General features: G+C 24.6%; 45 protein-coding genes across 96 annotated transcripts in view; 20 read left to right on the top strand and 25 right to left on the bottom strand.

The window, feature by feature from the left end:
* Positions 1 to 1,114: 1,114 nt before the first annotated feature.
* On the bottom strand, positions 1,115 to 13,130 carry LOC122857586 (disks large homolog 5-like). Of its 11 annotated transcripts, XM_044159890.1 has the most exons (13): positions 12,961 to 13,123; positions 11,638 to 11,824; positions 11,143 to 11,160; positions 10,765 to 10,903; positions 9,648 to 10,017; positions 9,159 to 9,578; positions 7,066 to 9,084; positions 6,621 to 6,963; positions 5,784 to 6,044; positions 3,986 to 5,421; positions 3,680 to 3,899; positions 3,525 to 3,597; positions 1,115 to 3,451 (listed from the first exon to the last, which is right to left on the bottom strand). In XM_044159890.1, exons 2-13 carry the CDS (start codon positions 11,678 to 11,680, stop codon positions 3,418 to 3,420), a joined length of 5,376 nt encoding a protein of 1,791 aa, XP_044015825.1. In that variant the 5' UTR covers positions 11,681 to 11,824; positions 12,961 to 13,123; the 3' UTR covers positions 1,115 to 3,417. The 11 variants fall into 11 exon arrangements, with proteins under 11 accessions (XP_044015825.1, XP_044015815.1, XP_044015783.1 ...); XM_044159880.1 differs by having other exon boundaries at positions 6,621 to 9,084; XM_044159848.1 differs by having other exon boundaries at positions 5,784 to 6,963.
* A 1,363-nt stretch (positions 13,131 to 14,493) lies between these two features.
* Positions 14,494 to 61,778, bottom strand: LOC122856716 (rap1 GTPase-activating protein 1-like). Of its 3 annotated transcripts, none has more exons than XM_044158510.1 (9): positions 61,043 to 61,778; positions 37,435 to 37,516; positions 37,246 to 37,338; positions 23,090 to 23,368; positions 18,237 to 18,419; positions 17,905 to 18,143; positions 17,381 to 17,816; positions 16,487 to 17,299; positions 14,494 to 16,383 (listed from the first exon to the last, which is right to left on the bottom strand). In XM_044158510.1, the coding sequence occupies exons 1-9, from the start codon at positions 61,081 to 61,083 to the stop codon at positions 16,222 to 16,224; spliced, it is 2,328 nt and encodes a 775-aa protein (XP_044014445.1). In that variant the 5' UTR covers positions 61,084 to 61,778; the 3' UTR covers positions 14,494 to 16,221. The 3 variants fall into 3 exon arrangements, with proteins under 3 accessions (XP_044014445.1, XP_044014437.1, XP_044014453.1); XM_044158502.1 differs by lacking the exon at positions 61,043 to 61,778 and adding an exon at positions 50,616 to 51,249; XM_044158518.1 differs by lacking the exons at positions 37,246 to 37,338; positions 37,435 to 37,516; positions 61,043 to 61,778 and adding an exon at positions 31,317 to 31,966.
* An 11,878-nt stretch (positions 61,779 to 73,656) lies between these two features.
* On the bottom strand, positions 73,657 to 75,477 carry LOC122857536 (cytochrome c). 3 transcript variants are annotated; one of them, XM_044159760.1, is made up of 4 exons: positions 75,370 to 75,477; positions 74,447 to 74,507; positions 74,189 to 74,330; positions 73,657 to 74,115 (listed from the first exon to the last, which is right to left on the bottom strand). In XM_044159760.1, exons 2-4 carry the CDS (start codon positions 74,483 to 74,485, stop codon positions 73,970 to 73,972), a joined length of 327 nt encoding a protein of 108 aa, XP_044015695.1. In that variant the 5' UTR covers positions 74,486 to 74,507; positions 75,370 to 75,477; the 3' UTR covers positions 73,657 to 73,969. The 3 variants fall into 3 exon arrangements, with proteins under 3 accessions (XP_044015695.1, XP_044015717.1, XP_044015706.1); XM_044159782.1 differs by lacking the exon at positions 75,370 to 75,477 and adding an exon at positions 74,883 to 75,044; XM_044159771.1 differs by lacking the exon at positions 75,370 to 75,477 and adding an exon at positions 74,579 to 74,986.
* Positions 75,478 to 76,023: 546 nt separating this feature from the next.
* On the top strand, positions 76,024 to 79,719 carry LOC122856899 (60 kDa SS-A/Ro ribonucleoprotein-like). Of its 5 annotated transcripts, none has more exons than XM_044158815.1 (5): positions 76,024 to 76,042; positions 76,129 to 76,267; positions 77,153 to 77,378; positions 77,458 to 78,794; positions 78,860 to 79,719. In XM_044158815.1, the coding sequence occupies exons 3-5, from the start codon at positions 77,172 to 77,174 to the stop codon at positions 78,990 to 78,992; spliced, it is 1,677 nt and encodes a 558-aa protein (XP_044014750.1). In that variant the 5' UTR covers positions 76,024 to 76,042; positions 76,129 to 76,267; positions 77,153 to 77,171; the 3' UTR covers positions 78,993 to 79,719. The 5 variants fall into 5 exon arrangements, with proteins under 5 accessions (XP_044014750.1, XP_044014724.1, XP_044014740.1 ...); XM_044158805.1 differs by lacking the exons at positions 76,024 to 76,042; positions 76,129 to 76,267 and adding exons at positions 76,686 to 76,884; positions 76,956 to 77,076; XM_044158797.1 differs by lacking the exons at positions 76,024 to 76,042; positions 76,129 to 76,267 and adding exons at positions 76,708 to 76,884; positions 76,959 to 77,076.
* A 2,545-nt stretch (positions 79,720 to 82,264) lies between these two features.
* On the bottom strand, positions 82,265 to 86,233 carry LOC122856793 (endoplasmic reticulum chaperone BiP). The gene is made up of 3 exons (XM_044158640.1): positions 85,644 to 86,233; positions 84,880 to 85,030; positions 82,265 to 84,779 (listed from the first exon to the last, which is right to left on the bottom strand). Exons 2-3 carry the CDS (start codon positions 85,002 to 85,004, stop codon positions 82,937 to 82,939), a joined length of 1,968 nt encoding a protein of 655 aa, XP_044014575.1. The 5' UTR covers positions 85,005 to 85,030; positions 85,644 to 86,233; the 3' UTR covers positions 82,265 to 82,936.
* Positions 86,234 to 86,971: 738 nt separating this feature from the next.
* Positions 86,972 to 88,047, bottom strand: LOC122857508 (40S ribosomal protein S26-like). The gene is made up of 3 exons (XM_044159720.1): positions 87,920 to 88,047; positions 87,168 to 87,476; positions 86,972 to 87,084 (listed from the first exon to the last, which is right to left on the bottom strand). Exons 1-3 carry the CDS (start codon positions 87,920 to 87,922, stop codon positions 87,046 to 87,048), a joined length of 351 nt encoding a protein of 116 aa, XP_044015655.1. The 5' UTR covers positions 87,923 to 88,047; the 3' UTR covers positions 86,972 to 87,045.
* On the bottom strand, positions 87,315 to 90,684 carry LOC122857196 (delta-aminolevulinic acid dehydratase). The gene is made up of 6 exons (XM_044159245.1): positions 89,397 to 90,684; positions 89,188 to 89,335; positions 88,899 to 89,118; positions 88,603 to 88,835; positions 88,262 to 88,538; positions 87,315 to 87,476 (listed from the first exon to the last, which is right to left on the bottom strand). The coding sequence occupies exons 1-6, from the start codon at positions 89,519 to 89,521 to the stop codon at positions 87,463 to 87,465; spliced, it is 1,017 nt and encodes a 338-aa protein (XP_044015180.1). The 5' UTR covers positions 89,522 to 90,684; the 3' UTR covers positions 87,315 to 87,462.
* Positions 89,862 to 90,605, bottom strand: LOC122857360 (histone H1-like). Its single transcript, XM_044159489.1, has one exon. The coding sequence runs from the start codon at positions 90,603 to 90,605 to the stop codon at positions 89,862 to 89,864; it is 744 nt and encodes a 247-aa protein (XP_044015424.1).
* Positions 90,685 to 92,404: 1,720 nt separating the features above from the next.
* Positions 92,405 to 93,137, bottom strand: LOC122857544 (histone H4). The gene has a single exon (XM_044159794.1). The coding sequence runs from the start codon at positions 93,127 to 93,129 to the stop codon at positions 92,818 to 92,820; it is 312 nt and encodes a 103-aa protein (XP_044015729.1). The 5' UTR covers positions 93,130 to 93,137; the 3' UTR covers positions 92,405 to 92,817.
* A 146-nt stretch (positions 93,138 to 93,283) lies between these two features.
* Positions 93,284 to 95,562, top strand: LOC122857319. The gene is made up of 5 exons (XM_044159430.1): positions 93,284 to 94,275; positions 94,350 to 94,566; positions 94,645 to 94,774; positions 94,854 to 95,084; positions 95,154 to 95,562. The coding sequence occupies exons 1-5, from the start codon at positions 94,163 to 94,165 to the stop codon at positions 95,267 to 95,269; spliced, it is 807 nt and encodes a 268-aa protein (XP_044015365.1). The 5' UTR covers positions 93,284 to 94,162; the 3' UTR covers positions 95,270 to 95,562.
* LOC122857500 (histone H2A-like) lies at positions 93,456 to 94,039 on the top strand. The gene has a single exon (XM_044159707.1). It carries the CDS (start codon positions 93,456 to 93,458, stop codon positions 93,831 to 93,833), a length of 378 nt encoding a protein of 125 aa, XP_044015642.1. The 3' UTR covers positions 93,834 to 94,039.
* A 12-nt stretch (positions 95,563 to 95,574) lies between the features above and the next one.
* Positions 95,575 to 96,948, bottom strand: LOC122857410 (high affinity copper uptake protein 1-like). Its single transcript, XM_044159567.1, has 5 exons — positions 96,899 to 96,948; positions 96,538 to 96,775; positions 96,196 to 96,461; positions 95,849 to 96,075; positions 95,575 to 95,780 (listed from the first exon to the last, which is right to left on the bottom strand). The coding sequence occupies exons 3-5, from the start codon at positions 96,459 to 96,461 to the stop codon at positions 95,671 to 95,673; spliced, it is 603 nt and encodes a 200-aa protein (XP_044015502.1). The 5' UTR covers positions 96,538 to 96,775; positions 96,899 to 96,948; the 3' UTR covers positions 95,575 to 95,670.
* Positions 96,949 to 97,728: 780 nt separating this feature from the next.
* On the top strand, positions 97,729 to 100,267 carry LOC122857380 (casein kinase II subunit beta). 3 transcript variants are annotated; one of them, XM_044159522.1, is made up of 5 exons: positions 97,729 to 97,823; positions 98,787 to 98,862; positions 99,018 to 99,120; positions 99,206 to 99,587; positions 99,684 to 100,267. In XM_044159522.1, exons 2-5 carry the CDS (start codon positions 98,791 to 98,793, stop codon positions 99,787 to 99,789), a joined length of 663 nt encoding a protein of 220 aa, XP_044015457.1. In that variant the 5' UTR covers positions 97,729 to 97,823; positions 98,787 to 98,790; the 3' UTR covers positions 99,790 to 100,267. The 3 variants fall into 3 exon arrangements, with proteins under 3 accessions (XP_044015457.1, XP_044015447.1, XP_044015466.1); XM_044159512.1 differs by having other exon boundaries at positions 97,770 to 97,979; XM_044159531.1 differs by lacking the exon at positions 97,729 to 97,823 and adding an exon at positions 98,122 to 98,280.
* A 1,054-nt stretch (positions 100,268 to 101,321) lies between these two features.
* LOC122856689 (dual specificity protein kinase TTK) lies at positions 101,322 to 104,744 on the top strand. The gene is made up of 3 exons (XM_044158462.1): positions 101,322 to 102,693; positions 102,761 to 104,381; positions 104,454 to 104,744. The coding sequence occupies exons 1-3, from the start codon at positions 101,711 to 101,713 to the stop codon at positions 104,466 to 104,468; spliced, it is 2,619 nt and encodes an 872-aa protein (XP_044014397.1). The 5' UTR covers positions 101,322 to 101,710; the 3' UTR covers positions 104,469 to 104,744.
* A 378-nt stretch (positions 104,745 to 105,122) lies between these two features.
* On the bottom strand, positions 105,123 to 107,704 carry LOC122856945 (nucleolar complex protein 4 homolog B-like). The gene is made up of 3 exons (XM_044158874.1): positions 107,090 to 107,704; positions 106,888 to 106,990; positions 105,123 to 106,812 (listed from the first exon to the last, which is right to left on the bottom strand). The coding sequence occupies exons 1-3, from the start codon at positions 107,228 to 107,230 to the stop codon at positions 105,473 to 105,475; spliced, it is 1,584 nt and encodes a 527-aa protein (XP_044014809.1). The 5' UTR covers positions 107,231 to 107,704; the 3' UTR covers positions 105,123 to 105,472.
* Positions 107,705 to 107,922: 218 nt separating this feature from the next.
* On the top strand, positions 107,923 to 173,598 carry LOC122856438. Of its 10 annotated transcripts, XM_044158115.1 has the most exons (20): positions 107,923 to 108,367; positions 108,479 to 108,576; positions 108,875 to 109,199; positions 125,046 to 125,106; positions 142,384 to 142,451; positions 161,350 to 161,640; positions 161,730 to 163,143; positions 164,355 to 164,589; positions 165,521 to 165,575; positions 166,493 to 166,777; positions 167,006 to 167,326; positions 168,685 to 169,094; positions 169,157 to 169,369; positions 169,691 to 170,050; positions 170,221 to 170,335; positions 170,527 to 170,939; positions 171,122 to 171,331; positions 171,416 to 171,582; positions 171,657 to 171,826; positions 172,248 to 173,143. In XM_044158115.1, exons 6-20 carry the CDS (start codon positions 161,353 to 161,355, stop codon positions 172,479 to 172,481), a joined length of 4,890 nt encoding a protein of 1,629 aa, XP_044014050.1. In that variant the 5' UTR covers positions 107,923 to 108,367; positions 108,479 to 108,576; positions 108,875 to 109,199; positions 125,046 to 125,106; positions 142,384 to 142,451; positions 161,350 to 161,352; the 3' UTR covers positions 172,482 to 173,143. The 10 variants fall into 10 exon arrangements, with proteins under 10 accessions (XP_044014050.1, XP_044014104.1, XP_044014059.1 ...); XM_044158169.1 differs by lacking the exons at positions 107,923 to 108,367; positions 108,479 to 108,576; positions 108,875 to 109,199; positions 125,046 to 125,106; positions 142,384 to 142,451 and adding an exon at positions 150,816 to 151,045 and having other exon boundaries at positions 172,209 to 173,598; XM_044158124.1 differs by lacking the exons at positions 107,923 to 108,367; positions 108,479 to 108,576; positions 108,875 to 109,199; positions 125,046 to 125,106; positions 142,384 to 142,451 and adding an exon at positions 150,816 to 151,028.
* On the top strand, positions 109,702 to 110,359 carry LOC122861060 (ADP-ribosylation factor 4-like). The gene is made up of 2 exons (XM_044165227.1): positions 109,702 to 110,053; positions 110,127 to 110,359. The coding sequence occupies exons 1-2, from the start codon at positions 109,702 to 109,704 to the stop codon at positions 110,357 to 110,359; spliced, it is 585 nt and encodes a 194-aa protein (XP_044021162.1).
* LOC122857248 (39S ribosomal protein L4, mitochondrial) lies at positions 111,388 to 112,493 on the bottom strand. Its single transcript, XM_044159318.1, has 3 exons — positions 112,117 to 112,493; positions 111,626 to 112,034; positions 111,388 to 111,533 (listed from the first exon to the last, which is right to left on the bottom strand). The coding sequence occupies exons 1-3, from the start codon at positions 112,426 to 112,428 to the stop codon at positions 111,388 to 111,390; spliced, it is 867 nt and encodes a 288-aa protein (XP_044015253.1). The 5' UTR covers positions 112,429 to 112,493.
* LOC122857186 (dual specificity protein phosphatase MPK-4-like) lies at positions 112,762 to 114,453 on the top strand. The gene is made up of 2 exons (XM_044159232.1): positions 112,762 to 113,168; positions 113,248 to 114,453. The coding sequence occupies exon 2, from the start codon at positions 113,263 to 113,265 to the stop codon at positions 114,307 to 114,309; it is 1,047 nt and encodes a 348-aa protein (XP_044015167.1). The 5' UTR covers positions 112,762 to 113,168; positions 113,248 to 113,262; the 3' UTR covers positions 114,310 to 114,453.
* On the bottom strand, positions 114,803 to 117,973 carry LOC122857370 (homeobox protein aristaless-like 4). The gene is made up of 3 exons (XM_044159500.1): positions 117,262 to 117,973; positions 116,554 to 116,723; positions 114,803 to 115,444 (listed from the first exon to the last, which is right to left on the bottom strand). The coding sequence occupies exons 1-3, from the start codon at positions 117,365 to 117,367 to the stop codon at positions 114,986 to 114,988; spliced, it is 735 nt and encodes a 244-aa protein (XP_044015435.1). The 5' UTR covers positions 117,368 to 117,973; the 3' UTR covers positions 114,803 to 114,985.
* A 538-nt stretch (positions 173,599 to 174,136) lies between the features above and the next one.
* LOC122857431 (39S ribosomal protein L30, mitochondrial) lies at positions 174,137 to 175,111 on the bottom strand. The gene is made up of 3 exons (XM_044159606.1): positions 174,992 to 175,111; positions 174,767 to 174,885; positions 174,137 to 174,705 (listed from the first exon to the last, which is right to left on the bottom strand). The coding sequence occupies exons 1-3, from the start codon at positions 175,016 to 175,018 to the stop codon at positions 174,291 to 174,293; spliced, it is 561 nt and encodes a 186-aa protein (XP_044015541.1). The 5' UTR covers positions 175,019 to 175,111; the 3' UTR covers positions 174,137 to 174,290.
* A 118-nt stretch (positions 175,112 to 175,229) lies between these two features.
* On the top strand, positions 175,230 to 177,686 carry LOC122856781 (protein-associating with the carboxyl-terminal domain of ezrin). 2 transcript variants are annotated; one of them, XM_044158628.1, is made up of 3 exons: positions 175,230 to 175,651; positions 175,727 to 177,125; positions 177,201 to 177,681. In XM_044158628.1, exons 1-3 carry the CDS (start codon positions 175,454 to 175,456, stop codon positions 177,503 to 177,505), a joined length of 1,902 nt encoding a protein of 633 aa, XP_044014563.1. In that variant the 5' UTR covers positions 175,230 to 175,453; the 3' UTR covers positions 177,506 to 177,681. The 2 variants fall into 2 exon arrangements, with proteins under 2 accessions (XP_044014563.1, XP_044014555.1); XM_044158620.1 differs by having other exon boundaries at positions 175,727 to 177,686.
* Positions 177,687 to 180,082: 2,396 nt separating this feature from the next.
* Positions 180,083 to 182,527, top strand: LOC122857087 (protein catecholamines up). The gene is made up of 3 exons (XM_044159077.1): positions 180,083 to 181,791; positions 181,860 to 181,935; positions 182,025 to 182,527. Exons 1-3 carry the CDS (start codon positions 180,847 to 180,849, stop codon positions 182,198 to 182,200), a joined length of 1,197 nt encoding a protein of 398 aa, XP_044015012.1. The 5' UTR covers positions 180,083 to 180,846; the 3' UTR covers positions 182,201 to 182,527.
* A 17-nt stretch (positions 182,528 to 182,544) lies between these two features.
* LOC122857124 (tetratricopeptide repeat protein 19 homolog, mitochondrial) lies at positions 182,545 to 185,283 on the bottom strand. 2 transcript variants are annotated; one of them, XM_044159138.1, is made up of 5 exons: positions 185,179 to 185,283; positions 183,536 to 183,633; positions 183,200 to 183,462; positions 182,806 to 183,113; positions 182,545 to 182,741 (listed from the first exon to the last, which is right to left on the bottom strand). In XM_044159138.1, the coding sequence occupies exons 2-5, from the start codon at positions 183,566 to 183,568 to the stop codon at positions 182,545 to 182,547; spliced, it is 801 nt and encodes a 266-aa protein (XP_044015073.1). In that variant the 5' UTR covers positions 183,569 to 183,633; positions 185,179 to 185,283. The 2 variants fall into 2 exon arrangements, with proteins under 2 accessions (XP_044015073.1, XP_044015066.1); XM_044159131.1 differs by lacking the exon at positions 185,179 to 185,283 and adding an exon at positions 184,237 to 184,255 and having other exon boundaries at positions 183,536 to 183,847.
* Positions 184,156 to 189,997, top strand: LOC122856961 (transmembrane protein 268). Of its 5 annotated transcripts, none has more exons than XM_044158906.1 (6): positions 184,261 to 184,370; positions 185,007 to 185,765; positions 185,838 to 186,218; positions 186,303 to 186,473; positions 187,588 to 187,780; positions 189,139 to 189,238. In XM_044158906.1, the coding sequence occupies exons 2-6, from the start codon at positions 185,169 to 185,171 to the stop codon at positions 189,222 to 189,224; spliced, it is 1,428 nt and encodes a 475-aa protein (XP_044014841.1). In that variant the 5' UTR covers positions 184,261 to 184,370; positions 185,007 to 185,168; the 3' UTR covers positions 189,225 to 189,238. The 5 variants fall into 5 exon arrangements, with proteins under 5 accessions (XP_044014867.1, XP_044014841.1, XP_044014833.1 ...); XM_044158898.1 differs by having other exon boundaries at positions 184,354 to 184,497; positions 189,139 to 189,997; XM_044158915.1 differs by lacking the exon at positions 189,139 to 189,238 and adding an exon at positions 188,821 to 188,923 and having other exon boundaries at positions 184,355 to 184,497.
* Positions 186,946 to 190,656, bottom strand: LOC122857515. 2 transcript variants are annotated; one of them, XM_044159728.1, is made up of 5 exons: positions 190,384 to 190,656; positions 190,030 to 190,304; positions 189,515 to 189,622; positions 189,171 to 189,226; positions 186,946 to 187,004 (listed from the first exon to the last, which is right to left on the bottom strand). In XM_044159728.1, the coding sequence occupies exons 1-2, from the start codon at positions 190,502 to 190,504 to the stop codon at positions 190,087 to 190,089; spliced, it is 339 nt and encodes a 112-aa protein (XP_044015663.1). In that variant the 5' UTR covers positions 190,505 to 190,656; the 3' UTR covers positions 186,946 to 187,004; positions 189,171 to 189,226; positions 189,515 to 189,622; positions 190,030 to 190,086. The 2 variants fall into 2 exon arrangements, with proteins under 2 accessions (XP_044015663.1, XP_044015669.1); XM_044159734.1 differs by lacking the exon at positions 186,946 to 187,004 and adding an exon at positions 187,693 to 187,761.
* A 182-nt stretch (positions 190,657 to 190,838) lies between these two features.
* On the bottom strand, positions 190,839 to 192,333 carry LOC122857324 (40S ribosomal protein S3a). The gene is made up of 3 exons (XM_044159445.1): positions 192,179 to 192,333; positions 191,476 to 191,902; positions 190,839 to 191,206 (listed from the first exon to the last, which is right to left on the bottom strand). Exons 1-3 carry the CDS (start codon positions 192,238 to 192,240, stop codon positions 190,895 to 190,897), a joined length of 801 nt encoding a protein of 266 aa, XP_044015380.1. The 5' UTR covers positions 192,241 to 192,333; the 3' UTR covers positions 190,839 to 190,894.
* Positions 192,334 to 195,046: 2,713 nt separating this feature from the next.
* On the bottom strand, positions 195,047 to 197,396 carry LOC122857333 (snake venom serine protease CL2-like). 2 transcript variants are annotated; one of them, XM_044159456.1, is made up of 7 exons: positions 197,139 to 197,396; positions 196,928 to 197,042; positions 196,425 to 196,546; positions 196,218 to 196,332; positions 195,932 to 196,139; positions 195,595 to 195,858; positions 195,047 to 195,510 (listed from the first exon to the last, which is right to left on the bottom strand). In XM_044159456.1, the coding sequence occupies exons 3-7, from the start codon at positions 196,462 to 196,464 to the stop codon at positions 195,361 to 195,363; spliced, it is 777 nt and encodes a 258-aa protein (XP_044015391.1). In that variant the 5' UTR covers positions 196,465 to 196,546; positions 196,928 to 197,042; positions 197,139 to 197,396; the 3' UTR covers positions 195,047 to 195,360. The 2 variants fall into 2 exon arrangements, with proteins under 2 accessions (XP_044015391.1, XP_044015399.1); XM_044159464.1 differs by lacking the exons at positions 196,928 to 197,042; positions 197,139 to 197,396 and having other exon boundaries at positions 196,425 to 196,576.
* LOC122857440 (DNA-directed RNA polymerase II subunit RPB7) lies at positions 197,393 to 198,209 on the top strand. The gene is made up of 3 exons (XM_044159615.1): positions 197,393 to 197,535; positions 197,605 to 197,714; positions 197,808 to 198,209. Exons 1-3 carry the CDS (start codon positions 197,524 to 197,526, stop codon positions 198,202 to 198,204), a joined length of 519 nt encoding a protein of 172 aa, XP_044015550.1. The 5' UTR covers positions 197,393 to 197,523; the 3' UTR covers positions 198,205 to 198,209.
* A 16-nt stretch (positions 198,210 to 198,225) lies between these two features.
* On the bottom strand, positions 198,226 to 200,243 carry LOC122857267 (uncharacterized protein C6orf136 homolog). Its single transcript, XM_044159352.1, has 5 exons — positions 199,925 to 200,243; positions 199,392 to 199,637; positions 199,233 to 199,321; positions 198,940 to 199,161; positions 198,226 to 198,860 (listed from the first exon to the last, which is right to left on the bottom strand). The coding sequence occupies exons 1-5, from the start codon at positions 200,048 to 200,050 to the stop codon at positions 198,722 to 198,724; spliced, it is 822 nt and encodes a 273-aa protein (XP_044015287.1). The 5' UTR covers positions 200,051 to 200,243; the 3' UTR covers positions 198,226 to 198,721.
* A 154-nt stretch (positions 200,244 to 200,397) lies between these two features.
* LOC122856765 (rab-like protein 6) lies at positions 200,398 to 203,726 on the bottom strand. Of its 2 annotated transcripts, none has more exons than XM_044158582.1 (5): positions 203,532 to 203,710; positions 203,161 to 203,314; positions 202,583 to 203,067; positions 201,210 to 202,493; positions 200,398 to 201,122 (listed from the first exon to the last, which is right to left on the bottom strand). In XM_044158582.1, exons 2-5 carry the CDS (start codon positions 203,279 to 203,281, stop codon positions 200,919 to 200,921), a joined length of 2,094 nt encoding a protein of 697 aa, XP_044014517.1. In that variant the 5' UTR covers positions 203,282 to 203,314; positions 203,532 to 203,710; the 3' UTR covers positions 200,398 to 200,918. The 2 variants fall into 2 exon arrangements, with proteins under 2 accessions (XP_044014517.1, XP_044014527.1); XM_044158592.1 differs by having other exon boundaries at positions 200,800 to 201,122; positions 203,630 to 203,726.
* Positions 203,727 to 204,356: 630 nt separating this feature from the next.
* On the bottom strand, positions 204,357 to 206,125 carry LOC122857300 (surfeit locus protein 4 homolog). Its single transcript, XM_044159406.1, has 3 exons — positions 206,015 to 206,125; positions 204,640 to 205,314; positions 204,357 to 204,563 (listed from the first exon to the last, which is right to left on the bottom strand). Exons 1-3 carry the CDS (start codon positions 206,063 to 206,065, stop codon positions 204,477 to 204,479), a joined length of 813 nt encoding a protein of 270 aa, XP_044015341.1. The 5' UTR covers positions 206,066 to 206,125; the 3' UTR covers positions 204,357 to 204,476.
* Positions 206,126 to 206,223: 98 nt separating this feature from the next.
* Positions 206,224 to 211,870, top strand: LOC122857107 (choline-phosphate cytidylyltransferase A-like). Of its 3 annotated transcripts, XM_044159119.1 has the most exons (10): positions 206,272 to 206,444; positions 207,491 to 207,958; positions 208,482 to 208,631; positions 208,755 to 208,863; positions 208,950 to 209,066; positions 209,130 to 209,281; positions 209,407 to 209,628; positions 209,718 to 209,885; positions 210,297 to 210,421; positions 210,524 to 211,870. In XM_044159119.1, the coding sequence occupies exons 3-10, from the start codon at positions 208,512 to 208,514 to the stop codon at positions 210,633 to 210,635; spliced, it is 1,125 nt and encodes a 374-aa protein (XP_044015054.1). In that variant the 5' UTR covers positions 206,272 to 206,444; positions 207,491 to 207,958; positions 208,482 to 208,511; the 3' UTR covers positions 210,636 to 211,870. The 3 variants fall into 3 exon arrangements, with proteins under 3 accessions (XP_044015045.1, XP_044015054.1, XP_044015036.1); XM_044159110.1 differs by lacking the exon at positions 207,491 to 207,958 and having other exon boundaries at positions 206,224 to 206,286; XM_044159101.1 differs by lacking the exon at positions 206,272 to 206,444 and having other exon boundaries at positions 207,491 to 208,256.
* Positions 211,871 to 213,008: 1,138 nt separating this feature from the next.
* On the top strand, positions 213,009 to 220,398 carry LOC122856658 (protein ECT2). 6 transcript variants are annotated; one of them, XM_044158407.1, is made up of 12 exons: positions 213,021 to 213,435; positions 213,729 to 213,881; positions 214,503 to 214,722; positions 214,808 to 214,943; positions 215,019 to 215,378; positions 216,489 to 216,659; positions 216,745 to 216,991; positions 217,226 to 217,350; positions 217,422 to 218,429; positions 218,511 to 218,596; positions 219,102 to 219,291; positions 219,729 to 220,398. In XM_044158407.1, exons 2-12 carry the CDS (start codon positions 213,815 to 213,817, stop codon positions 219,855 to 219,857), a joined length of 2,739 nt encoding a protein of 912 aa, XP_044014342.1. In that variant the 5' UTR covers positions 213,021 to 213,435; positions 213,729 to 213,814; the 3' UTR covers positions 219,858 to 220,398. The 6 variants fall into 6 exon arrangements, with proteins under 6 accessions (XP_044014368.1, XP_044014376.1, XP_044014385.1 ...); XM_044158415.1 differs by having other exon boundaries at positions 213,021 to 213,557; XM_044158424.1 differs by having other exon boundaries at positions 213,022 to 213,435; positions 217,235 to 217,350.
* Positions 220,399 to 224,086: 3,688 nt separating this feature from the next.
* Positions 224,087 to 245,824, top strand: LOC122856613. Of its 5 annotated transcripts, XM_044158341.1 has the most exons (15): positions 224,087 to 224,264; positions 224,354 to 224,484; positions 229,917 to 230,818; positions 232,801 to 232,958; positions 233,358 to 233,599; positions 233,938 to 234,152; positions 234,556 to 234,811; positions 235,406 to 235,660; positions 235,801 to 235,931; positions 239,139 to 239,279; positions 239,624 to 239,776; positions 240,113 to 240,262; positions 242,505 to 242,672; positions 242,753 to 243,121; positions 243,207 to 243,481. In XM_044158341.1, the coding sequence occupies exons 3-15, from the start codon at positions 230,266 to 230,268 to the stop codon at positions 243,479 to 243,481; spliced, it is 3,066 nt and encodes a 1,021-aa protein (XP_044014276.1). In that variant the 5' UTR covers positions 224,087 to 224,264; positions 224,354 to 224,484; positions 229,917 to 230,265. The 5 variants fall into 5 exon arrangements, with proteins under 5 accessions (XP_044014276.1, XP_044014284.1, XP_044014303.1 ...); XM_044158349.1 differs by lacking the exons at positions 224,087 to 224,264; positions 224,354 to 224,484 and adding an exon at positions 227,068 to 228,045 and having other exon boundaries at positions 240,113 to 240,250; positions 243,207 to 245,824; XM_044158368.1 differs by lacking the exons at positions 224,087 to 224,264; positions 224,354 to 224,484 and adding an exon at positions 227,068 to 228,045 and having other exon boundaries at positions 233,376 to 233,599.
* LOC122857236 (myb-like protein F) lies at positions 243,491 to 247,373 on the top strand. The gene is made up of 2 exons (XM_044159306.1): positions 243,491 to 244,328; positions 247,327 to 247,373. The coding sequence occupies exons 1-2, from the start codon at positions 243,491 to 243,493 to the stop codon at positions 247,359 to 247,361; spliced, it is 873 nt and encodes a 290-aa protein (XP_044015241.1). The 3' UTR covers positions 247,362 to 247,373.
* Positions 246,827 to 249,261, bottom strand: LOC122857070 (plancitoxin-1). Its single transcript, XM_044159055.1, has 6 exons — positions 248,818 to 249,261; positions 248,563 to 248,740; positions 247,916 to 248,456; positions 247,730 to 247,832; positions 247,501 to 247,639; positions 246,827 to 247,423 (listed from the first exon to the last, which is right to left on the bottom strand). Exons 1-6 carry the CDS (start codon positions 248,916 to 248,918, stop codon positions 247,265 to 247,267), a joined length of 1,221 nt encoding a protein of 406 aa, XP_044014990.1. The 5' UTR covers positions 248,919 to 249,261; the 3' UTR covers positions 246,827 to 247,264.
* Positions 249,262 to 249,296: 35 nt separating this feature from the next.
* LOC122856751 (protein vav) lies at positions 249,297 to 255,331 on the top strand. Of its 2 annotated transcripts, none has more exons than XM_044158562.1 (8): positions 249,297 to 249,403; positions 249,515 to 250,177; positions 250,242 to 250,667; positions 250,773 to 250,841; positions 251,719 to 251,914; positions 252,108 to 253,193; positions 253,278 to 253,552; positions 253,628 to 255,331. In XM_044158562.1, exons 3-8 carry the CDS (start codon positions 250,267 to 250,269, stop codon positions 253,989 to 253,991), a joined length of 2,391 nt encoding a protein of 796 aa, XP_044014497.1. In that variant the 5' UTR covers positions 249,297 to 249,403; positions 249,515 to 250,177; positions 250,242 to 250,266; the 3' UTR covers positions 253,992 to 255,331. The 2 variants fall into 2 exon arrangements, with proteins under 2 accessions (XP_044014497.1, XP_044014504.1); XM_044158569.1 differs by lacking the exon at positions 251,719 to 251,914 and adding an exon at positions 251,117 to 251,246.
* On the bottom strand, positions 254,752 to 256,095 carry LOC122857151 (torsin-1A-like). Its single transcript, XM_044159177.1, has 2 exons — positions 255,702 to 256,095; positions 254,752 to 255,614 (listed from the first exon to the last, which is right to left on the bottom strand). The coding sequence occupies exons 1-2, from the start codon at positions 255,904 to 255,906 to the stop codon at positions 254,752 to 254,754; spliced, it is 1,068 nt and encodes a 355-aa protein (XP_044015112.1). The 5' UTR covers positions 255,907 to 256,095.
* Positions 256,096 to 256,147: 52 nt separating this feature from the next.
* Positions 256,148 to 257,560, bottom strand: LOC122857177 (torsin-1A-like). Its single transcript, XM_044159221.1, has 2 exons — positions 257,187 to 257,560; positions 256,148 to 257,112 (listed from the first exon to the last, which is right to left on the bottom strand). The coding sequence occupies exons 1-2, from the start codon at positions 257,380 to 257,382 to the stop codon at positions 256,250 to 256,252; spliced, it is 1,059 nt and encodes a 352-aa protein (XP_044015156.1). The 5' UTR covers positions 257,383 to 257,560; the 3' UTR covers positions 256,148 to 256,249.
* Positions 257,561 to 265,076: 7,516 nt separating this feature from the next.
* Positions 265,077 to 267,052, bottom strand: LOC122861050 (gustatory receptor for sugar taste 64f-like). The gene is made up of 6 exons (XM_044165215.1): positions 267,005 to 267,052; positions 266,819 to 266,941; positions 265,641 to 265,861; positions 265,389 to 265,551; positions 265,231 to 265,320; positions 265,077 to 265,163 (listed from the first exon to the last, which is right to left on the bottom strand). Exons 1-6 carry the CDS (start codon positions 267,050 to 267,052, stop codon positions 265,077 to 265,079), a joined length of 732 nt encoding a protein of 243 aa, XP_044021150.1.
* An 8,448-nt stretch (positions 267,053 to 275,500) lies between these two features.
* LOC122857466 (cytochrome b5) lies at positions 275,501 to 277,079 on the top strand. Of its 2 annotated transcripts, none has more exons than XM_044159656.1 (5): positions 275,501 to 275,535; positions 275,620 to 275,833; positions 276,039 to 276,167; positions 276,252 to 276,319; positions 276,596 to 277,079. In XM_044159656.1, exons 2-5 carry the CDS (start codon positions 275,687 to 275,689, stop codon positions 276,621 to 276,623), a joined length of 372 nt encoding a protein of 123 aa, XP_044015591.1. In that variant the 5' UTR covers positions 275,501 to 275,535; positions 275,620 to 275,686; the 3' UTR covers positions 276,624 to 277,079. The 2 variants fall into 2 exon arrangements, with proteins under 2 accessions (XP_044015591.1, XP_044015582.1); XM_044159647.1 differs by having other exon boundaries at positions 275,504 to 275,535; positions 276,640 to 276,960.
* A 134-nt stretch (positions 277,080 to 277,213) lies between these two features.
* LOC122856938 (b(0,+)-type amino acid transporter 1) lies at positions 277,214 to 281,881 on the top strand. The gene is made up of 5 exons (XM_044158861.1): positions 277,214 to 277,779; positions 279,550 to 280,586; positions 280,652 to 280,865; positions 280,945 to 281,250; positions 281,323 to 281,881. Exons 1-5 carry the CDS (start codon positions 277,758 to 277,760, stop codon positions 281,385 to 281,387), a joined length of 1,644 nt encoding a protein of 547 aa, XP_044014796.1. The 5' UTR covers positions 277,214 to 277,757; the 3' UTR covers positions 281,388 to 281,881.
* A 7-nt stretch (positions 281,882 to 281,888) lies between these two features.
* LOC122857450 (uncharacterized protein C1orf131 homolog) lies at positions 281,889 to 282,377 on the bottom strand. Its single transcript, XM_044159625.1, has one exon. The coding sequence runs from the start codon at positions 282,375 to 282,377 to the stop codon at positions 281,889 to 281,891; it is 489 nt and encodes a 162-aa protein (XP_044015560.1).
* Positions 282,378 to 282,637: 260 nt separating this feature from the next.
* Positions 282,638 to 283,064, top strand: part of LOC122857228 (exosome complex component RRP4) — a 1,198-nt gene continuing 771 nt past the window's right edge. Inside the window, exons 1-2 of the mRNA XM_044159295.1 lie at positions 282,638 to 282,892; positions 282,988 to 283,064. The exon at positions 282,988 to 283,064 is cut by the window's right edge and continues 164 nt beyond it. Of these exons, the coding sequence (XP_044015230.1) occupies positions 282,759 to 282,892; positions 282,988 to 283,064 (211 nt within the window). The 5' untranslated portion in view covers positions 282,638 to 282,758. The remainder of the gene's footprint in view (positions 282,893 to 282,987) is intronic.

Here is a 283,064-nt window from a genome sequence, read left to right as displayed (position 1 = left end):
AATTAATGATTGTTTATTTTTTCATTTTTTCTACGTGCACTAACTCGCGCTTAAATTTAGACTTTTTTTATTATTTTGATAATTCAGAGGCAGATGACAAAGTTTTAATTATTTTACCGTTGTTTACTTTTTTTTTTATCAATTTTTGGTAATATTTATATATAAAAAAACAAGAGCATATCATGAAGTAAAAAAATAAACAATCAATTATTTGAGATTTCTTTGCGTCGAGAAAAGTGATACTTTTTTGAGGGTTTTATAATAAGTAAATCATTTGCAAAATCAATTAAGTTTTTCAATATTTATTCATAGTTTTTTTTTGTTTATTATTAGCTTCAACAGAATTTGTATATATAGAGAAATTTTCTAAACATTATATTTTTTCTTTTATTTCATTGAGAGTTTTAAGAGATAGTTGATGTTAGTGATCACTCAACCAATTTTTTTTTTTTGTTTGAATACTGTTTCATTTAAATTTTTTTACGAAATCGTTATTGGCACCGATAAGGGGAAATACGGGGGCATTTACGTGTTTCACATACAACGTTTTTCCGTAACCTGTATAAATGTCCCCGGAAAATTTCCCCGTACTCGGTGCCAATAGCGTTACCGTTTTTTTTAAATCTAATATATTTTTAAAAAAACAATTCCATTATGTGAGTTTTGTTTTTCTTTAATAATTATCGGTATCGTCACTGTGCTTTACGTTTTTAAATTTTTGTAACATATTTTTTTTTTATTCTGCATACGACAGATTAATTCTTATGATTATTATTATTATTATTAAATTTAATTTCTATAGAAAATTTTCGGGCAGTAGAAATTCCTTGGCAACAAGAGAGATTTTAAAACTTTACTGATTTTTCTGTCATTATTTCATCTACCTTTAAACAATTCAATAACATTTCAATTTTAACAATTTTTTTAAAATCTACTATCATATATTTTGAAGACTTGATTTCTTCATCGGAATTTTCAATTTTAAAAATATTTTTATTCAGTGAAATAGTAGTAAATCACAGGATAATTTTTCTTTATTTTATTTTTTATAATTCCTCCACAGTTAAATACAGTCGATTAATTTTTTACTGAGCGAAGACACTGTTTTTTTTTCTATATATTTAGTCCAACGGGACTAAGCACAACTGTTTTATTTTGAGCGAGCGATAAGATTGTTTGAGAATAATATTCTCGATAACCAACAATTTGAAAAAACAAAAAAAAAAATTATTACAGTAATGAAAAATAGTCGTTGATTAATATATATTTTTGTATATAGATTGATTAGTTTATTAGTTGAGTTTAAAAATGATGATCAATAAATGTTTCATCATTTTATATACATGGACGAATATTGGACAGACAGAGAAAGATAATGCCTACAAATGCGTAGAATATGTTTTTTTTTTCTTTTTTTTTGTTATCAACAATACTTTCGCCGGCAAAAGTGGTGATATGTGTGAAGAAATTGGCAATTTTTTATTATTAACATTTTATTATTTATACTGATTAATTAATTATTATTTACGGTTATTATTACTGTGCATTTTTTAAATGGAATTGTTGATGATTATTTTTCTTTTTTTACTAATTATCATTAAACAACTAGAGACAATAAATCAATTTTAATCGAGAATAATTAATTCTTAATTCAAACAAAATTTAAATATCAATTCAATGCTAGTAAAAATAATAATAATTACTTTGATTTATTCTAAAAATTCAATTAATGATCCAAAAAAATAAACAATTATTCTCGATTTTGCATTGAAGTTATTGTCTTATAGATGCATAATATTACCACGTCCTCCACTTGAATTTATTTTTAATTTTTTCAACAGATAAAATAAAAAGCATAGAAAATATTATTTGCTTTTTTAATGAAATATTTTAACAATCAGTTTATTCAAATTCAACAACAGTGTCTATTCAAAACCAAAGTACCAGTTCAATCTGATGACGTTTATTACTTTTTTTTTTTTTATTGCGAGAAATAATATATTTCAAAAAAATTATTGCATTTCGGGATAAAAATATAATTATCATAATTAATAATTGGGAAGATTTTTATGATATTGAAGCAGTAAAAATTTATCACAGTGATGTGATTGAGAATATTATCGGAATCACGGTTTTTTTTTGTAAATTGTATTTCCTTTCATTTTTTATTTATTTATTTTTTTTTTACAAGTCTCTTTTGCGCCTTTCTATTTTCACACTTGATATTTTTTTTCTTTTTTTACAATTATTATATTTAGTTATCACGTTTTATTTTTCTTCCTTTTTTTTTGTTTTACTTTATTTTAATTTTTTGCAGTACTACTACTGCTTATGTGCTGCCAATAAAATGTTCAACTTTTTTTTTTTTTTTTTTTTTAAATCTAATTGTTAATCCTATGCTTTCGTATATTCCCTTAATTTTTGGTCTCAGTAAATTAACTTACGTCTTAATATTGTCTCTGATTATAAAATAAAACATTTTATTTTTATTATTTTTTTTTTAATATTCTCAAATTTATTTATATAATAAAACTAATTTAATGTTCAAACATTATTTTTTTTTTTTTTCGTCAAATGCTTTGTTGAGTATCTCATTTCAACAATAATTTAATTAACATACGAAATACTCTCGTTTTCCAGACGACGTATATAAATTTTAACAATTTTTTTTTTTTTTCCTAATTTTTTAAATAAATTTATCATTGTACGAGATAAAGAAAATATTTTTTCTTAATTATTATTATAAATTTTTTTTCGTAAAATAAATTTTTGAGTTTTCAACTCATTGATATTTTTATTAAATTTCTTTAAAGAAATAAAATATTATTTAAAATTAATTACTTCGACTATTTTAAAAAGCTCAGTTTGTCAATTCCTTAAATCCTCCACCGACGTTTCAATATTAATATTTAATTTTTCGTATCTAAGAAATCCGCGACTTACCACGATTATTATTCTACGGTCTTGTAATTTTTTTAAAAACTGTTCCCATTTTGTTTTATAAGCTCAAAAATTATCGGAAAAATACGCCGATAATTATTCTCCTTCACTTGCTGCATAACATTTTATTATAAAATAAATTTTTTTTTCAATTCTTTCAAAGATATATATATATATATAATAATAAAAAAAAACAAATAGAACGTTGATAGATAAAATTTGAATAATAAATTTAAAATAAATAAATAACAGTATGACCGTGAAATAATAATAATAATAAAAGACAAACAATATAATAGTGTGTTTCGTTAAAAAATAAAATAAAATGTAAATAAATAAATAAAAATTTATATAAAAAATTATAAACACGAACGATATTGTTGTCTCCAGTTGTAGAGATGTTTTGTAAGACGCAAGGATCCCCCGGTGGATTTAAATTGACTTCCACTGTGGCTTATGGGGACCCCCCCGGTGATGTCAGGTGGGTCCTCGAGGTACCCATAACGCTTTGCTAATTAAAAAAGAAAAAAAAAATTATTTAAAAATAAAATATAAATTAAAATAATAAAATTTTATTATTTTACCTTTGCTCTTGATCAACTTCAGTTTTAATTGAATTACAAAGATAAATCATATTAGCCTCTGCCGGGATCACAGCTAAATAAAACAATTTTAATTTATTATCAAAAATAATAAAACGATATTAAAATCGAACAAATAAATAAATAAATAAACTTACCGGAAATAAATTGCCTATATTCAGTTTCCAATTTTAATGCATGTTCATACATTTCTTTAGCAGCTTTGGCACTTATTTTGTCACTTGGATATCTTGAGTCTTTGACTTCTTTTATTTGTTTAGTACTTTTAAATTTAATCAATAATACAATTGGATATATTTGATGACGATGAAGTCGTTCAATTGATGCAATTGAAATGTCCAAAATACAATGTGAATTCTGTAAATAAATTAATGAAATATATATTATTATTATTATTGATGATTATAACGATAATAATAATAAAATAGGAAAAAATAAATTACCTTAGCACAAATATCTTTCACAGCCTGTACAGTAGTACACTCAAAATAACTTCCTTTTTTTCTATAATCAACATAAAGTGAATCTCTCAAGCCTTGATCAAGTGTTGCTTGTGAACAATGCATTGCTTCTGGTAAACATTTAATATATTCACCTGGAAATTCTTGTAATAATTTTGTAGCAACACATTCATTTAATGGTCCAACAATTAATATTGGTCTTAATGTTGGATAATCAAGTCTTTCAACTCTTTGATAACTTGCTGGTAAATTATCTTCATTAAGTGTACCACTATCACTGTACCATCCCATATTAACACTTGTTAATTGTGATAAATCTTTACTATCTCTACTTGATGATCTATGATGTTTTTTACGTCTAAAAAAACTTCTTCTAGCACTTGTTGTACCTCTTCTACTATTATCTGTTTCTAAATCACCAAGTGATCTTCTTAATAATAATTCTTCTTCAATTTTAAATTTACTTGGTATAATACCACATTGATGACGTCTACCAGATTGATCAACTACCCATGCACGCCAATGACCAGGTGTACCATTAAACATTGTATTATCAACATACAATATATCATCTTTATTAAAACGTAATTGTAAACTATCACCAATTTCACCAATACGATCAAACATTGCTTTAACATAAAAACTATCACCTGGTTTATCTTTAACTTCATTATAACGATCAGGCATATATTGAGCGACTAGTGTTACTTTATCAGCTGGTCGTGCTAATTCAAGTGCTGCTTGTTCAGCAGTTGCTTGACGTAAATCAACACCATTATATTCAAGTATTCTATCACCAGTACATAAACCAGCATCTTCAGCTAAACAACCAGATTGTACTGAATGTACAAATATACCAACACCATTACCACCAACTAATGATATACCTAAATTTGAACATTTACGTGTTTCAATAAATAAATAACGTGGCTCAATTGTTGGTGGAATTTTTGTACGATTTTGTTGTTGTTCTTCTTGTGTTGGACTACGTACTGTTGCATTTTGTCGTTGTAATGTTGTTATTGCTTGATTTATTTGTCCACGTGTTAATGTACCACTACGTAATGAATCAATTGTCATTGAATTTCTCATACTTTCAAGTGTTGCTGAATTACGTAATTCAGGTTTACGTATATTAATATCAAGTGATGCTGAATTACGTATTTCACGTTCACGTTCTTGTGTACCACGTACTTCCATTGATGCTGAACTACGTACTTCACGTTCACGTATAACTGGTGGCATTAATGTATTTGTTGTATCACGTTCTGGTTCAGTTGATTCATCATTTTCAATTGTTGATTTACGTGGTACTTCTGGGCTATTGCAAGGTGTTGGTGAACCACTACGACTTGCAGCCTCTTCACCACCAGCTTCTGATGAACTTGATGAACCTGAACCTTCAGTTTCGTTGTATTCTAATTAATAAATTCAAATGAATTAGTTTTTTTTTTTTTTTTTGTTCTCAAATTTTTTTTTAATAATAAAATTATTAAATTTAATATTCAAGTATATCTAATTTTTTTTTTTTATTTTCAATACTACTTTCTATGTATTAAAGTGATTAAAGTTTTTTTTTTTTTTTTTAAATTATCATTAATCATGCAGTGATTAGAAAAAAATTACAACATCAATATAATATGTTTACAACATCAAAATGACAATGAAACTTTAAATAATATTTACGTATTTTTCATTGTTAGTCGTAGTTTGGCATATCTCTTTGGATTAATTTTTTGTTAGAATTAAAAAAAAAAACACACACAAATAAAATACTTACTATCTGGACTATACTGGACCAACATTGTAATTGAATTACCACATTGTCTAAGTACATTTGCAGCTAATTGATATGTTGCGCTTCTCATATTAATACCACAGACCTCAAGTAATTGATCGCCAATTTGTAAGCCAACCTGTGATGCCAAACTATGCTCACTAACAGTTGATACAAATACACCACCACTTTTCAAGCATGATATTTGTATACCAAGTGGTTCAACTGATTTATCAATATGTACTCTTCTTAATTCACCGGGTGCTGGTGTTGGTTGATTATAACAATAATCAGGCATACTTAAACGTTTATTATTACCACATCTAACATTACCACCACCTGAATTATTACCACCATTACCACTACCAGTACCAGGACTTAATACTTCAACATGAAATGTTGGCATTGGACTACCACGATCAGATGTTCTTTCAATTGAACCAGTTGATAATTTACCAACACTATTTTTAGATGTCACACTTGGATTTGATGGTATACGAAATCTTTGATTTTCTTTTTTACGTGGAAATGTACCACCTTCATAACCATGTATATATGATGTTGGTACATCATATGCAACACCAACTGGATGATGTGGTATACGTGATTTATTATAATATAAATCCATTGATGGTGTATGATTATGACCACATAATTGGGTTAAAGGATTATAGGTTGGCTCAAAACAATATGAACGTGTATCAGGTAAACCAATTGATTCACCAGATTGTGCTGACGGTAGTGATGATGGTGATGGATAACGTGATGATGATAATGTTATTTGTTGATGCTGATGTGGGTGCGGATGCGTATGTGTAAATGGGGGAAATGAAAAATTACCAGCCAATTGTTGTCTCGGTTGATTTATTGCTGTTGTTGTTGTTGTCGATGATAATGATGACGATGCAACTGACGGATATAATTGTGAATGTGTACGATTATGTTGTAATGAATCTTGTGCTGTCAATTCATTGCTGCCAGAACTATATTGTTGTTGTTGTTGTTTTTGTACACGTCGTTTAGTATGACCATATTCACCAATATTACCCGATTTAATTATTGAATAATCAATACTTGTTTCTGATGGTGTATGACTACCAACAGAACGTCCATCAGTTGTTGATGTAGCCGATGTTGCTGATGTATCAAAATCATTAACTGATTTTTTCTCCATAGCTATATCCTTAAATTGAATTTGTGGTATAAATGATTTTTGTCCAAATAATTTACTAAAATTTTGCAATGGTGTTTCCATTGCTTTATAAACAGTATGACGATTGCTTACATTTGTAAATGACGATAGTGGTACTGGATTTGATATTTTATTATAACCAAAACTATCATATTTTGGTGGATTATTTGGTAGTACACTTAATAGTGGTCGTTCTTTTGTTCTTCTTGGATAAATAATAGTACCGGTACCATTTTGTATTATTGGACCACCACCACGTGTTTTTGGCCATGTACCACCATTTTTTTCAATTTTATTATTATCATTTGTAATTGATAATGTTGTTAAACCACCACTAATACCACTTGTTGCTGTCGTTGTTGTTGCTCCCCCGGCTGCTAATGATGATGACGTTGTTGATGATAATGATGATAATGTTGTTGCTGTACCACGTCTTTTACTTCTTTTTAATACACCATTATTATTATTATTGTTATTTGTCTTTTTATGATAACTATCAATAACTGAATCTAATTCAGCAATTGCATCTTGTTCTTGTTCAAATGTATTTGGGCTTGTATTTCTATGATTACGTTTTTTTTTATCTTCACGATCTTTACTATTACGACGACCACGTACAATATCAATTTTTTCTCTAATATTATCCCATGCATGACTAATGCCACTTGATTTTTCACTACTAACAGATTTTGATACTTTATATATACTTCTATCACCAATATTTGATGCAATATAACGTCTTTCATAATCATCAGATGTTGCTTTGAGCATCATTCTTTCTTGTTCTGTTTGTGAATAATTATTAACCATTTTTTGTTTATTATTATCTGAATTAAATTGTATTGGTGATGATGATAATGAAGATGATGTTGTTGTTGTTGTTGTTGTCATTGTCGTTGTTGTTGTTGTATCATTATTTGATAATAAAGGTAATGGTGGTATACCTTTTAATGTTGTTATTGTTAATACATCAATTGTATTATCATTTAATATTGATACAGCTTCATGTAATGATCCAACATTATCCATTGGTTTACCATTAATATTTAATACTCTATCACCAACAGCAAGATTACCATTTTTAGCTGATAAACTACCTGGTGATAATTTTGATATATAAATACCAAGTTCAAGTGTTATACCATGTGATATATTACCAATTGATAATTGTGTTGTACGTAAAAATTTACTTGTACATCTACGTCTTCTAATTGTCAATGATGCTGTACCAACATTTGATGAACGTAATGTTTCTAATATCATACGTGTTGTTACTGAGGTACAATCAATATTATTTACGCGTAATATACAATCATTAATACGTAACTTACCATCAAGTGAACTACCTGGATTAATTTGAGCAACATAAATACCCGTATCATTTGGATAATGTGGATCATCACGTCCACCAACTAATAAAAAACCAAAATCATTTGATTCTTGATATAATCTTGTTAAATCAATATGTATTGTTAATAAATCCCATTCAGTAACATCATTTTCATTATAACCATATTGATATTGACGCAATGAATTAAAATCATTATTACATTTTATCATTTCACGTAAATTTTTCAATTCTTTTAATGCTTCATTTTTTTGTTTTTTAATATCATCTGAATCTCTTAATGCACCAGCTAATTCACTAACAGCACGATCTCTTTCTTGTCGTAATGTATCACATAATGATCTTATTGATTCACGTTCAAGTACAACTTTATCACGTTCACTAAATGCCCAATCACGACGTCTTTTTGATACTTCAGCATCTGGTATTGCTTCATCCAATTGAAATTGTAATGTATCAACTATTTTACGTAATTTATCTAATTCTAAATTTGCTTGATCTAAATCATCCATTCTTTCTTTTTTACGTTTTTCATAATCACGTGTATTTGTTTCACGTTCAGCTTCTTTATTTGTAACATCACCACATTCATGATTATATGAATGTAATTCAATATGATTTTTATAATCACGTGATGTACATTCAGTATAATCACCAAATTTAAGACGTAATTTATTACATTCTTTAAGTGCTTCATCACGATCATTAAGAGCTGATGATATTTCACGTCTTAATGTTTCAGTTTGATATGACAATGTTTTTTTCTATATAAAAATAATTTTACATAAATAAATAATATCACTATGATATAATTATTCTAAAATTTTTTAATACTTACCTCATCATTAATTTGTTTATTTTGATTTTCTAAATGTGTTATTCTAGAATATGCTTGTTGTAAATCATCACCAAGTTTTTCCATTTCTTTATGTACAGTATCACGTTCACCCATTATTAAACTATATTCTTGTAATGCTGCATTTCTTTCTTCAGTTAAACGTTTCATATCTTTACTTGCTTTCATACGTAACATCATTGCTTGATTAATTTCTTTAACAGCTTCTTCATGTTGTTGTTGTACTTTTGATAATGCTTCACGATATTCATTTCTTTCACGTAATGCAATATCCCATTCACGTAAAGCTGCAGTACATTGTTGTTTTAAACCATTTCTTTCTCTAAATGCACTATTACGTTCTTGTACAATATCATCATATTGTTTTTTTAATCTTGTTACTTCTTCTTCAGCAAGTTCAAGCTATTAATAAAATCAATATTATTGTTATTCTTATTATAATTATAAATAAATACAACTATTATTATTTACCTTGTTAACTGCTGATGAATGACCAGCAATTAAATCATCATAACGTTTTCTAAGTGAATCATATTCTTCTTTAACAACTTCATATTTTTTTATTGCTGATTTATAAAGATGTGTCATTGTTTCGGCATCATTTGTATCGGTAACAAGTACCTCTTGATTTTGATTACGAAATTCATTTATTTCTTTTTGTAATGATTGTACTTCACGTTCTAAACGTTGTTTATCGTTTATTAAATCACTATATTTTCCACGTAATGCGGATGTTTCTTGTGATGTTGCTTCTAGTTGATTCATTGCTACCATGTGTTGTCCACGATAATATTCCAATTCATTTATTGTATGCTCACATCTACAAGGAGCAAAATCACACCTGTATATTTTAAACAAAAATATTATCATTGTTATTTTCAATTTATATAATATATAACAATCAATAAATTGTTGGTTTATTTTATTTTATTTTTTAAATGCAGAGTCAGTCAACTAAAAGTTTTTCAATTATTTTGCTTTTGATATTTTTTTCAATTAAATCTGTTTCTATTTGCATATTATTTTTTTTATTTATAATTTTTTTTTTTCGTTTTATATACATAGATAGATATCATCCTCATTTTTTCTTTACGCTGCGACAGGTATATCGAATTAAAAGTCTATTTTCGTTGTGAAAAAAAAAAAAAAAATATATATATGTGTATATAAAAAATAAAAATAATAAATTGAAACAATGTAGAAAAGAGAATCAATATCTCTCGATTCAACGGTTTAGCCATCTGGGTTGGCATAAAATTGCTCTTCATATATGAGTTTGCATGTTATGCATGCGGAAAACTTGGTGACACGTCTCGGGATAAGAGGTGTTCAAGATTAGCTGTTGTTATTGAAGGATAAAAAAAAAAAATAAATAATAATGCATATATGTATTGTATATAAAATAATAACAGTTTTATAACTAGGTTAAAAATTAGGTCATAGGGTTTAATCAATAGGCAAACCATGTAGTTTAATTTAATATATATGGAGCAAGGATTATTTGATGATTGAATATATAATAATAGAATTAAACTCAATGAAAATAATGAAAAAAAAAAAACAAAAGAAAAAACACAAACAAACAAACCGTCTAACAGTATCTGAATGTTGATGTCTCAGTAATTGAAGTTCCAGCGTTTGATCGCATTGCGAACCATCATAATCACTACGACACTCGGAACCACCAACTGGACTTCCAACACTGCCGTATCCACCACTATCCCGTTCTACAGTACGACAATAATAAATAATACAAAAATAAAAATGAACAAACAAAAAAAAAAAAAAGAGTTAAATAAAAACATATAACCAGGAACTGATAAGAATGAGAAATTACGACAAATGATAACTTTACATACACTCAGGTAGAAAAAATAAATAAATAAATAAAAACAAAACGTGTGTGTTGTGGAATAAAAAAATATAGGTATATATTTTTATTTGACTTGTGTTATTGTGTTCTTACCCATGTTGGATGTTCCATCTGGAAAAATTATTAACAATAATTACAAGTTTACAAAAAATTATATTAAAAATTAGCTTATTAATGTTATTTTATTATTAGTTTATTTTTAAACTTGATATATATATATTTTTAAATTAAATAATTTACATTTATTTGTTTATTAAAAATTATTATAATAATAAATTCAAGTTAGCTTTGAGAATATTAGTAGTTTACTGAAAGAGAAATGAATCTCTTGTAAGTCTAGCTTTCACCTAGAAAAGAAACTCCCAGGTCACGCATGTAAGCACCAGTGCTTCTTTGTGTTTTTATATATATTATTTATAATAAATTTCATTTTTTAAAAAAAATACAATAATAAATAAATTTAAAAAATCATCTTTTTTATTAGTCATCAAGTTGAATCAAGTTAAAATGATTTATAATATTTTTTTTTTTTTAATAATAACATTAAAATATATATTGTTAAATATTAAAAAATTAAAAATGACATACCACTGCTATCAACGCTGTCCAGAGATGATGCACCAGAAGCCATGCCACTGTGTCTCGTTGCCAACCTGGCTAATCACACCTGGCCTTTATTTGTCCTCATTGAGTATATTTTTAAATCAACAGTAGTTTTTTAAAAAATAATTTATTTATTATTCATTTATTCAGCTACATGTAAATAATTATTATCCTGAAAATAAATCAATCATTAGCAAAAATTATTCACTCAATTATTTTACTCACAATAATTAGCACTTAAATCAAAACATTTAAACAATAATCACACGATGACATTTCTTTTTATTATTTTGTATTCCTCTCTCTTTTTTTTTTATCGTAATGAAAATTAAAATTACTTATCAAAAATATAATTAATAAATTATATACTAATGATAATAATTAATATAAAAATTAATCTTACATTAATTATAATCATTTTTAAATATATTATAAAAATGACAACTTTAAATGAATGACTGTAGTTTTTTTTATCTTTCTTTATTTATTTATTTTTCTTTTTTTTTTTGGTAGACACAGGTGAATTTCGTATGAAATCCCAGGTGTATTTTCCTGGATCATACAGGTCACAACTTGGATGTAGCCTAACGTTGAGTGAGAAACTAAAAAAAAAAAAATTAAAAGGCTTATGTTTTCCAAATGGCTAGTATATTTTCGAAATATATATATTTCCCATCTTTCTCATACTTTTTAATATTATATGATGATGTGTCTCTCTGTGTATACACACAAGTTTTAAACATCAAACTTGATTTTTTTTTTTTTATTTAAAGAATAAAAAAGAAGAAAAAATGATTTCTTTACTCCAAAAAAAATATATTTATTAATATATTATTGATATTAATTAATTGTTTAATATTAATTTTATATTTTACTCCATTTAATTTATTTATTGATATCTTAAATTATCTTGTTATCATTTTATTATCAATTGTCATGTCGATGAAGTTGCTACTGATAATATATCTCATTATTATTTTTATCTTATTTTTTGTTTCTTTTTATTTATTTTGTTATTTTTTTTAAATCACTATCTTTGATATCTATTTAACTTGTTCACTATCTATTAATCTTGATTAATATATATTTATTACAAAAGTGTATACATGTATTTGTATTTTAATTTTTATAATAAATATTAACTCCAACACTGATGGTTTATATGTGGAGTATTATTAAAATACACTGTCACTTTTTAAACATTTATTATTGTTGAAGAAATGTCATCGTGGTATTGTTGATAATTTGGGTTTGTTTTTTTTTTTTTCTTTTTCGTTGAAATTTTATCAAGTTTATATGCGGCCTCACCTGTTTAACAATTGAGCCTGACAATTAGCCATTTTTCATTCGCTATTGCGAAGCACTGCGAAGACCGATATTCACAGTTTCACACTACTTCGGTAATAAACATTTATCGTCGACACAGTCGACAACCAACACACACACACGCACTCACAGCACATACACATATAAATATTGTTGTTAAAAAAAAAAGTATTTTTAAATGTCGCCAGAGGTGCTTTTATGACGTCATTAATTGTCGTGTATAATTTTTTTTTTTCATCAAAAGATGGCACTGTTTGTTTTAAAAAAATGCGGCAGTTTCTTTTTTTTTATTTAAATAAAAGCTTATGAGGGAAAATTAAGGAAATAAATTATTAATCAAAGGTTAATTAAATATTAAATTAAATGGATGTTTCTTTTATAAATTATTTTGACAAATCATAAATTTTATTGTTATTTTTTTCACAAGTATACAGATTGTTATTTATTTATTTGGAGTATATTATTTTGAGCTAGTGAATTAAGCATGATAAGGATATAATTAATTTTTAATAATACAAAAAACTATTTACTGTTTTTTTCTTCTTCGTTAGCTCATTCATGTATCAAACTTCTTATTTTTTTTTCTACTTGTTTATTTGGTTTAAATTTGTTCGAAATACTCTTGGTGGTTTCGATTGATTTTGTCAAATTTATATTAGAATTGCTGGTTGCTCATCCAATATAAAAATATAAAATATAAATATTTTTTTTCAATTTATTTATCTTTTTTAAAATATTTATTTATGGAAAAATAATTTTTTCTATATATAATATTTAATTCTCTTCCTTTATTCCTTCTTATATATTTTAATTTTATTTTAGGTTTGTTTACAATAACTAATTTATTAAAAATGTTATTCGTTTTGTTTTTAAATAATACGTATATAATTATTTATTTTTTTCAAACATTTTTATTGCAACTTTTTTTTTTTAATTCTATATAATTTTCATTTCCAATGGTTTTTTCTTTTCTAAATTATTTTTTAAGTATAATATTGTTGTCGTTACAGTGACTCCGACCAATTGACAATAATTTTTTTTAATAATATTTGTACATTTTCATTTTTAATAATAAAAAATTTTTAAATTTAGTGATATCTTTGAGTATATTAGAACATTAACAATGCCCATTCGAACTATCAAATTATTTACACAGCTGTAATGCCACATGGTGCTTGTCACATATCCCTGAACCATCTTCTTATTTATTTTTTTTTATAATTTTCTTTTTATACATACTTTCATTCAGTATCTAAAAATAATATAAACATAAAATAAAAAATTAAATTAAAAGAAAAATACTTGCAGTTTATTTAATGAATTATTTTTTTTCTTTTTTTGGCAAGTTTATTAGTAATACAAAAAAAAAATTATATTTTAATGAAAAAAAAGCAATAAATTGTAGTAGATAAAAATAAGAAAAATGAAACTTGAGAAAAAAACAAATAAAACAAACAATAGATTGTGAAAGAAAAACATTTTTTTTTTTAAATTAAAGAGATGAATGATAGTGACGTTATATGTTAAACTTTGGTATTTGTTATTGATCGATTGAGTGTCAGGGAATCAAGACAATAAAGCACTTATTCATTGATATATACACGAAAATATAAAAATACAACTAACGGTTGTCTTCCTTTTCTTTTTTTGTTTTCTATTTCTTCATATTTTCTTTTCATCTTAATAATAAATCATTATTGTAAAATGCATTATAAAACAATAGATCAGGCGTGTATATAAACTAATTAAACAAAAGAACTTAAATTTATTTAAAAAAAAAAAAAAAAGACAAAACAAATTTTGGTTTAGTGCTATGATCTTACGTACTGATAGAAATCCCACGATCAAGATTGTTATTTTTTTTTTATAATATACATCGATGAAACTTTATCCTTTTTATTTTTTTATATCTTTTTTTTATACTTTAAGATAATTTTTTCTTGATAATATTATTGTTCTATGATTCACACGCGCGTCCAAAATAAATGACAATTGTATAAGAAAATAGATTGCGACAATTGTAATGTGCCTCAATGTTTGATATTATTATGAAACTCAATATAATAAAGATCAGTGTGAAGTTGAAATTAAAGTGCGATAATAAATAAACCAAAGATCGATCATTGTATTTAGGATTTTTTAAATTGCATCAATTTTATAGATCATTTAATATTACCAATTTTGATTAAATATTTGTTATCATGATTTTATATTCAAATTTAAATATATATATATTTTTTTTTGTTTATTTTTAACACACTAATAAACACCCAGATTTTAATTCTTTTTATTTAAAACATCAGTAATAAACACACAACTGTTTTTATTTTTTATTTTTTTGTGTAACTGGAATATAGTTTATATTTAAAACACATGTATTTTATTTTATTTTATTTTCATTAATAAACACAACGTTTTTTAATTTTTTCAATTATTTTTGTTTTTATTTGATCATTTTTTTTGTTTTTTATTCAATGATAAACATTTAATTTTTTCAAATATTGGTAAACAGCGTTACTATTAATTATACTTATAAATATTATTATTTTGATATAAATATATATCAATTGAGGATAATTATAATCCTTTATTTTGTTTTTTTACTTTATAATAGAAATTTTTTTTGATAAATATTTTTATGTTTTATATCAGAGATAATGTCCATTTGGATGTAAAAATATCTTACTCTTTTCAATAATAGATCTTAATCTCATCATTTAATATCTTCATCAATTGACATATGAGGGATCTAATAATTATCTTAATTATCTATGACAATAAATTAACATTTAAATACTTAAGTAGACGGATATATAATCAGTTAATCAATAATATTAATCCTGCCGCGGTATTTCGTTGTTTAAACTTGTATTTTTTTTTCTTTTTTTTTATTTTCTTCAATTTTTGTTTGGTCAGTATTCAGTCCATAAGCATAAAACATCTCAAAGAAATAATTGAATATATATTTTTTTTTTTTCGATAGATTACATGCTGAAAAATAAACATTGAAATTATTTTTTATATTTCAACAATAAAAACATATTTTTATTGATATATTTTTATTGTTAAATGATATTTTAAACATTCATTTTTTATTGTTGTCGCCTGCTTCTACTGTTTAATCTCAGTAGAAGAAAAAAAAAAAAAAAAACAAACAAATTTCTTTTCTTGTCATAGGGACAATTAAATATATAATTTTCTCTATATATATATAACATCTTAAATAATTTGATAAATATAAATTTAAACAGCCGAAGCATGATGTTCATTGCTATCAACAGAAATACTGGTTGTACATTCTTTCAACATTTGTCTAAGTCGTAAGATCTCTTTGGAAGCCAAAGAAAGATCAGCTTGAAGCTGTAATTCTTTTTCGCGTAATTGCTTTAAATCTCTTTGACAAGTCTAAATGAAACAAACAAAAAAAAAAATTGAATTAATTCATATTGATTCATTTTTGAAGTTTATAATTTGTATTATTGAAAAAAAAAAAAAAATTAATACATACCACATTTTGCTTTAACAAGTCCAGCTTGTCGCATTTTAAACTATTTACTTCTAGCTTAAGAACATCAGCATTATCAACAGCACTATCTTTACGTTTTGCTGCATCATTTGCCTCAGCTGAGCTCATTGATTCCATTCCAGTGTCACTATCAGCAATAATATTCGGATCTAAATCCAAGTCACTATTCAATGAACTATCATCACTTTCATAAAAATTACGATGACCATTTTGTCCATTTTTTTGACCTCTTGATGAATCACCATCACGTGATTTATCACGAATAACAAGTGCATACCTTGAATCTCTTGGTGCATTATTATTATTTATTGCATTTTGCATACTAGCACCTGGTACTGGATGGATTGTTATTTGACGATAACCAGTACTTTCATTTAATAAAAGTTTAATTGTTGGATCATGACTATCACCAGTTGATTGATTACTATCTAAACTAGATACACTTGGACTTCGTTGTTCTGAATCTGCACTGTTACTTGCTTTTGGTGAACTAGTTGTAGCACGTGGTTCAACTGATTGTTTTAAACTTGTTTGTGATATTTGTCGTACTGTTGGTGATCTAATTGATCCAGGTTGTGATGATTTACGTGATGATTCACCAGATGAATTTCTCGTACGAGAAGTCAATACTTTACGTACATTTTCAAGAAAACGGTTACCTGAACCAGTTGTATTTGATGTTGCTTCACTTGATAATGAACCATTTTCATAAATTGGATCACAGCCTAAAAATTCAGTCGTTTTTTCACGTAGATCTTCAATAAGAGACTCTAATAATGCTGCTCTTGTACGATGCTAAATTAAATAAATAAATAAATAATGATAAAAATTTATTTTTAAACAATAAATGATAAGATAATGCATCAATATTCTTACCTCAAGTTGTGAAAATTTATCTGCTTTATATGCAGCTGTCTCGGCATTAATTAATTTTGTCAATAGAAAATTTTTAAATTCATGTCCTCGAAAAAATACTGATGGTATTGGAAGAGATGGACCAAACCATGGTACATCTTTACGTGCAGTAACACTGACTTTGTAACGTGTATATTTTGTACATGGCTGAATGACCTGTACAACAATAAATACATGAAGAAATTGACTTGCAATCATATCAGGACTAAATGGTGTAGCTTCTTCTTGAAATATAATTGCAACAATATCATTTCCAATATGTCGTTTTCTTTGTAATTGTTGACTATCTGTTGCACTGTGTGGTAACATTGAAGATACATGAAATAATATTTCACGACCACGAAAACTTGTGAATAATGCTTTATCACCAGTTATTCTATCAAGTCCTCCACAATACCTGCATAAAAAAATATTCTTTCCCTTAGTATACAGCTATTATATAAATAGTATAATAAATAAATAAATAACGGTTCAATTTTAATTACCCATTGTGTGTTTGTAAATTTATGGTATCTCCCATCATGTCAATAAATTCTTGTAATGCTGGTGTTATACCAACATTACCAAATAATTGTTCTTCAGTTATTTGTCCTTTTAGTTGATGTAAAATACCAAATTTATAATTTGCTACATTACTGTGCTCGTCATACTTTAAAATCAGTGATTGTGAATCAGAGCACATTACTGGTTTTAAAGTTTTCAGAACTGTTGTTGAGCTCATAGCCTGTATCCAAAAAAAAAAAAAAAATAAAATAACAAACATTATTACTATTTATTTATTAAATCAAATTAAATTTATAAAAAAAAATCTAATTACCCTTATCATTTTTGCTGGTGTCGGAATATCACCAAGAGTTTCAAAAGGTATTAACTCGTGTCTTGAACCTTCAGGAACTCTAAACATAACTCTCCATTGATCAAATCCAGATATTGTTTCTGATTTTATAGATATTAATAACGGTCTGTCTTCAGCATCTCTACCAAACAAATTAAAATGATCCTGAAAACAAAAAATATTAATTTAGTTAGTGATATTCTTCGGTAAAGTAGAATAATTAATAATAATTTAAATATTTAAAAATTGTAAAAATTTTTTATATTAAAAATAATGATATTTTATCAACTGTGGCATTTAAATACGCAGAATAATTTTTCTAATAATAGTATAGTAAACAGACACGCATGTACAATGCACTCATGCAATTAAATTACAACAATGCAACCGAGTTAGCATAAACACACATACAGTGCATACAATCAACATGAACTCTAGGCAAACAAGCCACATATAATTTCACTCTTTTACATTGCATCTCGTTGTTGTTAAATTCTATACTCGTTTAGAATAAATATCTCAAATATGCGGTCATTTCCGGAGATTAGGTTTATACCTAATTTACTAATAATTAATACGTAATAATTTTTTTTTTATTTAAAACCGTTTATATAATTTTATAATTTTGTTGGATAAATATTTTTTTTTTCTTATGAACCCTAAATTTTGAGGAAACAAATTTATGTTGTTATTTTTTAATTTTAATTAAATTTAATTGCTTTTTTTATATTTAAAAAATATTTTATTTAATTCATTGAATAATGTATTTTTAATTTTTTAATAAGTTTAACTTTATTGAGAATACTTATAACTGGAAAGAAATGAATAATAATAAAAACAAGATATTTTTATTAATGGTAAATTCAATCTTGAATTATACAGCAACAGTTATTATTCAATCAGTGGGTCAATGATTGGTATCATATGCAATCATCCAACGATCGTAATTTAATCGAAATATATTAAAATAATTAATATAATCATGCAAATCATTCAGATAAAAACTCGTCGATATATATATTTTTAAACATTTTTTACTGTTACTTTTATTCTCGCGGTAATATTTTATTTTAGAATTGCTTTGAAACACTTTACTACATTTTAAACGTTTATATTAATAAACAAAGTGTGTCAAAAATCTATGAGTAATATTCAGAACCAGTTCAAAAAAATATATAAATTTAAAGATAAAAGAAAGAAAAAAATTTTTTTTTTTAATTTTAAACATAAACTTTGGGCTTTCTGCCAATTTTTTTACATTGAAAATTATTGCCAATGTTTATTGTTGTGAAATTTTTAACATATGATAAATTATCATTTTTATATTTTTTTTATTATCAATATAAAAATAACAATATTGAGGATAAAATTAAAAATATATTATAATAAATAAATAAACATCAAACAAGTGGAAAAGATAAAAAAAAAATTGAATAAATAAAAAATAAAGTGTCGTGATAAAAATAAAAATAATCTGAGGCTTAACCAGAAAACTCACTGATAATTGATCTAGAAATAACTGAAACGATTTTATTTTATTTTTTCCATTTTCAATCTCAGATCGTTCAATTTTATTTTGTATGTATCAATTTTTTTTTTTTTTAATTGAATGAGTGTGTAACAAAACGCTTGAGGCAATAACGAGTATAAAAAAAAAAAAGTAAGTCAAGTAATATCAAGCACGTGTAATGAGATCGTTGTGGTTAAAATGCCTCTTGCGTGTTCTTGAAACTTACTGATATAAATTATGTGCAAATAAGGATAATATGGACAGCAAATGATCAAGGATCATTCGATTGATTATCTTTCTAATTTTCAACTCTATTAACTGTTGAAATAAATATACTTAATTACACATTTGTGTGTACTAAATGTTTTCACATTTATCGAGTTATAAAATACATAATTAATAAATTAATTTAATCGAAATAATTTTATTTCTCTTCATTCTACTTAGCTATACATTTAGCATATCAAATGAAATTTAGTTTTTTGAATTTTCAAGTTTTTTTAAATATATATTTCAACAAGTAATGTGTTGAGAATTTAAAAGATATTTATTCTCACTTTAATCTGTATTTTATAGTTGTGTTAAAATTAGTTTTTATATATGAGTCAGAAATTATTGTTTGGATAACATGCCACACTGGAAAAATTCATCAGAGCATGAACCACAAACTTGTCAATGTAAAATCACTTGATATATTTATGACAGCAATTTGGTTTGTTATCTTGCATAACCAATGACATCACATTGCTTTTAAAAAAATAATATGACATACATTTAAATTTGAAGATATAAAACTAATCTCATGATAAAATAGCTATTTTTTTTTTTTTTTTATTCAATAATCTATAGAAAATAAATATTTTTATTTGTAATTTGATAGCCCACACTCTAAAGTGATTTATTTTGTTTATAAAAATATTTTAAACTTTTGCCAAGTAAAATTATAAAAACTATGTATCAAGTAGTTGAAAAAAAAACAAGAAATATTTATTTTCTACAAACGTATTTTAAAAAAAGACTGGTAAAGAGAACAAACGGTATTTAGTTCACAAATGCCGTTGTCGAGATTTTCTATGGCTCATAACAAGATAGTTAAAGATAAAAAAAATAAAAAATAAAAAAGACATTTAAAATTATATTGTTTAAATAAAAATCAACAAATGAAATATATAAATTTGTAGTTTAATATTCATAAAAAATTATAAGTTTGAAAAGGAATACAGAAGTAAAAAAATAAAACACATTTTCAAGTGAATTATATTGCAAAATAAAAAAATAAGCCTACATCCCCCATAATTAAGCATCAAGTTTGGTTAATAAATGAACAAAGAGTGTAAAAAGAATATGAAATAAAAAATAAAAAAAAAATTTCAAACAAAGATAGGTAGATTGAAAAAAATTACTATGAGAACGTTCCCACTCCCACGCCTGGAGTACTCTTTTCCTGGGTATCTTGTCAGGTCTTTAGTGGATATATATACACGAACACCATAAACCATATCATCATCATGATGCATATATAAATATATGTCTATATATTATATATATACATACAAATGTGTAAAGTATATATGAACAACAAAATGAAACAAATAATTTTTTTCTCTATCCATTTATTCATCTATTCATATTATTATTTTTTTTTATTTTAAGAATCTAACTGAACAAGTAAACGAATATTTTTTTCTTTGTTCTATTCTCTTAGTTTCATTAACAGTTGTTTTTTTTTTTTCTTGTTCTAATAATTTATTCTTTTAAATGTTTATCTTGGATTTTTTTTAATCTGATAAAAATCTAGTTTAATTTGTCATTTTCTTTTTTTTTTTCTTTATTCATATCATTGAACTTTGTGTAGGCAATTGATGTTTATTTATTTAATTTTTCTTTCTATTTTTTTTTTTTGTTAAATATATACTTGTAATGATTGCATGAATTTTCCAAACAAACCCACATGCAAATTAAAAAGCAACATGTTAAGAGAAGAGGAAATATAACAAAAATAAAAAAAAAGGGGAAAATAGAGAGGAAAAAGGGGCTCAGATTGTTTTTAATATTATATTACGTATGTATTTGTGAAATGTATATATCAAACATGTTTTTCAAAGTGCGTGGGCAATTCGTGGTGTATGCATGTTGATGAATTTTTTTTTGTTTGAATGTACGATTATAAATTTAAATACATTTATTCATGACAAAATCGATGAGCATTGATGTTTGTGTCATATATCAAATGAATGATAATCGAAAAATAAATACAGCTAAACAAAGGTTCATATGAATAATTTAGAAACAAAAAAAAACAACAACAAATTGATTTGAATGAATTTATCAAACTTTTTACAAGTTAATAATATTAATAATTATTAAAAATATATATTTATGAGTAATAATTTTATACAAATATTGTAGTATATATTGTTTGAAATTATTCTATAAATATAATTGTTAATTAATTATTTATTATCTTGATAATAGAAAGGAAGTTTCTTGTCAGATATTTTAACAAGCTGAATTTTGTCGCATTAACTGATGCTTTGTTGGTTGTTTCAGGCATTTTGCTTGAAATATATATACGGAAATATACTAAATGTATTGCAGAGAGAGAAAATTAGATAAATGTGAGTCATATGTAGGTGGATATATGGCTTGGTGATGATGGTGGTTACGTTCCAATATTAGATATACTTACTGACTGTTGAGAATTTAAAAAAAAAAGAGAAAATTATGAGCTCCAAAGGGGATACGATTTATGAAACTATGATGTTACTTGCATTTTTTTTTTTTTTTTCTTTTTTATATTTGTATGATATTCAATTCGTCCCGGTAATTTGTTCATATAGTTTCAAATTATATGATATTTTTTTTTTTTCCTGACTATTAATACTCGACTAAATAGCCAAGTCATCGAATAAAAATTCTTCGAGTTTATATTATTTTATATGTTCATAATAAAAATAAAAATACTCTTATAATAAATTTTTTTATTTCAACATTTGTTGAATATTCGAGAATTTCTTTTTTTAATTTTTATTCACATGAATTTTCAATATGATGAGTTAATTTATTTTTTATTTTTATATTAAATTTTTTTTTGTTGCAATTGATAAAGAGAAAGATCAAACAAAATATGAAACGGAAATTTTCAGAGAATATAAACTTTTTGTTTCTATGACCAACTTCCGACCCTTAAATTATCTTAATTAATTGTATAAAATGCATTTGACAAAGCTTCATTAAATTTAATAATATATAATAAAAATATAATTGAGAAATTTGTCCAGAGAATTACAATTTTAAATGGGGAAAAAAAAATTTAAAAACTTACTTTATCACAGAAAAAACGTTTATAGCTTTTTGTGGTATCATCATGATCTAGCCTAGTCCTCCAAGGTGCTGGTGGATTAAATCCTTGTCCTGATTCTTCTTTTAAAATATGATCATGTTCTGTACCATCAACCCAGTAGTCTTTTGGTACCACAACAAGTGGTGGTAATTTTTCATATGAATTTTCTTCGGCTTCTTTTATTGCAGCTTTCATAAGTGCATGACCCTCTGGTATTTCTGCTTGAATTTGAATAATTTTTGGCTGTTCTGTTCTTCCATTCTGAAAATAACAATTTTTAAAAATATAATAAATATATTCTTAATTTTAAATAAATTAACAATATATGTATCTACTTATTTTTATAAAAAATCAATATTAACAAAAATAGAGAAATATAAATAGTAAATTAATTTTTAAAAATTAAACAAGCTGAAATTAAAATAGCAAGAATATAATTTACATTAAAAAAAAATAAAACCTGAAAAATAATATTAACTAAATAATTATTTTTAAAAAGAAACTAAAATACTAGGTTTTTTTTTTTTAACATTATAAACGGAATAAATAAACATAATAAATCATTTAAAAAAATGTAAGGATAATTTTTTGTAATAACTGATAATAAAAAAAATCTAGTAATAAAAAAAAATAAAAAACATCAAGATATTTATTATTATAAGAAAAAAACCTCGTCTGTTCTCGGCAAGATGCAGCCAGTAATGAGAATTTTAATTTGTCTTGAAATAAAAAAACACGTATCACTTTGATTTATATATGAAATAAATTTTCCAAACCAATTATTAGAATTTGATTTAGTTGTACGATATTTAAATAAATAATCTTGTGGATAATAACCAACAAATGTTGTATAAACATCGTTGTTATGATAGACGATAAATGCATCAGGTGGTGGCATGATGATAGATTCATGCAAAATAAATAAAATAAAACTTTTAGAATCAACACGCCTCTGACACACCTCCACATAAAAATAATAAATATAGTGCATAATGCTTCTGCGATTTTCAAATTGCACTTTGCACCCTTTACTAAGGGTTGTTAATTTTCTTCTATGCTTGTCATGTCGATGAAAATGGTAGAGAATACATCCAACTGCATTCATTTGTTTCTTTTTTTTCGCAGCTTTTCTGGAAATTTTTTTATTTTTTAAATAATAATACAAATTGTATTTAACAAAACAATGCAACTTTAATTTGATGTAAAATATTTTTATCTTATTATTTATTGAAATATAATATATAAATTTATATTTATATAAATTTCATTATTATTTTTACTGTCACTTTAAGACATTTCCTGATTTATTGCACGTTTATATTTGGCAGTGACAACACTCAAAGAGGGGAAATGTAAATTCTTTTGGATCCAAGTAGAAATGTGTGTCTCATTTATGTTTTTTTTTTTTTTTTCTACTCTCCATTACTTTTAGTTTTTATTCTATTTATAATTTTTCAATTTTTTTCCTTTTTTTTTCGTATATATTTATTTTATTTGACTTTTTTTTTTGTCATCCTTGCATACGCATTTAGAAATACTTGATGTTTTAAATTGGGAAGGGATGAATAACTTTTATTGAAGTAGACTTATGTCACATGGGCAACAGTGGAAGGATAATTATACACTTTGTCTTTTCAACCTTAATAGAATTATTTTTCGTGAAAATTCATGTTTAAAAAAAAAAACAAGTACACGTGTATGTAAACCAAAAAACATATTAAAATATTTTTTTTTCAATTGAAACGTGCATGAAAAAAAAAAAATTAATGTAATATCATTTACCGGAAAATATTTAATAACTTTGAAATTTAATTTGAAATTAATTAATTATTTTTTTTTAACTAGAAATAAAATTATTAACCTTTTAGAATGAATTGTTATCAGTACTTGTTGATACAAAGGTTGTCTGTGTATTTGTGTTTTTGACATGAATGTCAGATTTGTAAAATTCAATATTATTCTAGAGTGAAATGTATGCCCTTGACACAACTGACATTCAAACTGATAGTTCGATAAAAAAAATATAATTTTATTATTTAATTTATCAAACATGCCAAAATTATATCAAATTTTGTTTTTTTTTTAATTTGAAATTATCTCTTTGTTTCGATTATCATTTCATTTGAAATTTATTTCTTTTATACTATCAATCATTTTTAATTAATATTCAATAGAATTTGTTTTACCGGAAAACGAGAATATGAATTTCTCCAATAAGGTCATTTTTTTTTTAAATATTCTTTTAAATTCTTAGAACGATAATGACGTACTTTGGATTTTATTAACTGATTAAAAATATTTAACGTAGAGCCATTACTCTATTTCTTCGGAAATAGATTCAAAATTCTGTTGGGATAAATATTTTTTACTTTGATACATAATTCGGATATGCCCAAAAGACCAGCTGGTTTATGTAACATTTAAAAATCTCGAGGGACACCAACGAAATTGGAGATACAAAAATCAAGCTGTGTGACAGTTAAAAATCAAAGAAAAACACACTTAAAAATTATAGTGACAAAATAGATAGAAAATAGTTTTTAAATACAAATTAAGATGAGGAAAAAAATTTAGAAAATATTAAAATATTATAGTTTTGATGAAACTTTCTTCCAAGTATAGTATTAAGTTAAATTATAATATTCATAAAATTATATATTAAAAACATTAAAACACTTCAGCGCCTACAAAATAATATACTGATGAAATTTAAATTCATATACTAACGCGTAATGTTTATTCAACTGAATAACATATATACAAACTTATTAATCAAAAAAAAAGATATAAATAAAATGAAAGGTTAATTAATCCAAGATGTATATTTATAATTAAAGTTTTTAATTTATATGAAATAAACATTTTGTAAGTAATATAATTAAGCAAGTTAATTAGCAAATCATAAAATAAATATACAATAGCAATTTTCGCAAGAAACATTTTCCAAATGACCTGGCTTGATGGCTTGACAATGAATATAAAAAAAATACTAATGTCAAAAGAAGAGGAAACTAATAAAAAGCCAAATAAACAAAATAAAAATCATATAAAAGAAAAAATATGAAAGGAAAACAAATAAAGATAATAATAATGTAAAAAAAAAAAATTATGGAGAAACCGTAAATTGTAGAGCAAAGAGATTTGTCCTCTTTATTTTGCAAGAAGAAACTCAAAGAATGTGACTCATCATTTCATAGTGGGTGTTTAAAATACATTGGTTTTATATATACGTGTGGAGAAAATACGATGGGGGTATTAATTTTAACAATCTGACAAAATCTAATGAGACAAAATTTTAAGTAATATTTACATACGTAATTGTGTCGACATAAAAAAAGGCTTTAAAACAAAACTTTCGTATATTAAAAACTAATTGTTTTATTTATTAATCAAGTATAGTATTGTTATTTTTAAAAATTTTGAAATAAATTTCTTCATAGTTTAACATAGGATTTTTTTTTGTAAAAACAGTTTAGTAAAATGACCGGATTTTTATCTTTTTGATGGTTGAAATTATTTTCCAAGCGTAGAAAATAAATGGTAGAAAATTTTTTGGAAAAATAAAAGGGATAATGGGAAAGATTTCAAGATAAAGGGGAGAATCTTTTGGCTCTTGATAAATAATAAAACGATAGGGTTGAATATATAGTACTTAAAGTCTGGCCATTATATTTTACCATGCTTTTGGTTTTGCAATATTTAAACTCACATGTATGCATGACATGATGCATCAGTCAGGAACTTTATGTTTTTTTTTCTTTATTTTACAAGAGGTGTATGAACCAAGACAAAAGTTTACAACTTGAAAAGTTTCTGCACTTTGTGAAAAGATTTTTTTTTTAATTTTTAATTTTGATATACACAGTAAAAGAATATTTAATTATTAAATGTCTGGAAAAAAAATTATCAAAAAGAAATAATAAATATTACAAATGAAAATATTTATTATTATCAAAGTAAACATGCATGATACATTACTGTTTTGATTTTTTATTATAAATATTTACAGTTATAGAGATAAAGAGAGGGAATGAAAAAAAAAATTAATAACGCGAATATAAAAGCAAAAATTATTTAAAAAAAAAATGTTATATTAAATACAAAGTATTAAAAAATAAATTCATAATGAAGCTAGAAATTATCACTGAAGCGCGAAATGAAAAAAAAACGAGACATAATATTGCACAAAAATTAATATCCACTGACAAAATGTCAGATAAAATTTGTTCACGAATGTCCTATAAAATTTTTCAAATTGCAGTAGAATAAAAATACAAAAAAATAGACAAAAAAAAATTGAAGCAAAGTAAGTAGTGTTGTTAAAAAAAATTTAAGAATAATAACCAGAAGAAAATAAAACTGAGAAAGTACTTTTTAAGCAAGTACGTGATAAAAATAAAGTGAGATAAAATATAAAAATTTGTATAACGAGTAGAGACTTTGGTGACTCTCTTGAGAATGAATTATTCAGGACCATGGACATTGTTGGACGCGCCCATTTTTCAGTTTTATAATATATATATATGCACAAAGGTGTGCCAAGAATTATATTGATAAGTATATACGTCTGTGTAGAAAATTCATTTGTATTTGTGAATCTTTTTCTCTGTAATGAAACAATAATAGTAATAAAAAAAAAAAAAAAATGTTTTATTGTCAATGGTATTTGTCGGCAGGCCCACACACAAAATAAATAAATATTTAACGGAAGCAACAACAAAATACTCGACCTAACTTATCAACGACAATGTCACATGCGTTTTACCGACAAACCAAATTTGGGCTAGTTTATGCATATTGATAAATAAATAAATAAAAAGCAAAAAATATCGGTCATTTAAAAACAATAAACTTTACCTTTCATTATCGATATTTAACAATATATCGCTTTCAAGGTAAAAATAAAAAAAATAAAATAAACAAACAACATAAAAAATTATAGATTAGAAAATAATTTTAGTTTACTTTTTATCAATTTACTTCCTGTCTAGGTATTTGATTTAAAAAATTAAATTTTCACACATTTGACTTTATTTATTTATTTAAAATAAAATTTTTTGATTCATTTTCAATGTACTTTGAAGATTTAATATTTTAAAAGCACTTATTTATATTTATTTTTCTAGTATTTGGTTTATTTTAAAATTTAAATAAATAACGATAAAAATTTTTTAAAAAGCTGATAGAAATGACCGCATGTTGTCAGAGGCAGCTGCAACACGAGTCGTCGTTGCTCGATAAGCACCTGGCACATGTCCGAAAAATAAATCCAACGGAAATGTTTATAAAAAACCAAAAAAATAAACTAAGAAAGTCTCAAAAATTGAGTGTATAACAGTTTAAAAAATAAAAAAAAATTTAAATTCTCAACGATCAATATTAAAATCTTAATAATTAGCAACATGCTAAAACTATAAAAATATTTATCCTTCAATAAATCAACGGTACATAAAAAACCCCTTATTTCATAAAATTATTTAATTTAAAAATTCATAAGTCACTTGTTTTTTCATCGAGTTTTTGCTTTATTCAAATACGTACTTGTATATAATAATTATATTCGTTATATTTTATTTCAATTTTTATTATTTTTAATTATCAGTCACGCAGCAAAATCATCCAGCTGTTAGTTACGCAACAAAGAATCTGATTTTTAAATTCTCAAACTTCCTCTCAATACCAGTAAAAAATTATATCCAAAAAAATTTTTAAATCCAATTATTTTTAAGAATACGCGAGTAACAAGTACACTCGACTTGAAAAAGATTCAAGCATTAAAAAAAAAAACAACTAATAGATAAAAAGAAAAACAAATCGAAAATTTATTTTGTTTAATTTGATTAACTCTATCAGGATCTTCGATTCAATGCGAGTATATGCGAATAAAATCACGGATGAATCAGACATGTAAACAAACAGTTAATAACAATAATTGAATAATTGATTGAAAATATGAGTCACCTGGGAACTTTCCCTCCCAATGCAATCTAAAAAATTTATAATGACATTGTATATATATTTTATTTATCAACAAAAATACCAAATGTCTCTATAATGGAAAAAAAAAAAAGGCTAAAATATATATAACAAACGCGTTTAATCACAGTAATTGTTATTACACCAAGTGAATCAGTGTATTATGTATTTATTACGACTCTCATATCTGACGTCAAATAAATTTAAAAAAACTTTTTTAATTTTAAATCAAGAGACATTCACCAACCTTCAAATTCCCATACACGAGTGCACTGTTGCGTGTATGTCCTCGTCACGAGTCGACAGTTTGCGAGGACAAAAAAGAGGATAATACATAGCTCGACAAAAAGAAATAATAAATAATTAAATAGAGACTAAAAATAATTAAAAATCAAGAGATGATTGATTAAATAAATAAATCGGCAATAATTAATTTATCAAGTAAATATATCCGACAATTTTATTCATCAGAACGTGTGATAGATATCGTTTGAATAAATATATATATCTATTTTTTTTCAAATGGCTAGTTAGAAAATTATCTCAAATGTCTTCTTCCTCTTTAAACAATACAAAGATCAATCCTGATTGTCTCACTTAAAAACCACTCCTTTGATAAATTATTTTTCTCGCATATCAATTTAACGAATTATTTAATATAATTTCTTCAATCAAATATGTATACAACTTTTTAATTTAAATATTTTAATATATTAATTTTATGCTATTCAGTCAAGAAATTAGAATCCACGAGTTAAATTAAATTCCTCGAATAATTATAACATTTTATAATTACCAATCAATTGAAAAATAGTTATAATAAAAAAAACTTTTTAGCAGAATAAACTATATTAAAGTAAACCAAGTTTAAAAAATTAAATTGAAAATATGCTAGAAAGTTGAATTAAATGGACAGGTTTATATAGCCATCAGCTTTCCAATGAGCTTTTACTTTTTATGATTCTTTATAAGATCTATTTTATGAATACACAATAACATGACATTTTATTAAATTGAATATTAAAAAATATAAATATACTGTTCATGCAAATGATGACTAAGCGTTGGCGTTTAAAAAAAAAAAAAAATTCATTTTCAAAAGTCATGGACAATAGTTTTGTTTTAAATTAAAAAAAAAAAAAAAAAACAAATTAAATGACAAAAATATTAAAAGTATATAACAATGAAATGTTTTTTTTTTTTTGTTTTAAATATCAATTTGTATTTAATTAACTATAGAGATGATCAAAGAAAAATAAAATTAATTATAGAGCTTATTAAAAAACACAGATATATTGGATAAATGAAAAATTGATAGTTATAGATTTATTTGTTACGAGGTCATAAGTCTAAATTCAGGTGAACGAACCATCATTGGTTATCTGTAGAAAAAAAATTATAAAGATAATAAAAAAAAAAAATTAATGGTTGCGTTGGTCTGTGCACAGATATTACAGGAAGACAGTTATTGAAATAATTTTCATCCGAGTATAACTGTTTAAATAGCCTTGTAAATAATTGAATTTTATTATTTTTTAAATAAATTTGTATTTAATATAATATATTATTTATTATTTATGTAAAGCCAGTAGACCAAATAGATACTTAATAAATCATACGATGAATGATAGCTCATCATTGAGTTTATTGAGTATTAAATTATACCCATGAAATTTAAAACTTCAGATAATTCTGTGTGCATAATACACCAAAAAATTTTATATGTCTTTTGATGTTTTAAAGCGTGCTTTTAGTTTGTAAGTTCAAGTTATTTATATATATTAAATATATCTATTCTACGAAAATTGCAATGTCTAAGTCTTGATGAAACTAAATAACAAAAGTTTAAATAATTTTCTTTTTTCTAATCTTTCATCGACTTACGAGCTCTTTAAATTCCACTTGTTGTTTTTTTTTTTTTTTTACATTTATTATACTTGTTAATTCTCACTTTTAAACTTAATTTTAATTCGGGAATGCAATTTTTATTCTCCTGTTTATTTATTTATTTAAAAAGAAAAAAAAAATAATAGTTTGTCCAATTCCATTACGAATTCTTTAACGTTGTTTTCCATTAAAAATAAAATTAAAATTGTCATTTCCAAAAATAAATAATATATATGTTTTGAAGAAATAAAAAGAAAAAAATTGAGTAAATAATTTTCTTTAAATAATGGGGATGAAATTTAAATGATTATAGTTATATTTTAATATTATTTAATTTTATTATCACCTCAGAATCATTATTTGACGTATTTCCATTTGTTCTTTGTTCATCATGATGATCATCTCCAGGCTCAGATCTTAGATCTTGCCTCCACCTTAACACACCCATCACCACGTTTTTCTTCAGTGTTTTAACTTGATAAAAAATATCACCCAGTACTTCGGTAGCCAATTTGATAAATAACCTAACCCAACTGTTATATCATAAATTTTTTTTTTTATTACAGTCACGTTTTTAAATTTTTTTATTATTAAATTATTATTTATTTCACCTTTCACTCTCAATGTGTACACAACATTGCACATAGATACTGATTATATTATTAATTTTTAATACAAATTGTATTGAAAATTATAAAATCCTTTTTGTTTATTATTTTATTTCTTTTTTTTTTTTTTTTTCTTTAACCAAGTTACTTGCCAATCAGTGTCTTTTTTTTTTTTACTCCAAAATTAATACTTCATGTTATTTCAATTTTCAAGTTGATCAAACAAATTATTCATTTAATTTTTTCACTAGGAAAATAACAACTCTTGTTCAAACAATTATTTACACATTTGAAAAAAATAAATAAATAAATAATCGACACAAACTCACACATACAGACTTTTGAAACTTGATTATATTTTTGTAATAAAAAAAAAAAAAAAAAAAAACAATTATTTAACACACGTGCATGACGTCAAAAATAAAAAAATATATGTGTTATTATTTACGCTATGCTATTGATAAATAAAACGAGAGCAAAAAAAAAAATAATAATTCACGTGTATAAAACAAAATTCACGACAAATTATATCGTATTTTTCAATATGAAAGTCAATAGTCTTTTGTTATCATATGGAGTATCAAAGCAGATATTTTTTTTTTGTTTTTTTTTTTTCAATTAACAAATGAAATATTATAATGATATTATTGGAGCACAATATTTATATCATAAAAAATGTTTTTTTTTTTTTAATTAATCAATTGTTTTTAGTATTGTTTTTCACACGGTTTTTAATGTTTTTTTTTGCAATTATTCGTGGATAATATAATGGAGCACATTAATGCCAACACGTGTAACGTCAGAGGCACAACTGGCGTCGTATTTGATACAGAGTTTAGTCGAGGCCTTTCGTATAGCTGAAAGTCTCTTTTTCATATACTCTCCAAACAGGCAGTTGTGTCCCCTCTTCTTGTATAATATATTTTTTTTTTCATCGTGGCGTACCACACACAACATAGAACGTAAACGAACACCTTACTAAAAAGATACTAGTGCTGTATGTCTTTCGACAACAAAAATTATACTACTTGCTATTTCTACGCCAATGCTATTTCACGGTCATTTTATATCTAGACATACACTTTTATAAATCTATTGAAAAGTTGTACTATTTAATTTTTGCATATACTTTCGATAACATAGATCCCAAAAAAAAATAAACAATATTTCTTCTGCAGTTGAATTTAAAAAAGCAAATAGCAAAATACTTTGAACTTTTAAAAATTTTGTAATCGAAAAATGATAATTATATTTATTAATGACAGTAAAACGTGCGTTGTAATTTACAAAATGCACGTATTTTTCTTATCGAAAAAGTAGAAAAAATTGTAGATGAATCGACAAGTAAAATATACTTGGAAGTGAAATGATGAAAATCACAAACCAAATAGAGTTAAATCGAGTTTTCTAAAGAGGTCAAAAAATGTGAAACGATATATGTATATATATATACACACAGATGATAGAATGGTCGATGAAATATTGAAACAATACTTGTAATCTGATAAAATAGTCATGTTGAACCAGTGCGAATATATGCAAAATAATAATAAAAATTAAAATCAACTAAGATGTTGAGAAAGTAGATATATATATTTTTGTGTGGGTGAATTCAAATCCTTTGTGTTGTCTCGACTTTCAAGTGTATACATGTAGACATGCATATATATGTTTGAATACTGATGAAACAGGAGAAATAAAAATATCAAAAAAATTAAAATCATCCTCAGGATGTGGACGCAAAAAACCACATGAACAACAGACAACTCTCTGTCACCTGATGGTAATTAAATTTTTGAAAAACATATATTGGGTCAATCCTACACTACCTTGGCTACCTTATGATATAGCATTTCCGGTCATACAGGTATATACAATTTTTTTTTAAATTAAACAAAAAATTATCAAGAAGTAAAAAAAAGCAAGTCCCGGTTGAGCTGTGCACTGACATTCAACGTCATGGTTTTTGACTATAAACCAACACTCAACAAAGGGGAAGATATATACTCTTCTTTTTTTTTTTTTTTTTATGTTTCAAATATATTTTTTCCGATTTTTTTTATATCTTTCTGTCCAACGTGCGTAAAGATTGTAGATTTCCATATATGTACTTTAATAATAATAGTAATAATAAAATTATGTCTAAATGTAGAGTGAGGTGATCGTGAAACACCAGTAAGACCCGTTCTATGACCATGAGAATTATATACGCTTATTACTCATATAATTTTTTTTCATTATTATTCAACCGTTTTATATGTATAATTTAATCTAAATCTTCAAATAATTTTATTATCTATCTGCAAAAAAAAAAACAATAGAGAAGCGTGTTAATTGAAACTCACTGCCGCAAAGTATTTTTTTTGTTTTTTTTTTTTTCGGAAGTATATTTATTAATAATTTGATCCGAATAAGATAAGACCTGAAAATTGACCGGAATAAAATTCTCACAACAACCACATAAACCAAAAAGTATCACGTTTCATTATCACTTGTATTATGTTAAGTACATGTACAATATCTATTGTATATCCACAAAAATGTATTGAGTGTATTTTCGATGGAGGGTTGAAAATTGGCAAACGGAAACGGAGTTTTGTAATGGGAGTAGACTCGTTGAAGCCATGGGGTATATTTGCAATGTCGAGTATTGTATAGGAAGCCAGGTTACCCGTATATATATGTGTATTATTTTTTTTTTTAACATACACATCAGCAAGTACAATCAACAATGAACAAGCCAACCACGAAATAACATCCGTTTTGTTATGGCCCTTTTATGAGCGAAGCTAAGGTCTGGTAGCAATGTCGTTTCTTATAACAGCCACAGAAAACCACCTGCTTTAACTTGGATAAACAAAAATAATAAAATATATTTCGCTAGAAGCTATGAATAATTCGTTAGAAAAAATGAAATGAGGAATTTAATAATTGTAAAAATATACGGAAAATACAAAAAACAAATATATATCGTTAGGACAATGCGGAAATATTGCAGAAATCATAATAAAACTGAGAAAGTTATAGTATGATTCTGTAAAAAAAAATACGGAAGTTTAAACTTTAAACAAGTTGTAAAAATAAAATTTTATCAAAAGACAATAAAAAAAAAATTAATAACAAATATAATTCGTATAGCTAAATGCATCTTGAGAAGTAGGAAAAAAAAGATACGGAAATTTCACATGAAATGACATATTCATAAAAAAAGTGTGTGATTTTTTAATTACATTTGGATAAGACATTATACAAATTGTAAATATATCAACGTAATTAAAAAAAAGAAATGTAATAAAAAATAAATTTAAATCTTATTCAACTCGGTGCATGCATTTCATGAAAGAAGACATTCCACCAAGTTTTTTTTTTCTTCTAAAATTAATAATAAAAAGCATGTTAACGACTGACTATAATAAAATTTTGCGTGATACTTTTTTTTATTTTTTAAATAATTATATGTAAAATAATTTGATGGTTAACTGAAATCGAAGTATATCTATCGAATGTTAATATTTTTTAATACTTCATTCATAATAAATTTTTAGTGCTCTATTATGTGGTTATTAGAACGTAACAAAGATTTCCATGTCACAATAAACATTGATGTTCAATTTGAATTATGGTAATATTAAAAATGAAAGTCAAAGTAAATTTAAGATTCTTATAATTTTTTTTAAATTCAATTGTTAATTGTGACCTGGATCTATACAAAGATCTAGAATAACAAGGATCTATAACATTTACTTTACCGGCTTTTGATCAGTATGATATTTGCTTCTTCAATTTTCAAACAGTGGTAAATATCTTCTCTATTCTACCGACCGTAGCTACATGAGTCCCAAATTAAATTTAAAAAATTTATTTCTAAAATTATCTGTCAAGAGGGACTGCACATTTTATCAAAAAAAAAAATACATAAAAAGTATTTAATTCTTTTTAAATCCTCGTATGCTCGAGGCATGATAAATTTCCATCAAACCATTTCCCATAATATTTTTCAAAAGATAATTAAACCCCAACATGAGCCACAAAAAATTTAAAAACTCGTAAAATTTCTTATTTCACCGTTAACTCTAAAAAAAGCTAATAAAATTATATATATATATTTTTTTTAATGGAATCTTTAACTGGATCATCAAATTTCATGTTTCCTACACTCGCTAATAATATTTATCTTCAATGATTTTTAACGCCGTTATGTTCATCATGTAATTTATAATAATTTTCCATAAATTGAATATGAAATAATTAGATTTTAACTGTCAATGTAAACCATCCATCAAAGTAAAAATCTATTGTTAAAATTTATGTAGATTGATGCGTTTCATGGTCAAATTTCAGGATATTTAGCAAAAAATAAAAAAAATAAATAGAAAACGTAGATAATTTTAGCGTAACATATCAGAATACATGTTTAGTCACTAAACACACTGTGTATGTAAAGAAATATAATATACAAAAAAAAATAGAATAAAAAAAAATAGTTGACTGTAAAGCTTTAGGCTAAAACGTTGATTTTCTCAAAAAGTCCATGACAGAAGGATTCGTCAGGGGGCCGAACGCAAGGACATTTTCTATTGCATGAAAAATTGACTTCATCTATCTTCTCACGGACCCGTATAGACAGACGGACAAAATTCAAAATGAAAATAGGCGGATCCTATATTATATCATGTATTTTTGATAAAAGAAAAACATCATTTTTTTTTTTTAAAACTATCCCAGTACGAGTTATTAATCGATAGATATTTAACTTGACGAAAAAAGAGAAAAAAAAATACAAAAGGAACGTGTTATAGATATGACAAGATAGTTGGAAAACTATATATATGAAAAAAATGATGCTTGAAAATTGATATAGTAGGAAAAATATATTCTGTGAGAAAGAAAAGACATTTGGTAAATGCCAATGTTGTTAATAGACTTTTATTGTTATTAACCCAAAGAGATATTTGTTTCTGACTAACCGAGCCACATGATAAGAATAAAAATATATGAGATGTGAAAGAGAGGCGTTGACGCATGTACATGATATTTACCCCTTTCAAAAAAGTACATAAATTTTTTTTTTCTCAGACGAGAAAACGATTAAGTTTGTAACACAGTTAATATTGTTACAACAGTTTTTTAATTTGTTATTATATTCATTAAAATAAGCTAATCAATTTTACAATTAGATATTATATTTTTCATCATAGTTGCAATGTTTTATTATTGATAATTACGAGTAATAAAAAAATTATTATTTAATGAAAAATATTATTATATTGTAATTAATTGAGAAATAGAAAAATATTTTTTTCTTATGTGAGAACAAATTTAGGATACTTGAGTAAAATTATTACTATTTTTTTTTTTTTTTATATACAACAAAAGAAAAATGATTTGTATTCTCAATTTAATCAATTAAATAATATTTTTTTTTTCTTTTTGAAATTATAAGGGTACCGTTATTCTCTAATTTCTAAAAATTATATTTATATTTTATTTTTATATATTTTTTGTTTCCAAATTTATGCCACTTTGCTATTATTAATTTATCAAATCAATAAATTTTAATTAGAGTTTAACTGTAAATTAATTTTATTTTTAGAAATTAATTTATAGTCGCCGTAGTAGTAGAGTTTAATAATTTAATTAAAATTGTTATTTCATATGGTATCATACCTGGTTATAACAAGGAGGAGGCGCACATCGTTGATCATCAAGTCTAGAACTTTGTGCTTTTTGAAGTAAATCAAAAAAATCAAGTTTTGAATCCTAAAAAAAAAAATTAATTTAATTAATATTAATAAACAGTATATATCATTTAGTCATCTCGTGTTTAGTTAAAAATAATTTTTCTGTTATATTTACATCATGAGGAGATATAGTAGCACGTTCTTCAGATAATGAACGTCTTTCTTTCGGTTCATCGTATATTGACTGTGCTTGTCGCCTGAAACATAAAAATTATATATCGTTTAACAAAACGTGACGAATTTATATCAACAATTTTCTATAAATAGAACTTTTACATTTTACAAATGGCTCATTAATCATTATTATTTTTAATTAAAAGTTACATCAGATTGTCTTAAATATATATTGAAAATAATAAAATTTATATACACAAAAATTTATTAACTCTCAATATATATACAACTCCCCCACGAAGTGAAAAATACTTAATTCTAAATATTCGATGCATCTGCCGCAGCTGCATGTATATTTTCCACTAACGAACTTTCAACATTTCAACACGAAAAATCTAATCCAATTTTTCATTCAATAGACTTTTTTTTTTTTTTTTAACCTTGAATCTATAAATGATTTTGGAAATACAATTAAGTGGAGTTAACAAAATTACTATAGAGAATAAAATTTTACTGAGTCATCCAGGTGTGAGTATATTCACAAGCGTCATTATCAACACTGCAGTGGTCAATGACATGAAAAAAAATTATTTTTTTTTTGTTTTTATATTATAAAAAGTGCATGTGTTATAAACAATCCACTTGACAAATTTATTTGTTGTCGAGTAAACAAGGGTTAGATAATGGTTGTTTTATTTTTTTGTTTTGACGCAATTATCTTAAATTACTTTGTTTTTAAATAAAAAAGTTATTAATATTCACTGTGAATTGGTTTAAAGATAGATTCAGTATATATATAACATATTTTTTCATGTCATATTACTTGAGTTTTATTTGAAAGCAATCCGGCTGTTAAACATTCTAAAAATATATATTATATCCCTCAAAATAATTCCTTTTGTAGAATGGTCAGTGACATGAACGTCTATTCACTGAATCTTTTGTAGGCGTTGAATATTTTCTAGCTATTTATTTATAAATTTGTCAAAAGATATCAAAATACAAGACACCTTTTTAGCCACACAATATATATGTGTTGACTAGAAAAAGGGTCGAGGGTGCAAAACATAATATCCACTGTCCAAAAGAATTCGACATATATAAATATACAGAAAAATAATAAAAACAATTTTATCGATCACTGAAAAATTTTATAAACAACAATATAATTTTTTTTTTTATTTTGAACTATTTATTTTTAATCTTAGGTAATATTCAAAAACATACCTATTTTTTTTTTCCATAAAAATATTATCTTGCTTTTTTTTTATCATTGATAAAATAACAGTAGAAAAAAAAAAAAAAAAAAAAAAATATTTGATTCTATATATAAACAAATGTCAGTGTTTATCACTATACTCATAGAAAAAAAAAAAAAAACTTTTCCGGGGGAATTTAGTAAATTGATAAAGAATTTTATTCGTGTTGTGGCATTACTTGTTTGAGAGCGTGTGATTTTGTTCACATGTCATCACACGCTTCATGACACACTGAAAATTGACTCATTTATTTTCAAATTAAAAATATATATTTTGTAACGTTAAATGTATCAAAAAAAAATTCATAATAATATAGTAAAAAAAATAAATTATACCTGATATTTTCACTTTTATTTACATTTGGAAGATTAAATAAACTACCTGATAATTTATGTCTTTTCTTTTCTTTTACACGAATAGAACCACCCACTTTTTGAAACCTTCCATGAGATCTGTGTTCATTTGACATACTATTATTCAGACAACTATAAACACCGTAACTAAATTCACTTAAATAACAATATTAAATTAATTTAAAAATAATAAAATTAATAATTAAAATATTCATTAAATACAGTAATTGTGCTTCTAAATTTCGGTTGTTATAAAAAACATGTCAACCGTGTGGAACGGTAGACTAATCACTGCACGAAAAAAAAAAAAAAAAAAAAATTCTAACTTTCAATTTTTACTTATCACACAAAGTTTTTTTTAAATCAATTTTTATCACAAAGCTAATCACGTGACAGTTTACATATAAACAAAATTCCAATATACATGTATATTTTTTTTTTTTTTAGTTTTATTTATTTTCTAACTGTGTCGTTGGTGATGACAGTATTAAAAAAAATAAATAAAATAACTGTATTTAATACTAAAAAACATTAGCCATCAAATATCATCATAAAAAAATTATGAAAAAAATGAAAAAAAAAAACATATGTTTCCACACAACTGCAGACGTCAACGAAATATGAAAAAAAAATCTCAATATCAGTTTGACATGATATTTTTGAAGACAAAATTATCCGTCCCTTCCGGTTCCGGGAGTATAGTGTGAACATAAATCCAAATATTCTTGAACACACATAAAATATATGGATATTAAAGTGAAGCACTTTAAGTACCTTTGCACACATCAGGCAAAATCAAGCAAAGGGTCTATGATGAAAAAAATTTAAAATAAAATATTTTTAAGGCTGAGTGAATGATAGACAGATGTCCCGTATGATACTTGTCTCGCTGCAATGAGAATGAAATTCATACATATTCGTTGCACATGAATATATGTTAATATACGCATGGTTTCTTCGAAAATTATGATGGATCACCGCATATTTCATATACATATACACTTATTTTATTTTTCAATTGCACTATAACTCCCGATATTTATATTTATTTTTTGCTCATTGTAATAATTTTATTTCAGTGATAAATCGATCCATCATATATAAATGCAATGTGCCCCCTGCAGACACTGAAATATCTTGGCGCTTTAATTCCCCTGCATATACATATTGCATAAATTTAATCATTTATTTTTATTTATTTATTCTTCCCTGTATACTCCTGAATTATTTTTTTTTTTATATAAAATCGTTGCAAAAGCACTCGATTTATTAGTATACTAATGAAAAGAAAAAAAATTCACATCAGTGATTTAATATTAATGCTTGAATTAAAATTATTTTATTTATGTTACTCGGTTAGTTATGATTATTCAATTGATAATTTAAATAAAAACAATGATTGTGTAATTAATTTGAAAAATAGTAGGAAGAGATTTGTCTTTTGTTGTTTACTCGAGTAGATAGTTTTCTCTTCTTTTTTTTAAATTAAAAATCAATCATCTAATTTATTGTGTTTATTCATGATTTTTATTGATAGCCCAGTTGTAAAGCTGTTCTGAATAGACTTAGTTAAATAAACCGAGTATAAAATCGCTGTTTAAAATTTTGATTAAATTTATTGTGTTTATTCAATGTGTTTGTATATCACTAGCAAGGTCAGGGATTTCTATATACTCGACCTTATATGTAAAAAGTTTGTAAAAAAAAAATTCGTTAGCTGTCATCAATCATGAAAAAATATTCAATCAATTCCCGAATGATAGAACCTGGTACTATATAAAAAAAAAAAAAAAAAGATTTCTATCATATAAAAACGAGTGCTATTTCGAAAATGATGCATCAATTAAATCCAGCAGTATATCTAATTTTTTTTTTGTTCAATTTAAAAAAAAAGAAATAGATACATCTTCAATATACAATTTTTTTTTATAGGATTACAAATGACCCCTAATATTTATGGTCATGTGGTGACCATAATAAATATATATTTCGAATAAAAAATAAAAAAAAATATGTAATCTCGTGTATAAAAAACTGGTAACCGCGGGAGTCCAGTTGAGATGACAATAGATTTACAATATATATAAATATATATGAAAAAAAGAAAAAAATTTCATTGAAATTGATATACCGATGAGCATGGTGAAAATCAGAAGGAAAAAAAAAAAAAAATGAAGTATCAAGGCAATATTCTTTTGCAAAAAAAAAATAAAAAAAAAAAAAGAGAATACCTGTGAATACGTGTGATGTAGCAATGGATTTGAGGGATAAGGGGAAAAAATATTGAGGTGGGGAATTAAAAAAAATAAACAGAGGGCCCTCTCGTAATTTTGGGGGATCGGTCTCGAGGGGTTGACAGCGTGATATATATGAACCCAACGCATTTATATACTTTTTTTTTATTATTATTTTTTTAAAACTTACATATGGTACATTATGCACATCGTCATAGGTACATGTATACATATTTGACGTAGATTAAAGACACATATAAACTATAGCCAACACTTGAAAAAAAAAAAAATAATATTAAATTTGCATAACCATATTTCTCTACTCATTTACCATTATTATGAAGCATCATTCTTTTCATTGTTATAAATTTATATATATATATACATACGACATAATGCAACCCTGACTATCGAATTGACATTTGCATTCCGACAAAGAGAGCATTCACGCCTTTACAGTATAGCCTCTCGATTTTCAGCACCCTCTTGCCAAATAATCAAACAGAAATATAAAAAAAATAAAATATATATAGATGGACAAGAACATTTAATATTTTTTTATATATTATTATTATTTTCATATATTATTGAGGGTAATAAGTGCCAACCCCCTGTTGAGTACATACTTCAATAACATAAATGTTTATAAAATAAAATTTTTAATAGATATTTAATTTTTATTTTTACTCAATTTTTCATATATTTATTTCTTTATTTCATTAATCATTAAATATAGGCTGATCATTTATAGTTTGAATATATATATTTTATTTTTTTATTTCTACAAATATATATTTTTCCCCTCAATAAATATATACTTATATAAATTCAAAGCCCCCTCATTATAAATAAATTGCTTTTATATATACATTTAATATATTTTTATTTTTTTCACAGCCATCAATTCAGATGGTCAGAATAAAAAAAAAAATATATATATATCTATAAAATGGACACATCTTTATTAAAAATAAGATTCCTAAATTTTTGCGACAGATGATATATATTTTTTATATTTTTTTTCATGGTTTTAAAAATTTTAGGGGAGATATTTATCATCAAAAAAATCATCCCTGATATGAATCGAAACGCGTGCGTAAAAATTATACCCCCAGTTGACTTTTAAATATAAAAATAAAATAATAACGTCATTATTTATTTTATTATTTGCATATTTATTCGGTTGTCGTCAGTATTTACATGATAAATTAATTTAATTAATAATTATTATGTATATTTTTTTTAAATATATATATTTTGTTTGTTTAATGATTGTTGTGTTTGTGTCGTGTGTCAGCCACATTATCGCCATAGGGGGTTGTTTAGATATCATGATGCGGTTAGTAGTACGTCAAAGGATAAATAATAAGGGTGGTTGGGGGTGAGATAGAGGTAAGAGAAGGTTATACCTATTGCCAACAATTTCATAGGTAATACACGCGTCCATATGTCCAGTACACATAAGCAAATGTGCAAATGCCAACAGTTGACGTTTGTAATTGAAAACGATGACGGCTGGCTTTCACCGTGTGTGGTTTATATAAATATATGTACATGTATGTACACGTGTTTATATATAAATGTACATTTACCCACTGATATGTATTTGTAACTCAAAGCCTAATAATAACCACACGCATAAAATAAAAAAAACATGATTGTATACGTCATGCTCAATGTTTGAATTTATGCTGGTTCTCTTTTTTTAGGGCGTTGATAATTACTGATGAAATTATATTGGGGGATGATTTTTTAGCTTAGCGGTTATTTTGCTTTAATATGTATTGAGCTATCACAAACACAGTGTATATCATTAAATATATAAAAAAAATTTTCATTATTTTATTTGACTCAATTTATTAAATTTAAATAACTAATTAAAAGTTAAAACAATGACAGTTATGAGTCACAATTAGTCACAACTTGTGACAGATGAAAAAACGAAAAAAAAAAAATTCATTAAATTTTAATTGAAAAATAAAACAATTGTTTATCAAGATGTGCATCATTATATTAGTTTAAATTAAAATTAAATTTGTTATCGAAAATATCAAAAATAGTTTGTCACTAGCTGTGACTGATGGAATTGTTTGAAAATAATAATAATTGTTTTATTATCCTGCAAAAAAAAAAAGCAGATGTTGTTATAATATCAATTATTAATTTGAGATTAAATTAATAATTGTTATTTTGAAATTGATATGAATATGTATTTCTTGCTTAGTAAAACAATGTGCAATTGATGAGTTTGTGTGTATATTGACAGTTTCTTTGTTCGTCATTTTTTTGTATAATAATTATAATATTGAATGCATGTTTAACACAAGCCCACATATAGCACGTGTCAATATGTATGTTATTCTAATCCGCCTTCAGGCAATAAAATTCATAGAGTATTAGTTGTATTACGCTATTCAATTATTTTCACAATCAATTTTAATCCTGGGTTGTATAATTCTAGCTATTTATTTCCAATGAAAATTGAGATGTCAACATATTGTTGAAATTTTTAATATTATAACTATATTTTTATATTTTTAAATAACCATTTTTATTTTTTTTTATTTTTGTCACCTGGATTGCTTCAAATTACAAAAAAAAAAAAAAATATTAATATTATTAGAATTTTTCTGAAATATTAATTCAGATGAAAAATTGATTTCATAATTTTTTAAAAAACATCTGTTGCTTTTCTTAATTAAAATTTTAAATTAAATCAAAATAATAATATTTTGTTTAATTTAAAATATACATAAAGTTAAAATTTATAAAGTTTATAAATTGCGATGTAAATTTATTTTCATCACATGAATAAATATGAAACTTATAATTAAATAATTTCAATGTAGATACTAACTAAATTATTATTTTTTTTTTTTGATAACTATGTTTTAAACGTGAGAATAACTAAGATTCATTTAACTTTGATGAGTAAGAAATGATAAAATTAGTATACATAATCTAGGCATAAGATTTAATGATGGTATATATATATAAGTTGATGTCTTGACTGCAATTATATTGAAATAACTACCATGTAAATTTCATAAAAAGCAATTAGCTTGTTAATTATAATTAACTTGTCACGGTTTAATTAAATAATTATCATTCGTGTATAATGACAATGCAAAGATGAACTTGTGAAAAAAATTATTGTTTTTATTATTTCAAATTTTATCTCGAGCTGGTGCATTCATAAAATTCAGTTATTTATATATATACAAAAAGTAAAGATCCACTTGAGTCAGTTATTGTTGTATTAGTATATGTATACATTTATTTATATATAGAATGACCAACCAAGACAGCAATAATGACAGGTCAAAGATGACATCTTCTTGTGTGTTGTAGTATATAATATATAAATAATTTTTATATATTGTTCTGAACAGGAAACGATCAATTAAAAAAGGCCATAGTTCGACCTTATCTCACCTTTGTGTCAATGCACATTAAGTAAAATTAAATAATAATAATAATAATAATAATAATAATATAAAGACAATTGTGAAATGAGTATTTACAAAATTTAAAAACAGTATTGTAGGTATTTATTAAGATTATTATTTTTATTGAACGAAAATTTCCCATAATGTTCTTTTTCGAACAATAAAAATATTATTTGCTCTGTTATGTATTTTATTGAAAATTATGATATTAACATTATATTGAATGTTTCGATGAGTAGTTAATTTAAGATTAAGTCTTTTATCACATAAAGTTGAATGATCGCATGAAAGCCCCTCACATTATAAACCATCACACAAACAATGGACAGTATCCTTGAGTCGAAAAATAATTTGATAGAAAATTTTACAATTGAATAACAAATTTTTTTTTTATTTATGAAAAAAAAAAATAAGTAAATAAGCTTTTGTTTACAGTTAAGTAAATTTTTTGTTGCATAATATGAAGGACAGTACAAAGTAATTATTTTTGATAAGACACAAAACATTATACTGATAGGAAATATAAAAAAGTAAAAAAATATAACGAAAAATATTACCATTGTAGATAAGTAAAATATTTTTAAAAACAAAATAACTTCAAAGAGGATTTTTTTTTAAATAATAAATTCTACAATGTCAAAGATAATATTATCCCTTGATTGAACCTTTTTAAGTCTCGTATTTATATATTTTTTACAATACGATAAACATAAAAATGTAATGTAAAAAAAAAAAATTCTTATTGTTGAATAAATAGCGTACATTATATACAACAATTATTAAACGGTTGTGATAACAAAAATAGCCAGGTAATTATCAGCTAATTATTGAAAAAAAAATATACCAATAATATAAAGTCAAGTGTTTTCACTATATTTAGCGAATATTATTTTTGCAATCAACACAATAACAAGTTGAAAAAAAAAAAAAATTACTTCTGCTAATAAATATTGCTTACGTTAAATATCAACTGATCAACAAAGAAAAAGGTAATTAATATTTTTTGAAATAATTTTTATTATTTTATATCAGAAACAAAATTATATAATAAAAAATAAAAAATTTTCAATTACAGATTTAAAAAAAAAATAAAAAACAATAATAAAACCCAAGAGAAAAAAACAATTTTCAATATGAAATCTAAAGTTGGAAAATTATTGATATTATTTATCATCATGGTGGGAATTAATTCAATATTATTCGTTAATTCAATGCCACAAAACGATAATAATGATGATAATGGTGATAATGGTGATGGTGGTAATGATAATGATGACAATGGTGGTAATGATGATGGCGGTAATGATAATGATGATAATGGTGGTAATGATGATGATGGCAATGATAATGGTGATGACAATAATGATGATAATAATGATGGTGATGGGGACTTTGATTATGGTGATGATAATAATGACGATAGTGGTGATGATGATGCTAACGATAATGGTGATGATAATAATGACGATGGTGATGATAATAATGACGATGGTAGTGATGATGACGATGATGATGATGATGCTAACGATAATGGCGATGATAATAATGAAGATGATGGTGATGATAAAGCTGATGATTTTAACGATGATTTTGATGATGATTGTGGTAGTATTCCAAATTGTAAAGACGGTGTTTGCAATAAAGTTGATAGAAAGTATAGACCCGTTGATATTAAGGGTGCAAAGACAGGAGCAATATGTAACACTACTGAAAAAAGAGGTGGAGAGCCCAAAGAATGTACTAGCTTTTTGGATTGTAATGGATGTATGCTTTGTGTAAAAAATTCTGATGAACCTATTGATGACATTCCTTAACTATCTATTATTTGTATAATTTTAACTTGCAGTTTAAAGGAATCTTTTCTTTAATTTAAAAAAAATAAATAAATAATTCACTTATTATCAATAAGACAAAATAATAATATATTGTATAATGTATTTAAAAAATGTATAATTGATATATGAAAAATAAAGTTTAAAATTAAACATTTGTATTATTTTTTTTTTTCAGTGTATTAAATGGCATAATCAATATTTTTTTGCATAAATTTAAACGCACAAATATTATCAACTACTGATATTTAAAATTTATTCTTTTTTTTTTTTTTTTTTTTTTTTTTCGTTATTACAATTAATCACTCTTTATATTTCTATAAAGAAATTATTGAAAACCGCTTTATTTATTGTTTTTTAAAATTAAGCTTTTACTGATAAGTCATTTCAATATAAAATGGTACGATATATATAAAATAATTTGAGTAACGAAAATAAATGCGCACGAGCGTGTTTTATTTGTCTATAATGCAAATAAAAATAGATTCATATATTTAATCACGTACACGAGAATATAAGTATGTATTTTATGGATTTTTCGTGGTCCAAAATGAACAACTATCAATAGATTGGTAACGATATTCAGGGCTCTAAATATATGTCTATGTATATGAATAGAATAATAATAATAAAAATAAAAATAAGTGAATGATTGAAGCAAAGAAGAAAATAATCCCCCATGGATAATATTCGTTCGTGGTGATTTAGTGACATATTTAGGGGTGACACGCATGATTTCTTCATGGGCACGTGGGCGGTAACACTTGGTACATAAATGCTTTCGTGTTAACCAAGGAAAAACACAAATACAAGTCTTGACTGATGTGTCACTTTAATAATAATCCAGAAAAATTAATCTAATTTTTTTTTTTTTTTTAATTTATTTCATTTTCAACTTGAATTAAAATTAATTATCCTCGCATCATAAAAATTTTTTAATTATTTTTTTCTTTCTAATTTTATAACAATTAAGTTAAAATAAAATTGTATTCTTAAAAAGTTATTTTATATTTTTTCTTTTCAAGAATATTTTATTACTTAAGATAATTTTATCCGTGTGTCATATGTTGGTGATGTAATCTATTCAGAATCTTCATCCTTTTATCGCTTTTTTTTTATATAAAATTTTTCTTCTATAATAAAATATCTTTTTTATTTTTTTCTTACAGATTTTGGAAGAGTGTGGAAATATATATTCGAAAAGACAAAACATGTACAGGACCAGATGTCAGAATGGAGCTCTAATCTGTTCGACTGAAAATAGTGCCATGGGGTAAGTTATAGTTTTATTAGAAAATAGGGAAGAAATTTTTAGTGGAAAAAAAAAAAATAGTTTGATGGGATATGAGGTTTTTGACTCCCTATTGCGAGACGTTTTGACTCGTGCCGGTGAGGTCCCTTTTGATTCCTCCCCTAATATATACTTCTTGAATAAAATTTCTCCCATTCTCTGTAGACGATCACACACATCGTTGATATTTACAATACAATACTTCTTCAGAAATATATCGTACATTGACCGCATCATAACATAACCCAAAGATCTTGTAGCTTTTTTTGAATACATATATCTATTTTTATTCGATTTTTACGACCTTGAAAATCACACGTGGTTTTTATTTTATAGCACTTTTATCAAAAAAACGATTTAATATTAAAATAAAATTATTTAGACTATAACAGCAGTACATACTGGTTTGGTTGATTTTATTTTTTTATATATCTTTATCATTTTTATATACGGTCAAAAACCTGGTGGTCTGGTTTTACTCGAAAAACAAATATACACTTTGTAGAGTTTAAAAAAATATTCAAGTCAGCATGTTACTATCTTCATGGAGATAGTAAATTGCAAATATAAAATGAAAAAAAAGAGGTGATAAAATTTTGAAAAATGTATCAAAATAAAATATAATTTTTGAAGCTATTAAAATATAGAGGTCATATATCTATTTTATCAATTAAATAAATTATCATTTCGTCTATATTTTTTTTTTTTATTTTATATCCACTCACTGTAACTCGAGTCATAAAAATATTCTTAAATAAATAAAAAGATAAACTCTCTTCTTCACGTGTCTTATCATTTTTTTTTTTCTTTTTGATAGTGTACGAAACGTAAATGATTAAAAAAAAAAAAAAAAACAAACACAACAGGTCGGCTTATCTTTTTATTCAGTAAGAAAAAATTTTTAATATCATTTTTATTATTCGTTTAGATTAAAAAAAGAAAATTCATATTAAAAGGGATTGTAAATTAATTTTGATGCTTTTTTTTTTAATTAAAAATATTCTATAAACATATTAAATTAATTTTATGAGTTTATATAAATAAAAAAATTTAAAAAAAAAGTCTTTGCACCAGTGAAGAAACGCGACAATTTTATCAAATAAAGCAGGGAAATCAATCTTCGTCGTGATGTGTTTGTTGTTCGTCTGTCGAAAAGACAAGTTGAGAATTTTAAATCAAACAGATTTATATTTTTTATGTTAAAACTTCTGCGACAATCTTTTAGGTATTCATTCAACATTTATTTATCTTATTTTAAAAATTTTCCAAGCCACTGAATCTTAAAATTTTCCTGTCCAGTGGGAAAATAAAAATCTTGTATATTCAAAGGTCAATTACTCGAAGAAATGACGATGAAAAAAAATAATAATATTAACGAAACAAATACGGTGAAAATAAAATTATAAAAAATGAGTAGTTATACGATCAACGATATAATAATCATATAAATCATAACGGTATAATTTTAATAATATTATTTATTCTTTTAAATATGAAACTTAATTTTTATTCAATCCAAAAACGAATAAAAATATAATTCAATAAATTTATAGATTATCAAAATTAGTCAAAATTAATATCATGTTAACTCAATCGCAAGTCCGTTATGAATTATGACAAACAGTAGTGCCATTCACAGAATAAATATTCAAAGGTAGAGGAAAAAAAAAGAAGCAAAACCAAAATAGATAATCTGGAAAAAAAAGTGAAATCAAATAAAAATAAAAAATATATCAAGACGGGAAACCGGATGTGAAACGGAAGCATCAGCAGCCCAAGAATTATTCCGTCGTCATCAGACAATTTAATCATAATAAAATATATTTGAATAAAAAAAAACTTAGCAAACATACGACCACTTGTTTCTGCAATATGTGATCGACCCAAAAAATAAAACATCCCAACCACTATATATAAATCCACATGCAAAATACATCCGTGGTAAATAGTCTTTAAAAATTTTATTTATTTATCCTCATAATTTTTTTTTTCCATTTTTTTTTCTCTACACATGTCAGATGTTATCAAAAAAAAAAAAACAACCCCGCCGAGATTGACAAGCATGTCAAAAGGGGAAGACATAAACTTCCGTCGTAAAAAAAAATTCAAAAAATAATTATTAAAAAAAAAAAAAAAGGGTGGTTGAATTGACTTTACAATAAATTGATAAATTTAAAAGATATAATAGATTTTTTTTTTTTTTTCATTCTTTTTTTAAATTTAAAATATATTTTATTATGGGAGGGTGGTTAATAATCAAATCTGGTTTCTATTGTATTATCTGCTTGTCAAAATTTTATGAAAATACAAATGACTAACCCGGAATAGAATTTTTATCGTATTTATGTTAAAAATAACAATTAATTATCAGCAGGATATATATAATGAAATGTGTATAATTTGAATAGAAAAAAAATGAAAAATGTTACTGGACAATATGAGAATTACAAGAGTAATCTTAGAGTCATTGTAATAATTGTTTGTCATTGCAAAAGTATACGCCCGGTGTTACCGGATATGCATAGTGCGTGTCTGCGTCTTGATCTTTTTTTATTTATATTATATATAAAAGTCACTACAGTGGGATTTGATTCGAGGAAAACTACGTCCCACTAGGGATATAATATTTTTCCTTTTACTCCAAAAACTATTATATTTTTTTTATTGAAAAAAAAAAGAAGAAAATAATAAATATATATATTTATTATTTTTCAGCAAAGTTATAGCTCATAAATTTATTTTTTTCTATTTATTATTATATTACCGTTTTTTAGTGTGAAGTGTGTAAAACTCCTTAGACGTTGTAGATATTTTCATTCGCATTTTGCGACAACGTACTTCACGTTTTCTCGTAATACCACCTACTAACACTGGCATTCAGAATGTTTATTTTTTTAATTTTATTTTCTAAATAATAATAAAAATTTAAACAAGTCACGTAAATCAATCTAAACTTCACCATTCACCCACGTTTTATTATATATTGAAAATAAAAAACTTGAAAAAATAAATGTAACAAAATGAATATAAAAATAGTCACTGATCACATTCAACATTAATATAAATATATTAAATAAAAAAAAAAATGTTTAAAATATAATTTATTTATTTAAACTGACACAATCAACAATTATCACAAATTATAAAACAGTTTAAATTTTTTTTTGATCGTTCAATTTTCACTGACATATTATATGATAAAAAATTTTTTTTTTTTTAATTTAACCATTCACAGAGACATGTCATTTAGTAAAAATTAATTTTATGAATGGGAATGAGAGTAAGAGAAAAAAATATATATGTCGTAGGCGAGAGTATGTAATACGAATTATAAAATGAGTGTGTTGATTATGTGAAAGACTCGCGTGTACGCTCGCACGAACTGACGAAACGTGTATGAAGCTTGTGGTTGATGCGTCATGGGCTTTGGGTCCCTCGGTCCGTTCTCTGCCTCTTTCTCTCTGGGGCATTAAAATTGTGTGTGTATATATGTATGTATTGCATTCATCTATACACAACATTAAACGAAAAAAATATATATATAAATATATTATATGGGGAGGGGGGTAGTAAACCAAAAAGGACACACTACTAAGGGTGCAATCATCCAAGTCAATGACACGAAATAAATTTTTATCCATGTAACAAATATATACAAAAAAAAATTTTTTCTTTCCTTCTTATAAGATTTTTTTCTTCTTCTATTTATTGAGGAAAATAAATAAATAAATAAATCTGTTACTTAGGTACCTATAAGTATATTTATTTTCTATCCAAAAAAATTTGTCATGACTTTTTTTTTTTTTATAGATTTTATGAGTAATAAAATATTTTTTTATTTTTTTTTTTTATAAATTAAAATAAAAAAAAAAATATATATAAATGAATTGAGTCATTATTATTGAAATGATAATTTGTTTTTATCATTTCTATTTTTATAAATTAAAAAAAAAAAATCATTTAAATTAGAATATTTTGTTTTTTAAAGTTTTATCTGATTTTTCGTTTTTATATATTATATTATAATTTAAACACTTAATTTATAATAATTGAATAATTTCATTCTTGATTAGCTTAATATATATAGTTGAACTTGGTATATATAATAATATTGGTATCATAATAGATATATATGAAAGGGGCTGTGATTGTAAATTAAATCAAGGATATATTCATACATGTATGACAATATTCAACAAGTGCATTGCTAGCATGATTATAGTATGGAGCAAGCCATAATTGGATTCCAATAGAATGTATATATTCGAGAGTGTATACTATACGTGTATTTACCCGGTGAAAGTGCAATAAGTCTCTTGTTGAAATATGTCTATAGAGATATAGACTCAACCGTATACAAATGTATAATTATTGAGGCCACCTTCAGCTTCCAACCAACATTTTTAATAAATATAAATATTTATATCATAATTTAAAATAATTTAATTTAAAACATTCAAGTCATTTTTTGATTTTTAGTAAAGCTCGTCGTCAGAAAAAAAAATATATATTTTTTTCCCCTTTTCCATAAAAATTTTATTTCAAATTCAAGTGATCTAATAAATTTTACGATGGGGTTACAATAAACCCAAGTTTTATATGAAGTGGGCACACGTTGAAATAACAAAAAAAAAAAAAAAAGTTGGGGAAAATATATATCTATGTAGTAAAAGGCATATGTGCACTCAAGAGCCTTGACAAATTTCAAAAATATAAAAAAAAAAAAATATATATATAGAGAAAAATTAATTGAGGGTTTTATATTGACAATGGAAAGTAATTTTGCAGACCACGATTGTGGGTGCGATATTTAAGGGTGTCATAAAGGCAAAAGAAAAAAATTTTTAAAAAAAGAAGGGATGAAAATTTACACATATTCAATTGAAAATATTACCCCCCATTGTAATCGTTAAAACTTGGTTATATCATCAAGAATTGATGCTTGAAAATATCGACCCCACTGACCACTCTCGATTTATTTTAACAAGGGAACACATCCTCTTTTTCATTGTATTATTTCTCTCTCATACTCGATATAGATTATTTTAATACTTATATATGTCCCTGTTTCCATTTAAAAAGTCCCCTTATAATATACATATATTTGTATATATAGATCGACAATGAATACAATTCATCGTGAAACAGCTTCATCGACGAATAAACTAAACTGACCTGTATATACCCTCCTTTTTATTTTTATTATTTCATCTCGCAAACATACCATCAAAACATTAATTTTTTTATTTATTTATTTTAAGAGAGTTTGAACACAGTTTAATTGTCTTGACAACTTAATTAAACTTTTAGATTAAATTTGTGAAATATTGTTTCGAAATTCCATGACAATTGTTTAGCTATGTATAATTTATTTAAAAATATATTATTAATTTCAAACAACAATGAGTATTGTTGTGTTCGAACAAAAAGAAAAAAAAACTTTCGAAATTTCAAAAAAAATTTGAGAGAAATTAATTATTATTTAGTAAAATAAATTTTGAAATGGAATTATTATTTTGAATTAAATTTTTCTTGATTAATAAAATAATATAAATAGCATTTTATAAAATCAATATATTATAAATTTAAAAATATATATTCATCAGATTAAATTATTTGTATAATAATGATAATCGATGTTAATAAATTTTCCAAATATAATAACAATACGTGAAAGGTCAGTTTTAAGTTTAAATGATGATGGGCCATTATTTTTGAATATGCCAAATGAGGGGAAATAACGCAAATAAATATGTGTATATAAGAGAGAAAGCAAGAGATAAAAATGAGGGGGGTCAGTGATTTAGAGGTAAAATTTTGATGACATTGGCGAGTGTCCATACTCTCTCCCCTCAATAATTTTACTTGTAACAATGACATTACAGACACTTGGATATATACAAGACATATGTGCAGCACGCTCGTAAAATAAAACTCTCAATAAATACAATAAGCCCAACAACTTTCATCTGATTGCCAAATTTCATTTTTTTTTTCTTTTATGTATATATAATACTTTCTACTACCTGACTTGTATTATCTCTCTATTCACCCTTACTAAAAACTCAATTTATTACAGGGTTTCTATATGTACGTACATATGTATTGAAAAAGTATGTAAAAGTCTAAATTATTATACCCATTATCCATATGCAGTAATATCCAAAATGACATTGAAAAAAAAATTATTATATATTATTGATTTTAAAAATTGGAATATGCATATGTGTGTGCAGAATTGATATAAATTTTATTTGATTCAATTCAATCAGGGGCGGTATAAAATTTAATTCTTATTGTGTGATTTGGTATATTTTTATTATTAAAATAGCTGTAGAATTATTTAATTTTTTTTTTCAACTTTTACGTGCAGTAGTTTTTTAATTTTTTAATTTTGTAGTTGGCCTTCGTCTGTATAAGGGGCTAACACCTACGTTTTGTGACACAAGATTTAACATAACACTCGCCTACACACTAAAATAGATATAAACTTTGCGTACATTCACTGTGGGGTAGCTCGTCCTATTTTAACTACAAAGCAATCGTGAAATTAAAATCATTTACTTGTTTTAGTACTGTTTAATTGACGATACACATAAAAACAATATAGTACGTACTTCAAACAAATAATTAAATTTATTATTATAATAAATAAATAAAAAAATAGCAAAATAGAATATATATAATAATTCAATGTAAAATATATGTTTAATATTCACCACAAAAATTAAAAAGCAGTTTTACCTTTAATAAAAAAATTTGATAAATGATATATAAAAGTAAAAAAAAAAAAAAAAAATTAAAATATGTAAATTTATATTTTAAAAGCATAACGTTAATTTTCTACGCTATGTAAGAATTCAAGTCGTTGAAGGGAGAGATAAAAGAGGATATTTTTTTTATTTTTAGAATTAAAAATATTTAAAAAACTATTGACGGACACTTGACAGTAAAAGAATGCAATTTTTTTTTAATTTTAAAATACAAAAAAAAAAGGATGGGGTCTGTATATCAATAGATTTATATAAACTGCAGTGTTTAGCTAGTATCATTTTCAGTGGCTTGTATATAACCGGCTGTATTTTGCGACATGGTTTTGACAGACCTTGACGAATTTTGACACGTGCCCGACAGATTTTTCTCCCTATCATATATGCGCATCCCTCAAGGGGAACAACTTTTTTAGTAATAAAATAACAATGATAACAATAAAAATAAAAAAATATATTTAAGAAAAAATATGTGGATCGTTTCGCACCACAAAAAATGAACAATCGAAATAATAATGTGTCACCTCGACGAACTTTGTCGATCGACATATTTACGAACTTTTTTACTATACCCTCCCATACATTTGTCAATTTTTTTTTTATATTATTTATTTGCAAATAAATTCAAAAATCAATTTAAAAAAAAATCAAATACTTATATTTTAAAAATATTCATATACAGACATAAATAAATTTTTTTTTTATATATTTCATTATCCTATTATTACTCAGGATTAAATAAAGTGCTTGCGGGTTATTTTAAAGCTGATAGGTATTACGTATACCAAGTAGATGTAAACAAAGCTGAGTCACGTACATGAATTTAAACAAAAAAAATTGAGTATGGATCAAACTTTTGAGTAAATAATAAAACAAGTTCAATAGATGATTATTAAAAAATAAAAAAATATTAAATGTAGTATAGTGCATTATGAGGTGAAATAAAAATAAATAAAAAAATTTTTTTGCGATATAAAAATTATGATTAACAATAGAGAAAGAGATGGGGCAAAATTTTACTGCTAGGAAAATCACAACGGGGAATCTAGGACAAATATTATCGAAGGGTGCGATACAGTACATGTCTAATTTCCCCCACTTTTTAACTTGTACATATGCCTCTTTCACCCTGTCTATCAAAAAAAAAAAAAAAAAAAAAAAAAAATGTCCAAAAGTGTGCCATACTTTGGTATTTTTCCCTTTACCCATCAATTTTTTTTTCTATTTTTTTTCTGGAAAAAACAGTCTATGAAAAATATATAAAAAATGTGACTGAATCAATTGCGGGGTGTGGATAAATAGAAAAAAAAATAGTTTGAGGCCAAAAATTATATTTTTGCTTGAAATATATATAATCAACCATGTGTATTATTGAAATATTACAATGAAAAAATTTTACATTGATTAATGGCATTTCGAATCAAATAATATTGTGTCAAATAATTTCAAAATATTTTTTTTTTAATATATAAAAAAAGTAAATCATGCAAAATAATAAAAAATTAATTAATTGCATTATTTTTTTATTCGTTTAAATTTAATTAACCAAGCGAAAATCCTTATTTCATTAAAGAAATATATTGTAATATTATTAATATCACATGCAGTGTCAATTATTGTATAAAAATATAAACGGTTTTTTTTTTAATTTTATTTTTTTGACTCCAAGGTATTTAATTACGTACGTCCTTTAATGTAATGATTATTATACCTTCAAACAGTATCTCTTTTATTTTATACTGTCGTTTATTTTTTTTTTTCGTGAGGGGGTCATCTTACGTGAGATATAAGAATGAGGTAATCGTCGTCGATTGCAGGAAACGGAAGTTGGGCGTCCGCAAGGGGTCTTCAAGAATTAAAAAAAAAAAGGCTTTAAAAATAAAAAATACCTTTTATTTTTTATGTCTTTTTAGACACTTACGATATGCATCGAATAAACTTGAGGGAAAAAATAAATATAAAAAAAACGAAATAACACTTTCGTTAATTTATTATCTTTGTAAAACATATAACTAATGAAAAAAAAATTGTAATAAATTTTTAATTCTTCAACAATTTAAACTGTCAAAATATAAAATAATTTTTTAATATATATTTTATTATTTCTTGACAAGATCTCAACGATGTTGTTCAATGCATATAGAAACATATTTATATACATCCATAAAGAAAATTCCCATGTGTCTGAACTCTATCTCAGATATGGTCATTGGTCATTCGATTCTAACCGATTCAATCCAAAGGTAGTTGTTATAGAAGGCGTGTGTACATAAAATTTTATTCGTTGCTCTCTCAATTTCAATTTCTATTCTATTATTATTTTTATACTTTTTTCTTGTTTTAATATTTTTTTTCTTTTTCAATTATATAATAAATATTTTATTTTCTTTTTGAATATAATTTCAATTCTCTTAAACTCGGTTATTGCAAACTTGAAGGTATACAATTGAGTTTACAGTAATCTACCGTTGTCTCCGCCTTGGTTTCTATAGAAAAAATATATATATTTTATTTTTTTTTTTTATTTTAACTCTGTACTTTTGTTACAATTTTTTTTTTTTTTTTTGAATATATCACGTACAATTTATTACAACTCCAATTCAAAAATGCCATAAGATCATTGCACATGATCACAAAGCATGCTATGATTTTTTTTTCTTTCTATTTGTTCCACAACACTTTACTAGTACAAAAAAATGTAAACAAAAAATAAATTAAAATAATTATATCAACAACAAGACCACCTCTGTGTAAAAAAAAAACAAGTAAATCAATTGATGAGCAATAATAATCGACCCTCTTCATAAATTGTAAAATTAAAATGCTTTTTTTCTTTCATTATTATTATTTTTTTAAATTAATTAATTAATGCTCTATTAACTGCTAAATTAAGGTTAAGGCCTCTTGATTTTTTTTTTCCATTCATGATTTTATATATCAACGTACACTAAACGGTCTCTTTTAATTTTATATATTTATAACTAATATTATAATTATTATTTTATTTCATTCATTCATTTATTTATTCACGTGTAATAAAGTGAGTAAAATAAATCTCACCGCAAAAACTTATCCGGCGGATGTTTAACGCCCTCTTCCTCGTTTAATTCTTTTCAATATAATTTTTCAATTAACATGCGAATAATGTTATCCAGGTGACAGAGTTGTTCATCCCATCGTCATAATTATCATTATGATGATGGGACACTTGTAAATCTAGGTGATATTGTATTCATTCAATTGTAAATTTTTTTTTTTTTTGGTTTTTTTTATATTTCTCAAATGGATTTCCAGGTGAATTGCATAAGATTATTATTTTTTTTTTTTATTTATATGTATTTAACACTGATGTGTTGTGTATAGATGTAATAAAGATCCAACTTGTTATTCGGCTGCCAACAACCGTTTTAAATACACTGACAAAAATAAAACTGGTAACGGTTCGCACGCCTCAAGCAGCCAGTGTTTTATATATATATACATATGTGTAATATGAGATTTCATGATGCACATGTACATGTAAATTTTTTATATAAAATATACATATACATTACATTGTCAAGTATCAACAAGAATGAAAATAAAAAAAATATAATAATAAAAAAAAGAAATAGGTGGGCGTGGATGCGATGATGGAAATATCGTTGGGTTACACTATATTCTCTTTGTTATCCTACAAGTTTAAAATAAAAATTCACCAGGTATATTATATAAATATTAATAAAACATATATTGCATTGAGTAGCACGTGTACTTACGCAGAATTTTTATTATCAAAAAAATACAATTGCATATTACGTGTTTGAATTCAACTATTTATACTTGCATATGATTTATTGTTTTAATTTATCAGTAAAATGTTGTTTAATCTTTTCTTTTTTTTTTTTTGATGTGTTTATATCTTTAACAGTAAATAATAAATTATTTAAAATATATAAAGAGAGTCGCGGTTAAATTTCACTGAGATATATATTTATTTTTCTTTTCGATAAACTTGATTATTAAAATATAATTTATATTTTTAATATCAGTGTTTTAATCTAACCATTTTAATTCGTGTGATAAATATTGAGACACTTGATGGAAATCTTGGTGGTCATCGCGTGATTCTTCATTTCCCGGAAAATAATATTTATTTTCATATAATTTATATAAAAGTTATACAATTATTTGAATTTAAATATAAAATAATTAATTAAAGATTAGATTTATTTTATTTACTATTTATTTTTTGAAAACGTTTGTGGATTGAATAAATCGAAAGTGGACACAAATCTCGGCCAATTAATTTACCTCACTGTGCGGACTTTGTGTAATTTGTTGAAGTTAATTAATTGCTTTGAATCATATAAGACTAAAACAACATTTGATCGTAGGCAGTAGAAATATCGTAGGCGTTTTGTGTGTTAGACAAAATTTTTTTTCTTACTTTTTCTTTTTATTTAAATATATATTTTGATCTATTATTCAACAGTCTTTTATTATTGATAATAATAATGAAAAAAAATAAACAAATAATCAAATGAATAAAAACATTAGGCGTACAAATTTAACCACCATATCAAAAGAATTTTATTTGTGACTAAAAACTTTCAAATGAGTGAAAGTCTCGTATATATTTTATTGTGTACACAATTCTCTGTTATACATCTCCTCTTTTGTGACAAATGTATTTACAAATAAAATTTATAACCCCCATATTTTTTTATTCGAGACAAAAACACATTCAAATGTATTTTTCCAAAAAAAAAAAAATTATTCTTTTTATATATCAAATGAATAAAATAAAAAAATATATAGTCATATTGTTTTTCACAAAAGACTCCAACAAGCATCGACATTGTCCCAGTTATTTTTAGGTAAATAAATTTTTTTATTTAGACTGTTGAAATAGTATAAATTTAATAAATATAATAAAAATAAAAAATTATTAAATTTAAATATTAAAGTGACAGGTATAGATTATTATTACTTTTTTTTTTTTAAATAATTATCAATTTTTTATTTAAAAAAAAAAATACGTAGGTTGTCATTTAGTTGTTTCGTGTAGAGTTGACAGCCTTGCCTGCAGGAAGGTCTATCATTTGAGATTATAAAAAAAAAAATTATAAAAAAGGTAATAAAAATACTTTCAACTTGCCAAAGATTTTTGCACTACATATCATGTGTCTGTTTTAGTTGCATAATGACCTATCGTATTTTTCAACAGTGGCAAATAACATGGAATTTATTGATCGACTATTATTTATTTTTTTCTCTAAAAGACTTAAAATTTCAAAATAATATATATATATATAAAAGTGACTCAATAAAATTTATCAATTAATTTATAGAATCAACAAAATTTCACTCACATTTAATGAACAACCTTGTCAAACCTCAACCGGGACAACTATTAAGAATTCATTTAACAGTGTAAAATCAAAAAAATATCCATGAGAAAATTTGAGCCATTAATAATAATCTTGTACTTGTGTTTTTGCAAATACCGGCTTGATCCATGAGTCAACTATTTTTATTTGTTTTTAAATAAATAATCATCCACTAATAATAGCTTAAAAAAAAAAAACCAGACAGCAAAATAGAAAATAGATATGAAATTTTTTTAATTTTTCCAAATAAAGAATGTCTTTTCTCAATCTTCCCATGGTAAAGCATGCCAACGATGTTGTTAAACAGGTGTCGAGTATAAAAATAATAAATGAAAAAATAATAAAATTTGATTAGACGAGCCAGTGTGTTTAACTTGAATTTCCGTTTAAATTCATCAAAAATTTATTAAAAAAAAAAAAAAACAAATAAAAAGACAATGAAGTGTTTCATAAAAAAATATATATGCTACTTTATAGATGATAATCATCTTGGAGTTGTTGAAGAAAAAAATAAGCTTTGACAATGAAGTAAAGAAAAGAAATTATTAAAAAAAATTTCTTTAGAAGCTAGAGTCGTTGTTGCATCAAGTGGTTGGCTGGTTGCTTTGATATCTTATCAAAACAAACTTAAATTTATTGAAATCACAACGTAAATCTTTCTATCATAAATTTATTTTATATATATTATAAAAAAAAACATGTTCACGTATCTTATACAAGAAATCGAATTACCTACACTCGACAACGTCTTATCGCGATCAATAAAAAAAAATATCAAAACATTTCAATTTTATATAAATAAAAATAAATAAATGTAGAATAAAATAATCTGCAGACACACTTAATCCCCAAAGTATAATAAATCCGATTTTTTTAATTTTTTTTTTTTCTCTATATGTTGTAACGAGTTAATAAGGCCATCTTTATTTATTTTTTTTTTTTTATAATTATATATGAATCGATCAAATTGATCGCCTGACTCATTAACACATTAATTTTAACCTTTTATTAAGATCTGAAAAAAATTATTTTTAAATATCAAAACTCACCCAGAGTCTCCGATGTAATCCAATATTTTCACATTCAACATTTTTTAATATTTTTAATTTTCAACACAAATGAAACTTGAAAAAAATTAAATAAATATCATAGTAAACAAATGATAAATTTATAACAATATACTCAAGTTTTTCCTGAATTAATAATTCATAATTTTCAATGATTATTCAAAAGGTCAGACAGACACAACAAGTTGCCCACAATTAATCATAATGATCATAATAAAATCAGCATAAATCCTTGATACTCTCATCATCGTACAATATAAAAATAAATTTATTATAATAAACAAGTCCTTGATATTACTATCAATAAAAGTATATTATTAATAAAAAATAATTATTAGTTGGTATGGCTTTGAGTTGATCATAATATTACCACAATCAAAATAACATTGTTTGATGATCAAAATATTAATTGTCAAAAGGCATATGATATATTTGTCTGGTTGTCAAAGGATCCTTGAAATTATACCAAGTGATCATCAATATCATAATCACATAAATCGAAACACAAACAATTATATATTATTGGTATTTAATTGACGAATATTGATAAACCACTTGACCCATTAATAATTAACAAAGACTAATTTCGTGACAAATATTATTGCTTATTACTTTTGTTTATTTTTTTTTTAAATAATAATTGTAAATTCACACCATCATCATCATCACCAGTGGCACACACAAGACACAGAGAGACCAGAATCGAGACTGGACCAGATGAGAACACTGTATTCTCTCTCCCACTATAACAAATATATACAATCGCTCAGCTTTTGCTCTCTCAAGTAAGTCAAACCCATCTGTATAACGATACATACATGATGATGATTTAAAAGCAACCGACCAACCAACCAACTTCTCTTTTTTTTGCTCCTTCTTTTTATAATCTTTCAACTCTCTCATACTCATTATCACTGTTTTTTTTTTTTATTCATTGCTTTATTTTTAAAACACAGTAATACTGTGTGTTTTGTATATATATAAAGTTTATAATCGCAAAACATGTCAGATTATAATGGAAGAGTTAAGAAGAAAGAGATTTTACCATATGGATTTGTACTTTTGATGTTTCTTGGTTTAAATAAAATATAAATTTTAAATTTATAAAATATGTTGGTGAATATATTCAATTTGTAATTTTTTTTTTATTATTTTATCAATTTTCAGTATATTTATAGAAGGTAGATTGTATATTAAATTTATTTTGACATGATGGAAATTTTATCTCAACTGTCTGACAGTGTAGTCTTGATATTTTTTATTTTTGGTGGAATATGCCAGGGGGCTATAGACTTTTAACATAAAGTTGCTGGTGGTTAGATCATTTATGATGAAGAATAGTATATTGAAGGTAGAAAAAAATGCCTCAGGGTAATTTTGGCAAATCGATGCCTGAAATGGCCTCGAATCGTGTCAAGCAAACCACCTGCTGCTGTCTCACTGACTTTATATGTTCATCCTCAGGGGTTTGTCCATTTATTTATTATTTTTTTTATTTATTTCATTCTTTTCTTCTGTTTTACGGTTGTTTTTTTGTTTTTTTTTTTTTTTTTTATCGCTTCATTAATGAGCTACTTCGGTCGATGAGAATTTACAATTTACATTTAATGATGCTTGAAAGTATCGAACTGAAATAATGTTGCGGTTTGTTATTTATTTATTTTTTTTATTTTTTGATCTCATTTTTTTTATTCTTTGTGGGTATATTTTGGTTTCTGTGTGTTGAATAATAAATAATTCGTTAAATAAGTGGCGAGTATCTGCAAAAAATGTTTCAAGACATTTATTTTTTTTGTTCACGAAAAAAAATTATTTCTTGTTTTTATCTTCTTGTTTGTCAAGGACATAAGATGAATATTATTTTACGTTTATCAGTTGATTTTTCTACTTTGTAATCTTGTCGAGAGTTTTTTTATTTTTTTGATAAATACAAACGACTTGAATTTTCTCGCTCAATATTTTTACTCCCCTATTTATTGATATTTTCACTCATCTTATTATCCACATGTTATATTTTATATAACAATGTATGTTTATTATTTTAAATTTCACTGAAGCAGTTACCGCGTGATAAGACAAGCAGCATATAGTCATTAAAATATCAATGCCACTATACAAAGTCTTTAATATAAATTTTACTTAATTCATTTAAAAAAAAAACATATTAAATTATCCAGCAGCGTTGAAGAAATAATATTTTCCGAGATATTTTCTTTTTAAATAGTGTTATTAAATAGCTTAATTTAACACCCCTGGGTTATTTTATTATTAGATATATATTTAAATAAATAATAAAAATTAATAATGTAATAAATAAAGTTAAAATTAAGTTGAAGTGATTAACGCGTAAAACGTAATATGCAAATAAAAATACCTATAGCAATGCTTCTTGTGCCATACATGGAAAAATAAATTTTCATATGATACTAAAGATATTTGCTGGCATAAAAACAAATTTAATTTGAGCTGACATTTTTTCTCTATATTTTATTTTTTATTTATCCATAAACTTTATAAAAGAAATCATTTCGTATTTATTTTTTTTAAATAAATATACATATATATAGGTATATACTAGAAAAAATTATTTCGAATTTTTTTTTATATAAAATGACAATGCATAATTTTCATTTTTATATTATCATTTGCACGTGTGCCAAAATCTCGTTTACCAAATTAGTAGAACAAATTGATCATTCAACCTACCAATAATAAAAAAAAAATATCATCGATGGTTAATCATTGATTGATCATCATCACAATGATTTGCAATAATATTACAGATTAAGTCTCTTGTCGAATTTGTTAAACTACATTTTCCCCTCTTGATATTATTGACAGAATGAACAAGCGCATTGTCGTTCGTTATCGCCTCACATAATCTGCGGCGTGTTTTCATCCCCTCAACAATAACATCAAAATTTTCTTTTATTTTTTTTTTTTTCTTTACATACTACTAATGTCAAGAGATGACAAATCCCATCAGGCAAATAAATATAAAAATAAAAAAAAATTAAATTTGTTATTACTCATAAAAATGGTAATTTCAATTAATATAATATCAGAAAATTTGTCATTTTAATTATCTTTCCAATAATAAAAATATTTGATTAAAAAAAAATAATAATAATAAATTAATAAAAAAAACATTAATTATATAATTAAAAAATTTTTTTACGACTGATAAGATATCCGCATATTGACAATGGCTAAATGTTGTCATAGAATTAAAAAAAATAAATAAATAATTGATCAGTATCATTCTTAGTTGAAAGAATTTATTTATCAAGCGTTAAAAAAAAAAAAAAAACATAAAAAAGAATCAGCAGAGGATTAGATAGGATTGAATCAACGAAACCAAATAACACCCCAATCCAACTGTCCCTTTGGGGATGAATCAATTAAGGTGACCCTGCTGCGGGGGTATATCCAAAATCACACCAAGGGGTTTTTTCTCTTCTTTTTATTTTTCCCCTGTCAAAAAATAAAAAAAATAAACACCCTTTTCTATTTGAATCAAGCGAAAAGGATGATGCGCACTTTCAGGATGACTATCCATATATACCAACCAAAACAGAATAGTCAATTACGTTAGAATAAGTATACTTACAAAACATACACCAGTATCGCATATATATATAACAAATTCAAGTTACTCGCGGTTTTTATCTGTTCAATGCGTATAAACCAGTCCCCTATTTAAGTCTGTTTTGTACTTTACACACTCGTATGAACAGTTGCCTTAATCTAGACCATTGTTAATACCAAATTTAGCTGAATTATTTGCCAAACCTCCTGGTGATGCTGATACATCATTAATTTAACAAAAAAAAATAATATTTTTTAAATGTCAGTTGAACAATATATTTATTATATACTGAAAATTTATTTTGTTTGTTTTTTTTTTTTGATTGGAATTTGTTGAAAAAAATATTTAAAAAAAAATAATAATAATGAAGAGTACAGAGAAGAATTTAAAACGAGATTCTTAAATGATTTTGTATCATGCCATTCCTAAAATGAGACGATGTATACTATTGGCTATATTATTTTTTTTTTATTCAACAAGGATAATGTAGTAGCAATTTCATGATAAAACAATGAAAAATAAAAAATAAATAAACAAGAGAATAAGGTATAGGATCAAAGGTGGTGACTTACGGGTGCGCGTGCTGGCACTTGCACCTGGATTCAACATAACATGAAAATTTTTTTTGATTTTGCACGAATTATCGTGATGATCGTGTCCCTGGTCAAATGAATGAATAAAAAATTAAATAAACAAGATATTTAGAAACGAAAAGAAAAAAAAAATAACTTGAAAAATTTTTAACTTTACTTTAAAATTAAATAATATAAAATTATTTTTCTAACGACAATTTACAATATTTAAAATTCAAATTGAAAAAAGCCTTTATTTTCTATCCCGCTGTCTTTCATTGATAAATCAACACCAGGTTGATTACAATAATTTCATCATTATCAAAAATATTTTCCCCTTTTAAAAGCAAAAAAAAAAAAAAAAAAATAACCATTAGCTGTCTAATTCAATTTTGAAAAATGATGCATGAGAAAATGATGAAAAAATAAAAATGTAATACTATTGAATTGATGCAACATGTTGATTGAAAAAACAAATATGCGTTTATGATCACACGATGTTGAACAAAAAAAATGAAAAGAGAAAAATAAATATAATGGTGAAGAAGAGAAAAAAGAAAAAGGGGTCGTGTGGGTATTATTATTTTGTTAGATATTAAATGTAATCATAAATGTGTCCTATGTAAACTACGTATAACCGATTGCATAATCATTGGTGTATCACCACCTGGTAGAACTAATTTGTTAGCTCAACGATCATCTCCGGCATGTATTGCAAAACCCTCACAATGAGGATGTCCTCTCTCCTGATTTTTTTTTTATTGATGACAAGAAAAATTTGCCCTTCATTTGATAAGCCACATATATTATTCCCCTATTTTTTCTAGACCCGGCTATGATAATCTAACAAAAATCTAACACACTGACTATTTTAAAAAACTAGGCAATCATTAAGTCGAGTAGATTTTTTTTTTTCGTTCTAGCAACAAGTGGTTAATATAAACTGGGTCAAAGTAACATGAATATTATGATTAAAATTGTTTTTTGATGATGATGATGATTTTATCATTAAATTTTTTTTCCCCATTGGATTTTAACTTAAAAAAATTGAAATGTTATTACTTATTTAAGTATTAATGGTGATTGATTGAGAGATAAAAAAAATAATCTCATTTTCAAGTGTTAAATTTCAAAGAGTAACATGACCTTGATAAATATATTCACATCAATTGGATTATCATGTTCAAATTGTACCACTTCAAAGTAGCTAAAACATTCCAATTAAATCGATTCATTCTCAATTGAGAATGACGTTTTTTTTATTCAACTTTAACACTATTCGTTTAAAATTCAATTATACGAAATATCAATTGACAATTTTGTGTTGAATATACTCGTGATTCATCTAGATGCCTAGAGCTATTGTCAAAGTTATTTTTATATTTTTTAATTTAAAAAAAGAAGCAAGTTAACTACTTTTTTTTCCTCTTGATAAACATCATCAATTTCAAACATTTGGTTGATAATTAAAATTATAAAACAATTATCATGTTGCCTAGAAATTAAATCAAAACAACATGTGAGCATCCTCATTTTATGAATCATTTTTTTTTTTAATGATTAATGATACTGAGAATAAAAAATATCAGTGTCTGTATATCAATGAGTACCTGAAAATTTAAAACTACTGGAGCCTATTTTATCAGATTAAAATTGTCTACATTTACACGTAAGAAAAATCCAATGCACATCTAAATGTTTACATGGTACACATTGACCACCAACCAAATTGTCTGTTTGGATTTTTTTTTTCTCCTCTTATCTAACCATTCTATTCAATATAAATATTTACACTTGAATATTATTTTTATGACAACTAAAACTATCATCAAATAAATGAGTTGTTTAAAAAATAATATTATTTCCAGGTAAAAAAAAAAAAAAAATAACAATCAAAGTATCAAAATTCATTGTCATAAATTTGTAACCAGATCATGCACGTGATGATAAAAAAAAATAAAAAACAGACTAGATTTATTTCATCAACGAAAAAACGTAAAATGATTATATAAAATTTATTTAAAAACTTACTGAATAAAGCTGTTGGGTTGAACAACATCATGTTCTTTTGTTGTTGGATTAGTTCTTTGATGAATATTTTTATTGTCATTATTAATGATGACACCACTGCTTGTACCTGGATTACTTGATTCCAATGACAATCTGTGATACTGTCTGTGTACAAGCTGATGATGAGTACCATGTGAAAAACTATGTGTCCATTGATTTTTACAATGATGTTGATGTTGATTATTTGGACGTAGTAAATCACATGATGATAAAGAATGACGATATTCTGGACATAGTCCACCATAAATACCTTTTCCATTATCAGTTTTTCTTGGTGATAATGGTAAATATATTTTTTTTTCATTTTGTCGATTATTAAATGATTCAGCTGGAGTGCTTGATGAATTTGTAAAAATTGATATACTTGGTGGTCCACTTGAATTACCACCTTCTGACATATGTCGATGAAAATATGCTCTACGTACATGACATCTTTTTTGTACATCTGTGATAAAACAATCACAATCTTTCAAGTCTGATGGTGATACTGGTCGTTCAAGTATTGCTGAAGATATACGTTCAATACTTTTTCTTCTTGAATGCATTGAAAAATTATGTTGTACAATTTTTTGTTGTTGATCTTTATTTTTATCTCCATCCATCCTGATGACTCAAACTAATCTCTTGGTTTTCTTTCTTTTTCTTATTTTTTTCACACACTTTTTCATTTAACACACTCGACAACTGTTTATTTTTTTTTGTCAACACAATTAATTATTATTATTATTATTTATTTAAACTATTACGTATATTTAGCTGTGTATTTTTTTATAAACGTGTATGATCCTGCGAGGTGTATGACGTCTTCGAGAATGCCGCCAGGAACTGAGTAACTGATAACTCTAAAAACGATAACACGATACACACACAACACATTCCATGGGGATGAATGGTAAAAAAGTTTAATTCTTGGAAGCGTCCTTTTTACAAAACATAACATTTCTACTTTATCGATTAATTTTTTTAAAAAAATTTCCCGCGAATAATTTTAACGACATCTTGCGGATTTCATTGGAATAACATTCAAATTTAACATTCTGTTATTAAAAAAATAATAAAAATAAAAAATTAATATGACAATATATGTAAAAAAAAAAAGTAAAAGTATATACTTATTGTTGTAAAATTTTATTATTTTTTATTTTTTCCTTACTGTGATTTTAATTGACTCAACAATTATTTTTAAATACTTGAAGAGGAAAGTCGGTCAGGATGACGTCAGTTTTAAAGCTTAGATCATCTGTCGTTTTACTCATACTTTTTATATTTTTATAAATAAATAACTTTGTGAATAATATTATCACTTTACAGTGTGTAATTATAAAAGAAAAATTTTTCTTTTTAATCTAAATAACACTTGGTATATTTAATTATTAAAACATTTATGAAAATAGGATTTTTAATTTGAAAAAAAAAATATAATAAGCAAGTCATTTTTATGTTGATGATGATGAAGCGATAAACGCATAATTTATTTTTATTATGGAAGATAAATTTTTGTTTTTAAATATAATTGTAACATTCAGATAATAGTGTATAATTATTAATATATAATTACTATTTTTTTCTTTTTTTTTTTTAATTTTTGTATTTTGTTTTTTATTTGGCAATGATTGTTGTTCATTTATGTAAATCAATACATAATTTGTTATTTATTCAGATAATAAGCGAGGTAACATTGGCAAGTGAATCGTATACTATTTTAGCAATATTATTTTTTTTTTAATTAAATTATAAAAACAATTTAATAATATTATATAATTAAAAATGATTTTAATGGAAGTGATATGACTTTCTCTTTGATTAAATTTACGTGAGAAATGTCAGTTATAATTATTTCAAGACTAAAAAAAAAAGGTAAACCAGTCACATAGACGTCCAATTTTAAATGATAATATAAATTAAAAACTCATTCTCGTTTTTTTAATTATTATTTTAATTTTTTTTTAAATAAATATACAATTAATATTTATTTATTTTGGGACGTCAAAGAGCTGTTCCTTTTTCAAACATACGTTATAATGAATTCAAATATACATCTAGTTTAAATTCAACTTACTCCATGAAATTATTAATTTTTTTTGTTTGAAGTTGTATTATTTTATTTCTGATACAATATATTTTTGCTTTTTTTATATTCAATTTTCTATGATGCCATTCGATGTAACATTGTCGCCATGCGAAAAACCCTCATCCAGGCAAACATGCCGGCTATCATTCGTGAATCATTGATCCTCGAATTATCTTGATTTGAACATGATCGTGATGGTGTTGTTGTTGGTGTTGCTGCTGTTTCACCAGCATTTTCACACTCTGATTTTCTTTCTTTTTGATATTGTTTTGGTGAATACTTCATCCTAAATAAAATAACAATAATAAAAAATTAATTATATAATATACAAAGCCATCACTGCCATTACAATCAAATGAATAAATTCAAAAACTAACATTATTCTTTTGTTGTATTATTTTTTTTCATCAAATTATAATTCAAGTAGCATTGTATTCTCAATAAGCTGTTGTATAACATAATAATATATTTATGGTTTCTATTAAATTGAATATATAAAAATTATCACAGTGGGTGGCGGGTACTTGGCATTACAAGATGACTATTTTTTTGATAGCAAATAATATTTGACCACCCGTAGTCATGACCTGGACCAACTACGCTTGCGTTAAGGGTCACCCAGTTTTGTCAGGGACACGTGGTACTGATCCCATGTAGGTACGTTGTTCTATTTACCAAAAAGATTCGACTAATATATATATATACATAAATTGAGCTGGAAGCATTACATAGGATTCCAAGGCTGTATGACAACAGCATGAGAATATCTGGGCCAACAATATTTTTGTTACCATCTATTGAGTTTAAAATGGAAAAAAAAAAAAATATATTATTTAGATGAGTTGTCTTTTCATTTTTTAAATATAAATATTTTCATAGTATAAATTTTTATCTTGCATATGAATCCGTTTAACAATCATTTTTTGTGTAGTCTCTATCTTCTTGTTTTCATTTTATAAACATGATAACAACAACTTGCTCCTAATCTATTCTAACATACAGTGTCAAGAGCCATTTAAACTTGATCTATCATAAATTCAATTATAACCAGCTTGTACCAATTTTTTCTAGTTTTTATAAATTATACTAAACTATCTTGAATTATTAATTAATTTTTATAATTAAATTAATAATAATTTAATATAACATGATATCGATATTAGCTGAGTCTCGAAATACATATATATATAAACGGACGTAAAGAAAAAATGAAAAAAATAAAAAAGCTATTTCTGTGGATGAAGTGAAGTGAATTAAACTAAATTTAACAAAATAAAAATTGTCAAACGATTTAACGATAGCAAGCACATAAAAAAAAATACAAATAGATTTATTTAAAAAGCTAAAAAACTGCGGGGCGTTTATAAATGTGGGTAGAGTAAACATTTTAAATTTTATTATTTTTTATAATTATTTGTCGCGCAAGCGCTTATGTCAGCTGATTCCCTAGACCTACTTTTTATTATTTTTTTTTTCTTTTTTCCATCAATGATGCGGGATTAAAAAAAATGTGTGTCTGTTTATATGTATATAGTTTTTTTATTTTTTTATTTATATTTTCATTATTGACTTATGAAAGGTTGCTGATGTGACACAAGTACATGCCAAGGTAAATGGCAAATACTGACTCTGAATTTTTTTTATAATAATCAAATTAATTTTATTATTTCATATTTGCTAAGTTAAACATTACAAAATAAAAAAAATTTCATTCAATTTTTTAATCAGTGAAATATAAAACTTATTAATTTTATTAAATTATTAAATATTAAATTTTGTTTTTTTTTTTTTTTTTTCATTGATAGTAATTTTTATATTGATACTCATTAAATTTATTTATTAATAATCAATTTTTAATGTTCTATTTACTTATATAATAATAAAAAAAAAAGATTGACGTGAGCACTCTACTATAAAAATCGATGATGTGAAAACCACAATGATGAATTAACGTGTCTATTGTCCAAACGATTATTATTTTCTATTTTTAGAAATTATATTTTTTCCATCATCAACTAAAACAGTAGTTATCAAAATAATATTTAAAAAATTCTTATAAAAACTTTTTCTTGCAATAACTTTACGTAATATTTATTTTTAATTTTTAATTTATCAATAAAAAATCAACTTAACGTGTTTTAAATCAAAACAAAAATATACACTTTAAATCAATATGTTTGTTTATTCATGACAAAATAAAGAGGGTTGTTTTTAACCCTTTTAATTGAACTATAAACTACCTGAATAATTAATACAAAATTAAAAGGAATTTATGAAAATTATCATCAAGAATACAATGAACTATTTAAAGAATTATAATTTTTTTTTTTTTTTTTTTTTTGTTATATAAAAATAAGAAATCGAAATTTTGTTTATCACGAAATAATTGAATAGAAATTTAAGTGTTTTTTTTTTTTCGATTTTTAAATGATTAAAAAAATTAAATATAAACTTACCTTCTTGTTTTGATGAGTAAAATTTCTTGATGATGATAATGATTTTATTTGAGGTAGATACCACACTGTCAGGTTGCTCTTTGCCAAGTGGTGAACGCGAGTTTAGTTTTCAGAGTTTCAGTCAGTTTTCAAAGATAGAGGTAGATTGAAGAGAGAGGAGAGAGAGAAAGAGAAAGAAAGAGATATTAAATAGGAGAGAAGGCGTAGGTCGGTTCAGGTCGGTTGGTAGAAATATTATTGGTGGTGGTAATACAATAATAAAAGGAGTAGTGGTAAATTTATAAACATTTATAAACTCTATAATAATACAAACACGTGCAAAATATCTCATTGATAGATTAAATTTAATTTATATTATATAAATTTAATCAGCAATATAGTACATATAAGAGAAACGAGATTAGAAATATATCACATTGCGCTGATGTAAAATCGACCCAGTATTTTCGACTTGGATACGTTAATTAATTAGGGCAAATATATATTCCCTTACATTGATGACAAGTAAAAAAAAAAATAACAAAACTAAACCTAGATGACGATGACACTACTATGACACTTGCGCACTCAAACCATCAATTGTATTATTTTTTATCACAACAAAAATATATATTATTCAATCAAACAGTAGAGAAAATAATCAAATGAAATTGGAAAAAAAATAAATACATACAGGTCAATGGAAATTATTTCAAACACTCAAGTACCAAGTTGGTTATTGAATTTATTTGATTAAAAGAAACTACTATAAAAAATAAAAGAGTAAAAAGAAAATAAAAAAAAAAATAAATGTTTACGAGCGATCAAAAGGAAATAAGAGACTGATTGAAATTAAAATGTCATTACTATTGCTATGATTGGTTTAATCAATTGGTACATGAAGTTTAAAAAAGAAAAATAAATTATTAAAATATATTAACTTACTGATTTTCTGAACTTGTTGACGGTGTTGATGAGTCTTGAGAAAAATTTGATGAACGTGTTGACACTGGTGATCCATTATCAATATTATCAAATGGGAAAAAATTTTTTTGTCTTGAAAAAAATGATTTAGCTGATAATGGAGTTGAATTATTTGAATTTATATTATTAATATTTTTTTTATCTTGAATTTTTGGACTATGTATACCACTTGTACTAAATACACGACCTAAACGTAATTTTAATGATTTTTTATTACGTTTTGATGTGGCATCACTTTGTTCATTTTTTAATGATTCATATGAGTTGTTACTCATTTTTGTCAATTATTATTAAATTAAAAATTTTTATAAATATACACTTGTTATAATTACAAAGCAAAAAACAAGACTGATTTTAAATTTACTAAGTTTTAGACCCATGACCTCAGCACAACTGACTTCCTCCATTTCCAACTGCATTTATCCTGGTTTCCTATTGCCTTATCAACTTGAATATATATATTTATTTTATTATTTTTTTTTTTCTAATTTTTTTATAACCGTCAAAAATGCTTATCAAGCTAACCAACGTTTCTTCTACCAACGCATTATACCAACAACTTTTTATACACACAACATACTCAATTTAAATCAACAAGTTAATATTTTTATATCTGCTTTATTTAGTTATTGAACATGCAATTTTTTTTTTTTATCTTTTCAATGCATTATTATTTTTAATAGACATATATCGTTTTACAGATTTTACACGAAAATAAATTAATGACAATTATTATAATGAGAGTTAAATTGTATGCACCATTTAAATACTGCAATACCACAAATAAATAAATAATTACAATGTGGAAATTTGTAATTTAAAAAAAAAAAACAATATACATTTTAAAATAATTGAAATGTATTATTATTTTTTATTTTATTTTTCCTACTTATTTTTTAATAACAATTTTTACTATTTTTTTTTTTTTCTTCTTTTTTTTTCAATAAGCAATTGCTCATGATTACGAGATCTTTTTTCTTTTAAATTTATTTTCATGATATTTGTAGAACGATCTTGGTTTATTTGAATTTTCAATTTTTCTCTTCAAATTTACAATGATAATTGTACTATTTTATAAATATGAAGAAAGAAATTAAAAAAAAAAAAGAAAAAAAAATCCAAGATTTATTTTTTTTTTTTAGTCATTGATGTACTTGATGACTGTGTACTCTGATTAAGATTTATAATTTACTTGCTGGCTGAAATAATGTAAGCAATAAGATCAGCACGTTCTTGTGGTTTTTTCAAACCAGCAAACACCATCTTTGTTCCTGGAATGTATTTTTTTGGATTTTCCAAGTACTCAAAGAGTGTGTCTCCGCTCCATGTGATACCTTTAATATAATAAATATTATAAATTAATATTTAACAATTTATTAAAAAATAATTACACGCTAAATAATTTACCTTTAGCTTTGTTGCCATCAGAGTAACTGAATCCAGGTGCTTGACCTGTTTTTCTTCCAATCAAACCACTAAGATTTGGACCAACCTTGTGTTTACCACCAGCTTCAATTGTATGGCATTGTGCGCATCTTTGTACGAAAATCTATTTATTTAATAAAATAAAAAAAAACATTATTATCTTGCTTAAATAATGACCCATAAAATCAAAGTACTATTCTTTTTTAATTTTTCATTATGTAATTTAATAAACTAATTTACCTTCTTTCCTTTTTCAACATCTCCAGCTGGTACACCCATTGTCAATGATTATTTGGTTAAACTGTAAATGAAAAACAAACAAATATTAATGACACATAATTATCAAATTATTTTAAAGTAAATTCTAATGACCTCGATTGTCTGGCATTGCAAAATATGTGTGTGTTTTTGAAGTTTGCACTTTTATTATCTAACCTTTGAAATGTCAATGTGAAGCGCTTGCGCAATTTTTTTTTTTTTTTTTAACAATAAGTGTCTATAGATCTAATCACTGTGTCAAAAAACAAAATCGAGATGTTTCTATAAATATTATTTATAAACTATAATACGAGGGAGACAATGATTAATTTAATTAAATGACCCCTGAGCTAATTTGGCCTTGAGCCATAATAATTAACCTTCAAAATTACTCCAATCGATTACTCCACTTTGTTACCTTAATTGTTACACCTTATTTAAGATATAAAAAACAGCAATTTAGATTTTTTTTTTTTTAAACAAAAATATTCAACAATGATTGCTTAGGAAATTTTTAAAAATATGTAATGGAATTTTTTGATAAAATAAGACACTGGGACACTGGCTCATGGCCAGGATTGTTATGTAATCCAGTGGGTCATCATAGGCGTTAGAAAAAAAAAAATAAGGGTAAAATGATACTCTGACCTTGACTCAAATTAACAAAACCCGAAGACTTAGAAAAATTCATACAATTAAGATAAATAAATGCAAATTAATTTTTTTTTTTATTTAAAAAACCACGTGCTTAAGTTCATGGAAATTCATGTTCGATTTCATCATTCATACTTTTGATTATTTTTTTTTTTTGATTAATTCCAAACAAAATATATACTATTATTTGATGATTCACAATTATAAGGGTGTTATAGAGGATATTTAAATAAAATATATAATTTATATACCTGGTTTATTTCTTTAATGAACAATTAATCGAGCTGATTGAGCTGATAATACTGGCACAAACTGAACTTGTTGGGTTGAAGTCAACTTCATGAGGCTGATGCAAGACCTAGCTTTATGTGTGTAATTTTTATTTTTAATTTAACATACTACCGTGAGATAGCGCATGTAACATTAAGTCGCTAATTGGAAATCTCCATAAGTTAAAATAATAATAATTATAATAATAAACAACCAAACACACGTGTCATTTCAATAACAATTGTTATTGTTGATAAATATTAGTTAGATCAAGAGAATATTATGCATTTATAAATTAAATATTTTGTTAATTTGTCATATCTCATGACCAATAAAATATTAATTATATTTAGCATATTTAACAACGATTTTTAATAGTTAAAAATGTGAAAATAAACAGTTCCTTGAGAAAAAAAAATAAGAACAAATTAAGTACATAATTGACCAAGGTAAGTACATCTTTAAATTTATAGCATTATTTTTTTTTGATTGTATAATTTTAATTTATATAATTAATTTTAATTTATGAATAATTTATTTTTTTAGTTTATTAACAAACTGGAATGGCGTTTACAATTTTATCAATTTGTCATACATTTGGACTACCATGGAATAAAAAAAGAATCAAAATAAAATCACTTGTATTGAGTTGAGGTATAAACATTTTTATATTTATATTATTTATCATTAATCATTATGATAAAAAGCTTTCATATTCAGTTATTATAATACTTTTACAGTACTTAGTCAAGGTCAATGATAGTGTCAACTAGAAAAAAATAAAACGTGATGTATTATTGAATAAGATTAATCAACAATTTGATAAAATCATGGAGCATCATGTCAACTGGTTCCTTTCATATCATACAAACATCATATGTAAGTTTTAAATTAATCATTTACAATATTTATTTAATAACTTGGCAAACGTAATTTATTATATAACAAAAAAAACTGAATTTTACTAAACAGTTTTATTTATTACAAATTTGATAATGTAATTGTTGAGATGTTTTACTCTAAATTCTCTTCAACCCGCTCTTTTTTAAATTACTTGATACATACCACCAAAGTCGTACTCAACTACTATCAATTTAATAGCAAAAAAAAAATTAACTCCATAAATACTTTGATTACTCTAACTTTGAAAAATATAATCAAGTCATTTTATAATTTTTAAGAAACAAAAATCATGTGGAATATAGAATCAATAGTAATTATTTGAATTTTAGTTTGACGTTTGCAAAACAATAATATATGCGAATTTGACTAGCGAAGTGTTTCACGTACAGACTACAGAGTACAGACTACAGTTGAGACTTTTTTTTTTTTTTTTATATTCTCAAGACCACAGTGTTCCACAAAGTGTATTTTTTTTCTTTTTTTTTTTTTTTTTGGCAATAGATAGACTTAAGACATTTACAATACGTCAAAGAATTGTTAAAAAAAAAAAGAAAGGTATCAACTTTAAAGTTAACAACAAATAATAATTTTGGGTAAATTAATTGAATATTAATTATTTATTATTATTAAAATTATAATTTTTAATCTATGAATTTTGACGCAGTAGAATATTTTGCAATGTTTCCCTGACCTTCTTTAAAATAATCATAAAATAAAAATTCCATAATACTTTTGCTTTCACCACGTCCAACGACAATAGAAATTTCTGTGGATATTAATAAAAAGTATATTAAATTGTCAATATAAACATATTGTAAATTGTATTAAAAATTAATTTATTTATTTATTTATTCATTACAGCTGATTTGTTGTACTCGAAATGGCAGTTGAGCCTGGTCTATCAGCCGACGATGACAACCCAAAAAAAAAATTTGTCAGATATTTATTTATTGGAAAAGAATACTCAGTTTATTATGCTGGTACTTGGTCACATCGAAATCATTTTACAGTTGATAAAATTTCATCAGTTAAAGAACTTGCTGCTAATAAAGAAACTGAATTATATCCAATTGAACAAATAAAAATAGTAAGTGTACACAACAATTAAATTATTTATTAAAAAATTAAGAATAAAAATATATACTTTTTCATGGTATTTATTATAGGCATTTAATTCAAAATTAATTCAAAGACCAGAAACTTTAATATTTGCTCTTGCTGCATGTGCACGTCAACAAAAATCTGAAAAACTTCGTCAATCAGCTTATCAACTTATCAATGAATTATGCAAAGATACAAAAGATTTTTTATTATTTATAAGTTATGCTTCTGAATTAAGTAAACAACAATCAATTCCACGTAATGGTTTTGGTCATGGTTGGCGTAATGCAATAAACAAATGGTACACATCTAAAAATGCATTAAATTTAGCTGAATGTGTTACAAAATATAAAAGCAGACATGGCTGGACCCACAAAGATATTATTAAACTTTCTCATCCAATAATTCGTACACTTGAGCCAGAACTTCAAGTTGTATTTAATTATATTATGCATGGTTTATCTAAAACTAAAAAAACATTTATCAATGAAACAAAAATAAAAGATATTATTGATTATATTGAAGAAGTTGAAGATTTTCGTCAATGTGAAGATTCAATAAGAGTTGCTGGTTTAATAAGAACATCACAATTAACACTTGATCATGTTAATTCAAAATTAATGAAATCATCAGATGTATGGGAGGCACTTATTGATACAATGACAATATCATCAATACTTGAAAATTTACAAAAAATGCATAATCTTGGTATACTGTTACCAGAATCACAAGTTACAGAAAAATTAATATGTGCATTAACAAGTAAAGATCGTATTGTTAAATCAAAATTACAACCATCAAATTTTTTTATGACTCTTAAAAATTATGAAGATCCAGATAGAGTACCAATTTGTCTTAAACGACGTATTGCTCGAAAACATAAATTACGTAATCGTATGTTACCATGTCCTGATCGTCGTATTATTGAAGCTCTTTATTCAGCATTAAATACGTCATTTACAAATGTTGAACCAACTGGTTTAAGATATCTTATAACAGTAAGTATTGATAATTGGAAAAAAAAAATAAATTCAGAATCTACACAGAATGTACAATTAACAGATATTAATAAACCATGGGTCATTGAAGCTGCTTGTATTATTGCACTTAGTCTTATACGTGCTGATGATAAAATAACAATATCATCATTTACAACATCTGATGGATTAAATGCAAGACCAATTATTATTGAAAAAAATTTAAATTTTCATGAAGCTATTGATATTATGAAATCAAGATCAACAACACCACCAAATCTTGGTAAACCAATACTTTGGGCTGCACATCATAGAAGAAAATATGATGTATTTATTAATGTTATTGATAAAATGAGAGAAAAATTTGATTATACATCACGTGCCATGGATCTTTATAAAAAAAAAATGAATTTACCAAATACAAGGTTTGTTTTAATGATGATTTTAATATTTTATATATTTTTATTGTTCTTCTTTTTTTTAATTTTAGATTGGTCAATTGGGTTGTTGGCTCAACAACGAGCTTTATGGAAGAAAAATGTATCAATGATGTGTTGACAATTTGTGGCTTTGACATGCATGTGCCTAGAGTCATTGAGGCCTTTGCTAAACGACAGTTTTAAATTCAACTTGTAAAAGTAAAAATGGAATGACTCTCTTTCTCTCTTTTTAATCATAAATTTTAACTAATATCCATTGGTAATGGTAAGAAATTAATATTCCAAAATTCTTTATAATTTTTTTTTATTACAATTTACAACGTACTAAGAATGAGTTTAGAGTCAAATAAATAACAATTGAATATTTAATTTTAAATCAATATATTCTGTTAATTTTTATTTTCATATATAAAATAAAAATTAAACAATGACCTATTCATTACACATTCTTGATAATTATTCTATATATATTAAAATATATATAACTAACTTTAGGATAATATCTACTGCATGCTCTTTTATAGCTTTAGAAATAATAAAAAAAAAAAAAGCTGCGCAAATATTATTTTAAAGAATTCAGAAACAATTATCTTGAATGTTTAATGATATTTTTAAAAATAAAACAGACACGAATTACTACTTCTGCGATTTTTAATTTATACTTTTTATCTAGACAAAAAAAAAAAATTCATAAATAATAAAATTAAAATGCGCAGCAAAAGTAGGTATATTTTTTAGAATTAATTTACGTTGATAAATTTCACTTCAACGAAAACAAAAAAAAAATCTATTAATTCAAAAATATAAATTACTCATGTTACCGTACTAAATTGACTAAAGAAAACGAATAAAAAAAAAATAGCTAAATAAATTTTTTTAGTATAGATTAAACAAAAAAAAACAAAAAAAACAAAACAAATAGTTGTGAATAGTAAAAAAATAAATTGCCTATCGGTTGTATCTCTGACCCAATAAAACGTTCAAGTATTGAAAAAAGAGAATAATAATTGCAAATATTATCGAGATAATAATGAAAAAAATATAGAAAAAAAAAAAAAAGAAACTAAAAATTTCTCAACCACTGTGATACCCATTTTAGCCCCAAAGAGTTATAGACTTACAATGATTTTATAATTTAACAATTATATCTCGATATTTGCCATATCCAAAGTAAAAGATTTATATTTAAAAACGATTTAAAAAAATAATACAATAATTGATATTTAAAATACTGTGATATTCGACAGTCGATGCTTGTTGAAACTAGGAAAGAAAAAAAATTAAATAGTGAGAATTAAAATAAATTTTAAAAATGGGTCAGAGAAGCACCAAATAAATCCATGATTGATTTTATGAATTTTTATTAAAATTCATTATTTAATTATTTATATAAATAATTATCATAAAAAATAAAAAACACTGGTGGTCTTTTGTTGCTATATATTTAGAAAAAAAAATTAAAAATATTTCACTAAAAAATAGAAAATATACGGCCTGAGCTATACTTGTATTTACAATTTTATTTTAATTTTTTTTAATTGCTAAATATTGAATATATATATATAAAATATTAATAACAAAAAAAAATGTTAAACTTCATTAATAACACTAATTTTATTTACTAGTTTTTTTCAATCTAACTATTAATTGTTTAGACTTAGAAAAAAAATGAAAAAACAAAAAAAAAAAATAAAAAACGTATCTATTAATGATAATTAAACAATATATATCATGTATAATTAATTAATTGATTAATTCAGTTATAAAATATCGACAGTAATAAGAACGTCCGACCAATTGAATTACGAGAAATGTAAAAAAGTCAGAATTTAATTTAGAGAAATGAAATAGATAATTAAAATTGAGTCTTATAATAGTAGTGCTATTTCTTTTAACTGAAATAAAAGCTTCATATAAGCTTGACAATTTTAAAGACATTAAAAATTGATTTAAAAAAAAAAAGGGTATGTGTTCAATATCAATTAGAGCAACTGTGTTAAAAAAATTAAATAATAATTATTAGATGATGATTAAAATTATTATTTGATCAAAGGGCAAAACAATCAAGAAATTCATCTCTTTCTTCTTTATCACTACTGAAATTTCTAATTGGAACAATAAATAATTTAAGAAAAGGTCGGATTTACCAGTCGTGTTAAATGCATTATTGTCAACTCGATGTTAATCATATATATATATTTAAAAAATAATACATAAAAGTATGTTATAATATATATAATTAGCATGAATTAAGCATAGTACGTATGCTTATGTTAGTGTAATATAGCACCAGCATAGCACGTATGCTTAGTGTAATATAGCACCACGTTCATTAAATTTAAAAGGACAGTAAAAAAAATGAAATAAAAAAAGGAATAAACTTATAGATTCTGGTAATTTTTTAATTAAACAAATTCAAATAAATTTAAAAAAAAATAGAAATAGATAAAACTTAATAATTACATATAGTAAAAGTTTATTAAATAAATAAAATTACCAGAATAATAATTAATTCCAATTTTTCTAAAATATGCAATAAGCTGTTTTCTTAACTTTGATAATAATTAATAATATTAACTCCATAAATTCAGGGGCTATTTTTTTTTGTTTGCTACAAATTTAACAGAGGGACTAAAATAAAATGAAAGAATATAATTTATAAAAACAATTACCAAAAACAAAAAAATATAATAATGGAAAATATTATTAGTTGGCTAACTCGAAAAAAAAGGAAATAATAAAAAAATTGTGTTCAGATTAAAAATAATCATAATTAATTAATTAAACAAAAAGCATTAAAACAAAAACAAAGGATTCTCATTGTGATGTTATTTTTATATACAGAAAAGTGATTTTTATCGTGCGTTCAATTTATGTCACGTAAAAAAATAAAAAAAATACCGATCTGGTTGGTGCTGTTTTTGAAACAAATTAAAAATAATAATAATAGTATTAATGAATAATAATTTTAAAAATATTAAGTCAACACAAGGCGATCATAATTATAGATTTTAATAATTACATGTATCTGGGACACATCGTTATTTTGTATTATTTTTTATTCAAAAAAATCAAAACTGTAATTTGTTATTTTGGGACTAAAAAACCCATGATTATTATATTATCAAATCACTGTTATTTATAATCCAATTTTTAACAAAATATTATCTGAAAAAAAACATGTTATTTAAATGGTTGATTTTTTTTTTTTTTTTAAGGCAAAATTTTTACTAAAAAAATGAAAAAAAAAAAACAAAAAAAAAATTCAAACAAATCTTGTAAAATAAAATTCAATAAAATTTTCTTCAGCTCATCAGACAGGTTTTTATCTAATGCAAATAATCTTATTTTAAATATATGTACTAATATATTTTTTTTGGTTACAGGGAAAAGGATTTAATTATTTATTTAAAACAGAAATTTTGTTTATTGAAAAATTGTTTATTATCGAGATACTAATACATGTCGCACAACACACACATGTTTCATTCATTCAGGCATACAAATGTACGTATAATATATTCTCGAATTGATTGGATCTAAACTTGTTTTCACCTGCTCAGACAATGATAGTTATTTAATTTTTTTATCGAGCATCAAATAAAAAAAAAAAAACGAAAAAAAAAACAAAATAAAAACTTGTAATTACACATTATGAAATTCGTTATAAAACAATTAATAATAAATTAAGATAACGTCACAAATGTATCTATTTGAAAACGAAAAAAAATAACAATTTGTATGTGTGACATTTCATACAAATGATTATCTCTCCATGCTCCAAATTTATTTTTTTTCTGACCCTATTAAATTGCCTTTCTTGTTTTTTTTTTTTTTTTTTTTTTCCTCGAGAAGAAAATGTGAAATTTAATTTCACAAGTCCAATCTCTTCTTCGAGGAAAAAAAAAAATATATATATATCCAACAAGACAAAGTACCAAGTAACTTGGTATTCGACACCTGTGGAAGCTTTTTTTTTTTTTTAATTATTTATTATATTTAATATAATTCAGTCTGGGTTACTAGACGAACTTTTTTTTTTTTTTTTTCTTCTTTTTATTTTTTTTTCGTTGAGTTAAATTAAACATATAAAAAAAAAAAAAAAAAATTATTTAATCGTCTATAATTTATAATTCTTCTTTGAGATCATCTTCTTCACCTCCCGTTGGTGGTGGACCACCACTGTTTTGGTAAAGTTTTGAAATAATTGGCTGAACAATATCTGAAAGTTCTTTCTTTTGTTTTTTATATTCTTCAGAATCAGTATCTTGATTTTCTTCGAGCCATTTAATTTTTTCATCAATAGCTTCTTCCATCTTTGCTTTATCTTCATCACTTATTTTAGAACCAAGTTTTTCTTTGTCACTCAATTGATTTTTTAATGAGTAAGCATATGATTCAAGCTCAATACGTGATTCAACACGTTCTTTGAGTTTTTTATCTTCATCAGCGAATTTCTCAGCATCTTTCATCATTCTTTCAATGTCATCTGGTGTCAATCTATTTTGATCATTGGTAATGACAATTTTTTCACGATTACCAGTACCTTTGTCTTCAGCAGATACTTGAAGAATACCATTGGCATCAATTTCAAATGTAACTTCAATTTGTGGAATGCCTCTTGGTGCTGGTGGAATACCAGTTAAATCAAATTTACCAAGTGGATGATTATCTTTGGTCATTGGACGTTCACCTTCATATACTTGAATTGTAACAGTGTGTTGATTGTCAGATGCAGTTGAAAATATTTGTGATTTTTTAGTTGGAATAACAGTATTTCTTGGAATTAATTTTGTCATAACACCACCAACTGTTTCAATACCCATAGTAAGTGGATTAACATCAAGAAGTACAATTGCATCTGTATCTTGTTCACCAGATAATACACCAGCTTGTACAGCAGCACCATAAGCAACAGCTTCATCAGGATTAATACCACGTGATGGTTCTTTACCATCAAAGAATTCTTTAACTAATTGTTGAACTTTTGGAATACGTGTTGAACCACCAACAAGTACAATTTCATCAACATCTTTTTTCTTCATATCAGCATCTTCAAGTACTTTTTGTACTGGTTTCATTGTTGAACGGAATAAATCCATATTTAATTCTTCAAATTTAGCACGTGTTAATGTTTCTGAAAAATCTTCACCTTCAAAGAATGATTCAATTTCAATTTTAACTTGATGACTTGCACTAAGTGCTCTCTTTGCTTTTTCAACTTCACGACGAAGTTTTTGTACAGCACGTTGATCTTTTCTGACATCTTTACCCTTTTTCTTTTTGTATAATTTAATGAAATGATCCATAACACGTTGATCAAAATCTTCACCACCAAGATGAGTATCACCATTTGTTGATACAACTTCAAATACACCATTATCAATTGTCAAAAGACTAACATCAAATGTACCACCACCAAGATCAAATACAAGAATATTTTTTTCACCATCTTTTTTATCAAGACCATATGCAATTGCTGCTGCTGTTGGTTCATTAATAATTCTCATAACATGAAGACCAGAAATAGTACCAGCATCTTTTGTTGCTTGACGTTGAGCATCATTGAAATAAGCTGGTACTGTTACAACTGCATGAGTTACTGGTTTACCCAAATATGCTTCAGCTGTTTCTTTCATTTTTAATAATACCATTGCACTAACTTCTTCAGGTGCAAATACTTTATTACCATCTTTTGTTTTGACCTCAATATGTGGCTTACCATTTTTTTCAACACTTTTGAATGGGAAAAATTTGATATCATGTTGAACTGTTGCATCAGACCAATCACGACCAATCAAACGTTTAGCATCAAAAATTGTATTTTCTGGATTTGATGTCAATTGATTTTTAGCTGCATCACCAATTAAACGTTCACCATCTGGTGTAAATGCTACGTATGATGGAGTAATACGATTACCCTGATCATTAGCAATTATTTCAACACGTCCATTTTTATATACACCAACACTGTAACACAAATCAACACAATAATTTATTAATTATTTTTATTCTCAACAATATTATATACTTGTTTAGGTTTTTTTTTCTTTATGTAAAATATTCTTACCATGAGTATGTTGTTCCTAAATCAATACCAATGACAGTTCCAATGTCCTCCTTTTTCTTTTCTTCGTTGGCAGTTGCCAAAACGGCAACAAATCCAATTATCATCAGAGCCAATGCTCCCTTCATATTGAATTTTTTTCTAAACACTTTATCTGCAATAGAAAAAAAATAAAACTATTAGATTTTTTTTTTTTAAATAAACAATTTTAATCATAATTTAATTTGGCTATGATTTTTGTTGAAAAATATAATGATTATCATGAAGACATGAAGACGCCACCCAGCTGGAATGTTCGAGAATATTCCAATGCATAAAAAAACCCACAACTATCAAAAAAAATACTCCAAGTTTTGATGACGTTAAAAAAATATTCACACACATTAAAATAATATTTTATAAATGCTTTTGAACTTAGAAATGATATTTAAATTTTCTAAATGTGCTAATGACATTTGTCTATTACCAACATTAATAATAAATAAATATTAATTAATTAATGCATACGTATTTATTTGTATTTAATTAATAATAATAGTGGATAGTGAAACAGTTATAACAGTGATGTGAATTAATTAAATACAAAAAAGGTATCATCACCAATAACGGTATGTACGTGGCAAGTTGGCTTCTTTAATGGCCCAAAAAAAAAGTGCATTATGTGTCTATGAAAAAAATGAGTGGATAGTACTCCGAAATAAAAATTTGTGTATTAAAGTGAATAATAAAAATTAATATTGTGAATAATAAAATATTAATTGACTTACCAATTTAAAAAATCAAGCAGAATAACTGCAAAATATCACAGTGAAAATGACCACGTTTCACAATATAATTTAACTAGTTTAGCGTTTGTTGAGTGACTGACGATGATGGTAACTTGGCGGCCGGCATATTAACGAAACAACATCGTCGTGTCTCATCGTGATTGGTCGATGTAAAATAACACAAAAGTATCAGATAAATTTCATTGGTTGCCTTGACATCAGTTGGCTCAATCTCATTGGCCCACGTTTATAACATTGAATTAAATACAGTGAAATTGAGAAAAGAAAATTCTCGATTCAATCTCGTCAATTCTGGATTGGTCCAACACACCAGTCTCGTATACCCCCGATTATATTTTTGGGTTCATATTTATTTTATCTTGCATCATACATAAATGTTTTTATTAATTTTTATTGATAAATTAATATCAATATTAATTATATTTTTTATATAAAATTTAACACAAATATGAGGATTGAGAAATTAAATTATGTTGAAATTTGGAGCATTTTTTTATATTGCTTATTATGAAATTATTTGACACACACCTGACACGTATGTCAAACACTGTAAATACACAATTGAAACTAACGGGATATTTTTTTTTTTTCGATGAAAAGTATTTATTTGGGCATGGGTTTATTTGAGAAATATTTTTTTTTATATGATGGAATTTATTATTCACGATTGAAGGCTCAAGATTGAGGTCAATGAACTTACATGAAGCAATAAAATATTTCATTTAAAATTTTTAAATTTGTAATTCCATTAGTAACTTATATTTGAATTATGTACATTTATTTATGTGGATATTATAATTATTAATAATTTTCATTAAAATTAATAATTATTATATTAAAAATTTATTTAATAATTTTGTTCATTGATATCTAATCTTGACGAAAATAATCTGAATAAAATTAAAATACTTACTAATATTATTTTTATTTTTTTTAAATAGAAACAATTTTCCATTATTTAATTATATAAATTTATTGATCTATTATTTTAATAGATTTTTCTTTTGGTCTCTTTAGATCATCAGCATGATGCTCTATTTTTTTTCTTTTTTTTTTTTTATAAAACTAGTATCATTATTGTTGATCTCAATACATAAACAATTAAATAAATATTGAATTAAGCTTATTAAATATTTGATAAAGATATTTATCTAAAATATACCTATAGAAAAATAATAATTCAATTTACTTATTATTTTTTCAATTTTTAGTTGAATTGTTATCAACAATGATTACTAGTTGGTTTAATTATTTATCATAAATATTTCCATGAAAATATTAAACAATTAAATAAACACTTGGAGAAATATTTTTTAATTTTTGTTTATTTATTCTTTGGTTGGTTGATGAATGTAATTACAAAGTTAATGACACAGTGAATTTACTTTCTGTTTTGTTGTGGTCCACCCTGGCGCATATCCTGGATTTAAAAAAATCATTTAAATTAGAATAAATATAAAAAAGCCAAAATAATAATTTAAAATTAATTTTGATAATATCTACTCTTGGGAAATTACGTGCTGGTGGAGTTCTGATACGACGATCAGCAGCTGATCTATTACGAACAACCTTTGAGTGAATTGCACATGATACACAATAGTGTAATTTTGCATATAATTTTGGCAATTGATATGTTTCATAAACACTGGCATCATTAATATCTCGAACAGCAGCAGCCTCAACAATGTTACGAATAACAAATTTCTTGATTGCTTTGTCCTTTGGAACACATCTTGCACAATTTGTGCATCTCACAGGAGCTACATGACCACGACCATGCTTAGCACGTCCTCCATTTCTACGTTTCTTTGTCTAAAAGTAATACAAAAAAATTAATTAATATGCACTAGGTATTGTTATGATAAATATATAGAGTAAATGAAAATAAAACAAATCAATTTTTGATATTATTTAAAAAAAAAAAAAAATCGGTTTTAATTTACCAAAATAAAATACGTGACAATGAAATAATAACATCTTAATCAGTTACATTATTTAACTGAAAATATTATTTATTAATTTTTGATTATTAAAATGCCTTTTTGCAAAAAATAAAAACAAAAATATAAATAAAATAATAAAAAATTCGTCATGGCGTCACTTGATTAATAAATATATTGACAACACATTTTAACATTGGTATTAATTTTAAATTATAAATTGACTTTTTATTTATATGAAAAAAATAATAATTTAAAATATTATTCATTGTTTATTTATAAATAAAAACAAAATTGATAAACAAAACTTGTTACCATTGCTGTGTATTTCAACGACGGCAACGAAACGAAATTGATAAATTCACGTCAAATTTCCCCACTTCTTAAATTATCCTCCATTTTTGTTAGTTGCTTTAGACAAATAATTACATATTTAAATTTAAATTTTTAATTATAAAAATGATTTATTTAGACCCATAAATATTAAAAAATTAATTTTTAAAATTCAAGTTACAATTACTCTTAACAATTGTAATTTTTATGAACACAGAAAAAATAAGTAGCATTGTCAAAATAAATTATTCACTGAGGTAATAATTTTTTGTTTCTAAAACAATCCCTAAATTATAATTTATAAATAAACATTCTAGTATTTACTTTTTGGCTGTAACATATCTAATATTTTTGGTGTAAAATAAGTTATGATACAGTCAGCACCAGCACGTCTCATTGATAATAAAATTTCCTTAAGTACAACATCTAAATCAACAGCTCCATTTTTAGCACCATGATAAAGCATAGCATATTCACCAGAAACTTGATAAACAAACATTGGATATTGAGGAAATATTTGTTTGATATTACGTAAAATATCAATGTATGGTAGACCTGGTTTGACCATGAGTATGTCAGCACCTTCATCAACATCGCGAGTCTAAAAATTAATATATAAATAAATAAAACAGCTTAAGAAAAACAAAAAGAATAAAAATAATTACAGCAGCTCGTGTAGCAAGACCAACACTACCAGGTGGTAATTGATAACATTTTCTATCACCAAATTGTGGAGTTGAATTTGCAGCATCTCTAAAAGGTCCATAAAAACCTGATGCAAATTTAACACTGTAAGAAAGTACAGCAACACGATTTTCAAAACCTGCATTAATAAGGCTTTTTTTGATTGCTCCAATTCTACCATCCATCATGTCTGATGGAGCAATAATATGTGCACCTAAAACAATTATCAATATTAAATTTTATCATCAACAATTTGAAGTGTTAAATATTAGCTTACCTGCTCGAGCATATGAGACTGAAATTTCAGCAATTCGTTTGATGCTTGGCTCGTTGTTAATAACACCATCATCATGAACAATCCCACAATGTCCATGTAATGTGTATGGACACAAACATACATCACATGCAATAACAACATCAGGAAACCATTTACGTAATAATGGCAATGCTTGAATAACTGGATTTAATTCACTGTCAGCATGTTTACCAATTGAATCCTACAAAATCAATTTATAAACATTTAAAATTAACACACTGGTAAATTTATTTTATATTGATAAATTTACCTTCAATTTATTTGAAATAATTCCAAATAATAAAATTGACTTGAGACCTTTTGCAACAAGAGGCTTAAGCATGCCATGTAATTTATTAACACCGTATCTACAAATACCTGGCATACTTTTAATTTCATCCTGAGAATTTGGCTCATCTCTGTAATAATTATTTATATAATTAATAATAAATTTCATTTAAGGTTATAGTTACAACTTACAGTATAAATATTGGATACATCAAATTACTTGGTGTAATTTCAAGACCTGTTGATTGCCATTCTCGTAAAACTGGATGAAATATTCCACTGTGTAATCTATTTTTTAATTCAATGGTACTTGACATTTTAATTATTTATTTATTTATTTTTAATGAGATGTTATGTAGCACCTGAAAAACTATCTACTGTATCGACTTTTACAGTTTGTAATGGTTTGTAAAATATTTTTTTTTCTTTGTCTAACGTGTTGTTGGACATAAATAAAAAAATATTATCAATGTCAAGTTCTCGATGACGTACTATTACACCATCATGATGATGATGCTAAAAAAATTGCAATAATAATTCAAGTAATTTTAATACAACATTGTTAATAAAAAAAGTAATGAAAAATTGATAGTCATCATAGTTTGAGTTATTTGTTGGCCCTGAAAAGGGCCGATTTTGTTAGGTTTGCTAAACGAATTAGTTGGCAGCAACTGGAGCCTTGGCTTTGACGGTTTTTAATGCTGGTGTTTTTTTTGCTTTTGGTACCTTTGGCTTTGCTGTTGGTCCTTTGGTGGTCTTCTTTGCCTTTGGACTCTTGGCAGCAGCAACTTTAGCTTTCTTTTCTTCAGATACTTTTTTAACTGGTGCCTTTTTGGGTGCAGCTGGCTTGACAGTTTTTTCTTGAACAGCTTTTTTAACTGCTGCAACTGCTGGTTTAGCAGCAACAGCTTTTTTGGCTGATGGTTTTTTAGCAGCAACCTTCTTTGGTGAAGTTGGTTTTTTAGCTGCTACCTTTTTAGGTGCTTTCTTTTCTGTTGTTTTAGCTTTCTTAGCTGGTTCTTCCTTGGTGGCAATCTTGAATGAACCCAATGCACCGTTGCCCTTGGTACGAACTAAAACACCAGATTTTGAAGCTGAGTTCAAGTATTTTCTGATGAAAATAGCGTGTTTCTTGGTGTCCAATTTGTATTCAGAAGCCAAGTACTTTTTGATGGCCTGAAGTGATGAACCTTTGCGATCAGCAAGAGCTGTGATAGCTGAGTTGACCATTTCAGATGTACTTGGATGAGTTGACTTGGCAGCAGCAGTTGCAGCTTTTGAAGCCTTGGGTGACTTTGGCTTGGCAACTTTTGGTGATGCTACCTTCTTCTCGGCAACTTCAGTCTTAGCTGGAGCAGCAGACTCTGGAACTGGTGATGTAGCTTCAACGGTGGCAGCCATGGTAGTGGTGTTTGTTGACGTCTTGCAGGTAATAATAATGTAGAGAAACTTACTAGTGGCACTAGATAATGTGTGTGGTGTGTCGGTGTGAAGCGGCCAGTATCCATACGGGAGCGCGAACCTTGCAGAGGTGACTAGCACTCTCAACGCATGGTTCGATCACTGTTGTTGTTCAACAAGCATTGATATTTTTTTCTATATTGCATTATTTAAATAATTATTGATATTTAAAAAAAAAAATAATTGTTTATATTAATTATTATTATATTTATCTAACTTTTAAAAAAAAAATTATATTCATTTTATCATTTTAATTAGCTAAAACATTAACTCAAAGTTGCACATCTACATTCTAGAGCTATAATTCTTTCTATTAATTATTGTTTATTTAACAAATAAATATGTTTAAACAATTTTTTTATTTACTTAAATTAAAGCTGATATTTTTTTCTATCAAATGATTATAAAACTATTTTTTTTTGTGCTTTAGTTTTTTTGAAATAATTATGTTTATACAGAAAAACTTAAGGCTGCACCATAAAAAAAAAAAGGTTTTTGCCAAGATTATGTACCCGTCCCCATAAAAAAAAAAAAATTAACCCTTTTATATTAAATTTATAAATATATAGCAGAATTGTTTTTAAATTTTAGAATCATTTTTTTTTTAGTTGGTTAAAATAAATAATTATTTTTTCAATGAAAACATTCGTGTGTTAATGCAAATGTTTGTGCTTCGTTGATGAAGCAATTATTGCCAATTCCTACAATTAAGTAATTAATTTAAAATTATTTATTGAAAACAAACATATTTAATTGACAAAAATTAAAAAAAAAATTATTTAAATAGCTTTTTTTTTCGTTGAAAATTGATTGATTTTCTTTTCATTACAATGAGATACATATTCTCTGTAATCATGTTATAGATATTTATAAACTTAATTTTAATGTATTTTTTTTTTAAGTAAATTAAATCGATTGAATTGTTATAAACAATAATATTAATTGGTAAATAATTAATTAATATTATCTTTTTTTTTCGTCAAATAATAGTTGCTTTTTTGATGAATGCATCTTCATATAGTCATTTGAAAAAATGATATTAAATTTACGTTGCAAATGAAGACTTATCAAATTAAATATAATTTTTGGCAATAAAATTTTAGTTGTTGCTTTTAAGTATTTATTAGATTCATGATAATTTACGTCGGAATTTATCCCTTGATTAGTATACAAGAAATTACGTTTTTTTTTAATAAAAATAATTTTAATAGAATTCGGATGTAAAGAGACCAACAATAATAAGATATTCAAGTTTCATTTTATTTATCAAAGGTAGCATTATGGTAAAATATTTTTCGAGTATATATATACACTGTTAGAAAATAAAAAATATTTATCTCATAGCCAATGCACTTGGTGACTAAAATAAAACTTGTTTATCATCCAATGAATAATTATCAAGAATCTATAAAAAGAATAACGAATAAAAAAAATTAGCTCAATGAAAATATAATAAATAAATAAAATTTATTAAACATTAAAATGGGGTAGGAAAATAAATCAGCAAAATCTTCCAAATAAAAAGTGTGTACGCATGCGTCGAATCGGTGCATCGGTGCCCTTGCCTGCGATCAATGAACCCACGGATTTATTTTTTCACAAGTCTAAATAATATTGTCACAATTAACAAGTATTGGAAACTTGATTTTGCTACAATAGGTAGAAATTGTACTACACAAGTTTTTTTTTTTTTTAATGTACTTTGGATTTTTTATTTCGGAGTTGAGGTTTTTCGAGTATTTTTTTTTTTTTTTTTTTGTCGCTTCATCGAGGCCCTCTATTGCCAAATTTTTTTATTCGCTACGGACGCTTGGCTTGGGTGCAAGTGAGATGGACTGAGAAAGGACAACAGATATTTTTTTAATATTATTCAAAGTGCATTTGTTAATTAAATTGAACGTTGCAATTATGAAAAATAATGCAACGATATGAAAAACCTTTGTATTTACAATAAATTAATGCAAGAAACACCCACACACTATTATAAAAATTACGTGACAATAATCTAGTTTGCTGTATCGACATGGCGTCCTTTAGGTTGTCAATCACGGTCAATATAAAAAATTCCAATTGTTATTCATACGTAGTGAATAATTTTTAGGCCCTGAAAAGGGCCGATTGTTTTTGTTAAATTGATGATTAGTCAAGATGTTTATCCTCCAAAACCATAGAGTGTGCGTCCTTGACGTTTCAACGCGTAGACGACGTCCATGGCAGTGACTGTCTTCCTCTTGGCGTGCTCGGTGTAGGTGACTGCGTCACGGATGACGTTCTCAAGGAACACCTTGAGTACACCACGAGTTTCTTCGTAGATAAGGCCTGATATACGTTTAACACCTCCACGACGAGCAAGACGACGGATAGCTGGCTTGGTTATTCCTTGGATGTTGTCACGCAAGACTTTACGATGACGCTTGGCGCCTCCTTTGCCCAGTCCTTTGCCTCCTTTACCACGGCCAGTCATGTTGATCGAGTAAGTAGATGAGACGATTTAACAGCGATGCTCTCTCCAGAGACGATAGAGTTGTAAAAAAAATTTCGGAGTTTAACCCGTTCTTTAAATACTCTTTCTGGAGCAAATTGTGCTCCCACTTTTCGAGAAACTGCCAATGAGGAACGAGTCGAAATGAAGAAACGCAACACGATTGGTGCGTAACTGCCCCTCCAAAAGGAGTAAATACGTTGCTTAAGGAAAAAATTGCTCACTCCCCACTGAGATACTGGACGCTACGTTTGTACGTGCTACATACATTCAGCTTCAACGTTTTGTAAAACTCTATCAAACTCAACATGTCTGGCCGTGGCAAAGGAGGCAAAGCAAAAACAAAGTCAAAGACTCGTTCCAACCGTGCTGGACTTCAATTTCCAGTTGGACGTATTCATCGTCTTCTTCGTAAGGGCAACTACGCTGAACGTGTTGGTGCTGGTGCCCCAGTATACTTGGCTGCAGTTATGGAATATTTGGCTGCTGAAGTACTCGAGTTAGCTGGTAATGCTGCTCGTGACAACAAAAAAACAAGAATTATTCCACGTCATCTTCAATTGGCCATCCGTAATGACGAAGAATTGAATAAACTTCTTTCTGGTGTTACCATTGCCCAGGGTGGTGTTTTACCAAATATCCAAGCTGTTCTCTTGCCCAAGAAGACAGAAAAAAGCAGCGCCTAAATCATCTTCAAGACAACAAACCAATCGGCCCTTTTCAGGGCCAATAAATTATTCAAACGTTCATCAACAATTTAATATATTAAATCTACAACATTAATTTTTTGTAACGTATTCATTTTATAATAATTGTCAAATAAATAAACAATATTATATTTTTTTTTCTACTGATTAAAAGTGACTATATTGAGTTGCAAAAAATTTATCAAGAGGGCATTGTATTAGTGTTTATTTTTTTTTATTTCATGTGTTGACATTTGCGCTTTTTATTATAACCTATCATTTGTGAAAAAAAAATAAATAACAAGTGTCTTTAATTATTAATAATAAATATGGAACTTGTCAATATGAATTTGGCTGAATTGAAATTAGAAAAAGAAAGATTGACAAAACGAGTTGAAGAAGGTCGTGATAAATTGGCAAAATGTAACGCCATCCATGAAAAGTAAGTGTTAAATTCTCTTGAAAATATTTATTTATAAATTTTGTTATTTTAAAGTTTATATTTTTTGTCTTCAGAGAATTGTATGATATTTTACCAGATGCACCAACTGACGATGATGAACACAATGATTATAAATTTGTAGTCAAACACGTTGAAGCAACTCAACTTGCAACTGGTATTTCTTACTCAAACATCAATAAATTCTGGATTGGAAAGAGCACTTGTAAATACACTGCTGATGTATCAATCAAAATCATTGATTTTAAATTCGAAATAACTGTTGAGAAACAAGTACATTGACATTTTTATTTATCAAAATTATTTATAAAATTTATTTTTTTTTTGATTAATATCTTATTGTTGTTTTAGGATAATGATGAAACTAAAATTTTGGACATAACATGTCATTTTGAAAATGTTGAATCATCATACCTCCAAGAAATCATTCCTTGGGTTAAAGATTTTGCAACAAAAAAAGAGTATTCTGCTTTAATGGCAGGTAAATATCATTAATTGACAATTTATTTAAATATAATTTTACTTGTAATTAATTGTGAGATTTTATATTTATTATTTAGCATTCAGTGTATATGGACATGCTGCAACAACACGAACAAAAATATTAAAGAAATGTGAGTCAAAAAAATATGTAACTATAGAACACACTGAACATGATGGTGGACTTATTGCACTTATTCATTCACCAAAGTCAATAACAGAACCACTTGCAAGTATCACCTGGAAAACAATATTTAATGAAAAATCAAGAGGAATTGAACATTCCTTCTCTGTCAATGTCATTGATGAAGGTAATTTTTTTTTTTTTTCATTTAATAATTATCATCATGAACATTGAATAACTAATTTATAATTTCCAGATTTTGGCACTAAAAATCGTTCATTGTTTCAAGACCTGTGTAAAAGAGGACTAAAAAAAGAAGAACTTGAAACTATTTGGTCTGATTTATGTGGTGAAATTAAAGAGTACAAATAAAGTATTAATCAAATAGTAAGTGAAGGATAAATAACTATTTTTATATAAAAACTTGATATTTATATTTTCAATAATATTAGTAATTTAATTACCACGTTGATATTAGTGTGAGCTTAATCTAAATATATTTTGTACTACCCTGAAGCCATTAATAAAAAATTAATTTATAATATTTTATAGTGGTTTTATTAGCTACACTTTTATAAAATAATTCATATATTTTTTAGTATTTTTTCTTTTTCAACAATATAAAAACATCTGTATAATATAAAACTTTAATATATCTATTAATTATTATTTAAAATTGACTCATTACTTATTTTTAATAATAAAAACATCATCAGCCTTTTCGTTCTGAATATTGCTTCAATAAAAAATTTAAAAATTTAAAATTAATTTAATTAAACTTGTTGAGAACTGCTTCCATGAACATCAGCATTAATTTCAGATACAATTTGTTCAGCAATATTTGATACTGTTGATTGTTGTCTTTCTACTGGGACAATAGCATCTGTATGATAAATAAATTTTTTTATCAAAAAAATAATAAAACGAAAATTAAGAAATATAAAATATTACCTGAACATTCTGGTTCACAAGATATTGAATTATATGTTTGACGAATTTCACTCAAGTTTAAATCCAACAAGGCAATACCAAAAACAAAATATCCAATTGCAGCACCTATCACAAGAGCCATACAAATATAAACATTGTATGTCATTGCAGCAAGCATCAAAATATATCCAAGAGTATTATGAAGTGAAAAATGAAGCACCTCAAGTAACCATTGTCCAAGAGCATGCCTTGAAAAAAAAATCAACAAACAAATTGATTCAAAAAACTAATAATTATCAACAACAAAGTGATGACTCTTTAGCTACTTTGTGTTATTTTTAATTATAACAATGGAATTCAATATTTACCAAACAGAAGAACTTGAAGGAATACTGGGTACAATTTTTGATAAAAGTGATGAATTTTCATTGGACCTAGTGGTATTAGCCATCATACTAGCTTTGCTTTTTTTATGAAGTTTTAATTGAAGTGTTTTCATGCCTTCATATGCAATAGCTAATACACCAATTACAATACATGTTGCTATGAAACATCCAACTGTATTGACATTGATACCAGAAAATAAAAATGTACCCAAATCTGTGCCAAACCAAAATGACATTCTCATCATCATCTAGGTAAGAGTAAATATATATTTATAAATTTATTCTTATTATCAATTAAATAAATAAATGAAAATTTTAACTCACTTTGTGTTAACGATAAATACTTGGTTGAAGCAACTGACACAATGAAAGTATGTGATATGTTGATTATTATATTTTTTTTTTTTTTTTTATTAAATGATAACAATGTGTGTTAATAAAAAAAAAAAAAAGTTTAATTCTCCAATGATCATAGCAAATCACCTAGCCTTACCCCAATGCATACTTTTATCACATGTAATTGTACTTGTTGTTGATGGTTTACATTCACTTTACTTTTCATCTGTGAAAAAATATATATACGTATGTTATAAATTTAGACAACTTTCACTAATTTATATAACCTTGTATGCTGAGACGAATTGTCAATATTTAGTTTAAAAATTAATTCCAATTTAATACTTACAATTAAATTTTCATTTTTTTTTTCTTTTTTATAAACAAATTGTCTCCATATATATCAATTTTTTCGTTATCGAGTTACAAAGACATTTATTTACTTGATTTTTATCCGTCTATTTATTTGTTTGATTAGATAAAGTTATTTATTAATTATTTTGTTATATTTTTAATATATTTCTAGTTGTTTTTTAATGTTTGTTTTTGTTGATTTATTGATGTCAACATATGGATGACGCCATATTTTTTAAATGGCGTAATTGGGTTGCTTAGCAACTGTGATTTAGCGCTAAAATTAAATTGCAAATTTATTTGCAAAATTATTAATTAATTTTTAATTAAAGCTAGTCTATAATTAAAAGTATTATCGAATTAAAAAAAAATTAAAAAACACTAGTGCCATTATGTAAATAAATAATAATATATTGTTGCTCAACTTTTACAAAATATTTTCAACAAATAAAAAATTAATTAGAAGATATATTTTTTAATTTCAATAATTAAACTATCAAATTATTTATTAGCTGTTATGAGTTAATAGCAACAATAATTACTCAACAACTAGTGTAGTAATAATTCGCCATTTTTCTTTATAAATCAATCTTAAAAAAAAAATAAAGAAATCATATTAAAAAACTGTAAATTCATTAAATATTATATTTAAATATCAACCAACAATCCCCCATTAATTAAAAAAATTTTATAAACATTAAAAGAAAATATCCAAACATAATTAAATAAATACCTAAATATAAAATTCAAATTTGCGGAAATTGATATAATCAAAATGGCCGTAAAACATGGCGACACTCACACACACACACACACACATATATACACTATTTGTTTAAAAAAAAAAAAAAAAAATGAAATAAGCGACATCTTGGATCCAGTGCAATCTCGTGCGAGCGTGGCTATCCGAGGCACCGAAGGTAAGCCGTGTGTGCGGGCTGTTTATTTTTGGTTTTTTCGCTTAGGCAACGGTCTCCCACAATGGTTTATTTTATGAGTAATGCGTTTCCTGGGTGCGTACCGTCCTGAGCCGTACCCGGGGCGGGTCTGACGAAGGCAGCGATGACCACGGAAACGTAGGTGAAGCTCGTACATGGGGCGACGGCTCGCGGCCATAGGGCATCTTTTTCTACAGTTGCTCCGGCCGTGTGTCTACCCCCGATAATAAATAAAAAAAAAAAAAAAACGTATACCCATCATCTTCTCGCATATGTACATTCATCATTTCTCATCATATTCAAACACGTACACATACCAAATTGATAAATTTTTTTTTATATTTAAAATTCTTTTTTTGTTTTTTTACGTGATTTATAAAAAGTGATAAATTTACAATATATTAGTATTATTTTTTTTTTAATTTAATTTAACAATAAGGTATGTTTAACCATCATCGTTATTTTGGAGTTAAAAATATATCGGATTAATTTTTTTTTGTCGCGCGTCTTCCTCGAGGTTTTTCCAACCTGACTTGTACACATACACAAACATCATCATCATCATCATCATCATTATTATTATTATTATTATTATTTTTATTGTCATCAATTGTTGTTTATTTATAAAATAAATTCATTCTTTCCAAAACCATTTCAATACGTGGATACACAAAAGAGAAAAAAATTCATTGAACAATAATCATTATCATCATCATCATCATCATCATCATCGTGATTACATTATTTGCTCAGATAACGAGGCATAACCCCAAGTTCATTTAACACATAACCGTATTATCATACAATAATAATTTACTTTTTTTTTTTTGGCTTCATTTTCAATTACTTTTGTTATATCGATTGTACAGTTAACACAAGTTTATAATAAATACATATAGGTATTATAGTTTATTTAATTAAATATATATTAATAATTTACAACAGCAAGATGAGCAGCTCGGAAGAGGTGTCCTGGATTTCGTGGTTTTGTGGACTCAGAGGAAATGAGTTCTTTTGTGAGGTAAGTTTATTATTTATTTTATTTATTATTCCTTTAACCTTGACAATCATCATTTGTTATTTTTAGAATTAATGATGTCTTTATTTATTATTTTGTTTTTTTTTTGTTTTCATTTGATAATATATACATTTGATTGACGAATAATATTATTTCAGGTGGATGAGGATTATATCCAGGATAAATTTAATCTCACTGGATTGAATGAACAAGTACCACACTATCGTCAAGCATTAGACATGATACTTGATCTTGAACCTGGTAATTATAAATAATATTCATGATGATTGATATAAATATAATTATTGCATTATTAATATAATTAATTTATTGTTTTTAAATAAAGATGATGATCTGGATGATAATCCAAATCAATCTGATTTAATTGAACAAGCTGCTGAGATGTTGTATGGTCTTATTCATGCTCGTTATATATTGACAAATCGTGGTATTGCACAAATGATTGAAAAATATCAAGCTGGTGATTTTGGTCATTGTCCACGTGTTTATTGTGAATCACAACAAATGTTACCACTTGGTCTTAGTGATGTACCTGGTGAAGCTATGGTTAAAAGTTATTGTCCAAAATGCATGGATGTTTATACTCCAAAAAGTTCAAGACATCATCATAATGATGGTGCTTATTTTGGAACTGGATTTCCACATATGCTCTTTATGGTTCATCCAGAGTATCGTCCAAAGCGCGCAACAAATCAATTCATACCTCGGTAAATAATTAGTTATCATATTTAACAATTTTTTTAAATAGATAATATAATTATAATTTATTTATTTGTCATTGAAATATAATTTTATTTTTACAGATTATATGGATTTAAAATTCATCCATTAGCTTATCAAATGCAACAGCAATCAGCAGCAACATTCAAGGCACCATTACGTGCACTTTATCCCAATGGAAAACGTTAAGACTCTCGTAAGAATGATCAATAAAAAAAAAAACAAATAAATTATACAGATATTATAATTTGATAGAAGAAAAAAAAAAATCAATATGATTAAAATTCTACTAAATCGTCAAATAATTTTTCACAGGCATTAATTATTATCCATTAAATTATATCATTTTAATAATGAAAATTTATAAAAAAAAACAAAAAAAAAAAACTAAAAAAATAATATTCTTGGCTCATTAAGTTATCGATTTATCAGTACATTTTTTTTTTTTTTTTTTTCTTTCCTTTTTTAAATATTATTTTTGTAATATTTAAGATTGTCATTTTGACGATATTAATTGATTTTAATTCAATTAATATTTTCAATCGTGTTATTTCAATCAGGGCCTTGCGGCAATAACACCCTAAAAATAATTAAAATCAATAATTGACAAATAAAAATTCATAATTTAATAAATAGAGTATGTATGATAAAATATAAAATCAATAAAGTATGGTGATTAATAAATTTTTGTATAACACAGATTTAAAAGAAAAACAAACAACAAAATCTTGAATATTTTTAACGTGGTTTTATTGATAATAATTTTCTTCCAAATATTAAGGGGGAATAATTTTTCAACCACTAACTCGTGACACGACTAGAATAATTTTTTTTCTTCTATTATGTTTTTTGATTGATAACAATCAACTTGAATGCTTCTATTTTCTTTTTTTTTTTTTTTTTTAATTATGAATGTATAAAACAATGAGGATGAAAAAAAATGATAATTATTTGATGAATTTTTCTATTATTAATTTATAGGTATACTTGGTATTAGAATGATTTTTTTTTTTTTTTAATTCATTTAAATTATCATTGTTAAAGTGAAAACATGATTGTATAAATCTTGACAATGAATTTAAAAGATTTAATTAAATATTGCATACAACAAAACGAATAATTCATAGGATAATAACTAATAACCCGTTTGATAAAAAAATATAAACAAAAAGTTGAAAAAAAAAAAATTCAAACTATGTATAAGTTGATGCAAATTAAATCTAGTTAATTAATGGTGTATGTGGTATTGTTATATTATTAATTATTATTATTATTATATTTTTTTTTTCGGTTACTTTTGAGATGCATATTTCTTTGGTATAAATAATAATATTAATTAATAATTGTATACACAAAAAAAAATAAATAAAAGGATCAATAAAATTGTGGTCTTGAATAACTTATCTAGTATTTAAAACTAATTGAAAAATCAGTTTTCATTTAATTAATAAATATATATTACAATGACATGAGTATTAAAATTAATTTTCCTAATTCATTATTTTAAAAGACATTAATTATATTAAATAAATAAATAATGAATTAGTGAAAAAATTATTTTAAATTTCTCACGAAATTAAGGTCGGTATCCACTAGTCAATTTATAACCAGAGAAAAAAAAAACTAGATTTACAACTTTACAATGCTTTACAAGTTGGGCGCCATTTTGAAGTGTATATTTATTTATTTTATTTTAGGCCAATGAAAGTTGGTTTATAATATTCAAATTCTAAAGACCGGTACACAAAACACAATGGTTATAAATAATACACAATGTACAATGTGTTGTTGATACAAAATTGTATAAAATGATACAAAATTAAGTAAGTCCTAATATTTATATTTAAATACAAAAGTTAATACTACCTGTACTATATTATTGACTAAGATAAACATTAATTAATATTTAATTTTTTAAGTGTATAAAATCGGCTGATAAATAATTGATATTTGTGTTTGATAGATCAATGTGACAGCTGTTCTTAAAATCATTTTTGTTCAATTGATCAACAAATTATTGTTATTTATTTTTTTATTATTATATTATCTAAATTAACTTAGTATTATCTATTTTTTAAATTCAATTTAAAGTGATTTTTTAAATAATAAAATGAACAAAGAAGTGACAAATGAATCTTTCAATGATCATCAAAGCATCACTGATAATAGTAGTAGTGTTAATGATGCATCAATATCAAAATATAGACCACTCAGAATAACTGAAATTCAAGCATCCGACAGTGAAGATGAAGATAGTGATTCAAAGGAAAACTACACTGAAGATGATGAAGAAAAAGAAGATATTCAAGCTCAGCCAACAGACAAATTAAAATTGACTGAAAAACAGTTGGTGACACAAACAGTATCTACCAAATCATCATCATTATCATCATCATCATCATTGTCATCCCCATCATCAACAAATTCATCATCAAGTTGGCAAAATTATTCAAAAGATAAACAATCTCAAATAGCTATTGATAAAAAATCACCAATAAATTTAACAAACACAAAATTTACAACAGATTTTGTTAAAATGGATATTGATGAATTACCAATGGATTTTGTACATAGCTGTAAAACATCTGCTGATCAAATAAATTTAAAATCAGATCAACAAATACCTAAACAGTCATCATCACATTGTGAAAATAAAAATAGACGTTCAAATGTTAAACTTGAGGTACCAGATGCTGTGCATACATCTCAAGATAAACAAATTCATGGAAAACCTATTTATAAAGTTGATAATTCACTGTTAAATAAAATTGATCAATCAGCATCTAGTGTACAGTATAATAATGATAATCATCAAATAGCAAATTCAACACAAATTAATTCTGAAACACCAATGAAACATCAGCCTCCAGTTGGTAGTATGAGGCCAATGCCATCACATTCACACAGAAGTATATTTCAAACACCACAAGGTAAAATGCAATCTGATCATCATGTTTCTCAGACACCATCAACAATATTATCAATGTGGTCACATAATCCATTTTTAAGAACACCACTTCAAACTCGTGGTTCAGATACTGCTACTGGACAAACTCCTAGTGTATCAAGTGTTCATAAAACTCAACCATCTTGGTAATTATTTATTTTATTTTTGATAAATAAAAAAATTAGAACAGTATTTAATTTTGTTTTATTTCAGGTATAGAAATAATGATGGACAAGGTGTAAGAAGACCATTGGTTGAAACAGTTCCATCAGATCATCGTATTGCCAATGACAATAGCCACTCTCATTCAAAAGTTAAAAAAGAATATATTGAAAAAACTGAACCACCTAGTCGTCGTGTTCTTGATTTAGTACATGAAATTCCTCAACAAATATCAACTCAAGAAAATCCACGACAAATGGATATAAAACAAGAAAATAATCATCAAAAATTAACACCACCAAATCATCAACAACAACAACAACAGCAACATCATCATCATCATCAACAACAACACCACCACCACCACCACCATCAACAACAACAACAAAAAATAAATCCAGAATCAAAAGAAAATGAGCATCCTCCATCAAACACACTTGATACAATTAAAAAACAACAAACAAATTATCAAGTTGATAATTCAGTATTAAATCCAAGTATTATACAAAACAATATATCAATAGTACCACCAGTACCAGCACCACCAGCAGCACCAGTAGTAGCAGCAGCAGCAGCAGCAGTAGTAGTACCTCAAAAATTACATGATAATAATTATCAAAATCAACAAAAAAATCAATCAAAACCAACAATTCAAGCATCAGTATCAACAAATAAACCAAAAACACTTGGTGATTATATTACAGTAAGAGGAAAAAAATATTTAATTCTTGGTTATCTTGGTAAAGGTATGTCTGGTGCTGTTTATCGTGTACAAGATATTGAAACATCTGAATTACGAGCAATTAAAATTGTTGATTTAAAAAAAATGGATAAAGAAAGTGCTAAAAGTTCAATTGAAGAAGTTGAGTTACTTGAAAAATTACAAGCACCATGTGTTATTAAAATGTATAATTGTGAAAAACGTGATGGTGTTATATATACTGTTATGGAAATGGGTGATACAGATTTATCACGTTTTTTACGTGAAGTTACTGCTGAAAAACGTTTACCATTAACAATGATACTTTATTATTGGACTGAAATGTTAACAGCTGTTAAACATATACATGATAATGGTGTTATACATTCAGATTTAAAACCAGCTAATTTTCTATTAGTACGTGGTAGATTGAAGCTCATTGATTTCGGTATATCATCAACATTAAATGGTGATATGACATCTGTTATTAAAAGTTCAACTGTTGGTACACTTAATTATATTAGTCCAGAAGCACTAGTTGATATTAATGAAAATCCAGATAACAATGATGCATCACCAAATCATAAAGTTAAATATAAAATTAATTTTCAATCAGATGTATGGTCACTTGGTTGTATATTGTACAGTATGATATATGGAAGAACACCATATAGCCATATTAATATACAATGGAAAAAAATACATGCTATTGCTAATGAATCTAATAATATATCATTTAAATTATCACCAAATTCACCAGCAGTACCACCAGTTCTTCTTGATGTTATGAAAAAATGTTTACAAAAAAATCCAAAAGCAAGACCATCTGTTGAAGAATTACTTCAAATTGAGTATACATCATTTGATAAAACATTTGCAAGTTCACCAGCTGTTCCACCAAATATTCCACCAAATATTTTACGTAAAATAAGAGGAGCACTTGGTGATGACGAGTGGCGTGATTTTGTTCAAGTAAGTTGTACACTATTTATTTATATATTTTTTTAAATATTATTTATTAACTGATGCTATTTTTTTTTTCAGTGCATGGTTAAGTAAATGAAAATCAACTATAAACCATTTCATCATTTTCAAAAACCAGTGTACATACCTTGTTAAATAATATCAATTTTTAAATCAGGATAATTTTTTTTCATCACTATTGTATAGATAAAAAAAAAAAAGGAAAAACGAAGGAAAATCATATATATTTTAATTATTTTTACTTGAAAAAACATTTGCCTATAATGGTGTCTTCTTTTTTTTTTTTTTTTTACTACGAGAAAAAAAAAATAATTATGTATTTAATAAAAATATAAACAACTTATTATTAAACTAAATTCTTTTTTTATTTTTATCAATCAATACAAATGATTTTGATACAAAATAATTACTTTAAAAAAAAAAAAAAAAAACCATACAAATTATTGCTGTTGTAATTGTGATATAAATTATATATCAATATTATCACACACTGTGTTTGTTAAATATCAAAATGTGCTATTTATTTTATATAATAACTGTATCGATATTATAATTGTTCATCACTCAACATTGATTACACATGAAACAAATTAAAAAATAATGTGTATATCTATTTAAATAAATAATAGATAATTCTTTTAATTTTTTTTTAACAAAAACAAAACAATATTCTCAACAAAATATTCAAGAAAGAGAAAAAAAAAAACTACTTTGTCAAAGTGGATGATTCTTCTGATGGTTCGCATTTAATCATCATCAAAAGGCTTAACACACAGCCAGGTAATTTTATTTTTTTTTCAACTAAATATAATAATAATAATAATAATATTGAACAAAAAAAAAAAAATTAGAGTATGGAAAATTTTATCAAATACAAATGGCAATATATGTAGCATCAAAAAAAAAAAAAAAACATACAATTATATTTATTGTTTTTTTTAACAAGTAATTTATCAGATATTTAATTATAAATACTTAAAAAATAATTGTATTTGAACATTGATGTAGATGGATATATGTAATACTCAAAAATTGATTATTATTATTATTAATTATAAGAACAAAAAAAAAAAAGAAAACTAACGAAGTGTTGTTGTAAATTTCCAGTATTGCAAGAGTCTCTCTCCTTTTGGCAGTTCCATTGAATTTGGTCTTTCAAAGGTCAGCATAATATCTTTAACTCTTTTTTTAATTTCTTTATCAAATAATTGTCCTCCAGTTTTATCTAAAATACTATACATATCATATTCAGTTGATGATAATGGATTACGTATAAATCTTGATGCAGTTGAAACATTTGGTAATACATGATTTTCTAATGCACGAATTTCCCAAAGACTACTAAACATTGCATTGCTTAATAATGGATCACATTCATCCATTAAAAATGGATCACCAATACCTGGATTATCATTAATCATAACACCACCACCAATTGGATGATCAATTAAACGTTTTAAACCAGGATGTCGTATCATCAAATTACCAATAAACAGTAATATGACAAGTATATCTTCTGGTGGTGCAACAAGAGTTAAACGTCCAAGTCTTTTGGCAAATGCAGCAACAAGTGATTCAGGTAAATGTGTTGAACTTAAAAATTTATCAGCCAAATAAAATAAACGTGCTTTATACTTTGTATGAAATATTTCGGGTTCAAACATTGAATATAATTTTTTAAATATATTTGGATATTCTAAATTATGTTTTGTAACAAGTATAAATACACCTTGTAATGCAAGAAGACTTATTGTTCCATCACAATCAAGTGAATTCATTAAAAAATCAGTTAATAATACTGGTTTTTCAAGATGTTGAATAACACGTTCAAGTAATACAATTAATAATTGTTTATGTATTTTTGGTGATAATTCCCATTGCATTATACATGACCATACTTTATTTAATAAACGTTTTGCCGATGATTGATCCCAAACAAAACCACCACATACATTTTGTGGACCACATAATATTTTATCATCATCGTTATCATATTCTTGTTTTTTATCATTATCATTTGGTAATGGTATTTTATCAATTAATGCAAGTAAATTTTTCATAAAATTTTCTTTTGGTTGAAATTTTGGTGTTAATTGTGGTAAACTTCTCCATGTAAAATATAATGAATCTTTGTAATCATTTATTTCGAGATGTCGTGATATTAATAGTGTATTATCACGATCTGGTGATACAATTTTTCTGAGTAATGGCTTTAAACGATGAAGTGGAAAATAATAACTCAATTTTCCAACTGGTTCAATTGGTGATTTACCTTCTTCACCCATTAATTTAAAACACGTTGATAATGCTTGTTGTTGAATTTCAAATTTACCATTTTCAATAAGTGACAATAATTTTTCCCATACTTCAGAATAACCACTTTTTAACCACATAATATATTGGATCTCTGGCTTTGGTTCTGTTGATACAAAAATCAAGAAAACTCATTAAGTTTTAGAATTATTTTTCATTTGTTGTTTTCTTTGTTACTTACCAGATATTGTTAGATTAATTGTTTGTTCCAAATACATATCACCACGTCTCAATACTTCCATAAAGATCATTTCTACTGCCAGAATATATGATACATTTGATTCCTAGTTGTGAAGATTTAAAAATAATTAGTTTACTTTTATAACAAATAAGTTTAGTTGAATCTTCTCATGATGTTGAGTATAATGTATTGATTTACTTACATCCCATTGTGATATTATTTCCTCAAGATTATTTGCCTTTTTTCTTGATGATAAAAATTCCTGAGCTTTTTGTCGTAATTGTTTAGACATCATTCTCTGGATCTGGGGATCACCAGAGATTGTTGCTTCGGTCATCGCCATTTTTTAATTTTTATTCCTTATTTTTTTCTCTCTTTTTTTGTACAACACACACAAAATGACACAGTTTGGGCAGATTAAGCTTCTTGGCAGTTAATTAAAATTATAAACCAAGTACAATGATTAATTTGTTTGGTTAAAAAATAAGTATATGTTATAAATAAATTAAACACTGCATACAAGTGATTAGATCAATATAATTTTTCAAGGATATAAAAAGAATAATAATTTTTAACACATGCTTTTGGTTAATTTTTTTTGTGTCCTCTACGAGAGAGAAAAAAGACAGAGGGAGAGTAAAAAAAAGAGAGAGAGAGACCAAGTCCAAATAAATTGTCCACTTCTTTTTATAAAATTATTAAATATCTTTTTAATATTGATATTTAATATTTTTAATAAAATTAATTTGTTTAATTTAATTTTATTTATTATTATTAATAAATTATTTGATACTAATTTTTAGTAATTTTTCCCTATGATTTTTTGCCCACTAGGTAGAGCTCTACTTTTTTTTCTTTTGTCTTTGTTTTATATTTAAAACATTTTTATATATTATTATTATACAATAATTAATAATAATTAATAAAAATTATTTATTAATTATTATATTGTTTATTTAATATTTAATAATAATTTTATTATTTAAAAACGACATCTAGCGGATTTTTTCAGAACTAAATATCTAGCGCCATCTTGTAATTTTTTTCGTAAGCTTCAGTTTTTCTTTGTCTATGGCGCACTACGATGTGTCCGCCGCGACAGCCTCTTTTTGTTCAATTTGATCGGTGTAATATTGTTCAAATAATTGTTAATTTGTGATATTATTAATAAATAAACTCCGGGCAATCTTTTGAGTGTAAATTTGTTGCATAATTATACCTAGAACAATAGATATTTTTAAATTAAAATTACGACAAAATGACGCCATCACAAATTGACATGTTGGTATAATAAAGTCGTTCTGTGAACTATTTTTGCATTTAACATTCTCAAATTAATTAAACAAACAATTATTGATAATATTTAACATGATTATAAACAAATTAAAGTGTAAATTAATGCATCTTGTCAAGCTTGGCAACCTAACCTCTAAAATTTTTGGACAATAATTATTTATTTTAATTTGTTGAAAAAAAAAAGGTTTGTCCAATCAAGTGTCGTATTGTTTTAGTGTTCCTAAATAATTTATGAACATAAATAACATTAAAAATGTAAGAATTGTTATTAATATATGACTTTGTTAACTTTTAGATTTCAACAATGACAAATAATGAGACAATAAATTCAATCATCATTGGAGCAATAAAAAAAAAAATGCTAAACATTGGTGTGATTCAAGAAACAAAAAGGTATTAATATTTATTTATTTATTAGTTAATTTGTTTAATTATTTATTTATTTATTATTGTTTTTAACGTAATATGAGTGTGTGACTAATGATTGATGAAATCAAGTGTTACAAGAATAACAATAATTATCCATCAATTATAAATATTATTTATTTATTTATATATATGTTTAAACAATAATATTAAATTCATGATGATTTAATAATTGATAGAATGATTTAATTGGTTTTGTGTTTATAATATTAAACATACTTGTTATTTATAATGTTAACATTTATTTATTTTTCTTTGTTATCAGTGAGTGACTTGAATCCAATATGCTGAGAGACAACAACAACAAATGGTGGTGTTAGATGACGATTAAACATGCCAGTGTAATTGTGTATTGACAATAAGTTGAACACGTAGTTTAAATTAATATTTTTGTCTGTTGTTGAAAATTGATATTGAGTGTGTAAGTTGAATTGATAAGATTTTTAATTAGTGTTAAAGTCAGTGTTAGATTCAATCTTAGAGTCAGTGATAAAGTGAGTGATCGTGTTAGTGGTACCTGTTAACATCAAGACCCAGGAAAATAATCTCAATGATGACCATCTCATGATGTTGGAGTCCAAGTCAAAATGGTAAGTTTTTAAACAAAAATTTTTAAATAAACAATAATCCTTTCAGCTTGTTTTATCATCAATGATATTTAAAATGAAAACTAGCTCTATTTTTATTATTACACCATTTTTTTTTAAATATAAAACAGCGTTTAAATTTAAATTTTAAAATTGATAAACATCAATTCTCCAAACAAAAGAAAAAGAAATATAATTTTAATTTCTTTTTAATGATATATTTTTTTTCCTCTCCAATTATCAATATTTTTTTTGTTCTTTTATTAATTTAAAAAAAAAAAACTACTGATAAAGTAGTCGATGAAAACGATCAGGAAAAAACTATTAAGACTAACACAATGTATTTTTATCTATCGTTTATGTTGATTGTGATACGTGGTCAAGCACATTGACTCGTTCTCTAAAATTATTATTTTTTAATAAATTTCCTTGTGAATATTATATGTGTGTTTACCAACACACATTGATATATATCAAATAACAGTTATAAAATATAAGAATTATCATGGGACAAATAGTGAGTAGTTTTATTCAAAAATTATTTGCCAAAAAAGAAATGCGAATATTAATAGTTGGTGGTTATCATCCTGGTAAAACAACAATTTTATATAAACTTAAACTTAATGAAATTGATATTACAATACCGACAATTGGCTACAATGTAGAGATGATTAAATATAAAAATTATTATTTGAGTTTTTGGGATATTGGTTATGGAGGTGGTCGTTTAGATATTCTTTGGAAAAATTATTTTTATGGTACTGATAAAGATATTCCATCGGGTATTATTTATGTTGTTGATTGTGCTAATAGAGAAGATATTGTTTATTCAAGAGAAGGAATTGTCACTTTGACCAGTGAGTTGTTTTTTGTTTTTCAATTCAACAAGATAATCATTATAATTTTTTTTAAATTTATTTTTTAATGTAGACGGTCGTGACTTTGAAGGTGTTCCTATTTTAGTTTTTGCAAATAAACAAGATGTTACAAATGCAATGTCTGTTGATGAAGTTAAAGAAAAACTTAATCTTGATGTAGCTTTTGTTGGACGTCCTTGGCATGTTCAGGCTTCTTCTGCTATTCGTGGTGATGGTCTTTACGAAGGACTTGACTGGCTTATTAATGAATTTGAAAAAAAAAAACAATTGTCATTTATCATCTGAATATCCATGAAATAAATTTATTTGATTACTGCTGTTGAATTATTTCATTTTAAAATTATTTTTCAAGTACATTGATGAGTTGATGATTTTAAAAAATTTATCATTTATCATTCTGAAGTTTTTTTGAACTTTTGTAACATGAAAATTATTTTTTTTGTTCTTGTAAAGTCCCAGTACTATAAGTGATGCAATCACATGTGCCGAATTAATTTGAATCTCGAGTACACATTTTATTTAGCACCAACTATTTGATGACAGATAATATTTATCATCATCACAATATACCCACTATTTTATTTGTTAAAATATTTTAAAATAATAATAATTTATTGATTATATAACATGACAACTTCTTACACATGAACATGAGCCAATACAGTCTATATCTTGCTTGCAAATTTCATTTGAATCATTTACTTTACGACTCGTATAACACCAAGATTTTCCACTTCCACAATATCTCCAACAATATTTATTCATTGCAAAAAAATTAGACCAACATCCACCTTTATAAAAAGGACATATTTGTGGATAATCATTTGCATGACTTATTATAAATCCATGTAGTGAAAAACTTATTAAAATTACAATAAAATAATTATTTATTAAATTTTTCATCTTGAAAAAATTAATAAATATATTAACAGCTTTTAAAAATATTTGTAAAGATAGCAACGGTTTGCTGTTTTTCAACTAAATTATTTTCGTGTTCTATTTTTTATTAATCAAAAAATATTTTAAAAAAGCAAAAAGATAAGAGAACGATGAATTTTTAATTAATAACTAAATCCCCAAAACTTAATGTCACCCGTTTTTTTTATTTTTTTTGTTTCCTGTCGACAATTCTATGCCAACAAGTTATAAATTTCTCAAATACTTATATAAATAAATTAAACGTTAATAAAAATAAAAATCAAAAAGTCAATACATCAGCTTGTATCATCATACCGATTAACTTTTTATTTTTATAATAATTTTACATATTTTTAATTATCATATAAACTTGATTCTTTTTTTTTTTTTTTTTTTTATACTTGATTTGTTCTGAATCTTTTGAGGAATTTTGCATTGTCTGGTCTGTTTAAATGATGAAGTATTTTATCCTCAATTCTACGAGCAGCACGATGAGTTAAAACAAGTGTATCATGTTTTAGCATACTAAAGACATTTAATCCTAATAAAAAAAAAAAAAATAATGTTAAAAAAAAAACAAGGCTTATCTTTGTTTGTAATATTAAAAAAAAAAAAAAAAAATTATCAACTTACCATAAACAGGCATCATATTGACATGGGCCAATTCATCAGTTGCCAAAGTAATATTTTCAGGCATAATATCATCAGTATCAATAAATAAAACAGATGGTCCCCAATTTCTTTCAACCATTAAATCTTCAATGTATGAACTACTGTTTGATGGTATTTCTAAATCATTAACAATATGTAGATCATCTTGTGCTAATTTAATTGACAGAGCTGTTGTTAATCCATTAACACGACTGTAGAATGGTAACATGTAAAAATATGTTGCTGGTGATCTTGGTCCATGTGCTTTACCACCATGAAGAAACAAAGGTGATTTTCTACTTCCATGACGAGCTCTACCAAGACCTTTTTGAGGCCATGGTTTACGTGTACTACCTGCTTTTTCAGCTCGTGTTTTAGCATGTGCAAAACTCTATTAATTTAAAAAATTAAATGATATTTATTAATAATATATGCTTTTTTTATATTATTATATAAAGTTTTTTTTTACATACCACAAATTTATAATATCTTTGCCATCTGATATTTTCCCAAAGAGAATCAATTCTTGGTTTTGCTGCATATATTTCTGGATGTAATTCAACAATACCAACTTTTTTTTCATTAATTGTATCTAAATTTTCAATCCATACTTGACGTTTTTTTTGATAAAGTAATTCTTCATTTAAATATTTATTGACTGATATTATTGGTGTTGTATTATTTGATATTTTTTCAATATCAACAGCTGTACTACAAAGTTTTGTTATATGTTTTGAGTACTTTTGTACATTTGTCAATAATAAATTTTTAAATATTATTGACATTTTGTTTAAACTTGTTGGTTAAATATATTTTTATAATAATTAATAAATAACTAATTGTTATTTTTCAATTAATATCCACTACAGTATATTTTTTCTTTACAACAAATATGTTAATTATTATATTAACTTTATTAACTTAACAAAAAGTTAATAATTTTTCAGCATCCTTGCAAAAATGTTTGAGGTTAGATTTTTTAGAAACATATGTTTGATGATAAAGTAGATATTTTAGTGGTGATTTATCAACTGAATATACTCGCCATTTTGGTTTTTTTTTTTACACAAAAAAAAAAAAATAGAATGTTATTGTAAATAAACCACACAAAACATGTGTTAATCCATTGACGGTTTGCGTTAAATTGTTTGTGTCAAAATAATTTATTTATTTAAAAATTATTTAGTTGCATTTAATTGTAATTAAAAATTAAAATTAGTTTGACATCTTGAAGTGGTTTTTTTCTTTTTTTTTTTTTCACATCAATACTCTCATTGGTGATCAATAAATCCGGGCTAAAAAGTCAAGTTGTATATATATTTTTTTTTCTCATTGACGTACACGTGAATAAAGGTGCAAAAATAATAAAAAAAAAAAAAAACATCAAAGCTTGAAAGGTAGAAAAGTAAAATCAATGAAGCTCATCTCTTAAATACGTCAAACGTTTATCGTCATTTTGTTGAAGAACATCGTTGTAATTCTATAAAATAAATAAATAAATTTAACAACAACAAAAAAAAAAAAGGTAAATAAAATTATTTATAATTAATTAATGTTTTAATTTTAAATAATTTGAATTATCAAAAAATAAAATTACGTTTTAGGAAATAATAATAAAAATGGCACAAGAATCAACTAGTAATTTAAGTCGTGAAGATTTTGATGCTGGACCAACAAGTTATGATAAAATTGAAGATAATCTTTATCTTGGTAATTTAACAGCAGCAACAGATGTTAAATGGTTAAGAAAAAATAAAATAAGTCATATATTAACTGTTGATTCATGTCCATTACCAAGACAAATACAAGAATTACCAGATATAACATTAAAATATATACAAATAACTGATATGCCACGTGAGGATATATTAACATATTTTGAAAATTCATATGAATTTATTGATCATGCTATTAAATCAAATGGTAATGTTCTTGTACATTGTTATTTTGGTGTATCAAGATCAGCAACACTTGTTATTGCATATATTATGAAAAAATATGAATTAACATTTATTGATGCTTATGATATTGTTAAAAATAAAAGAAGATTTGTTGGTCCAAATCCAGGTTTTTTAGCTCAGCTAAAATTATATGAAGATATGGGCTTTACAATTGATACACGTAATATAAAATTTAAATTATATCGTTTACAAATTGCTGCTGATAAAGTACGTAAAGCAAAAATATTACCATCAAATTATATTGATTTAATAAAACCAGATCCAGCACTTGAAACAGTACATCCAGAACCAACTGTTTATCGTTGTGCTAAATGTCGTAGAATTGTTGCATCAGCAAGTAATATACTTCCACATTCACCACATGAACGACAAATATGGAGACATGTTAGTACAAAAAAAAATAAAAAAAATCAAGATACTGATAATATTATTGTTAGAACAATCAATGATAATACAGACAATAATAAACAATCTGATATTTGTAAAAAAATATATTTTATTGAACCATTAGCATGGATGCCAGATATACTTAATCATGTTGATGGTAAATTAAATTGTCCAAAATGTGAAGCAAAATTAGGTGCATTTAGTTGGATATCTGGTTGTCAGTGTCCTTGTGGTAGTAAAATTGCACCAGCATTTTATCTTATACCATCAAAAGTTGATTGGAGTAATGCTGTGCAAAATGTTCTTGTTACTGTTTAAAAAAAAAAACAAATTTAAGCTGATATATTTTTTGAATAAATATATTTTAAAAGTTTCTATAAAAGCCTAAAGTATCTAAATAAATAGTAAAGAAAAATCATATAAGCAATTATTATTGTCAAATGTAGAAAAATATTGACAAGACTGGAAATAATATTATCTATTTTATGTGCCAATTTTATCTTCCTATGAATAATATTTAAAAAATGTTAAATAGTATTTTTCGAATCGATTGTTGTCGATTATCTTGTTTAATATAATATATATGTGATAAAATAATAAAGTTTCTTGATGTTTTTTATTTAAATTTTTTCGTTTATTATTACATGATGTTTATATATGTTTTTATATACACATGTTGCGTCAAGTTTATTATAAATTCAATAATTAAAAATAGAAATAATTATAAAATTTATTGATCACACACAAGATTCAATTAAAATTTATAATATATATTTTTTTTTCACAATTAATTCCAACAATTATTAGATCGTTTTCTTTTTTTTTTTTTTTTTGGTATTTTGATTTGTTTTATTAATATATATAATTAAAATTAATTGTTATATATTTTATTATTATAATTACCCTGTTATTAATTTATTATTTTTTTTTTATTTATTGACTAATCTAACAGTCTAAATTTTTTAATAAACAATATATAAGATAATAATTTTAGCTACATGCTAGCATGCATAGCTGGATAAATTGTACCATATGGATGATTTCTAAGTCTAAGTGCATTTATACTATTTATTGTATTATTATCAATGGTATTGTGTGATTCAGTTTGATGATAAGATGAAAAACCAATATTACTATTTGTAAAACCATGACAAGTTGTTGTTTGTGGTGTTGGATAATGTTGTGTTGATCTCCAATAATCACTATATGTATATTGTGGTATTTGTGGTGATATTGTTGCTGTTGTTGTTGATGTTGTTGTTGGAGTTGATGATGATGATGATGATGGTGATAATTGATGATTTGATTGTAAATTTATATCTTGTGTGTGATTTAATCTTATTGGACGTAGTGGTAAACTTGTTTCTCCTTCATTATTTGTTGTAACACAACGACCAAGTGTTGAACTTCTTTCATTTCTACGAAATTTTGCTCGACGATTTTGAAACCAAACCTGTAATTTTTTTTTTTTTTCATTTAAAACATAATGTAATTATTAAATACCTGTGCTTTTTTTTTATTTTTAAAAACGTATGACAATTTCGAGGATACATATATGGAATAATTATTTACTTATTGAAAAAAAGTTTTATTTATTTTTTTAATATATTTTTCATCTCGTTTGGATAAAAAATTATATATATATAATAATTTCTTATGCAAGTATGTAAAAGATCAATTCCAAGATTCGGACAAGTCAAGGAATAAGTTTAAAAAAAAAATAGATTTTTTTTTTTCTATTTCTTGGAGAAACTGAGTAAAAAGAAACGGATACAACTAGTGACGGGACAGCGTGACGGCTCCTGGCAGTCGTACAGATTTAACAAGAATTGGAATAAAAAGATTATGATGACGAGATGAAGATGACGATGATGATAGTGGTAGTGGTGGTAGTAATGATGAAGAAACTAAGCGAATTGTGATGATAAAGTAAAAGAGGTGGATAATACTCGACACACGTGCTGCAACTCGACACGCCATGCGAGCATGTGCTTGGATCCTCATGTTGGCATTTGCATATATATATTTCTCTTTCATACGCAACCACAGATATACACGTCGAATATCTTGTCGGCATTGCAAGGCTAATCATAGCTACCCAACTGACAACCTGTCTCCTCTGATTTTCAGTTTAACTGTCTCACTTCCTCACGACCTCCGAATATTCATGTCACGAAAACATCATGTCACCATCAACCACACACGTATATTAAGCACAAAATTATTATTGAAAAACATTTTGTACTAAAATATTATGTCTGACATGAATGTTTTTTTTTATTTATTTTATTTTTTATTTTTCTACAAGTTTCTTTTCATCCGAAATGAAAAAAGAAAAAAAAAAAAATATTAAGTTTTAATTTATTTTATTTTTTTGATCTTTCTCTCGACAACTTGATACTCTTGGAATCTTTTCGAGAATGCCGACTGACAAATTGTCAAATACAAACATTTTTCATACTCAATGCTTTAAATTTGTTCAACCATGTCGTATATTTATTTTTTATTTTTATAATTTGTTTGATTATATTTTATTTATTTATATTTCAAATTTTTATTTACCTGTACTCTTGCTTCTGAAAGTGCAACTCTTGTTGCTAGTTCTTCTCTTGCAAATGCATCTGGATAATGTGTTCTTTCAAATACTCTTTCTAATGCTGCTAATTGTTGAGCTGAAAATGTTGTTCTGCTTCTTCTTGGTCTACGACCACCACCTCTATTTACTCCATCATCTTGATCAAAAAAAAAAAAATCAAAATTAAAATAACATCAGTTATCTATACAGCTTGATAATTGTTTGTTTTAAATTTTGCATAGGGGATATATCTATTATTCATTAACTCGAATGTTGATCGTTAAATAATAAACAAAACGAAAAATATAAAAATAATAAAAGGCGAGAACAAAACTCGACTCGTTGACTGGGACAAGTCAAGCGTAAATAAAAAACGTTTAACGCATAAAAAAAAAAAAAATGAATAATAATAATAAAAATCAACTACAGACTGTACGATTTGGTAAACGATATATATATGTACATGAAAGGGGCAGATGATTTTCTGAATGGCATCCACTGTGTTTGGGTAATCATCAAAGCGGTATAATACGAGCAGCATGGTGATAGTCAACAAAACGGACAATTTAAATTTAAATAAAATGGCTCAGTTGCAATCAATGATTCATCATAATGTTTCAATTATTATTAAATTTTTTATCAATTAAATAATTTAAATAAGAAAACATTTTTTTTTTTGTTCTTTTTTTTCATACCAATTATGTGTGATTGTGTTGACAATAATCTTGACACTGTAAAATCTTGTGGTGATTCTGATGATCCCACAATTATTTGTGATTCTTCATTATCCATGTGTAACATTATTAAAATTTATTAAATAAATTAACAAGTGTGTCTATGAATAAATGACACTTGTTTAATTAAATTATTTTTTAATTAAATTAATTTTTCTTTTTTTTTAAATAATCACATCAACTGTAATTGTATATACGTATTAATCATTCACATAAACACATAATTTAAAATTATTACAATAATAAATTAACATAATAATTATTTGTCGTAAATAATATATATAATATAAATATGACAAGTTAATTTTAAAATTTAAATTAAATTTATACGTTTAAATTAATAATAATGGGTTAGATTACAGTTGACTTTTATTATATGTGAATGTGTATATTTATATTTCACGGTTAATCGAATTATTCAAATTACAGGATCAATTTAACACGGTTTTTTGAGTAACGATGTGTGAATAAAAAGAAAAAAAAAATGTAAATAGATAAATGTTATATGCAAAAAAAAAAAAGAGTAAATGAGAAACAAAATAATTAAATAGAAAAAGAAAGCAGAAAATTTAAAACTTGGTTAACGTGATTTTATGGTGGTTTGAATATGAAATATTAATATTTGTATGAACCGTGTGTTTGAAGGCAGAATGCCAACTGACTTTGCTGACTTAAAATGTACTTAAAGATTCCCTCAGTTTAAGTTTCTTCACCCTCGTCATGATGATGATGATGATGATGATGATGATAATGATGATGATCACCACCACCTCCACTAACTCATCTTCTTGTTCTTCTTCATCATCATCATCAACATCATCATCATCATCATGTTGTTCTTTTCTTTGTCTTGTCTCAAAATCTCTGTTCATCTTTCTCTTTTTCTGTTTCCCCATTTTTATTAATTTTTTTTTTCCTCTGACTAATGATTTCATCTCACTTTAGTCATCACATGTGAATATACGATATCGTTTTCTTGTTTCATTTTTTTAAATTCTATTCCCTCTTGGCAGCTTAACATTAAAGCACAAGTTAATATACATTCACACATTAATATATGTGTACATATTGAGTTTGAGAAATAGAGCATATTTAGAGTAGGTGGAGATTTCATAGCAAGCTCCACCCTCATTTAACTTACATTGGTTGGCAACATTAACACATTTTAATTGGCACCATATTATCCTAATTATAATTGTCATAATATTATGTGATAAAAATTGATTGAAAAAAATTTTAAACACTATTTAACCTGACGCCGGTGTTGTATATATATATATTTTCATTTTTTTTTTCTTTCTCAAGTAATAAACATAGATTTTTTTTTTTTTTTCTAAATATTTTTAACAACATTTATAATTAACATGATAAATTAAACATATGTATAATTTTGATATTTGTCAATTATATTTATATATAAAATATTTCTAATAATTATAATTAGTTTCAATCCACAACAACAACTTCATATAAATATATTCATTTTTTATTTATTTTATTTTTAGTTTTTATGAGTGAATTTAAGTTGGCAATTGCAACGTAAATTTTATAGCAAAAAAAATAAAATATTGTGTATATACACACAGTGTGTTTCGATATAGATATTTTATATGCGTACATATATATTTGAAATGTTTAAATTTAAAAAGAGATGGACGTAAGTGTCGCGACACTCTGACACAAACACGTCGTGAAATCATGATGATGTTGAAAAAAGAATTATTACATTGGTCTGCAATTTGCTCCTCTCTTTTCTAACATTATCCTGGCATTCCTATAATTTTTCATTTTATCCTCCTTGTCATATTATATTATACATACAAAATATAAAAAAAATTATTATATTTCTTTTTAAATATTTCAAGACACATATTTTTAGGATTTTTTAAAAATTTATTTTCCCCTGTAATGTTTCTTATGGAAAAAAAAAAATAATGATAAATGTTTGACAGGAGTTAATTGTGGGAATATTAAGAAAATAATATTAGACTTTAAAAAAAAAAAAACAACTTGCATATCGATCAACATGTCACATTTGCATTCATTTTCATGGATAATATTTTTGATTTAAAAAATTAGAAAATCTCACGTTTTTTAGTTTTGATAGATTCGTATTGTGTATTCATGATTTTGTCTAATAAAATGTCACACGCCTTGGCCTCTCGATAATGACCACTACCTCAAAAATCAAATTGATCTATACCTTGACCCAAATTTTTCAATCATTTTTTTTTTTTATTAAATAATTTTCAAATTTTATTATTCTAGTTATTTCAAACAACTTGGGGGTTCTTTTCAAAGTTTTTTTAAAAATTTTTTTCGTCCCTTAAAAGTTTGCCGCAAATGTTCAAGTACACGCCTCTTTGGCATTTCGTTGCTTTTATGGGTGAATTGATAAAAAAAAAAGATGATAAAAAATTAATAGAAAAAAAAAAAAAAAGTGAAAAAAGAAAGGTTCTAAATAGTAAAAGAATATGAAAAAAAAATATATATTTTTTACCGACGCGTGTACTTTTTTTAACGTTTTTTATATATGCGTATAATTTTTTTGTTATTATTATTTAATTTTTTTTTATCGTAGCTTAGCACGGGTCTCTAAAAAACCACAGGGGACGATGATTTATAAGTCGGTCATTCCTTCATGTACATAAATTTTTTTTTTTTTTATCTATTTTTTTTCTGTATAACTATGTAGATACAGGGGTCTTGTTTTTCCTTCCTGTGTTATATATTAACTAAAAAATTGTTTAAAAAATACTATAAAACTATCTATCCTTGCAGTATACATATGTATATAAATTATAAACGAAAAATTTCGTGGGAAATTTGATTTTGATATAAACTTAATAGACTTTCAACCAAATTTTTTTTCAAGTATTATTATTTTTTTTTTTTTACATTTCATTGAAGCTGAATAATACATGTATCAATGAAATTTATGAAGAGAAAAATATATATCAGTAAACTTGGATAAATATAAATTGAAAATTTATTATTACACTTTATATTTATTCATATGCGATTTAATACAAAAAAATAAATTTCTATCAAAAAAAAAAAAAAAAAAAAAATCCTAATCCAGTTTTAGATTTATTCTTTTTTATTTGGTCAGTCGGTTAAAATTATATTTATATGAACTTATATGATAGACAGAAGTCATATTTATATATGAATAAAAAAAGAAAAAAAAAAAAACTAGATCAAGAATAACAAGTTTGATTCAACCAACTTTTAAATTAAAAATAAATAAAATATAAATTTGCACCTTTAGCTTTATTTTTTACCCTCAAAATATTCTTAGGATGTCGTTATAGATGTCAACGTCTCGTCAAAAATCATCTGATGCATTTTTATCCATTCAGTATATAAATTCTTTTAGCTTGGTCGTTGTCGTGGGAAATGTGGATTTGATCTGTCACTAATAAACACTGAATTTTTTTCTAATACAATTTTTATAATTTTTTTTTTTTTTCTATTGTATAACATGAGTAGATGAGCAAGGTGTGTGTGTGTGTGTGTGTGTGTGTGTAAGCTTGCATTGTTATTACTTTTTATTGTTCCTTGTCTTGATACACTGTTTTTGGGCGAAAGAAAGGTCTTGAAGTAAGGTTTTTCGATTACGGTGGTCAACATCATCCACTGTTTCCGTTCGACATATGAAAAAAAAAAAAAAAAATATTGTACGAGGGGATGTTTCTTTATAACTTTCTTTATTTTTTCTTTACAAACTGCAGATGCCGACATGGCTCCCTCATTTTTATATTATCCGATGAAAGCCTCTTTTCCTTTCAAGATTTTTTTTTCTTTTTTTCATTTGAAAAAGTAGTACAACGAGCCAATTAAGACGTTAAAATTTTCCGGAATTTTGTCAATTCGTTATGGAAAAATGTGTAAATCACTATGTATAGAAAAAAAAAAAAAAAAAAAAAAAATTGGTGATTTGTTTGATTAACAAGCTTTGACATGGTAAAATTTACTGGGTACACTATGAACCTGTGGTCGAATCGTAATTCAAATATTTTTACCGGATGTATCGGTCAGACTGATTGATTAGCTCCAATTTATATTCATTCTATTTTATTTGATAAATAATTAAGCGTTGAAGAAAAAAAAAAAAAAAAGCCAATATATCAGAATAGTTTTACATTAGCTCATTTTATTATTATTATTTACTATTGATAAATTGTCATTTAACACTGCAATAATATATATTTTATATATATTTTTTTTTTAGAAATTGCAAATGACAAAAAAAGAAATTATTGAAAAATGATTAATAGAAAATTGAAAAATTAATATTTCGTCAGTAAAATATATATGAAAAATTGTTTTATTATATTTTTTTTTTTAAAAAAAAGAAAATAATACACAGTTGATATTATTAATCTTTTTTATTTTTCGTTGAAAGAAAATTGATGAAAAAAGTTGCATTTAGTCGTGTATTTTACAACAATTTTGAAAAATAATTTTTTTTTTTTATATTTTGTGTAAACATACCTGAGGTGATAATAGTTTATACAATGTACCCTTGTATAAATATTTTTTTTTCTTGAAAACTTTTGATGATATCAAAAGAAAAGAAGAGACCATCGAATGATCATTAATAAGAGCAGTCAAGCGAGTTTATCCAACAATTTGTCCGAGGTAAACCATAATGATCTTGGACATTCGATGGTTTGTCAAACATTAATAGTACCCCAGAGACTCCTTCACACCCAGAAAAAAAAAAAAAAAAAAGAATTAGGGCGTCACAATCTCCTCCCTATTAGAATTTTTGCTCCGAAAAAAAAAAAAAGAAAAATACTCAACACCAGAAGCAAATACATCATAAAAATGCTTCAGAATTTTTTCATACACAAAATACACACTTCTTTTTATTCTATAATTTCTGTTTTTTTTTTTTTTATATTCATCTTCAATACCACAACTGGGAGTGACTTGCATATAAAGAAATCTTTTGTTAGTTTTTCCTATTTTATATTATTTTTTTTTTTTTTCATTCAACTTATTTTTCTTTTTTTTTTCGGTATTTATTTTCATTCACATTAACCAAGTGTGCCATCACTGAAAATTGTTTTCATCTGGAAAAGTGGCACGTGCTCATCTAAGCCACGAAAAAAAAAAAAAAAAAAAATTAATAATAGTAATAATAAAAGCGGAGAGATAAAAAAAAGAGTATATGCATAGTCATGTATATTTATTGCTCCATTTTTATAAGCTTCTTCAAAGTTAAATTTAAAAAAAAATACACAGTGGCATTTGTATTTACTTTGTATATCATACGTCAAATAATTGTATGATTATTATAAAATTAAATTAAAATATTACTTGCGAGTTGAAAAAAAAATTAATTTTTTGATAAGAAATTAATTTAAATAATATTTATTTAAAAAAAAAAAATATAAAAATTCGTTATATTTAAATGTGTATAGGAAAAAAAAAAAAAAAAAATTAAACTAATAAATAATGTAATATTACAATTAACATGAAAGTACTACAAGAAATAAATAAAAATAATAAAAGAAATTTTATTTTGCAACAAGATTGAGGGTATTTTTATGAAAAAGAAAAAGAACATAAATATTAGTTACGGTTGTTGTTAATACTCCATGACGGTGTAAATTTATATCGTTGAGAAAGTAAATTTAAAAACTGGTATATATATCTAGCAAACAATGTTAAATTTTATGTGGTAAAAATAATAACATTTTGTGGCTTTTAAATATATTGATGTATGCTTATATACATATATGAGTATCACATTGGGCCATGTTAGTCATATATACAGATATTAGTACTATGCTGGTTGTTATATACATCTAGTGTACAAAAGGGTGTACAAAGTGACCGCAGATGTGGTCATCGTATTTGTGACACTACATGGCGTGACGATTTGTGCCCTTAAATCTAAAAAAAAAAAAGAGATATATATCATTGAAAAATTTTTAAAGAAATCTAACGTAATATAAAAATAAAATCTCAAGAGAGAAAATCAAAACCACAACCGCAAATAATTTTTTACAATATAAATACAAGAAAAAAAAAATAAAATAAATGAAATAGAAAAAGATATATAAATTACACAATCGGTGTTGTTTGAATTTTAGTAAATCTACATACGGAAGCCTATAGTATTGTTTTCATATATGAATTTAATGTTCATATCTTCGATAATATAGATAGAATTAGAATCAAATTGAACTAGAAGAAATACTACAACAAGAATAGAAAAATATCATTGTTAATAAATTAGTTATCAACAAAAATTGCAAAATTTTAAAATCAAAATATTAAGAAAACTAAAACAATCGTATGCAATAGACATTTAAAAATTGCAAAATCATATAATTAAGAAGATTGTTAGAAATTTGTTAATTAACAAAACAAAAATTAATATGCATAACTTCTTAAATTAACTTATGTATTATTTGGTCTCAAATTGTTATAAATATGAAGCCACATGTCTTGATAAAAATGAGTGTTAATTAGTTATACAATTGTTTATAATAATAAGTATCTATGTTCTAATATAAAAATAGACATGAAGGATTGCTTTTAACATAAGAGAGTGTGGCTCTGAAATTTAATCAGAATTTTTGTTACAAATTTTTTATATTTATTTGTTCAAGTTATTGAAGGTATAACTAACAATTTAAATTAACACTGTTTTTGACAAAAAGATGAGCGCATGTAAAAATGTAGTTATAATTTGCTTGATGATAAAATAGTTATTAAATTATACGTTATTAAAATTACGGTTTTATAAATAGTATTAAACAAAATGATTTAAAAAATTTGATTAGTTAAAAGTAAATCGAACGATGATAGTATTGATTTATTGAACAAATAGAATCATTGATATCAATAACAACATGAAGTATAACCTCAAATATCATTTTGATGTACATAATTTGACAATCAGTAAATAAATTCAATCATATAATTTAAAATTGATTAAACTGTAATGAATTTGAATAATCGAGATACAGAGAGTTTTGAAATCAATTTTCAATAGAACGATTCGTTACAATAATATTCTTCTATGTGAAAAATTCTTGGCAGCCATGATAATCATTGATGTTTTCATGATTTAAAAATAGATGTTAGAAATATATATAAGGATATAAATGAGATGAGAAGAAAATGAAAATGAAAAATAGTAAAGAAAACAGAGTATTATATTGAAGGTGAAGATGAAATACAGGACATTGGACAATAATCCTAACAAGATGATACTGACTATCTGATATTTATGACGCTATAACGGGAATAAATTCATGACAAAGAAAAAAAAAATCATAAAGGGATAAGAGTCAATAAAGTAAAAAATAAAATACATATGCCTTTTTTTATCAACCGTATAAATATAGCAAAGACAGAGGGAGGAAGGAGGGTTAAAAATTACCCATTTATTTATTGAATATATCTTTTTTTTTTTCTGTTATGTGCTTTGTTGGTTTAATATAAAAAAATTATTTATATACTTATTTTACCTTATTTTTTTTTTTTGTAAATCAAGCTTTTATTATATTATTTATTTTTGATTATTATTATTCTGTGTATAGTTTTTTTTTTTTTTTAGATATTTAAGTTTATTGCGAGCTTAATTTTTTTATATAAAATAAAATAATGAAATTTAGTATTATAGTTAAAATATTTACTTTAATATTTACTCTTAAGAGCTGAGCTTTTTTTTTCAAGGATTATGTACAATACTAATTTTTTTCTCTCAATTATTGTTGCAGAATTTCAATGAGACAAGTCAATGGCATCAATTGAGAATTTCTATTATCAACTGCTGAGAGGGTAAGTCTCATATTAATAATTTTTTATCTATTTTTTTAGATTATAAAATTTTTTTTTTATTGTTAAAAATATTTATGTCAAATTTTTAGGTCATTTAAACTTGCGTGTGATGGTTAATTAGCTCTTTTTTTTCATCACACTGATTGTCTTCAATCAATAATTTAATAATTGAAAAAAAAAAATTTTTTATTTTTTAAAATTTATTGCCATATGACGGTCTATTTTTTTTACTCCACTTTTTCATTTTATTTGATCTAATTTAAAATTTTGCTTGTTTATTAAATTAACAATATAATATATCATTCTCGCCAATTAGCATTTTGAAAAGTTGTGATGACGGCAAATAAAGTGTTGCCCATTACAACGACGATCCACAATTTTCTTCAAACATAACTTTCTCTCTCATTCGTCTAAATATATATATATATACATATATATTTTTTAGTTTTTTTTTCTCTTACAAATGCACAAGATGACAATAATAAAATTGCAGTGCAGATAATTTTACATCTTAGATTGTCGACCTTTCTCAAATAATGTATCTGTCTTGAATTTAATAGCTTGTACAAAACTAACATACACCCAGTTCATGTCAAAAACGTCTGCTGTTTCATTTGGTTTGTCATGTCGTCAAGTTTGTGTATATATATATACCAGACAAAATCATACAACTTCCTCCTTCTGTCCGGAAGATATCATATCTCATATAATATTAAAAAATAAATAAAATAAAGTCATAAAATTAAATTAAATATGGAAATACAAACATAACATAAATATAGATAATGAAAATTAATAATAAATATATGTATACCGTTATGATGATGATGATGATGTAGGGTATCATGTGAAAATAAAAAAAAAATATATATATCAGTATAACGACTTTTGCAATGCATGCAGTGCATATAGTATTGGGGGTGCACTGTGCCAAGAAAATCAACGGCTTAAATAAAATAAAAAAATTAATAAAAAATACATATATAAAATCCACAGCACGCGTACTTCAAGTCAGCTGGCAAAAGGCGTGACCAATGTCCAGTCTGACTCCTGCTGTCATTCGTGCGCAACCGTAAAACCTATACGCATAATTTTACGCTTACAAAATTTTCAACTTATATTATTTCATCTAAAAATATAAATAAATAATATATATATATAAAATTCATGAATAATAACAGTCAAACTAAAGTAAACCTGTCGTTTAGTTTAATTATACATATACACTGCATGTATATATACCACCAGCGTCTTTTGATCACTGATAAATCAACCCCCTTAAGACTGATATTCAAAAATAAAAAATGCATTTATTTATTATCTTTATATGTGCAGTACACGTGTTGTATTATTTTCTTGCATTGTATAAATATAAATATATTAAAAGAAAACATCCAGTTGCATTATAAGATTGTTATCAATCTAATATTCAATTAGTTCTTCTTCACTTGACTCCCCATAGAAAAAAAAAAAAAATTATACATATATTAATTCTGTAGAAAATAAAAAAACAATTTAATATTATATAAAAAATATTCTTGACCTATCCAAAACTATAGGGTTAGTTTTTTTTTATTATTTTTTTTTTTTTTAATTGAAAACATACAGTTTTATTATGCTCATCATTATTAGACTCATAGACCGTATATATATATATATATAGTCGCACCATCACTGTCATAAAATTAAAATATATTATTATTATTATAATATATATATTTTAATGAATTTTAAGATGGATATATATTGAAGCACCACCCGCGGATATATACTGATAGATCATTATAACGACAATAATTATTATTCCAGTATATAAATTAAGTCCAGCAGCCGGATAAGGTATATTTTGCATCAGTATATATATATACTGTACCTTTATATTGGAGCTTTTGACGTCTGGTTCAATTTACCTCTTTGCAGGGGTGAAAAACACCCGCGTTAACAGAGCATGACCCCTCGTTACGCCTTTATCCCCTTTAACCCCCTCTTGCCTTTTTTTTTTTTTTTTTTCTCTTACTCTCTTGCTCTGGTACTTCTATAGTATCTCACAGCGGTTACAAATAATTATACATTCATGGTATATTCCATATAGGCATTTCTAATGCAACACTGAATGAAAGGGGAGAACATCCATGGAAATTGTCAACTGGCCTTTCTCGCTCTTTGGCGCATGTATACCTAGTTGATAGTCTTTATGCAATTGAAACAGTGCTGATGGCTATTCCAAATATATATAGGATTTTTACCCTCTCGCTATATAATGTCACCCTTGCACTTTTATTTATATATATTATTATTTATTTCGTTTATCCTGTAGACTCAATGTCTGCAGTTTGATACACATTAACGCATGCACATATATATATGTATAGCTTACTGTATTTGTGCGAGGGTGCAATGTCGATCGGCTTCGTTACGCTTGTGAATTGAATTTTATTTATATATATTTTTTTTTTCCTTTCGAGTCAAGCTCATCGTATGCAATATGCATCGGGGTCATCATCTCTTGATTTTTTGATGGCATGAGGTCTTTGATCCATGTTGGTCTCATTATCTTCCGGGGTGATTGCCCCCCAAGGGGGAGGAAATGCAATGCCATATAATGCCAGCGGGGCGCCAAGGGGATACCCTTATCTGTATTTAAAATTTTTTTTTTTTTATGAACGTATATTTGGGTGTACTTATGGTATTAGTCTATATTTTGTTTGCATCATTTTTTATAGAGTCGATGTACCAGGTGTTTTTTCAAATTTTTTTTTTTTCCATTACTGACTGTCATTTATTTATATAGAACTATTGATTCAATGAAAAGGTGACTGTTGTACTGATGCGATATACAAACCATAAAGTTTTATAATTTTTGAATTATTGAATTTTTTTTTTTTTAATTATTTTTCTATAGAAATTAAATTTACTCAGTATTTTTTATTTTCAATTAATTTAGTAAATTGATATTTTTAAAAAAAAATTTATTATTCATATACGTATCGATATCGAGAATTTGATATTTTTATCAAAAATAAATTTATGTATTTCAATAAATATACAATAATTCAAAAAAAAAAAAAAAAATATTTTAAATTTAAATTTTGATTAAAACTCGTGGAAATTCGATATGATAAAAAAATATTTGTTGAAAGAAAAAAAAAAAAAACGAGTACATCAATTTATACTTTATATTATTTGATAAAAAAAAAAAATATATTTTTTTTAATTTAAAATTTTTTTTTCTTTGTTATTTTTCATGTCATCATGAGTTTCGATTTATTATTTTTTTTTTATTATCATGAAGACAACAGTATTATTGAAACTTGATAAAGTTAGTAAGTTAATCATATACTGTATAATGAATAATGATAGTAACAATAAAAAAAAAAAAAAGTATATATGAATGAGGTTTTTTTTTTTATCAAGACGACATACGGTATGACCGGTGAATTATTCATTCGAGTAGATCAGTTGTGGCACGAGCGACCAAAAAAAGAAAAAAAATAAAATAAAATAAGGGAAGTTGGAAAATTAAACAGACGTAACAAAAAAAAAAAATTTAGTTAGTATGCAGGGTTAAAGTGTACACGCGATACCACACGAACAATAGTAATGTTCTGAATGTTGCAAAATCATTGGGATTAATTCGCTGACCTGAATGAATATTATTATGCATCTGTCATCAGTGTAAATATACTGTGTCATATTTCAGATCACATATTCAACGATTCATCTGAGCAATTGACTGAATAAAAAAATAACAATCATATAAAAAAATCATGTTAAACATGAAATAAAAAAAAAAAATTTCAATTGACGTGTAATATCTTCGTGTTTGACACACTCGATGAAGTCACCAAAAAAATCCCCGAGAGACGACACATCACCAAGTCGATTAAAAAATACAATTGAATTTTTTTTTTTTTTTTTCTAAATCGTTCTCCGATGACTGGTCATTTTTTTTTTTTTTTTTTTAATAATTCAACTTTGAAAAAATAATAATAATAATTTTAATATAAAAATTGTCACCACCACCAACGATTAAAAGTAACAGAAAAAAAATATATCCCTCTTTTTTCATATATACGAAAAAGAAATAAAATAAATATAATAATAATAATTTAAAATTTTCAACTGGATGTCTCTCCTCAATCTTTTTAATTTTTTTTTTTTCTTTCTTTTTTGGTCGTAAATTTCAATTATCTCTAGATGTAGTATTTCTAATAATGAGGCAAAAAAAAAAAAAAAAAAAATTCTCCACGGACCACGCTAGATATTTTTTTTACTTTCCCTCAAATTTTATGTCACTTTTGGGGTAAAAAGGTACAAACCTGTGTTGATTTGTAGTCAGAAAAATGACAAAAAAAAAAAATAGATAAAATAAAAGACAAAGCTTGAAATTCTCTCACCATTAAGGTGCCTAATAAATTCTAATCAATATTTTTTAAATAGAAAAGAAAAAAAATACAAAACATATAGTTTATATAATAATTATTATTATTAAATTATATTTATTGTTTTAAAAAATTTATCCACACTTGAAAACATAATAATAATATATAAAATAAAAAATAATAAATTTGTATATTATTTTTTTTTCATTTACATAATATTTTTTGTGGTTTTATTTCTAAACAATAGTCTTAATAATTTTATTTATTATAGACAATATATAAAATTAGAAAATAATATATACTCTATTGCACTTTGTTGCTTTGATTCCCACAAGACGACGACGACAACGACAACGATACTCTGCAAAAATACAAAGAGGGGAATTATTATAGAAAAAAAAAAAAAAAAAAAAAAAAAAAAGAAACAAGTCCAGGTGTCCTAGACAAGAAAGATTTGATCGAGACTTGAAAATTATACGGGGAGGGAGAAAAAAATAACGAAAAACACTGAAATACATTCTTAACAAAGACACATAAAAAAATATCATAGACACTTATAAATGTCAATCTTGCCCATATTTCGTTTTAATAAAATATACAATAACGAATAAATACATATACATCGGTGACGAATGTACCTTGTAAATTGACAATATAAAACTTGATTTTTACGAATAGCAAACCTTATTATTCAATCTTTTATATATTTTGTTTTTTCTCTTTATATACAATTTCGTTTTTTTTTTTTTTTTTTCGTATAAATTTTTATTTTTTCAAGATGTCTGACCACCCGTTGTGATACCAGAGTTATTCATGACCTAGTAACCTTTTATGAAGGAAAAAATAAATATATATATTTTAGATGACCTCTATACAGTACGTTGATTTTGGGGGAGTTGAGGGCTGGACATTATAACAAACTTACTTTATTTTTTTTCTTCTATATTTTTCTGATTGTTAATGTCTCGATGAAGTATCTCATAAATTTATTTTTATTTACAATATCACAAGTCTTTACATGTATTTAATAAATATTTTTCAATTCATCGAAAAATATATAAAGATAAATACAATGACGTCAAGGCTGGTTGATGCTCGTTATATATATTTTCAAGGAGAATTATTATATGTATTATTTTTTTTTTCTTTCTTGATGGGTGACAATTTGAACTACTATTCAATGAAGGATTAAAGACCAACTAAAGAAAAATCGTAATTGGGAGGGTATTTTATTATTCGTTAGTTGGGGAGAGACAGTTTTATATGTACGTTTTTTTTTTAAATTTTTATTTCCCACATCTCTGATGCAATGGACAAAATTTTATTTTATACAACTGTTGATATTGTTCTTCTTATTCTTCTTTTTTTTTTTTTTCTTATTTATTTATTTGCTTATAATCTGGATTAAAGTTGTCAGCAAAGTCCTTAAAATTATTTAAATATAACATTTTTTTTTGAATAGATATATATATTCAATTGTTAATAGTTATATTTACTTTTGTATTTTAAAATTTTTATTTATTCAACTGTTGAATGTTGTATTTAAACAAATGAGTGTATGTCAAAATGATGAACTGTGAACTTTTATTTGATTTGAAATTTTTAAAACATGATTTATTGATTGACATTTATATTCGTTCAAGTTTTCTTTCAAAATAATTGAATGATATCTTAATTTTTATTCCATTATAATGTGGTATAGTTATATTATCAATGTGACTTTTTCTAAACATCAAAAAATTCATTTGGTAATTTTTAAATTTTATTATATTTTATTTGATGAATTTATTGTGAATAGTTTGATATCAATTGTAACAGTACTATTGTATTAAATTTGTAAAGCAAAAAATATGAAAAGAAAAAAGAAAAGTATTATAGTGGTTAATGGGACCACACCGCAGATAGTCAAGACCACCCTTGGATTTTTATTTGAAAACATTTGGCAGTTGTCATCAGGTGTTAGAGGGTGGATATTATTTTCATCACATTTTCACACGGTTTTACTATATATATATACGTATTTTATTTAACACCCTCACTTAACAATATTGAACAATCATCAACAGATCTCCTGCTGATTATAAATTACAAAATCCATATGTAGCTTTCTCAATTTTCAAAAAATATTGTCTACAATATTTTCTCATATAAATAACTATATTTTGACAATGAGATGAATTCTTATTGAATTTTTCATATTGAAACAATAAAAAAAAAAACAACGTTCATTATCTTTTTGATAATTTACACATTTAATTTTTGAGGTGATAAAAAAATTTTTCAACTTATTTTATTAATATTTTTTTGATATAAAAATAGATTTATTTTTTTGTAAATTTATTTTTATAACGGATATGAAAAGTACAACTGTCCAATAAATATATTTATTTATTTATATATACATATACATTTAAAAAAAAAATCAAAAGAATGCAAATGTTTTTGAATTATTTTAAGAGTTGACATATGAAGTTGACATGAGTGCCTTGCATTTTGGTAAATGTCATCTTGAATTAAATTATAAAATTAAAAAAAAATAACCACACGAGACAAACATCAAGCACGTGTGGTACTTTGTATATATATGTTTTGGTATATTCAAGATGAAAAAAAAAAAAAAAAATTAAATTATTATATGCGTATATAATATATGATTCTTTTATTATTAATATTTATTTTATTTATTTTCTATTATTTTTAAAATTAGGGTTGTCGTTCTTGTCAACGAGGGAGGTCTTTTTTTTTTTTTTTTTTCTTTGGTCAAAGCAATTTTGTTTAGAGATTAAGGAAGTGTATTTTATATATATTTATTTTATTTTATTTTTTTTTTTTAATGCATGAATAATGTGACGTGATGTATTTACTATATATTTAAAAATGCATTGGCATGTGTGTTGCTATAAATGTTCACCCATCATCGGGTCTCGTGGCTCGCGACAATAAAGCTATGTTATTCAAGGGTTGATGTTAATCTCCATAATGTAATAGTATTTTACAATATCTACATAATATGTATAAAAGTATGAGGACAACCCTTTTTTTTTTTTTTTAACAACCCATAAGGCTGGTCCTTGTGGCTAGTAAAATGAACCGTTTCTTTATGCTGTTCATTCGATCATGATTAGACTTCCCTTTTGCTAAGGATATGCTATAATTTTTTTTTTTTTTTTTTTCTTCTATTTCATATATTCTATTGAATAATATCAATTTTTTTTTTTTTTTTCGTTCTCTTTTCTTGGCTTTTTTCTTTCTTCAAACAAAGTGACCAGTGGTCAGCATTTGTTGCTTGATTGGACATATGATTTAATTCTCCAATTCAATTCAATTTAATTTATGTGTATATAGTTAATAAAAAAAAAAATTACAATGAAAAAGAACATGTGTGTAATTTAAATATTTTATATTTAAAAAAATATTGAAAATTAATTTTTTAATATATAGAAATTTATCAAATAAATTTTGTTTTTCTTATATTTTTAAAACTATTTTTTCATAATAAAATATATAGATTTTTTTTTCTTCTTCTTTAGAAAAATAATTAGGGCTCTCGACCACAAAACTTGTTCCTCTTTTGAAATATCCACTGCGTCATGACGAAATTTAAAAGAAAAAAAAAATAAATAAATAAAAGGGTTACCATAAATCCCCTTGTGCCAGTTGGTGTACACTTATTTTTTCTATATACATACTATATATGAACCAATATGTAGTCTTGATAAAAATCTCAAAAGTACACCAAAATAATGTATATCGCAAAACGATCGTGCGTGGTGTTGTTATTCATCAACCCTTTTTTTACTTTATATTTTTATTTTCTATATATTTTATTTGTTTCCCTTGAGGTTCCTTGGTAAATTGTGGCCAATGTAGAAGTAAACAATTTTCATTTGATCCTTTCTGAAGGTATTGTTGAGAGGGGTTGTTCCATGATTTCTGATTATATATAACATAAAAATAAAATAACGATGCTGAGAGACTTTTTTTTTATATACCTATACCAAAAATTTTGCAACAATAGTAAAAAAAAAAAATTGAAGTCGAGCGATTTTCCGTTTCAACCCCTTAACTGAATTGAATTAAATCTTATATATCGTCAGGTGTGATCAGCCACATATACACACACATTGGGGCTAAAAAAAAAGAAAAGAAATTAAAAAAAAAATTTGTTAATATATAAAAATAGTGACAAGAAAGAGGGTTAAATTTTATTTTACCAAAATGACATGACGATTTTATTTTTCTTTTTTTTTTAATACTTGTATCTTTTTTTTTTTTATATCAAAAGAAAAATAAAACCATCTCTTGTTCAATTTGCACCGACAGTTCTATATATATTCCCAGCATTGTCAAAAAAAAAAAAAAATGGTGACAAAAAATACAATGATTTTGTAGAAAAAAAAAAATAACAAATATATAACTGTATGTGTTTTTTTAAAATAACGTTAAAAATATATATAACAACCCCTTTAGTTTTGGAAAAATTTTGCCTGGTCATTCTAGCGATGTTAATCGATTTTCCATTTGTGTAAGATTATATCATCATAACGTTAACTCACACCCTCAGAAAATGTCTAAATATAAATTAGAAAATATAGTGGATAATTTTATCAATCATGAATCAATTTTTTTTTTTTTTTTCCTCGTGTGAAAATATTTTATTTATAAAATCATATATTTTTATAAATAGCTTATATTATTTTCTACTAATACATATTTTATATTTATTTTTTTTTTCTCTTTTAAATTCTTCAAAGTAAAATTTTGGTTTATCGTTTGAAGTGTCATCAAAGACACTCTTATAAAGTTAAAAGTGTAATACAGTAAATAATATTAAAAAAAAAAAAAAAAGAAAGGGTTAGAGTTAAAAAAAATTGCCAGGGGCCAATTGAAACATTAACACCGCCACGCCCAGCGATTTTGATCATGTATATATTCTTCAATTGATTTTTTTCTAACGTCTGCAGGTATATAGATATTTTATTATTTCTCTAAATTTTCCCGTTAACCCTCATGTCTTGTGCCTCTTTTATTTTTTATTTTTTTTATTATAACACTTTATTTATTTATTTTTTTGACACATATATAAAGTTAAGGGATTTAAGTGGCAAAAGATATTGAAGAGAATTACCAAGATGAAAACAAAAATTTTTTCTCAAATCAAATTCGATACAATCACACGGTACTTAAAGATACAAATTGGATTAACACTTTAACAGTTAATATTGAACATTGATTTATAAACTTTTAAAATCACAAAATCTATCTATCTTAATATTTTTTTTTTTTTTTTTATTTCCTTATTCGTCATAAAAAATATAATTAGGTATATAGATAAAAAAAAAAAATTTTTAAACACGTACGTTGACATAATTATCTATAACGTTATTAAAAATACATTATAAGAAAATAATAAAATCAGATATAAATTTATTTATTAAACTTGGAAAATGATATTGAAAAAAAAAAAAAAATTAAAATTAAATTAGACAACATGTGGACCAACTGTCGAATTAGAAAATAATCTGATCTAAAAATCACAATGCATGGTGTATGGTGTATTTGTATGCTGGTGTATTTTTTTCAATGGTCAAAGTTTAACGGTTTTGAAATAATGTTAATGTATACACCAAAAATTTACCCTGTCAATGACGCGATTTGTAATTAATTAACAAAACCGGAAATAAAACACGTGCTAGAGATTTTATTCATTGATAATAATTTTAGAAACTGCAATTAAAATGGGGGTGAAGTTGAAAAAATAAATAAATAATAATAATAATAGCCATGTGAATCAAAATTATAATACATCTAAATATATCACCTGCCCCCTGTGGCTTTACGCTTAACAAGCACAATATCAATAAAAAAAAAAAACAATAGTTTTTTTTAATTTATAAACAAATGGATTTTAATAAAAAAATAAATAAATAAATTTCAGGGTTAAAGTTTCTCTCAGGGTGTGTATAAATATGCAAGTTTTTTTTTTTTTTTTCATTAAATAAATACTCAAAGTTTTGATCTGTTTTGTTTTGAAAACTACCCTCAAATATTTTACATTGAAATAAATTCTCTTATCCAAGTTTTGCTATGTATATATATTGTATACCCCTTTTGTAATAATCGTTGGTAATGGGTAAAAACACATGTGCAATAAATTGATATAAATCACTGAGTAAATATAAATGAATATTTATTATCAGCATGACAAATCTTTTCATGCATATAAATATAAACTGCAAATAAAATACTCAATTTTATTTGTTTTATTTATTTTCTTTTTAATTAATTCTTCATCATGTAATTTAACAATACAAAAGTTTAAATAAAAAATTCTCGAGTATATAGAATAAAAAGCAAAATAAATAAATAAATAAATAGATTTTGCTGACAAGTTGCATCGTTAGTGACTAAAATATTTGTTGTGACAAAGACTAATGAAAATATTTGAAAAAAAAATTTGTGGGGAGACAAAAATTTGTGTTCTTTTTTTTTATGTAAAATTATTCAGAAAAAAAAAAATATATTGTTACAAGGATAGTATGAAAAAATTCTCGCCTTAGAAATTTTAGCAAACAATGGGGTTACATGAAAAAAAAAAAATATCTGTGAAAAATTTCAAATGCAAGATGAGTCTTAGAGTAAAAAAAAAAAATAAAATAATTGTCTTCCTGTGGATTTCTGGTGGAAGGTGCTATCATAAAAAAAAAAAACAAAAAGCATGGGATAGAACGATATGAAAAAAAAAAAGAAAGTTATGATGGGTACGGATTTTTTTTTCATCATGATGCATCTAGTACGGCTCATTACACAAGCGGGCAAGACAGGAGTGACGATATATAGTAGTGTATAGATATATATATAGAAAAAAAAATGAAGCAAAAAAAAAATTATAAAAGAAAGAAAAAAAAAATAGCAGGGAAGAAGAATCGTCAGTGAGCCTTAAACTCAACGGTTTAGAAATAACGCGACAATGAAAAGTTCTAAGGTAAAAATTATCCAAAGGTTGTATATATCAAAATTTAATATGTTCAATAATACAAAGACAGAAATAATGATAAAAGAGTAAAACCGTTCAAATTGTCATCGATAAATATATCCCAAGTTAACGCCTATAAATTTTTTTTAAACTATCTCAATTTTCATGACATGTTTATCACTATTGACAATTTTATTATTTCTAAAATTATTATTATTTTTTTTAATTCTTGATTTTATATAATATAAATAATTTTTAATATATGATTTTTAGCGTGCAAAATTAATAAGTATACATCACTGTATAGCCAGAGAGTAATCGTGTAAAAAATATCGACTGATTGAAAATTGAAAATAAAATTTTTCAGTCCTTCAAAAAAGTTTTTTTTTATAGTATATTCAATTTCTGCACGTGCTTGTAACGATCTTTCCAATATAAATAATCGTCAAATATATGTATAGGGTTATTTTTTTTTGTTTGAGTATATGTACAGAGAGATATGTGTATTTGTTAAATGGTTGTGAGACGTCTCTCTGGTTTTTATTACATAAATAACAATAGATTGAACCCGCCTGGTGATCGACTTTGTGATGATTCTCATTTCTCACTGCGTCTATTCTTAATTTTTAGTACTGATCCACCCATATCGGTATGCCTCCTACCCCAAAAATTTTATAAAACCCTTTATTGTATATTCTGAACCCTTAAATTTCGAAATACAATGATAGCCTAGCTTGTGTTTGCTTAAAACTATTTAAATAAAAAAAAAAAAAAAATGAAAGAGAAAAACTGATTTTTCTTTTAATAAAAATTTGTTGATTTATATTTTTATTGACATAATAAAAATTTATCATTGCGGTTATTTTTATTTAATTTGCAAGCAAAATTATCAGTAACGTTGTCATTGCTCCAATCATCTAAAAAAATAAAAATAAAATAAATAAATTTATAAAATAATTTAATTGTTTTTTTTAACTCACTGATAATAAAAGTGGTAAATCAATTGAAAAAAGTCCACCTATTGAATAAAAATTTAATTTTGTAATACGAAAATACATGAGTAATCTTGGATCTTTCTGAAAATTAATTTTTTAAAATTATATGCACAAATAGTTTTTATAAAAATCAGCTTGAATATTTTTTATAATAGTTACCCTCAATCCACTTGATTCAAAATTTATCGTAGAATATAATAAAAAAATTTCTGTTGTCATATTATTCATCTAAAAAAATATAATAATTATTATAATATTAATTGATATATATTTAATAATATTTATATATCAATAGTTGACTCACTTTGAGACTAACAAAATGACATGATGCTGTTATTGAAAACAAATAAATAAAATAAAGTAAAGCAATTAATATTTCATGTATTTCAAATATATAACCATCATCAAAATCACAATCTATAATTGTCATATAAATTTTAAGTACAATATGTTGACAAAATTCAACAATAAAAATAAAAAAATGAATTGAATATACACTATTTATTTGTTTAGATGCTCTCAATAAAAAATAATGCATCCATCTTATATTTTCAAGTGTAATATTATTATTAAAATCTAAAAATTTTCATTATTAAATTTAATTATTTATAATTTATCTTTTTCCTTTTTTTGTCTGACTTACCATTTTTTTTTACTAGTTTATTTGAATGATCAATTCTATCATATAATAAACACATTATACTACAAAATTTGTAGACTTGTATCCAAGTTGTTCCATGAAGTAAAGTATGCCATATTATTCTTGATGTTTTATAATATTTACCAAAATTTTCTATAAAAATAATTACAATCCACCAGACTATTGTAATTCCAATAAATATTTTACATACAAAAGTAGAATAACATTTTTTTTTTTTATTAAATTTTGATGCTATATCATATTTATAAAGATAACTCAAAGCTAATTCAAGTTGTTTTTTTTTAAATATCATACAAATAGTATCCCATATATATCCAATTAATATAAAAATAAAAAATGCCATTTCATAATAATCACGAATTGTATAATTTAATGATAAATGATTTATCATAAAATATCCACGTAAAGAAGCAACAGTAAAAGTAAAAAAAAATGAATAAATAATTTCTAATTTTGTTACAATAAGTAAATTACCACCAATTATTTTTAAAGGAAAACAACCACAAATTTTTGCAATATAAAGTATTATTTTTATGTCTTTTAACATTTTCGTTTATTTTATATAGAAAAAAAATTTTTATCGAAACAATTTTTTGTTCTTGATTCGCAACTAAACTGGTTGATTTTTTTAATTTTTCTTCTTCTTATACATGTCTGGTAAACTTGTATATTGATTATTATATTATTTAACCATGAATCGACCTTGATATAATGATGTCTATGAAAATATTGATAAAATTAAAAATAAACTTGACAACTTGTTAGTCTTCTATGTAATCAAAATGACAAGTAAAGTTGTTATGGCTCCACTTATCTAATAATAATATAATTTTATAATATATATACGTATGATAATAATTTTTTCAATTAACTTACTGATAGTAGTAGTCGAAAATCCATGTTAAATAGTCCATGTAATGCAGAAAAATTTAATCGTATAACATGAAAATACATGAATAATCTTGGATCAGCCTGAATGCGAATATTAAATAAATTTAAATTATTATTATTATTATTACGTTTTCTAAAAAAAATATAATTAAGAAAGAGTTGTTACCTTGGTTTTATTCAATCTAAATTTCATCAAAGAATGAGCTGAAAAAGTTTTTGCTGCAACATTGTTAGCCTTTAAAATTCAAACATTTGTTTTAAATTCTTTTCTTTTTTTTTTTTTTTTTTTGTAATTTACGTGCATGTATACTCACTAATTGACTTGTAAGATGACACGATGCAATGATAAAAAATAGAAAAATAATATTAAAAATAGCACTAAGTAGTTGATGTGTTTCAAGCATCAAACCATCTGATGAATCGTGATCTTTAATGAGATTATAAACTCCGACAATAATACTACTAGACAGTCCGGTAATTAGAAAAAATGATTGAAATGAATAAAGACCATTAATTTTTTTTGCTGCTGCAAATAAATAATAATGCATCAATCTGATATCTTCAAGTTTAATGTGATGACTTTGTTCTAAAGTAGCTGAGTTGACTGAAAAAAATAATTGTTATTTATTTCAATAATTTAATTTGATATAGTTTATATTTTATTTTCAAAATTACCATTGGGTTCAAGTAATCTATTTAAATGATCAAGTCGTCTATATAATAATGACATTATACTGCAAAATTTGTAGGCTTGTATACAAGATGAAGCCTGAGTTATACTTAGTGATATTGTTTCCGAAATATAATTGTGATTGCTTCCAAAATACAATAAACCAGTATTAATTATCCAAAGAATAGACGAAATAACTAAAAATAATATCATATAATTGCGTAATAAATAATTAGTTTCTTTGCTGAATTTTGATATGGTATCATAGTTGCGAAAGTGTTTTAAAGCTTCCATTAATTGATTTTTTTGTAAAATCATACAAGCACCATCTGTAGAGTTTACAATTACAGCAAATGGTAATAATGCAAAAAGAAAAATACTGCCTTTCGAATGTTCTGAATGCTCTGAATGTTCTGAATGTTCTGAATGAATAAAATGTTCATTATAATGAACCCATACTGAATATACACGTACACTAATTGTTCCAATAACAAATAATATAGAATAAGCAATTTCCCATTTTGTTACAATTAAAAAACTGCCAATTATTTTAAAAGGAAAATAACCACAAGCTTTTGCAACATAAAGAATTGGTTTTATTTCATTAAACATTTTTCACGTGCTTTCCAAAAGATAACAATACTATTACTAACTTTTATTTTTTTATTTTTATATTTGACAAACTCGATTATTATTATATTTATCATATATAATAAATTGAAATTAAATATTAATTTGACTTTTGTATTAATAAAAAATCAAAGTATATTTTGTGTGTTACAATATTAAGTGTAACAATAGTTTTGTTATAAAAATTAATATATTCTTCATTAGTTTGCATGAATACACGAAAAAAAAAAATCATTGTAATAATGTATATAAAAAAAAATTTATTATGTAAGCAAGATGACTAGTAAAGTAGTTATGCCTCCACATACCTAAAAATAATTTTTAAAGTTCAAAGAGATATATAATTTATTATTGAAAAAAAAAAAAAAACTTACCGACAGTAAAAGTGAAAAATTAATTTTAAATAGTCCTCCCATTGCAAGAAAATTTATTTTCATTACATGAAAATACATAAATAGTCTTGGATCTATCTGAATTGACAGTACAATTATATGAAAAAAATAATTATTCAAATTTTCATTGAACATAGAATAAAAATATTAATATTCAATTTATATATATATATATATAGATATACCTTGTTTTCATTTAAATTAAATTTTACCAAAGAAAAAACTGAAAAAGTTTCTGTTGCCACACGATTAGCCTGCAAAATATATAATTTTGTGTTAAAAGTATATTGTTTTTTTTTTTTTTTTATTTTACATTGTCATACTTACGAGTCGACTTGTTAGATGACACGATGCAATAATAAAAAAAAGATATAAAAAATTAAGAATAATACTGAGTGCTTGATAAAATTCAAACACCAAACCATCTGATGAATCATATTTTTTAACAAGATCATAAGTTCTAATGAGGATACTGTTAGCAAGTCCAGTAACAAAAAAAAATAATTGAACTGAATAAACACTGTTGATTTTTTGAGTTGCTTTTATTAAATGATAATGCATCCATCTAATATTTGAAAGTGTCATATCAGTTTGTTTTGAAATGGACTTTATCAAAAACTTCCTATAGATTTCTAAATTAAAATTTTTTTTCTATTAAATTTTATAGTTACTTGATTCGTACAAGAGTATTTTTTTTTGTCTCACTTACCATTTGGTATAATTAATTGATTTAAATGATCAAAACGTCGATATAATATTGATATTATACTGAAAAATTTGTAAACTTGCAAAAAAGTAGTACTTTGTGCTATTGCCAACCATATTGCATTATATAAATTATTGGATTGTGCATAATACAAACAGCCTACATTAATTATCAAAAAAATAAATGAAATAATTAAAAGTAATCTCATATAATTGCGTGTTTTATAACAAGTTTTTTGGCTAAATTTTGAAGTATTATCATAATTATTAATATGTTTAAAAGCTTCTATAAAATGGCTATTATTTAAAATCATAAAAATACCATCGGTTGAGTTTGCAATTAAAGAAAATGGCAATAATGCAGCGAAAAAAATACTGCCTTTTGATAGTATTAAACTTTTAGTATAATGAACATATATAAGATACATACGCACACTAGCAGTTACACTGATAAATAAAATTGAATAAAAAATATCCCATTTTTTAATAACTAGAGAATTTTTTATTATTTTAAAAGGAAAACAACCAACAGCTTTGGCAATATAAAGAATTAATTTTATCTCGTTAAACATTACAGTTTTATTTTATTTTATTTTTTTTTTTTTTTGTACGTTCTTTCGGAAAGAATAAAATACTACTACTGACTTTTTTTACTTGACAAATACATTGAATATATATATTAAAATATTGTTATTAAATTTTTATGTGATTTATCGAATGATGGATGACAATAACAGGTCTTAAATCTTAATTATTTATATTATTTTCTATATTCTCTGTATTTGTATAAATTATAACTCCATTGAATGCCATGAATAAACAAAAAATCATTGTTAATAAGTACATTTTTTTTTTTTTTTTATGTATTTATTTAGAAATTATTTTTGTAATTATAAAAAAATTAAATTAATAATTTAATATATATATGTCGTATATATTTTTTTATTCTAATTTATTTCTTAATTTTTGTTGCAGATGATTCAAATTTCAATAGGACAAGATGATGGCATTAATCGAGAATCTTCATCATCAACTGCAAAAGAGTAAGTTTTTTTATATATATTTTATGATTAAAAAAAAAATTTTAACATTGACGATTTGTTTTTAAATAATTATTATACATTATGATGCATTGGAGCAATGAATTTCAATTGTACAAAAATAACCATATAATTTCGCTTTTTTTTTTAAATAATCAAAAATATTTTGTTGTTAAATATATTAAATTTTCACGTGGGAATCTGCAACAATATTTTGCCTGTGCATTAGACTGAAAAATAAAGAAAAAAAATTAATAAAAAGATTTAAAAAAAAAAAACGGGATTTAGTGAATAAGAAAAGGATATGAAAAAAAAAAAAAAAAAAAGAAATAAAATAAGGTGGATATAAAAGAATAGGATTCACCCGAATGAACACAAGTATGACCCTTTTTTATTCATGCAATAAAACGGCCAAGTAGAATCGTAATATCATTCTTCAATAAAATATAATAACAATAATAATGATGTCATGCACTTATGAATTCTAATAATATATATAATAGAGGTGAGAAACAGGGGAGCTGATTTTAGATTTTTATATCAGGTATATTTATAATTTATTATTAAATCTTTATACATATAATATATAATTTTTTATACCAACAAATAGATCAATATTTAAAGTATTATTTTATTATCCATTTTTTGAATAATATTTATAAATTTACCAAGTATTTATTCTTCAAGATACTCGTCATTTTATGCTTTTATATCTGCCTCTATAATATATATTTAAAATATTTTCTTTGAATCGTTTGATATAATATTTACCAAACTTTTTCATAAAATTTTTCTCAATTTTTTTTCTTTTTTTTTTTTACATAAACATACACGTGTCTTTAAATTTTTTTTATCTGTTTTATTTTATGTATTTAAAATCATTTTTATATTTTATTTTTATTTATATATTTCTATGGAGCTGTATCCAGTTAAAATACTTGACAAAAAACCCCTATTTAAGGCGACAAAGGGAAATTTTTTTTTTTTCGAGTACTTTTCAAGTACATGATAATAATATTTAATTTTGAGTCGCAAAATTTCTGGTTTTTGAAAAAAAATAATAATTTTTTTTTACAAAGATTTTTGTCGACATATATTCAGGTATTCTTGTTCCAGTTTTTTTTAAAAATTTTTTTTTCGTGTTGACAATGTTCTTTAGATATATAATTGTCTGAGAATTTTCGAAAATTTAATTTTAATTTTATCTAAATATAATTTTTAAAATGAATTGAATTTTTTTTCTTTTTTTTAATGCTGAGTTTAATGTATGTTAAAATAATATTTTATTTATTATGTTTTTTTTTTTCATCATGAAAAATGCACATTTGCGGTTACAATTAGTCCTAAGGAGTTTTTGAATGTTGGCAGATGGTACTTCCACAATTTTGATTTTGAACAATCTAAGTATGCGATGTTTTTCGCCTCAATTCGTATATCGCTATAACTACAGTAAGTGTGTGCGATGTTGGACCAAAAAAAAAAAAAAAAAACGAACAAAAAAAAATGAGCACGATCCATCAGGGTGGCATTTTAGCTGCTCTCGTCGCTTTTTAATAAATTTTTATCTTTTTTTCCCCAATTTTTTTTTTTTTTTACCCTAGTTGTCGGTTCTCATATATGCTTTTTTTTTACTCATTTTTTTTTTCCCTCACACATTCAAAAATTATCGTAAATACGGAAAACATTGAAAGATATGATGAAAAATCGACGAAGCGAATCAGGTGAAAGGAATCCTATGTCGCCTCTATATATAATATATATATACTTATATATTTATTTTATTTTTTACTAAAAAAATCTCGTTCACCCTAGTTTTTTTTTTTTTGTCTATTTTCACTTTTTTTTATTTATTTTTGAACAAATAGAAATAAGTTTAAAGACGAGTGATTTGAAAACTTTTATAAGTATCATAAATTTTTTTTTAATATTTAGTATTGATTGTCAAAGTATTTTATCAACCCTTACTGATATTTTTTCTTTTTAGCAGATGAGTTTTTCAGTTTATTTATAAATATAAAGAAAAAAAAAAAAAAATTATTTTCTCTTACGGGTCACTGATAACCCGCTTCGAATTTTCCATTATTATTTTTTTTTTTTCGATTATATACACATACTTTTATTTTATTTGCCAAAATGATCGCCTTTTACAGCCTAATACAATTTTTTTTTTTTGTTATTTGTATAATTTTTTTTTCTATATAAGAGATCAGCGAAAACGTTCATTAATTTTACGAAAAATTCAAATAGGCGGAGTTGAGCTGAAAAGAAAATGACTGTCGTTGGGTAAACATATAAAATGCATGACTGATGGATTATTTTTTTCCAAATATCAGACATATGTAGCATTTTCTTTTTTTTTTTTTCACCTTTTTTTTATACTCGAGTTGTATTCATTGTTGGTGTGATGACATACGGCAGGGGGTCGTTTTCTATATGCGCTACAAACAAAACTCTAATTTCCATGTAATTTTGTCGTCATTATATTGATGCACCATATGCAATTGTTTTATTTATTTTTCAAGTTAAAAATATTATTTGAAATATGGATAATATAATAAAAAAAAAAAATTTAATTATTACTTTAGCACGCGTACACATTTATATAAAAAATATTATTATATGTCATTTATGCGGGGCCGCGTGTTTTATATAATTTTTTTTTTTTATTCATTTTTTTATATGCGTGAACAATTAACGTATATATATATGCATTTACAGCCGTTTCAATTTTTTTTTTTATTCTTTTTCACTTATATGACACATAGCATAAACTGACTTCTCCACTCGACCGTTACTAATGATTTTTTTTTCTGTCACCTTTTATCATCAATTGTTCATTGTTCCATAAGGTCATTTTTTTAATATATATATTTTTTATAATTTAAAAAAAAAAAACCACAATAACTGTTGAAATGATATTAAAATTTAAAATAAAAAAAAAAAAATTTTTTTGCTCCTTTTTCAAAATAAACTTCAAAATATAAAAGGATTATAGTTAAATTTATATGCACATGTTAGAAATAAAATTTGAAAAGATATATATTGATGAAATGACTCTTTGAATTATATATATATTTCAAATATATAATCGTAAAAATTTTTCATTTTTCAAAATCAGATTAAATTTAACATTTAACAGGGATGATCAGGAAAAAAGAGGAAAAAAAAAAATTTCATACATGCGGGTTCTTGGTTAAATATTCAGTAAAATTTGTGAATAATAAATATCACGATAGAATTTCATATATGAATAAAGTCCCGGTGTATACACAATCAGCCTCCAACCGGCAAATAAAACGCACCGGCTCATTTTATTCTATCCTTTTTCTATTGAATGTTGTATTTTATTTTCATCGCAAAACAGTAAAATAGCACGGGTATATACATATACAAATAAACATAAAATATATATATAGGCAGCTGGCCCGCATGTATGAAACTTGGTAGAAAACTTACATTTACAAATAAACATGTATATATATTTTAAAAACGACGGTCTACATATATAAATATACAATCGAAAAAATTATATGAAAAAAAAATAAAATACTACAGTAGAATTATTTTTTTTTGATTTTTTTTTTCTCGTATTTTCCATTTGACCGTTGTCATCTTTCTTATATTATTTTCCACCCCCTCATGTAGCCCACTCTGTCTTTTATAAATAAAATTTATGTAAATTAATAAACATAAACTAAGAAAAAAAAAAAAAAATGAAAATATATATATTTGCACAAGTCAGAGTGTAAAATTATGAAGGTCAAGAATATATAAAAATAAAATTCATGTACCCCTGTCATGAGGGTGAAAGTTATTCAAAAAGAAATAGATATAGAAGGTGAAATGTTTTTTTCTATTCTTATATATTTTCTTTTTTTTATTATTTGTTAGTCAATGGAATAATAAGTTTGTTATTTGTTGAACATTGAAAAATCAACATTACATAACAATAATTTTTCTTGACCCCAATATACAAAAGTCAAGTTTTCTTTTTTATTTCTTTGAATTTTATATACAAACTTAATATATATAACCAAGTATATATACATATAAATTGCAAGTATATTGAAAAAATTGAATAAATAAAATTTAAAGAAAACATTTAAGTAAATAAATTTTAAGTTATCGCATCTTTAAGTACATATACATTTTGTTTATAAAAGTTTTTATTTTTATTTTGTAAACCACATTTGTCACGTTTACATTATGATTTCACGCGCGAAAGCTGCAAAATATATATAACTGACTATAACTTGAAAAAATAATAATAATAATAATAAATAAATAAATTAATGTAAAAACCTGTCATATTGAGGGTGAAATATAAATCATTGAAATTTTACAATATCTAAAATTAGTTATGGTTATACAGTGTTAAGTCATTCGACAATTCCCGCCCTGTCTTCACAATATGATCTTGAGAAATGGTCATCATTTGTATAACTTGAAAAAAAAAAAACAGTACAATTTTTTTATTTCTTAAACTAGGGGATTTAAATATCTAACACCATTAGACGTGTTAAAATCAACAATAACATCTAAAAAAAAAAAAAAAAAAAAAAACCAAGCGCCAAAAGGTTAAAAAAAAATAAAAGACATTTGAACTGGAAAAAAAATTAATCAAACGACCCTTAAAATATATCCCTATATATATATGCTGACATATTCTGTAACGGGTGTATTGAGAATTTTTTTTTTTTATTTCATATATATATAATATTAAGCGCGTGGCCTAAATTTTGACATATGACAAATCGTTTTTGACATATAGACCATCAAATAGTATCCCCCGCCTTGAATTCAATCAATCAGTATGATTTTTGCTGACCAACAGTATCTTAGTTGAATAGCTGCGCGACCGTCACCAATAAAATAACAACAACAACAACAACAACAATAACAACAACAAAAAAATATCTGTGGTTTTAAAAACTGCATTTTTAGTGGCTTCTTCTTCTTCTTCTTCTCCTTTTTTTCATTCAAAATAATAAAGTAGAGCAAAGAAAAAAAAAAAATAATCAAACTTGAGGTAAATAGGTATATAGATGAATAGTAAAATATATATAAGAAGATTATTCAAAATTGAAACATGCGGATATATATAGAAATAAATATGGATATTATATGAATTACTGAAGTTGAATGCCATCTGTCAATGATGCGAATAGATACCATCAACCAAAATCATCAATATGAATATATAAAGAAAATGAAACTTTCTTTCAAGAGGTCCATCATCAGTAGAATGAGATCAACCATATGAGAGTCAAGAAGAAGAAGAAGATCCATTACTATGATTTTTCTTCAAGAGGGTTTTTTTTTTTTTTTTAGAATTTATTATTCAATGTATAACTCCCCTGTCAAGTAATTGGGCCACTACTGTATAAGGCCCAATATCTCAGACGCAAGTTATAAAAGCTCTTGAGGATCGTCTTTCAAACGCGCGCGTGCTCTGCTAAACACCAATACGCGTGCGGCGGGGGTGTCTACCACTTATTTGTTCTCATCCCATAATACTTTTATATAAAAAAAAAAAAAATCTAAATGTCTATTCTATATATTATATTTCTTTTGGTCTATTTCGTTTTTTGGCTATTTATTCACCACACACAAGCTATGGACCATTGGCATCAAACAAATCGTTTTCTTACATTTGCCTTACTCGTCGTCTTACACATATATACTGTATATAGGTATATATGTATCAAAAAAATAAATAAATAAAATAATAATTTTGTCGGTGTATATAAGAAAAGAAAAATTGTCTTGGCTTTTGTATATATATATACTTAAATATATGATATTTATGAATAGGAACACCAGGATTAGTTTGTATTGGTATGGTTTTTTCCTACATTCATAACGGCCGTGAGATTTTTTGACGTGAAAAGAGATCATAGTACTTTTTTTTGTCATGGGTCCTACACAAAGTACTCACCTTGCTTTTTTTTAAAAAAAATATTTTTTCTTGGGTTACCTATACGGACAATTTGCACTTCCGGCCTCGAATTCTAATTTTTTTTTTTTATTATTATTTTTTACAATTGTCTATATGTACAACTTCCACTTCTTTTACTTTATTTTTTTTTGAGTACTCGTTTTTTGATTTTTTGGCTTACTCCTTCGTCTGTCTGAGTTTTTTTTTTTTTTTTTTTTTCAATTGAGGGTAAAACCTCTTCGTCAAGCACGCGCGTGCACTCTCTCTCTCTCTTACTTTGTATAGCTTAAATTTACGAGTTAATAATGGGAGCAGTCATTCTTGAAACCACAAAAATCACACTTGAGTGAATTGTAATTTCTTGAGGTTTTAGATCTTCTATATGTATACTAATTTATATAGGTATATATGTTTTCACGCGAACATGACTCTTCAGAAATGAAAAATTTTTATGTTTAGGACGATTAGCACGAGCCATTTAATCTTTGGATTTTCTTATATTTTTTTTTTTTCCTTTTTTATTCTTTATATTATTCATAAAATTTTTTTTTTATTTGTATTATTCTAATATTATATATATTTGATTCTTTTATTTTGGTATAGAAATAACTATTGTTTGAGAGTTAATGTCTTGACTGGTTTCTTTCAAGTACCAAACAACCCTTTTTTTTTTTTTTCAAACATGAAGGGTCAATCATGCAAACTATATTAATAAAACAATAAACGATGCATTTAAATAATTTTATTATTATTTCTTATATGAAAAAATAAAATAATCATAATCATAATGAAGAAAATATGAAAAAAAAAAAATGAAGCATTTGTTTGTTCCTGTGGTTCCACTATAATTTACATTATCATTTGATCCTGAAAATCTTTTTGTGATTGACTTTAAAAAACGATCCAGCTGTCTCGTAAAAAATGACACGTGCGGGAGTGTCTTTTTTTTTTTTATTCTTCACTCATCTTCCTTCATATTATCCCTGCACTGGAAAAAAATAAATATATATATTTATATCTAACATACCTCAGACCTTACCTAAGTCTATTGAAAATTCTACCTGGAACATAAAACCTGACATGCGTAACCTGAATTTTTTTTTCTTTTTAAAACTATATTTTTATCTATATATACTTTTCTCTTTTCTTTCGATATCATTTCTTTTTTTTTTTTTAGCAATAAGGATACTCTTTTTTTTTTTTTACCGGTGATGACAGATTCAAAGACCGATTTATTCCGTAAAAAAGGTCGGTAGCTTTTTGCTCTAAATAAATTTCAACCTCTTGAAAATACTCTTGACAGTTTATTAAAAAAATTAAGAGTATCCTTTTTTTTTTTTTATCAAATATTATTCTGTAATGCATAGTCGCCTGCAGATAGTCACCTTGTCCATATATGTATATTGAAAATAGGGTAGTAAAAAGGCTTTACGATTCTACCCCTCTTTTTTATATATCATAATTTTGTTCTTTTTTTTTTTCACTTTGGGATATATATACATTTTTTCACGTAAATAAGTCAAAACGATCCAATTTGTCCAGCAGACACCTCCCTCACACATATGGCCCATGAATTTTCTGCATATGTTGCAAACAATTTTATATACACACATATACGTTTACTCATCATTCGTCTATTCATAATAATATATATTTCAGTGAAAAATATGAATTATAATAATACAAAATACAATAGAAAGATGACAATTGAATTTTTTTAATTTTATTCTTTTTTTGCATTTTTTTTTTTGAAAACAAAATCAAACTGCAAACAATGATACTTTATTTACTTGTAACATAGAGATATTAAATAAATATATATATATGAAAATAAAAATTGTATAATCATCTGGTAGCATTGTGATTTTATCCAGTCGTTGATGATGAAGATAAAAGAAAAAAAAAATGGCTAGTCACCCACGTTGATGATGATTGGGTTGGGTTGGATTGGGATGAAAATAAGAATCATTTCAGCAATGCAGAAAAAAAAAAAATGAATAATGTTTAGAAAGAGGGAGGGAAAGCCAGTTTCGAGTGGTCAAAGTGGTCAAGTCTGGTTTTTGAAAAAAAAAGTTTGAAAAAAAAAAAAAAGGGAAGTGGGGAGATTTTGATGATAGTGGGGTAGAGATGAAACTGGACGGTCCCAATGCTTTTATATATGTTAGTCTAAGCTTAGGTATTTTATTTTTTTTCTTTATTTTATTTAGTGTGTTAAAGTGAGCACACGGCAACACAACCCCCTCACTTCGACAAAGCCTACATAAGGCCCCAGCATTTTTCCCACCACGTCAGTGGTACGACAGTCGTTGTCGCGCACAGTATGCAGTTAATATATATATTTTTTTTTTAATATTTAATTTTATTATTTACAAATAAATATAAATTTTTCACTAGCAAGTTATTGTTTTTTTTTTATTTAATTTAAATTATATTACATGGTTATTCTAGTCTATGTTTTAATAAAAAATAAAAGTTTTTTAATCAACAATAATTTGGATACTTGATCATTTGTGATTAACAATTTAGTTAATAGTTGTGAGTGATTATTAATTATTGTTTAATGAACTGTTAAGTGGTGGTATTAAATAATAAAAAATATATATATATTTCAAGGATCATTGAATGTATTACAGACAGCAAAGGTGATAAATAATTTACAGTGAGTTTTTTTTTTTTTTTTCTTCATTTTAGGATATAAATATTGTTTATTTGGAATTTGTTATTAATTTTAATGAAATTTTATATGTGATATTAACACACAATTATTTTATTTTATTTTTTTTTTCAAATTGGAGTAATCTAATTTTTACTTTATTTTTTTTATTTTGTAAACAATCATCATAAATTTGAAATATTAATGAATTAATTTGGTTTTTCGTAAGAGTTACTTTTGGAGTAATTTTAAAATTTTACTCCATAATATTGAAAAGTTAATAAAGCTTTGTTTTTTTATTATAAAAAAATATATTAACTGATAAATAATTTAAAAAATAAAAATTGACTTTCAATGTCATATGAAAAATTGCATGACGGTTAAAACTTACCCGTATAAATATCATGACATATATCCATCAGTATAATAATACACATGTGTGTTCTCAGTACTCCCTGTATTTAATACTCTAGTAGAAACGTCATATATACCTGTACGTTAGTGCCTATCACGCATGGCTGAAAGGGGTTGTACATGCGATTTTGCCTCCTTCAAATTTACGCACATATATGCTCATAATAATACATTTTTTTTTTTTTTTATCAATTTTAATATTATTTTTATTTTATTATTATTATTAATATATTTTTTTCATGTGTGCAGCACTCTTGTATACACGTCCTTGATTCTAGATTTTAAATGTTTTTTTTTTTTTTCATTTTACTCAGTCAACGGTGCAAGAAATATGTTAATCGAATATCACAATCTTAAATCTTAAATAAGTCCCAAAAATTATTAGCCATATGAAATACGATGTGTAAAAGAATCAAAAGAAGAATGCAACTAAGGGCCTATAAAATTTTTGCTTATTATTATTATTATTTATGTAGAAATTGTTTTGTTAATTATTTTTTTTTTTCATATCGTTCTTTCATGCTCGACCAACCGCAACAAAATCATTTTCATTATCATTGAATAATTGTACTAGAAAATCCGATCGAATTATACATATATATGACCCTTTGTAATATTATTAAATTGAAGGATAATTTATTACCTGATGAAATTTTAGCAATGAAAATATAAAATTTTATATAAACTTGGCAATGATTTATATATTTAACAATACAATATAATGATATAAAAATGCTTCGATTTTAATATAACAAAATAACCGCGATGTTAAAAATTTTAAAATACCACCTTGGCACGTGTTCATTTTTTTTTTTTTTTTTTTACAAACTTTTGTAATAGGTACTTGAGAATCATATAAATTTTTAACGACATTTCTAGCGGTTGTTGGCCCTCTGATTTTCAAAGAAACAAGGGAAAAAAAAAATTTTTCTTCTTTATATTTTTTTTGTCTGTGTCAAGATAATAGAAAAAAAATTTAGGGAGAACTAGAAAAATGACAGGCATATCACCCCTAGTGTCCAGTACATGGCCAGCAAAATATAAGGGCGAATAAAAAAGAAAGAAAAAAAAAAAAAAAAAAAACAAGTGTCAGTTTGTTAGAAAGCACTCAAATTGACGTTTGTCCATGGAGAAGAGAATTGTAGTGAAATAAATGTCAAATGAAAAATTTCTGTACTTTAATAGGGATGATGTACCAAGATGTCTTTTAAAAAAAAAAAAACAAAAATAATCTATATAAAAAAATTTCAAGAGGGTGTATTGAAGACGACAGACGCCGGCAAGTAAAATAAAAAAGAATTTCAGAAAAAAACATAAACATTCAGTTGATAAAAAAAAAATATATATATCTCGAGTTTTGCGAGTTGAAACGCATGCGTGAGACTAGATGCATCTGCCGATCGAAAAAGAGTCCAATATATATAGCTCTATATACCATACATGCACGAATAAAAATCTCAAAGAGAAATAAAATGAAAAAAAAAAAGTACAAAAAGAAACTTGGAGCAAGAAGACCCACGGTTTCTATACAAACTTTATCCTCGCATATATATTTCTACACCGCAAAAATCCACTTTATATTAGCAATAGATTTAAAAAATTTATCTCAGTATATTTAAAAAATATATAATTCACTAAAAAAAAAAAAATTGCAAGTCAACCCTTGTATATTGCTATATATATAAGTCCAGTTTATCTTGGTGTCCGGTTTACCTTTAAATATATATCAGAGTCTAAAAATTCTCTCACCCTGTTGAATACAAACCCCCATTTTTATATTGTCAAAAATAAAAAAAAAACCTTCTATTTTAAAAAACATCATCTTTCTCACTCTATATAACCTTTACCTCTTTTTAGTCTTTCATTTTACTCATTAGAATAAACCTGATGCCCATTCGCTAACTCGTATACGTCAAAAAAAAATAACCAGAGCATATATTCCCTCGATAAAAAGAAAGAACAAAACAATGAAAAAAAAATATATTTAAAAAAAAAAAAAATACACACACACACACACAAGGGAAGAAACCAAGAAAAAAAAGTAGAAAGCCTAGTATGTAGAGACACACAGGAATAAAGAGGATTTAATGCATATGCATAAGTGCAAAATAAAAAAATAAAAAAAAGATTTTTAGACCTTAGAAAGCCAGCATGTGTTCGCGATACACACGCGACTGGTTTTTCTGGGTGTTCTGGTGGGTTAAAATATATGTCTGATGGGTTAGATCGAAAAGCCTTCTAGCTATATATATATGACAAAACATATTTATTCTTTTTTTTTTTTATTTTTAATTTAACCTGGTTCAAGTGGGCTTTTATCATGGGAACATAATTTTTTTTAATATAAAAATGATAGCAGGTGATGAATTTATATCTACTTCAATAATAAAACTCTCACAGATATTTTACTCTTATAATTTGATTTTTTATCTCATTTATAAAACACTTTTTTTTTTCTGAATTAAATTATAAATTATAATATTAAAACAAAGTAGATTTAAAAAACTTACTAAATCTGTGATAAAAATTAAAAAACATAATATCCCATTTTGAACCAATTCAATGTACTTATAACAACGAACTAGTGCTTTTACTTTTACAAGTCATATGGAGTGTGTGTCATACATATATATGTATAATAAAGAAATATAAAAATCCGTGTAAAAAGGCGGATTGTATATATTGTATAGACGTCCCTTAAAATTTCAAAGACATATATTTATATACATGAAATAGAAAAATAAGAAAAGAGAAAGAAAAAAAAAAAAAAAGTTTTAAAAATAAATAAATGAATATAAGGCTGCAGTCTTGTATATAGACTATATATTTTCGCGATTTTTAAGTAATGGTTTTATGGGGGTAGCAATCATGTATGTCTTTCAAACTTTTGCTGATCTGTATATGACATTTGTCCTTTTTTAAATAAATATATATCTCAAGTTTGTATATGTTATTATAAATCTGTATATGATTTTTACATGTACGTATGTATATAATGTATATAAGGACTATTTTTTTTTTTAAGGTAATATTCTCTTGTGTTTGGCACACTCGGGCCCCCTTAAAAAGGGGATCAGGTACGGGGGTTACCTTTGCTCACCTGCCTATTTTCTCTATCGTATATATATAAAAATTTATATATGTGTTCTAATACCACTGCAGTACATGATTTATATAACGAGAAAAAAAAAATATATATATATATAGGATAGAGAAAAAAAAAACCCTATCAACTGTCTAAGACTTTGAAAAAACCTTACAAAAATCTTTCTGAATTCACATGTATGTAACATACATTTGTACTGATTTACCCCTCGACAAATATCTTTTCTTTTTGCGCCAAGTTTTTGCATCTATCTTCTTTTTTTTTTTTTGGTTCAGCTTGTTGATCTTTTTCTAAATTTATACCTACTTTTATTGTTAACCATCTAAACGAGACCAAATTCAACTTGGTATATCTATCTTTCAATGTATCTTATACACAAACGTGTCGGTTCTTCTTATTTCAATCCCTCTTATTTTTATTTTTATTTTTTTGAGATTGCCTACTTGAAGCAATATACCCTCAACACTGTACTGACACGAGCCTGATGTATAAAACATTTTGTTATATCCAACTGCCATTCGCTCCATTTCCCTTGTCAAATAATCAACTACTACCTTTAATAAATTTATATATATATATTTTTTTTCTTTCTTATTTTATATTATCTTATAGTATCTCTTTGTGTGTGAAATTTTTTCATTTTATTTATTGTTATTATTGTTGACAACAGTCATCAAAAAAGATAATCAAAATTGAATTATTCAAGTGAATCAATTAATAGCTCAAGTATTTTTACATGTAGTTTTTATTGTATTTAAATGACAATTTTCTAAATTTATATTTTATTTAAAAAATTGTGTAGTAGGAAATTATTAATTTATTTCAAGTATGACTTGTGTGTTTGTCGATCACAATTGATCACGTGCACATAATGACACTTAATTAGGTTCATAAAAATAAAAAATTATTTAGTTGCATCGTTATCTACCGTTGAAAGGGTCCGACAATATATTTTTGACAAGAAAATGTCCCCTAATACAACTGTCGTTAAATATTTCCTGCATTTTTTTTTTTTTCGTCTTTTTCTTATTTATTTATTTCCTTATTTTTGTGGGTATATATTTTTTTTTTTCTCATAGCAGCTATACAAGTATTTCTTTTGCCTTATATATTATTTCTTTATCTTTTTTTTTAAATTTTTAACCAATAATTTTGTGGGATTCATCATGAAAGATCTAATCTTTAATGGCACAATAATATTCTGTTGATAAATAAGCCCTCAAGCCTTTTTATTTTACTTTTTTTTTCATTATTATGCTGGTAACATATACCTGGCAATTTTTGTAATACAGTGATAGTCTTGACCTCGAAAATACTTTTATTGGCCAGTTTAAAAAATTAAAAAAAAAACATCTATGTATAAAAGTTGAAGGACAAGCAATGAAAAAAAGTAAATGAAGAATATAATAATAAAAAAGGGAGCATTAAAAATAAAGAATATAAAAGACAAAAACTAACCTATAACGGTCGTTTTATACATGTTTTATATCATCTTTAGCCTTTTTTTTTTTTTTTTTATTTTTGATATGTTGCTTTTTTATTTCGCATATATTTTTTCATCTAACCTCATAATATGCAAGCATAGTAAAGCTGCATTAAAATATATATACATGCCAGTAGAAGGAACTAGCAAAAAGACCGGAACACGCGGTAGCTTAAGAAAAAAAAAAAGGTAGAAAATAGAAATAGAAAAAGAAATAATGAAAAAAAAAAATGACAATGAAGCATTGTACTGGGGGGTGAAAAAAAATAAAAAGAAGTACATATCAAAAAATTGGAAGATGGGGGGAATTTTATATAGCCACCCTTAGATTTATAATTGTTCGTTACTCGACCTCTTCTTCTGATTCTTCTCCTTTTTCTTATATTCTTTTCATTCAGATAGAATAATATTAAAATGAGAAAAAAAAATATATATAAAATAAAAATAATGGTAAAATCAAGGGATGAAAAAAAAAAAATATAATAATAAATAAAAAACCTTTTCTAGGGTACATACATCATATATATTGAATTTTTATATGTGAATTTATACTGTGCTAAAACCTGTCGCGTTATACATATTTACCTGTCTTTATTTCCCTCGGCTGTTGCCCCATATCCAGCTCTTGTATGACATATACGCTCACAAGATATAAAAATATCGAATAACAATGGGAAAAAAATCAGCTACATCGAATTTTTTTTTTTTTGCATTGCTTTATTCTTTTTATTGTAATACCATTGCTACTTATACCTACTGGTTTTTTTTTTTTTTATATAATACACTTATGGTTTTATATAATGTGAATAAAAATCTTGGGAATATCACATTCATTTTATCGAATTTCTCATGATAAATGTAATCGAAACCAATTTACATTTTATATACTTTGTTATAAATTTTTTTTTTCATACAAAAAATAAAGGTATATATTATAATAATTTAAATTGTTGATTCAGCTATATCCCTAATTTTAATTACAAAGAATATTTAGAAAAATTTATTTTACGAAAAATATTCTAAACTAGTTAGGTTCAATTTTGAAAAATATAATTTAATAATTAAAAAATAGATAACGTATATGGTATATTTAAATTGAATCATTAAACTTTCAAGATGTAAAACAACTGTTATTTTTTTGTATAGTTAATTTTCTTTTATTTGTTCTTGATAAATTTTTTTTAATGGAAATTTTTATGCATCAAAGAAAATGCATATGGGTAAATAAAATAAAAATGACACTCTATCATGGGGGTGTGTATTATTACATCACACGATAAAAATCTTTCCACACGAAAAATAAAATTAGAAAGGTGTTTAGAAAAAAAAAAAAAAAAAGGCTAAAAAATTAATTTAAAAATTGGGGAAAGAATATAGAATATATATAAAATATATATATGCACATCAGGTGGCACAACGTGATGTCTAATTGGAGTTGCATGTGGCAAACAGTAGGATATTTTATTCGTTCATTCATTTTTCAAAAAAAAAAAAATTTATATATATCGTGTCAATTATGTAAATTAATCCATTAGTGGTATAAATATCTGTCTCAAGTGTGTTAACCATAAAAGAAAATGTTGAGTTAAAAAAAAAAAAAAGAAAGTATAAATTTTAAAAGTGAATAAGTTACCCCCTGATGATTAAAATTTATACAAATTACCATCATGTCGTACTTATATTATTATTTTTAAATATATTATAAAATATTTTAGTCAATTTAAAAGAAAAATCCTCTTTCGAATTTTCAGTTGAATAATTATTGAATAATTGATAATCAATATTAAACCTGTTATCATCTACACTTGAATATTTCTATGTGTAGTAGTCATAATTGATATAAGGATGGTATAAATTGTATGACAGTATATGAAATTTGAAATACGATAATATCTTCAAAAACATCAAGTGACATTTAAATTACATCAAAGAAAATACCTTGTGTTAAATTATCGGAAATAATTAATAAGAGTATGCTCACTTTGATAATTATTATTTCCAAGAGACATTGTTGAATAATTTTAGAATCATTTTATAAACGAGTATAATACAATCATTGTATAATTTATTGTAAAATATATTTTGAAAATCATGGTAGTATTGATTATTCACAGTGGTACCTGTAACTATGTCTCATGAGATTTGAGAAAAAAAAATAGTTTTTTCTATATATCTACCTGATAGATTAAAAGTAGAAAGTATCACCATTAGTAAACTTTTTTTTTTTGTTCCTTTTTTGCTTTAAAACTCTGCAGGTCACTAGCCTCATAGAAAAAAAATATATATATCCACGTGTCTGATTTAGAGAAGAAGATTTCAAGGTTTTATTTTTACAAACAGAATAATTTAACTTTCGTTTCTAATTTTTTTCAAAAAAATATAAAAAAAATATTCATGTCAATATATTTCACCAAGTTTTATTTTATTTTGTTTTTTTGTTTTTTTCTAATAAAGATTTATGTTCTATAACTTTATATATATTAATTTACCAAGTACTTTTACAAACAATTTTTATTAATTTATTAAATAAAATTTGATGTTATATATTTTTCATAGAATTTTCAAAGAAAATTTAAGACATGTGTAAAAAGGATATAACAAGCGTGGTTATATCAAAAATATTTTCTAATACAATAAATATAATAAAAATATTGCCGGAAATTGTTCAAGACATTTATAAGCTGTCGTTTTTTAAAAAGATGAAAAAAACAAGATAAACGACGAAAGCCACATATGTAAGAATTGAAAAATTAAGGCCCCCCAAAATAAAAAACCCAAGGAGGCGTATAAGGGCTTGAGGCTTTAAGAAACCTTTACCTTTACGTTTTATAAAATTTTTTTATTATTTTATTTTTTTGGCAACTAAAAACATCTGGTTAAAAAACGTCATCCACATATATACACCATCAACAATTCAACTTTAAACCATATGGGCAGGTGTCCTTCTGTTTTTATTTTTATATTTAAAAAATAATAAATAAATAATTTGCGTTTTACATGCGTATACACATTGAATTCCTTTCACTTTTTTTTTTTTTTTTTAAATATCAATATACAAGTTAATGAATACGCGAACAAACTATTGTTTATTTTTAATATATGTATACTGACATTGAGTAGTTGAAAAAAAATTTGATGAAAAATAAAATAGTTAAAGGGTTAAATCATAAGAAACGTAAAAAATAATTTTTTTTTTTTATAAAAATATATAAACGAGTGTGTAATACAGAGTTAATATGTTAATGAATGCATTTTTATTTGAGTATATATCCACCAACACACATGCTTAAAATATTCAAACCCCCAATGGTACATGCTACTGCAATATAAAAATAAAAAAATATATACCTATATAAACGAAAATAATGGTAGCTAGCTTTTGATTTTATGTCTTGTGGTGTGTCTGCACCCCCCTTTGAGTGGAACCGTTAAAAATTTATAAAACCTGCTGCCTTTTACTCGCATGCATTTTTTTATTTTTTTATTTTATTTTTTTTTTTGCTATGTTTCTACTCTTTTACTCTAGCTTTATATATATATTTAAAAAGAATAAGAGTACGTTTGAATGCAATTTCTTTGGTGAGAATATTTGGGGACAGTTAACTACCATAACTGTTGACCCCTGTACATTAGATCCCTCTTTTATTTATTATTATGATTTTTTTTTATTATTTTTTAATTCTTTATTTTTTCTTATATATATATATTGAATTGTTTTATTTAAAAGGTGTCAGTCTGTTGCACTTGTTTATCAAGATTGCGTGTAATAACTTTTTTAATCTAATTTCAAGTTATTTTGTCACTTGTATATTACAACACTTTAATCACCTTTTTAATATTTTTTTAACTTCCTGAGGGCAGAGAGGTGCACACAGGTACATCAAGGACGTTCTCACGATCATTTAATTTTATAAAATTTCTTTTATCTTTTATCATTATAATGTAATTTTTTTTTTTTGACGAGACATTCTAACCACTTAAATAATCCATCAAAATAAATGTTGTGTATAAAAATAAAAAACACAAAAAGCAATTTGCATATAATCATTGTAATTTTTTTTTTTGTATTGCGCTTTTATATGTTGCAATGAAACTCATAAATAATTTATTACTTTATACATGAAAAGGTATTTGCTACTGTTAAATAATTTACAACGATGCAAAAAAAAAAAAAAAAAAAATTTGTTGAAATGAGAAAAAATTTAACAGATGTAAAAACGCAATATACAATGTGATACAATATTTTATTGTTATTTTAACAATTGAAGTTTATGAAAAGATGAGAAAATAAATGAAAAAAAAAAAACAGTTGTACTGTTTTTCAATGTCAAGTCATTGTTGAAAAGAGTAACAAATGTTTGCAACAGGTTGAATATTTTTTTTTCCATGTTCGACAGGTTCATCATTTTATTTTTATTATATTTTTCCTTTTAATATTATTATAAAAATATTGATCATAAAAAGTCAATTGTTATATATTAAAAGCAAATACGTGTTAAGTTGTAAAAATTTTATAATAACAAAAGTACATTTACGAAAGAAAAAAAAAATAAAAAAAAATTCAGGTGGTTAAAAAGATGCTATATATATACTTTGACTATATAGTATTTCACCTGTTTTACTGTTTTCCGTATGTTACGACAGGTGTAATCCCTCGTTCTATTGTTACTCACATATATATATATATAAATTTATTTATTTATATTTTTAATAATAAATTTTTTTTTCTATATAGCACGAGTCTCAGCTATAATCCCATCCCTTTCGATTTCCTCTATGTCTTGACGACATAAATATATAGTTTAATATATAATTATAACTGTTTAAGAAATAAAAAAAAATCTTTTGACATTCGATAAGCTTTTTTTTATTTAAAAAAAATACATACATCCCTTGTAGTATAATATAAATTGACCCAACCCATTTTTGTTTTTTTACTAAAAAGAACATTGACAAGAAAATTACTGGATATTAAATGAATATTAAAAATATGTTTGATAAAAAACCGGAAGATATTAATTTTTCTTTCATCTAGTTGATTTGATTTTAAATATATTTTTTTTTTTTATATATATAAAGCCAAATTACAAAGAAACGTCATCTGGTTGTTTGTTTGTTTGTTTTTTTTTCCTATTTGAATTTTAATAATTTTTATTATTATTTATTCGTTTATTTCTATTTTTACAGCTGTTTTTATGATATTTAATTTTTAAATGCGTATATAGTTATAAAAATCAATGATTATTTTTTGTGTGTTTGTGTATATTACATATTATTAATATATATTTTTAATTCTTTATGTTATAGAAAATGTTAAAGTGGACAGTATCAAGATCATTGTCAAATACAAGTTCAACACCACATGCACCACCCACATCTGGTAGACCAACACGCAAACCATTTAGAGATCTATCAAATACACCACCAACTGGTGGTAGTATTTGTAGTAGTAATAGTAGTAGTTGTAGTAATACAAGGCCGAGGGTGATTATTAAAACAAATAATAATATTCATGATAGTAATACAACATTAAAAGCAACACCTGTTCGTAGAAGACGATGTAAAAGTCATGGAAGTGATTTACGTTCATATTTTAATGTAAATATATATTTATATTTTTTATTTAATTTATATTTATAATTATTTTATTGTTATTGTTAATTAATATATTTTTTTTTTTAATACAGGCAACAAAGCCAAATTTACGAAATGGAAAACGTCAATCAATAACAAATGTAACAACAGAATCACCCAAGACAGAAAGTTTTTACCAAAGTACACCAAGAGTTGACACTGATATTGGTCCATTAACATATATACCTCAAACAATAATTAAAAATTCAGCAACTGGCTCAACATTACCATCAGATCCTACAATATTATCAATAAATTATCATAAAAAATTTCATTCAAATAATAATATTAATAGTCATAATAATAATAATGATATACCACAAAATATTATTAATGAAACACGTATTAATTTACAATCACATGTATCAGATTTTTTTCAACAAATATCTGTTGCTGGTAGTCCTGAAGATGTTATGGAAGCTGGTTCAGTACCATTTGTTAAATCAAGAAATTATGAAAATATATATCATTCAAAATTTACAAAAATATCAAAATTACATTCAAGAAATAAAACACCATATAATAATATTAATAAAATAAAATATAATAATATATCATATGATATTAAAGAAACACCATTATCACGTAATTTAGCAAATTTAAAAATTAATCAAGATAAAAAATATGAAAATATTAATAATACAATACAACAAGAAACAAATACAGTTGCTGATATATTAATAAAAGATATTGAAGAAAGAAAACTTGTACAAAATTCAAAAGATAATAATAATATTAATAGAAATAATAGGAATAATAATAATGATAATTATGAAGATGCTATGAATGAATCACATATTTATGAATCAATATTAGATAATAATGATAATAATATAAATAATAATGATGATAGTAATCATAATGATAGTACAATATCATCAGCTAGTCAATTACTTGAAGATCCATCACCAATGTCATGGATACAAAATTCACCAATAAATGATTGTGATGGTAAATTTACATTAAGACGACAACGTGGTATTAGAAGAAAACGTCAACAAAAAAATAATGATAATAATAATTTATCAACAAATAAAAAGCCTAAAATACAAAAAAATAATATTATTAGTCCAGAAAGTTGTAGAAAAATATTAGAAACTGGCTTACCAATATTTGATGATTATAATAAAAAATTAAATAATAATTATAATGATATTGATGATTTAACATTTGGTGAAAAAAATTCATACAAAATAACATCATCATTTAATAGTCATAGTAAAGATGAAATAACAAAAATTAATATGTGGGATCTTGATAGTCCAAAATCATCATTAATTGATGATTATCAAAATTCAAAAAATTCATTTTTACAATCAGTTATTGAAACACCAGAAGCACCACTTATTGCAACTGTACGTAGATGTTTAAAATATAGTCCTGAATGTGATAATGTTAATAAATTACAAACAAGAGGTTCTATTGAAATTGAATACAATGCTGTTAGTGATTATATTCATATTAGAGGTAAATATATAAATTATTATAATTTTATTTTTATACATATAATAATAGATTATCTACTTAGATTTAGTAAAAATAATATTAACAAAATAATTCAACACTTTGATAGTGCTTTGAAAGGGGTTTATTATTGTAGTTAAACAACTCAATATCATGATACAATGTAAATAAGGATGTTTGTATAAACTATTGTTTTTTTTTTTATGTATTTATTTACCTTTGACACGTTTCAGTGGTCATATAATTCTTGTTGCGTGTGTAATGTAGCTTAACGAGCCTAGTTTGTGACATTTTTTTTTTTTTTTAAATCTGATTTATCATTGATAAGAACAAAAAAAAAAAAAAAATGCCATTTTTTTTTTGTAAAAAAGACAAGTAAAATGATAGTTTCATTAGTACGTACCTGGATATATCATCGCGCAACCGCAAAAACTATCTCACTTTTTGTTAGACTCACTTTGGTTTTGCACCGTTGTTGAGAGTTTTTGGTGGGGTTGATTTTGCTGTTGTGCCAGTAACCCACAGTACTTCAAACTGTACTGATTATACGGTCAGTAACCATACAATCATTGATTCACATCATTTTTTTTTTTTTTTTTTCTATATCAAAAATTATTTTAATTATCTTGTTAAAAAATTTCAATAGTTATAATCTAATATAAAGAGTGTTTTTCAATTAAATATGTGGAATTAAAAATTGATTATTTTTATTGTCAAATAAATTTGTCGTTAAATAATTATAAAATAATAATAATAACAATATTATTGATAAAGTTGAGAGGGTAATATAGTGATAATAAAAAGTGCAACGAGTGACTTTATACATAGATAATTATTTTAATTATATTTAATTAAAAAAAGGCATTATTTTTTTATATTTTTTTTTTTTTTTTACATTTTTTTCACACGCAGCGAGTATTTATTACTGTTCAACTAGCCATGACCTCTCAATAATAATTACCTAATTAAAAACTATCAAAGTGAAATATAATTATTATTTTATTTATTTATTTTTTTTTTTTCAAATTTATATTCAAATATAATTATTAACATTGAAACGTATAATAGAAAAAAAATTTAATATAACTGAAATAATAAAAAGCAATTTATTTTTATGTCTTCCTCAATTTTATATATGATATATATATTTATTTTTGAAAAACTGATTATTTATAATTTTTTAATGGTGTTTTATAATTTTATTTTTTTTTTAGTTATACGTTGCAAGGATCTCAGAAGAACATACGAGGGTCCAATTCATGCATATGTTAAAGTTAGCTTGAAAAATCATTTTGGTGAGGGTGTTGTTAAACGTACTGCTGTTCATCGTGCCACACCAAATCCAGTATTTCATGAAACACTAATATTACCTTGTCCAAGTAATAACAGTTGTACGAATAGGCCAACGTCCCTTGATATTGCTGTTTGGCATCGTGATAGAAGAGCAAGGTAAATAATTTATAATTCATTATTAATTAACTTAACTATTTTACAACGTGAAAAAAAAAAAAAACAAATACAGTTAATAAAAAAAATCATTCATTATATTTATTAATTAAATTAAAAATATATAATTTTTAAGTAAATGAAATAACATCAAATTATTGAGTCAATAAATAATGTGAAAAATAGCTGCAAATAATAAAAAATAAATTGAATGAATTCTTTAATAAAAATAAGGAAAACTTTTTACTATTTTTTTTTTTTTTCTGATTGATTTAACATTTATTTATATTATATAATATATATATTATTAAAAATTTATTTATTTATGTATAAATTTTTTTTTTTTTCAATTATAAAATTAAATTATTTGCATTCATATTTGTTCATTTTATATATTATTTAATCTATGATGTTATCCAGAATTTGTATCTATTGGATCTGGGTAAATCCCTTCACGGTTTCTACCCTCTATTTAAATGCGCGAAGGGGGAATCGATTCTTATAAAGTCTAGTGCATGCGCATTAAAATTTGCCCACGTGCTAAAAAAAAAATCGCAAATAGATGATATTAAAAAAAAAAAAAAACGATTACTGGTATACTCTTTTTTATCCATATATATTTTCTTTTTTTTTTTTATTTTAAAATACTTTTTTCATTATTTATTTGGTTGAAATACTTGAATAATATTTTTATCAGACTATTGTCTGACGCACATCCACGCCTTTCTATATATATTCAATTTAATTTTCCGAATAATAATAGCTTTTATTTCTTTATTTCCACGTATATAAAATGATGAATATAAAAATAAAGAAAAAACAATTATTTTTATGTTGATTTTTATGATATTTTTGTATTAAATTTATGGATAGTTTTTTTTTTATATGAAAAAGATAAAAAATTTAATAGTGTTTTTTTATTGGATGATTATAGACGCAGTGAGCTGCTGGGCTGTATGACCCTACCCCTTCCACTGGCACAGGACAAGGTAATTATTTTTATATAATTAAATTAATCATTTATTTTTTTTTTTTTATTTTTTAAATACTTGTAAATCATGTATTTTACTTTATAAATTAAATTTATTCTCTTTGTTCCTTTTTTTTATTTTTTAAAACTTTTTTTTATAGCATGCACTTGCAAGCATTAAAAATTTTATTAAATGTATTTTATTGGCGATATAACTATATATAGAAAAAAAAAAAAAAAAAAAACGAATAAGGGGTAGTTGTAAATTGTGAGTGAGGGTAGTTTTAAAATAATATATATTTTTAAAAAAATACAATTCAGTGGGTTTTCCACATTTTAACTTTTCTCCCACTATACGGATATTTACCTCCTCTATTTTCTCGAGGTCAGGGTTAACTTGATTATTGAGTCACCCATTGCTGCAGAAAAAAAAAAATATTTCTATCCAGTTTCAGTTTAGCAATCGTCTCTCATCGCGTGCACTTGTATATTATTTAATCTCATTAATAATAACTTGATTTTTATTTTTATTTTATTATTTAAAATATTATATCTTTTTAATAATTAATTTTTTCAAAATTAAATTTTTTAAATTATTTAACTCAAGAATTTCTGTAATAACTACAGATTATTTTATTTTAAATTTAAATGTCTCAAGTATCAAGTTTAATTTTTATCACAATTTTAAGTGAATGACAAAAAATACATTTTTAAAATAATAAGTATAAGTAAAAAAAAATTAATAAATTTCAATATGATTGTCGTTGCAATTTATTGTGTTGCATTTCTCGTTGCTGGGGTATTATTAAAAATTTTTTCAGTTTGCTGATAAATTAATTGTTAAGTTTCTAAATTTGATATTGTTATTCGACAATTTAATAAGATATATGTATTATCAATTTATTAATTTAAATTATTTTTTTTTTTTGTTAATAGGAAGCAACATGGCATCCACTGGAAGTTGGTTCATGCCGAAATACAAGTACACCTTATACAGGTTTAATCCAAGAATGTGCAGTGTCACCTCCACTGTCAAAGGACGGGGATCAAATAGACAACAACAATGCAAATCCAGATGATCTTACATATTTACGACATTTAGAATTGGAGCAAATAGATCCACTGACTGGTCAACCATTGCATCCTGGATTTACAGCAAAAGGTGGAAGAACACCATGTACAATAACTAAAAAATTATTACGTCAATGTGGACCTAATCAGGTAATTATTTTTTTACAATTTTTTTACTATCAAAATATTTTTTAATTTATTTTAAACAATAGTTTCAATGTTAAATTAATTTATGAATGATTTTGATTATAATTTATGTTTTATTATCACGCAATTTATACACGATATTAAATATTATAATAATAATAATGAGTTTTAAAAATAATACAAATAAACATGTGATTAATTAAATGTTTTTTTTTTAAATATTAATTATAGATACCATGGGGTTTTTCTCTGTCATGGGGTCGACCACCACGAGTAGAAAGAGTAGATCCAAATAGTCCAGCTGACCGTGCTGGTTTACGTCCTGGTGATCATGTTGTATTTGTTAATACAACAAATGTTGTAATACTTGCACGCGAAAATATACTTGGCCTAATTCAAGCAGCAACAAATCAACTTGTACTTGAAGTTTATAGAAAAACAACAATTAATAATAAAAATAAACAACGTACTAGTATTGGAAATATAACATTAAATCAACCAACATTAGATTATTCAAATGGACATCATCAAGGAGTCACCTTTACCACCGAGGTCGGTCCTGGTATTTTAGTATAAGCTTCATTTTTTTTTCGTTTTTTTTTTTTTTTTTTAAATATGAAAATATAAAAAAAAAAAAATTATATATATTTATTTAAATATTTATATCTTCATTTTTTCTTTTACAAACTAAATAATTTTTTATAAATTTTATTAAGTTTTTTAACTTATTATTTATTATTAATTATTATTTTAAACTTATTAATTAAGTATTTCGCGACGTGTGTTGATCGCGCGAAAAAAAATGAAAAAAAAAAACGAAAAAAAAATAATAAATAAAGACAACGCTGTGTTAATTTTATTTTAAGTTTATAAAATATAAGTTTCATTATTGTTTTATTATTATTGTCATTTTTTAAAAAAATTATTATTATTTGTAATTTGTTTTTTTTTTTTTTAATTTTCGTCAATTGTATTATTTATTTATAATTATTATTATTATTATTGATCCTCACACGCCAAGGAACAAAACGCTGTGTTATAACTTTTATGTAACAATTATTATATTTTATTATTATTATTATTATTATTATTATTTTGATTTACTTAAGTTATTTTTTTTTAATATAAAAATTACATGGGTACTCGAAAAAAAAATATTATTCACAATTATTGATTAATTTTTTGAGTAACTTCATTTGCGCATTAATGCGAAAGAGCTTATTATGAATTATTAGATTAATATCAAAATGAAAAATAAAATAAAAATAAAAAAAAAAAACAATTGTATAATCGTAAATTTTAAATGTTGTAAAATTTTTAAGAGTGAGATTTTTGTTTTTTTTTTTTCTTTTACTTTCAGTTTATTTTTTTCAATTATTTTATGATTTATTTATTATTAATTTTTTTGTTATCAACAAAGTTTATGTTTAAAATGTATGATTTTCTTTCTTTTTAATCCTTTTTTTTTCTCTTTTTAGTAATGCATGTTTATAAAAAGATTGAGACAAAAGAAAATTATATATACATATATTTAGAATACTTTTGTTAAATTATTAGAAAAAAAAACATAATTTAGCAAATTTGAGTAACTCTTTAGGAGAAATATAGTGATATTTACATGATTACTAATTAGTTTGTATAAGACAATGCTAAAAAATAAGTACATGTATACCATTGACCTATATTTTGAGCCACTAACGTCATCCACTTTTGTGTCGATATTTCCCTCTCTTGTTTGCCCCAAAAAAAAAAAAAAAAAGAATTAAAAAAGTGTTTGATATATATGTATATAACAACGACAAAAATGTGAAAACAGTTAAATCAAAAAAACAATTTTTCTTTTTCTTTTTTTTTTTAATTTTTTTATTATATTATAAAAGACGATTTTTGAAAAATCGCATTCGATACAGATATTTAAAAATGTTACACCTGATGCAACACCAGAAGAAGAACTTGTATCACGTGAAACACGTTATAATGGAATTTTAAAAAGTGGATTTTTACGTTTTTACACACCATTAAGTGAACGAAGAGACATTATATCACTCACTGATTATTCAATAATATTTCAAAATATTGATGAATTATTAAAATTATCAGATGAAATACGTGATAGTGGTGGTAGTATTGAAATATATTTAAATTTAATACCAAAAATAATAGCATTATATAGAAGATATTTAAGTGGTCTTCAACGTGCTTGTTGTTTATTGGTATCATTAAAACGTAATGCTGCATTTGTTAAAATTATAACTGAAACAACTCAAAAAAGACGTCCTGAATTAACGGATATACTTCTTGCTCCACTTGAGCATTACAGGTGAGCTATTAATTGGAAAAAAAAAATGAATAGAAAAAAATATAAAAATATTTTTATAACAGAGAAATGACAAGAATCATTGGTCTTATAACACCAAGAAATTGTCAGAAGGCTCGTGATCTTCTTCAGGGTTACAGAGAAGCAACAGCAAATGCAAATTTAATGGAACCACCAAGAGATTCTGGAAGACCATTATTGAGTTTACAAGAAATTGATTCAAGATTAGTATTTGCCAAATGTAATCCATTTACACTTGGTATACCAGAAAGAAAATGGTTTGTTTGTCCCATTCAATAAAAAATAAATAAATAATATTTATTTATTTTTTTTCCATCAAGACATTATTAAATTCATGTAGAAAAAATTTAAATAATTAGTATAGAAAAATCTATTAGAATCTTAATAGAATTATAAATTTTTAAATATTGAATTTGAAGATTGAAAAAAAAGTATAGTTAGTTTAGAGTAAATTATTAGAGAAATTATCAATTAGATATTTTGATAGAAAAAAAAAAATAAATAAAATAATATTATATAATTATATTATAATTATAAAATAATAAATTAACAATAATATTTTATTTAAATCACCAAAGGATTTTTGGTGGAGCATTGACAAAAGTTGAGGGTCGACGTCTACAATCATCTTGGGCTCTTCTGTTAACGGATCTTCTTGTATTTGCTCGTTTTTCACGTGATAGAGTATTATTTATTACTGAAGAACCTCTACATTTATCAAATATTGCTGAGGCATGTTTTACTGTAAGAAAAAGACCAACTGAATTTCGTTTACAAATTGCAATAACAACAAATGGAGCACAACAAAATAGTGGTGTTAATGTTAGTCATTCTGGTGGTTGTAGTCCTCATGGAAAATTAAAAAGACGTCTTCTTATATTTCGTGCACCAACAGCTGAAATTAAAGCTGTATGGCATTGTCTACTTCAACGACAAATGTAAGTCATTTAAATAATCATGTAAATTATTTAAAAATAATTATCATTATTTATTTTGATCATTTTTTTTTTTGTTTTTTGACAAAGTTCCAAATCCTTGACATGATTTTCTATTTTTTTTTTTCTTTCTTTTTTTTTATTATTTTTTGTTTTTAATCGTCAAATTTTAGAATCTATGTGAATACAGGCTGTGGGGGAATACCAAATATTGACTACAGTCCAGAGGAATGTCAACAAAGCACAAATAATATTTTAAATATCTGTGATTCATCAATAAATCCTCAGGTAATTTGATTATTTTTATAAGTTTTTAATATGATTGTCAATAATACAAATTCAAGGTGAACAAAAATCTTAGTTGTTTAATTTAATTTAATTAAAGGTTTTTTTTTTTATTTTATTTTTTTTATTTGTTAAATTTAATTTTAATTAATTAATTTATTTATTTTTGTTTTTTTTATCTTTTATATGAATAGCCAATAGCACAAACAATAACAACGCACGATAAAGATAAAAATATAGAAAATAATAATATATTAATAAAAACATCACCAGTAACAAGTCCAATACAAGAAATAAATCATCTTGCTCAATGGGTAAGAAATTCACAACATGCACCACCACCAGATAATGAACAATCACTTGAAGAATGGACACCTGAAGAATTAGCAGCACGTGCACCACGTGATACACCAGTTGATGTTGAAATACATGAATGTAATAATGAAGAAATAAATTGTCCAAATAATTCTGATATTGAACGTCAAAGTAGTACATCAAGTGCAAGTTTAAGTACAATTAAATCAAATAATCCAGTTAAAAATGGTTCTCTATTTGGAGGAAAAGATACAACAAAAGGATCAATTAATATGTGCCGAAGGTGCCACAGGTGGAGTCTTTCATGTTGTAAACCATTAGATTAGCTTTATAAATTCCTAAATTTTTATTTTATTTTTTTAATAATGATAAATATAAATTCTTGAAAAAAATAGTAAAAATATATATTTGTATGTTAGATCAATAATTATATATTTAATGATAATTATTAATTTATAAATGATTATTTATTAGATCTGGATGTCCAGCACCACCAACAAGAGATCCATTTTCACCTTTACCACAAAAAATAACAACACCAGATTTATGTGCAAATCATAGATTAATGAGAAATAATTCAAATGATAGCCCAAGTAAAAAAAGTGCCAAGAGTACATCAGCTGATAATAATACTGAAGATGGAAGTGAGGATGATTTAGATTGTGATGAAGAACCACCATACAGGTAATATTGTATTTTATATTTAAAAAAAAAAAAATAAAATAAATAAAGAATAATTTAATTTATTTAATTTATTTAAAATAATAGAACATTGAGAAGATTTGGTACATTAAGTAGTCTAGATCAAGATGATGATGAACAAATTGAAGAGGATAATCATGATATTGAATCACCACCATCAGGAACATTAAGATCATGGGCTGGAAGAGCAAGTAGTTTTGTCGTCAGTAAAATGGTTCTACTTGAACAACTTGGTGAAGCATATATATTTTAAATTAAATTATTATCTTAATAATATATTTTTAATAAAAATATATTTATTTAATAGCATTACTTCATTCACCATCAGCATCACCACAATTACCAAAAGAAAGAAATGAATTTTCAATACTTGAACAAAATGATGAAGATGGTACTGTATCAGGTGGTACATCTGCTGATGATATTTGGGGTACACCAACATCTGGTGGTCCTGATGATGATAGTTTTAATAGTCCAGTAAGTCATGGTGTATCATTATTTAATATACACTAGCTAAATATTTTTTTTTTTTTTTTTAAACAACAAAAAATAGATGAGTTTTGTTATTATTATTTTCTTTTTGTTCCATTGTTTTTTTTTTTTTAGAATGAACAAGCTTTGTTTTTTTTTCTTTTATTTACAAATATATTATTTTTTATAATTTTAATTTTTTTAATAATTAGATATATTATCAAACACTTTGTTAAAAAAAAAAACAAAACGCAATCATATATAAAAGAGTAATTAGTTTTTGATGAAAAAAAAAAAAATATTGTATGTATAAAAAAAATAATCAAAAACTAATAAACTCAAGCACGTATCTGCATGATGCAACTTGCTTGACTTTGTTTTTACAAAGACTCATTAGCCCGAGCGTGTGTCCATGTGACTTCCCTAGCCATCAACAAATGGAAATACAACTGGTGACAATTATGGTTTATCAATAAATCAAGATGATGAAGCTGATGATAGTTTTGATTCTGAAGATTTACCGGAAATAACAATGGATCAATTAATGGGAAATTCAAGTATGTCATCACTTCATTGTTTTTTAAGTCGTAAAAGATTAGAGCCACTACCTGAAGAAGATGATACATCTGGTAATAGTAAAAATCAAGTTGGATGGTGGTGACAGAGGTTACAGCCCATTGCCTCTAATAAAATTAACGAGGAGGGCCAAAGACGTGATGAAAAATTTGAAAAATTATCACATGATGATGAATTATTTCGTATGAAAATGCTGGAAATACACAGAAAACTATCAGATGTTGATGATGATGATATAGAAAAATCAATTAAATCAATTAATGATAAAAATATATTATTAAATAATAATAATGATAATAAATTATTGGATTCACAATTAAAAACAACATTTATTGGTAATTCACGTGATGAAAATCAATTGAGTATTAGAATGCTTGAACGTAGACGTTTAAGAAAAATGGATCTTGATGTTGAAAGACGACGACATTTAGAAGAGCTAAGAAAAAGAGCTGAAAGAATTGATGAAGTATCTGAAGAAGATCAAGATGATACAGAGACTGAAAGTCCACAAGAAAATACATTTCTTAAAAATTTATGGACACGTAGAAGAGGCATTAAAATATTGAGTTTATTAAGTCATAAAAAAACAAATGATGCTAAATCAAATGAATTGATGAAAATTTATGTGCCTGATAAATGTGGTAAAGGAAAAAATACGATTTCCATTGATAATTCAACGAGAAATAAAAAATTTTGGAAAATACGTACACGTCGTAGTTCAAGTTCATCTGATGAAAATTAAAAATTTTTTTTTAAAAAAAAACAAGAAAATCCACCATAATTAAAATACGAAAGGCAAATTTTTTTTTCCTATTTGTAGTAAAAAAAATATTTGACATGCGGAGTACAATCTCCCCGTATAAAATATATACGTCCAGTAGAATTTAGTTGATGAAAAAATTTAAAAAAATTAAATCTTCAAATAATAAAATGCAAAAAAATAAATAAATTTTCAAAATTTGGATATTAATAATATATTCAAATAATTAAAATTTATTTGATTAATAATAACTTTTAATCATTACTATTTGTCAACTTCCTAAATGTTAATGTTACCAAAAAAAAATGAAAAAAAAATAATAAAAAAAATTGATTGTCAACTATAAACTCGAGGATAAAACCTGAAATAATTTGATACTTGTCAATGTTATTTTCTAGTGTATTAGACACGCAAAAAAAAAAAAAAAACAGTCAATGCCTGATTAGTTGATAAATAATTTATAAAATATTACTTAGAAATTATTTAAGAATGTGAGCAAGGCCTGTGTCTGTCTCTGAAAAATTAAAACGGCCTAGAAAAAAAGAAATGTACTGTAGTTTAAACGATAGTCGTACTCGTACTTAGTTTTGATTAATTATTAATACTTAAATCGTTATGTTTGATTAATTAAAAAAAAAATAAATAAAAAAAAAACAGACAAAAAAAAAAAAATTAAAAAAAAAACAAATAAAATAAAAAAAAAAAAGGAAAGAAAGAAAAAAAAATGAATAAATAAAAAACAATTACCAAGATTATTATGAGCTATATAAAATAAACGTAAAATAAAAAAAAAAAAATAAAATAAATGGATTATAAAAAAATAAAAATAAATTATATTGTTCTTTTAATTAATAATAATAATAGTCGCACGACTGATCCATAGCGGCAAACTACTATTTAAGTATTATGTCAAAATAAATAAATAATAATGATTATTGTTGGTAGGTTGTAAGAGATTGGTCCTGAAAATTTAATAGGACTAATAATTCATTAAAATTTTGTTCAAATAAATGTGATTAATTATTATCACTTTATTTATTTTTTTTTATTCGCTTACAATTAACAACATCAATTTTCATTTATGATAAACTATTAATTAAAATTTGTATTGTTTAATTAATTTGTATTTGATATTTACGTGTCATATGGATTAAGCCATCTCATTCTTAATTCATGTTGAAGTGTTTCAGTATCCAAGTGTTTAGGATTATTGATAAAATCAATTGTTGCTTTTTCACGAATTGGATCAACTCTTGGAGCAATCAAAAGATCACCATTTTCATGAAGCCATGTTGATTGTGGTCCATCTTTTTCTGGTAGTTTATCAGGTGCCCGAAGTGGGGTGATTTCAATTAAATGTTTAATTTGCCATAAAAGTGAACATATTTCTGGTGTATTTTTGACAATTGCAATTTCACCCTGGCTGTCTTTTAATTTAAAGGCATCTAGAACTTGTTTATCCCACCATGGATTACCTTTGTATGGTTTACAACGTCTGACAACTAGTAATTTTGTTGGTTCAATTGGTGGATCCTCATGATCTGGAAATCTTAATTAAACAACAATTAAACATATGTTTTATTTTAAATTTAAAACAATTACTAAAATACCTGGGATAGTAGTTGACACTTTCATATCGTTTAACATCTTTTTTCCAAGCTTTAGGAATACGTCTATCAGCATAATTACGTGTTTGAATAAGACAAAATGCATTGGTCAATTTTGTCAGCTGTAATAACAAGGTTAGGTTTATATTATATTATATTTAAAACAATTAATTAAGTTTAATTATTTTTGTGTAATTTTGTTTTTCAAGTTAATTTAAAACTACATGCCTTTTCCATTCTGGTAACAGCTGACATTATGTTTATTGTTTATAATTGCAAAATAGAATTGAAAGTTAACAAAACTTCATCCAAAAATATTCAATACACACAATATTATTATTATTTTTTTTATTTATAATTATTATTATGTTTATGTGTAGATAAAGAAGAAATTAGTCGATAGCCAAGTTGTCACAATCAACTACAGAGATCTCTTGGCTGTAATGCCAATTTTTTGACATGATGATTATTTTATTTCCACTGGATACATCAGCCAGCCAATGAAATTGAAGGATTTGCCATGTTGTCATTCAACCACAGAGTGCATTAGAGTGAGAGAGTACGTATACGTCAGTACGTCACTAATTAATCGCGAGTATAATGTGAAGACATATTAAAAAAAAAAAGAAAATAATAATATTTATAAAAAGTTGAAGTATATTATTGCATTTTAATATTATTACTTGACAGATGGGCAATGAAAAAAGTGCCCTAAGTGGGCTTGATATTGATGAAAAAGCTGTGGAAATAGCAGATTTTTGGTTACATCACAGTGCAACATTAACAAGTACAGCTTCATCACAATCATTATCAGTATTTATCAGTGAACCATCATTACATTCAGCAGCAAATTTTGGTAAACCATCACCACTTGAAAAAACAGCTAAGGTAATAAATAAAAATTTTAATATACCTATAAAATGTCATTTAATTTATGAATTTGTGTTTTTATTTAATTGATAGAATTTAATGCTTCATCGTCATCCATGTATTTTAAAATATGTATCATCATGGAAAAAAGGAAGTAGTTATTATTTATCAACTGAAGAAGCAAAGCCACTTTCACAATGTATAGGAAATCAAACAACATTACAAATTTGTATTGGTCTTCATAGTATTTTACGTGCATTAATATTTCTTCATGATAATGCACTTGCTTCACATAATAATATATGTTCAAGTTCAATATATGTTACACCAGAGGGTTCATGGAAACTTGGATGTTTTGAATTTCTATGTAGATTTAGTGATTTTAATCAAGCTTATCTAAAAAAAATTAAAACATTTAGATATGAAAAAGCAATTGCACCTGAAGAAAGTAATGATTCTCTTGTTTCACAAATTAATCCAATATCAATTGATATATTTGCATTTGGTGTACTTGTTGAAGAAATATTGAGACCTAAAAATACTGATGATGTGCCAGGTTTATTGGAATTTAAAGAACTTGCTAGACAACAATTACAAAATCAAGATCCCGAATTAAGACCAAAATTAAATGACATTATTAAACATGCATTTTTTACTCATGACTTTATAAATATACATGCATTTTTAATTGAATTACCATTAAAAAATCAATTAGAAAAAGAAGAATTTTTCTCATCTTTATTAAATCAACTTAAAAAATTTCCAGAAAAGATTGTTGCTGAACAATTAGGTAGATTGTTATTATCAAGAATGGTATTACTTGATTCAACAGCACAATCAAAATTATTACCATATGTATTAAAGCCAAAAACAGAAGATGATAATGATCATGATGTTGATAACGAATCTGGTTTATTTACGATATCAACATTTAAAAGTTATTTAGTACCAAAATTATTACAAATGTTTTGTGTACGTGATACTTGTGTACGTTTAATTTTATTGGCACATTTAAATTCATATATTTATGCATTTCAAATTGATGAATTAAAAAAAAAAATATTACCAGAATTATTAGTTGGTATTAAAGATCATGATGATCATTTAGTTAGTATAACACTTCGTGCATTATCTGATTTAGTACCAATACTTGGTGCAACTGCTGTTATTGGTGGTAAAAGAGGCAAATTATTTACTGATGGTAGACCAAATCATGATCAAACACGACGTGATGTATGCTCAATTAAAAAAATTAATGAATTAAAATCTATTGATGTTAAAGCATCAGATGACATTGTTGAAGAATCAATATTAGAATTACCTGAAAGGCCATCACCAGATGGTGGTGAGGATGATATGATACAGGCAACTGTTAATTATTCTGAAGAAGAAGGTACTTGGTCTGATTGGGAAGTACATGAAATACCAAATGGTGAAATAACATCATTGAAATCAATTAAAGAGACTTATATCGAAACTGAAATTAGTCCTGGTAAAGTAAATAATATACCTCCAATTATATCACTTAATAAATATGATAAAATTAATTATAAAAAAAATATTATAGCTGATATTAATGAACTGGATATAAAACATTCAAAACCAATTCAATCAGCCAAAGAAGAAGTTGATTTTTTCACTGACATGGAACCAGTTATTGAAAAACCAAGAATACTACATGTTGATAATGTTCATGATAATAGTAATGATAAGATAAATAAAAGTGTATTCGATTTTAAAGAGAATCTAATTGATAATGAAGCAGAAGATTATTATGATAATGGTTGGGGTGATGATTTAAATGACTGGGGTAATGATAATAAAGATAATAATAATGTTTTGGATGAATTGAATGAACAGAGTGCAATATGATGACATGTAAAAAAAAAAAAATTACATAATTTAACTGTAAATAATATATTAATTATTTTTTATTTGATTTTATTAATTTCTATTTTGTGGGAGTACATATTTATTTGTTTTTTGAATAAATTTATTTTTGATTACGTATAAAGTTGTATAATAAAGATTAAAAAACTCGTTCTCAAATTAATTTGTGTATGTCTCATTTATTTTAGTAATAATAATGCATTATTCATTATTCAAATACCTCTTTGCATGTTCTACATTCCCAATACTTTTTAAATATTTTAAATATTCAAAAATTACTTCTTCAATTTTCTAGTTGCCTGATAATTTTTTTTTTTTATCGAATATTTTTTGAAAATAAAAAGAGCTTAATTGTATTAGGAATGTAGAATATGTAAAGAGGTATTCGATTATTTGTAAAATTTACTTCCTCGATTTTCTGCTTGCCTAATAATTAAAAAAAAAAAAAAAAATTTTGAGTATCAGGAACATAGAATGAGCAAGGAGGTATTTGATATTTTCAAAAATACCTCCTCGCTCATTCTATGTTCCTGATACTCGAAAATTTTTTTTTTCACAAAATTTTCGAAATTTAATAGAAAAAAAATTTTTCGAGTATCAGGAACATAGAATGAGCAAAGAGGTATTTGATATTTTCAAAAATACCTCCTCGCTCATTCTATGTTCCTGATACTCGAAAATATTTTTTTTGACAAACTTTTTGAAATTTGATAGAAAAAAAAATTTTCGAGTATCAGGAACATAGAATGAGCAAAGAGGTATTTGATATTTTCGAAAATACCTCTTCGCTCATTCTATGTTCCTGATACTCAAAAAATTTTTTCCCACAAATTTTTTTGAAATTTGATAGAAAAAAAATTTTTCGAGTATCAGGAACATAGAATGAGCAAAGAGGTATTTGATATTTTTTGAAATTTTTTTTGAACAAGTGGCGCCATCTATTGATTTTTTGGGAACTATAGGGTAAACACATTGAAATATCATAAATAGAAGAGGGCTGTTTGATCAGGGTTATAGAACAGGAAAAGAGGTATTTTTTGAGCCAACAAGTTTAGCGCCATCTATTATTTTTTTAGGAACTATAGGGTGAAAACATTTAAATATTATAGATAGAAGAGGGCTGTTTTATCAGGGTTATAGAACAGGAAAAAAGGTATTTTTTGAGTCACACTACGGAGCGCCATCTATTGTTTTTTTTAGGAACTATAGGGTAAACACATTGAAATATTAAAGATAGAAGAGGGCTGTTTTATCAGGGTTATAGAACAGGCAAAGAGGTATTATTTGAGTTAACAAGTTCAGCGCCATCTATTGTTTTTTTAGGAACTATGGGGTAAAAACATTTAAATATCATAGGTAAGAGAGGGCTGTTTTATCAGGGTTATAGAACAGGCAAAGAGGTATTTTTTGAGTCAACAAGTTCAGCGCCATCTATTGTTTTTTTTAGGAACTATAAGGTGAACACTATTAAATATTATAGATAGAGGAGGGCTGTTTTATCAGGAGTATATAACATGAAAAGAGGTATTTTTTGAGTTAACGAGTTCAGCGCCATCTATTGTTTTTTTAAGAACTATAGGGTAAAAACATTTAAATATCATAGATAGAAGAGGGCTGTTTTATCAGGGTTATAGAACAGGCAAAGAGGTATTTTTTAAGTTAACAAGTTCAGCGCCATCTATTGTTTTTTTAGGAACTATAGGGTATACACATTTAAATATCATAGATAGAAAAGGGCTGTTTTATCAGGGTTATAGAACAAGCAAAGAGGTATTTTTTGAGTCAACAAGTTCAGTGCCATCTATTGTTTTTTTTAGGAACTATAGGGTTAACACATTTAAATATCATAGATAGAAGAGGGCTGTTTTATTAGGGTTATAGAACAGGCAAAGAGGTATTTTTTGAGTTAACAAGTTCAGCGCCATCTCTCATTTTTATTAGGAACTGCAGTGTTCGAACATTTCAAAAATATCAAATACCTCTTTGCTCATTCTATGTTCCTGATACTCGAAATTTTTTTTTTCTATCAAATTTCAAAAAATTTGTGGGAAAAAATTTTTCGAGTATCAGGATTATAGAATAAGCAAAGAGGTATTTTCAAAAATATCAATCACTTCTTTGCTCATTCTATGATCCTGATACTCGAAAAATTTTTTTTCCAATTATTTTCAAAATTTTTTTGAAATTTGCTAGAAAAAAAAATTTGAGTATCAGGAACATAGAATGAGCAAGGAGGTATTTTTGAAAATATCAAATACCTCCTTGCTCATTCTATGTTCCTGATACTCGAAAAATTTTTTTTTCCACAAATTTTTTGATATTTTATAGAAAATAAATAATTTTCGAGTATCAGGAACATAGAATGAGCAAGGAGGTAGTCAATGAGCCAAACTACGTGGCGCCATATATTTTTTTTTTCAGGAGCTATAGCGTAAAACATTTAAAATTATAGAAAAAAATAAAGTGTTGTATCAGGGTTGCTGTTAACAAGTTCAGCGTCATTTATTATTTTTTTAGAAACTATAGAGATAAAAATTTTTCGAAATATCAAAAAAATTGAAAAATCGAAAATTCTTGACCGGATCGTAGGATGAGTAAAGAGCTATTTAGTAAATCGGAAATGTTACTCTCTTTTTTCATGCTTCTCTTATTTTTTCGTCGATTAAAAAAGAGAATAGGTCCATTTTTACCAGGAGCATGGAATGACCTAGGAAGTTTTCATTTTTTTGTGGAAAGCTTCCTTCCTCAGTTTTATGTTTGCATAATTCTTTTAACAATTCTTTGAAAACCTTTGCTCTTAACGTAGTTTACTATTAAACTTACTATGTAACTATCATACGTTATCACACAAATATTATATTCTTCTCAGTCTTAATATAACTCCTGTGTTAGAGACTATTTAATTGGCATAACAACGTTCTGAAGTGATACTATACTTAAATACTTCAAATAGAATATTATTTATGTGAACAATAGAATGTTTTACACTTTTAGGCTTTCAGCCGTTTGAATAGAAATTTAATAGAAGCGTATCTTTTTTATTAATTTCGGAGCAGTTCAAAGTAGCTATAATGGCCGCGTGTGTTCTCTCCCCCTCTCTATTTCTTTCTTTTTCCCCATCACTCTCTATTGCTCTCTATACATGTTACACGTTTGTTATTGCGCACGCAAACTCCGTTATCAATTATATTATCATTATTTTCCGGTGTACACATCACATACAGGTTAAAATCGTGCCCAAGTACATAAATAAATGGCAACGTAGATAAGAGAACAGTTTTGTTTAAAAAATAAGTCAACCATTATAACCAAAGTGTTTCAATATGTCGGTTGGCATTAAAAAAATTAAAGTAAAGCCAGAAACTTGGTGGTCAAATAGACATGCATTATTTGTTAAATTAGCAATTGCTGCATTTATATTAGTTGTTTTTCTCGACTTACCAACTCTCTGTCAATCTCACGATCACCATGATCATCATCATCATCATACTGATGAATCACCAAGCTTCAAATATTCAAAACAAGCAAATGAAAATGTAGAAAAATCACATAAGCATCATCATGACCATGATCATGAGCATCATCACCATGAACATAAAGATACTCCAAAAAATAATGAAGAAAAAAGTAGCGTATTGTTGAAAGCAATGGGTTCAACATTATTAATATCAGCAGCTCCATTTGTGTTATTATTTTTTGTACCACTTGATAATAGTAAAGAACGTGAACCATTGTTAAAAGTATTGTTGAGTTTTGCATCTGGTGGATTACTTGGTGATGCATTCCTTCATTTAATACCACATGCACTTGCTCCACATTCACATGGTGATCATGGCTCACACGATGACCATCATCATAGTCATAATCATGGAGAAGAAGAGCATTCACATGGACATGATATGTCTGTTGGATTATGTGTACTACTTGGAATAATTGTATTTCTCATTGTTGAAAAAGCAATAAGACTGATAAAAGGTGATCATGGACATTCACATTCTGTTAAACCAAATGATAAAAATAATAAAAATTCAAAAACTAATAATAAAGATAATAAAAAAGAAGAAATTGAAGATATTAAAATATCTGGTTATTTAAATCTTGCTGCTGATTTTTTACATAATTTTACTGATGGTTTGGCTATTGGTGCTAGTTACCTTGCTGGTGATGGTGTTGGATACATAACAACTTTTACTATTTTACTTCATGAAGTACCACATGAAATTGGTGATTTTGCAATTCTCATTCAAAGTGGCTGCAGTAAAAAAAAGGTATAAATTATTATATTTATTATTATTTTCATGATTAACATATTTATTCTTACTTTTTTATTTCCTAGGCAATATGGCTTCAATTATCAACAGCAATTGGAGCACTTTGTGGTACTTATGTAGCACTTCTTGCTGAAGGAATGGGTAAATATTAATTGTCCTGTTTTTTTTTTTTTCTGTTATATCCAATTATACATCTGAATGTATATTTTAAATATGTTGATGCTTTCTAGATGCTGTTGTTACAAGCTGGATACTTCCATTTACTGCTGGTGGTTTTATTTACATTGCCACTGTCACAGTTATTCCAGAGTTACTTAGTGATACTAAATTTTGGCAATCTGTCAAAGAAGTCATAGCTCTTCTACTAGGTGTTTACATGATGGTACTGATTGCACAGTACGAATAAAAAAATATATTAAAAACAATGAACTTCGAAGTAATTGTGAATAAAATTTAAATGATAAATCAATTTATTAAATATGTATCACCCAGCGATACATGTTAAGATTATACATCACGTTAATAAGCTGAAAAGAAAAAACGCATATTTTTGTAAAAATATTAATTTCTGTAAACAGTCATCTCATTTAGAGGCAACAGACTATTTTTTTTCTGTAATCAATTAATTTAATTATTTTTTTTTTTTTTTGAACTAGCATATATATATATATATTTTTTTTTTTTTGTCAATTTACAAGACTATTAATAATAATATGAATTATTTCCCTGAGAATTAAATGTTTTGATTATTTATTTTAGTAATTTATTGACCTCATCAAGACAATAATTTGCCTGAATTTTGGTTTCATCATCATTATTTTTTTTAGATAAAGTTAGAGCTTTTGTACAATTTTGTTTGGCTTCATTGTGCATTGATTTTTTTAGATAAACATTACCAAGATTAACATAAATTGAACTCAAGTCTTGCATGTCTGGAATTTGTTTTCCTAAAAAATAAAAGTATGGATTGAAATTATTATTATTATTATTAAATTTAATTATTTAACTTACCAATTTCAATAGCTTCAAATAAATAATCAAGTGCTTGATCATGCTGTCCAAGAAGACAATAAGTTGTTCCTAAATCATTTAAAAGTACAACAGTTTGTTGATGTTGTTTACCATTAACTTTAAGACACAATTGATAAGCCTCAAGATAATAATCCAATGCTTCACTTAATCTTGATTGTGACAATAGCATTTTAGCATACCAATCAAGTGTCATTGCCCAAAGTATCAATATATCCTCGTCATCTGGTGTTAATTTAGCATGATCTTGTATGTGTTTTAAACAAAATAAATATCCATCTTCAGCTTTCCTGATAATTAAAAAAAATTAAATAAATATAAATGTTCTTGTATAATTAATAAAATTATTTTGATATCAAACAACCCACGGGCTTACTCAGGTTCTCCAGATGATTCACAAAGTTTTGCCATTTTTAAACTCATATGAATTATTTTAACATCATTCTCCATTGTACCAGTTGATAATAATCTTTGCATAACAGATGTAAATAATTTTTTAGATTTTTTAATATCACCAACTTCAAATGCTAAATTTGCCATTACATCATAAACATATGTTACACCATCATAACTCTGTATTGATTGGGCTTGTCTCAATGCAACATGAAGCATTTGTTCAGCTTTTTTATATTCACCTTTCTATAATCAAAAATATCATGTCAATTATTTAATCAATTTATTAATAATTATTATAATTTAATCAGGTGTTTACCTGTATCAATAAAATTGATCTTTTAATTGTCATTATGAGTTCTGGCTCAGCAACTTTGTCATCTTCATTAAAATTTAAAATACCAAACAAACTAAAACCTGACATAAAAAATAATCTTGATTTTGATTTATCATCATTACTTTTATTATTGTCATTATTATTATTATTATTATAAAATAGTTTGTTTATATTTTTAAAATTAGATTTGTCATCATATGTCAATGTTGTTTTGGTTCTAACAATTTTAATAACAACTTGTTTCTTCAATAATCTTTTTGACAAACAAAAAAAATTTCTCAAGGACGTCATTATCTGTAAATAACAAATGTTAAACAATGAATATATTTGTTATTTAATTTTATTATCAGAATAATAATGAAAAAAAAAATAAAATAAAATAAATAAAACAAGTGTATTGTCTTCTAACCTATCAAAATATATTTTTAAATAATAAAAATCAATTTTAATTTTATTTAATGTCACTGAGTTATTGCGTGACAATTTGTAATATTTCGTGATTAGTTTTTTCAATGTTTATTAGGGTTATTTATTATAATTGTTTTTTTTTTTTTTTTAATATTTTTGTTTTGAATTTTTTCTTTCTTTCTTTCTTTTGTCGTCAACCTGACTCCAATATTTCCACCGGTGTTCCACCTCCAATTTTATTATTTTTTTTTTTTTAAATATCTCTTTTTATTTACCTCCCGATAAAATTATTTCACCTTCACACTCCAACTCTATACTCACTTTTATACCTGAATAAAAAATACACAATCACAAGTCACACACTACTGTGTGTGTGTTTTTTTTTTATTTTTCCTAGTTACAATTACAGGTGAGTGTGTTTCAAGTTTTTTTTATTTATTTTTTTTCTATTCAATAGATGTATTCTCATTGTGTGATATAACACGCATCATTTTTTCTTCTTCTACATTGTAAAATTTAATTATTGAATTAGAATTGTAAGTGTTGAAACAATAAGTTTTTTTTTTTTTTTTAAATGAAATTTTTCTTTTTAAAATATCAGTTAATTTTTTCATTTAAAATTAATTAAGTTAATTAGTTTACGATAAACAAATCACATATAGTTTTTTTGTTTTTATAATTAGTTTTTAAATGACTTATGATAAATTATTATTATTTTAATTTAAATATATTTTAGTGTGATTTTTAAAATGGTGCATCATTTCATGTGTGACCTCAATTGAAAGTGATGTGATATTTACTTAATTTTTCATAAATTTTTTTTGTTTGTATTTTTGTATGTTGCGTTCCATCTGGGACACTCCCTTTTTTTTCATTATTTAAAATTTATTCTCGTGATTTTTTTTTAATAAAAAATATGGCGGATGTTTTGTGATATTTTTTTGATATTTAATTAATTCAATAAAAATTGGATTCGTTTATTTTTTTTTTTTTTTTCAAAATGATAATCTTTGTTTTTTTTTTTTTTCAATTTTTTTTTTTTCAGAATAATTTAATGGGTTAACACTGGATGGTATTTGAAATTTTAAATTTATCATTTTGTTTATATTATAAAATAAGTAAACTAATTTCCATAAAGAAAAAAAAAAAATTAAAAAAACAAAAAAAATAATCAACTAATTTTGATTGAAAATATAAAAAAATAAAAATGAGCTCACCAACGCCTCAAGACACAACAGATTCAGGAGTTGATAAACCAAAAACATGGGTACAATTTGAAGAAGAAGAAGAACCATCTGGTACAGCCTTACCACCACCACCACTAGCACCACCAAAACGTTCATCAACACCTGACAATACATTACAAAAAAATCATGAAACAAATGAAACAATAACAGTTAATATTGATAATATTGTCAATGATAATGATGATAATAATATAAAATCTAATAATGAATACAGTGGTGCTGTTATAACAACTGAATCAGTACAATTAAATTTAGATAGATCAGGTTTAAGTCGTTCAATATCACCTGATAGTCCAGATAATAATGTGCCTAATGAATTACGTGTACCAGAACCAAAAAGTGCCTCATTAAAAACCATTGATTTACGTGGTAATACTAATGGAAGAAATGATATTAATACTGTTATAAGTACACCAATTGGTAATATTAGAAGAGGTTTTGCAAATGGTGATACAATTGTTACATTATTACCTGTTAATACAAGATGGCCTTGGGTTACACCAGCTAAATTTCGTCCAGAACTTGTTCCAGAAGAGCTTATGGCACAGGGACTAACTGTAAGTAACAAAAATATTATTAAATTAGTTTTATAAATTATTTATTTATTTATTTGTTTTTTCCTATTTTAGCTAACTGTTGAAGATTATGTACATATTATGGAACTTTTAGTTAATGATGTACGTTTTAATATGTATAATATTTGTTACAAAAGAATACTTATTGTATGGATATTTACTGCATTTGTAATACTTCTTGGTCTTTTATTTTCTGGTGTAACTGGTTTAACATTATTTGCACTTGGTATAATATGGCTAATAATGAATTCAGCAGCAATATTTTTATGTATGTTTATTAAAATTAAATTAAATCATAATTTGGAAAGATGTATGGCACAAGTTAATAAACATTTATTACGTCATAAAATTATTCTTGGTCTTGATGATAGAGGAAAATTATCATGTCACAAAGTTAATTTGTGTTTTATTTATTTTGATACAACTGATTGTATTGTAAGTATTTTTTTATTTTCATTTTTTTATAATTAATAATAATAAATTATATTTTTAAAAATGTATTTTTATTTTTTTTAATAGAAAAAATTGCAAGAAGTTATTGAGAGAGAAGAACGTGAGGGTCGAGTTATTGGAGGTGAAGAAACTAGTGAAGCACAACGTAAAAGACAAGAATTACAACAACGAATGGACATTGATGACAGTGATATTGTCATTCAGGGTAGTTCAACAACACGAGTATCTAGAAAACAGGTAAGTCATTTAAGAAATTATTCTATCCTCAAAAAAAAAATAAAAAAAAAAGGTGCAATCCAATTTGTTTTGCCTAACATTATTTTTTTTTTTTAACTTCCAAATCTTTGCTTTTTTAATTTTTTAATTAAAAAATAAATAAATAAAAAACCAAGAATATAATTAGAAATATAATATTATGGAAATTAAGTAGGAATATTATTTGTTGATAAATTATAATAGAAAAAATAATTTAAAAAAAAATACCACCTTGGTCGTTGTTAAAATATTAAATCTATTAGGGTAAAAGTGAACAAGTACTCTGCCGTTATATACAGCGATGGGCTAAGGATTATTTACGTCGTCGTTTGGATTGGACAGTTGATGAAGAAGGTGGTAATCCATCATCACCACGTCATTTATCATCGGCATTATGTCCATGTCAATATGTTGAAGAATGGCTACGTAACAAGCCACGTATTGAAGGCAGAGATTTTTGCCCTAGGTGGAGCAGTTTTTTAAGAGATCAAGGCATTTAATGCAACAATGCACCTAAAAACAAACAAAAAAAACAACTCATTTTTAATGTCAATTTGATGCAGCTCAATATTATTTTTGTAGCTTATCATTTGTCTACACTCAATCAAAAAAAAAAAAAAAAAAAAAAAAAAAACACAAAAAAAGCTCAAGTATTCTTTCAAATTATAAAAAAAAAAAAAGAAAAATACTTGGAGCTTTGTTTAGTAGCTATTGTTTTGTTAGTAAATTATTAGTTTTCTAATTTTTTTTTTTTTTTTTTTATTAGTGTAATAGTCGTAAATAGTCTAATTAATATTATCCATAAAATTTTAGTATTATCTAGATGACGGAGGACTTCAGTGCCAGTTCAAGGATTATTTTATTTTATTTTTTTCTTTTATCAAATCATTCCTGCTTGCTTTTTTATATTCTAGTTTATCATTTATCTTTTACTCAATTTTTTTAAAAATGCATTTATCACTAATTATTGCTTGCTAAATTAATTGATGAAGCTATAAAAAATATTTTTATTGCTTCATCAATTAAGGAAATTGCTTATTTTTTTTTCTTTTGAAAAAAAAAAAAAAAAAAATATGGTGACGGTGTGTGTTGACAGGAACGGGCGGAAATGCTGTTGCTGAGATATGCATCAAGATGGGCACGTTGTTTTATCAGACACAGACTTGATTTGATAATTGATTCACATGAAAGAAGAACCATCGTTGGATCAACTGTTCCACCTCGTCATTGCGTCTCCGCCCGTTGTCCTTGTCAATATATTGAGGAACATCTGAAATACAAGCCCAAAGGCAAGTTAACAATACGAAAATTTTTTACATTACCTAATTTTGATTTTGATTGAAAATATTAATTATCAATATTTAAATTTTATTTATAAAAAAAAAAAAAAAAACAAAATATCTAAATTTAACCAAAAAAAAAAATCAATATTTATAGTTTAATTACTCGCAAATGAATCTCGATAATTAATTGATTTTACAAAGGCTGAATGTTATGATTTTACATCAGATAAAAAGCTCATATCTTGCACAAAAAAAAAAGTGGCACAACACACTCATTTGGTACTTATTAATCTATGATAAATTTAATTATTAATAATTCGATAAAAAAGAACGGCAAAATTAATTTAAAAACTTTTTAACGTTCTTCATGTGATTAACATAAATTATAAAAATGCCATTTTACAAATTTTACTGTAGTTTTTATAATTTTAGATTTAAAAAAAAATGATAAACAAATTTATAAAAAAAAAAAAAAATTGGGTTTGGTGGTGGCAGCTATTTTAATATTTATCTTTTCGTTACTTAACTAATTTTGTAACACCTAATTAATTTACAAACAGCAAAAAGCTTATTATTTAATTATTAGTGTTTTGTTTTAATAAAAAAAAAATATCCGTCCGTTAGTTGAGAGTAATATTATTTCGTACTTAGAATCATCAAATTCTTAAAAAGTGTTAATATTTTATTGAGAAAAAAAAAAAGAAACAAATTATATCAATTAAAATAAATTAGAATAATATAAATTTTTGAGCTTTTATCATTTATAAGCAAAAAATAAATTTGCAAAGAGAATAAACAATCAAATAAAAAAAAAAAAAAATATCAATATATTATATATTATTATAAATATATGTATTGAGTGCATATATATATTTTTTTTTGTACGTAAATATTGTATAACTGTTAGAAAAATGAAAAAAAAAAAAACAATCAAAAAGAATTATAAACATATCATTAATTTTATTCCCTGATTATTTTTCCATTTTTTTTAAATACCCAAAAATATATTTATTGTTAATAATAATGGGAATGTTATTTGCACGCAGCTGGACAAAAGGTGGATCAAAATATATCTGTACTTTCACAAAATCTCACTGTAAATACTTGAGAACAAAAAAAAAAAAACAAAATAATAATAATATTTTTATAGAAAAAATATCTGTAAGTATAAAAATATAAAACTAATTTTTAATTTAATTTATTGGAAATATATTTATTTATTAATAATTATATTTCTTGTTTTATTTTAATAAAAAAATATATATCGTTGCTTTGTCTATTAACAAATTAAAATAATTGTATATAATTATTTAAATTTTATATTGTTTAAAATTTGCTAACAATTGCATGATATATTTTTCCAGGCTATCCAGCTGGATATACTTGGTGTGCTTACCTTAGTGATCCTCTTGTTAGGTGGCACCCAGCTGAGTATGATATCAGAAATTAAATCTACAAAAAAAAAAAAAAAAAACAAAATTATTAAACAATTTTTTTGCTTGGTAGTTATTTTTTAATATTATCATCATCATGAGGATCGAGTTTATTTTTTGCTTAAATAATTTTAAAATCATTTTGATATTAAAAAATAATTTTTAACGTTTTTTAATTTAAATTATACTAAAAATTTATAAACAATAATACGAGTAATTATTTTTTAAATATATATACATAAGAATGCTTTTAATCAATTAATTTTTTTAAAGCTAAATATTTGATATTAAAAATAATTTGACTCACCTAATTATGAGTATTAAAAATGATCTTTTTTAGTGTTATAATTCAATAAGAAAAAGATCTCATGGCATTGGTATTTTAGTAGATAATAAAACCAGGATGATAATGATTCTAAAAAATAATAAAACATAAAACATATCAGTAATTTCAAGTGATATTCACTTACTCACTATTTATAGTATTTAAAATATAAAAAATACACTCATGCAATTTAAAAAAAGTGCCTTATCTAAACTGCAGTATACACAATGATATAAAAAAAAAAACAAAGAATATTATTTTCCGTCCATGAAAATATTTAAGATAGCAATAATAATTAGTAAAAAATATTTTCACTTCAGGTACTTAAATAAAAAAAAAAAACAGTATGTTAGATTAAAAATAAAAAAAAGTAAAAACAATCTCAGTTAAGTAGCTCAAAGATTTAATTTTATCAACTATTATTAATATAAAAAAAAATGTCTTTTGATAAAAAAAAAAAAAACATGATATTAAATGTTAATAATAATTATACATACGTGATATATAAATAAATATTAATGTCGATGTTTTAATTTAATTTTTAAAATTTATTTTTATTCAATCAAAACAGCTTTTGCTTGTTCCCTAATATCCTGAGCTAATTTAACAATTTCCTCATAACTTAATTGTAAATTATCTTTTTCATTTTTTAAATTTTCAGCAAGTAATTTAAGACGTTTTGTACTATCAAGATACATTTTTGCTTTTCCATAAATATTTTCAGCATCATTGACATTTGTTGGAAAATGAAGATCAGCTTTAAGTGTGTTTTCTATATTTAAAAAATAATATATATTATTAATAGAAATTAATGAAAATATATAAATTAATAAATAACAACTTGTTGATACCTTTTGCTAGAATATTGAAGGCAACATCAGATGCTGATGAATGACGAATGTCATCTGATATTTGTTCAACTGTTGGAAGACTTGGTCTTGCTGAAAGATTATTTTTTTTATTTCCAAACATTTTATTTGTTTATAACTATTATTTAATAATATTTATCAAGACCATCAACATATGACAGACAATATTTATTTGTTGACGACGTCAAATGTCAATACAGTCAAGCTACCTGCTACCACACCACCACATACAAGACACCTAGTGTTGGACTGAATAAATTCGTCAACAAAATGGCGTCTCATAGCAGATGTTTAAAATAATTTGAGATTAAAAAAATTAATTTCACATCAACTAAAAAATATATACCTAATGTTAATAAATATATGCAATAATTATGAATTAAAAAAAATAAATATAAATAAATAATATTTTAGGGTATTAAAATAAAATAAACAGATAAATTTGTTAACAAAATGAGATTTGTTTATTTTTTTTTTTTATTTGAGAAAATGTTTAAACAGTTTCTTGGACTGGTGGTTCATAACCTTCTGGTCTATCAACTTTTGATCCAGTTTCACCAACTTCACCAGTTTTACCACCTCCATCACCATGAAGTTCAAGAAGTTTTGAAAGTTCAAAACGTGGTTTTTTCAAAACCTTAACTTTACGAATGTAAACATCATGAAGTGGATAAATTCCTTGACATGCTTTCTCGATATCCTTGGCAATTGCATCAGGAATCAATTTGGTAACAACACCTTTCAAGTCACATTTGGTAATTTCATCAGTGATGATTGTAACCATCTTTCTTCTGATGTTACGTACCTAAAAAAAATTAATAACAAATATAAATTAATAAAAAAACATTCTATTTAACGAACTCCTATTAATTATTATTTTATTAATTATGTTGTTTCACATCATAACGTACTTTCTGCATAATTTAAAAGAACGGGGTAAGAGGAAACCTTTACTTTATGCAATTTTAAAAAATTTAAATCCATTGAAATTAATGATAATTACAACAATGGATTCTCCATTGCAAATATTATTAAATGCTTATTATTTGTTAATGAATTTGATTTTTTTTTTACCTGTGAGTGTTGAGCATAACAAGTTTTTCTGGTGCTCATTTGATCTTTTTGGGTAAATCCAATACAGAAAACACGAAGTAAATAACCATCAGTTGTTTTGACATCAACATTAGCTTCAATCAATGTTTGCCATTTTTTGACCATTGAACGAAGTTTATCGGTTGTTAAATCCATACCATGGAAATTACAAAGTACTGATCTATTTTGTACATCTTCAGCAATTAAACGAAATTTGCGGAATGATCTTTCAGCATCAGCGTCACTTTGAAGATCAGCAAGTGATACTTCAAATACACGTCCTTTTAAACCTTCAGATGCAATTTTTGTACCCTGGGTACGATTGACCAAAGTTTTACCAACTTGGCGAGTGGTGAACATTGATGGTGCCTTAACATCATACCAGTCTTTACGGGTGAAAGGATCAACACTAGAAAAATTTTTTTTTCAATTAATTATCAATCAACTATAAAAACAATACATACTTAAATATTAATTAATTATAATTTTTTTTTTTTTCGTATAAATAATTAATTAAATAATTATTATTAAATTATTAAAATGAAAAAATAAAAAATGTCGCTGTTAAAGCACATGGACAGAGTTGAAATAATGGCAACTTTTTAGGAGCCATTATTTTCCAAATTGATATCAAATAAATAAATTAATATTAATATTATATTTATAATAAACAAAATGTACTTACATCTTTTTTTTAAGACCTTTTTTGCCTCCTTTGGAGAGGCCTTTGTTTTTACCAACAGCCATGATTGCTTTATTTTAACACGACAGGAATAAATGCCGTGTAGCGTGGCCAGGACAGAGGTTATGGAAGAAAGAGAATTTTTTGGACTTTTTGTCTTTTTTTTTATTTTTTTCATGTTGCTCATCATTTATAAAATGGCTGCCAACTGCTGCTGCCAACTGGCAGCGATTAGTACGACATCTAGGCGTAGCGTTAATAACTTTATTTAAAAAAATGTTTTATTCAAAAACAATCGATTGGTATTAATTTAATTAAAAAAAAAAGCTGACGCATTGTAATATTAACTTTTCTATATTATTATAAGTAAATTAAATTTTAGTTTTGTAATACTTTTGTTATTATTACTTGAAAAAATATTTTGATATTTTTGTTATTTATTTTATAAAACCATGACATTATTTCAGTCAATAAAAAATAATATTTTTTACTCACAACTTTTATTTCAGTTTGAACGAGTTGAAAAACTAGTCTAATCTCAATTGGATAATTAAAAAAAATATATAAATTAATTTTATAAAAGCATAAAGAAGATATTCTTGATTTTCTTTTTTTTTTTTTTTAAATGAAAGTTATACCAATATCAAATTTTATAAACAATGATAACGGTGGAGTACAAAATCTCCAATGGGAAAATGATGATAATAATAATAAAATTTTACAGCGAGAAAAATATGAAAACGTATCAAAAAAATTAAAATATTTTACAGTTGATGTGAGTATTGAAAAACTAATTATTAGAAATTAATAAAAAACTATGTTTTATGAATTAAATTTATCAAATAATTTTTTCTTTTTTTTTTTTTTTTTAGAATTCAGAGTGTTTTTACAATGCAATTCGACCATTTCTTGTGATAAGCCAATTTATGGGAATATTTTTAATTTCTGATATTAAAATAAACAATTTAAAAACATTAGTTTGCAAAAATACAAATATGCATAAGTTTATTCGTTTTGTAATTATTGTTTTATTATTTGGATTATTAATTAAATTTATTATTGCCAATTTTAAAAGTTTCATGATGAATAACTATCGATTCAAAAACAATGACGGTATATTATTCTTAAAATGATTTTTATTTAAATTTTTGATTAATTATTTATTTATTGTTCAATAGATATTATGGCTACTATATCAATGTCAACATTTATCCTGAGTGTTCTTATTCAATATTTAATATTTTGTATGTTACCATGGAAATGGTTTAAAGTCCAAAAAAAGTGGTTGTTAATGGAAAAACAATTAAATCGGTTATTGTTAAATTAAAATAATTTTAAAATTTATTATTTAAATTATTTATAACTTTGAATTGATTGTACTTGACTTGAAATATTTTTTCTAAAATTTTTCTATTTCAGTTTGAATTATGATTATCCACGTCTTCGATGGAAATTTAATACAATAGCTATTCTTATGACGATTTTAACTATTATTGTAAATACGTGTTGGTCATTCTCAGTTTATAATAAAAAGGCAGAAGCAAAAATTCATCAAGTCGCAATACCAGTGGAAAATAATCACGATATTTCAAACATTCGTAAGAATTATTTAAAAATATAATTTAAAACAAAAAAAAAATTTAAAAAGACAAAAATTTGTATATTATTTACTGTTTATTTTTTTTGTTTCATGTTTTTAATAGTTATTGATAAATTAATAATGATTATCAAATTTATGACTGCAACTTTTCATGGATATATATCAATTTTTTCTGATTTATTTATTATTATGGTATTTATTAATTTATAAATACTGTATAAATTATTTTCAAATTATGATAAATTAATATAATTATAAATTATTAAAAGATATCCATTGGACTTGGTGATAGATACAAATTTTTAAATAAAGAAGCAATGAGTGGAATTTGGGATAACTATGAAGATTATTGGTGTCAACTGAGAATAAATTACAGTATTCTCAGTAAACTTGTTAAAGAAACAGACGAAATTATTTCTCCATTGATTATTGTGTCATTTGCACATAATTTTATTGCAATTATACTTCAACTATGTATTGGAATTTCGTAAGTTGATTATTATTTTATTAAATTAATTAAATTATCATCTTTAATTTTTTTTTTTTTTTCCAGAATTGATATTGAATTGACATTGAGTACAGTATTTCCTCTGGTTTTATTTGGATTTATGGTAATTAGAATAATTGCAACTTTATTTTATGTATCAAGAATTCATGAAAAAAGTAAAATTATTTTACCAATTATATATCAATGTCCTATTGATAAATATACAATTGATGTAAGTTTATAAATTTTTTTTTAAATTGATAATCTTTTGATATTTAATTTTCTATGTATTTTATTTATTTAATTTTACAGACTAGACGTTTAGGATTACAATTAATCAATGATGATGTTGCACTGACGGGAATGAATTTTTTTTCTATAAAACGTAGTTTTATTTTGGCTGTAAGTATATATTTTAAATTGATTTATTTATTCATTTTTTTTTAAAAAAAGAAGATTTGACTAAGAAAGATTTAAGAAAATGATTTGACTAATTTTTTTTATATTTTTTAATTGCAGGTCGTTGGAGCTATTGTTACATACGAAATTATGATAATAAAATTTTCCAATAAAATTGAATAATCATACTAGCAAAATTAATGTAAACTGATTATAAAAAAATCATGTAACATTCTTTTAATTGTTTTGAAACTTTAATTTTTAATATGCACATTTCTAGTCTGTAATAATTTAATAAATATATAATAAAAAATTACTTATCATTTTTCTTTTCCCTATTTTTATATTTAATTAATTATTGATGTAAATTGAGTGTCATATTTTTATAACAATTTGTTAAATTAAATTCAGTTAAAATATAAAAGTCATTCATGTTTATCCAATAAATTTGAGTGATTAATTTTCAAGGCGGAAATAATAAATTTAGCTGACATACTTTTTGTTTGTTACGCTCATAGAATCATTTTCAACGGAAAAAAAAATTTACTTACGAAAATGAATTTATTTTTATATTGGCAGTAAATGCACTAAAAAATAATGTGATTTCTTACCTTGTATGACAGTTAGAAAATCATAATTTATCACACGTGCAGTATAAGTAGCTTGTAACTCACCAGCCAATAACAGTCAAATAATTCATTACACTTTGTCAATGATTTTATTAATCCACTCTATGTAATCAAAAACTTTTGTAATGAGTACTGGAGACTTTCCTCTTGATATTGGAATTTGAACAGAAATAACTCCAACAACTTGTGATTTGTATATAACCGCACCACCACTGTCACCCTAAACAAAAAATTTTTTCATTTTCTTTTCAGCATTTATTTCTTGTAAATTTATAATTAATATAATAATAATAATAAATATTACCAATGTGATGGCTTCATTTGAAAGAATTGTTGATGCACATGCATGATAATAAAAATGTACACCTGGATTATCTTGAATGATTTGGTGACATTCTGCATATGAATTTATTTTCATTGAAACCATATGAAGATATTTTGCTTCTGAATTTTGTGGGATTAAAAATTCATTCCAGCCAATAACTCTAACTATTGATCTAGCTGAAATTCTACGGTCTGGTAAATCAATCTTTGAACGTATTGATGAAAAAAAAATTGGTGATTCCAACTAGAATAATTAAATTTTATTGATAAAAATAAAATAATATTTTATGTCTACGTGATTTAATTTTTTAGCATACTTTGAGAATGGCAATGTCATGAATCCAGTAATTTCTGGCTGAATAATCTTCGTGATAAATAATAAAGCTTATTTCATGAAGAGAACTTGATGGTTCATCGGAAAATATACTTGTTGATCCAATTAAAACTTGAAGATTTCCTGTTACCACCATTGACTCATATACAACACAACTGGCACTTGTTAAAATATGGGAAGGTGTGATGATACTTGACAATAAAATAAATCAACAATTTATCATTAAATATTTATGTTATCAACATTTATATCAATATAAAAACGCATACCTTCCACCACAAATATGATGGCCTCGATGGCGAACACTAGCATAATGTGGATAATCTTCAATTCTTATTCTTGTACCACCTGTTAATTTGTCAGCATTTTTTGCAAGACTAATTGCTAAATGAAAAAAAATATAAATATACTTTATTTTACAATATATTAAATTTATGTAATTTATTTTTATTCAGTTTAAAAAATATTATACTTACAAAAAATACTGAGAGACATTATCCATATTGTAATCGTCATTTTTATATCAGACGAGTGAATAATAATTGTTTTTCAACTTTTTGCCAAAGTAATTTAGATATTGCCAAATTGATTCATATCACTGAACAAATATTTTATTAGGATGTAGATAAATTACATTTTAATTTTATATTCGTATTATCAAAAAAAAAAAAAAAATAAGAAACGACGAGAAATTGCAGAAACAATTTTTTTCATTGTTTAATTTGTACATTGGTATATATAAAGTTAAAAAATTATTCCCCAGTAAGAAAGTATGCAAATAATTAAAGATTAACAATAAAGATAAAATAATTATTATCATAATTTATGATTTAAAAAATACAGTAATATTATATGGCAACTATCTATTTTTAAAAAAAGTTGAATATTAATATTTCATTTAGGTTTTATATAAGACAACTTTAAACATAAAACTTGGTATTTTTATTTAATAGGCATGCATTATCAATATTGCTTACGCCCTTGTTTTTCGTTTTTGCTCCATTAAAGTTCTTTAACCAGAGTGAATATGATGCATAGACTCTCATCAAAATCTCCAAGGACAAAAGCAATTTCATCTTTAAAACTTGATTTTCCTAAAACAATAAACCATTAATTTATTATTAAAACAAAAAATTAAAAACTATATTGTTTAATTATCAACAAGTTTAACTCAAATAATTTATTTTTACCTATTATATCACCCAACAGTCCAACACTGACAATCATGATTAATCCATGAAATGATGCAAAATTAGATATTTTTATTTCAAGTAATCGACCCATTGTTTTTTTTAAAATAATTAATTATTAATATCAATGCAGTATAATGCAGTATAACAACAACAACAAGATTCAACCCATGGGATTATTTATCCCGCCTTCAGAATGATTTTTTTTTTTTTGAGAACGTGAACTTGTCTGCGTATCATACGTCATTTTGTTTGATTTTGTTGTTGTTTTGAACTGTCTAACTAACCTTAAATATAATAACACCGGCTGATTATTGACACATACAAAAGTCCTCAAATAAATATTATAAATAATAATATAAATTTTAAATAAATATTTATCATAATGTTTTATCATGTAAGTACTAAATAAATGATCATCAGTAGCAATTGTATAAAATAAATTTTGTTTTTGTTTTACCTTCAGATATCATTGGAACATGAGATTCTCCTTCATCCTCGTTATTTTGGACCTCAATTGTTGGACACAGTTAAACAAAAATTATACACAGAAGTTGAAGGCACCTGTACTGGAAAGTAAGTAAATAAATTATTAATTTAATAAAAATAAATAAAGATAATCAATGAGTTAAAAAAAAATGAAATTAAACCTGACATTTTGATGATTAGGTATGGCTTTGTTGTTGCTGTAACAACAATTGACAATATTGGAGCAGGTATAATTCAGCCAGGTCAAGGTTTTGTTGTTTATCCAGTAAAATACAAAGCAATTGTATTCAGACCATTTAAAGGTGAAGTTCTTGATGCTGTTGTTACACAAGTCAACAAGGTTGGCATGTTTGCTGAAATTGGACCATTATCATGTTTCATTTCTCATCATTCAATACCAGAAGATATGCAATTTTGTCCTAATGTTAGTCCACCATGTTACAAGTCAAAAGAAGAAGAAGTTGTTATACAGGCTGATGATGAAATTAGACTTAAAATTGTTGGTACTCGTGTTGATGCAACTGGTATATTTGCCATTGGTACTTTAATGGATGATTATCTTGGATTAAATTGTTAATAAATATACAGTAAATATAATTTTTCAAAATTTTATAATTAATAAATTAATTTAATAATACAACAATGTTGTTTTTTTTTTAATTCGTTGATATTTTTTTATTATTACAATGATTTTTAATTAATTTATTTTTTAAACATACTTCAAGTGAGAAACAAAAAATAAACAATATATTTAATAATAATAATTAGTTTATTATTAAATGATTGTTAAATAAATTATTTTCTCATTATTTAAATAAACTAACTTTTAAATTAATATTTTCAGTTGCTTGCAGCAAAAAAAATAAAAAAAATAATGAGAAATAATTTATAAAAAATTTTTCATCTTTTAATTAGCTAAATGAAAAATTTTTGTTTATTTTTTTTGTTTATTCTGCTCTTTGCTCTTGCATATCTCTTATTTTTTTTTTTTTTTGGTGATGATTATTCAGGATTTTAATTTAATGTTTTGAGGAATGACAAATAAATATCATCACGATGATACAACAAAAAAATCCTAACAAGATTTACCAAACTCATGCTGTTAATTTTGCAGCAATTCCAGTTTTATCTTTTTCACTTTCTCTCTCTTCATCTGGCATCATTTTATCAGCAACATGTTTATAAACAAGACCATCTTTTCCAACATAATATGTTGAAAAACCATCATACCATCTGAAATAATTTTTTAAAATCAATATATAATATTAAATAAAAATTATTAAAATATTATATACTTATTATGATAACTTACGTTTCAAGTTCACTGATACTTTCATTGACTTTTGTTATTTTAAATTTCCAAATATTAGTAACAACTTTAAATCCAGAAAGACCTCTAACACGCCATCTGACCTTAACAGTATTGTCCTCAGGATGCATTGTTATTTTAAATACATCAAATTTAACATATGCATACATCAAATGCCCCAATGATCTGATCCAAAGTACTTGTTTAATATATCCATTTAGACCCCTATAATTAAATAAATGATTATTAATTATAAATTATAATATATGTCAAATAAATAAATTATTTTTAATTACTTTGATGATACTCCTCTGACATTATTTATAAATTCAACATCACGATGATAAATACGATAATCAATTGATGCAGCAAAAAATTTTGGTAGCTAAAATAAACATTTATTTATTATTAATAAATCATTAATATTTATGAATTTATTTATATTTTAAACTTACATCATCACTTAATACATCATAAACATGTTGCAGCTGTTCTTTTGTTGGTCCAGTACGATTATCATCATTTTTATTATCACTTACAAATTTATCTTGAACATTTGCTTGTACATTTTCTTTTTCTTTACCAACTGGTACTGAATATGATCTTACAGCAAGTCTATTAATACCAAATGACAATGTATTTTGTAATATACCTGATGATCCATCATTAATTTTTAAATTGGCAAAATTCAATTTATCATACTGCAAAAATAAAAACAAAATATTATGTCATTTTTTTTGCAAGACAAATTAATATTAATTATAAATTATTTGTCAAAATAAAATTCATATAATTCTTATTTTTAAGGATATTATGTAAGATAAAATGTTGGGGTTATGTTATTTTATCATATTTGAAATTGAATTTTAAAAATGATTATCCAATTGACAGCATGTGTCAAGTGAATAAATAACATTTATATGTATTTATGAATAATTGAATAATATTTAATATTGTTAGTGACATATTTTTCAAATAATTTATTAACCTTTTGTAATAATGATGATGATTTTTTGATGTGTTTTGTTAGCCGGCGATTAAATTGCATCACCTGGTTTCTTGTACCCACGAGTGATGACAACTTGCTTGGTACTGCTCTGATACAAAGAGACATTATAAACAATTATCAAAAATTAAACACTTGTTAATATAACGATTATAAAATTAACTATTATTTATATCCTAATTATTGTTCGCTATAATATTGCGATCAATTTTATCTAACTTATTTAATGATTATTTTTCAGAGGCAACCATTTTTTTTTTTTTTTTTCAGGAGTCTACCAACATTTCGAGTGACCACGCGACTACTGCGCTCAAATATGTTTTTATTATTATTATTATTATTATTATTTGAATATTTTATAAATAAATTAAGCAATAATTTATAAACATACATTTATTAACGAAACACTGCAACGATTACATTCAATATATATCGAGAAAATTTAATTTATATACTCCATTTTATTATTCTCACACAAAATAACAATTTTATTTGAAATTTTATATTTTTTTTCTTTATAAAATAGGTGTTTTTTTTTTTTTTTCATTTTACTGAGTTAATTTATATTGTATTTTTTTTTTTTAATATTATAAATAAATGTTTATCTAAACACGCTCGATTATATATATTTATGCTTTTAATTTCAAAAAATAATTTAAAAAATGCAAGAGAGCAGTTATCAAGTCTTGACTCACTGGTAAATAAAATAATAATAAAAAAATATAAAAAAAAATGAATGAATATTAAACTTGAAATTATTATGTTCAACAATGTTCAATCATGATGATAATTTTAAATGCCATCTACTGCTCATTAGACTATATATATATTTTTTTTTAATTAGATAATTAAATTCTTCTTTGTTTGGTTTTTTATTTTAAATTTTGAAAGCGGAAGTACTGTTTTATAGATTAATTAATTAATTAGTTATATATATAGTAAGCAATGAGAAGTATTAATTATGAAGTGAAATTTATTAAATAGCTTCATAAGCCATGTCAATTGGTGGTCTTGTTGATGGACCATTTAAAAATTCTTCCAATTCATCACGACGACGTTCTTCATCATTTTTCGTTCGATTACTTGTTTTTTTTTTTCGTTTATCATTTTTATCACTTTTATCTTTATCTTTATCTTTGTCTTTATTTTTTTTCTTTTTTCGTTTGTCTTTGTCGTCTCCCTGAAAATTAAAATTAATCAATATATATAAATCAAAAAATCAAGAATACATTTTTTTTTTTTTTTTATTTGTTGTATTATTGATTACCTTGTCTCTGTGTTTTTTCTTTTCTTTTAAAACTGGACTACTTGAATTTGAATTAACTTGACGTATACTAGAACTATCCAAAAGTTCAAGATGAACATTTGAACTAGTTACACTGACATCTAAACTTTTATCAGATAATTCAAGTTTATCTTTTCTCGTACCAGTACTACAAACATCTTCACCACCTTCTGGACTTTGCCGCCATTTTGAATCTCTACCAGACCATCCATCAAAATTATCAGAGCTGCCATCATGTTGATCACTTTGAATAACAAAATCACCATTTGTTGATAGACGTAATTCATGTTCACTCGATGATATTGAATCTCTTTTATTAAATTCACTTATTTGTTGTTTATTATCATCATATTTTTTATTTTTTAATTTACAAAGTGGATTTTCTGATAATTTTGGTTCTTCTGTTATATTTTTAGTAGTTTCATCACTCGATGAAAGATCATCTTCATAACCAGCAACAAGTGGATTACCAGTATCATTATCACTTTCACTATCACCACCACCACCATTATTTTGACTATTATTTTTTTTTGGTGATACTTGATTATCATCTAAAAATGATCTATCAAGCATACAATCATCTGGAACAAAATCTTCAACACTAGCTAATGGTGATTTTATTTTTATTTCATTATTTAAATTCAACTGTTGTTTATCATCTTTTTTTGTTGTAAAAAGTTTTTTAACAATTTTTTTTTGTTGATTATCTTTTTCACTAGTATCAATTGTAATATTATTATCATCACCTTCATCATTTTCATTAACATTATCTGTCTTTAAATTTGGTTGACTTGTTGAATTTTTAATAGTTTTATCAAAATTATTAATTGATTCCTTAATAACTGATGGTTCTTTTTTAAAAAAATTTTTTGATTCAAATTGTTTTACTGGAATTGGTGTACCACCACCAATTGGTCCAGATAATGATTTTTTTAATTCAGTTTGACCATAATTATTTAAATTTGTTGATGAAACATGATGTGTACTTAATGAAGATGTTACATTTGGGACTAGAATTGTTGATGATGTTGAATCAGCAATAACACGTCTTCTGTGTACTAAATTATCAATAAATTTATCATAATCAGCATCTTCACTTTCTTGAAATAAATCAAGTTCTTGGCTTGTTAATTGTGTTTCTTCTTCATTTGTATCAAGTTGTTTTAATAATGTTTCACGTTGTAATTGTAAAAATGGTAAATTAAAAAATTTATGCAAAAGTTTTAAACCAAATCCATTACGCATTGATGATTCAGCATATCTAGTCTGTTTAAATAAAAAAAAAATATTATTTTACAATTCAAACATTGAAGATTATTAAGTAAAACAAAAATATTAATTAAATAATAACTTACTGGTGCAGTTCTATCAGTTAATGATTCAATAAAATATAAAACTTTATCAGGATTAATCGTTCTGTGATGTGACATATCACAATGATTACCCAAAACAATAACTGGTATATTAATTGGTATTTTAGGTAATTCACGTTGTATATAATCAAATGTCCATGTTTTTGTTATATCAAACATAACAATAACACCATTTGTACCTTTATAAACATCAAGAAATTCAGCATCAAGTGCTGGTTCTTCAATGATACCATCAATAATACCATTATCCATTTTTAAACCATCAACTTTTTTACGTCTTCGTCCACGATCAACAACATCCCATACTTCAACTTTAACAACATCATCAGTTGCTTTATAATTCCATTGTATACTTGCAACTTGTATTTCTTCAGTTGGTATATATTCTTCAACAAATTTTTGTCCCTGAAGACGATGATATAAACATGATTTACCAACATTTCTATCACCCTTTAAAATTATTTTCACTGAAAAAAATAATAATTCAATTATTAGGTATAATTAAAACAAGTATAATAATGTAACTATTTTTTTTTTTTTTTGTGTTATCTTTTACTTACTATTATATTGTACTCCTTTTGCAAATTTTCTTTGTAAATTTGTCGGCATTGATTGATGTGCTGGTCTTGGTGATGATGTACCATCTTGCTTACTGGTTAATCTTTTAAATGCCGAAAACATTTTTCTTTTCTTTTTTTTTCACACACTATTTACCTTTGACAAAATATATAAATAATTTAAGGTTAATTTTAATTAATAATTTTGTTAAATGAGATTTTTTAAACGAGTCATTTAACAGTATATAATTATTAAAATTAATATATAATCAATATAATTGAAAAATAATACAAAGCTTCAAGTTGACAGGTGTCAACTTCGAAGCACGTCGATAATGTTTTTTTTTTTTTTTATATTTGTTAATAAAATTTACCTCTCAATTTATTATTGTTGGCAAGGTGAACAATGTGTCACTTTAGATGACATGATATCAAATTAACAATTGATTAAATTACATGGACTATTAATTACATGAAAAAAGAAAAAAATAAAAAAAAACAGCTGTTCTTCTGATTTTTGACGGATGAACAACCTCTCCTCTAGGAAAGGGGTAAGAGGGGGTTTTAATAATAAGAGGAGAAAAAAAAAAAATAATAATCCTAGAGTCGGCGCCACAATCGCTACATTTCTTTCTTTCTCTTATTTCTTTTTTTTTTAAAATAATCAAATTACATACTTGAAAAAATATTATTAACATAATCTTGTAGTATGTCTTATCAATATGATGATGACGAAAAAAAACCAATGCCACGTAGACGTAAAAATAACCAGAGAAAAAAACGAAAAAATTTATCAGATAAAACTATGATTACAATACAATCAAATTAAGAAATACAACATCATTGACATATATTTTAGTTTTTATTTATTTTTTTTTTTTACCACCATATGTACAAAGCCATTGATTACAATTGTATAAATAAGTCTTTATGTTATTTAATTTTTTTAGAAAATTTAATTCATTTTTTGAATCATTTAAACATTTATCAAAAAAAAAAAAAAAAGAAAAAAAAAACTTAATTTTAAATACAATAATAATCCTGAAGAAACAAAATATAAATAATTTGCAAATAGACAGAGTTAAAAATTTTTGTTTTCTAATTATTTTGATTTAATTAAAAAATTAATGATAGAAAAATGATTTCTTGTATTTTTTTTATTTTCAATTTATTAATCTCCTTGTTTTTTTTTTTTTTTGAGTTTTTTAAAAAAAATCCGGAAGCACAATAATGGAGATATATATTTAAAACAACATATTGATGAAGTAGAAAATTGTTCGATAGAATTTAGAAAAAAAAAATGTATGCTTTATTATTTTCTACCATTTTTTCTTGTGTTCATCCATCGATACTCCACCAGGACCAAGTGAAACAATCATCAATAATCCACCAATAACAGAGAGTGTCTGAAAAAAATAAAATAATTAATATTTATTATTATAAATAAAAATAAATTATGTGAATAAATGAATAATAATTTACCTGGAAAAAGTCATATTTGAGAAAATCTCTTAGTGGTTTGTGATCAGGAATACTCCACCATGCATTGTGATAAATATTTAATGCACTCAACAATAATACAAGTAACAATGCACTTAATTTTGTTTTATATCCAATAGTAACAAGTACCATAAGTATACTACCAAGTATATCTTGTAATATTTGTAAAAATGATATTTCAAATCTTATCAATGTTATAAACATAAATGCAAGTAATACTCTACCAGCAAGTTGTAAATAATTTTTTGGTTTATTATCACCAAGTGTTGGTACACCAGCAAATAATGATCTTCCTTCAACACGTGATTCAGCAAGTACTAATAATAATGCACCAATAAGTGCTAAGTTACGAAATAAAAATTGCATATCCCATAATATACTGTATGCAAATGTTTGTAATACAACTATAAAAAATAGTATACCACATGCATATGGTACTTTAAAACGTCCAATAACCATAACACAACCACCAAGTTGACCAAATAAATTTATCAATACAAATGTTGTTGCTAAAACTGTTCCACAACCCCATGACATATTCATATATTCACGTTGTTCATTCCATTGAAACCACATACGTAAACCATCTTCCAAAAATGTTGCTATTAAACAAACTCTTGCCATTGTTGGCAAAACATGTTTGCCATTGCGAATTACCTAAAAACAAAATACAAAAAAGTTAATAAACAATACTTATTTTATTTGAAAAAACAATATAAATATTTTAAAAAAATTAATCAATTGATTATTAAAATAAATTTTCTTAAATATTATTTTTTTTTTTTTAAATATATTAACAATGAGATTTTAAATATTTTAATTTTATTTATTATATAAAAATAAGTAGGTCAAGTTTATATATATAAAAAAAATAATAATTGTAATCGCTTGAAGCAATGTAATTATCAAAATAGATATTTATAAAAATATATAATTATATAAATAATAAAAAATAAATGTATATTTTTATTTTAAATATGGAAAAATAATATACAGATAACCTAAAATAACTTTTTTTTTTTTTTTTGAATATAATTGTACATTGTTCTAGAAAAAAGAAAATAAATAAAATAAAATTTGGGTATATAAATAATTGTTGATAATGAGAATAGAATAAAATGGACTTTGCATTGAAATTGAAATTAACCAGATGGTTGATGGTGATGACGTTGACATGACAGTAGCACACCTGTGTGTCCCTTAGGATATAATGGACTAAATTTTATTTTTTTATATTTTTCAATGCCGGTGAAAGTAATACTCCAAAAATTAAAATAGCCAATCAATTATTATTTTCATATTAAACAATCTAAATTAATTAACATAAAAGTATTTGTTATTGTTTAATTAAACTTACCTGATCGGCAATTTCTTCAGCTTTCAAGAGAACCTTGTGCTGAATCACCATCGTGCTTTATTATTTAAAAAAACTTTATTAAAAAAAAAAATAATACACTACGGTGGCCATCCACACGTCGTGTGTCTGGGTTTACTCTCTTTCAACAATTTTTTCCCTCTCTCTTTTTGTTTTTTTTTTTTTTTTTTTTTCTCTCACCAATACTAAACGCCGGGACACAACACAACGACACTTAGGTGGGGAATTTTTACCAATACAAGTCAAAAGTGATTGTAAGTTACGTATATAAAAAATGTTTTTTTTTTCAATATATAATAATTTTACGACTGTGTTTGTGATCTTGAAGAGAAACTTTTTTTTTTTTTCTTATTGAGTGTTGAGTCGAAAATATATCCGTGTGTTTCGCAAACGTCAACGAAAATATTTAATTGTACAAACCTACACGTGAACAAAAATTTTTATTTATTATTATTATTTTTATTATATGTTTTTTTTTTTTGGAATACACACACACACACACACATTCAATGTGTCATCATCATCAACAACGGAATGATGTGGAGTTTCGGGCTACGCGCAATGAATTACTATGTCATTTCCGGTTTACGTGGTCAACCGCGAAAATAGCTGTATATTTAAAAATATCTAATCATTTGTTATAATATTAAATCAATCATCATTAAAAATAATTAAACGGGTTAATAAATAAATGAATGAAAATTAAATAAATTATTTTTATACATTTTTTAAATAAAAATAAATATACCTATATTTGTTAATTTTAAATTTATTTTTATTTTTTTTTTTATTAAAAAAAAGTCTTTTTTCTTGTCTAATGATTGTTGTCAAGGTCTTGATGACTCATTTTCGATTATTAATTTATTAAACAAAGAGTTAAATAAAAATATCAAATTCAATAATTGATAATGGTTTTTCTTTTAATTTTTTAAATATTATTTTGTTTTTAATTTATTGTTTTTCAAGCGATATATAGTGTTTATGAAATATTATGAAACTAGATAATAACAAGCTAGATATATTTTAATTGTATGCTATTTTTTATTGGCTTGATAATAGTTATACTGCGTCTTTGCAAATTGTGTAGATAAAAAAAAAAAAAAAAAAAATGATAATAAAAGATTGAATAGTAGAATAAAAAAAAAAACCGGTGGTGAATCCCATGACGTAGTGGATCACCCGATGTTCAATTATGTCATCATCATCAGGCATGAATTAGCGCGAGACGAGTGCTGATGACCCGATGAAGTTTTCATACAAAAAATTATTATTTTCTCAATAAAAAAATAAGAAAAGTATATTTAAACTTAGCATTTAATTCAATTTTAATAATTCTTAAAATATTATTAATTTATATTGGCGGGAAAAGTGAGACAAGGCCAATAAACGGTATTAAAATAGCATTTCGAAAAAAATCTAAGAGATAAATTTTTTTTTTATATCTATCTTGGTATGTAGAAGATGAGTACGGCCCTGAGAATTTGACGCGTTAACCTGAGTGTGGCGCGCAGTCACGACCGTGATTTCACGTCGGGTGGAGTGATTAGAGTGACGATTGTAATAAAAAAAACTATATGTTATAATAATAAAATAAAGGAAAAAAAAAAAATTTGTGCCAATCGTAATTTAATTAACTACCGGATTATTTAAATATTTATTTTTAATTTAAACCTAAGAATTAAAATTGAAGAAAAAATAAAATTATTAATTTACAAATAATAGAATCAAGTGTTTTTGGGAAAATTTATATTATTAAAATTTTGGAGTATTTTATTTTTCAATTATTTAGAAATAAAGGGGATAATACGCCTGGGGGCATGTGGCACTGGGCATTTAAAACAATTGTTTTTGGCATACAAACAGGCGTGTCATTGTCGTCAATTTTAATCGTACCACATTCAATTATCATCTGATTTTGACGTTTGTGTATGACATTTTCTTTTTTTTTTCCATTTTCTAATTCTCTCTCTTTTTATTTGTCAATATCTCTCTTTAATATCAATTATTATTGTTATTTTTCATTTATTTTATTCATTCGTTTTTTTTTTCTCCAAAATATACATCATAGTTTTGTGTGAATTTATTTATTTTATTGTGTGAATTTATCTATTTATTTTTATTGACAGATGAATAATTATTATTTATTTTAAATTATTATATATTATTTATATTTTAATTCAAATCTCTCATTGACATTCTGAATTTATTCAAGTGCATTTTAAAGGTCAGTTTTTTTTTCATGATAAATTTATCAAAATATCTTCCTATTTGTCAAATTTTCCATTAAAAAAATATTGTTATTTTATAAATGTAATATTTTATTTTTGACATTAATCATATTGATATGAATAAATAAAAAAGGAAGAGAGATATTTATTTAATTTTTGTAAATAATTTATGTATAAGTATCAAGAAAATGTTACTAATTTTTTTTATTTTTCCTTAATAGAGCACAATTTAAAAAAAAATAAAACTAGTCATGATGGAAGAAGTAGACGCAGAAAAAATTATTGCCGAAAAATTAAATAATCATAAGGACAATATGGATAAAAATGGTGATGAATCGCCAATTCAAAGAGAAAATTCACCAATATACCCAGTAAGTTTTATTCATATTTATAAAACTTAATTAATTGTTAAATTTATTATTTCTTCTTGGTAATGAGAATGATAATGAGCTAATAATCGATAAATATGAAAAACTAATATTTTAAAATTACAGTCAATATGTAATCAAGCTCCATTTAGTGATGAAGGTGAAGCAATGATTGAACGAGAAATGTGTGACTACAACACTAAGATCACACTCAAAATGGCTAAAAGTGGCAAAGGTCAATAATTAAAAAAAAAATAAAATATATATTATCATAATTTATAAAAATCATGAACTTTGATTATTTTATATTATTTATTACAGCCCCAAGAAGGGTTAGAGTTTACGCTGATGGAATTTATGATTTATTTCATCAAGGCCATGCAAAACAGCTTATGCAAGCTAAAAATATATTTCCAAATGTATATTTAATTGTTGGAGGTAAATTATAAAATAGATAATAAAAATTTATATTTACTAAATGATTTAATTTTTATTTTCAAGTGTGTAGTGATGAGTTAACTCATCAGAAAAAAGGTCGAACTGTTATGTATGATCATGAACGTTATGATGCTGTTCGACACTGTCGTTATGTTGATGAAGTCGTTCAAAATGCACCGTGGGAACTCGATGAAGAATATTTAACAAAACACAAGGTAAATGAAATTTAAATTATAAAAAAATCTAGATGATAATTTTTTATGTAAATTATTTATTGTGTTAGATGATTTAGCTTTTTTTTTTTTGAATAAATCAATAGCTGTTAATATTGATTTTTTAGATTGATTTCGTGGCTCATGATGATATACCATATGAGTCTGATGATGCCGAAGATGTGTATGCTTTTATAAAACAAAAAGGCATGTTTGTATCAACACAAAGAACTGTTGGTGTATCAACGTCTGAAATTGTTGCTAGAATTGTCAAAGACTATGATGTATATGTTAGAAGAAATTTAGCACGAGGATACAGTGCAAAAGATTTAAATGTCTCATTTTTAAATGTAAGTTAATTACTAATAAATTAAATATTAATTTATCAATGGTTTAAGTAATCAATATTTGTTTTTTTTTTTTTATTCTTTAATTTTAGGAAAAGAAATTTCGATTACAAAATAAATTTGATGATCTTAAGGATAAAGGCAAACGTGTTTTTGAAAATATTGAAGAAAAACGAGTTGATATGATTTCAAAATGGGAAGAAAAATCGAGAGACTTTATTGATGCTTTTCTATTGTTATTTGGTAGAGAAGGACGGTTGGTAAGCGGGATCCATGTACTCATAATAATCATTTTAGTATCTATTTGGAAATATTATCTATAAAAAATCCACTCAAGAAAGAAAAAAAAAATTGACCAAAAAAAGAAAAACAAATTATTTATTTATTATTATTATTTTTATAAATTTTTAAATATTTATATTATTATTTTTACAATAATAATGATAATACTCATTTTGAAATTATACTAACAATTTTTAATCTAAAAAAAAAAAATAAATAGCATATATATTTTTTGAAAACTTTAAAACTTATATTATTTTTATTTGAAAATAAATTTATCAAGATTATTGAAGAATCAAGACAAATTGAAATATAAAAATAAATTTTGGTAATTTAAAAGAGATTTAATATCTTGCATGTTGAATAATTTAAATGATTTTATATTGCAGTCAACAATGTGGAATGAGAGTAAAGGTAGATTAATGCAAGCCTTATCACCACCTGGAAGTCCAAAACGTGCTGGTAGTCCAAGTGGTAGCAGTACGAGTAGTATTAATGATGATGATCACGCAAGGTTAATACAAAAGTCCATTAAATATCATTCATATCATAAAAACAAAAAAAGCAATAATAATGTCGATGATTCATTATTGATTTTAATTTTTATCATTTATAGACCGCCGCCAAAAAAAAATGGAAGATATGAGCTACCACAAACAACAAAACAATATCTCAGTGATGATTATAGTGATGATGATGAGTTTATTCATCATGAAAAAAATAAATGAAAATTTCACAAATCATTAAAAGGAGATTTAAAAAAAAAAAAAAAAAAGTATAAACAACCGTCCTCGTAAAAATCTTTCATTATCTTGGATTTTATTCAATCAATTATTTGTTATTATTATTTTTTTTTTTTCATGAATTATCTCATTTTATTTGATAAGTTTTGCGTCAGTTTGGTTCGCATTATTATTTTTTTTTTTTTAAATTTTATTTTTTAAATAACATTTTGTCGGATAGAGAGAAGAGATTTTTAAAAAAAAGATTATACAGGTGAGCAAATAGAAAAATATAGCTGCGATTATTTTTTTTTTTTTTTATATATATATTTATAGAATATTTTTTTTAAAAAAAGATTTTTAGTGAAAACTGTTTTAGAAAAGGAAAACCAATAAACTTTTACGATGTTGAATAAAAATAACAATAAAAAGTAATCTCTTTGATAATAATTATAATTAAAAAAAATTTTTCATATTAAAAGGAAAAATATTTGCAAACTAGTCGTTTATGATTTTTTATGACAAAAAAAGAAAGAAATATATATAAAAAAAAAATGAAAAAAAAAAAAAACTGTTGGGATCTGATAGATTAAATAATTTAAAATAGTAAAAATACAAAACTGGTGTTAGTCGTTCGATATTTATATCATCGAATTGACATGTTCCCAATAGATTAATTTGCAGAAAAAAAAATTCTCTAAAGTATTAATTATCTCTTACAAAAAAAAATATAAAAAAAATATTCATGATGAATTATATAGGGAACACTTAAAATGACAATGATATGAAATTATTTATTTATTTAGAAAAAAAAACATAAATTAATAACTCAAATTCGACATTATTTATTTATTTATTTATTTATTATTTCAATGAATAATTTCATATCATTATTTTATAAATTCTCTGTTTTTTTTTTCACGTGACTTTTTATAATAATAACTAAATAATTATTTGCCTGATTATACTTAATGTTTTGTCACATGTGTGTGAGTCAACTGACGAAATGTAAAAAAAAAAAAGATAGATAATTTTATAATGCTATTTTTCGCTGTTTTTTTTTTGTTGTTGTTGTGGTCAATTTGTTGATGTTTCTACGTGAATAAAAAATAATTTAAAAAATTGTAATGAACTGCAACGGTCTCGGCGAGCTACACAATTGACCAATGGTGCCTATTTTTCATAAAATTGATAACATAGAAGAAAAAAAATAAATGAACTAGTAAAAAAAAAAAAAAAAATAGATAATAAATTTTTATACAGAAAAAAAAATATTGCAAATTATTGCAATTTATTTTTTTCTATGAAAAAAAAAAAGGAAAAATAAAAAAAAAAAAAACTTTAATTAATTATATTATATTTATAAAAGGAATTTATATTCAACATCACTTGATTTTTTTTTAAAACTATAAAATTACAAAAAAAAAAAAAAAAATTTGCCCATGGTTTTTTGAAATATAAATTGTTGCAAAGCTTGGTGATTGTAAAATCAAATGATAATAATAATAATAATAATAAAATTATTATTTTATTTTGAAAAATAATTTATGTAAATGCCTGTTAGAAATAATAATAATAATAATTTGATGTAATAAAAATTTAAACCGTGATTGATACTATTGACAAAAAAAAAACAAAACTGGAGATATGAAATATTGTAAATAGATTGTTTTATTATTTATTATTGTACTTTAAACTTTATAAGAAAAAAAAAATCAATTTGAAACAGAAAAATTATTAAGTCAAAATGATAATAATGAATATGTGTTTCTGAACTTTAATGAAAATAAATACGAATTATAAAATTTAGTTTTAAATTTTTAATTATTTCTATCTAAAATTATTTGCCATGACATTTAAAACTCCATTGATTAAAATGATTGTGATAAAATTATTCACAATATATATATATCCAAAAAAATAAAAAGGATTGTCAAAAAAAATATCTGGGAGCTATATTCAATTTAATAAGCTAAAGAGAAGGAAATGCACTATTTGTGTCAACTTTAGCGTTTGATATTTTGATTTTTTTACATCAACAAAAAGTAAACAAGGATTAAAATTTACTAAAATATACAATGAAGAATATATATATTTAAATATTAGAAATGTTTAGAAAACAATAACGATACCAACAGAGACAGCGGCCATCATCAAAAAATTAATCAACATTAAAAGCGTTACACAGATGGCGTTTAATCGCCACTATTTTGTTTCTCTCTCATATATTATTTAAACCCACCCAACAGACAGAGACAAAATTAAAAACAAACAAAAAAAAAAAATAAAATTATATGGCAGCCCTGAAAATTTATTGTATGATTTTTCAGTTGGCCTGCGTGTTCATGACTCATTGCGTCTCTCTTTTTTTCCCTCAAACAAGAACTGAATTTTTTTTATAAAAAAAAAAAGAAAAAAAAAACAATCACCTCTCTTGACTCTTCCCTCCTGCCACAATTGACAAGACCAATAAATAAATAAAAAAAAAAAAAGTAAAATAATTTGTGATCTCTGTAAAAATCAAGACAAAGATTAAATTTATCAGTGTGTATTTTTGTGCATCTCAAAGACAAAGAGATAATAAATAAAAAAAAAAAAAAGAAAAGTTTATTAAAAAATAAACCAATAATAATAATATTACTGTGTTTGTGTCAGTGTATTTGTTGTGTGTGTTTTCATATGTGTATGACGACAATATACAATCAACAAATTCTTGCGGTTTTCCTGTTTGATGACCGTTAGATAAACAATTTTAAAACAATGCATAGTATTAATAATATATTAATTAATGAAGGTCAATAAGTGGGTAAGAGTGTAAAATCATTAACAAAAATAAATTAATCATTTAAATAAATGAGTATACATTTTATATTTTAACGAGTTTAATTTTGGTGAAACTTTTGCGAAAATAAATCCCAATAGTTATGAGTGAGTGTGTGTGTTTGTATATTTTGTATTAGTAAATACATATATGTAACCGTTGAGTTTCCCACGATGTTGACCATTTGTTAATTATTTATTTAAATATATATATATACATAGATATATATATTTATATCATTTGTTTTAATTATAATTATTTTCATTACTCTGTGGCAGGAACGTATGTTAAATACATATACATTTCGATGTTGTAACAATAATAAGAAAAAATAAATAAATAAGTAAATTAAAAAACAACCAAAATGGAAGAGCAAAGCGTTCAATGCAGTATCACCGATATAAATAGTGAAGAGCCAGCAAAGAGTGAAGGTAATTTATTTTTTTTCATTGCAAAAACAAAAAAAAAAATGATAATTATAATTTACAAGCATTTTTATGATTATTATTATTTTGACATATCAGTATTGATATAAAAGGTTTTTTTTTTTTTTTTTTTGATAATTTATTAACATTATGAAAATAATAAATTAAAATTAAATATCATTTTCTGAGATTAATTTTAAACTGTATTATTTATTTTCATAATGATCATGACGTTTATCGTGTTATCAATTAATAAATTTAGAAAAAAAAATTCTATATTTATCCTGTTCATCAATTAAGACAAATATATTTTTATTTTACGACCTTGAACTGTGTACAATAATCATAATAAATAAATAAACCTTAAAAATTATTATTCCTAAATTGACATGTATATTTTTTTCATAATAAAATTCACACACGTGTCCTTGACATATTCAAATTGAAAATAAATAATCAAAAAAAAAAAAATAAAATAATTGCGTCAGAATATAAAGAAGAAAAAAAATAAACTTGAGGATTTTTTAAAGTTTTTTTTTTTTTTTTTTTGAATGTTTTAATTACTAATTTTGTTAATACATTGAGTTTTGATTTAAAAATAATTTTGATTAATAATTAATTTTACAGTATTACAATCAGATCAACCACGTAAAAATCGTATATGTTTAATTGGCGATATTAGAAATAATTCATTAATTAGTGCTGCTGCACAAAAATTTGGAGTACCTGTATTAACATCTGATACTGGTATTGAATACAGTGGTGATGACAAAGTATATTGTACATATTTTGTACTACAATCATTCGATGGAAGTGTTTATGAAGCACTTCCAAAAAAATCTCACAGGTAAATTTTTTTAATTTAAAAACCAAAATACATGGCCTTGTTTTTGATATATAAATAATTGTAAATTAATTTATATAATTAATAGAATACTTGGACCAACTGCTCTATTACAATTAGCAAATAGAGGAGATGCACTTCCACGAATACACCGGCCAATGTATTCAATATCATTGCTTGGAAAAGTTATTGTATTTACAGGTTTTAGAAATAAATCTGAATTGGTAAATTAAATTTTAAATATTAAAAACAATTAATTTAATATTTAATTTAACTGTTAATTGTTTTATTTTATTTAGTCATCATTGGTCCATAAAATTCATGGTATGGGAGGAAGCATTAAAAATGAAATGAGTGAACGAGTTACACATTTAATTGCAAATTGTTATGCTAGCGATGACAAATATAAATATGCTCTTATATTTAAATTATCAATAATGTCAAAAAATTGGATTGATCAATTGTGGGAAGAACGTGATAATCCAATAATATTTGGAGACAATGAAGCAATTACTTCTCGTAATAAATTACCACTATTTTTTAATTCAAAAATATGCTTTTTTGGTTTTCCTGAAGAGGAAAAAATTCATATGGTTGAAGTACTTGAGCAACAAGGTGGTACTCCAATTGATATTAATGGCCCAGAGTGTACACATGTTGTAAGTTGTTTTTTTTCCATTTTTATTTATTAATTCTATGCTATCTAAATAAATTATATTGTAGTTTTTTGTTTATTTTTTTTTCTAAATTATTTCTAAATTTCTTTAGATTAATCATTTAGAGAATAACAACCAGGCCATTGACGAGCTTAATTGTGGCAAACAATGCTGTTTACATCCTCATGAATTACTTGAAAAATTAAAAAATAAATATGATTTTAAAATTATGAAATTTTCTAATAATAGTAATATTTTAATATTTCTAAAAAATAATTATAAAGTTAATATAAATGATAGTTTTATTGACAAAACATTGCCAGGTATATCAACAACCATTGACAGCTTTGAAAGTTCAAGTAAAGATTCAGCAATATGTATGGATTTTACTAATGAATCTTCATATAATAATTCAACACCAATATCAAATAATTTAAAGAAAAAATCAAATGTCAATAATTTAAATTGTTCTGACATGTCAAAGAATAAATTATCATTATTGAGTACGAATAAAATTGCAAAACCTCGTTGTTATATTAAATGGAAAAAATCAAAGACAATTAAATTAAATCAATTTAAAAAAAATGAATATTATTCACAATCTGATTTATCATCATTTAATAATAACAATGAGTGTTTATTTTTACCAAATAAATCACCAATAACTTTGCATAAATATCAATGTTTACCAAAAAAATTATCAAAATCATTCAATTCAATTTTAAGTGGTATTAATGATTCATTTAAATTAAATAATAATTCATCGATAATTACAAAATCAAATTTATCAAATATAACATTAGATAATGATAGTTTTCATGAGGATCATAAATTTATTGTTAATTCGATGAATACAACGTGGCAAGAAACAGACGAGGATTATAAACAATCTCAGATGGTGATTTTTTTTTTTTTTTTTTCTTCGTTAAAGGGGTTTTGTTTATTTAATGTGTCCAGCTGATTTTTTATTTTTATTTTTTTTTGTAAATTTATAATTTTTAAAGGCATGTGGTCCAGGATAAAAAAATGTGATCGTCTACATTGTGATTGTTGTTGGTGATAAGTGACAGTATTTAAAATATATATTGATTATTTATTATTTATTTTTTAAAGGTTGTTGATGAATCTAATTCAAATATACTACAAGAATTGGGAAAAATGGATGTTGTTAAGGGTGATTCAGTGGCATCAAGTTGTCGAAGACGTGCACAAATTGTTAAGGCTGAATGGTTTTGGACATCTGTACAAAACCAAGATATTGCTCATGAAAGAGATTACAAAATTGTAAGTTTAAAACATAATATATTTGTTTAAATTGTCTAATTGATTTTATCGAATATAATTGAGAGTTTTTTTTATTGATTTTTAGAATTTGGAATCAGTTATGTCACCTAGTGCATTTGCAAGAAGAGATAGCCAACAAACATCAACACCAACATCAGCATCAACAAAAAGAAAACGTAAACGTTTTCCAGAAAATATTGTTAGTTTAATTCAAAATGCTGAATCACCAACTGTTTATAAAAGAAGATCAAGTATAAGTGATGCTGGATTTCTAAGTGTTAGTGGAAGTTTCTTGGATGCTACTGCAAGTCCAGACAAACATGCGCTTGACGGTAAGACTTTAAACAATAATTAACAATGTAAATGTTCTTCCTTCTGCTTATGGTCCTGATAAATTACACAATTAATTTGCAAAAAAAAAAACAAATTAATTAAAAATTAAAAAAGCTTATTTTTAATGTTAATTGAGCTTTTGTTTATTTTTGACTAAACAATTATAACTTGGAACATACGTGAAGGAAGAGTAAAAATTAAAAATGAAATGAATTTTTTTCTAATATAAACAGATATTCCAGAAGTTGAAGCTGCAAATACTGGACCAAAAAAAGACAAGCCTCGACGATATCCAGTTTTCTTAGAACTTCTTAATACGGAAAAAAATTATGTTGAAATTCTCAATGCAATAATAACGGTAATGAAATAATTTATCAAGTATTTTAAATTTATTGAATAATAATTAAATTTGATTATTATATTTTATAGTTTCAAAAACAATTGGATGATTTAATTGATACACCAGGTGAATTGATAAATGCAACAGAACGTAAATTAATATTTGGTAATGTATCAATAATTCATGATACTCATAAAAAAATGTTGGAAGAATTTAAACATCATTGTACAAATTGGAAAGATGATACAAGTATTGGAGCAATATATTTATCACATTTACCTGGATTAGTTAAAGTATATCCACCGTATATAAATTTTTTATCAAATGCATATGAAACATTAAAAAAATTAGATGCAGAAAGACCAAGATTTCATGCATTTTTAAAAATATGTCAATCAAAACCACAAAGTCAAAGACAACCATTACATGAATTATTATTGCGTCCATTTCAAAGATTAGGATCAACAATATTATTACTTGAAGAAATACATCGTCATACTGATATTAATAATCCTGATCATAGCTCACTTAAATTAGCAATTGAAGGATTAAAAAAAGCAACATCACATGTTGATGAAGATAAAAGAAAAACTGAAGAACAAGTATCAATATTTTGTATATTTAATGATATTGATAATTGTCCAGCATATTTAGTATCATCACATCGTTCATTTATTGATAAATATGAAGTTATAGATTTAAATAAAGACTTGAGTGGACGTGGTACTCATTTAACATTATTTTTATTTTCTGATACATTAGAAATATGTAAAAAAAAATCAAAATTTAATTCACTTAAAAGTCCAAATATGATGAATGGTACAAATATTGTCAATGGCTCAAATACAATGACAAAACATAATCAAGAAAAACTTTATAGACATGTTGAAATGTTATCATTGAGAGATGTTAAAAAAGTTTTTGATATACAAGAAACTGAAGGATGTTCAAATGTTTTTGCTTTGAAAGTTAGAAGTAATCAGGAAATTAAAGAAAAATTATTTTCATTTGCAATGACTGATGAAAGAAGTAATAAAACAAATTTTCTTAAATCTTTGTGCCGACAAATGGCAAATACAATTTGCATAGCTGACGCAGTAAGTTTTTTTTTTTTATATATATTAATTTAATAATTTTAAATAATTATCAAGTATTTATTTATATTTTTTTTACAACAGGATATATTTTTAATTTCATTACATTCAAGTGATTTAAAAATTGACACAAGTGAAGTTGCAACGGGGACACTTGGTAAAGCATTTAAGTGAGTATCAAAATAATTTTATAAAAATTTAATTTTAAGAAAAAAATATGTATCAATGTGTCACTAAGATAAGAAGATGAAAATTCGGTTCGAGTTAAAATTTTACATGGCAAATGTTGACTTTATTTTTCGTATTGAATACGAAAAAATAATAATAGAAAATATCATGTTAAAATTTTTTTACAGGAGTCTATTTCATAATTTTTATCTGGAGTATATGGATCCGTATGTGTTCCGATTGATCTATTATTGATTAACTCATTTATAATCTAATTAAAATAATTTATTTGTAGCCTATAAAGCATGATTTTAATATAAAAACAACAACAACAACAATCGAATATACACAGCTAAAAAAATATTTACAAGAGTTGTTTTGCTTTTTAATCTATATTTTATTTTTTTTCATTGAAAAGTTAAACAGCTATGACATTTGTATTAATGAAATTAATTGACCGGTTGTTTATATATTAATTTTCTTTTTTTTTTTTTTTATTTCATAAAGATTTGCTACAAAAACTAAAAAAAATCTTACCAGAGCATTGAGTATCAACAAAACACCGAGTAAATTAAAAAGAGCAATGTCGACAATGATGTCTCCATTTGGTTCAACAACAAGTTTATCACACTCGACAAGTTTGACACCAATTAGTGGACTTGCTGGAATGCGATTGGCAAGTTGCAACAATATGAACGTTAGTTAATACTTTCTTACTCTCTTATAAATGTTTTTTTATAAATAATTTATTTAGTTGTGTTTATTTCCTGATACAAAAAAAAAAAAAAAAATCTATCTCTTTCTCATTTTAGTTTCTTTCCTTATAATTTCTTTCTAATAATTTTATAGCTTCTCACTTGTTGCTAATAAATCCTAGACATTTAATTATTTTTTTCTACTCTTCTGCTTTAAATATTTAATTAATATAAATTAATTTGACGATATCATCCTCTTCATTGTCATGCTGAAAATAGTTTGAGGAAAAATATCGTCAAGAAACACGTGAGTATTTATCTTTCTTCTTATTATTTTTTATCTTTTTCATTTGCATAATTTTTGTGTTAAATTAAAGAATAAATAATTTCATCTTTATATTTATGATAATTTTATTTGACTGTTAATTCGTTTATACAGGAATTAGCAAAAGGAGAAACGGATTCACCGTCATCACGAGATAACGTCTTGGTTGCACCAATGTCAGTTCAACCAACGAGGAAGGCTAAATGTGGTACTCTCAGTATGGCCTCATTACGAAGGTTATAAATTTATAATGACTCTTTTTTATTTCATTGCAAGTTGTCACCAGGATAAATCATCAACTCATTTAACCTGACTTGGCTTGTTTTAAAAAGAAAGATAAAAAAAAAATATTATCTGGCAAATTTTGACAAAAAAAAAAAAAACAAATAAACACAATACTTTTTTTATTGCGTTGATTTGTGCTGATAAAAACAAACGTATAATCAATTTACGTCTTGGCTTACGAATTTTTTTTTTTTTTTTTTTTTTTTAATTATATTTTATTGTTATTGTCTTACATGTGAGGTTTCAACGATCGCATGTATCGTCTAAATTATTATTTACAAAATAATCTAAACTCGAAAAACAAAAAAAAAAAAAAATATATATATACACTTAGTGCCTTATATGTGTAATCATATATACAAATATATTTTTTTTTCTTTTTTCTTCGTAATAATTCATAGATTATGATGCTAAAAATAAGCTAACGAGACTGCAACCATATGTGCAACTAAAAAAACAAAATCATAATTATCTTTGATTTATATAATAACTGCGTGATTAAAAAAAAAATTTGCTTCATTGACTCATTTAAAAAAAAGAAACCATTTTCAAAAACTTTTATTTTCTTTAAATTTTATTTCTATAGAAACTTTTCCGAGGAGGTGATTAAGGATAAAAATAACGCTTAAAATATAAAAAATATTTTTTAGTTTATAGAAAAATTATAAAAAAATAATTTTTAAATATTAATTTTTACGACAAAAAAAAAAAAAAACAAATAAAAGAAAAAACAAAAAAAATAATAATTGTAAAATCAAGTTATAATTACAAGTATTGTATTAAATAATAATTTATATATAAAAAAAAAAAAAAAAAAAAAGAATTCAATAATTTCAATCTTATTTATCGTTTAAAATTATTTTTTATTTTATTTTTTTTCCATTAAATTTTATTGACGTTAATTAGTATAATGTGACTGGAAGAATAATAACTGATTGTGATTTTTTATTAATCACACAAATTGACTTGCCAGATAATTAAGAAGGAAAAAATAATAATAATAATAAATAAAATTAAAATGTTAAAAAAATTACTTTTGCATGAGTCATTTTGGTATTATCCTCGTATGTTTTATTCATCTTGAATAAAAGTAACATTTACGAGTTATAAAAAAAAAGTATTAAAAATCTTTTGGAGTATTTTGATGATAACTTTTGTATTTCAGGCTTAACAAAGAAACTTTAATCGTATTAAAATAATTTTTTTTTAAAAAAATTTATTTTGCTATTAAGACATTAATTTCTTAGTTTAAAAAATAGACATAAAAAAAATAAAAAATGTGGTCTAAAACCCTTCTTTCTAAAAGCTTTGTGCAAGAGAAAAAAAAAAAAAACAAAAAGTAAATTAAATCATAATCTTCAATACTCTACAAGCTACGTTTTTTGAAATACCTTTTTTTTTTTTTTTAATTTATTAAAAAAAAAGAAAATATAATCCTTTTTAAATTGAAATTTTAAAAACACATTTATCCTTTATATTTTAGCTAAAAATAAGATAAAAAATAAAAATCTCATGCAAAATAGTATGATTATTCAATAATAATATTGTAAATATAGAATTAAGTTTATCCAAGTCAAGTAGTTATTAAAAATCAAAATAATTAAATATATATTTTTTATTATGATAAAAAAAAAAATTATAAATAAAACACGAAATTTAAAAAGCTTCAAAATTAAATTTTTAAAAAATGACAATTAAATTTTGATAATGATAACACAAAAAAAAATAAAAATAAAAAGATATGTAATGTACTGTTTTAATTATTTAAATGATAAAAATTATTATTATTATTATTATTATTATTATGTAAAATATAAATAAATAAAAACATAATTTTTTTTTTTTTAAATAAAAAAGATCTTTAAAATTATTTTTTTGATTTCAGAGTCGGTTTGTTTGTAATGCCTTGATTTTATATGATAAAATTAATTGAAATAAAATTTATATAGAAAAACAAATTCAATAAAACTATTTGTCTGGCTATTTGGTAAATTCAGTGACCGAGTTAATGAAAAAATAGAAAGAAATAATAAAAATGAATGAGAGCTGAGAGAATGAGGGTGAAAATTGCAGGGTCGCGAGGTAAAAGACAAGAATTTTGATCATGAATGAAATTGAATGGTCCCGAGAAATAAATGCGTATGTGTACTATGTTATTGGAATGAATAGTAGGATTTGCTCACATTGATTTTCATAAGGGGTTGGGGGATTTTTACCCTCGTACATGAAAACCCCAATACTGGAATGAAAACTATGTGCTTTTCAAATCTTTCGTTTTTTTTTCTTTGTTGTTTTTAATATTTATTTTTTTTAGACAGGTGAACAGTTGCATAATAAGTATTTCAATTATAAATAAATACGAAAAAAATAAAAAGAAAAAAACTTGCAAAAAATCGTTATTGAACGTGTGTGTTTGACGATAAATTAAATAATGCACAATAATATATTCGTTCGATAATTCGATAACTCTGAAAACGAAAAAAAAATATCGTAGCGATCGATTCTGAAAAAGGTGTTCGAATTGTATCGATAGATCGATAGACAGATTTGAAGCTACGCGGTACCGTGTAGTTTCAACGCGTGATTTTCGGAGTAGATTTTAATTGGTACTCTTTTTTTCAGAGGGTACTCACCTTCACAGCAATGACTCAGCAAATTATATAGACAGGATTTCCAAATGTTTTCGGGCGATTTCTTTCAATGATTTTACAAGCAGGATTTTATGAACAGAATCTAATATTGAGACACTTTTTAACTGACAACTAAATAAAAAATAAAGCAAAGAAAAAATAAAAAATAATTAATTTTATAAACATGATTTAAATAATGGAAGTAATAATAATAATAATATAAGCAATCAAGAAAAGGAAAAAGACTCACGTATTTGCATAGATTCAACAGGAAAAGACTGGACTGCACAATACGACCGGAATAGACGGGTACATTAAAGCCATTTGGTAAACAATGAGACTCAACAGCTTGATATCTTAATCCCAATCATCATTTGATGCCACTAATCGTGCCAATTTGGATCAGTAGTGATAGCTGTTTGACTCTGGCAGAAACTTGAGTGAACTTTGAGTTATATCTTGCGTTAATTGTGAATGCTGATGCAAAGCCAATCAAGCGAAATCCTTGATAGCCAGGCTCATATAAATTTGGAGTGAGTGAAGCCAATGAAGTTGAATGAATGTTGACAAGCTGAGACGCAGCAGTAGAATGACAATTTTGAAATGTCCCACCATATATTTACATGGCAAGTTGAATTCCCACTTCACGGTTGTTGATCAATCCAAAATTTTTTTCTCCATTCGCTGTTTAATCCTTTTGCACATGGGACGGCGCAGCTGTATCCCTGCTGTGGCTGAAGCGTGACGAGTTTGTGTGATGTAATATTGTCATATTGAAGAGCGATGTGAACAGCATGACGTTGAAAGAGTTAAAAAAAAATTCGACGCTGGGGGCCCGGTATTTATACTTTTTCTGAAATAAGCAGCGCACCAATCATGTCACGTCAATTTCCTCTTGATCGTAAAAAATGTATAAACAATATAAAACATTTTTACAAACTCTGTGACTATTACAATATAATAATTAACAAAAAAGGATTCAAACAAAGTTTGTGAAAAAAAAATTAGTATATCTCTACCTTTAGTTTTGCTTTATTGTTACAGAGTTTGTAAAAATATGTTTTATATTGTTTATATATTTTTTACGATCAAGAGGAAATTGACGTGACATGATTGGTGCGCTGCTTATTTCAGAAAAGGTATAAATACCGGGCCCCCAGCGTCGAATTTTTTTTTAACTCTTTCAACGTCATGCTGTTCACATCGCTCTTCAATATGACAATATTACATCACACAAACTCGTCACGCTTCAGCCACAGCAGGGATACAGCTGCGCCGTTAAGCAACGAATGGAGAAAAAAATTTTGGATTGATCAACAACCGTGAAGTGGGAATTCAACTTGCCATGTAAATATATGGTGGGACATTTCAAAATTGTCATTCTACTGCTGCGTCTCAGCTTGTCAACATTCATTGAACTTCAATCTCTTCAGAAAATTAACGTACAAAAAACTCAAGACTCAAACAATTGAGGCGTCATGGTACCGAAGCTTAGATCAACAACATTGCCAGCCGATACTCTCACATTTTTTTGTGTAAAATTTGATCGAGTTAGCTAGCTTCAAAAGTTTAATGGTACAGCCTCGAGCCTGACAAAAACGTATGACAACTCAAAATCATTAATTGAAGTAATTGACCCAAGGAGCAACTGCTGGATGTTCATTTAATCAGCTACTTGGAAAGTTATCTTTTTTGATGAAACTCAGTAAACCGTATATCTGATACATGCATTTATGTCAGTGTTTTTTTTTTTTTTATTTTTTATTTTCAAATTATTCTAATAATACGCGAATTAATTTCTTCTTTCGTTTTATATTTTTTCAGTCAGTGCAAAAGTGTGTGTAAAAGTGAATGTGAGCGTGTGTGAATATTTTTTGATCCTGTCTATATTGCTTGCTAAATCATTGGAAAAAAGTCCAGATTCCAGATAATATATTTCACAATTCGCTGCGATGGTGAGTACTCTCTGAAAAAAGAGTATTTATTAAAATCTATCTCGGTCAATGTGCGTTTCGTTCATAATTTAAATTACCTCCTAATTGAAGTACAAGTAAATGTTGGGTTTTTTTTTTTTTTTCTATTCGACTTATTTTTTAATTATTTAAAAGTTTTTAATTATAACGGTCTTTTTATTTCGTTTTAAAAATTTTTAATTGTGCATTTGCAGCCTCAAGCGCAATATCTGAATTGAATTTATATTATTTTTTTTTTTTTATATTACCTAAGTATATATATCGGGAATCATAGGTATACCAATTATTTTTTTACCGGGATTGATATAACAAATGAAAAGTAAATTAATATGCACGATCACAAATCATTGTTGTTTTTTATTATTTATTTTTATATAGTACATATGGAATGAGAACTGTTGATATTTATTTTATTTATTAATTTTTTTATTCAATTCAGCTGAGCATACGCAAGCACTAAATATATTTTCATATTTTTTATTTCAATTTAAAATTCGTATTGTTACAAAGCAATCATAATTTTCTATTAATGACTCGCCAATTATAAATGCGATAAATAATTGATAATTAATATATGTATTTAAATTACATTTATCAACATAACAATTATTGATTTTTACGTTCGTCCGAATATTACTCAACGAAAAATCATGAATTTTTAATTTTCAATAGAAGACAAACTTGTTACCAAGATTTTTTTTTTTTTTACGTTCTGGTACCTTGGGAAATTCATATTTTCCTTATAATCCTGGCAACAAATTTTAATCTTTCAGTTTGTCTTTCTTCACTATAAATTTCCAGATAATTAATTATCGATTCTCCCCAGATACTAAAGTTAAATTTATTGCTCATCAAATTTGAATCCAATTAAATTTTATAAACTTGATTTTTTTTTATTCAAAAATAAAATATATTCATTATTTGTCATTTAATAATAATATTATCGCGAATGTAAATTTAAAATTTGTGTTAGCTGTTAGAAATGAATATTTTAAATGGATAAAAAAAATTTTTAAAAAAGTTCGGTGACTGAAAAAAGAAGAAGCTGAGCTCAGCTCAAAGACTTTTTCAACGGTTGGTGAAAATGAGCCTTAGGTGTTTTCAGTATAAAAAATATATATATAAATCCTTGGAGCTAAAAAAAGAAAATAAAAAAAAAAAAAATCGAAAAGTAGAAAAATGCGGACTTATTGGAATGAAAAAATAAAATAAATAGTAGTTGGAAAAGAAGAAATGAAACGAGTCAGCTTAGCTTCTTATCACATGCCTCCGGGTTTTTGCATTTTTATCAAAAATACTTTTTCGAATAATTTAACAAAACCAATTCTTATTTTTACATTTCACGGGATAAAATAGAAATATTTCATTGCATGGTAAATTTTACAATTTTATTGAATGAAAAAAAAAAAATTAATTAAATATTAATTAATTCATATATGATATTATAAATTAATTAATTAAATTAGTAAATTGATTAGTCGCGTGTAAAAAATATTAACATAATAAATTAAAATACAAATATGTATATTTTACAATATTTAATAATTTTAAATATAAATAAAATACGATAGTAAAAAATGAATTAATTAAATAAAAATAAATACGATCCAATAAATTTAATAATAAATTGCTATATTAATCACCAAGGTAATGACTAATCGATCTCATCTGTTCTGCATAAACACGCTGCACTACACACATTAACATTGAACATAGTATATACAAGATATCCCTCAACAACCATAGACCACCCATTAAATTATTAATCACCTTGCCTTTGATCATCAAATCTCCTATACTATCATCCATATCATACCATCATCATATACATACACACATGCAAAACTTTATCTCAATTCTCAAACTGCATCGATAAATTAACCATCTATATATTTTCATCAATATTTAATTCTAATTATTCATACTTGTATATAATTATATATTTATCTTTTTTTAATTTATACATTATTCTTATATTTATTTTATAATAATAAATATAAAAAATTAATAAAATAAAAAACTGCATCACATGCTGCAGAATGACGCAGTGTCTTCTGCATTTCTCGAAACTTTATTTTGTATTTTTTTTTTAAGTTTTCTTTAGATAAATAATAATTTATGGTAATAAATATAGCAAAATAAATTATTTATATTTAAAAGGGTTGAAGATTAAAACTAAAATAAATATTTTATGTTATACAAATATATTATTTATATTGCAAATCAAATTAACAAGTATAAATTTAAAAATATTATTTGATATAATGATGTTACATTTGTTCATGCTTGTGACAAGTAAACAATAAAGTTGAAAAAACTTTTTGATGTAACATGCATAGAAAAAAATAAAATAATTGTGGGTGGTTTGAAAAATTGTATAACGCAGGGTGGTTATGGGGTGGTTGGCTAGTGTATGTGTTGAGATAATATTGAAAATGATGAAGAAGATGCCGGCCGGTGGCGCAGTCCTGCGCTCTGTTGATGCTGCATTTTTGTACCCATGTTGTATTTTTGATCCTGCGCTGAAGAATATTCACAAACTTGTGTTACGACTTTGCTCTTGTCGGTATATCAGGGGAAACAAGAACAATCATGGGGATGAGTTAAACAGTGAGGTTCAAGCCGCCGCCATAGCCGCCTCATAAAGTCGTGGTTAAATAATATTTTAAATATCATCTTCATAATCATCATCTTCATCATCACCATCATTATTTATTCTATTATTATTATTTTTATGATTCATTAAAATGAAATACACTATTTTAATTTTTTCATTTTTTAAATTATTTTTCAAGTGACTTTTGATGAATTTTTTTTTTTTTTTCACTTCTTATAATTTATAATTGTGATATGCTATACTTTTTTTTATAATTGGTGGTTTCAAGTGTCAGTGATAAATTTTTACCCGGGAAAAAAAAAATATATATATTTTTTAATATACAAATATTAAAAAGAAAAAAAAATAAATAAATATATTTGGTGCGTCGAAAAGAGTGTCATCTTCTGTAGGTCAATGCTCGAAGTAAATCCCAATAAGATATAATATTTTTGGAGTAAAAAAAAAAACAGGATCTTACGTGACGCCATCTATCGTACTATTATTATTATTATAACTATTATTTAAATAAAATTTAAATAATAATTTTCTTAAAAACATTTAACTTTTAAACTTGAAAAAAAAAATAAAGAAAATTTTTATTTTTATTTTATTCAGTTAAATGATGAAGAAAGGATGTTATTTAAAATAAAAAAAAAAATCAAATGGATGAAGAGTGTAGTTGGTGTATGAAGATGATGAAAAAAGTTTGTCTAAAATTAAAATTATTTAAATAAAATTAAAAAAAAAAAAAGACACGACGTAACCATGGCGGACGCAATGCGCGTGAACTAATGACATTCTTTGAATTTTAATTATATATTTTATATATAAACTTAATAATTAAGAAGAAATTTTAATGATGATTATTCACTATTAATCAGCATCTTTAAACAAATGGAATTTAAATAAAATAATTCATAATAAATCATCATAAACATGCTGAGGTGAGTCAGTGTGTTATTCTATTTCTCAAGTAGTAAAATAAGTATTGAGTCAGCCACAGTAAAATTTTGTGTTTTTATAATGATAATTATGATTTATTAAATTAATTTAAATTATTAATATTATTATTTATTATTTATTTTTTATATATTATTATTATTTTTAATGGGGGTTGACTGATCAACGAAGACGAATTGTTTATCGATTGATTCTCGTGTTTTCTCCCTCACTGGAATCAGACTGATCTCTCACTTTTTCCTCCCTTTTTCTTACATATATATATATAAAAAAAAAAAAATAAAAAAAATACGAAAAGTGTGCCAGGCGTCACTCACAGAAGAAAACGTAATACGAGTGTAAAAAAAAATATAATATAGATTAAAAGAGATATAAATAAGATGATGAATAAAAAAATATATAAAATAAATAAATGATTGTATACAAAAAAAAATAACAAAATTGGCAAAATAAATTATAATCATATAATAATAAAACCGCATTGACGTCGTTTTCATATCTTTTCTACTTGTCAAATGAAGAATAGAAACTTTTGTGTCCACCTACTTTTATATTTCTATTATTATTTTTTGCTTTTTTTCAAAAAGTAATTTATATTTTTTCATGTATACGTATATAAATTTGAACCTGTATATTAAATTACCACGTGTATTTTCATCCCCCACCTATCAATCACATTATTCCCCTAATTTATTAAATTTATTTGAGATAAAAATAATTTTCTAACAAATTATTTTAACTAATCATCAAATTTAACGATACACAATTGAACAATAGTATCAAACAAAATTCAAAAAAATATATAAACATCATTAAATTCATGTTTAATTAGTGACTTAATTATTGCTCAAAAACTTGACCTTATTTAACTGTCAACTATATAAAAAAAATAGAGTCAAAGCAAGTGTACATATATGTATATTTTTTTCATCTTTTTTATAAAAGGATAAAATGTCTTGCATTGTGATTTATTTTTTTTTTATTAAATAATTTGTTGTTTATTTTTTGTCATTTGATTTATTAGTTTTTTTTTTTTTTTTTTTGTTTAATGAATGAATGAATGAATGTATATAGAGGAAAGAGAATGAGTGGCGTATAGAGAAAAGGGTTGAAGCTCAATTGAAGCTTAAAATGGATAGAAACTGGCAGGGGGTTAGAGTGGATATCAAAGTTAAAAAGTATGGAACACGACAGGCGAGATGGGCGCTGGGGGATGTATTCGGACCGGGACGTCGTTTTCGTTGTCATGGTAACGAGAGTGTATAGAGAGAAACTAATTTTCTTTCTCTCTCTTACATTATTTTTCTGTCTCTATTTTACTCTCATTTATCGTTTTAAAATTTAAAGTTTTTATTTTTATATACAACATATATACTTAGTGCGTGAATTTTCAACATTCAACCGACACCCCATACATTTATTTTCGTTTGATAAAATATTATATAAATATAAAAAAATTATTTTTTATAAAAAAAAACTCGAATTCCTTGTGTGTATGTGTATGTATTTTTTAAATAAAATATTTTACTTTGATCAAAAAATAAACTGATGAATGAATATAAACTTTTATTTATTTATTTTTTTTTTTATATCTCAAATTTTTATCATGATTTTAATTATTTAAATTATAAATATTTAATACAAAAATATACTTTTTTTTATGCTAATATTGTAGCTAATGGAATGAGTTAAAAAAAAAAAAAATACTTTTATAATTTTTTCAAGTTGTTTGTTGGTTTTTTATTTTTTTCAAAGTCTCGTATTTTATGCATGTCTTTTTTGAATATTGAATTTTTATTTATTTATTTTTTTACGTTGTTATTATTATTTTTTTTATTTTTTCATATTTTCCCAGATGATCGTTTGAATTGACAAGAAAATCTTGAACTCTGCATTGCGACGCATGGAAAATGAGTCGTCTGGTACATCAGGGACACTTGTTGCTCAACCATGTTTTTAAGTGATCATATATAGTTTTACGCAAAGAAGGTGACAAAAAAAAAATATAAAGACAAAACAATATATAGTAATAATAAAAAAATAAAAAAACTAGCCAACACCATAAATATATAAAAGGATATTAAAATGTCAAAAAAATTTTGGCTTCGGTGACATCTGTTAAGCGTATTGTCCATTGACAAATTGGACATGTTCGCATAAATGAAGATCTAAAAAAAATATTCATCTTTATTAAGATGAAATGAATGGGTTATCGAATTGAATATATTGATAATATAGATTTAATTGATATAAAAATAATATATAATAATTATAATATAATATTAAATAATAATAAAAATTGGAGTAACGCGGTGGCGGCTGCGGCTGCGTCGGCGGCGGCAGCGGCTGCGGCAACAACAGTTGTAAGGCTGGATTACATACGTGGAATGTCTTCGGGGGCCAAGCGGCTCGTGCAGTCGCTGAGGGGCCGCAGTACATCTGGGGGTGGTGGTGGTGGTGGTACACGTGGACGTGATAATTGTGGTGGTAGTGGACCAAGTACAAGTGCAACAAGACTATGGCAACAATATGATAGTGGTCATGAATTAGATGAAATATCGGTGGTTGGTGGGATTGGGGGTGGTGGTGGTTGTAGTGGTGCAATAACACCAACAACACCTTGTCACTATTCTGGTAATAAATATGATAGTGGTCAGACACTTTACAGTATTGCAACATCAGCACCATCAGGACATACTAGTGGAATTGGTGGAAATATTACTTCATCAGCTGTACGAACAAATTTTGGTGGTGCTGGTGAGATGATTTATTATTTAATTTTTTTATTTTTATCCTATTTTATTATATTATTATTTTACATTATTTTATTATTATTATTTTTATGGTTTTTATGGTCTTTTTTATATTTTGCTTTTTTATTTTTTCACTGTTGTCTGATTATTCTAAAAGCTATTCTATTTTATTTCAGTAATAACAAATTTTATGACTTCTTTTGAAGGATTTTAGATTCATTTTAAAACTATATATACTGTGGCAAGGATATTTAATTAAATTTTTTTTGTATTTTTAATGTTGTCAGGATTTTAAAAAAATTTATATAAACTATAAAATTTTTTAAATAAATTTAACACGATGTAATTTAATTTTTACAACAAAATTTATTTATTTTTATTTATTTTTTTTAAATATTTTAATTCAACAAATTACATTATTTTTATGTAATATAATTTTCAAGTTTTATATTAGATTAGTTTTTATTTTATATATATTTTGGGGTAGTTATATTACCGTGAATAATTTGTCAGGTTTTAATGAGCACATTTAATTGAATTTAGTGTAGCAAAAATAAAAACATTTATTAGAGTATTTTTTTTTTAATTAATTAAGTTTTATTTTTCATGTAGTTTAGGAATTTTGAGGTAATTTGATGAACATTTCATTGGAATTTGATGAAACATTATATGAAAGTTTGCCAATAGTTTATCGGTTTTAAAACTTGATAAAATTTACAAAACTATTTCTATTTATTATCTGAATTTTTAATAATTATTTTTCTCTTGACTATTGAAAATAAATGAATCAGATTAAAAATTAATTCTCCAATTTATAAAAAACAATGAGTAAAAATATACATGTAGGTTAATCTAGTTACCAAATGACAACTAACGTTACCAACAGGATGTAATTTAATTTAAAATTTTTTTTTTTTTATAACCAAACGCATTAGTGCGAATTCACGTCACAGACTGATTTAATTAAACGTCTTTGCATTCGTCTATCCATACATATACATGTACATATAAAAGTGACAAGACACAAGTGAAATAGAAAACAATTATTTTATCTCACTACACTAGAATGTGTATCTTTCTATACTGTAGTCTTTATCTCTCTATATTTAAATTCAGTTAAATACATATAACTTAAAATTGCTAGCAACACGTACATGTATATTCACTTCAACAAATTAACAACGCTTGTTATACTGGAATTCATCAAAATTAGATAGTACTTGAAATTTCCATGATAATTAAAGACAAAACTAAACACTAAATTCTGCTTGATTAAAATTTAAATTACTTTTTTTTTTTTATAATAAAAATTAAATTTTACATTATATAAAATGTCTTAAAAAATAATAATATAATTTTCCAGGTCCTTTTTTTTTTTTTTGCATAAGAAAAAAGTTAATAAATAAATAAACTTGATACTGAATATTTAATTATATATGAATATTTGAATTTCCTGTGTTTGAAAAAATAATATTTATTCTGCTGTTATCATTAGTCTATGTAATCTATAATTTAAGCATTGATGAATGATGACAGAATCAAAATGTTCCAAGCTAACATGACTACGATATCTTGGCTAAATTCCAATAGTACAATTCTCTGACTTTATCGATAGGTAAATCCAGCATGATATTGCAAATATACTCTGGCAAAATGCCAAAAATCGATCGATTTAACACACTAGCCAATTGTAGAATATATTTTTTTTCCTTTATATCCTTTATATAAAATTGAAAAAAAAAATATTTATCTCCAATTTAGTTTATCATTTATTTTAAACCATTTTTTTTATTACTTAAATTCCCAAAGGCTTTTTGTTATATACCCAGTGGACCGCATATAAAAAAAATAAATAAATAAAATATTTGATCAAATATTTATCGAGTAAATAAATATATATATATATATAAATTATTGATAAAAATAATTAAATTATATTTATTAAATTGTTAATGAATAATATTTAAAATATTTTTAATACACTAGGTTTAAATACAGTTGGACGAATAAATGATGGAAAAATTGGTGAAACAAAAAATCGAATTGATGATGATGAAAAAATTGGACAAAGATATTATCATCAACATCATCATTATCAACAACAAGGAAGACAAGATCAACGTAGTCGACAACCTGAACAACAGGTACTTTAATTTATAAATTTATTATTATTAATAATTAAAAACTTTTTAAATATTATTATAAATTTTTTGTTGTCAACATAAATTCAAGATTTTTAATTTTGTAAATTATTTAAATTATGTTTTCTCTCAATATCTTGGGGTTATTTAAAATTTTTTTTTATTTTCATTTTCCATTTACGTTAAAAAAAAAAATAAAATAATAATGTTTTTAAATATAATATTATTTTTATTACTTAAAAGTTTTTGAATCATAAAGAAAAACTTTTTTACATTATTAATTTTTTTTTTTTTTTTTTAATTTTTTTTTCAACAGTTTTTAAAATTTATTTATATAACTTTTGTCATGTATTTCATTTTTATTTTTTAGTTTAATGTAAATTGTGTATTTAACTTGCGTAGATTTATTCTGTTTCACAGAGATATTTTGGATCGTCCAGAGACTCACTCAATGCAGCTTATGTTAATCGTGGTGCAAGTGAACTTGATTTAAGTAGAAAACCACAAAAAAAAGATCAATTAAAGGGTAAATTAAAATTTCCAAATGTTGTGAGTTTGAGTTCATCAAGAGAAACATCACATTTACGTAGTTTAGCATCAACTAATCATCTAAATGGCAATACCAGCTGCAACGGTACTGAGACGTGAGTTGAACTATAATTCAATTTATAAATTTACAAACTTGTATTTTAGTTTTATACAAAATTTTATTATTTTATATTTATTTTATCTTGATAAATAATTTTTAACGTTATTTATTTTTATTTTAAATATTTACTTTTACTAACTACATAGTATATAAATTAAAATTAAAATATTATTCTATGAAAAAAAAAATCAACGAGTATATTCAGCAAAATTTTAATCAATGTCAATATGTTTATATTATAAATTTTTTTTTTTCCATTTACTTTATACTTTTCTATATAGTTTAATCAATTTATTTTAATTATTATTTATTTTACTTGATTGGGGTTTAAAGGAGGTACACAGCAGCACAACAACAACAACAACGTGGAAGTCGAGGATATCCTGGACAGATGGGAACACGGGGCTTTCGCACTGGAGCCCCCAATTGGTCGTTCGTCTTCGATCCCGCGGGACGTCTTTGTTACTATTGGTCGATGGTTGTATCACTTGCATTTTTATACAATTTCTGGGTCATTATCTATAGGTTTGCCTTTCAAGAAATCAATGGTGAGTCATCATTAATTTTTTTTTATTCCCCAAGTTATTATAAAAATAAATTATTAAGAATTACAAATACTTTTTTTTTTTTTCATTTGATTAAAAGCCTAATCAGTAAAATTAATTAAAAAATTTCCTATTAATTCAAATAGTATTATTTTTTTCAAATAAAAATTATCTAATTTGTTTCAAAAATATTTTATATATATTTTTTTATTTGATGTTTCTAAATTTTATATTTATACAGTTTTTTTTTTTTTTACGAAATAATAAATAAAAATATATTCATATGTATTTTTATTTTATAACATGAATAGTGTTTTTATTGAAAGCTTTTTTTTTTATTGATTTATTTATATATCTATTTGCTCTTTATTGGAAATAATAAAAATTTTTTTTCTTTTTTTTTTAGGAGGAACACTACTCGTATGGTTTTGTCTTGACTATTTTTCTGATTTACTGTACGTTGTGGATATTGTATTTCATTTTCGTACTGGCTATCTTGAAGATGGTGTCTTACAAACAGATGCCGTTAAATTACGTAATCATTACATGAACAGTACGACGTTTTATATTGACTGTTTGTGCCTGCTGCCACTTGATTTTTTATATCTATCAATAGGATTTAACAGTATACTACGAAGTTTTAGGCTTGTTAAAATATATCGGTTTGTATATTATTATATTATTTTTAACACTTAAATATTCAAACAAATATTATATACTATTCAAAAAAGAAAAAAAACATTAAACTTTTCCAACCACTTGGTATTTTTTTTTTTTTATCGATTTAAAATCAAATAAAAAAATTGTAAAGTATAAATCAACGTCTCGACAAGTTAAAAAAATATTTTTCAAAGAGCTTTTATGTATTTTTACTTTGACAGTTAATATCCACAATTTTTTTTTTTTTTCGTTTTATACCATTATGTTTTTTTTATATTGAAAAAAAAAAATTTCAAATCAATTTTTCATTATTTTATAAAGTTTTCTTTTTTTTTTTTTTTTTTTTTGTTGGATAAACATTAATCACTCGAATTTTATATATTTTATTTTTAAAAAAATATATAAAATTTATGAAAACTTTAGTAAATAAAGTTTTTTAAATTTTATTTATTTAAAAACTTGATAAATATAAAATTATTATTATTATTTATATCAATTTAAAATGAATAATTATAAAAATGTCAATTATTAATAAATCAAAAGGAAAAATTTTGAAATAATGTTTAATTAAAAATAATAATTATTATGTCAATTAGGTTTTGGGCATTTATGGACAGAACTGAACGTCATACAAATTATCCAAATTTATTTCGTTCAACATCATTGATACATTATTTACTAGTGATATTTCATTGGAATGGGTGCCTCTATCATATTATATGTAAAAACAATGGTTTTGGAAGTAAAAATTGGGTATTTAGTGATTCTGAAACGGCAGATGTTGTCAAGCAATATTTACAAAGTTATTACTGGTGTACACTGGCTCTGACAACTATTGGTGATCTTCCAAGGTAAGATATATATCATTTTTCATCATAATAATTTACTTTGTTTCACGAAATATGTTTTAATTATAATTAATTATTTTATATTATAGTTTAATTAATTTATACAACTTTTTAAAATTAATTTACGAATTTTGTTGTTTCAGACCAAGAAGTAAGGGTGAATATTTGTTTGTTATAATTCAGCTGCTTTTTGGTCTTTTGCTGTTTGCAACAGTGCTTGGCCATGTTGCCAATATTGTCACTTCTGTCAGTGCAGCACGTAAGGAATTTCAAGGTAAATTTTTTATATTCTTTGAACTCTTTACAGTTGAATTTTCCTTTCCATTTTTTTTTTTTTTTTATCTTTTTCCTAAAGTCTTTTATTTATTTAAAAAAAAAAAAACTTCTATCAATGCTGGACATGACAAAGAAAAAAAAAACCGAGTTCGTGTAAAAACTATATATATACTGAATACAAAATGCAAAAGAAAAAAAATGATAAAAAAATAAAGCTAGAAACAAAAGGTTGAAGTGTATCGAACAAATGCTGACGTAAGACGAAATAAAATGCCGAATTCTACTGTCGTATTGCCATCCAGTGCTATTATTTTTTATCTTTTTATTTTTCATTCCTCTGTATATATATAAAATCGCATTCACAATGTACTAGATATATATACAATGTATAATAAAAAAAACATATATAAATTTAAAATTTCTACCATCTGAATTTATAAAATATGTCAGGGATTTTAAATTTATACATTTGTCTAGTAAAATGAAACATGCCAAAAATGATTGAAGATTTACTATAGCTTCATAAATCATCAACATACATTATATTATTTTTTTTTCATTATTACATTTTACAAATAACATTATTAAATCTACCACAATTTTTAGATAAATTTAATAACAACAAATATCATCATTTTTATCATTTTTAAAATTCGTTTATATTTTTATAAAGAAAGGAAATTGTATTGTATAAAAAAAAAAAAAAAAAAATAGATAAATAATAAATGAAATGAAATAAGAAAATGAAAATATATATATAACAACCCTCAATATTGAGGGAGAGAATAAAAATGAAAATAAGGCAAGGAGAAGAAAAAAAAAGGTAAAAAATTCAAGTTAGTAATCCGACAAAGATGTAGAAGGGTGATATAGGTGAGGGTGAAAAATATGTCTCGTTTGTCGTTGACTCGAGGGATGAAAATTTGGTAAAAAAGTGGATGGATAGAGAATGAAGAAAATAGCTTAGGGCAAAGTTGCGAAAAGCAATTTTTCTAAATTATTATTATTTTTTTTTTTTTCTTTTATTTTCTCTCTCAAATTTTATCCTTTATTTTTCTAGCCTGTTTTGCTATTTATCCCTTGCACATTGCTTTAGTTTTTGTTGGCTTTGTTGATAATTTCAAGATATATCTAGGAAGGTATTATACGTGCTACGTGCACTCTTGTAAAATTGGTACAATGACCCCGGGGCGCCAGTTAACGAGCATACATTTATTATTTTTGTTGAAATTATTATTATTATTATATTTGATATAATTAAAAAATTAAATTGCTTGTTTTATGTATTTAATAACATGAGTATATAATATTTAAAATTATTTTTATCATTTAAATATACACATTTTTAAAATTCAATTCAGGCAATAAAAAAAATATTTGATAAATATTTTTCATTTATATTTCGTTTTTATATTATTTTTTATTTTTAATGAAAAAAAAATTTTTGTTTATAAATTATTTAATAGAAATATATATATATATTTTTTTCCCTGGATATAGCAGAAAATATTTTTTTAATATTTTAAAAGCATTATTTTTTTTTTTTTTGTAAATGAAAATAATAATAATAGAGCTTTATTTTATTTTTTTTCTCTTTTATGTTATAAAAATAATAATAATTTATTATACATTAAAAATGATATTCACATTGAATTAATAATTGTCATATAAAATTTATGTTTAATATATAACGACATATGCAGTTTTATATAATAAACATTTAACATAATATTTGTCATAAAATTATGTATTATGACTAGATGCTTTATGGTCACAAATGTGCAGTTATGGTTTTCTATTAAAAAATAATTTTTCTCATTATAATTTTATCTTATAAATATTATGGTAGTAATAATTTTTGTAGATATTTATATATTTCCATAAATAATTTGATATTTTCATTTATAAAAGATAAAAAAAAAAACAGTAATTCATATAATAAACATTTATATATTATAATAAACTATAAGTATATAAATAGCATAATAGTTGTTTTGAATTTATGAAATATAATACTCTGAAATATAAATACAAAATTCAAACTGACATTATCTTTTATGCTCATAATATTGCTGTTCATATTATTCATATATTCTTCAAGTTTTTTTTTTTTTTTTTATTTCACAAACTATAATCGATAACTGTAAATTGAAAAATTAGCTTTTTAAATTAAACCGTTATTATTATTATACTGAATTTTGTATTGAAAATAAAACATTTTTCAATAATACATACACGATTTTAAAATAGAAAAAGTTTTTATTATTTTTAATTTGATAATAAATAATAATAAAAGTTTTTATTTTAACTTTTATAAATTTTTTGGAGTAAATAAATTAATTAAGTGTAAAGTTCAATGAAATGTACCATGCACATTGATATATTTTATTTTATTTATTTTTGATAATAAAAATATAAATAATTGAGGGGAAAAAGAGAAAAAAATAGATTGAAAGAAAGAAAAAAAAAAAAAAAGAGTTAGGGATAAAAAAAAAAAAAATACTTGGCATAGAAAAAAAATAGCCATGGTATTACTAACGACTCTACTTTATCCAAACTTATTTTAGTTTCTTTAACTGCAATCTACCTGCACTTTATTTTACTTTACAAATATTATTTCAACTTTTTTTATTATTTAATTCTTTTGTTGTATTAGCTACATTCACTAACCTTGTAAGCTTCAAGTGGAAAATAAAAAAAAAATAATAATAATATGGATGAAATGATACCAAAAAAAAAATCAATGAATATTTAAAAAGGGTTTTTTTTTTTAGCTATTCCCTTGAAATCATCTCATGAATATTTGCTAGTATTTTTTATAAACTATTTTTTTTTTTTTATTCACGTGGAAAAAACAACACCTCAAGTGTCTATTCTATTTTTAAAATCAACCATTATAAACAACCCTTGAGGCAGTGTCATGTTTTTTTTTTTTTAATCTTAAATTTTCAAAGAATACTTTAATTTTTTTTTTTTCTATTTTAATAATTTATTTTCTTACCTTCTCAACTTTCTGCTTAACTTTTTGATGTCAAGCAGTTTTTCTTATTTTACGTAATTTTTTTTTTTTTTTTCATTCTGTTATTCATTATAAAAAAATATTAAAAAAATAAATTATTATTTAAATAAATTTACAGATAAATTAATAAAAAGTTTAAAAAGTTTGATGAAAAATTAATTTTTTATATATTTATTTATGTTTTAGCTAAACTTGATGGAGTCAAAACTTATATGAGAATGCGAAGAGTGCCAAATCATCTTCAGATAAAAGTTATAAAATGGTTTGATTATTTGTGGCTTACACAAAAATGTTCAGATGAAGAAAAAGCTGTTAGCTGTTTACCTGGTAAGTTAAAGCTCAATTTTAATTTTCAATTTAACATATAGAAATATTTTATAAATACTTGTTGAATTATAAATAAAGTGTCATCAATCAATGTCACTTGTTAATGAGATGCAAGTTGGTGATAAGTGATAACCCTTCAACAATTTCAAAACTCTACATATATAATGTCAAATTCAAACAACTAGAAATGTCATACAGTACTTTAATTTATAAAATATATATATATTTTTTTTTATTAATTATTTTTAAATGGATAATCAATGTCATACTCAATCATTTTTATATTTTATTTTTTACCTTTAATGATGACGTGTTGTTTGTGTCTGTCTGTCTGTGTGTTACAGACAAACTCAAGGCTGAAATTGCGATCAATGTTCATCTTGATACACTTAGAAGAGTTGAAATATTTCAAAATACTGAAGCTGGATTTTTGTGTGAACTTGTTTTACGATTGAGACCAGTTTTATTCTCACCAGGAGATTACATTTGTCGAAAAGGTATAGTTTAATTTTTTTTTTTCTCATAAAAGTAATTAATTTTTAAAAAAATTTAAAAACTTTAAATATTATTATTATGAATTTATCAAAGTTTTAAAATTTATTATAATTAAAAAAAAAAATATCATTTAAACTAGTAAAAAAATCATAACTCAATTTAAAAGTTTTATTAATTTTTCAAGACAATTGAATTATTTATATTCATAACGAAATTTTATGTCATTATGATTTTATAATTTACTCAAAGTGATTTTAAAATAATTTAAAATTAATTTAAACTAAAATATATATGTATAATTGTTTTATTTTAATTTAATTTTCAAATGGAAAATGCAGGCGAGGTGGGAAAAGAAATGTACATTGTAAATAGAGGTCGTCTTCAAGTTGTTGCTGATAATGGAAAAACCGTACTTGCAACATTGAAAGCTGGTTCTTACTTCGGGGAAATCAGCATTCTCAATATGGGGACCGCAGGTAAAGAGTGCGGTAAATATTCCAAGTGCAGTCCAGGTGGCCCGTCAGATAGCCAGTGAGCGCTATTTCCCACGCGAAATATTTTTTCATCATATTTCACGTAATATTTAATTTAATCACCTCACCATTATTAGACAAAAAAAATATTAAATCATTATAAAAACAAAAACCATTTAAATAATATCAATTAAAATCTCGGTATGTTCAACATCAATTAAATTAATTAATTACTATTTTTTTTTTTTTTAATCTATACCTCTTACTTTTTTATATTACAACTTTTTTTGGCTAACCCTTTTTTTTTTTGGTATATTAAAACTTTACTTCATTATCTCTTGAGAAAAAAAAAATTCATTGAATCAAGTAATTGAACGTTTTAACTTACTTTTTTTATCTCGACATAAACACCATCATTTTTTATTATATTCTTTATTCAATTCGACACCCTTACTTTGTCACCGCTGTCTTGACACTTTTATTCACCCTTCTCTTACGTTTTTTTTTTTTTCATAATAATAACATTATATTAAAAAAATCTTGAAAAAAAAAAAAGAATTAAATTTATATACTTGTTTATATTTTACATAAATATTTTTCACATTTTTCATTTTCATATAATTCACGATTTTTCATTATTATAATATACTTTCACCCTCGTCCGTGTAGAACTATTTTTTTTTCTATATCTACTTACCATAATTTTTGAGTTAAATCGATGAAGATGAGCTTGATATTTTAAAGTATATACGTTATATGTAAACTTGCTTAGATTTTCAAACATTTTTCATGTCAAGTTTTCTCTTTTTTTTTTTTTTGTTTACAAGATAAACTATGGCTCATTTATTGTTGTTGAATTTTTTTTTCTTGTAATTCAAAAGGTTAGTTTACGTTGCTGAAAGGGCATTTCGTGCATCATCATGATCATCATCAATTTAACTCGAATATATTTATTCATTTTTTTTATATTTTTTTTTTTTTCGCTATGCCCTTTATTCTTTTATCCTTTTGGAGGCCAACTTGATTAATTGTTATTTTATCCGTGTTATCATTAAAAAAACATTTTCGTAATTTATTTGGTTTAAAGTTTAATCTACTTAAAAGAGCAATGCTAATTAGTAATTACTATATATATATTTTAAATAAACAAGCATTTATTAGCAATCTAAAATTGCATAAATTTTGTAAATAGGCGAAATGTTTTTTTAATGATTCACTTGAACACTGCACTTTGATATGTATATATAATTATTAATTATTATCTGATAAATTGCTCAATATATTATCTTTCCTATTGCGTGCAAATTCAATATTTTTTTTAAATAACTAATTCAACTTTATATTATTTTATGTTTGTTGAAAAAAATAATTAAACAAATTAAATTAAAAATAAGCAAACACTTGATAATGTAACTCTTGCAAATGAACCAAGATAAAAGCTTTTTTAATATTTTTTCCATTTTTAAATTACAAGCTCGATGATTAAAAAAATATTTTTATTAATAATGCTTTTTTTTTTTTTTTAACATTAATATTTATTAATTGCATAATGTAGTTATCGAGCGAAACACCTTGCATCCGCTATAGTAGATATTTATATAATATTTATTTTTTTATTTTTTTTTTTTTGGCATATTAAATAAAGAAATATATTCAAAATAAATATTGATAAAATTTAATTTTAAAAAATAATAAAATAATAGAGCAAAAATATAAAAAAGACTGACGTAAATCGAAGTGGATGAAAAAAATAAAATCGATATTCCATTCCGGTATACGTCACAATCTTGATAAAATGCCTGAATGCGTGAATATATCGAATTATTTCACGAGACCGATGAGGCTGAAATGTTGGGATGTTAAATTTTGATATACACAAATATATATATATGTGTCAATCAAAATTTCAAATTTCTCACACTAGTCATATCAATATTTACCCAATATAATATTTTTATGAGACATTTTGTATATTTTCATTTCCGCAATGTCCAACATATCTCGAGTGCATTAATTTATATCAAGAAATTGATTTAAAATTGATTATGAAAAGCGCAAGTATTTCTAATTGCTCATATATTTAAATATAAATTAAAAACAATTATAAATATTAAATTTTCATTTAAAAAATAAAGTTGTTTATATATTAATCAATTTAAATTAATAAATAAAAATAATAAATTAATAATAATTTCGAGATGTGTTATTAATTTGGTTGAAACAACCTGATAACCATTAAATGGCTACATCGTCGTAGGTAATCGCCGTACAGCAAGTGTACGCTCAGTCGGTTATTCCGACCTATTTGTACTGAGTAAAAAGGATATGTGGGATGTGCTGAAGGAGTATCCAGCAGCACGAGTACGTCTTGAGTCAATTGCAGTAAAACGACTTGAAAAATATAAAAAAGCACCCTTAGAAAAAGGTATAATAAATAACAAAAATATAAACTTATATACTTGAAAGAAAAAATTGTAAATTAATTTAATGAAAATTTATTAACAGCTGCAATGGGAAGAAGTCAAAGTACTCCAGGTCTTGTTGAATCAAGAGGTAGAATACCAATTGAAGACATGTGGATATCACCAATTGAATTACGTACAACACGTTCATTATTTTCACCAAGTCCAAGTCCAATAACTGGATCATCATATCATCATGGATTAAGAATTGGTGATAATGATGGTACTGTTGTTGTTGCTAGTGGTGGTAGTGGTGGTGGTGGTAGTGGTATTGCAACAACAGCAGCAACAAGAAGTGCTGATAGTCCAATGAGTGCAACAAGCAGTGCTAGAAGCAGTGAGGATCATACTGCAAGAGCAGCAAGATCAATAGCAACACAATTATCAATTGGACGGCAATCAACTCATTCTGGTAATTTATTTTTTATTATATAAAATATATAAATAAATAAATAAATATTTAATTAATTTATTATTTTTAATTATTTTAATTAAAGGTATGACATGCAATAGCATGACACAATTAGTGTCTGAAGGTGCATTAACACCAGTAACAGGTAGTGCTGGACATGATATACTTGTTGCTGAAATAAAACGTTTACGTGAACGTTTAATGGGTCTTGAAAGTGAAAATACAGCATTATCTGATAAATTAAATCATCAACAATATATTGTTGAACATCGTTTAGCTGAAATTGAAATGCAAATACGTCGTACAAGTTCAACATCAAGTATTGAAGATAATGAACGTAATCGTGAAAGTATTATTTAACAAGAAATAATGCCACGTAATGATAATAATATTAATAATAAACGTGGCTTATTATTACAATCAACAATTGATAAAATTAATAATATTAAAAAATCATATTACAATGATAATTGTCATGAATGTTTAACAACACCATCAACACCATGTACAATGTCAATTGGTAGTCCAAGTCATATTTTTTATGATAGTGATTGTGATTATAATAATGATGATGATGATAATAATAAAATTGGTACATGTAATGGTTTTAATAAAAAAAATGGTAGTAAATCAAATTTATTATTATGCATAGAATGTGATTTAGAATCACGTACATGTTCATATCGTCCAAAAACACCAACAAGTAGATCTGATAAATATATTGAACAATATCGTTATGATAATTATCATTGTAATGATGATAATAATGATTTAATATGTATTAAATGTGAAAATAATGATGATGATGATGATGATAATAATATCATTAAAAAAAATATTAATCATCATGATGATAATGATGATAATTATTTATTTGAATTATGTGAAAAATGTGATGAACAAAGTACAGATAATACAACATCTGATTCATGTAAAATGATAAATTTCTATGGTTCATCATCAAGTGATAATATTAATTATCCAGTTGATGCTGTTGTTAAAATTCATGTTAATGATAAATCATTTGATGGTGATTCAGATGATACATATAATGATTGTATTATTAAAATACCGGATGTTGGAAGTGGTGGTGGTGCTACTAGTAGTGATCGCTTGTCGCCAATTGATGAGCACGTACCAGCTAATAGTGAAAATCAAATACAAGATGATACAAATAAAATGAAAGTTAAAAATGGACAAGCACGAAGTAGGTATATTGAATCAATGCTTATACTTTTAACGTAAATTATTATAAATCATTATGATGATAGTAATAATAATAATGAATACCATTGAAATTAAATCATGAGGGCCAAGATGTGTCAAGCCTTGAAGATATTAAACAAAAAAAAAAAAAAATAAGACGCATTAGTTTTGTCATATAATAAAATTATTGAGATAAAAAAATAAAATTGCACGAAATATTCTAAATATTAATATATTTATATATATATAAATAAATTATAATAGTCATATTTTTTTTCTTTTTTTTTTGCTTCAATAATTATCATCAATATTTTTTAAATTATTTATATTATTTTTTATTTTATTTTTTTATGTCATTGCTCAAAAATTATCAAACGCACTGTATATAAATAAAATAGCCAAAAAATAATACTTAATAATAATAGTAATAATAATTATAATAATATTGAGTTATAAATATTATACTATATTGGTTATTTATTTTTATTAGCTATTATTTGTTTATTATAATTATTAAAAAAATAATAATTGTAAGGACAAAATTACCAATGACACTGATGAGTAAAGTGACGATAATTTAGAGGCGAGTTTGAGAAAAAAAAAGGATAAATAACAAAATTTTATAATTAATATAATAATAAAATAATAAAATGGAGAGATTTATTTAAAAATCAAGAGAATCGATGCGCTTTTTTTTTGATATTCAAACACGACATACAACTCGTGCTCGGGACCAAGCCAATGCCTGTATTTGCATATAATGAAAAATTCAAATGAAAAAAAATTAATAAATTTTTTGTCTAAACCAGGTGATAATTGGACCATTTAAAACAAAAAAAAAAGGCAATGCCTGCAAAAATTTGAAATCCCATTTAAAAAATTGATCAACAAAGTAATAATAATAATAATAAAATTAATAAAGCAAGTGTCATCTCAGTCGAATCAATTCTCCATTAAAATCTTTTCCACGCATTTACTAATTTAATCTCATTGTGAAAATTAAAAAATCTTTACTATCTTAGAAAGACAAAAAAAATTAAAGAAACAAATTTCAATTAATGACAAATTTTTAAAGAAAACAAAAACAACTACTACAATAATATTGTAGTATAATTAACGTAAATTTAAAAAATAAAATTTTTTAAATTGTTGTACTGCCATTTTTAATTTAAGAATTTATCGAATGTAATTATTTACAATTTACAATTATTTGTAAAAATAAATTATTTTTTTTTTTTAGATTTATTACTAATGCACATGATTACACTGATTAAATTGCATAATTTTTCAATTTAATATAGATTTTGAAAGAAATAAAAAAAACTAAAAAATAATATGTAATTTCGATTATAGAAAGGATGTAAATGAACAATTTGGATATGAAAAAAATAATAAAATAATGATGTATAATTATCGTCGTTTTCTACTGTCAGTGGATAGTCCTTAAAAAATAATAATAAAAAAAAAAAAAAAAAATAGTTGAGTTTAATTTGTTGCTAAAGAATTGATCGATGCATTATAATTTATAAAATAACAAAGAAATAGTTATACAAAATTAAACTCATGAATAAATACGAGATAATTAGATTTTTTTTTTGTTCAAAATAAACCAAAAGTATAATGAATTAAAAATTGATAAAACAACTGGAAAAAAACAAACAAAACAAAGCCATCTGTGCCCATTAATATTCATTCTGACGATTTAATTTACAAAATATAATAACTAATTAAAAATTGTTCGCTTGTTTCTCTACTAAATGAACATTATAAAATTTTCATGTTCGATAAAAGCTATTTAATTAAAAAATAATTATATTTGAAACGAAAAAAAAAAAAAAAACTATTGTTATTAAAAAAAATCTATATCAACAAAAGAATAATTGGATTAAAAATTTGCAATTAAATTTTTTTTTAATGAATTTTTTTTGAACAATAGAAGTTTTGTTTTCTATCAAAATAAAACATTTAGAAAAAAAGTTAATTAAACAAGCAGAAAATAAATTAAATGAAAAAATATAAGCTGATTAAAATTTGAAAAAAAAAACAACAAAAGAAATTCCAGATAATTTTCATGAATATAATTATTAATTCTATACTGCCTAGAATTAGTTTAAATCTCCTAATTATACAAATGTCTTGTGAAAAGGAAAAAAAAAAATTACGAGTTAATGCGATACTCAAGGCTAATCGAAAATTATAAAAAAGATTCATACAATTATTATCATCAATTTAAATTATGTAATATTGATTTTATTAAAAAGTTTATTAATGTTAATACGACACGTGAATTTTCTCGTATTTATATGAATAAAAAAAATAAATAATAATTATAAATTAATCTGTAAATAATTCAGCTAGTAGGTTAGTAAAAATCTAGTCCTCAAAATTTTAAAAAAGAACAAAAAAAAATACAAAAAAAAAAAAAATTAATAACAAAAAAATACAAAAAAAAAAAAAACAAGTTAATTATGAGAATTATATTCATCATACGAGTGTCTGATAATTTATAAATTTTAATTTCAACTCGACATAATAAAAAATTAAATTCAATAGAAGGTAATTCAATATCACCGAGTGCCGTAATGAAAAATAAATACGAAAAAAAAAAACAAACAAAGAAATTAGAATAATAATAAATACAAACGAAAAAAACCAGACAAAACATTACTGAGTTTGGTTTAAAATTTCGGTCACCAGGTATTGTGCCAAAAAAAAAAACAGAAGAAAATAAAAAAATTTAATAATTTATAATAAATACAAGAAAATAAGTTCAGTCTTCCTCGATCAAATTGATTTGTCGATAAAAAAAAAAAAACAATTTAATTCCTTCTAATTGAAAAGAAAAATTTTTAACAAAAAATAAATACAAAAAATAAAAAATATTTACTTGAATTTTTTAATTAATTATACTATGTGTTTTTTTTTTTTATTTTTATTTTATCCGATTGTTTTGGAGAACCACTTTTTGATGGATTTGATAAAACCAGTTTTTTTTCTAGGACATGATTCAACGTCATTCACTGAGTCACGATAATTTTTCCATAAATTCAATGAGTTTAAACAGACAGTTCCACCACCACGATTGAATTGTGTATCCTGAGGGAAAAGAAAAAATTTATTTATTGAAAATTCCAGTGGGAAAAAAATAATAAAAGGTAATAAAAAAATTTTACAGCTCTATTTATGTCACCAATGCAGATCCAGCTTTTATTTTTTATATTTTTCATAGCAACAGCCCACTTTGAATGATCCCGTGAGCTTTTGAATTCCACATTGGCTGAATTCAATATGATGGATTGAACATTAAGTACTCTGAGTTGAATAAAAAAAAAAAAAAGATCATTTTAAAAATGTTTAAAATGTGCAAAGAAAAAAAAGAAATCATTATTAATTTTATATTACTGTGTTCCATTGCACTCAGAGGGTAATTTTCCTCTGCCATTTAGCCATGTTTCAGCGAGCATATCAACTTGTAATTGTGGTGCAACAAAATCATCATATAAATCTAATTAAAAAATTTACCAAATATATAAATAAAATTCAAAAATACTAATAATAAATAAATTATTATTATTAGAAAATATATACCTTTTTGCCATTTATCTGTTTTAGCAAATGATGTAAATTTGACACCTTCTGTTGATTCAAATACACCCTTATTATTATAAGGTGGTCTTTTAATTTTTGGACGTGTTGTTACATTTAATAAACTCGTAAATTTTTCTTTTAATTTATCAGGAATATTATGTTTGTATGTTATTATTTGATTATATATTAATTGATTTGCAATGAAATTAATTTCACTTGAATTAATAGATATACATAAAAAACTTTGTCCATATACTTTTCCTGAATTTGGATATGAATATTCACCAATTGGTAAATCATCAGTTGTATTTTTTTTTTTGTTTTCACAATCTTGAATAATTTCTTTGGTATTATTTTTTTTTTTTTTTTCAGTACCTGTTCGAGGCATTGATGGAAAACTTGGTACACTATGAATTAGCCAAAATCCTTGATTTTCATTTGTCATAATAACACCTTTTGCATGTCCATATTTTGAATGAGAAGAATTTGTATTTGGTGGCTGATCATTGTATACTAACCAGGCAAGTTTTTCAGCAACTTTCTAAAATAATAATTAACAATAATTTATAATAGTACTTTTAATTGATCATGAATCATTTGTATTAATGCGAAAATAATTGTCCTTTGTTAGTTTTTTTTTTACTAACATCATTGTACAAAGACTCAAGTGTTTTTCCTGGTATTGAATCTACTGATGAAATATCTCTTTTTGATAATTGCCAACCATCGTTAACGGTATTATTTGTCATAAACATATATGCCACACCTTTTCGTATAACTGGATTAGCACTTTCTGCTATTTTTGGAATTTTATACATAACAAACCTAAAAGAAATAAAAAAAATCAGTAAGCAAAATCTTAAATCTTAAAAAAAAAAATTAAATTAATATTTAATATTTACCAATCGACATTATTTCCTGTTTCATCTTTACACTGGATCATATTTCCATAACATGTTCCAGTTAAAAAAAATAAAAATATACCAAATGATAAAATAATCATTGTTTTACTCAATATAAAAATTATTGATAAAAGAAATAAAAATTAAAAATAAATAACTTGACTTGCTTTAACAACAACAAAAGCACAACTGTAATAAATTTATTTCTCTTGTTAATAATTAATCAATCTCAATGATTCTTTATTGATTTGATCTTTAAAAAATCACAATAATAAAAAACAAAATAATTTGGTGTCGCTGACAATCCGCGAGTAACACAGCGCTGTTATTTCAACAAAGAGTTAAATTAAAAAAACAATCTTATCATAAATCAAAATATAAATATATGATTTGAATGATAAAATCATATTGACATATCATCCAATAACATTGTTAAATAAACATATTTATTTACAATATATTTTTTTTGTATTTTGATGACCTAGACAGTCTGTCATTACTTGGGATCATCATCCCAAGATGAATATTTATTTTAAAGTTATAATTATCGATTAAATTTTCCAGGATTGTCCTTCAATTATTTTCAGTAAGTGATTTTATTCCCTCTTTGTTTTTTTTTATCTCAATTTTTATTATCAGTTGTCTATCCTTGTCATATGTACATTTTTTTTTTTTTATCAATCGGTGTATTTTTTAGAGTTGCCGAGAGGCTGCGCTACTATCGTTGTCATCATCATCATCATCATCAAAATCATCAAGCAACAACACACCAACATCAACAAAAAAAAAACAACATTTAATAAAGGATAGAAAATTTGACAGTGTCCTTTAAATTGAATAGAAAAAGAAAGATAAATATATATGTATATATTTTAACCATTTTAACATTTTGGAGCAAGTCTGTTACGAGGCCACTTGGGATTGCACCATTGTCCAGCAATGATACATACCAAAATGGACTCCGCCGAGTTGACGGCTGGATTCATTGACAATTTATCAATTATTTAATTATCATAAAATATATGCCAATATATCGTGATAATTGTTCATTCATAAAATAAAAGCGTTAATTTTGTTTTATATATTTTTTCAAAGTTTATTCAAGTGATACAGTGGTTAAAAAAAAAAAATTGCTCCTACAAAAACAAACAAAACAACAAAATTTAATATCAGAATGATATCACATTTTTATGTTTGGTTTATAAAAGATTATAAATTTATATATTGATATAAAATATTACATCCGGATATACAACACAAGGACTTTATTATAAATTGCTCAATAAATAAATTTAAAAAAAAATTAAATAATAATAAGAATTTTTGTTTATAAAAATAAATAAATATATCTTTAAAAAAGGTAATAATTATTTTAATAAATTATAATTTCTTAAGTTATTAATATATGATTTTATTTTTTTTAGATATTTTAAAATAATTAAAATAATAATGGAGAATGGAAATGATACTGAAACAGGATGGCAAGAATGTGCCAGCTGGTTAACAAGATGTGGTGCATTACGTGCTGATCATAAAGCAAATTGGCCATCAGCAAAACCATTTGATTTAGCATATACACTTAGAGATGGTGTACTTTTATGTAATTTATTAAATCTTGTTGATCCAGGATGTTTTGATATTAAAGATGTCAGTCAAAAACCACAAATGGCACAATTTTTATGTTTAAGAAATATTAAATTATTTTTAAATGTATGTTCAACAACATTTGGATTATCTGATTCTGATTTATTTGAAGCAAGTGTTTTATTTGATTTATCAAATTTTCATCAAGTACTATGTACACTATCAGCATTGTCATTCACATCAAGATTCCGTCGTAAAGGAATACAGTATGTTGCATTTATTTTTTAATTATATCAATCAATAATTGTTATTTTAAAAGGTCACAATGTTATTTATTTATATAAAAAAAAAAAAACAATATTATTCTTTAGGGGATTTTCTGTGGGTCGTGATCGATCACAGGAAGATGCATACAAGGACCTTCAAAGTGCTGGTGTTGGGTGAGTTATTTTTAATTCAATAATTTAATATTTATTATTCATTTTAAATTGATTTTTTATTGACTCATTGGGTCATTCAATTTAATCTTAAATTATTTAGTAATATTAAAACAAAAAATTTAAAGACAAAAACAGGTTTATTTTATTCAAAGAATACATATAATTTTCATGGCTTTATTTATTCATCATTGTTTTTATTTAAAAAAAAAAAAAAGAGAAAGAATAGAATAGAATAAAAAAAAAACAACAACAAATGATTGTATTGGTAAATTTAGAACAATGACACCTACTGTTGTGGGTTTTACCATTAAACCGAGAGCTGGGGAACTTGGTGAATCGGATGTTTATCAGGAGCTACTCTCCTTTTCAACAACACCAAGTAACGAGTGGTCCTTCGTCAAGGAGGTACTACATAATTAACAAAACAAAAAACAAATAACTTTCTTACAATTCGTTTGTTATATATTTGTTAAATATTTATTTATTTATTTATTTTTATTTATAATCTATATATTTAGTCTGATAATTATTAAAACGTTGTATCTAAATAATTGTTGTTGATAGTTAAATTATTTATTATCATTTAGGATTGTTTATAAATTATATTGTTGTATTAATTTTAATTCTGAATATTTTAAAATAACTTAGTTAATGTTTAGTTATCATCACAGTTAAATTATAAATAAAAACATTAGTTTTTATTTTCCATAGTTTATTATTAATTATTATGTAGATTGTATTTATTTTTTTTTATTTTTTTGCATGATTTTTTTATTCTTTATTTTGTTTTTATTTATTTATTTTCATTGAACGTAAATGGATCACATCAACACAACAATATTGGATTAAAAATAAAAAAATAATGATAATAATAAAGACGTGAGAATGAGGGTCGTCAAAGAAGACTACGTAGACGTGAGGGTGATGAGGCTGGTGCTGGGGCTTGTCATGTTAATAATGATCCAGCTTGTGAAGAGGATGGATATGGTGCTTATTGCAGTCAAATACAAAGTGAAGAAATTTATCATGATCTTTGTAGTCTTCAAATTCAAACATCTCCATTAGCACCGGAGGTTATTATTTATCATTTTTTTTTTTTTTTTTCTTCTTATTTTATTTATGTTAATTAATTTATTATGATTTTTTTTTTTTTTTTTTGATTAAATCTTTGCATGTGTTGCATAAATTGCACGAAAATTTATATAGGTATATATGTCGAAATGGAATATTATTAAATAGTAAATATTGTTGTTTGAAAATTTATAGGAAGGAGCAATACCAGGTGGTGGTGAAAAACGTGATTACGTTGTACAAGAATTAGTTGAAACTGAAAGAAATTATTCTGAAGTTTTAAGTAGTTTATTACGTCATTTTGCACGTCCATTATCATTACATTTACGTCCAGAAGAATCATCAAAAATTTTTTTTGGTATAAAAGAATTAGCTGAAATACATGCCGGTTTTCATAGTCAATTAAGAAAAGCCAAAAGTGGTGCTGAACTTGGACAAGTATTTCTTGATTGGCGAGAAAAATTTGTAATATATGGTGATTATTGTTCAAATTTAACATCAGCACAAAATTTATTACAAGAATTATGTAATAAAAATGAATTATTAAATCAAGAAGTTATAAAATGTCAACAAGAAGCAAATAATAGAAAATTTAAATTACGTGATATATTATCAGTACCAATGCAACGTGTATTAAAATATCATTTATTATTAGATAAACTTGTTGAAACAACACCACGTGAATGGACTGAAAATTTACGTCAATTAACAAAAGCACGTGAAGTTATGATTGATGTTGCACAATATATTGATGAAGTTAAACGTGATTCAGATACATTAGATATTATAAAAGATATACAAGCATCAATTGTTGATTGGGCATCACCAGTTGAATTAAAAGGCTATGGACGTTTATTAAAAGATGGTGAATTAAAAGTTAAAGCACATGGTGATCAACGTGTTAAAACAAGATGGGCATTTATATTTGAACAAACTGTTTTAATATGTAAAGCTGGTCGTGGTGATCAATATTGTTATCGTGAAACATTAAAACTAGATGATTATAGATTAGAAGATCATACTGGTCGTCGTACACTTGGTAGAGATTCAAGATGGTCATATCAATGGTTATTAGTACATAAACAAGCATACACAGCATATACATTATATGCTAGAACAGATGAACAAAAACAAATGTGGATAAAAGCATTACAAGATGCCATTGACACTATTAATCCAGCTGCATGTCGTACAACGAATCATAAATTTATATTAACAACATTTGATACAGCACGTAGTTGTCAAAGATGTAATAAATTTCTCAAGGGTCGTATATTTCAGGTATAAATATATATTTAACTATATTAATTTTAATTTAATTTACTTGTATGATAATGTTATTTTCATCTTGTCATTTTAAAACAGGGATATTGTTGTGAAGTTTGTCGACTTGCTGTACATAAACAATGTATACCATATTCAGGAAGATGTATACCAATACCACCACCGCCACCACCACCTCCACCACCAGTACCATGTGATAGAGGTTTATCAGTTAAATTATGGTTTGTACATGAAATGGGAAGAGATGTTGCAACACAACAATTAGAAGGACGTGAAGATGAAACATACATGTTAAGATTAAGACCTGCTGGACAACCAAGATTAAAACATGAAACAAATTATGCAATTAGTCTAATGTTAGTATATATTTATTTATTTTGTTACAATTTAATTAACAAATATTATATGATATTTTTAATTTCATCTTACAGGGCTGATGGTGCTGTTAAACATATTAGAGTTTTTAAACGTGATGTTGATGGTGCTGATTTATATTATTTGAGTGAATCAAGATTTTTTAAATCAGTTGTTGAACTTGTTGAATATTATCAAAGAGAATCATTAGCTGAAAATTTTGAAAAATTAGATAAAAGATTACTTTGGCCATTTAAACGTGTATTAGCTAAAGCATTATTTGATTTTCGTGCTATTGAACCAAATCAATTAAATTTACATCGTGGTTGTCGTGTTGTTGTGTTGAGTAAACAGGGTGATGCAAAAGGTTGGTGGAAAGGTAAAATTGGTGATTACGTTGGTTTTTTTCCAAAAGGATATGTTGAAGAAGTCAGAGAATAAATTAAACCATTAAATCTAATAATATAAGTTTTTTTTTTTTTTTTTTAATTAATTAACTAATAAACATTAAAATCCAAAGACCAAGGCCAATACTTTCTTTTGTGAAATATGCCTGTACGTTACACTAGTCCCAGGATTATAAAATTTCTTTTTTTTTTAAAAATCATTGATCGTCCAGATTTTTTATTTTAACATATCACAAGGAAAGTTAATCAGATCTAAATTGGCTTTAAAACAAAGAATATCTTTGAAAGAAAATAAATATATATATTATAAATGATAAAATTAAAAAATTGCCTCTAAGGAAAATTATTTTGTCTATTGACAAATTGCTTGATAAATATATATATATATATGCATCAAAAAAATATTTTTAATAATGATGCACTATTCCACTAGTTAATGATAAAATAAATCATAAAAAAAAATTAACAAAAATAAATAAAAAAGAAAAAAGTCATATAATAAAACAATATTTTTCAATTAATTGAGAACGCCTCTCTCCAATTGTGCCAATAAAACAATTTAAAAAAAAAAATAATAATAATAAACTAAAAAATATCTAGTTATATAATAATGAATATAAAATAATAAATAAATTGATGTATATATTTCAATTGTTGTAAAAATACAAAATACAATATTTTATGTCTCAGCGTAATAAAATTTTACGTCTGAAATTAAGTATTTTTTTTTAAGTTTGCTTATTTACATGAGATTCAAGTTTGTGTTTTTTTTTTTTTAATTATATATTTATGAATTATAAAAACTTATCTCTTTTTTGATAAACAATTGTTGCTATTTTAAGTGATAATCTTTTACATCCAGATTTAGCAAATAAATTGTGTGTTGATGAATCAAATGTAACATATGACATGACTTCATTAATATCATCATCACTTGGTTTATAATTTTTATCATTAAATTCAATTTCAATACAACGTTTAATATGTTTTTCTTCCATTGGTAAAAATGGTACATAATGATCAATTAAATTTGTACTTATTGTATGACTATTTTTAAAACCACCAATTTCATTAAATGCCCCCATTGTTATAATATTTTCAAAATCACTTAGCTTTGTATTATCACGATTACCACCATTTTCCCATATTTTAATTAATGTATTTATTATTTCATGACTACCAGTATTTGATAAAAAAATATATATTGCATTATTTGTTTTAATATCAATATGTTGATCATTATCATTATATATATTTTGATGTTTTCCATATTGTAAAAATGGTACAAGTACATTTAATACACCTTGTGGCATCATATCAACTTCATCAAATACAAATATTGAATTTGGACAATCAATTAAACTATCAATTATTTTTTTTTTAATTGATAATTTATATTTATCAATATGTTGATCATTTGTAAATTCTGTTCTACCATTAAAAAAATGATAATATTTACTATTTTCACCTTTTGTAAAATATGAATTTGCAATCATTGATGATAAATAATTTTTTCCTGAACCAGGTAGACCATGAAAACTCATTGTCAATGCTTTTTTTGGTTCTGGATTATTTATATGAGATGTCATTGCTGCTAATACTGTTGTATGTGCAATATGTTGACCAAATAGACGTTGATTCATTGCCATTTTTAGAGCTACAAAAAACAATTATAAATAAAATAATTAAACATTTGTTTTATTTAAAACATTTTAACAACACCAATAACAATAATAATTCAAACCTTGCATATCTTTTTTTATCCAATTTTCATTGTTACAACATTCATTGCTTTTACAATCATTTGTAAAATATTTAAATCCAGAATAAATTGATCCAGCTGTAAATACTGCACCAGCTCCAATAGTTATTGGATCAAAACATGATGTCTCTTGAAAATAATAAATCAACCAAAGTGACAATGTTACAACACTACGTTTAATATTCATCACAATAACTATCACTTAAACTTAAATTATAATCAAATTTATTTATTATTTTTTGGACTTTATTTATGAAATTAACATTAAAGATCTTTTGCAACAACACACCCGGCATCATCCATGTTTTATTTTCTTTTTTCCAAGGTCAACATCGTCATCTTGGGTTTGTGTGTGATGAAAATAAAAAAAAATCAAAGACAGTTGATGATAAGGTAGAAATCATTTTTTTAATTCAACAACAAGTGGATCTTTGATTTCTTAATTATTTATTTATAACAATTTCAAGTTAGAAAAATAAAACTCTAGATTTAAAATTAAAAAAAATAATAATATACTATATCAAACAATATTATGTTTCATCTTTACTACGATTTTTATACAAAATAGTTGCTGTTTTTTGTTCAATTCTTTTACATCCAGACTTGGAAAATCTATGATAAGGTGGCTCTTCAAATGTAACATAAGCCATAACATCCTGAATTGATTCATCATTAGCAACAGCATCACGTGAATTAAATGCATATTCAATACAAAGTTTAATATGTTCATATTCAAGTTGCAAAAATGGTACATAATGATCAATTAAATTAGCACTTATAGCATCACTTTTATAAAATCCACCTTTTTCATTAAATGCACCAAGTGATATTAAATGTTCAAAATCACTTAGTACCATATCATTACGTTTTTTACCATTATTATTAAGCATTATCATTGTATCAATAATTTCTTGACTTCCAGTATTTGTTAAAAATATATATATTGCACGATTTGTTATTATATCAATAAAATAACCATTGTGATGTATTTTTTTATTTCTTTTGTAATTTAAAAATGGTACAAGTACATCTAGTACACCTGGTTGCATCATATCAACTTCATCAAATACAAATATTGATTCTGGACATGTTTTTAAATTTTCAATAACCATATCATATAATAGCTTTTTATATTCATCAATTGATCCATCCAATGGAAAATCACTTCTACTATTTATAAAATGATAATATTTACTATCTTCACCATTTTTAAAATATGCATTTGCAATCATTGTTGCTAAATAATTTTTACCAGTACCAGTTTTACCATGAAATATCATTGTCAATGGTTTTGATGGATTTTTATCAATTAAATGAGATCCAATTGCAGCTAAAACATAGCTTCCAGCAATATGTTGACCATATAAATTTTTATTAATCATCAATTCTAATTCTTGAAAATAAAAAGGTAATAATTATTATTTATTTATCTGATTTTAAACTAGCACTTATTATGTTATATATTACCAGTTATATTTTTTTTTATATCATCAATTAAACATTGATCATTATGATAAAATGATGATTTTAATTTTAAAAATAATTTACTTGTAGTGTCATATGTTATACTTAACAATGGTTGAAAATTATTTATAAAACATGATGTTTCTTGTTGATGGATGAATAATATTAATATTGTAAGTAAATACGTTTTAACAATCATCTTTTATTTATTTTTTTTAACACTTGTTATTTAATTAAATTATAAACAATGGTTGTCTAGAACATAATAAACTTGTATCATATTTTTTGTTTATATATATGATACCTTTCAGTTATTATTGTGATAATTCGTGATTGTTATTGAATGGTTGTTTGTAAAATTTTATGTTTTTTGTTTGGTAAACAGCTGATTCAAGATGATGAAAAAAAAAATAAAAAAAAGAGAATATAAGCAGCGCCCTCCTATATAACTAAGGCATAAATCAAACCAAATTAAGTTAATAAAGAAAAAACGAATTATTATTGGATCTTTTATTTAAATAGTGAACTTATTTTAATTTTAAGTTAGTATTTAAAAAATTCGAAAATACCTCCCTTTAGCATTCTATATTCCTGATGAATGATAAATGAGATCTTTGAAAATTACTTCTTCGATTTTTTTCCTCCTCGAGTTTCTGTTTGCCTAATTTTTTTTCAGAATTTTTTTGATTTGTATTTTTAAAAATTTCGAATACCTCTTTGTTCATTCTACGTTCCTAATACAAATCTATAATTTTTTCACAAATTTCTCAAAATAATTGGAAATAAAAATTTTCGAGTATCAGGAACATAGGATGAGCAAAGAGGTATTTGATATTTTCGGAAATACCTCCTCGCTCATTCTATGTTCCTGATACTCGGAAATTTTTTTTTCCACAAATTTTTTTGATATTTGATAGAAAAAAAAAATTTTCGAGTATCAGGAACATAGAATGAGCGAAGAGGTATTTGATATTTTTGAAATTTTTTTAATGTTTTATAGTTCCTAAAAAAACAATAGATGGCGCTGAACTTGTTGACCCAAAAAATACCTCTTTGCCTGTTCTATAACCCTGATGAAACAGCCCTCTTCTATCTTGAATATTTCAATGTGTTTACTCTATAGTTCCTAAAAAAAACAATAGATGGCGCTAAACTCGTTGACCCAAAAAATACCTCTTTGCCTGTTTTATAACCCTGATAAAACAGCCCTCTTCTATCTTCAATATTTTAACGTGTTTACTCTATAGTTCCTAAAAAAAATAATAGATGGCGCTGAACTTGTTGACCCAAAAAATACCTCTTTGCCTGTTCTATTCCCCTGATAAAACAGCCCTCTTCTATCTTCAATATTTCAATGTGTTTACTCTATAGTTCCTGAAAAAAACAATAGATGGCGCTGAACTTGTTGACCCAAAGAATACCTCTTTGCCTGTTCTATAACCCTGATAAAACAGCCCTCTTCTATCTTGAATATTTCAATGTGTTTACTCTATAGTTCCTGAAAAAAACAATAGATGGCGCTGAACTTGTTGACCCAAAAAATACCTCTTTGCCTGTTTTATAACCCTGATAAAACAGCCCTCTTCTATCTTCAATATTTTAACGTGTTTACTCTATAGTTCCTGAAAAAAACAATAGATGGCGCTGAACTTGTTGACCCAAAAAATACCTCTTTGCCTGTTTTATAACCCTGATAAAACAGCCCTCTTCTATCTTGAATATTTCAATGTGTTTACTCTATAGTTCCTAAAAAAAACAATAGATGGCGCTGAACTTGTTGACCCAAAAAATACCTCTTTGCCTGTTCTATAACCCTGATAAAACAGCCCTCTTCTATCTTGAATATTTCAATGTGTTTACTCTATAGTTCCTAAAAAAACAATAGATGGCGCTGAACTTGTTGACCCAAAAAATACCTCTTTGCCTGTTCTATAACCCTGATGAAACAGCCCTCTTCTATCTTGAATATTTCAATGTGTTTACTCTATAGTACCTAAAAAAAACAATAGATGGCGCTAAACTTGTTGACCCAAAAAATACCTCTTTGCCTGTTCTATAACCCTGATAAAACAGCCTTCTTCTATCTTGAATATTTCAATGTGTTTACTCTATAGTACCTAAAAAAAACAATAGATGGCGCTGAACTTGTTGACCCAAAAAATACCTCTTTGCCTGTTCTATAACCCTGATAAAACAGCCCTCTTCTATCTTCAATATTTTAACGTGTTTACTCTATAGTTCCTAAAAAAATAATAGATGGCGCTGAACTTGTTGACCCAAAAAATACCTCTTTGCCTGTTCTATTACCCTGATAAAACAGCCCTCTTCTATCTTCAATATTTCAATGTGTTTACTCTATAGTTCCTGAAAAAAACAATAGATGGCGCTGAACTTGTTGACCCAAAGAATACCTCTTTGCCTGTTCTATAACCCTGATAAAACAGCCCTCTTCTATCTTGAATATTTCAATGTGTTTGCTCTAGAGTTCCTGAAAAAAACAATAGATGGCGCTGAACTTGTTGACCCAAAAAATACCTCTTTGCCTGTTCTATTACCCTGATAAAACAGCCTTCTTCTATCTTGAATATTTCAATGTGTTTACTCTATAGTACCTAAAAAAACAATAGATGGCGCTGAACTTGTTGACCCAAAAAATACCTCTTTGCCTGTTCTATAACCCTGATGAAACAGCCCTCTTCTATCTTGAATATTTCAATGTGTTTACTCTATAGTACCTAAAAAAAACAATAGATGGCGCTAAACTTGTTGACCCAAAAATTAAAAAAATATCAAATACCTCTTTGCTTATTCTATGATCCTGATACTCAAAAATTTTTTTCCCACAAATTTTTTGAAATTAAAAAAAAAAAAAATTTTTTTGAAAATACCTCCTTGCTTATCCTATGTTCCTAATACAAATCTAAGATTTTTCCACAAATTTTTTGAAATTTGATAGAAAAAAAAATTTTTGAGTATCCGGAACATAGAATGAGCAAAGAGGTATTTCATATTTTCGAAAATACCTCCTTGCTCATTCTATGTTCCTAATACAAATCTAAGATTTTTCCACAAATTTTTTGGAATTTAATAGGAAAAAAATTTTTTGAGTATCCGGAACATAGAATGAACTATCAAATTCGGTCATTCTATGTTCCGGATATTCGAATATTTTTTTTCTATCAGAAATTTAAAATTTAGTATAGTTCCAGAATGAGCGAGGAGGTATTTTTAAAAAAAACTTCAAAAAATGAATTATCAAAAATAAAAAAAGTGAATTCAAAAAATAAAAAATATGAAAAGAGTAAATTTCGAAATAAATTAGGCAGACAGAAAATTGAAGAGGTATATTGTCAATAACATATTCGTTCAATCCCAAAACTTATGATTTATCCAATAAATAAAAAATAAATGTATACATTCGAGGTATATTGTCAATAACATATTCGTTCAATCCCAAAACTTATGTATTATTTATTCTAATTTATTCACACAATAATTAGTAACCATTAAGAAAATGAATTGAAGAAACCCAATAAATAAAAAATAAATGTATACATTCTCAATGAATATAATATTTTTAATGAACATTTAGTTTCATTAAGAACATTTCATACGTGATAATTGTACCAGCAACCTGGGACAGAAAAATTAAAAAAAAATGTAACATTATATTAGATACAATACATGATTATTATAATATTTATAAATAATTAAATAAATAAACAAATAAATAAACTAACCGTTAGTAAAAACCTACGAGTAATGAGAAAAAAGTTCATTCCTGTTAATGTGACATCATCATGCGACAGTTGAAATTGTAATCTTTGTGCCTGCAATTTCATAATTTTAAAGTATTTGGATAAACATTAAAACAAGATTGATTTAAAACAAATATATATATTAAAACCTCGAGAGTAAATTTTGATGATGGACACTCGTATATAAAGGAAAGTATAATTTTATTTTTCAAATGAATACTTGATGCTGAAAATAAAGTTATCATCAATCTCATTGTGACAAATCCAATTGAATAAAAATATGAAATTTTAGTTATGCTTTCATTTGATCTAAAAAATAATTATATTATATTATATGTATATTAACGACAAATAAATATTATTTTAAAAAGATCTTACGATAATCCAAAATAAAGTTTTGCACAAATCCAATAAAAATTATGAGTAACAGATATTAGTATTAGTGGTGATAAGATTTCATCTGTGTCTTTGACAATTTCACTTAAAATATTATAATTAATTCTAACTTGATACCAATAATTTTCATAATCACTCCAAATATTTTGATTCATAATTAATTTGTTTAAAAATTTGTAACGTTCTGCAAGAGAAACTGATACCTAGAGAAAAAAACAGCGTAAATATTTTATTTAACAATATTTTTATTAATTAAAAAAAAAAATAGTTTAAATTATTTAAAATATTTTACCAGTATTATAAAGAGATCAGTAAAGCTCCAAATGTATGCAGCATATGAATCAACAATTAATAAATAACTTCGGCTCATTATGGTTATATCTAATTTCGAAATTTAAAAATTACTATTCAATTAAACAAATTATATTATTTAGAAAAAAGAAAAATGATTGTTAATTAGTTTTACATTTATTGTAGCTACTGTTATTATTAACAATTGCACAAAATTTCGATTCAGATGATAGTGAAAAACGATTTTCATAAAGCCACCATGCATGGTCAAACACACCAGCTGTTATTATGATCAAAGAAATTGAATTTATTTTCCACCATAATTTTGGATATCCATGATTGTGTAAACTAAAATTTAAAATAAATTAATTTGTTTATTTATTTATTAGATAACAATTGATTCATATACTTTTTTGATAATTCTTCCATTTCTTTCCATTTTTTTTTAAGTTTAATCCATCTTGGTGATAAACAAATAAATATTATTAATTCAATAGCACCAACTCCGTAGAATGAAACTTGAACAATGCCAAATGAATAACCAACTAAAAAAATTTAATATTTTATTATTTATACCTATGTTTATTTTTATAAAAATAAATTTTATACCTTTAGTACCAAAAAAACAACCAACTCCTCCATTTATTGTTATAATTAATACAGACAAACATTTTATACTCAAAAAAATAATGCAAATGATAATTAATAAAGTATAAAATACTTGATATAATTTATTATTGTTTAAAAATTTTTTTGAATTATTATTAGCTTCAAAAATTGGAAATACACCAAATAGTTGACTTAATTTCATAACTGGTTTCATTGATTTGTGAAAACATTCTGTATCCTTTTAATAAAATTTATATTATTATTTATTTTTAATAATAAAATATTGGTTTATTTATAAAAAATTTCAATTACTCACATCAGTAATTATATATTTTTTTTTAAATAACAATTTTTCCGAATTATTATGCTGCCACATTTTTTATTAGTTTAACAACTTAAAAAAAACAAATGATGGATAGTAAACTCTTTCCATACTCGAAACAAAACAAAAAAATTATAACACTTTTTAACTTCGTTGTCATTCTCGTAAATTAAAAAATGAAATAATAATTTTTTTATGTGTTATTATGTAAGACAACAACAATGAATATTTAAAAGTCTATTTAAATCAATAATATATATCTATTTTTCAATATTGCGCCTGATGTATTATCAATCATTGACATAATATTATTATAATGTAGAATAAATAAAAAAAATAATTAAATTAAAAAACATATTGATTCAATAAATATATCAATATTTAAAAAAATATCCATTAAATAAATTAATGATTGTCACTTGCATTGGAAAATTGTAGAAGAATAATTTCATAAGTGACGAGTGTACCTGCAATCTAATAAATTAAATTACATAATTTATATATAAAAAAAATTATTAGTTTTAATATTTAAAAAGACAACTTACACTTAAAATAAATGTACGTGTGACAATGAAAAAATTCATTCCTGTAAGTGCAACTTGATCATTCATCATTTGATATTGTAATCTTTTAGTCTGCAAAAAAATAAAACAAATAAATAGATAACTGTAAAATAATATTAACATTAAATAAATAATTTATGTAAAAAACCTCAATAGTAAATTTTGATGTTGGACATTGATAAATTATTGATAAAATAATTTTACTTTGTTCATTAACTCTTGATAATGAAAACAAAACGATCATCATTTTGATAATAAAAAATCCAAATGAACAAAACGAATACAATGTTGTCATATTTATATCTTTTTCTATTCTGCAATAAATATTAATTATTAATTATTATATTTACTAATCTTACAATCTTAAGTTATTACGATTTATTATTTATAGACTTACGATATTCCAATAAAAAGTGATGTACAAATATAAAGAAAATTATTAAAAAATGATAAAAGTATTAGAGGTGAAATAATATCGTCAGATTTTTTGACAAGATTACTCAAAGTATTGTAAATAATTCTCAATTTATACCAATAATTTTCATGATTAATCCAAATTGATGAATTGATAACAAAATTATTCATTAGCTTATATCTTTCTGCAAGTCCCGTTGATATCTGTTATTAATTAAATATATTTATTTATTTTAGATATATATATATGATTCAATTTATTCAATATTGTATTACCAAAATAATAAATAAATCAGTAAAATTTGATACACAGCGTGGAAGGTGTGATATAATTAACAAAAAAATATCAAAACATCGAATGACTGTAAATGAGTTTTAAAAAAAATTATATCAATATTAATAAATTATTGTTAGATATTTGATTCTAACTCACAATAGTCGAGTAAATTCATCGGCTCATTTGATGTGTCTAAATAAATATGATGGTCCCAGCATGTATTGCAATATTTTGATTTATTTCTCAAAAAAAATTGTTGAAAAATCCACCAACCATGTTGAAAAAATGTGCAAGACATTATAATACTAGTAATTATTATAAATTTCAAACGAAGTTTTGGATAATTAATATTAAACCTAGAAAAAAGAAAATAATCATAATAACAATTATTATTATTGAAAATAAAATTATTCTTTTAAATAATTTACCGTGTAAATTGTATTTCCATTAATTTCCAATTTTTTACAAGTTGAATCCAATTTTTTTGTAATCGATAAAATATTATAAATTCAATAAGAGTTATTATAAAATATATTGTTTCTGATACCGATGCGGTAAATCCAACTACAAATAAATGATTTATGTATATAATTTAAAAAATATAGAATTTTTTTTTGTTTTTACCATTAGGACTAAAACTGCAATTATTTAAATCCATCAAATTCATAAACATAAATGATGTAACTCTTAAAACTAAACTACAAAGACCTATTAATACCATAAAAGTATAAAAATATTTAAATAATGTAATATAATTATTAGAATTCATTTGTAAAATTGTATTATCTTTTTTTGGGATTAAAAAAATTCCAAAAAATTGACCTAATTTTAGAATTGGTTTTAGTGATTTGTAGAAACATTCTTTATCCTAGAGAAAAAGAAATAAGTAAATAAATAACTTTTCTAATGTAATTTAATATAAAAGAATAAGAAAAATCACATATACTTACGTGATTTAATAATTCTTTCATCTTTCAATAATTTTTTTTTATTAGAAATAATAATCGTCAAATAATCAAATTCTATCTAATGTATTTTGATATTTAAAAAATAATTAAATTTTCTATTAAAGAAATATAATAGTTACTATTGTGAGTTTGGATTTAAACTAAACGATAAAGTGCAATAATAAAATATGAAAGATTTTAGATAGTAAATATTGATTTATACAAATAAATTATTTATAAAAAATTACTTTACTTTATTAAATTTTATTATAAACTTACGTAACATATCAAACAATAACATACACAATTTTTTAATTTATGGTTTTTCTGTTGTGTTTGAATCAATACTTAGGCTTGAAAATTTTAATAAAATAATTTCATATGAAACAATCGTACTACCGACCTTTAAAATAAAACATAAAAAATTTATAATATATATTTTTATATATTTATAAATCAAATATACTCACTGCTACAATAAAGCTACGTGTAAGAAAAAAAAACTTCATTCCAGTAAATGCAATATTATCATTTGCAATTTGATTCAATAATCTTTCAGTCTGAAAAATTAAAAATTATAATTTCAATACATAGGTATATAATTTATAAAAAAAAAAATAATTATTACCTCAATTGTAAATTTATTTGAAGGACAAGAGTAAACTTTTGGAAGAACTAATTTACTTTGATTATTTATTATCGATGTTGAAAACATAACAGCTATCATTCTCATTAATACATTTATAAATGAATAAATTGGATAGAGCGATAAAATATCATATCTATCAAGTCTAAAATTAATAATAAAACCCATATATCAATTTAAAAAATTTACAAATATTTTTTTTTCATAAATTTAGATATTTAAAAATATACTCACGATATTCCTTCAAAAAGTGATATACAAACATAAAAAAAATTATGTGAAAATGATAAAAATATCAAAGGTGATATAATATCATTCGTATGTTTAACTAATTTACTCAAATTAGTATAATTCATTCGAACTTGACACCAATATGTATCATGATCATTCCATATTTTTGTTTTCATTGTAATTTTATTTAAAAATTTATACCTTTCAGCAAGACCAATTGATACCTAAAATTAAAAAAAAAAATGATTAATTTATATTTAATTAATTAATAAATAATTTTTCAATTATAAAATATTAATACAAACCAGTATGATAAAAAGGTCTGTAAATATTGATCAAAAATTGATAAATCAACTACAAATAAAAAATAACTATTGTATTATTACTGTATAATATTCAATGTAATAATCATCAATATGTATTAATAAATAACATTAATCTAATATTACTATAATATAATATACGTTATTATAATAATAATATTATCATTTAAATATTATATATCATACTATTAATATTGAAATTTACTGTTATATTTTATAATACTAAATTACTGTTATATATTATTATCATTACATACATATTCATAATTATATTCATATATAATTACTAATATATCATTGAAATAACATAACATGAATGTATATACATGTATCTATCAACATTAATCAGACTATTTATGTAATTACATAAATAATCTACTGTATTTCAATGATTGAATTAAATAAATGTGTTGAATGACTAGAGACATCATTATGATAATTGATACTGTATCACATTTCCATCCAGTTTTTGGAAAATTATATTTACAACTGAAACTAAATTATTTAATAATTATTTATACTAATTTATTAATTAATAAAATAAATACTTTGATAATTGTATGTCAGTTGATTTCCATTCTTGCTGAAGCTTTATCCATTTTGATGGTAATAAAAAAAATATTAAAAATTCAATAAGAGGTGAAGCTAGAGAAAATATTACCAAAAATACTGGAATACGAACTGTTGAATAATAATTTATAATTAATATTGTTTTTAATTTAAATTAGTTTAAAAAATATTTTAATATTTACATTCATTGAATGAACCAGTTGTTATTGTTTCAATAATTTCATAAAATATTTGAAAGTTTAAAAATATCAAATAAATAAGAACCATATAACTTCGTATATTTTTTACTATATTTATATTTTTAGACAACATGTCTGGATTGTTATTTGATATACCAGACATTGGAAAAACTCCAAATAATTGACAGAATTTTAAAATATATTTCATACTTCTGTGAAAATATTCTGGCTCCTGTAAAATTATTATAAATAATGGAATTAATATTTAATTGAAGGTATTTAAATTTTGAATAACCTGTTTAAATTTAATATGAGTTTCATTGAAACGAAAAAAATTAGCCATGTATGTCGAAAAAAAAAAATGTATTTATCTGAAAATAGTAGTTTGAATTTTAACGATATGAAATAATTTTATTCTTTTTATTGTCAATATAAATGATGATTCATTCGTCAATAAACTTAAAATTTATTTGTTTATTTATTTAGTTGAATCAAAATAAGACATCACATTTATCTGTTGAGTCAGTATTTTTTCTGAAAATTATTATGTTATTGACTCACTAAGTAATTGAACAAGAAAAAAAAAATAAACAATAATAATGAAAGTAATAAGTCAAAAAATACAAAAACCGAATAATCATTTAATTAAATTAAAATAAAATTCAATTAATATTTTTATTATAAACAATAACGAAGAAAATTAAAAAATTGTAAAATATTGATACAAATAAATTATTAATTATTTTCTTTGTGTCTTTTCCAAGTCACCCAAGAGGTACGACACATGACTCGTTTTTTTTTTTATCAGTGGTTTCTCCTGTAGACCTAATCCACTGAGATTATACGCTTTTCGCACGTCATCTAGCTGCAGCTAGAATTATTTCGTATACGGATTTAAATGTTTCGATTTCGCTCGCATAACAGCGAAATAAGTACTGATCAGTCGACGCAATATTGTGAAAAAAAAATAAACGAAAAAAGGCTCGATTCACTATGTCACTATCACTCGCTGTGATAGGACATTTTAGGATTTGATTCACTTTGCCACTATCACTCGATGTGATAGGACATTTTAGGGTTTGATTCACTATGCCACTATCACTCGATGTGATAGGACATTTTAGGGTTTGATTCACTATGCCACTATCACTCGCTGTGATAGGACATTTTAGGGTTTGATTCACTATGCCACTATCACTCGATGTGATAGGACATTTCTAAGCTTAGTTCCACTTAATTCACTATGCCATTATCACCGCTGTGATAAGACATTTCTACAACCTTGATTTACTGTATTTCATTATATGATACTCGATGCTGATTCTAAACATGTGATCCTTTTATATCCGAAATATGATCCTCAAGAAACAGCAGATGACGAAGTCTTGAAAATTCTGAAACAAATAAAATCAGCTTCGAAATATTAAAAACGTGTCAAACAATAAAAAACTTGAAAATTTCAAAACCTGAAAAACCTAAAATCCTGAAATATTATTAATACATTATTTGGAAAAGTGCATATAATATCAAATAAAAAACCTTATAAACTAACATACATCGGGATTAGAAAAGGGTGATAATTTATCTATTATAAATTATCACGATAGATAATAATAAATCCTAATCACCCCCGTCTACTCTGTTTGAGGAAGACAGGGTCAATTCATTTTGACTTTTATACTAACGACATTTAATTTGGCATAAAAATTAAATATAATTATTTTAAAAAATCAGTCAAAATAAATTTACACAACAAATCAAATAATATATAGTTTGGAACGACAAGAAGCTTCAAAAAAATATAGCATACATTTTTTTGTAACTTCAAGGATATTAAAGCACTTTTCTGGGATAGGTTAATAATTACAACTAGTCGGTCTCGATCTAGAGGAACTTACCTTATTACAGCAACCAGCAAAATTCTCAAAGGTAGTCCAGGTAGTCTCCAATAATCCAATTAAATTCTCTCAGCTAAGCCATGTAGAAATCGTCAAGGTAGACCCGAATAATCCAATAAAATTCTTCTCAGCTAAGCCATGTAAAAATCGTCAAGGTGGATCCCAATAATCCAATAAAATTTGTCTCAGCAAAGCCATGTAGAAAACGTCAAGATAGTCTCCAATAATTCAATAAAATTTTCTCAGCAAAGCCATGTAGAAAATGTCAAGGTATATTCCAATAATCCAATGAAATCCGGTTAATTTTCTCAGCAAATAGCCAAGTAGAGGCGTCAATCCATACATAAAAAACTAATTCATTTTGTTAAATCCCGGAAAAAAAAATGTGCACAGTTTTCCTAACATTGCCCAGGATGCATCAGAAGGAGCACCTGCATAATTTACATGCACTTTTATGTTAAATATCGTATGATCATATGTTTTTCGATAAATAAATTCTCCCCACAAATACGTATTGATTGATTGATATTTTCAATTTTGTGACGCGAATAGAGTACAGTTTTCCCGACATTACCCAGGATACATCACAAGGAGCACCTGCATAATTAACATGTACTTTTTATAATAAAAACATCGTGTCATCATATGTTTTCAATAAATAAATTCTCCCCTATGAATACGAATTTTCTTATCATTTTAAAACTAGTCACGAAATAGAGTACAGTTTCCCCGAAATCACCCAGGATACTCACATAGAGCACCTGCATAATTAACATGTACTTTTAATTGTTTATCATATTTTCAAGTTCGAGACGCAAATAGAGTACAGTGTTCCTGAGATTACCCAGAATACTCACATAGAGCACCTGCATAACTAACATGTACTTTTAATCGTTATTATCATATGTTCAAGTTTTTTGTTCTAATAAATTTCCCACAAACACGCAATCTACATGCAATTTACATATTATGCAAATACTATTTTCAAATTTTTAAAATTAAACATTTTTTCTAAAAACCCGCACTAGCTATACCCAAAAATTCAAAGCCATTATTAAGTAAACCCATAAATATTATACATATAGTTTAGCTAACATCGAACATTTTTCAAAACTCTAAAACGAAAAAATAATAAAAAAACCCCCATGATATTTCACGAAAAAGATGCGAATAAGCAGTGAAGCAATGCCTTCTATACGCAGTTGCGGCGCAACCCTTGCTTGGCTTGGGCAGATTACTTAACGAAACAAATCATTGGATCTAAGATACGCTACGTATGTTTACGTTAGAGATCAACTTACCAGTTAATTAGAAATGAGCATGGATGACACCCACCGCCAACCAGAACCAATAAATGACTTAAGAAAAATTTAGCTGGGCTTGAGAGTATAATAACTTCAAAAGTTATCGTCGTCAATCTGCCAGGATCTGACAGCCAGCTAAATTTTAATTAATCAAGCTAAGATTGGGGCAGAATTTCTCGATTAAACTCACCGTACCCTGGACCGGTAAGGACTTAAGAAAAATTTAGCCGAGAATCATAGAATAATAGAATTCTGTGTATTTGATTACTCATACCAGTCTGCGATTGGTATGTCAGGTAAATATTTTCAAATAAATCACTTAGCTAAGAGTAAGGGCAAGAAAACCTTGAAAAAATGCCATTCATTCCTCATGACTAAAGTCTCACAACAAATTTTTTTTAATTTGCGACTGACACAATCAACTTGGTTTAATAAGTACACAATTGCTTCAGCTGTCTCGCGTTCCGACCAGAGGCCACAGATAATCATATTGACACAACGTAGCAGCTGCATGCTAATGAATATCGCATAGTTTTCTATGAATTCGAGAAATAGTTCAGCTGAGTTTGGGTGCAAGTTGACTTCAGAAGTCCAGTGATCTGTCTGAGTAACTGCCGCCATCCTGCCCGGTGAATACTTCAAGTATATCATTTATCACAAAATAGGGGTAGACTAAAGACTCAAGAAAAATTTAGCTGGGCTTGAGAGCTAACTGCAAGAGTTGTTGTCGTCAAACTACCAGAATCTGGTAGCCAGCTAAATTTTCGCGAAAAATATCAAAAAAAAAAAAAAAAAAAAAAGACTAATTACAAATGTATCGATTTCAGTAAAACTATATATATATAAATTTATCTATTATTGAATTGAAAAATTCCCCGTACAAAAATCGATTGATTAATATTTTTTATTCTGTGACACAGAGTACCGTTTTCCCGATATTACCCAGGCTACTCACATAGAGCACCTGCATAATTAACCTGTACTATTTCAATTAAATTTTTTGTAGTTTGATCATCAGAAAATCGTTTCCCCCAAAACGCACGTACTAGTTGATATTTTCGAAATATATGACGCAAATAAATTATAACGCTTCATGTAATTCAATTTGTTCCCCAAAAAAAATATTTAACAGACTTCTTGGCATTAACCAGGATGCACCACGTGGAGGTCCTGTCTGTCCTAGCATCCCATGATCCCCACGTACACACTGAATGATTCTAAATGATTTCATTATAAACTAAAAACTCTATTTTGTCCCTTGTGCAACCCTCAACCCCAAATACTTCAAGTCAAATGATAATTTATACTCAAGAATATAATGAACTGCCATAATATTAAAATAAATTTATTTAATTAATTACTCGAGAAAGAGAATTTAAAGGTATATTTTATATTTGTTATGAATTTATTTTATTTTTAAATTATCTACGTATCACTCATTATTCTTTTAAATTTATGAAGCAAGTAGTAACAAAGTAATATTACTGGAAAGTCATATTTAATTAAAATTCAATATTTATATTAAGATAAAATTAATTACAAAATTTTCAAAATTAATGCAAGCTTCTAGAAATATGATAAAATAATTATCCAATGAATTTTTTTACGCAATAAAATTCAATTTATATTTTTATTTAATTGTTTTTATTTCAATAAAAAAAATCGCGCCCAAAATTTAAATACAAAACGTAAAATAAAAATGTTTTATTGAAAATGTGCTCTAACGTCAAATAAAAAAAACCTTACACACTAATATATATCGCAATTAGAAAAAGATGATAATTTATTTAGTATAAATGATCACAATCGATAATAATAAATTCTAATCACCCCCGTCTACTCTGTTTGAGGAAGACAGGGTTGACCCAGTTTGACTTGGTTTAAAAATTGAATTTAATTAATGAAGAAAAAAAAATAGTCAAAATGAATCGAAAAAAAAAAATAAATAATACTTTGGAACGACAAGAAGCTTTAAAAAATATAACAACAATTTTTTAAAACCTCAGGGACATTTAAAGCACTTTTCCGGGATGGGTTAATAATTTCAACTAGTCGGTCTCGATCTAGAGGAACTTACCTTGTAACTGCACACTGCAAAATCCTGTAGAAGTTATCCAGGTAGACTCCAATAATCCAATAAAATCCTCTCATCACAGCCATGTAGAAATTGTCCAGGTAGTCTCCAATAATCCAAAAAAATCACAGGCACTATTTCACTATCACTATCACGAACTTTTAAATTATTTAACCGAAAAAATTATCTATATTAATTTAACACTTGCACATTCTTTTTTTTTATATTAAAACACCACTTGTTCACGTAGAATGTTCACTTGTTAATTTGAAATAATTCTAAATAAACTTCTAAATTAATTTACCGAACGAAAAAATTAAATCAAAAAAAATTTTCCAAGGAAAAACCACAAGGCTGCACGTGTTTTGAAAATTTCTAACCAAATTTTACTTTAAAATTACAAGTGCACTACGCAAAGAATGAAGATGAACTGAAAAAAATTTATCTAGGAAGACGAGAGGTCACTGCGATTTTCTACGACTCACAGGTGAGTCATCGGTTAACTACGAGAGAAATTTTATTTTTTTCGAAAAAACACAAATAAAATGCTGAATCTTTCGTTTCATGATATTTTCATATTAGAATAATTTTTCTACCATAGTAATTTATGTCAAACGCAAAATATTAATTTATTGAAAATATTGAAAAAATTGTCAATATCTAATAAAAATTTTTATTTAATTTTAACTAAACCAGGATTTGAAAAATTGAACAGAATGCCTAGTTATTGAAATAACATTTACAAAAGCTAACATTTGGTTTTTCATTAAACATAATACATCGGCTAAAAATTTACATGAGTCTGTCATTGCAATTAATTGTACTTTAAACCATAAATGTATTTATCAGTGACACATAATTTCTAAGAGAATTAAATTTTACTATGGCACATTGTAAATTTTCAGAGGATCATTTTAATTTGTACAGAACGTAAAAAATGAATAATAAAAGAAAAATATATATATATATTTTGCTATGGTACAATGTAATATGGAATATTTTAACTAAACTGAAAAACGAAAATTTTTTAATCTGAACATAGAAAACATATAAAATGTTATGTACATTTTAATTTCAAGACAAAATTGTTAACATAATAGTAAACATTAATAGTCAGAAATAATCAATTATGATAAAAATTCTAATCGTATACGAGAGAAATTTGGAAAAACACGTGTCGAAAAGCCCAATGACGAAATAAAAGAAACATATGTTCGGAGAAAATTCTAACGGCTTTTACAATGAAAATTTATATTTATTTAAGACTTTTAAATACCTTTTAAAAAACTAAATGTAAAAATCATGACAAAAAAAAAATATATATACTATTTTAAAATTTAATTGAAAAAAAAAAAAAATGGAAATAACTTTGTAATAATTATTGTAAAAATCACGACAAGAATATATTAATTTAAAATTTAAATGTACAAAAAAAATTGGAAACAATTTTATATTATTGTAAAAATCATAAGAGAAAAAAAAATATATTATTTTAAAATTTAAATGTAAAAAAAAATTAAAAATATTTTAATTATAATTATTAGTTTGCCACGATAATAGTAAAAGAATATTTATATTTAATTAGAATTTGCACTTTTTTTTTTACAATTAAAAACCTCGAGATAATCTACACAAATTATTTTACCTGTACAATTTTTTTTTCACGTAGCCAGCTCACTTGTTAATTCGAAATGATTCTGATTAAACTTTGAAAATTAATTTACCGAACGAAATAATTGAATTAAAAAAAAAAATTCCAAGGAAAACCACGAGGCTGCACGTGCTCGAATATTTATAACCAAATTTATTTTAAAATACCGAAAAATTTCAACCGGACTGTACGAAGAACGAAGAACTGAAAAAAATTTATCGAATCGATTTTCTATGACTCTACGATATGCTGATGAGTCACCGGTTAACTGCGAGAAACTGTAAAACACGTGCCGGACAGCTTAGCGTAAAAATGAAAGAAACATATGCTTGGAAAAATTTCTAACGGTTTTTTAAATGATAAATTATAATTATGTAAAACTTTAAAATATGCTAAAAAAAATTAATTGTAAAAATCACGACAGAAAAAAAAAATATATTATTTTAAAATTTAAATGTAAAAAAAAATTAGAAATATTTTAATAATAATTATTGGTTTTCCACGATAATAGTAAAAGAATATTTGCATTTAGCTTCAACTTGCACTTTTTTTTTTACAATTAAAAAACAACGAGTTAATCTACACAAATTATTTTACCCGTACAATTTTTTATCCAACAACGAGAAATTTCGTTAATTGATAAATACTGACTGAAACGAAACTACGATGCACGTAATTAAATACTATTATTAAAACTTTTAAACTATTTCACTGAAAAACATTTACAAAAATCGACTTTTAATTTTTCAATGCACGTGCAGCTACGAAGCACTTAAATTTTACAAATTATACTGATGAGATTAGCAGTCATTTAAAACTTTTAAAACTATCTAAATTATTTTATTTCAAAAAAATCTACTAATTTAATATCTGAAATGCAATTGTATTTAAAAAATTAAGACTTTTAAACTTGAAAAATTTTTTTCTAATGCACGTGCAGAAAATTTTACTCCAAAGACTTCTATACTAACAAATTTACAAATTATTTTCCAATTTGACACCGAAAACACTACAGACGTACTAGCTATCCATGACAAGTCACTTTTATTGCAATACTAACTATAATATATAGACATACGAAGTACAAACAATATATTAATTACATTTACTAATTTTAAAATTATTATCTAATTAATTTTATACTACTTATGCACAAATAAAGAATTGTACAAAAATCTTATGCTATTTTGAATAATTATATTTATAGTCATTGTTAATAATAAGTATCTTCAATTTGAACACAATAGCAATTGACATTGAATTATTCGAATTATTTTAACGCTAACAGTCCTGGAACTAACTATTGCCTTTAAATAATGCTTGTTAAATCAACTATCCTTTTAACTATAAACGTCTGACTGCAGCTAAAATCCGCTGCAGCCAAAGACTAACTAAATTTGTCTAGGCCTAGAGCTGGCCGCTTCTATATATGACTAGCTCTGTCTATGAGTCATCTCTTATCAGCAACATTTGTTAACTTAGCATGCCGTTCATGTGAAAAAGGAAAGATTAACATATGATGTACAAGTGTGAAAAAAAACAACGTGGAAAAAAAATTTCTAATATATTTTTTTTATTTTAATTTTAAAACTAAAATTATTAGAACTATAAAAATTATTAAATTATTTTTAACAATTTTTTAATATTAAAAAAAAATTATTTTACTATTATCCTATCAAATATATACATCGTAGATATTTGTTTTAAATTCAAACCACGAGCGGATGTTAAAATAGAAAAAAAAATATTCCTAGTTTTGAGTGCTAGTAAATTTTTTTCCAGATGAGAGAGACCTCTGTAGCTCTATTCTAAAATCATTTTCCAAGAATGTCCCAATAATAATTAATAAAATAATAAATAATAATATCATTGTGAAATTTGATTAGAAACACTATCAAGGTAATCATAATTATTTATTCGTTACTCCAAATTAAGAAAAAATATTAAACAATTAATTAAAATTATTTTTTTATTTTTATACAGCCAAATTATTTTAAAATAATATATTTATTATTAAAGCAGTAATTTATTAATTATAAATATTGTAAAAATGGCGACTGAATCAAGTGAAACATCATCATCACCATCAAATACTAAATTTTATACAAGAGCTGAAGTTGCCAAGCACAATGATAATAAAAAAACATGGATTATTATTCACAACAATGTCTATGATTTGACAAATTTTCTCAATGAGGTAAATTAATTTAAATAATTTATTATTTAATTTTCAAATCATTCCATATTGTATCCACCAATCACAATCATCATGACATTCTTTTCTTTTTTTTTTTTTTTTTTTCTATTGTCAGTTTATCTGATATGAAATTAAACTTTGGACTTTATTAATATTTTTATAAGTGATAATTGATAATGATAAAATTATATAAATAATTATTTAGCATCCTGGTGGTGAAGAGGTTCTTTTGGAGCAAGCTGGTCAAGATGGATCCGAGTCATTTGAAGATGTTGGTCATTCAACAGATGCTAGACAAATGATGGGACCCATGAAAATTGGTGAAATTGTTCAGGTAAAATATTATATACTTGTCAATATAAAAAAAAGAAAAACAAACTAATAATTGTTTACATTAATTATTATGATAAATTTTTAGGAGGAAAGAACAGTAGATAAACCAGAAAAAAGTAGCAAGGATTGGTCAGGTGAAGATGGTGAATCAAGGTATTTATTTATAAAAATTTTTTTCATGTTTTTAAATGGATAATTGTATATAAATTCAAGTTGCAACTAACTTCTCTATCAAGCCAGCAATTAAACTTGTTCCCAAGCCTAATGATAATCAAAAATATTAAAAAAACATCAAGTTTTTTTATGTTGAATTGAATATTCATAGTATCTTCCAACAAGCTGTAAAAAGAATTTTTAAAACAAAGTAATATATCAAGATAAAATATTTAAAATCATTTTATTATAAAATAATATAAATAATGCAATTAGAAAAAAAAAGAAGTGCATCCTGATGTGATGATTGGAAATTCCAGTGGTTCATGGAAGTCATGGCTGATACCGGTCATCGTAGCAATTGTGGGAACAATCATCTACAATCTATACATCGCTACACGTTAGGAAAATTCAATTAACAAAAAAATGGTGCAATCAACTAACATTCCTTGATAAATAAATTGAATAACAACAGCAACAATTACAACATAAATAAAACTAACAATTAAATTAATTTCTTTATTACTTTTTATTGTAAAAAAAAAAAAAAAAACAAAAAACTTTTTCATAATATTACTTGTTAAAATCATAAAATAGCAGAAAAAAACATAATTAAAAAATTGTTAAATTTTCATAAATTTGTTTTAACATTATTTGTATCCTTTTATTTCCAATTGATTTAATTTTTTTTTTGTATTTTCTATAATTTTAAATAATTAAATTACAATTAATTAGTGTCATTTAAATAATTGTCAAAGTTATACTAAAGATATTATTTAATTTTATCAATAAATATATTTAATTAATTAACGTATTGAAAAAAGAAAAAAAAATAATTTCTACAATAGGAAGGGGAGAATGAAATATCGAGCGATTATTGTGGAGCATTTTGACGGCGCCGACGCTTTGTAAAGAATAAAAATTGTTTGCACACACCATTGCCAGAAAGACACGACATTGCACGTTACTTGGATTAGAATTAAAAAAAAAAAAAAAGTAAAAAAGTCAAACATTTAATACATATCATCACTATTGGCATTGTATTACGCCCAGTTTACCGCGAGAACTTGATTCGTTTGCGTCATATTTCTTAACATATATTATAAAAATATTTATTTATTTATTTATCTCAGGTGTTGTTTGACCACCAGTGACGAAAGATAACAGATCATTTTTACTTATCACATTATCATCCAGTATCATATGTCAAATAAATTAAACTCATACATTATTTGCAGAATTAACAATTTCAAATTGAAACACAATTTTTGGATATATTAAAAAAATTATATTTTCAATTAAATTTTTTATTTATTTATTTGTTTATTTGATTGATAAATAAGAGTGAAAGGTACGACAAGTGGTAGATTATACGTTGTCAAAGTGTCATGATCAGTGGTTTTTTTATCCACCCTTATTATCGCTCCTTCCTAGAGTCATGCAGGCACCCTTCAAACGAGGTAAATTTATCAGCTAATTTTAAATATATATTTTTTAATAAAGATCATTTGTATTTTATTTTTTTAAATTTGTATTCTTGTCATAAATGTTGCATTTGTTTATACGTTGTCTCGACGTAAAAATTTTCTTTTTATTTCTTCTCGTGACTTGTTTATATAATTTATTTGTAATTTACTAAATTTGTTGGATTTTTATCGAGACCAATAAATCATTTAATAAGATATCTTTCGCGCCAATTCAAAAGTATAATTTTTTACTTTTTTTTCTTTTTATTGCTGAGCGTCAACAATATTTATTATAAGTATATTTTTTATTTATTTTTCTGATTTTAAATATTGTTTTAAAGTTTTTTGATTTATTAGTTAATTAAAAAATTAAACAATAATTATTTATAAATAAGACTGTAAATCTACCTTGAATAAAATTGATTTATTCACAACGCAAAAAAGTCAACTATAACTTTACCCTTTTTATTTATTTTCGACGTTGTTTCAATAAAAATATACATAAATATATATTTATTATTTATTAATTATTTATTAATAAATAAAAATAGAATATAATTTTCTTTCAAAATTATTTCAATGTCTTGTGTAACTTGAGTGAAAGAAAATAAAATTTAAATTGCATCAGAAATAAAAAAAACTAGTTCATTTATTTTTTTTATTTTAAACTTTTTTCTTTTGAAATTTTATTTTTAAACGACAGTTCAAAGCACTAAAAATAAATATATTTATTTAAATAAAAATTCTTTTAAATGTTAGTAATAAAAATATTTTAAAAAATTTAAAATAAATATTTTAAAAAAAAATTTCGAATGATAAAATACTTAAAAATCAAAGAATTTTACTTGGAGGTTGTTCAAAAAGTTTAAATAAAAAAAAAAAAGGGGGTTAAATAATAAAAATAAAAAAAAATTCAGGCAAGTGTAGACAGTCGAATTTAACAACTCGTCATTATGACTATTTAAAATAGAACTCACGTGGTTGTCTGCCTAAATAATCAACTTTAAAATGTGATTAAAAATAGTAACGAATTAATTGATCATTAATTTTTTGTGTCAATTACACATTGATAAAATCTCAATGAATGAATTTATTTATATAATTTTAATATTATCAATTGAATATAATTTAAATAAAAATTATTAAATTAATAAAACGTACATATTTAAACTGTCGACAAAATAAAATATCTTAATATTTTTTTTAACTTTTATTTTTTCAGTAAACGTATAAATCAAGTCACGAGAAAATTGTTAAATAATTTTAAGAAATATTGCCAGAAATAATTTACAAATTCTCCGCCAAATATTGTCAATGTCAATGCCGTTGTTAAATAATTTGATGAAGCACGGAAATTACTTGATATAATTTTTTAAGCTCAGTTTCAAGGTCTCTTTTATATGTCCACAACTGGAATTATTTTTTTAAATAGATGTACATTTGTTTTTTTTTATTTATCAATTAATAATATCGCTAGAAGCTATTGTTTTTTTTTATTATTTTTCTGGATCTATAAACTATGCCCTTGAAAAACGACAAGTGTCACGCACGTGTCAATTGAGTATAACTACAGTTATTTAAAAAAAAAAAAAATTTAAACCAAAGAGTTGAGAAGAAAAAAAAAGTTTCTTATAAAATTTTTGATTATTATTATTTTTTCTGTAACTTTTATTATGTTAAAAATAAAAATTTAAAAATAAAATGATATAAAATTTAAAAAATCCAAATGTCTATTAATAATAATAATAATAAAATATTTTACAGCTACCCTGGGACAAGAATCAACAAAAACAACAGATTCATTATCAAATGAAAATGAAAAATTGGAAAGTAATAGTTGGCGAAACAGATGGAAATTACGTAACAATAATGAAACAACAGAAAACAATGATATATCATCATCATCAAAAATTGGAACAAATGAAAATAATATTAATGAATTATGTAGAGAATTGGAGGGATCAGATCCAGAGACGAATGACCCTATTCACCTCAAGAGACGGGTGGGTCTCGTCAGTGGGGTGGCTTTAATTGTTGGTACAATGATTGGTTCTGGTATATTTGTATCACCATCTGGTTTACTTGTACGTACTGGTAGTATTGGTATTAGTTTTTTAGTATGGACTGGATGTGGTATATTATCTCTATTTGGTGCATTAGCATATGCTGAACTTGGTACAATGAATACAAGTAGTGGTGCTGAATATGCATATTTTATGGATGCATTTGGTGCACCACCAGCATTTTTATTTTCTTGGGTATCAACACTTGTACTTAAACCATCACAAATGGCTATAATATGTTTATCATTTTCACAATATGCTGTTGAAGCATTTTCAAATGAATGTGAACCACCACAATTACTTGTTAAAATTATTGCAATATTAGCAATATTAATAATATTATTAATTAATTGTTATAGTGTTAATTTAGCAACTGGTGTACAAAATGCATTTACAGCAGCTAAATTAATAGCAATATTAGTTATTATTGTTGGTGGTACATGGTCACTTGCTAAAGGTAATACACAACATTTAAATGGTGCATTTCAAACAATGGATGGTAGTGATAGTGTTAATATTGGTAGACTTGCAACAGCATTCTATACTGGTTTATGGGCATATGATGGATGGAATAATTTAAATTATGTTACTGAAGAAATTAAAGATCCATCGAAAAATTTACCAAGAAGTATTATGATTGGTATACCACTTGTTACTGTTTGTTATGCACTTATTAATTTATCATATTTGGCTGTTATGTCACCAACTGAAATGATTGAAAGTGAAGCTGTTGCTGTTGTAAGTATATTCATTAACCATTATTTTTAATAATAAATTAATAATATTATTTCTTTTATTATTAGACATTTGGAAATCGAATATTAGGTGTTATGGCATGGTTAATGCCATTGTCTGTTGCTGTTAGTACATTTGGATCAGCAAATGGTACACTATTTGCTGCTGGAAGATTGTGTTTTGCTGCATCAAGACAAGGACATCTTCTTGATTGTTTAAGTTATGTTCATGTTAGGCGTTTTACACCAGCACCTGGTTTAATATTTCATTCATTAGTTGCAGGTAAATATACTTTTTTTTTTAAATCATAAATCTAATCAGTAATTTATTATTAATCTATTATATCATTTGTTTGTTTTAGCTGCAATGGTTATATCAGGAAATATTGATTCATTAATTGATTTTTTTTCATTTACTGCATGGATTTTTTATGGTGGTGCTATGGTGGCATTATTAGTTATGCGTAAAACACGTCCAAATCATCCAAGACCATACAAGTGTCCACTTGTTATACCAATTCTTGTATTATTTATATCAGCGTACCTGATTGTTGCACCAATTATTGATAATCCACAAATTGAATATCTTTATGCTGCTGGTTTTATTGCAGCTGGAATGTTTTTTTATCTTCCATTTGTTAAATATGGATATGTACCAAAATTTATGGGTATTTATTAATTTATTAATTAATAATTTAAACAATATAATTGATTAATTTTTTTCGTTATATTTTTAACAGAGGGTGTTAATGTTTTTCTTCAAATGCTTCTTGAAGTTGCACCAACAGCTGCTGCCTATGATTAATCAACCAAAATCTCCTCGACTTAATTTAATAAATAATTATAATAAAAAAAAACAATTTTAATAATAAAACAAAGATATAAATAAACAGATAATCAAGTGTCGAATCATTCCACTGTGGCACTTGATACTGAAAAAATTATTTTGTATTTTTTAATTATTAAATTATAGTAAAATTGATAATGAAGAAAAAAAATAAAGCTAATAGGAATATAGACCTGAAATAATTAAAGTTAAAAGAAAAAAAAACAAAAATAAAGAATACTGTTGTATATTTAAATTATATATACAAATATTATTTTATTACTTGATTACTTGTTAATAGTTAAACGTAGTGTACAGTATATTAACATTTTAAATTTGTAGAAAAAAAAAAAAAAACACAAAAAATTTAGTAGAAAATAATAATTATTATAAAACAAATTGTAAAAACAGGTAAAAATATGATAACATACAGTTGATAATATTTTACATGTTTTCTTTGTTTTTTATTTAATTAATTTATTATTTAATTAATTTTTTTTCTACCTTTCCATAAACACCAAGAATTCCAGTATCTTTTTTGACTCGTTTTTTCTTGGTTTTAGTTGATTTTAAACTACGTCTAACACCTGATTGACGTTCTGGTGTTTCTTTTTCTTTTGTTTTTTCAAGTTTACGATTTTGTTGTAATCTTTTATAATTCTGAGCACGATTTTTTGGTGGTATTGCACCTAGACTTATTGCCAATTCAACTTTAGCTTTATTTTTAGTTGTTTTATCAAAACCAGATGATCCAAATTTCATAATATCCCAACGTAAACGTTTCATTTCAATTTCTTGTTTACGTCTTGGATCAATATCATCATTGTCATTTTTATTTAATTTAAATTTATTAATATCATCATTTTGTTGTTTAGGTTTTTTTTTATAACTTGAGTGAGTTACTGATACAAAATTTTCAACAATATTTTGTTTGTCCCTGGCTCCTTTTGTCATCACAAAATCCTCCATTTTATCTGTCAAATAAACAACAAAGTAAATGAAATTATTTATTATTTACATTTTATCATTAACATTTATAAATAAATTATTGTTTATATTTACCTGCTGTTATTTTAATGTAAATATTTTTAATCAATATGTTTAACAACAAGTCAACATTCAACAATGTGTCTACCTAACCTTTACATATGTATGTACTAAAAATAAATTCGTTTCCACATGGCGATGCATAGCGATTAAATTCTATTGGTTCTAAAGCAACTCCAATCAAAAATAAGCCGAAAAATTTTTCTCCCTCCATGTTGTTCCATGTGTACCACCATTAACCTCTATAAATTACAATCATTAACAACAAACAATAAATAACAATATAAACAAATTAATAACAATATGGATACCATACCAAAAATAAATATAAAACTGGCAACAGAACGAGTTGATGGAAATTTAATAATCAATGATAACAATCAACCAAAATTTTATACTCCTGGAGAAGAGGTATCAAGTCAAGTTGGTTATTTAAGGTCAGTCAATAACAACATATCAATCAACAAATGATAAAAAAAAAAAACAAGCAATACTATTTTAATATAATTAAATAATTAATTTCAAAACATAGGGGTCATGGTACATATGTTGATGATGATGAATGTCTTCGTGCATCAGTTGCTGGTGTACTTGAAAAAGTAAATAAAT

This window comes from Aphidius gifuensis, linkage group LG1 (genome assembly GCF_014905175.1).
Source record: "Aphidius gifuensis isolate YNYX2018 linkage group LG1, ASM1490517v1, whole genome shotgun sequence".
NCBI classification, from domain to species: domain Eukaryota; kingdom Metazoa; phylum Arthropoda; class Insecta; order Hymenoptera; family Braconidae; genus Aphidius; species Aphidius gifuensis.
This window is presented reverse-complemented; position numbering and strand designations above follow the sequence as displayed.

Excerpts from the sequence above, each read along its gene's own strand:
- LOC122857586 (XM_044159834.1), bottom strand. The coding sequence starts at position 11,680 with ATGGCTTCTGGTGCATCATCTCTGGACAGCGTTGATAGCAGTG. Across the intron at positions 10,018-10,764 it reads CATTCAGATACTGTTAGACG|GTGTGATTTTGCTCCTTGTA; the intron begins GTTTGTTTGTTT and ends TAAAATATACAG. Across the intron at positions 3,598-3,679 it reads ATATAGGCAATTTATTTCCG|CTGTGATCCCGGCAGAGGCT; the intron begins GTAAGTTTATTT and ends TGTTTTATTTAG.
- LOC122856716 (XM_044158502.1), bottom strand. The coding sequence starts at position 50,728 with ATGCCAGTGTTAGTAGGTGGTATTACGAGAAAACGTGAAGTACGTTGT. Across the intron at positions 37,517-50,615 it reads ACACTTCACACTAAAAAACG|GCGACAAGCACAGTCAATAT; the intron begins GTAATATAATAA and ends TTTATGTTTCAG. Across the intron at positions 18,420-23,089 it reads AACGTTTTTTCTGTGATAAA|GATCATTTTAATTTGTTTGG; the intron begins GTAAGTTTTTAA and ends TTTTGTTTTCAG.
- LOC122857536 (XM_044159760.1), bottom strand. The coding sequence starts at position 74,485 with ATGGGTGTACCAGCTGGAGATGTTGAAAAAGGAAAGAAG. Across the intron at positions 74,331-74,446 it reads ATGTTGAAAAAGGAAAGAAG|ATTTTCGTACAAAGATGCGC; the intron begins GTAAATTAGTTT and ends TTAAATAAATAG. Across the intron at positions 74,116-74,188 it reads TGATGGCAACAAAGCTAAAG|GTATCACATGGAGCGGAGAC; the intron begins GTAAATTATTTA and ends ATTATATTAAAG.
- LOC122856899 (XM_044158815.1), top strand. The coding sequence starts at position 77,172 with ATGGCAGTTGAGCCTGGTCTATCAGCCGACGATGACAACCCAAAAAAA. Across the intron at positions 77,379-77,457 it reads CAATTGAACAAATAAAAATA|GCATTTAATTCAAAATTAAT; the intron begins GTAAGTGTACAC and ends TATTTATTATAG. Across the intron at positions 78,795-78,859 it reads ATGAATTTACCAAATACAAG|ATTGGTCAATTGGGTTGTTG; the intron begins GTTTGTTTTAAT and ends TTTTAATTTTAG.
- LOC122856793 (XM_044158640.1), bottom strand. The coding sequence starts at position 85,004 with ATGAAGGGAGCATTGGCTCTGATGATAATTGGATTTGTTGCCGTTTTG. Across the intron at positions 84,780-84,879 it reads TTAGGAACAACATACTCATG|TGTTGGTGTATATAAAAATG; the intron begins GTAAGAATATTT and ends TTTGTGTTACAG.
- LOC122857508 (XM_044159720.1), bottom strand. Across the intron at positions 87,085-87,167 it reads CAGCACGTAATTTCCCAAGA|GATATGCGCCAGGGTGGACC; the intron begins GTAGATATTATC and ends TTTTAAATCCAG.
- LOC122857196 (XM_044159245.1), bottom strand. The coding sequence starts at position 89,521 with ATGTCAAGTACCATTGAATTAAAAAATAGATTACACAGTGGAATATTT. Across the intron at positions 89,336-89,396 it reads ATGTATCCAATATTTATACT|AGATGAGCCAAATTCTCAGG; the intron begins GTAAGTTGTAAC and ends TAATTATTACAG. Across the intron at positions 88,539-88,602 it reads GTCTTGCTACACGAGCTGCT|ACTCGCGATGTTGATGAAGG; the intron begins GTAATTATTTTT and ends ATTAATTTTTAG.
- LOC122857360 (XM_044159489.1), bottom strand. The coding sequence starts at position 90,605 with ATGGCTGCCACCGTTGAAGCTACATCACCAGTTCCAGAGTCTGCTGCT.
- LOC122857544 (XM_044159794.1), bottom strand. The coding sequence starts at position 93,129 with ATGACTGGCCGTGGTAAAGGAGGCAAAGGACTGGGCAAAGGAGGCGCC.
- LOC122857500 (XM_044159707.1), top strand. The coding sequence starts at position 93,456 with ATGTCTGGCCGTGGCAAAGGAGGCAAAGCAAAAACAAAGTCAAAGACT.
- LOC122857319 (XM_044159430.1), top strand. The coding sequence starts at position 94,163 with ATGGAACTTGTCAATATGAATTTGGCTGAATTGAAATTAGAAAAAGAA. Across the intron at positions 94,276-94,349 it reads TGTAACGCCATCCATGAAAA|AGAATTGTATGATATTTTAC; the intron begins GTAAGTGTTAAA and ends TTTTGTCTTCAG. Across the intron at positions 95,085-95,153 it reads TGTCAATGTCATTGATGAAG|ATTTTGGCACTAAAAATCGT; the intron begins GTAATTTTTTTT and ends TATAATTTCCAG.
- LOC122857410 (XM_044159567.1), bottom strand. The coding sequence starts at position 96,461 with ATGATGATGAGAATGTCATTTTGGTTTGGCACAGATTTGGGTACATTT. Across the intron at positions 96,076-96,195 it reads CCTTCAAGTTCTTCTGTTTG|GCATGCTCTTGGACAATGGT; the intron begins GTAAATATTGAA and ends TTTTTTTTCAAG. Across the intron at positions 95,781-95,848 it reads TTGTGAACCAGAATGTTCAG|ATGCTATTGTCCCAGTAGAA; the intron begins GTAATATTTTAT and ends TTTATCATACAG.
- LOC122857380 (XM_044159512.1), top strand. Across the intron at positions 98,863-99,017 it reads GAAATGAGTTCTTTTGTGAG|GTGGATGAGGATTATATCCA; the intron begins GTAAGTTTATTA and ends ATATTATTTCAG. Across the intron at positions 99,121-99,205 it reads GATACTTGATCTTGAACCTG|ATGATGATCTGGATGATAAT; the intron begins GTAATTATAAAT and ends TTTTAAATAAAG.
- LOC122856689 (XM_044158462.1), top strand. The coding sequence starts at position 101,711 with ATGAACAAAGAAGTGACAAATGAATCTTTCAATGATCATCAAAGCATC. Across the intron at positions 102,694-102,760 it reads CATAAAACTCAACCATCTTG|GTATAGAAATAATGATGGAC; the intron begins GTAATTATTTAT and ends GTTTTATTTCAG.
- LOC122856945 (XM_044158874.1), bottom strand. The coding sequence starts at position 107,230 with ATGGCGATGACCGAAGCAACAATCTCTGGTGATCCCCAGATCCAGAGA. Across the intron at positions 106,991-107,089 it reads AAATAATATCACAATGGGAT|GAATCAAATGTATCATATAT; the intron begins GTAAGTAAATCA and ends CTTCACAACTAG. Across the intron at positions 106,813-106,887 it reads AATTAATCTAACAATATCTG|AACCAAAGCCAGAGATCCAA; the intron begins GTAAGTAACAAA and ends TTGTATCAACAG.
- LOC122861060 (XM_044165227.1), top strand. The coding sequence starts at position 109,702 with ATGGGACAAATAGTGAGTAGTTTTATTCAAAAATTATTTGCCAAAAAA. Across the intron at positions 110,054-110,126 it reads AGGAATTGTCACTTTGACCA|ACGGTCGTGACTTTGAAGGT; the intron begins GTGAGTTGTTTT and ends TTTTTAATGTAG.
- LOC122857248 (XM_044159318.1), bottom strand. The coding sequence starts at position 112,428 with ATGTCAATAATATTTAAAAATTTATTATTGACAAATGTACAAAAGTAC. Across the intron at positions 112,035-112,116 it reads AAAGATATTATAAATTTGTG|AGTTTTGCACATGCTAAAAC; the intron begins GTATGTAAAAAA and ends TTAAATTAATAG. Across the intron at positions 111,534-111,625 it reads CAATATGATGCCTGTTTATG|GATTAAATGTCTTTAGTATG; the intron begins GTAAGTTGATAA and ends TTTTTTTATTAG.
- LOC122857186 (XM_044159232.1), top strand. The coding sequence starts at position 113,263 with ATGGCACAAGAATCAACTAGTAATTTAAGTCGTGAAGATTTTGATGCT.
- LOC122857370 (XM_044159500.1), bottom strand. The coding sequence starts at position 117,367 with ATGTTACACATGGATAATGAAGAATCACAAATAATTGTGGGATCATCA. Across the intron at positions 116,724-117,261 it reads AACACAATCACACATAATTG|ATGATGGAGTAAATAGAGGT; the intron begins GTATGAAAAAAA and ends TTTTTGATCAAG. Across the intron at positions 115,445-116,553 it reads TTTCAGAAGCAAGAGTACAG|GTTTGGTTTCAAAATCGTCG; the intron begins GTAAATAAAAAT and ends AAAAAATTACAG.
- LOC122856438 (XM_044158115.1), top strand. The coding sequence starts at position 161,353 with ATGTTAAAGTGGACAGTATCAAGATCATTGTCAAATACAAGTTCAACA. Across the intron at positions 170,051-170,220 it reads TGTCTACTTCAACGACAAAT|AATCTATGTGAATACAGGCT; the intron begins GTAAGTCATTTA and ends GTCAAATTTTAG. Across the intron at positions 170,940-171,121 it reads ATGTGCCGAAGGTGCCACAG|ATCTGGATGTCCAGCACCAC; the intron begins GTGGAGTCTTTC and ends ATTATTTATTAG.
- LOC122857431 (XM_044159606.1), bottom strand. The coding sequence starts at position 175,018 with ATGTCAGCTGTTACCAGAATGGAAAAG. Across the intron at positions 174,886-174,991 it reads CTGTTACCAGAATGGAAAAG|CTGACAAAATTGACCAATGC; the intron begins GCATGTAGTTTT and ends TTGTTATTACAG. Across the intron at positions 174,706-174,766 it reads AGTGTCAACTACTATCCCAG|ATTTCCAGATCATGAGGATC; the intron begins GTATTTTAGTAA and ends TGTTTAATTAAG.
- LOC122856781 (XM_044158620.1), top strand. The coding sequence starts at position 175,454 with ATGGGCAATGAAAAAAGTGCCCTAAGTGGGCTTGATATTGATGAAAAA. Across the intron at positions 175,652-175,726 it reads CACTTGAAAAAACAGCTAAG|AATTTAATGCTTCATCGTCA; the intron begins GTAATAAATAAA and ends TTTAATTGATAG.
- LOC122857087 (XM_044159077.1), top strand. The coding sequence starts at position 180,847 with ATGTCGGTTGGCATTAAAAAAATTAAAGTAAAGCCAGAAACTTGGTGG. Across the intron at positions 181,792-181,859 it reads GTGGCTGCAGTAAAAAAAAG|GCAATATGGCTTCAATTATC; the intron begins GTATAAATTATT and ends TTTATTTCCTAG. Across the intron at positions 181,936-182,024 it reads ACTTCTTGCTGAAGGAATGG|ATGCTGTTGTTACAAGCTGG; the intron begins GTAAATATTAAT and ends GATGCTTTCTAG.
- LOC122857124 (XM_044159131.1), bottom strand. The coding sequence starts at position 183,844 with ATGACGTCCTTGAGAAATTTTTTTTGTTTGTCAAAAAGATTATTGAAG. Across the intron at positions 183,463-183,535 it reads GATCAATTTTATTGATACAG|AAAGGTGAATATAAAAAAGC; the intron begins GTAAACACCTGA and ends TTTTGATTATAG. Across the intron at positions 182,742-182,805 it reads ATTTGAAGCTATTGAAATTG|GAAAACAAATTCCAGACATG; the intron begins GTAAGTTAAATA and ends TTTATTTTTTAG.
- LOC122856961 (XM_044158898.1), top strand. The coding sequence starts at position 185,169 with ATGAGCTCACCAACGCCTCAAGACACAACAGATTCAGGAGTTGATAAA. Across the intron at positions 185,766-185,837 it reads TTATGGCACAGGGACTAACT|CTAACTGTTGAAGATTATGT; the intron begins GTAAGTAACAAA and ends TTCCTATTTTAG. Across the intron at positions 186,474-187,587 it reads CACGAGTATCTAGAAAACAG|GAACGGGCGGAAATGCTGTT; the intron begins GTAAGTCATTTA and ends GTGTGTTGACAG.
- LOC122857515 (XM_044159728.1), bottom strand. The coding sequence starts at position 190,504 with ATGTTTGGAAATAAAAAAAATAATCTTTCAGCAAGACCAAGTCTTCCA. Across the intron at positions 190,305-190,383 it reads CTTCAATATTCTAGCAAAAG|AAAACACACTTAAAGCTGAT; the intron begins GTATCAACAAGT and ends TTTTAAATATAG.
- LOC122857324 (XM_044159445.1), bottom strand. The coding sequence starts at position 192,240 with ATGGCTGTTGGTAAAAACAAAGGCCTCTCCAAAGGAGGCAAAAAAGGT. Across the intron at positions 191,903-192,178 it reads AAAGGTCTTAAAAAAAAGAT|TGTTGATCCTTTCACCCGTA; the intron begins GTAAGTACATTT and ends AAATTTTTCTAG. Across the intron at positions 191,207-191,475 it reads GTTATGCTCAACACTCACAG|GTACGTAACATCAGAAGAAA; the intron begins GTAAAAAAAAAA and ends AATTTTTTTTAG.
- LOC122857333 (XM_044159456.1), bottom strand. The coding sequence starts at position 196,464 with ATGACGATTACAATATGGATAATGTCTCTCAGTATTTTTT. Across the intron at positions 196,333-196,424 it reads AATGTCTCTCAGTATTTTTT|CAATTAGTCTTGCAAAAAAT; the intron begins GTAAGTATAATA and ends TTTTTCATTTAG. Across the intron at positions 195,511-195,594 it reads CAAATGAAGCCATCACATTG|GGTGACAGTGGTGGTGCGGT; the intron begins GTAATATTTATT and ends TTTTTTGTTTAG.
- LOC122857440 (XM_044159615.1), top strand. Across the intron at positions 197,715-197,807 it reads GAAGGCACCTGTACTGGAAA|GTATGGCTTTGTTGTTGCTG; the intron begins GTAAGTAAATAA and ends TTTGATGATTAG.
- LOC122857267 (XM_044159352.1), bottom strand. The coding sequence starts at position 200,050 with ATGTCTCTTTGTATCAGAGCAGTACCAAGCAAGTTGTCATCACTCGTG. Across the intron at positions 199,322-199,391 it reads ATGATGTATTAAGTGATGAT|CTACCAAAATTTTTTGCTGC; the intron begins GTAAGTTTAAAA and ends TGTTTATTTTAG. Across the intron at positions 198,861-198,939 it reads AGTATCAGTGAACTTGAAAC|ATGGTATGATGGTTTTTCAA; the intron begins GTAAGTTATCAT and ends AAATTATTTCAG.
- LOC122856765 (XM_044158592.1), bottom strand. The coding sequence starts at position 203,281 with ATGTTTTCGGCATTTAAAAGATTAACCAGTAAGCAAGATGGTACATCA. Across the intron at positions 203,068-203,160 it reads AAAAGGAGTACAATATAATA|TGAAAATAATTTTAAAGGGT; the intron begins GTAAGTAAAAGA and ends TATTTTTTTCAG. Across the intron at positions 202,494-202,582 it reads TAACTGATAGAACTGCACCA|ACTAGATATGCTGAATCATC; the intron begins GTAAGTTATTAT and ends TTATTTAAACAG.
- LOC122857300 (XM_044159406.1), bottom strand. The coding sequence starts at position 206,065 with ATGGTGATTCAGCACAAGGTTCTCTTGAAAGCTGAAGAAATTGCCGAT. Across the intron at positions 205,315-206,014 it reads CTGAAGAAATTGCCGATCAG|GTAATTCGCAATGGCAAACA; the intron begins GTAAGTTTAATT and ends TTTTGTTTTTAG. Across the intron at positions 204,564-204,639 it reads TCAAATATGACTTTTTCCAG|ACACTCTCTGTTATTGGTGG; the intron begins GTAAATTATTAT and ends TATTTTTTTCAG.
- LOC122857107 (XM_044159110.1), top strand. The coding sequence starts at position 208,512 with ATGATGGAAGAAGTAGACGCAGAAAAAATTATTGCCGAAAAATTAAAT. Across the intron at positions 209,886-210,296 it reads TTGGTAGAGAAGGACGGTTG|TCAACAATGTGGAATGAGAG; the intron begins GTAAGCGGGATC and ends TTTATATTGCAG. Across the intron at positions 210,422-210,523 it reads AATGATGATGATCACGCAAG|ACCGCCGCCAAAAAAAAATG; the intron begins GTTAATACAAAA and ends TATCATTTATAG.
- LOC122856658 (XM_044158407.1), top strand. The coding sequence starts at position 213,815 with ATGGAAGAGCAAAGCGTTCAATGCAGTATCACCGATATAAATAGTGAA. Across the intron at positions 214,944-215,018 it reads TTAGAAATAAATCTGAATTG|TCATCATTGGTCCATAAAAT; the intron begins GTAAATTAAATT and ends TATTTTATTTAG. Across the intron at positions 219,292-219,728 it reads CAAGTTGCAACAATATGAAC|GAATTAGCAAAAGGAGAAAC; the intron begins GTTAGTTAATAC and ends TCGTTTATACAG.
- LOC122856613 (XM_044158341.1), top strand. The coding sequence starts at position 230,266 with ATGGGTTATCGAATTGAATATATTGATAATATAGATTTAATTGATATA. Across the intron at positions 233,600-233,937 it reads AGCTGCAACGGTACTGAGAC|GAGGTACACAGCAGCACAAC; the intron begins GTGAGTTGAACT and ends TGGGGTTTAAAG. Across the intron at positions 235,661-235,800 it reads ACTATTGGTGATCTTCCAAG|ACCAAGAAGTAAGGGTGAAT; the intron begins GTAAGATATATA and ends TTGTTGTTTCAG.
- LOC122857236 (XM_044159306.1), top strand. The coding sequence starts at position 243,491 with ATGCCACGTAATGATAATAATATTAATAATAAACGTGGCTTATTATTA. Across the intron at positions 244,329-247,326 it reads TAAAAATGGACAAGCACGAA|GACATGATTCAACGTCATTC; the intron begins GTAGGTATATTG and ends TTTTTTTTCTAG.
- LOC122857070 (XM_044159055.1), bottom strand. The coding sequence starts at position 248,918 with ATGATTATTTTATCATTTGGTATATTTTTATTTTTTTTAACTGGAACA. Across the intron at positions 247,833-247,915 it reads AACAGATAAATGGCAAAAAG|ATTTATATGATGATTTTGTT; the intron begins GTATATATTTTC and ends TTTTTTAATTAG. Across the intron at positions 247,424-247,500 it reads TTGGTGACATAAATAGAGCT|GATACACAATTCAATCGTGG; the intron begins GTAAAATTTTTT and ends CTTTTCCCTCAG.
- LOC122856751 (XM_044158562.1), top strand. The coding sequence starts at position 250,267 with ATGGAGAATGGAAATGATACTGAAACAGGATGGCAAGAATGTGCCAGC. Across the intron at positions 250,668-250,772 it reads TTCCGTCGTAAAGGAATACA|GGGATTTTCTGTGGGTCGTG; the intron begins GTATGTTGCATT and ends ATTATTCTTTAG. Across the intron at positions 253,194-253,277 it reads TCAAGGGTCGTATATTTCAG|GGATATTGTTGTGAAGTTTG; the intron begins GTATAAATATAT and ends ATTTTAAAACAG.
- LOC122857151 (XM_044159177.1), bottom strand. The coding sequence starts at position 255,906 with ATGAATATTAAACGTAGTGTTGTAACATTGTCACTTTGGTTGATTTAT. Across the intron at positions 255,615-255,701 it reads GATAAAAAAAGATATGCAAG|CTCTAAAAATGGCAATGAAT; the intron begins GTTTGAATTATT and ends TGTTTTTTGTAG.
- LOC122857177 (XM_044159221.1), bottom strand. The coding sequence starts at position 257,382 with ATGATTGTTAAAACGTATTTACTTACAATATTAATATTATTCATCCAT. Across the intron at positions 257,113-257,186 it reads TATAAAAAAAAATATAACTG|AATTAGAATTGATGATTAAT; the intron begins GTAATATATAAC and ends TTTATTTTCAAG.
- LOC122861050 (XM_044165215.1), bottom strand. The coding sequence starts at position 267,052 with ATGGCTAATTTTTTTCGTTTCAATGAAACTCATATTAAATTTAAACAG. Across the intron at positions 265,862-266,818 it reads TGTCTAAAAATATAAATATA|GTATCAATTGGTCTTGCTGA; the intron begins GTAAAAAATATA and ends TTTTAATTTTAG. Across the intron at positions 265,164-265,230 it reads CACGTAGCTTTATTGTAGCA|GTCGGTAGTACGATTGTTTC; the intron begins GTGAGTATATTT and ends TTTATTTTAAAG.
- LOC122857466 (XM_044159647.1), top strand. The coding sequence starts at position 275,687 with ATGGCGACTGAATCAAGTGAAACATCATCATCACCATCAAATACTAAA. Across the intron at positions 275,834-276,038 it reads TGACAAATTTTCTCAATGAG|CATCCTGGTGGTGAAGAGGT; the intron begins GTAAATTAATTT and ends ATAATTATTTAG. Across the intron at positions 276,320-276,639 it reads GGTGAAGATGGTGAATCAAG|TGGTTCATGGAAGTCATGGC; the intron begins GTATTTATTTAT and ends TGGAAATTCCAG.
- LOC122856938 (XM_044158861.1), top strand. The coding sequence starts at position 277,758 with ATGCAGGCACCCTTCAAACGAG. Across the intron at positions 280,866-280,944 it reads ATTTCATTCATTAGTTGCAG|CTGCAATGGTTATATCAGGA; the intron begins GTAAATATACTT and ends TGTTTGTTTTAG. Across the intron at positions 281,251-281,322 it reads ATATGTACCAAAATTTATGG|AGGGTGTTAATGTTTTTCTT; the intron begins GTATTTATTAAT and ends TATTTTTAACAG.
- LOC122857450 (XM_044159625.1), bottom strand. The coding sequence starts at position 282,377 with ATGGAGGATTTTGTGATGACAAAAGGAGCCAGGGACAAACAAAATATT.